This window comes from Tursiops truncatus, chromosome Y (assembly GCF_011762595.2).
Source record: "Tursiops truncatus isolate mTurTru1 chromosome Y, mTurTru1.mat.Y, whole genome shotgun sequence".
NCBI lineage: Eukaryota > Metazoa > Chordata > Mammalia > Artiodactyla > Delphinidae > Tursiops > Tursiops truncatus.
In genome coordinates this window covers 999,928-1,288,285 of record NC_133428.1, presented here as the reverse complement: position 1 = coordinate 1,288,285, position 288,358 = coordinate 999,928, and the positions used below count along the sequence as shown (strand labels likewise).

The 288,358-nt window shown below is 43.3% G+C and overlaps 1 protein-coding gene and 1 pseudogene across 1 annotated transcript; one reads left to right on the top strand and one right to left on the bottom strand.

The window, feature by feature from the left end:
* Positions 1-59,637: 59,637 nt before the first annotated feature.
* On the bottom strand, positions 59,638-249,375 carry LOC117310572 (anosmin-1). The gene is made up of 14 exons (XM_073799731.1): positions 249,096-249,375; positions 211,979-212,026; positions 139,036-139,098; positions 114,992-115,214; positions 105,835-106,019; positions 103,305-103,434; positions 90,888-91,093; positions 88,703-88,847; positions 79,509-79,655; positions 68,461-68,555; positions 67,140-67,311; positions 66,177-66,397; positions 64,950-65,091; positions 59,638-63,804 (listed from the first exon to the last, which is right to left on the bottom strand). Exons 1-14 carry the CDS (start codon positions 249,291-249,293, stop codon positions 63,749-63,751), a joined length of 2,031 nt encoding a protein of 676 aa, XP_073655832.1. The 5' UTR covers positions 249,294-249,375; the 3' UTR covers positions 59,638-63,748.
* Positions 73,836-73,927, top strand: LOC117310577 (U5 spliceosomal RNA; annotated as a pseudogene).
* Positions 249,376-288,358: the final 38,983 nt, after the last annotated feature.

Here is a 288,358-nt window from a genome sequence, read left to right as displayed (position 1 = left end):
AGTAAGATAAGACCGAGACTTCAGATGGCTCATACACAGAACAGGAGATGTCTTTCCCAGCTCTCCTCTCTGTGGAATTAGCCCCATATTGGGTCACCAGGGAAAATACAGGATGCCCAGTTCAGATACACAGTGAATAATGTTTTAGTATAGAACATGCACCATACTTATATCAAAGACGTATTGCTTATCCCAAATTTTATCTTTACTAGGAATCCTGTATTTTCATTTCGTTAAGTCTGCCAAGCATACCGCACGCTCTGTGGCTCCCAGACACCCCTGTACCTGATTCCTCTGGCCAGAAACAAAGACAGGTTTTTATCAGAGTTTTAGCCTCCCTGCCCCGCCAGCCCGTTAGGTGTGGTTCTGTGTGACTTGGGGCCGCCTTTGGAGTAAAACACAGAGAAATAAAAGAGAGGAAGTGGTAACCGGGGTTCGTCAACACTCCACAGGCCACAGGGGTTTCTTTTCCTTCTTTCTCTGGAGAAAAGAGATGGGCTGGGTCTCCCTTTGGGAGGGATCTGAGCTGTCTGCCCCGGGAGCTGCCGCCACAGCAGTGCAGCTGTCCGATGTGGGTCAGGCAGGAGAGAGAGGGGAAAATGCAGAGCGCAGAGGAGCGTGTGTCCCCTCCTTCCTCACTCTCGGCACACGGGAGCCCCTTCCTCTGGGTCTCCGGCTGGACACACGGGCTCCGTCCTGCAGTTACGGAGCTCACTGCTCGGTTCCGGACCCGTCAGCCTTCTGGTCTAAGGCAGAAAACCAAGAAGGAAAAAATGGGAAACTCAGTCCTGTTATGGGAACTTATTCAAGCTTTTATTTTAGTCCCTCATGTGTCTGTTTTTCACTTCTTAGCTCAAGTCATAGTTTGGGGGATTTTGTCCAGAGACGTCAGCTGTATTCAGTGGAAGGAGGAGGCTGTGATTAGCTGACTCCATCTTGGACTCCATTATTGTATTTTGAAAAATCTCTCCCTTCCTCCATAAAATTACTGATACTTTGGCCTGGTTTCCTTTCACAATGTGTACAGTGTGTGTGCGTCTCTTTCCAAACACCCACTTTTATTCCCTTGATCCATTTGTGTGTCCTTTTCCTACCGCCATGCAGACCTGGTCTCAGTCTTGACTACTCTGGCTTCAGAATAACTCTCGAAAGCAAGTAATGTGGGTCGTCCAGATTTGTTTCTCAAAGTTATTTTGGCTATTCTGGGTCCTTTGCAACTTTTTTGTAAATTTTGAGAATGGCTTGTCAGCAAAGCTTGCTGGAAATATAATTAGAACTGCCTTCCATCTATAGGTAATCTGGAGAGAATTGAGATGTTAACGATGTGGAGTCTTCTAATCCGTGAGCATGATTTATCTTTTCATTTATCTAAATCCGCTTTAATTCCCTCTCAGCAACGGTTTGTTATTTTCGGGTAGAGGCTTGGCTCCCCTTTTGAGTGTATCCCTATTATTCTATGTTTTAGGATGTTATCATGGATGGCATTTTGGTACTTACAATTCCATTTGTTACTATTGTATAAAAATAGAACTAACCTTTGTATATCGACCTTTGATTGTGTACCCACACTAAATTCACTAATTAGGATGAATAACTTTTATATACTTTAGCATTTTCTACATACAAAACCGTGTTTCTGCAGTGATAGAAGCTTACCTCTACCCTCTTAATATTCTTACCTTAAATAATACAGTTTATTGTATTACTGTACTCACTATGATCTCTAATATAATATCAAATAAAAATGAGAGTGAATATTTTTTCTTTTTTGATCCTTATCTTAGTGCACAGTTTTAGTGGAAAGTATTTGGTCTTTCACCATCAGACTCCCATAATCACATCTAGGTCTCGAACTTATCCAAAGCCATCTACTCAAGTTACCTTATTTTCTCTTTTAAATTATTAATACAACAGGCTGCGTTGGTTAGTTTTTAAAAATATTTATCTTATTTCTTTTAGGCTGCGTCAGGTCTTAGTTGCAGCATGTGGGATCTTCGATGAGGCATGTGGGATCTTTCATTGTGGCACGGGCTTCTCTCTAGCTGTGGCGTGCAGGTTTTCTCTCTCTAGTTGTGGTGCGCAGGCTCCAGGGCGCGTGGGCTCTGTAGTTTGCGGCATGCAGGCTCTCTCGTTGAGGCGCACGGGCTCAGTAGTTGTGGCGCAGGGCTTAGTTGCCCCCGAGGCATGTGGGATCTTAGTTCCCTGACCGCGGGTTGAACCTGCGTCCCATGCATTGGAAGGTGGATTCTTTACCATCGGACCACCAGGGAAGTCCCAACGTTGGTTGGTTTTTGTAAGGCTAATCCAGCCTTGCATTTATGGAAGATCTCACTTGGCCATAATATATTATCTTCTCTTCCTGATTATTGCTGGATTTGATTTTGCTAAGGACTGTTGTGTGTGTGTGTGTGTTTTTTTTTTTGTACACTATTCTTACCTGGTTTTGGTATTGGGCTTATTCTGGCTTTATTAAATTATATGTTTAGTGTCTTCTGTTCTTCCATTTTCTGAAGGAGTTTGTAAGTTTCATATTGTTCCTTCCTTTCATGTTTCTTAGAATTCATCAATAGATCTGTTTGGTATCAAATTTTGTTTGGAGGGAGGTTTTCTTTACAAATTCAATTTCAGGGCTGTTCTGATTTTGTTTCTGTTATGTCTCTTTCTGGCAAATTTTTTTAATGTTGATTTTATCGAGGTGTTTAAATTTATTGCCCTGAATTTTTTCACAGCATCTCCTTAACGTCATGTAATAAGTTCAGTGATGTCCCTTATTAATACTGGCGGTTGCTCCCTCTGTCCACCCCATTCTCCCTCCTTCACGTCTGCCCTACTCCCCATGCCACCCCCCATGTTGGATCAGGTTTGTGCATTCTATTCATCTTTTTCAATGTGCCACATTTTAGTTTCGTTAGTATTTGCTCTTATTTATTTTCTATTTCAGTGGTTCCAATGTTATCTTTGATTTTTTCTTCATTTTAACTTAATTTGGGTTTAATTTGCTATCCTTTTTCTAGCTTAAGTAGAAGGTCAGTTTGTTGATTTTATTTATTTATTTTTTAAATTTATTTATTTTATTTATTTTTGGCTTCATTGGGTCTTCGTTGCTGCACACGGGCCTTCTCTAGTTGCGGAGAGTTCGCGGTGTGCGGGCTTCTCATTGCGGTAGCTTGTCCTTGCAGAGCACGGGCTCGAGGCGTGCGGGCTTCAGTAGTTGTGGCACGTGGGCTCAGTAGTTGTGGCTCGCGGGCTCTAGAGCGCAGGCTCAGTAGTTGTGGCGCACGGGCTTAGTGGGATCTTCCTGGACCAGGGCTCGAGCCCTTGTCCCCTGCATTGGCAGGCGGATTCTCAACCACTGTGCTGCTAGGGAAGCCCAGATTGTTGATTTTAAACCTTTCTTCTTGTGTGAGTGTTTAGATCTATAAATTTTCCTACCAGCATGCTTTAGCTGCATCCCACAAAGTTTGACGTGCCGAGTTCTCTTTCTCGTTCAGTTTTCGATGTTTTCTAATTGCTGGTGTCATTGCTTTTTTTGTCCCATGGGCTCTTAGGAGCATGTTGCTGAATTTCCAAACATATTGGAATTTCTTAGACACTCTTGCTATTGATTTTTTTTTTTAACATCTTTCTTGGAGTATAATTGCTTTACAATGGTGTGTTAATTTCTGCTGTATAACAAAATGAATCAGCTGTATGTATACATATATCCCCATATCTCCTCCCTCTGGCATCTCCCTCCCACCCTCCATATCCCACGCCTCTAGGTGGTCACAAAGCACTGAGCTGATCTCCCTGTGCTATGAGCCTGCTTCCCGCTAGCTATCTGTTTTACGTTTGGTAGTGTATATATGTCCATGCCACTGTCTCACTTTGTCCCAGCTTACCCTTCCCCCTCTACGTGTCCTCAGGTCCATTCTCTATGTCTGCGTCTTTATTCCTGTCCTGCCCCTACGTTCTTCAGAACCTTTTTTTTTTTTCTTTTTTTAGATTCATATATATGTGTTAGCATACGGTATTTGTTTTTCTCTTTCTGACTTACTTCACTCTGTATGACAGACTCTAGGGCCATCCACCTCACTACAAATAACTCAATTTTGTTTCTTTTTATGGCTGAGTAATATTCCATTCTATATATGTGCCACATCTTCTTTACCCATTCATCTGTGGATGGGCACTTAGGTTGCTTCCATGTCCTGGCTATTGTAAATAGTGCTGCAATGAACATTGTGGTACATGACTCTTTTTGAATTATGGTTTTCACAGGGTATACGCCCAGTAGTGGGATTGCTGGGTCGTATGGTAGTTCTATTTTTAGTTTTTTAAGGAACCTCCATAGTGGCTGTATCAATTTACATTCCCACCAACAGTGCAAGAGGGTTCCCTTTTCTCCACACCCTCTCCAGCATTTATTACTTGTAGATTTTTTGATGATGGCCATTCTGACCAGTGTGAGGTGTTACCTCATTGTACTTTTGATTTGCATTTCTCTAATGATTAATGATGTTGAGCATCCTTTCATGTGTTTGTTGGCAATCTATATATCTTCTTTGGAGCAATGTCTATTTAGGTCTTCTGCCTATTTTTGGATTGGGTTGTTTGTTTTCTTGATATTGAGCTACATGAGCTGCTTGTATATTTTGGAGATTAACCCTTGGTCAGTTGCTTCATTTGCAAATATTTTCTCCCATTCTGAGGGTTGTCTTTTCATCTTGTTTATGGTTTCCTCTGGAGGAGTCAGGCTCCCTGACTTCAGACTATATTACAAAGCTTCAGTCATCAAGACAGTATAGTGCTGGCACAAAAACAGACATAGAGATCAATGGAACAGGATAGAAAGCCCAGAGATAAACCCACACACCTATGGTCACTTTATCTTTGATAAAGGCGGCAAGAATATACAATGGAGAAAAGACAGCCTCTTCCATAAGTGGTGCTGGGAAAATGGACAGACACATGTACAAGAATGAAATTAGAACAGTCCCTGACACCATCCACAAAAATACACTCAAAATGGATTAGAGACCTAAGTGGAAGGCCAGACACGATCAAACTCTTAGAGGAAAACATAGGCAGAACACTCTATGACATACATCACAGCAAGATCCTTTTTGACCCCCTCCTAGAGAAATGGAAAGAAAACCAAAAATCGACACATGGGACCTAATGACACTTTTGCTATTGATTTTTTATTTTTTTATCAATAAACATACTGTGTACATTTTCAGTCCCTTTAACTTTATGGAAACACTTTTATCATGACCCCCCACACACATCACCGGTCTCGATAAATGTTCCGCTTGTCCCTTGAGAAGAATGTGTATTCTGCTGCTGTCGGGTGGAGGGTTCCATAAATGTCAGTTAGGTTACGATGCCAAGAGTGCTGTTAAACTCTTCTGTGTCCGTAATGATTTCTTGTTTTTGTTTTTTTTTCCTGCTTACTTTTTCTAACAATTCCTGAGAGGAGATTTTTGACAGTTGTATATTTTCCCTTATATTACCTTCTGGCACAGTTTTTATAAACTAGAAATGATAAATTTGTAAATGAGAAATCTGCTGGCACGGCAACTCATTTCAGGTCAGCGGTGCCTCTCTTTGGTTCATTCTGTCAGTTTATATGCATCCTTGAAATGGTGCAGTTTCACTGTGATTGCCAAGGACTTGTGGTTTCTGTTGATCCTGCTTGGTATTTGATTGCACTTGTGATTGGAATACTGTTTCCTAATTTCTGTGAAGTTACCAGCTATTACTTTTTTTTTTTTTTTTTTTTTTTTGGCTGTGTTGGGTCTTCGTTTCTGTGCGAGGGCTTTCTCTAGTTGTGGCGAGCGGGGGCCACTCTTCATCGCGGTGCGCGGGCCTCTCACTATCGCGGCCTCTCTTGTTGCGGAGCACAGGCTCCAGAAACGCAGGCTCAGTAGTTGTGGCTCACAGGCCCAGTTGCTCCGCGGCATGTGGGATCTTCCCAGACCAGGGCTCGAACTCGTGTCCCCTGCATCGGCAGGCAGACTCTCAACCGCTGCGCCACCAGGGAAGCCCCAGCTATTACTTTTTAAAATGTTTATATTCTTCTGGAACTTTAATTCCATATGTGTAGCAGCTTTTCAGCTTATTCCCCATATTGCTTAACTCCTTTTTCATATTTTTCTTCTGTCTCTGTGCTGACTCTGAGTAAATTTGTACACACCGCTTTCCTCATTACAAATTCTCTGTTTGGATTTGTCCAGTCTAGTATTTATCCTATTCCTTTAGTGTTTTTTTTTTCTTTTAAAATTTTCAAGAATGTCATTTTCATCTTCAATATTTCCAATTATCTCTTTCTTTTCATAAGTCCACCTTTATTCCATATCTTGCTTTTTTTTCCGATTTGTTTTTTTTTATAAGATTCACCTTCCATGTATCCTTTTGGGCATCCAGAATAGTTATTTTTAAATCATCACGTTTCTGTTTTTTACTGTCAAGTGGATTAAACTTATCTTACTACCTTTGGTTTCATTGGCTGTTTTCCGTAGTCTCATAATTCTCTGAATGTTTGTGAACTTGTATTTGCAAGTTTATTTAGAGAAGGAGTCTTTAGTCCAGGGGTCCATCGTGGTTGTTAATCTCTGTGCACAGTGACCCTGGGAACATGGCTGATCCTTGTATTGCTGAGTGAGGCAGTCACTCTGTCTCCTGGTTGGAAGTGTGTCCACTTCATCTGAGTACTGAAGCCATAGCTATCAGGCAGTGTAAGACAGCCACCACTTTGATCAGCTTCCTTTCCTGAGTCCTTAGTTTCATGCAGGTAAGCCTAGCTCCGGTGCCCCTCCTAGGTAAGGAAAATGCAAGTCTTGCTGTTTCAGTGGAGACCAACTCATGGGAAATCATGAGCCCCGTTGGCAGACCTCTGGCTTTATCCTACCGGTATTTAAATCTTCTCTTTTACTTTTTATTCGCATTGCTGCGTGTAATGCAGAGGAGTTTCAGGGCCCTGAGCTATCTGGATTGGAAATCAACTTTCTGTTTTGTTTTTAATCCGGTTAAAGGGCTTTCACGTGTCACTAGAAGGTATCACAGAGCAGCTCCAGCCCTTAGAAATCGTTTGCCTGCTCTTGAGATGAAGATGTCCTTAGCTCCATCACATTACTGCCCCCTCCCTGTAGGAAAGTGTGTCATGCTTCTGTCCCTTTCATCCCTGGTCCTGCTGAGTGGCTCTCCCCCAAGGACAAAGTGGCCTCGTGCATGGCAAGTACAAGCTGAAGTTTGCATTCCTGCTACCTTTGGGGAGAAGGGCGTGGCTAGACTAGCTGAACTATAAGCCCCCTCCAGCTGTAGGGGTCTATGACTCCGTTGACAGTCAATCTCCCCTCCATGGTGGTCGGACCCAGAAGGCGCAGGGGCTTCTTTGCATCGTTACCTTGAGCCTAACCTTTGCAGCCCTTCCGCTGAAAAGCATTCTTTGGTCTGGCCTGGCCACAGGAGTGGACTGAACGGCATTTCTCAAAAAGCCGTAACACGAGCACAGTTGCTCTTCACGTGAGAATAGGAACAGAAAGACGAGGTGTTGTGGAGAAAGCAACTTGGAGTTCTTACTGTGTGCTCTGTGGACAGATGTAAACAAAAAAAAGGATTCCCTGCCCTTAATTATTATGTCATGGTTAGTTGCTTACAGCCATAGCCACGAAGCTTGTTAGTTACATGAAATTGGACAGAGTAGTATATTTCTCTAAGGCCTCCGTGTCCTTTTCTGGGCAAATAATAATAATTAGCATCCACTGAGCTTCTCCTAAGTACTAGCCCCACATGAAGCATCACATTTAATCCTCACAGTTTCCCGGTAAGGCAGGCATGGTTGGTAATCCCTTTTACTAACTGCCCAGCACCACACAACAGGTAATGCAGTCCTGACATTTACAGAGCGTCTGCTCATTGCGTGTTGCTGGGCCGCCTTCTGTGCATAAATCAGGGGTAGTTGTTTCTCCCTTGGCTCAGAGGAGTGAGTGAGACTTGTGAAGGGTCTGGCCCGGAGCACACACTCAAAGATATTAGCCCGTCAGCACTGTGGAGACGACATCTCATAGGGTAATACCGGTTAAGAGACGTCCATCACTAGAGACTGTCGTACTGAGTGAAGTAAGTCAGACAGAGAAAGACGAATACCATATGATATCGCTCATATGTGGAATCTAAAGAAATGGTACAAAGGAACCTATTTACAAAACAGAGATCGAGTCACAGATGTAGAAAACAAACGTATGGTTACCAGGGGCGCAAGGGGAGGGATAAATCGGGAGATGGGGATTGGCATATACACACTGCTATATATAAAATAGGCAACTGAAAGGACCTACTGTATGTAAGCACAGGGAACTCTACTCAGTACTCTGTAATGACCTGTATGGGAATAGAATCTGAAAAAGAGTGGACACATGTACATGTATAACTGATTCACTTTGCTGTACACCTGAAACTAACACAACACTGTAAATCACCTGTACTCCAATAAAAATTAATTTCAAATTAAAAAAAGGATGTCCACTCAATTTTCCTGGGGTTTCTTTCTTCTTGTCATGCCCTGCTGTCCGTACACCATCTCTGTCCTCGATACAGCTCCGTGTGTCCTGTTTTCTTCCTCGTTTGTGGACATTTTGTCACACTAGCTAGTTGCTGACTGAAGGGCTGAGCTTAAAACCTTGAACTCTTCAGAGGAAATGTTTTCTGTGCACATCGGATGTTATGGTTTGCATCAAGGGCCATGATATGGCCCAGGCAGGGTTGAGACAATCTTCCGGCTCATGTCAGTGCAGGTCGGGACACCGCCTTACGAATGGGGAGGAAATGTATGACTCGTGTCTCACTGAGAACATGATGCTTGGGACACAGACTGGGGACACAGGGGAAGGGACCGTCATCGTGCTCCGTGCACACAGTGAGTAGCAGAGGTTGCTGTCATCACAGTGAGGTTGCTATCAAGCCATGCGTACTTGTGGGAGAGAAGCTATATGGCCAGAGCAAAGTCTCCAGCACCCTTTCCCCAAACTCAGTCACTGAGTTCCAGTGTCAGGAAGTCTGCCACATCCTCATAGCCCAGTACTGCTGTTTAATAATGTTTTCCTTTAAAATAACTCTTCCTGAAGTTTAAGTAACTGTATCTGAAAGATAGACTTTATATCACGACTCTAACATTAAGCCCATTATTATTTGTCATAAACAGAAGGTTTCATTTTAACAACTTGTCTGCAACCCACACTCACGTCAGGGACCAGACGTGTTTCCTTGGGAAACAGAAAGGAAAGAACCTTCCACGCCTGCTGACATCACTGCTTCCTTTACCTGACCAGAGGAAATCTGTCTCATCCCGGTGGTCCACTCAGAGCCACGTAAAAGAGGAAAGATGTGGAAAGAAAATCTGTAACCTGCACTTCTATGTAAGTCTGGAGATCTTTAGAATAATTACAGATGAGACCCAAAGATATTTTCAACAAGGAGGGACAGCTTGAACCGCAAAGCGAGAAAACCCTGATAAACCTCAGGGTCTTTTTAACACGAAACTACTTTTCTACTTTAGTAGGAAATGTTCAGAATAGAGTCTTCCCTGTGTACTTGAGCACAGTCTTTTCTCCCAATGTCATTGGTAGAAAATAACTGAAGCCATGAAGCACGTCCATGGAAACATCCCAAGGGGGTGTGAATGGATGAAAACAACCCAGTTTCCTTCCCTTGGACCCTAAAACCTTTCCCCTATTTTATTCCCTTCCTCTTTTTCCCTTTTCCCTCTTTTTGCTAACTTGCCCTCCTCTGAACCTTGAGAACCTGCAAGACTCACACGAACAGTTCTCAAGAGAACTGTTCTCACAGTTGCCTGGATGGGATTCCATCACAGACCCCTAGCATGGGGCATGAAAAACAGGCACATCTCCACACCTTCCGGCTGCATGGGTGGGGCCCCATGCTGGGATTAGTGCCCGAAGAAGCAGGGACACCAGCGACCTTGCTCTTTTTCCCCCAAGAGCATACACAAATAGGCCATGTGAGCACACAGCAAGATGGCGGCCACTACAAACCAAGAGAAGAGGCATCGCAGTGAGACTTACCTTGCTGGCACCTTGGTCTCCAACTTCCCAATCTCTACGACTCTGAGAAAATACAATTCTGTTGTTTTAGCCACCCAGTCTCTGGTGTTTTGTTATAGTAGCCCTAGCTGACTAATACATACTTTATTACAGTTTATAATCCCCACAGCAGGAAGTGGTAACCACGTCTCTGAATTTACTATCTTACTGCTGTTGTCATAACCTGCGTCCAAATATAATCAGACATGTGTATGGGTTTTTTACCCTTATAGATAAACTATTTAAGGGCAGGGACCATATCTTATGTCTAAGCATCTATCATTACGTCTTATTTAGGGTAGGTTGTCTATAAAGTATTTTTAGTTGCTGAAATTTACAACTAGCAATGATTTATTTTGGGGTGAAGTTTTCCCCACTTACTAAAATATTTTCATTCCTGACTGTATCCACTTGTAATCCAGGGGAGAAACAAAGTGAGGTAAAAGGCATCTCAGTGCAGATGTGAGGGAGAAAGAATGAAGAAGGGATGCATTTTCAAAAATCTGTGACTGAAGTAATAGAGTCATTCAGATATGCTTCTCTGTTCCAAAAGGCCAGCCTTCTCCCTCTCTTCAAAATACACTCTACGTGTACTTACCTCTACACTCTTGCCCACGTTATTTCCAGAGTTACGTTCTCTCTTCTACTCATTTTCCATTCAATTTCGTCATTTTAAGCCCAACTGAAGACCCAATTCCTGGGAGAAAATTTCTGAGCTCATTCTTTAGGCGATGGAGATTGTATTTTTTTTCTCTTTGAAACTGGAGTAGGCCATAGTAAACGAGGCTTAAATATGTCCTGAGATCCTTGTAGTGTTTCTCATGCTTAATAAGTTTTGTCTCTTCCACGAGTGCGTTGTTCAACTAAGAGCAGCACTTATGTCTTTCTCTGTCCTTGGACTCCCCATCAAACTAGGCAGCAAGCGTTGTATACAGTTTAGGGTCAATGTTTCACTGTCGCTATTTCATTCATTAATTTAAACTTGGGATAATTTGGCTCCTGGTTTTTAATCATATGTACCTTCCAAAGTTTTTATTAAATTATTTTGAAGTATTCTTGTTGTGGATTGGACGCCAGAAGTAACAGAAGATCTATTTTCCATTCTCTTAAATATTAACGCATGGCTCATGTCATATACAAGTCTTCGTTTGGCTCATGGATGGATTAATTGGGGCCTTGGATCTGGTTTTCTGCGATTTTCCTGGTTTTTCCTACTTTCCTCTCCTCATTCTGGCCTATTTCATGCCCCTTCCAGTTAACACCACTGAAAATCAGGAATTTCCAGCATAAGGCCGGACTCTGGTGTTGATGGGTCATCTCTGAATCAGTTGATAGCCAGGGAAGAAGATGGCTTTGGTCTCCAAGGTCTGGGGTACCTCAGGCAGTCACTGAGGGAGAGAGAGCAGGATTTGCCTGATTGGTGGTTGCTCTGGAAATCAAGACCCGCCCGCCCATGCTGGGGGGGATGCCATGGTGGGTAGGGTTGGGGGACTGGGGAGACTCACATAGTGCTGACCCAGCCCTGCAGCTACTTAGGGCATGAAGCATGATATTAGATCTGCCACATCTAAGAAGTCAGTCAGCAAACATAAAAAGCAACAACTCATCCATTTTAAACTCTTCAGTGCAGTCAGCGTGCACCTTTAATCTGCATAGAAATCTTAGGAAGACCTTGACATTCATCTGGTTTGGGCCTCTTATTATTTGTATTAAAATTACAAGTAGTATTTAAGAGAAATAAAGGTAAAAGTTTTTGTACAAAATAAAAATTCATTTTGTAGGATCTCGTTGGTCTCCGCCATTGGATTATTAGATATACTTCTTTTTAATTTTTTAATAAACTTATCGTAGTGCTTACTCTAGCGTTTATAATGCATCTTTAACACCTTCAAATAATAATCTACCCCTTTCCTTACTATGTAAGAAGCTCACAACAGTATACTGCCCACCCTGTCTTCTGTGCAATTTTTGTCACACATTTTCCTTCAACATATATATTCAACCCGTAATTTATTATTAAATTTTACTCTGAACTGTTAATTATCTTTAAAGAAATTTTAAAACAAGTAAGTGAAAGTCTGTTATATTTGCCCACAGGTTTAACATTCTGTCACGCTTTGTATAAATTCCATTTTCCGTCTGGTATCATTTCTGTTGCGCCTGAGGAATTTTGTTTACTGTGTCTTAAAATGCAGGTCTGCTGCAGACGCTGAGAAATTTTCACTGGGTGTAGAATTATAGACTGACGGGTGGTTGGCTGTTTTTGGTTTTTCCTTTTCAGCACTTTCTGGATGCCATTTCATTGTCTTCTGGTTAGTACAGCTTCCATGGGGGTAAGCGTGTATGTCTTAATTTACAGACAGAGAGAAAGACGACAGAGCAGTTAACACATTGACCCAAATTAATTTGTAAACCCTCACAATTGGAATCTCGGGCCCGCTAACTCCTGCACAACTTCCCATCAGTGAGAGAGCTCTGTGTTATTCTCCTGGGAGTTTGCACTCTGGATGTATTTTGGGGGGTCGCTGATGGTCGCTATGTACCTAAAGTGAACTTGACCAGCTTTGAAGAAGGAGAATGGTTAGGTACTTAACTGGCTAATTCATCACAGTAACCAAAGGGTTTCCCAAGTATAGGTGACCGTAAAGACGTCACTGCCTCCTTAAATTAGCTCTGTGTGCCCTTGGCGTTGGTCTGCCGGTAAGCACTGTCTGGGTCACACTGTTTCGATGGCCCTGGAAACCACAACTGTTTCTGGACATTTCTCCAGAACCCACTAGTCAAGAGTTTGACTCACTAATTTATTCTGTAGGAACACCTATCAGTTGGTGGAGGGATTGCCTAAGAATTCTTTTCCTTCATTTAACTGGGCAAACAACTAATTGGGCTAGAATGAGCTGATTTTTTTTTTCCACATCCTATGTACGCACTCTTAAAAACAACATTACATAGAATAGGTGTTATTTGTGTTGCCAAAATTGCAGTAAAGAGTTTCACATTTTAATGGCAGTTTTAACTTCTGGGCATCATGTTTAACGGGGGTGATCAGAGGCACTCATCAGAGGCTTTGTTTTGTGTCCACTAAGCATCAGGGAACTGGAGGAGGGGTGCTGACCTGTGTCGTTGTGCCCGTGAGGAGATATGCACGTGTTCTGGTGGTTTGGTTTAGTTTTTTAAAAGTAAAATGGTGCTGGCATTTAGGTTTATGTTTAAATTTTTATGCAATTTTTAAAGATTACTTTCCATTGACAGTGATTACAAGGTATTGGCTCTCTTGCCCGTGTTCTACTATACATCCTTGTAGCCTGTCTTATGCCCAATAGTGTACCACCCACTCCGTCACCCCAAACTACCCCTCCCGCACTCTCCCCACTGGTCACCACTAGTTTGTTCTCTGTATCTGTGAGTCTGCCTCTTTTTTGTTTTATTCACTAGTTTCTTGTATTTTTTTAGATTCCACATTTAAGTGATATACAGTATTTCTTTCTCTGTCTGACTTATTTCACTTAGCATAATGCCTTCCAAGTCCATCCATGTTGCCACAAATGGCAAAATTTCATTCTTTTTTTATGGCTGAGTAGTAGTCCCTTGTGAATATATACCACATCTTCTTTATCCGTTCATCGTCGATGGACATTTAGGTTGCTTCCATATCTTGGCAGTTGTAAATAATGCTATTTTACAGTGAACACTGACATTTTAGGTAAAATTTATTTGAACTCTCACAAATGAATTCCAGATTAAACAGAAAATTATTGTCTTGGTTTTACTGCTGTCGTCCTTGCCATGTTAAAAGCTTCCAAATTACCAAGGGTGAAAAACTATTAAAAAAAAAAATTAAACCCCAAAAGACATGGGATGGAAGAAAAACATAAAAAGTAGAAGCTGGTTGGTGCTGAAGCAATGACAGCATCCTTAGAAAACAGAAATGATGTATTTCTTCCAGGAAGAAAAAATGAGTTTGAAAACACCATTACTGCTTACAGTACCACTTACAATGCCAACTGCCCAGAAATGTATTACCTTGAAGGCAGAATGGAACACGGTTTGTTCCAAATAGACTTTGCGGTGAACTAAAAGGGCAGGTTACAAGGAAACTGCTGGTTAGTAACTGGTTGTAAACGGTCTGGGCTGCAGCCAGTACTGCAGCCCTGGGGGTGGGCAGGGACTTCAGATCTTCAGCTCTGGGCAGCCTCCCTGACAGTACAAAGTGAACACACAGCACAGTAGCTCTCTCCTCTCCCATAGCTTATAACCACCACCAACCTCTCAGCCAGTAGATATCACAGGCGTTAGAATTGCCGAAAGATAGCGCAGTATTCATTATTGTACTGAACTGATTTCAGAAAACAATGCATAAAATAATAAAAATGAAAGCAAAGCCTGGCAGGCTGAATTTACATGGAAAACTGTGTCTTAAAGCACCTGATAGGAAGTGACCGATTGCAGGCCGTTACTAAAAATAGCACAAAGACAGAAACGCACATACAGTTTGCTGCAATCATTCATTATTAATTTGATAACATTGGCGAGCATCCTCTCTGTGCCAGGCAATGATTAAGGCATGGATACATAAAGATAAAGAAGACACATTCCCTGCCTGGTGAGAGAACAAGACCATGCATGCAATGGTGCTCGTACAATATGGTCATTGATGTGGGTTCTCTAAGCATTATCTTCCAAGCATCTTAGCAGGTGATGTGTTAGAATAATCACCAGTAGGGAGATCAGGTTGACTATAACAGAATCAGTGACTCTCATTAGATAAGTTAAAAGAAAAATCTATGGGCTTCCCTGGTGGCACAGTGGTTGAGAGTCCGCCTGCCGATGCACGGGACATGGGTTCGTGCCCCGGTCCGGGAAGATCCCACATGCCGCGGAGCGGCTGGGCCCGTGAGCCATGGCCGCTGAGCCTGCGCGTCCGGAGCCTGTGCTCTGCAAGGGAGAGGCCACAACAGTGAGAGGCCCACGTACCGCAAAAATAAAATAAAATAAAATAAAAAATTATATCTTGGATGCTGGAATTATTTATTTGCAAACTATTTTAATTATCCTACGCTGGAAGCTGTGCCTGTAGTTTTGCAGGAAAGATTATAACTCATTAGTGTCCAGACTTGGAGACAAAGGGACATCTACAGTACATAAATATGTGAAAAAGTGACACCACAGAAAAGAGCACAGGTATTTTATTTTCAGAACAGTGGCCTTAATTTTACCAGTTTCTGGAAGCAGTGTCATAATTTCAAGCAAAAAAGAACACTTATGGAGTCCACATTTCACTTTTACACGATACTAACACAACGTTTCACAAGAGTTCATTTACTCATTTCTCTATCTCAAAATATGTTCATCTATGCCACTGTATATTACTATATAATTGATCTATTCATGTTATATTACATAAAAATAAGCTTTATTAAAAGATACTACTCAGAATTATTTCTCCTGCTTTTTTTTTAAACTTTTTATTTTATATTGGAGTATAGTTGATTAACAATGTGATAGTTTCAGGTGTACAGCAAAGTGATTCAGTTGTACATATACATGTATCTATTTTTCAAATTCTTTTCCCATCTAGCTTGTTACATAATATGGAGCAGAGTTCCCTGTGCTGTGTAATGCAAATGGTAGAATATTAACACGGAGAATGGTCTTGGCCAGCAGTTCTCAAACTTCATTGTGTGTAAAGCTTCAGGGGTTGTGTTAAAATACAGATGCTGATTCAGCAGGACTGGGTTGGGGCCTGAGGTTCCGCATTTCTCAGTATCTCCCAGGAGATGTTGATATGCCGGTCCATGGGCCACACTTGGAGCAAGTGATCCAGAACACTAGGTCTGATCCATTTTGTTTAAACCATCTCTGCTGTTGGTCCTGGTGACTTGGAATATTCAGTCATATTTGCAACACACTTAGATAAGATCAGTGTCATGAGATCCACAGAATTACACGGGCTCTCATCCCAATTCCCATTTCCTTACACCAGTTTGTCTTGAAGGGATTTCTTTTTTTTTTTTTAATTATTTTTTGTTAAAAGAGTACTTTATTATTTATTTTTTGGCTGCGTCGGGTCTTAGTTGCGGTGCCCGGGATCTTCATTGTGGTGCGTGGGCTTCTCTTTAGTTGTGGCATGTGGGTTTTCTCTCTCTAGTTGTGGCGAGCAGGCTTCAGGGCGCATGGGCTCTGTAGTTTGCAGCACGCGGGCTCTCTCATTGAGGCGCGTGAGCTCAGTAATTGTGGCCGGCGGGCTTAGTTGCCCCGTGGCATGTGGGATCTTAGTTCCCTGACCAGGGATCGAACCTGTGTCCCCTGCATTGGAAGGTGGAGTCTTTACCATTGGACCACCAGGGAAGTCCCTTGAAGGGATTTCTTAATTTGAGGGATCATTGGCAACTTGGAGTGGTTTCGCATGGTCTGTCATGATCTTTACGGCTGCCCTTACAAAGTGATCTCTCTAAATTAACCTTATTCCTGGAGACGGATTGGAACATTTTGTTATGTGTTCTCTTTTAGTGTAATAACGGTTGTAGGCTAATGGGGAAAGATGATGAGCACAGATTACCCTCATGGAGTCAAATTCAGACACAGTGATCATAGTGAATAACCTACCTGAGAGGCTTCTTTTTTCTAACAACGATAATGATAGCAATTATCATATTAACTGTAAGTTACTGAACGCTTTCTGTGTCTTATTTGATGTGTAATTACGTCAAATTCTAGCTTTGCTGTGATGATACTAAGTTCTGAGAGGTTAATTGGTCTGTTCTTCGTATCATTTATAGCAAGTTAAAGTGAAATCGGAGATTCAAGTGCCTACAGAGTGTTCCTTTTTTCTCTGTTTCGGGCTGCAGCTCAGCTCTCAAACCTCCGCTTTGCCCGTCTGAAGGCTGTCACTTCCTGGAAGTGATTATGCCGGTGTATTTTCTGTCTTCTCCTCTCCTTTCTCTCGGGGAAGTCTCAGTTTCCAGGAGCTTACCTGTTTTTCGTTTCCACTGAATTGTGAGTTCATCTGGGCCCTGGTACCTGCCCCCCCCCCCCCACAGTACCTCTCCTGTTCTGAAGCTCCCACTGTGTCACTGGGGTCCCCAGAGAATCACAAAACTCGTCTCCATCCCTCTTTCTTACCACCATCTCCTATGTATAATGTGTTTCCTTTTGCAGGAAGAGACTGCTTCCTGTCAGAGTTTCAGGTGAGGCGAGGATGCCTAAATGCATGTTGATGTCTCCTCTGCTTCCTGGTAAAGACGCACGCTGCCCTACCCCCAGGACAGTTACTGCAGATCTGGTTCTGCATCGTTTCCTCTCTGTTGGATTCCCATCTCCCTTGGCCTGGGGAGCTGCTTAGCTCTGTGTGCATTTCTCTCACTCCAGGGTTAAAGTGTTTTGAGTTCTCTGGTATTCACCTCTTGATATTGAAATGCACAATTTGGAATTACAAAAATAATTTCTCAAGCACCAATTTCTTGGAAGAAATGCTTTGCTTTCAAGACCCATATTTCTGCTACAAAGTAAAAGAGAATTCTACCTAGCTCTTCAAAGCCAGGAATTTAACTCTGATCTTTGTTTGTGCCCATCCTCTCCGGTGGCAATAACCTTCAGGCCAAAGGCTGGTTTTAATGGTGAAGATCTGCAGAAAATAAAAAAGCACCAAGAAGAAAACACGTACCTGATATCATTTCCAAAACATTCAAGCAGGGTACATTCATATGTTTGGAAATTACAGTACAAATCTGAACAAGGTGCTTTTGGAAAGTGATCATCCAGAAAATAATTAGGAAGCGGACACGTTTCTTTTTCACGTACACTTACACGAAGGAGGTTGAAACGAGAAGCTTCACTTCATGGAAACATTTAGATTTTTATAACTTTATCTGAAGCCAAAAAGAGAAGGGAGTTATCTGAGACGAAATGTCAGCAAAGTTTTACAGAAGTCCTGAATGAGGCCCCTGAAACACTTTGAAGGTGTTGATATGACAAATCAGAATTTTGTTTTCTGTTTGTTTTGTTTTTCTTTTCCATTCCCTTTCACTAAGATTTTCTTAATCTGGATATAACCTCCCAAATCTAGGATGAATCTCTCTTTTTTTCCCCTGTCTTTTTGAGTTGCTGCTGAAGGAAAGTTTCAATTTTCAAACACTAGAAAGTGTTTTCTAGATGTTCTTAAAATCCCCAAGCTAGGTAAACTGATGTAATTTATATTAACAGCATAAACATTGGCAATTAATGGTTTTTTTCCTCAAAGACTTTTTTTTTTAACCAAAGTTCTGAGTGATAGAGAACAGAGGGATTTTGCTAAAACGGAAAGGAAAATTATATGCCTGCTTGAATTCGTGCTGACCAGTTTGCAGCCTGTTTCACGTGAGGCCGGAGGGGCCAGGAGGAGCACTGGTGTGTCACCGAGTTGTTGTGGAGGAAGTGGGTGCCGTGTGACTTGTAACACCCCTAGAACATCTTGGTGAGCTATTGCCCACAGACGTCTGATAGAGCAGAGGGACCACGGGAACGCCCGCCTCTCATGAAACCTCTACACACGCATTTTTAACTTGCTCAAGATTTATGACTCCTGAATCCGAAGTCAGGAACACAAATCTTATTAGTCCTGTTACTTACGTAAGACGACACCAAACACTCCGCGTTGTAGGCAGGCAGCGAAGGCGGGGGCTTTGAGTGTTTAAAGTGCTTACCGTTGCGTTTGGGGGAGGTGTGGAAAATCACTTAGCAGCTCCCATTCTCCACTCCTCTCTGCTAGGAATGCTTCCTACGGAATCATGGGCAAAACGGAACCACAGATGAAACTTGCAGGCTTAGGGATACAATATCTCCACTTGGAATTCTCCAGTTCTTTACACGTCAAGGGATGTATACTTCTCATTAGAGGACTCACATTTCTGGTGTTACACAATGATGTATGTCTCCTCGTGGATTATTATCTTAAGAATAAAACACTCTCTGCTCTTCTCCCAAAATATATATGACTCAGTGAAGACTTCAGTATGCAGTTCTCCATTTCTCCGTCTCAGCATTATTCGTTTTTTTGTTTTTTTTTTTTAACATCTTTATTGGGGTATAATTGCTTTACAATGGTGTGTTAGTTTCTGCTTTATAACAAAGTGAATCAGTTATACATATACATATGTTCCCATGTGTCTTCCCTCTTGCGTCTCCCTCCCTCCCACCCTCCCTATCCCACCCCTCCAGGCTGTCACAAAGCACCGAGCCGATATCCCTGTGCCATGCGGCTGCTTCCCACTAGCTATCTACCTTACGTTTGTTAGTGTATATATGTCCACGCCTCTCTCTCGCCCTGTCACAGCTCACCCTTCCCCCTCCCCATAACCTCAAGTCCGTTCTCTAGTAGGTCTGCGTCTTTATTCCTGCCTTACCCCTAGGTTCTTCATGACATTTTTTTTTCTTAAATTCCATATATATGTGTTAGCATACAGTATTTGTCTTTTTCTTTCTGACTTACTTCACTCTGTATGACAGACTCTAGGTCTATCGTTATTCGTTTTTGAGATGAGAAAGTTTATGGTAATTTGGAGAGAGCCAGGATGCAAAGAGCATCATAGATGGTGCCTCAAGTTTTCAGAGAACATAATACACACTAGGTTAGCGGTGTCACTGTGGGACTTCATGGGAAACATAGTGCCTGCTAAATCCGTCTCCAGTGGGAATTCAGTATCTATGTGAAAGGTGCTTCTGACGTTCATGTCAATGGCGTAGCTTTCTGGGATAACAGATTTATTTGGAGAGCACATCACACGAATGAGGTACAGCCTCCGTGGGCAAATCAGGTTCACAACTAAAAAAAATCATGCCAAGACCTGTTACTTTTCAACATTTGGCCCTAATTCACAGAAAGGAGCAAGAATTTGGGGCAGGGATCTGGGAAGTAGGGCCAGGTGGGGAGATGACTTGTTTAGAAAGTAGAGTAGATGCATGGGCGGCTGGAGGGCTCAGAAGGGATGGGGCAGGGGACGGTGGGGTTGAGTCTCGTGTTGCAGCGACCATTCACGCCATCTTCATGTGAATAGCACACACTTCAGTGAGAGACATGTTTTATTTTCTAGGAACAAGCTTTTAGTTTTTTGTTGTTTTTTTTTTTGTTTTTGTGGTACGCGGGCCTCTCACTGTCGTGGCCTCTCCCATTGCGGAGCACAGGATCCGGACGCGCAGGCTCAGCGGCCATGGCTCACGGGCCCAGCCGCTCCGCGGCACGTGGGATCCTCCTGGACCGGGGCACGAACCTGCGTCCCCTGCATCGGCAGGCAGACTCACAACCACCGCGCCACCAGGGAAGCCCCAAGCCTTTAGTTTTAGCCTGATGTTATTTGGGTACCAGAGACCACCAGTAACTTGCTAGTTGCAGGAAGAGTCATTTCCAACAGCATAGCAACTTTGACCACGTGGTGAATAGTTCCCCCCCCCTACACCAAGCGTCTTTCTGGAGGCTGCTCTTCTGTGAGAGCCACCGTCACGGAGGGCCCTTCCACGATGCTATTTTCAGTCTCGAGAAGGCTCAACAGTGCTGGGATTTCAAAAGCCCGAGATGCATAAGGCCATAGTGCTTTTAGCTTGAGCCCCTTGGCCCAATGCTTTCTGCTCACTTAGCATCTAAGGCTCAGGCGTCAGTGTAGAAAAGACCCTACGCGCCTTCCAGGGCACAGGGAGAAGAAACCATTCGAGACCAAGTCTCAGGGAGCAGGGCCATTGGTCAGTATCTAGTATTTTCATTGAGAACTACTTACAATATTCTTAAAACCCATTCAAAATAGAAATAAGACCCTCCCTGATCATTTCTTTTATTCAAACCTATTTTCTGCCCCTCATCCTTCTGCTGCCCCTGTGCCTTCCCCTCGCGGACAAGGGGACTGAGAGATGCATTTTCCCATATGGAGAAACACGATGGGCACCAAGGATTTCGGGCCTAAGTTCCTCACATACATGTCATGTGGATACACTTCTGAAAATCAGTAATGACATTGAACTCCATAAATGGTGTGAGCAAATTGTATACATTTAATTTAACTTGGATTCTGCCTCTGGAAGCTAAGTTTGAATTAAAATATAAATAACTGTACCTCTCTGGGAAGCCAGTAAGCTGTTTTTGAGGTAATTCTGACTGAATTTTGTGAGGAACTGACTCTGGAGAGAGATCTTGCTTTCTGGTCAATTTGCACTGTCGTATTAGGCTGATATGCAAAAGTCAGGTTCTGGGGAAGCGGAAAGGAAGCGTAAGGACTCATAGGAAACATTTAAGAGGAAGAGAGCAGAACACCTTGTAACATGAAGGGCAGTGGGACTTACCTTAACCGGAAACGTGCCTAATAATATTTAGGTTTCCAAGCTGTGTGGGATTATCCCATTGTCCCTGTGTAACGTCTGGGATGCCTGAATGTCTCAGGAGCAAGTGCAGAATCTCTGCAAAGGCCAATGCCAAATGTAAAAGCTGGAAACTGCCACGCTCTTCTAAATTCAGACTTCAATCATACACATTTTTTAATGTGCTTATTTATATATGGTGAGTTCTAATATATTGTGGTATATGCTTCCTTCTCCGGTTACTCCAAATTTTGCAGAAAATGTTCACGGAAGTAGCATTATCAAATTTATTTTTCATTTATCTCCATTTTCATCCCTATTTCTCTTTTATTTTAGTCACTTTTAATTTTGACATATTTTCAAGCATACAGAAAATGTCTAATTATAGAAAAATTGATAGTAAGCATTTACCCAGATTCAGGACACGTTAAAACTTTGCCACATTTACTTTGCTCTGTTCTCTCCCATAGAGTTACAAATTTTCCCTTGGCAACTCATAAGAAGTTTATGGTATTGATAAGAAATCCGTGAGATATTTTGAGACTACCTGTGTATCTTGTTGATCAAACTCACTTTGACGTCTTGCTGGCATTCATGCCAGTGTGATGACCGCAAAATGGTGATTTGCTAACTGCATTTTTTCAGCACTTATTAGTGGCGAAAGAAGGGCTCTCCTTTGTCCTCTGTGGTTTTATTCACCGTCAGTATGGACTTGTGGATAACACAGATGCAGCTGTTTTTAAGTGAGTCCTTTCAAACCGGCGTCTGTGCACTTTTGAGATGTTCACAGCATTTTGTGAGCACCTCCTTACGTAATATTATCACAGTTTCTTAAATGTCAAAATGGAGGTAAAAATAAATATAGAGTGACCGTCTCCACCTACTAATGTATTAAGAGAATTCATTGGCTTCCGTGATGATAAATACTTCTGTGTCCGGTTAATGCTTCCAAGTGTTGGTCGCGCCCAAAAGTGGTGCAGATAAAATCAAAGAATACGTAGGATCTACTTCAAGTTTTTACCCAAAGAGCTTTCAACAGGAGAGGTGTCCACAGTCTACTATGAATACAGAGATCATGCCTGCAACCAAACTCAGTAATTATGCTGTGCCAAAATATTTGGACTTAATGAGAGCTAATCTGGTGTAGATGGTGACAAAATAATTATTTTCATGAAAACCTAAGAGTGTTTTAATGTCATAATCTAGCCTTGGGTTGTTAATTTGAGCGACAGTCTTGTTTACTGTTACCAAACTCCTCTTGAGCACTGACCCCTCAGCTGCTTTTTTTTTTTTTTTGCGGTACGCGGGCCTCTCACCGCTGTGGCCTCTCCCGTTGCGGAGCACAGGCTCCGGACGCGCAGGCTCAGCGGCCATGGCTCACGGGCCCAGCCGCTCGGCGGCATGTGGGATCCTCCCGGACCGGGACACGAACCTGTGTCCCCTGCATCGGCAGGCGGACTCTCAACCACTGCGCCACCAGGGAAGCCCCCTCAGCTGCTTTTGAGTAGTTGCAGTGATGGAGGGCACCGTCTACATTTTAAGAGTGGTGGTTTGGCCAGTTTTACTAAGTGGCATTTCCTTCTAGTTATGAGCGAGGATCCTCCCTGGAATTCTCTCCCAGTTCTTCGTTTCCGTTTGAAGAGGCGTAACACACACAGTCCGTCTCCTTCCTCTTGAGGCAGCACCTCTTTAAATGTCTGAAGAGCACCCAGGCTCTTTAGGATCTTGGCTAAACATTCCCAGGTCCCTCCCATTTTCATTTTCAAAGGCCCGAGTTCACTCTTGATTTGCTCTGCTCTGCGTAGTCTGAACAGTCTATATCCCAAAAGGTACCAGTGCTGATGAATGATGGTGACTACCTGCGCTACAGTGGTTCGGTCTCTTTCAGAGGGAGTGTGGCTGTTGATTACTCCTGTCTGCCAGGATCACAGGGAGAGTGTGGTGTTCGTGTCCCACCCTGTATTGTGAATAGAGGCAACGGTTTGGAAACAGGAGATGTGCTCTAACCAGGCTAGCATACTTGACACTGAAATTAAATTACTCTTCTGCTGTACTGATGTTTCAAACCATTTAGATTTTATCACATTGCTAGCTTAGAACAAATTTGTAGTCAGCTGACACGTCAGGGCTTTTGTTTCCCTGTTGTGTGCTTTCTGGATTATGGTCTATTATATAATCTCATTATTGCCGGAAGGCTTAGGAAGTGTCCTGATTGGACAAACTGAAAATAGATATAATGAGGTGAAATTAAAGGAATTAATATCAGCTTTTTATTTAGCTTTAAAAAATTAGCATGCCAAACTTCAGAAGAGGTAAGAATTTACTTTACTTTTGTGTATATGAAAATTGTCTTGAGTGTGTCAGAACACGAGAAAAGTATGTCAAGATTTTCAAGGGAAAAGCTCTATTTACATGTTTAATCTTTACCGGCTGCTTACCTAGCTGAAAACATGAAACAATTCTACTACGCTAACATTTTTCATAAAGTCTCACTATCCTGGAACACATACATATTTATTTTTTGTTTCATGGGCTTCTCCATCCTATATTGTGAATGAAAATTTTTAGGGGAGAAATAATAAACTATGACAGTAAACATTCAACCTAATAGAAAAGATTGCTCAGGGGCTTATTCTTTGATTGAATAAATGCTTGCTTCAGATGTGATAGGTGTTAGAAAGCCTTTTAAAATTTTTCAGAAGGTACAGTAAGCTATATCCCTAGCCCTGTAGTCTAAAATGATAACTTTAGAAAACTGCAAAGCTGCCGAAAACTACATGGTAAAGGTAGATGTTACTGAAGGAAGAAAGCAAAAAAGCTTTGGTTTCTACCTGTGAAAACAGTTTCTCATTTCAACACATTGAGTCACTCGTGTTCTGTAAGGCACTCACTCAAGAGAACCCCACGGTAATAGTCCCAAGAATACCGTCTTCCTAAAGATAACTGTGTTAGGAAGTGCATACTTTTGACAGTTGGTCACTTTGATTTTTAATTTAAAATGTTCATCATGGTTTTAAAAACTGTAAAAATTCCGGTATTCTTTATAGGAAAGGCTCTAGAAGATAGTTTGTCCAGGTTGTGTTCGTTCTCTTTGATGAAGCAGCAGAAATGGGAATTCTACCCAAAAAGAAGGAACAGAGGCCCTGTCTCAGTGTCCCCCTGTCAACACGGAGGAGAACCTGATGACGAGGAACTCTCCCTCACAACTCCATACAATTCTGACAGAGGTAATCAGACCGTGCTACACAACAAGAACAAGAACAGTAATAAGAATAATGAGAGCTTCCGTTTGCATGGAGTTTTCCATTCGTGTAACAGACGAGAACACCGGCGTGAAGCTTTCTTACTCTGGGGCATTCATGCTGCGTCCAGACTAGACTGAGGGATGAGAAAACAGACTCAGTGTCTGGGAGACCTTAGAATTCTTCCTGACACCTGAGGAGGTGGTTGCCACCTCCCTTTTCCATCTGAAGAGTCAAGAAAGAGCCTGAGGGGCTTCCCTGGTGGCACAGTGGTTAAGAATCCGCCTGCCAGTGCAGGGGACACAGGTTCGATCCCTGGTCCGGGAAGATCCCACATGCCGCGGGCCAACTAAGCCCGTGCGCCACAACTACTGAGCCTGCGCTCTAGAGCCCGTGAGCCACAACTACTGAGCCCACGTGCCACAACTACTGAAGCCTGCGTGCCTAGAGCCCATGCTCCGCAGCAAGAGAAGCCACCGCAATGAGAAGCCCGCGCACCGCAACGAAGAGTAGCCCCCGCTCGCCGCAACTAGAGAAAGCCCGCACGCAGCAACGAAGACCCAACACAGACCCAAATAAATAAATAAATAAATAAATTATTTTTAAAAGGAGACTGAGGCTTAGCTATTCTCTTGCAAAAAACTCCTAGAGTTTGATTCCCCTCAGTGCTTTGAAGCAACATGAGGTTTATTTAAGACAGTGCAGTGCAGCAGCGAGACAAAAAAAGAAAAACAAACATAAGCTTTCTCACTAAATACTTGTCATGTGTTCAGCTGACGACGTAAATATCTATAGATATGTACAAATTTGGGGGACCACCATAGCCCTATACGTTTTTCATTTTACTCTCTTCAGAGTCAACCAACTAGAGATGTTCTCAATATTTGAAAGGAGGAATGATTGCTCTAAGCCTGTATTCCCATTGTACAGTGAATCTACCTCTATTAAAACACATACTCTATTTTCCCAGAATCATTTCTGCCTTCCTTATTAAATTAAGAGCTCTTTGGTGACTGGGAACATAAAAATAATATTTGTGGTGGGTTAAGATCCTTCTAAATGTCAGATCCTCCACACATATTATTTTAGTCTTACAAAAAATGCTCCATGATAAGTTTTATGATTTCAATTTGGTTAATGAGACAGCAGCCTCAAAAAGACCAGGTTATCTGATCAAGATCTTACCACAAATCCGTGGTCAGTTTTGGACTTGAAACCAGTCCTGCCAAAAATCACCACTGGAGACATTGCAAGAACCACCATAGATTACGTGTATTGATCGTAGTATTCCTAGGAACTGGCCTGTGCTTGATCTATAATTAAGGTAATTCCAACCAATATCTAGTAAATATCCACTTAGGTTTTTCCACATACCAAGAGATAGGACACAGGGCTTTCTATGTATTTACTTATAAATGATCTAGTCCGTGGGAAAGTACTGCTTTCAGAGATGCTGTTAGTGAACGCATTAGTTATCTATAGCTTGTAACAAGTTATCCCAAACTGTAATGGATAAAAAGAGAAAAATTTATTGCCTCACCCTTTCTGTGAGTCAGGAATTGTGTGGCTTACCTGGGTCCTCTGGCTTAGGGTTCCTGATGAGGTTGCAGTCACCTGGGACCTGAGACATCTCAAACCTAGACGCATCTTCTTTCAAGCTCACTCCTGTGTTTATGGGAAGGATGGCTGGATTCAGCCCCTTGTGTGCTTCTGGATAGAAATTCTCAGTTCCTTGGCATATGGGGTTCTCCAAAAGGCAGCTCACAAATCACTTCATGAAAACAAACAGGAGAGGTCCTTCCTTCAGAATAGAAGTCACAGTCGTTTGTGACTTAATCTCAAAAGTGTTATCCTAATACATGGCAGTATTCTGTTCCTTAGAAGCAAGGCACCACATTCAATGGGAGGGGGTTACCCAGGGCACGGAGGTAAGGAGGACAGGGATCATTGGGGGTCATCTCAGAAGGCTGCCTACACCAATGAACACAAAAAGGAAGGCTTGGAACATTCTGTCTAGAGCAGGACACTTACAATTCCCCATATAGGAAAGAGTGGGGTGAATTTTTTGAGATTGTAATTCCACCTGACACCCAATTGGCAATGTTAAAAGTTGTCTTTTAACCAGAATCATATCAATACCTTTAAATAATATTCAAGCATAATCATTGCAAGACCTTTCTTTTTAGACATTTACTATAAATGTAAATGTATATATATAATATATATATAATATATATATTTACTCTTGAGAGCCATGGGCATTTTGCAAATTAAGTAAGCACTATGATGTTTGCCTGTCACTACTGAGTTGTCAAACAGTGAAAGAGCTGGAGTTACCTCTTAACCTTCAACTCTGAAAGCGTTTTAAAAATGTGAGAAAAAGTGTGTGTGTGTGTGTGTGTGTGTGTGTGTGTGTGTGTATAGAATATAATATGAGAAAATGAGCTACCTAGTTTTATTTTTTAACAATGTAACACATTACAGACCTTATCTGCAACTATGTGAAGTCAACTTTTTATTTTGTTTTAAGTTTATTTTATTGAAGTGTAGTTGATTTGCAATGTTGTTAATTTCTGCTGTACAGCAAAGTGATTCAGTTATACATATGCAATATATAAATTCTTTTTCATATTCTTTTCCATTATGGTTTATAACAGGATATTGAATGTAGCTCGCTGTGCTATAGAGGAGGACTTTGTTGTTTATCCATTTTATATATAGTAGTTTGCATCTGCTAATCCCAAACTCCCAATCCAACCCTCCCCCTTACCCCTCCCCTTTGGCAGCCACAAGTCTGTGAAGAAGTCACTTTTCATGAGTGACAAAGCATATTAGACTAGAAAGTTTTAAAATATGTTCCCCTGAGGTTTGCAATAAGATCAGCCTGGAAACTGCACACTAATGAATGACAGAATCAAGGCTTGTAAAATCCATTTTAGAATATTCTGATTTTTAGTCATGTTACAAAGACAAGAACCTCATTATTTTTTATCGTTTATACTTCTGAACCACTAGTGTATACATTACTTTACTATACATTATTAAATTTCACTTTAAGTGGAAAATGTTAATATTTTAACTCAATAGTTCAAATGCTATTAATACTAATATATTTCTAAGGGAAAGCTTTTCAAGTTCAATTAGAATCTTCTTAACTTTTATTTCTGCCGTGTTTGGAAAGAATACTCTAGTGAGATAGATTATCCTAAAACTAAGATAATGAAAAACTAATTTATGTCTAACTTGAATACATTTTGGGATTTATTTGAATATGCATCTTTAATATGTGAGGAACTCGTGACAATTAAAACACAAATGTGAAATACAGCCATGTAGACTGGACTTGACCTGACCAGATTTTTCAGCCTTCTGGTCTACCCTTCTCAGCAAACCTCTCTGTACTTCACCCTTCTTTTTTTTTTTTTGGATGTTTCTTTTTTGAAAACTTTTTAAATATCATTGCTGTACAATATTATATGTTACAGGTGTACAATATAGTGATTCACAATTTTTAAAGATTATACTCCATTCATATTCATTATAGAATATTGATTATACTCCCTGTGTTGTACAATATATCCCTGTAGCTTATTTTATACATAATAGTTTGTACCTTGTAATCCCCTACCCATGTATTGCCCTTCTAACCTTCCCTGTCCCCACTGGCAACCACTAGTTCTCTCTGTATTTGTGAGTCCGCTTCTTTTTTTGTTATATTCACTAGTTTGTTGTATTTTTTAGATTCCACTTCTCAATGAGATCAGACAATATTTGTCTATCTCTGTCAGACTTGTTTCACCTAGAGTAATGCCCTCCAAGTCATCCATGTTGCTGCAAATGGCATTATTTCATTCGTTTTTATGACTAATATTCCATTCTATATGTGTACCACATCTTTATCCATTCCCCTGTCAATGGACATTTAGGTTGCTTCCATGTTCTGGTTATAGTAAATAGTGCTTCAGTGAATATTGGGGTACATGTATCTTTTCGAATTATGGTTTTCTCCAGATATATGCCCAGGAGTGGGATTGCTGGGTCATATGGTAGCTCTATTTTTAGTTTTTTAAGGAACCTCCACACTGTTTTCCATAGTGGCTGCACCACTTTACATTCCCACCAACAGTGTAGGAGGGCTCCCTTTTCCCCACACCCTCTCCAGCATTTGTTATTTGTGGTCTTTTTGATGATAGCCATTCTGATAGGTGTGAGGTGATATCTCATTGTGGTTCTTATTTGCATTTCCCTGATGATTAGTGACGTGGAGCATCGTCTTTTCATGTGCCTGTTGGCCATTTGCATTTACTCTTTGGAAAAATGTGTGTTCAGTTCTTATGCACATTGTTTAATCAGGTTGTTTGTGGTTTTTTTTTTTTTTTTTTTGGATGTTGAGTTTTTTTGGATGTTGAGCTGTTTATATATGTTGGATATTAATCCCTTATCAATCATAGCATTTGCAAATATTTTCTCCCATTCATTAGGATATCTTTTCGTTTTGTTGCTGATTTCCTTTGCTATGCAAAAGCTTTTAAGTTTAATTAAGTCCCTTTTGTTATTTTTGCTTTTATTTCCTTTACTTCAAGAGAAGGATCCAAAAAAATATTGCTGTGATTTATGTCAAAGAGTGTTCTGCCTGTTTTCCTCTAAGAGTTTTATAATATCTGGTATTACATTTGGGTCTTTAATCCATTTTGATGGTTTTTTGTTTGTTTTGTTTTTTGTATATGGTATTGGAGAATGTTCTAATTTCATTCTTTTACATGTAGCTACCCAGTTTTCCCAGCACCACTTATTGAAGGGTCTGTCTTTTCTCCATTGTATATTCTTGCCTCCTTTGTTGTAGATTAATTGACCATAAGTCCTTGGGTTTATTTCTGGGCTCTCTATCCTGTTTTATTGATCTACGTGTCTGTTTTTGTGCCAATACCATACTGTTTTGATTACTTTTGATTACTGTAGCTTTGTAGTATAGTCTGAAGTTAGGGAGCATAATTCCTCCAGCTCTGTTCTTCTTTCTCAAGGTTGTTTTGGCTTTTTGGGGTCTTATGTGTTTCCATACAAAGTTTAAAATTATTTGTTCTAGTTCTATGAAAAATGTCATTGGTATTATGATAGGGACTGCACTGAATCTGTAGATTGCATTGGGTGGTATAGTCATGCTGGTACTAAAACCAAAGATATCACAAAAAAACAAAATGACAGGCCAGTATCACTGATGAACGTAGACACAAAAATCCTCAGCAAAATACTAGCAAGCCAAATCCAACAATATATTAAAAAGATCGTACACCATGATCAAGTGGGATTTATCCCAGGGATGCAAGGATTTTTCATTATCCACAAATCAACCAATGTGATACATCACATTAACAAATTGAAGAATAAAAACCGTATGATCATCTCAAAAGATGCAGAAAAAGCTTTATGATAAAATTCAACACGCTTTTATGATAAAAACTCTCTAGAAAGTGGGCATAGAGGGAACATACCTCAACATTATAAAGGCCATATATGACAATGAAACAGCCAACATCATACCCAATGGTGAAAATCTGTTTGCTTTAAGGTCAGGAACAAGTCAAGGATATCCATTCTTGCCACTTTTGTTCAACGTAGTTTTGGAAGTCCTAGCCACAGCAATCAGAGAAGAAAAAGAAATAAAAGGAATCCAAATTGGAAAGGAAGAAGTAAAATTGTCACTGTTTGCACATGACGTGGAAAATCCTAAAGACGCCACCAGAAAACTACTAGAGCTCATTAATGAATTTGGTAAAGTTGCAGGATACAAAATTAATATACAGAAATCTGTTGCATTTCTATACTCTAAGAACGAACTATCAGTAAGAGACAATAAAGAAACAATCTCATTTACTATGGCATCAAAAAGAACAAAATACCTAGGAATAAGCTTACCTAAGGAGGCAAAAGACCTGTACTTGGAAAACTATAAAACACTGATGAAGGAAACTGAACAGGACACAAACAGATGGAAAGATATACTGTGTTCTTGGATGGGAAGAATCAGTATTGTTAAAATGTCCCTACTCTTCCCTTCTTTGTTAGATTTCATCACCTCTGAAATGGTTACAAGGGTCTATGGCAGGAGGAATGCATTGGGCTCCTTCTATGTATTTTGTACTTCTCGATGTTCGCTTTCAGAAGGCAGGTATAAATGCACTAGCGTGTATGTGGAAACTTGAGTACTCTTTTTTCTTTAATTCATAAAGAGGAGTTGCCAACCAGTTATTTAAAATTCCATGAAGCTGTTGCTCTGTCTCTCCCCTACAGTTCGTTAACATCCAGTATAAACTAGCATTTAATACACATCATTGAAACTATCTTTGTGTATGTCTACACGTCCAACTGGATTCCTGGGAGAAGTAATTCAGCATCTTTGTGCCCCAGCACGTAATATAACGCCTGGCACTGACCAGATGCTCAAATGTCAGAAAACCATCACAAAACATGACAGCAACAGTTTCGAACTTGCAATATAGATATTTTCTGGTATTAGTATTAGTTTAGGGAGAGCCATCAGCAACTTAATATAGAAGCCTCGTCTTGACAAGCACGTTAATTAGATTTTGCCAGCTTTAAAAAGACAGAAAATACCACCATTTACCTCAAACGGCGAGGATACATATGAAAATAAGGAACCTGCAGAATCTCCAGGAGGGGGCCACCATGCTGAATAGGTATTCCACTGAGATCACCCGTAGCGGTCTCACTGAAGAACAGCGACCCAAAGAGAGCCAGAATTGTGGAGAAAATTAAGAGTTAAAGGCAGTTTCGACCAACCATTTCTTTGTTGCTTTCCTGACCTCAGAAGTTAATAGTTTTCACTACTTTTGCTTTCTCTTCTCTCTATTACATGTTCCGTATCTCCAACACAGTGGCTCTCTCCTTTTTGCCCAAGATTTCCAAACTACAGGTCAGGAGCTTAGGTGTGAGAAACGACCTAGGTGTGTGCGCTCAGTCGGGAGCTGTGGGTGACGGAGCATTCCTCACAGTGGTGTGTGTCGTGTGCAGGCACCAAGGGCTTGGGCCAGGTGATTATTCTGTTTGAACTGTTAACGATTTTAGCCAACTCGCTTTCAGGCAAGTTGTGACAACATGGCCGAACCATGGTTATGTCATCTGTGGTGGAGCCATTCCCATAATCATGCTGAGCGAAAACAATATCCGGACCCCCAGCGAAGAGCAGCAGACGTTTGAAAGCTCATGGTTGTGTAGGTGAGCTGGGCCGCTCTGCTTCAAGCAGGGGCTGCTGTTCCACTTAGGTGCCATGCGCCAACCGATTCCTTTCATCAGTGACTGCTTGGGACGTGATCTCCCAAAGGCAGATCACAGGAGCGCAGGCAACATGTAATGCTTCTTGAGGCTTCAACCCCAAGCTGGACCACTGTCATATCACTCACTTCCCGTTGGCCCATGTAAGTCCTCTCTCCAAACCCAGCATCAATGGGGCAGATGCTGGAGCTCACACTCCCGTGGAAAGGTGCGTAATTTTAGGACCAGGAGAGCTGGAAGAATGGAAACAGTGATTCAGTCTTCCCCTCGTGATTACTTAGCATCTTTCTCCATAAGCCTCTGGAGGTCCTGCGATGTATTCATCCATTGCTTTAGTCTCCCCAGCTGTAGTAAGAGCATATATTAAAAACAAAAACACTAACAGCAAGTTTGAGTTAAACTAGATTACGCTAGAGAAAAATCAAACATCGTTCTCTGGCTTTATTGAGAGTTTTTGTTACAAATAACGTAATGGTAGTTATAATAATTGCTTGTATCCACATAGACCCAGTGTGTGTGCGCTGAGAAACTTTACGTAACAAAGAATGTAACATTATCTGGACTGTTTAAAGACCAAGTGGTTTATTTCATCAACATAACCACAAACTGAGTAGGGAACTGTTCAGTGGAAGAGCAAAATGCTTTAACTATTGAAACATCATGTCCACGTGACCCCAAAGAGGAAGGCTAATTAATAATTCTGACTAGTTTTTCATGGAATGAGGTGAATCAGATGAATAACTTGGTCACAGTGCACACTTTGACATGCAGGTGAACTCATGGCCTCTGCAATCATGGTGATGAAGAACTCCAGAAAAATCTCCTGTACACCGGGTGACTGGATAAGCCTAAAAGAGGCTTCAGTGATTGAAAGTAGAAGTGCTCTTGGTATTGTTTTAAATACCCCTTGAGAAAGACCAGATAGTAGAATGGGGCTTTCATCTCAATTTGTATCCATTTCCTTTCTAAGCATTTAATCTCTGGTAGCAATTCATGCATTACAGGACTTAGGATCTGCACAAGGAGGTTATGCGGAGGAGACAGAGGGAAGGGAAGTTTGCCCGTCCTCTGTGAAACCGCCTCTGGCGCGTTACTGCCTGAGCCCCAAACCATTCAATAAAACTTTAAAAGGCTTACATTCCAGGAATCCCTCAATTTGTCAAGTTGTATCAGTTTGGATGCTACAGAGATAGGAAACATTGATGGACTTTTCCCAACTTCAGCTGCATCTAGTTTGAAATGATTACTGACGTGTAATTCAGCAGAAGGTATTAGATTTACTGGATTTTTTTTTTTCTTTTTTGGTTGGTTGGGTTGTCGGGGTTTTTTTCCTCAATCAAGCAGATGTGCATTGACCTAGGCTAAGTCGTACTGCACATCACGGTGTGTGCCAAACTTTTAATGCTATTTTTTTCCCCTCAAAGCCTCAAGTACTGATTTAGATTGTCCCAACTTGGATTTCCATTAAAAGAAGGTACTGAACTGAGATCACATCAGCTTCTAGCCAGGTCGAAATAATGCCCCAGTGGAAGGTGGGGGTAACTAACCCCGTCAGCCATTGCTTTGCGAAGCATTATCAGACCAAGAGGGACGCCACACGCAGCTGCTTACGTAACAGACGGAGAAAGTCCTTCTGCGCAGTGTGCCGCGCTTGATGTCATGGGACTTTATTCAAGAGAATAGGTTGTGATGTGACTTAGAGTACAAATGTGAACTTCTGTACTGTATGTATTACTCACCAAAGAGTGTGAGTAGATCATTCCAGATCTTTCTATTCTGGTCAAATTAAGTAATGGAATTACCTGTCCTTATTAGTATAGTGGGAGACAAAACGGTGCTTTATTTTCCAGTATGTGGGGTGTGTGTGTGTGTGTGTATGTATGTATGTGTGTGTGTGTGTCAGGAACAGATGTTGAGACAGTGATTTTGAATGTCAGAAATTTATTTAGGGTGTGGTGTTAAGAAAGATCAGTGAGAGAAGAGGGAAGTAAGGAAAGGAAGGAAGGTAAGAAAAGGTGGATTTTCCAGCAAGTTTCTAGTGTGGGCATCTGGAGCTTAATTCCCTTGAGGGCCTCTGGGGGGCGGTACAGAACACAAACCTCAGAGTTCTCACTCCCAAGGGAAGAGGGAGCTGAACGCTTAGGCAGCAACTCCCATCAGCCATTGGCTGGGGCCAGTGTAGGAGGCCTTAAGCCCTGGCGCTTCCGGCGTGCTGTGTGCTTTGCAGAGCAGGCTCCAGTGGCGACAGGCGACACAGGTGCTGGAAGACTGGTAGACGGACCAGAGCAGTGTTCATGAAAATCATAAGAGCTAAGGAACTAGGGGCAGGATATCTGCGTCTGTATCTGAATCTACATCTATAATTGCATCTATAGCTATACATTTATATCTGTGCATACAGGTATGTCTGCCTATGTTTATCCACATTCTGATTATGACTTGGTAAAAAAAAAATCCTAATAAAATATAAAATGTCCAGATTTTACAAAACACTTTCATACACAAAGCTAGATAGCAGTACAAATTGCACACACACACACACACACACACACCCGCAAACCTAGTCATTTGTAAATTGATTCATGTGTAAATTGGGGAAAAAAATGGGGGGGAGGTGTTGTATGAAACAACACCCAGATCAAAGGGAAAATCCTAACAGAACTGTCAATTATCTAGCAAGTAATGAAAAGGTTAATCCATCTGGCAAAGCCTGTGACAGACCCATTTATATCCACCTAAGCTTTCATTATTAAAATGAAAAAGATGCAATAGAAATGAACTACATCTTCAGTATAAGAAACTAGAAGACATAATTGGAAAAGCAAAATAAGACGTCTGGTTTCTGGTTCCTCAAGAAAGGAGGAAAATCAACAGCTCTTCTTAAATGCATGACAGAGAGGAGAACACGAACAAACCACTGCCCCCAAGATTGATGGATTGCTGGAGGCTCACGTGCACAGGTCTGAGAGTAAAAAGTCCAGGCGTGGGGGATTTCTGTGAGGTTACCACAAGGAGCTCGACTAGGTGCTTTATAGTAGATATCGGAGAATAACGGCCTCATGATTCCAGGAGGAGGAAGGGGAAAGGAACTCAGATACCAGGAATCAAGTGTGTATAACTGACATCTGTAGGCTGCTTTATGCAGCAGCAGAGTACACGTTCTTCTCAAGTTCACGTGCAACATAGACCCTATTCTGTTCCTAAGCACAAATTTACAAATTTAAAAGAGTAGAAATCATAGAATATCTGCTCTCAGGCCACAATAGAATTAAACTAGAAATCAGTAACAGAAAGATAACAGGAAAACAATCAAATATAAGGAGATTAAACAACACACTGCTAAATAATACATAGGTCAAAGAAGAAGTCTCAAGAACAGTTTTAAAATATTTTGGACTCAATGAAAATGAAAACCCAACTTGGCAAAATTTGTGGGAGGAAATGAAAGCAGTGCTTAGAGGGGGAAGTACAGCATTGAATGTATAACATTAGGAGAGAAGAAAGACCTAAACTCAATAATCTAACTTTTTTACCTTAGGAAACTAGAAAAAGAGGAACACATTAAGTCCAAAGTAAGCTGAAGAAAAGAAATAATAAGAATCAGAACAGAAATCAATGAAACTGAAAATAAAAAATCAATAGAGAAAATCAGTGAACTCAAACTGGGGTGTTTTTTTTTTTTTGTAATATATCAGTAAAAGCAATCTAGCCAGGCTAAGACAGAGAGAGAGAAGATACAAATTAACACCAGAAATGAAAGAGAGACATCATATAGAGCCCATGGAAATTAAAAGGATAATAAAGGAATTCTATGAATGACTCTGCCCACACATTTGATAACCTAGATGAAATGGACCAGTTCCTTGAGAGACACAATCTTCCAAAATTCACACAAGAAGAAAGAGACGATCTGAACAGGCCTATCTCTTTTATATAAATTGAATCAATAATTAATAATCTTCCAAAACAGAAAGCACCAGGCCCACACAGGTTCACTGGTGAATTCTACCAAACACTGAAGGGAAAAATTCTACTAATTCTCTACAGTCTCCTTCAGAGGATAGCAGCAGAGAGAATACTTCCTCATTCATTCTATGAGAACCAAAGACATTTCAAGAAAACTGTAGACAGATCTCTCTCCCACGAACATAGATGCAAAATCATTAAGACAATGTTAGCAAATCAAATCTAAAAAAGTATACGAAGAATTATACACCACGACCAAGTGGGATTTATCCTGCATTGAATCCAATGCTGGTGCAACATTTAAAAATCAATTAATGTAATCCACGATATCAACAGGCTAAAAAGAAAAACCACGTAGTTATATCCATGGACGCACAAAAACCATTTAACAAAATCCAACACCTATTCATGATAAAAGCTCTCGGTAAACTAGCAATAGAGGTGAACTTCCTCAACTTGATTAAAAATATCCATAATAAAAGCAAAGTAAAAGAATAAAGATAAAACTGTGAATTACTAAAGTAGTATAAATCGTAGCGATCATAAACATGGCGTAAATACGTTGGATGCCATTTCTTTGAACTTAAATATTTTTTTTTTCAGAAAGTTAGATTAGGGAAAATTAGATGAAGCAAAAAATGAATGAGATTATGAATAAAAACAACGATGTAATCACATATCAAAGAGATGGGAAGAATTCTAAGGGCATATTGTGTATACCTCTATTGATATATACATGAGACTTCTGAAGAGAATGGTTGATTTCCTGAAGAAATATCCAAACTTTCTTCCCAAAGAGGCAGAAAACTGAATCCACAAATAATCAAGGAAGGTGCTGAAAACGTAATTGAAAGAGATGCAAGTTTCAAAAAATAATATACATCAGGCCCAGATGGTATCACAGCTGAAGTCTATTTGAGCTGTAAGGTAGAGATCACTTGTATGTAATGTAAACTTTTCTAGGCTATAGAAGAAAACTGGGAAACTGTCCAGTTCCATGATATTGGCATAATTTTAATGCTAAAACTTGCTAGGGTACAAAATAATTGGAAAAATTATAGAATGTATATGATTATCGTTTATGACCAGATGCAAAAATTATAGATTCTTACTCAGTAGAGTCTAAGGTATTCAAGAAGATGACTGTTATTTTCAGTCCAGGATGCAGTGATGGTTGAAGATCTTTTGTCCTAACAAACTAAAGGAGAAAACCATCTGTTCCTATTCATGGTGGGCCGTGATGAAAGGCATGTGATGAATTCAGCAGCTACTCCTAAGAAAAGTCTAAGATAGGACCAGAGGAAAGCAACCTAACCATGAAGAAGGCTGCTTACCACCAATGATCCTAAGAAAGAAAGAAGCAATGAGCTATTTCTTATTAAAATCAAGAAAAAAACCAAGGATGCATACCATCATTGCTCTCAGTCAGCAATTTTTGTCTACGTGATTATTTCTAAGGAAAGGTATAATGCATCTGCTAATCGTTTGGCATTGGACATGAGATAGTGTTTTGCTAAAACTTGATAATAAATATTTCCCTTTGGAGTTTCATGCTTTGTCCTCTCCATCCTGAACTGCAGAGTTTCTCTCAAATGTTAGCATTGTGGTACGTTTCAAGGAGGTGAATTTTTTTTTAAAACATCTTTATTAGAGTATAATTGCTTTACAATGGTGTGTCAGTTTCTGCTTTATAACAAAGTGAATCAGTTATACATATACATATGTCCCCATATCTCTTCCCTCTTGCGTCTCCCTCCCTCCCACCCTCCCTATCCCACCCCTCTAGGTGGTCACAAAGCACCGAGCTGATCTCCCTGTGCTATGCGGCTGCTTCCCACTAGCTATCTATTTTACATTTGGTAGCGTATATATTGTCCATGCCACTCTCTCACTTTGCCCCAGCTTACCCTTCCCCTGCCCGTGTCCTCAAGTCCATTCTCTAGTAGGTCTGCATCTTTATTCCCGTCTTGCCCCTAGGTTCTTCTGACCATTTTGTTGTTGTTGTTGTTTTTCTTTTAGATTCCATATATATGTGTTAGCATACGGTATTTGTTTTTCTCTTTCTGAGTTACTTCACTCTATATGACAGTCTCTAGGTCCATCCACCTCACTACAAATAACTCAGTTTCTTTTCTTCTTATGGCTGAGTAATATTCCATTGTATATATGTGCCACATCTTCTTTATCCATTCATCCGATGATGGACACTTAGGTTGCTTCCATCTCCAGGCTATTGTAAATAGAGCTGCAATGAACATTTTGGTACATGACTCTTTTTGAATTATGGTTTTCTCAGGGTATATGCCCAGTAGTGGGATTGCTTTGTCCTATGGTAGTTCTATTTGTAGTTTTTTAAGGAACCTCCCTAGTGTTCTCCATAGTGGCTGTGCCAATTCACATTCCCACCAGCAGTGCAAGAGTGTTCCCTTTTCTCCACACCCTCTCCAGCATTTATTGTTTCTAGATTTTTTGATGATGGCCATTCTGACTGATGATATCTCTTGTAGTTTTTATTTGCATTTATCTAATGATTAATGATGTCGAGCATCCTTTCATGTGTTTGTTGTAATCAAGGAGGTGAATATTATTCTCTTTTTCCTGGAAACTCCTTCATTGTGAATCCTTGATTTATTCCATTTCTTTCCGTGCACAAAAGGGTTTTCTTAAAATATCATTCTGGATTTTGTATACTAGAAAAGCCAGATGTTTCCAGCCCATTGTTGTACATATATAAAGAATACACACACAAACATTGAAGTTGTGATCAGGTATTTTAATAGCTTTAACTTGAACTAATATGCAATGAACAGATTAAAAAAAAATTTCAAACCACTGTTTTTACAAATAGACAATCATTCCTTCTGCCTGAAGTATTCCCTAGACATGATGTAACCCTAGGAAGCCCAGCTAGGTATACTGTCTGTATACCTAGCCACTGTATATATTCTGTGGCTGCAGAGAATGTCACAGTACTTGATGGTTTCACATGAAGAAGATTAGATTTGTAATGATGAAACGATCATGGTTCTATGCCAGACACTTAAGTACCACCTGCAGTGCTTGCTGAAAAAAAATTTTTTTTGGATTGCGTCGGTTCTTAGTTGCGGCACGCAGCATCTTTCCTTGCAGTGCACGGGCTTCTATCTAGTTGTGGTGGCAGGCTCCAGGGCACGGGGGCTCTGTAATTTGCAGCACGCGGGCTCTCTCGTTGAGGCACGCAGGCTTAGTTTCTCCCCAGCATGTGGGATCTTAGTTCCCCGACCAGGGATCGAACCGGCGTCCCCTGCATTGCAAGGCAGATTCTTTAGCACTGGACCACCAGGGAAGTCCCTGGAAATATAATTTTTAATGCAGTGTTTTAAAGGTGCATAGATGAAGCCTAAAAAGACTGCAAATACGACAAAGGCTGCAGAGCAAATACCAGTTCTCTGATAGATTTCAAGTGACACCTACGGAAATATGAATCAAAGCTTTATTAACGTTCGGCTGTCTTGGTAATGAGATTGTTGCTTAGGAAGGGAAGCTGACCGATTCTACCTTCAATCTTCCCCATCGTTGTTTCTCAAACAACTACTAAAATAGGGTAGAAATTTTAGACATCTTTTGGTAACTCAGTATATTTGTTTTCTCTAAAATTTACCCCATAATATTCCATATGCATATCGTGATTTCATTTATATGCTTTAAAGTAGATAATTAGCACAGTTTGAAAAGAAAAAGAATACAAATGTGAATTCAAACTCCTCAGTGACGCACAATGCTAAAATGCCTTTGTATGAAAAACAAGATGTGCACATGATTTCAGATATATAATCTATACACTTCGCACATAGAATGACACTTATAATTCTGTTTCTTAAAAAAAATTTTTTTAATGACCACCATTACAATATACGTTGAAACTTTACACACAAATGTGGCAAATCTTCACTTGATTAATTCTTTTGCCATGTTGTTATTTAGGATAGAAACCACACGATCTGTGTAACAGACATGTTCTTAGAGTCCAAGAATGCTTGGGGCATGCCAGCCAGTTTCTGCTGACATCTAGCATAGGCTCATGTCAACTTGCTAAACATCAGGATATTTTATAAGGCTCTGTTGCCTCAGAGCTCATATGCATTAACTAGTTTTATGTTCTAAATGTGAAAAATAAATGTGTTCAAGACACAGCAGACCTGAAAGTTATGCCTGCCAAAATTAGGATTTGAAAGACCCTCAAGGAAGATGTCTCACTCTGCCAGCAAGTGGCTAGAGGCTGCCTTTGACCTTTCCAGTTTCATTTACTTGGTGGATGTGAATTACTGGTCCACCAAGGATTTTAAGGCAAGATGAAATTTACTAAAGTGATCAAGGATGTCAGTGAGCCTGTATCCACAGAGCGCTGGGATGGCGATCGCGATCTTTGGGTGTTGCATAGCCCCATTGATAGAGGTTAAGTAAGATCGGTTGAATTGACGAGGACTGCTTAAATGGAACCACTGAAATAGCAGACGTCTTTCCAAGGCAGGGCTTACAGTCCGTCTCACATGACAGCCTCTTGGGTACGTCTCCCGGCAGGAGTTGTTTCCACGCCCCGGCCATCACTGTGCCGTCTGATGCTGCCAGCTAACTGCAGAGCTCTATAGATGTTGTCCTATTGCAGAAGCTCCTGAGACCTGAGGGGCGAAATGAATGTGGGTTCTGTCTCCTGGCATCGGCAGGGATGCTGTTGTGAGAAATTCAACTGAATTTTGCGGGAGCCTAGAGTCAGTGGTCAGCATTCTTCTTTCACAAAAGCCAGGGGAAGAGCAATATTGTTTGAGGGGCCTTTTTAGCGCTATAAATTCACTTGGCACATAATTCCAGTCTTTGTGCTTCATTGGACAGTTTGCATCCGTCTCTATCATTGCCTAAAGAATAAAACAAATATAGTTAAATGGTAAAGCACTTTCAGGGAAAAGGTAACTAGAATTTATTCCCACTTAAGACAAATTGTTCTGCATATAACAACCATGTCCAAAGAAGTTATAAAACTGTCCTTGGGTTTACAATGTTTAAATGAAAAACATTGAGTCCTTCAATCAAACCAGATATCAACACTGTTTCTTGTTGTTGCTTTTCATGCTAAACAGTGGATGCAAGATAACTTACTGGGATATACAGATAACACTTGATGGAGAAAGGGCACATTTTTCCAAGAACCAGTATTTCCCCTCCCTCCTTTCTTATCCATTGTTGATCAAAACAGTCCACATCTAATTTTTTTAAAAACACACTCTAGTTCTGCTACTCAGGGGAGTCGGTCTTTGTTGTTCAAAATCACCTCCCATTCGTTCTCCCTGTAGTGTGTGTCTCTTGATCTTTAGCTCATAGACATCCTGTGTCCCCCTCCGAATGAGCAGGACTTTTGTTCTTGGCCTGTTCCTGGGTCACAGTGAGAATCGGAGTTCCCCCAACTGTTGCTTGACACACATGGTACCAATTCCACACTGAAGAGGGATTTGGAACACAGGGAGGAGAGGGCAGTGTTGGCTCCCCTTCTTACTTCTTTATTGGGTTTCCATAAATCATCACTAGGAAGTATTTATCTTTAGCAAGGACTCCATAGTAGTTCAGAATAGAAGTTTTAAAAAAAAGACGGAGGAGGAAACAGAGCTTTCGGAACGTACCAGTGCTTTTTACTACCATTAAGTGCGTTTGACTGTCGGATCGAGGACACACATACATGCCCACTAGCACCAACATAAGCACGAACCAGCTTCCATTCCCTGGGGCAGGTGCTGGTGGCCTCCATCTTGAAGGTTGGGATGCCCCGTAAGGATTATGTAAGAATTCAGGAGAAACTTTGTATCTCCCTGTGAGTCACTGATGTGTTTGACATTTATTCATTTATTCATTCATTACACAGACATTTCTTAAATGCTGATTTCCTTGGAGAAATGTCTGGAGGATTGTGTAACCAGAACATGGGCAGCCCTAGATAACTCTCACATCCTTATTGCAGAGTTGGTATAATCTGTGGAAATGGAAATGCCACTTTAAGGCATTTCCTTTCTTGGTACCCCAAGAAGTGTCTTTCCCCCCACAGGCCTGACCCATCTACAAAATAAACTGAAAAATACTAAAGAACTTTTTTTTGTTAATTCCCCCAGAGGTAATTCCACAGACAGTCCCACTATGGCTGTACTTCAGTGGTGGTTGTCTAATCTGGTGGTCCCAACATAGGGTGAAGTTTATAAGACAACTAGTTTGGATGTAGAAAGAAAGTACTATAACTTCCATTTATATTTATTTCTAGTTAAATAATTAAGAGGGTGATTAAGATGTATTGATTGCTTTTTTTTTTTTGGTTCCACATATAAACGATATCATATGATGTCTGTCTTTCTCTCTCTGGCTTACTTCACTGAGTACGATCATCTGTAGGTCCATCCATGTTGCTGCGAATGGCATTATTTCATTCTTTTTTACGGATGAGTAGTATTCCATTGTGTGTGTGTGTGTGGGTGTGTGTGTGTGAGACATCTTCTTTATCCATCTGTCAGCCTGACAAAGGCTGCTTCCATGTCTTGGCTTTTGTAAATAGTGCTGCTATGAACATTAGGATGCATGTATCTTTTCAAATTATAGTTTTCTCTGGAAAACTAGAGTTTGCCCAGGAGTAGGATTGCAAGATCGGGATACAAGTGACCTTATTTACAAAATGTAAAGACTCACAGATATAGACAACAAACTTATAGTTACCAAAGGGAAAAATTGGGGTGGGGGGAGGGGAGAGGGATAACTTAGGAGGTTAAAATTAACATAGACACACTGCTTTATATAAAATAGATAAGCAACAAGGACCTACTGTATAGCACAGGGAACTCTATTTGATATTTTGTAATCACCTATAAGGGAAAAGAATCCGAAAAAGAACATAAATCTATCTGAATTACTGTGCTGTATACCTGAAACTAATGTGGTATTGCAAATCAACTAGACTTCAATTTAAAATATATATATATATATATATATATCTCATGTATACAAATGTGTGGTATATATATTATATATATAAAGATGTATTGATTCATAACCGTCAGCTTGACATTGAGTCCTCACGTGGTTCCATGACAGATGGGATATGTCCTGTTCTGGGAGTGCGAGATGTCCTGAGGACAAATTGGGAGTTTGTGCAGCTTGTGGGAGCCCAGAGCTGGGCTTTTACTTAATCCCCAACTTATAGTGTCCTGTGCCTTATGTACGGTTAAGTAGATTTGTAGGTTATTTCATCCAGGTCTAACTAATCTAACCCCTACAAAATGGACTTGTAGCTTAACATTTTCCCATAAAAGAACTGTGGATTGAAAATACTTACCCATATCTCGAGTCCAAGAGAAGAAGGTAAGAGCACAGTTGACTCTTGTCCTGTTTAATCCTAGAAGAAGCTTTTCACTAGCCCCATAATGAGGTCAACACAACGAACATTGAATGAGATCAGACAAGCAGTAACTTGCCACATCTGAAGTAATCAAGAGCATCATTTAAGATGTGAATTTACAGGGGACTTCTCTGGTAACGCAGTGGTTAAGAATCCGCCTGCCAGTGCAGGGGACGTGGGTTTGAGCCCTGGTCCGGGAAGATCCCACATGCCGCGGAGCAACTAAGCCCGTGAGCCATGACTACTGAGCCTGCGCTCTAGAGCCTGCGAGCCACAACTACTGAGCCCACGTGCCAGAACTACTGAAGCCCACATGCCTAGAGCCCGTGCTCCGCAACAAAGAGAAGCCACCACAGTGAGAAGCCCGCGCACCACAACGAAGAGTAGCCCCTGCTCGCTGTAACTAGAGAAAGCCTTCGTGCGGCAATGAAGACCCAACACAGCCAAAAATAAATAAATAAAATAAATCTATTTTTTAAAAAAAGATGTGAATTTACATACACTGTTGATAGCTGTGAACTTCCCTGGAGTATGTATTATATCTGGATATCATTGCTAATTATATTATTAAGCCATTATAATTAGCAAAATAATTAAAAGTCAACCATCCTGGACGTTATTTATTTATTTTTTTTAAATGTTGAGCCTTCTTTTAATTAATTTATTTTTTTATTTTTGGCTGTGTTGGGTCTTCGTTTCCGTGCGAGGGCTTTCTCTAGTTGTGGCAAGCAGGGGCCACTCTTCATCGCGGTGCGCGGGCCTCTCACTGTTGCGGCCTCCGTCGTTGCGGAGCACAGGCTCCAGACGCGCAGGCTCAGTAGTTGCGGCTCACGGGCCCAGTTGCTCCACGGCATGTGGGATCCTCCCAGACCAGGGCTCGAACCCGTGTCCCCTGCACTAGCAGGCAGACTCCCAACCACTGCGCCACCAGGGAAGCCTGCCTGGACGTTATTAAAGCTAATGTATCTTTTCAAATTATAGTTTTTTATGATAATAAAAGTGAATATGCATTATTTATACATAAAATACATGGAAAAATATTTTTGCTTTATAATTTTATGTTTATACCATCCTTTTTATAATTCTGCTTTACAATGTAAATATTATATGAACACAATAATGCATGCATATTATTTGCAAAATAATAAGTACGAACAAATTGAAGATGAATGCTTAAAAACATTTACTAGTAGGTGTCAGCGAACAAAAAAGTGTTTGGAGCCCATGGCTGTGCTTGGGGAGAGGGAGTCTGGGAGAGTGAAGCCCCTCCTCCTTCCCTCCCCTCCCCCCCCGCCCCGTGTTTTAGGCACCTTGGACTCTGTCGGTCCCTATTTGTGATGCTACTATAGTATGGTTCAGAAGAGGCCTCCTTGTGTTCTCTGAAAAATGCACTTGGTAAAAGAGAAGAAAAAATTTCCTATGGATGACTGAAAACAATTCTTAACATCCTGCTCCAAGATTTTCCAGAATCCCCCAAAGAATTTCCTCTAAAAATGCCCTATTTCAAAAGATGCAGACATAGAGAATGGACCTGAGGACACGGGGAGGGGGAAGGGTAAGCTGCGATGAAGTGAGAGAGTGGCATGGACATAGATACACTACCAAATGTAAGGTAGATAGCTAGCGGGAAGCAGCTGCATAGCACACGGAGATCAGCTCGGTGCTTTGTGACCTCCTGGAAGGGTGGGATAGGGAGGGTGGGAGGCAGACACGAGAGGTATATGTATATGTATAGCTGATTCACTTTGTTATACAGCAGAAACTAACACAACAGTGTAAAGCAATTATACTCCAGTAGAGATGTTAAAAAAAAATCAAGAAGTAAAATAAATAAATTTTAAAAAAAAAATAAATAAATAAAAATGCCCTATTTCAGACTCTAGGCTTCTCCATGTCCGACAGGGAAACTATCTAAAGAGAGTTGCATTCACTTGTTAAATAAGTAGGGCTTAGCTGTTTAAGAATTTCACTCTCATCCATCCTGCCCCACCTGGGCAGTGACTGGAGTTTTCTGGAGGCTTGTTCACTCATGTGTCTGGTGGTTGAGGCAGGCTGGTCATGAAGACCACAGCAGATGGGCCTGTTCACGAAGCTGGGGCTTCCTCATGGCATGGCCGCTGGGTCCCAGGAGCAATACGAGAGACACAGAGAGAGAGAGAGAGAGAGAGAGAGAGAGAGAGAGAGAGAGAGAGTGTTACCTCCTACGACCTAGATTTAAAAGTCATGCAGCGTCACTTTCACCCCTATTGTGTTCATAAAAAATGCGTCACTAATGCTAGCCAGTCTTCAAGGGAAGAATTTTGATTCTTCAAATTCCATCCCTTGAAAAATGATTACGTAATTCGTGGCATTCAAATCTAGGAATTCTGATTAGAAGAAGATAGATTTATATGCCTTGGCATGGACAGTTCAACAAGATGCATTAATGGATGAGAAAGGCAAGTTGAAGAACAATGCATATAGTTGGAATTTATGTAAAAAGATTTTGCTCTGTAAAATCATAGGGGAAGGGGTGCAAGGATACACATGAAAATGTTAGCAATGTGTACCTCTGGGTCGCTGAGAACGTAGGGAGTAAGAAACAGGAACTCTCCGTATTTAATAGAGATGTGTGTGTCTCCCACCTGAATGTTTTAGTCTGAGAACGTATCCAGGTCCTGTGGAAGGTAGATTAATGCTGCCCCACAAGGGTCCACACTCTATTCCCTGGAATCTGTGATATATTACCGTATGGGGCAAGGGGGAGTTAAAGTTCCACATGGAATTAAGGTTGCTAACCAGCTGAGAACAGGGCAAGCTTCCTGGCTCATTTGGATGGATCCACAAGGATCCGTAAAGGTGGACGAGGAAGGCGGAAGAACACAGCGTGAGAAGGACTCCACCCACCGCGGCCGGCTTTGGAGGTGGGGCAAGGGGCCTCAGGCCGAGGAGCAAGGTGGCCCCTGGAAGATGGACGAGGCAAGAAAACAGGTCCCCAGGGCTGGCCTCACATCCTCAGGTTTTCTGGATCTGTCCAGTCAAGGACCTTGGCTGCATTTGAATAGAGTTTATGGCACATCAAGCACCAAATGTTCTGCTGCAGCTAAAACACAGAGGGAAAGAGAGAGCAAATTAAAGTTTTCTTCTGCAATGCCGTTGTGCAGAAAAATCTGCAAGGTCACGCAGTGGTTGAGAGCACCGATGTTTAAGCAAGTTAATAAGGAGTGGCATACAAATTTCAAATGCAGTGACCAAGTGTAGACACTCACGGGGAGTCATAGACTCTGGCTTGCTTGACAAAGGGTGGCTTGGAGAGTTACTGGATCGGACTCCAAGCTCCATTTTCAGAGCTTCCCTGGTGGCCAGGAGCATTGCCGCTGTGGCATTGGCATGCGGCCCGTTGTCTGCATTGGCTCCCCAGTGGGCTGGAGCTTGTGACTGATTTCCTGATCAGATGTCCCACTTCCATTTCCCACCTCCCACCCACCATCAGCAGTTCATCACTGAGCAGGGCAGTCCGCTGTACGGGCCTCTCTGGGTCGACAAAGCTGTGCTTGTGGACGCGAATATGCTCTCCCCCTTTAAGCCAGCATTGACTGGAAGGCCCCCTCCCACCCCCAAAGCCCAGCCTTTGTTTCTGGGACTAAAGCTTCCTTGCCTTTTGATTCTGGACAGACATCAAGAAAACAGGCTCCAGCCAAGCCCTACATGCTCTGTAGGGGGGTGATGAGGATGGATCAAAAACTCCACAGCAAAAAGCAACCGTCAAAAATGACTTCTGAAGGCGGTAAAAAAAAAAAAAAAAAAAAAAAAAAAAAATCATGCCCAAGGTTCATCTCTTGAAGACTTTTGGAGACTCCACAGAGCTCGCCGTGCATCTCCTTAAGAGGCAGGTTTCAGGCCCTCAGCCGTGCTGTCTGCTGTACAATGCGTGTTGATTTAAGCTGATCTCATGTAACGCAGCGGGGCTGCGGTTGGCCAGCTTGCGATGCCAAGCCCGTGGGCGGGATGGAGATGCTGCGCCCTGTGTGACTCCCGCCCCCTTCCCTCGGTGTTTTCTTTTGCTTTTTACAGGTGCTGGCTCGTCAGCAACTGGATAAATGCTGATGTTTGGGCTTCAGGGGTTCCTTGAGGAAGCTGGCACGTGGCCAAACGAGAGTCCGGCACCTGTAAGCTCACAGGGGTGAAGATGCCCAGGGGTTTTGTGCACGCCGTGTGGAGCGTTTGCGCCAGCACTTGGACCACAGCTGCAGGGCCAGCCTGTGCCTTTCCTGCCACGTGAAAAGAACTGGGCCTGAGCTCCGGTCTGGAACACCTCTGGGAGCCTCTGGGAGATCCCAAGGGACAGTCTTATAGATGGGGTTGGGGGCAGGCGGGTGACAATGCGTCAGCCTGGAACCAGAGTCAGACCCTGATGTTTTGGAGAAAGGAAGTGTGAGTGAATCTGATGATAAGGAAAGCACGGCAATGCTTTGCATCACTGTTCCTGCAAATATTGGGGCGTCTTTCAGCAACTCTTCCCTCTTGCATGACCACCTCTGGGAACGGAGGACTAGTAAATCCTTTCACTGTTAAATCTTAAACCATTGCATGCAATTATTTTGGAGGAAATTGTAATTATCCTCACATAGACAAACAGTGATACTGGGTCTTCCATCTACTGCTTAGTCAGTAAACGTGTTTTAAGGAAAATAATTACCCCATGATATATGTGTTTAACCTTTGATAGAGTTCATCCTATAATCACTTATTTATATACAAATATAGTAAAAAAAAAAAAAAAAAAAAGTACTGGGAAACACCTGCTCCTGTAAATGCATCTTCAACTTGCAGTCTAAGGACTGGGCAGATATCGAGAGCTCAGAAACGTGGCATGAGCCAAGAGTACAGACCTCACCACCTGTTCTACATTCCAGACCATCCGGAACATTCAGTCACATGAAAGCTTCTTTTTCATTCTTTTCTTAAAGCCTCTAGGCAGACTTCCAAATTTACCATCTGACTGGCAAATCATTTGCCAACCCCAGGGTGAGTCATTGCAAACAAAACTGATGACTGTATAAATGCAGCACTGTGATTCAGATGGTCAACCAAGTCCTTAAAAGTATGTCTCCTTGGTTTCCCAAATTTACTCAGAAACAAACATGTAAGGACGATTTTCTGTGTAAAATAATAAAACAGTTGTGATTTCTCCCCTGCTATCTGGGTAAGGGAAGGAGAAGAGAAAAAAAGAAAAGATTTTGTAAAAGAACTTCACGGTTACCCACATTTATTAGTCTGCGTTCCAGTCGCCAAACCCAAGCCATACTGCAAGAAAATGACGCTGTGGGCACATCGGAAAAGACTTCAGTTCTGTCTGAGAGTTTGGACAACCCCGTAAGGCAGTGGTTCTCTGTCTGGATGCATGTTACAATCAATCCAGAAGCCCTAGGGACGTTCCACCATCAAGATTCGTGGGGAACCCGTGAGGGTAACTCCAAAACCAAAAACAAAACAGGATAAACAAACAAGCAAAAGCCCTCCTACCTAGCAAGTCACATATATACATAAAAAGATATATTTAGTATCATTTACATTTCATATATATCTACATATGTTACACATATATACATAGTATTTCATAAGCATCTATTTACACACACATAAGATCGCGTGCTTACTTATAAAGGCTACACGGTATCTTTTGTAACTGGAGCTGATGGAAGACAGGCTGGCAGGCAGAGTTCAGTGGTTAACGGCTAGGATGCTGGCCTGACGTTTGTGGCCTGGGTTCGTCTTCATACTCTGGAACTCACCAGCTACCTGATCTGAGCAATTGACTTAAACAATTTATGTCTCATCCTTCTGAGCCTTCAGATGCTGTCTGCCTCCTGGATGGTAGAAATGCATGAGTTACTGCAAATGGCACCTTTAGCCAAGTGCTTTACAGTTCGTCCTCTCAGTGTTTGCTCTGGGGTTGATTGTATTAGCCGTTTCTCTCGTAAAATACAAAGGGTGTCTTACAATCAAACGATCAACCCAGTGCAATACCAGGCGTGTCCAATCAACAAAGGAATGAGGGATGGTTTCCATTATTGGTGATGAACCCAACTGCATGTGATGGGCTGTTGTTTGAGATGAGGCGAGAGATACCTGGGGTGAAAAGGTCATTCAGAGTCAGGTTTGGATCGCACACGACCTGGGGCTGTAAGTACACCGCCTGCTCCATTCTAATTGGCTCCCCAAGACTGCATTTAAACCACTTAAGCTGCCTCTGTGAAAGGTCTTCCACAGCAGCCGGGGAAGAAATGTAATTTCTACTAACACACACACTAGAATATCCAAAACTATATTTGACTACCCTGTGTTTCATCAATGTGTCCCACAATAAATTCTCCATTACAACCAAAAGACTGAATGGGAGACGTCTGTGTATAGGAATACCTACGTCCGTCTACACCTGTGTATATCTGCATGCATCCTCAGATCTGCAGCTCCATCTTTAGGTGTCATTTACTCAAGCATAAACTAGGGGAGGAAAACTTCGGTTCGCTCTGGTGTAATCAGAATGTGATGCTTTGGTATGATTTTGACTTCTTCAGCTCCACAAGCAGGATGTTTATGACATGTACTATTCAGCACTTCCTCAGGGTCAGGAGGACTTCTCACCATGGGCACATCTTAGTATTACCAAGGGACCCTTTAAAACAGCCCTGATGCCCACGCTTCAGTCCAGACCTGAAAGTGCCGGAGCACCCTGGTTAAAACTCCCCTGGGATCTAACAGGCAACTCGTTTTGAAAGCATCTGAGCCGGGGTGGGACTCGTGCTCCCAACTGGAGGTGTTCGTTCAAAACTTACCTTGAGGTGTGATGTTCATCTGAAACCCAAATCTATTTCCGACTTTAGGCAAGGTCTGACTTTCTAAACGGGAATGAATTTCACTGTTCCTTTTTTTTTCCTCCCTAAAACCCACTTCTAGATCATAAATGTGCACCAACATTCCTCTCAATCCATGAAATGAGTTTTCATATCCGTGGATTTTACTTATACATAAATTTAGTTTCATTGGACAAGACAGATCTTTATAGATAGAACTGGTATGCATGCAGCTTTAGGAAAACAATTCGTTGCCTGAAATTCAAGACAGCATCAAACGCATATTGAGTTGATCATTTCGATAGCATTAAAGTTAAAATCACCCATGAAGCGAATAGCATTCAACCTGAGGGAAACTGCAAAAATATACAATACTTCTTTAAAATGAATTCCTTAAGTTATGGTATTTTCGATGTTCTTTTGCTTAAAAAACAATGGCAGGTACGCATATAATAAAATCACATAGAACTAAATACACACACACACGTGTGCATGTAACTCCAGCGACAGCTGAGTAAGTTCTCTGGACGGTGTTGGTGGCAGTCTCCCGGTTATGATACTGTACTGCAGTACAGTTTTGGAAGATCTTAACCATTGGGGGAAACCGGATGAAATTCTAGGGTCATCATTTCCCTTTACTTCTTTTTTGTTGTTGTTGAAGTGTAGTTGATTTGCAATATTGTGTTAGTTTCAGGTGTACATCAACATGCGTCAGTTATATATTTATATATAGCTTTTCAGGTTAATTTTCATTGCAGTTATTACAGGAAATTAAATACACTTCCCTGTGCTGTACAGTAATCCTTGCTGCTTATCTATTTTATGTACAGTAGTGTGTATCTGTTAATCCCATACTCCTCATTTATCCCCCTGTTCCCTTCCCCCTTTAGTAACCATAAGTTTATTTTCTGTGTCTGTGAGTCTGTTTCTGTTTTGTATATAGATTCATTTGTATTACTTTTTGGATTTCACATGTAAATGATATGATATAACATGTGTCTTTCTCTGTCTGACTGACTTCACTTAGTATGATCATCTCTAGGTCCATCCATGTTGCTGTAAGTGGCAATATTTCATTCTTGTTTACAGCTGAGTAATATTCCTCTGTGTGCATGTGTGCCCGCGTGCTCGTGTGTGTATGACACATTTTCTTAAATCTGTTGTCTGCTGATGGGCACTTGGGTTTTTCCGTGTCTTGGCTGTTGTAAATAGTGCTGCTATGAACATTGGGGTACATGTATCTTTTTGCACTTGATCTTAGCCAAAAGGCCGAGAAGCGATACATGTATCTTTTTGAAGTAGAGATTTTATTTTTTCCAGATAAATGCCCAGGAGTGGGATTGCTGGATCATATGGTAGCTCTATTTTTAGTTTTTTAAGGAACTCGATACTTTTCTCCATAGTGGCAGCACCAATTTACATTGCCACCAGCAGTGTAGAAGGGTTCCCTTTTTTCTACAACCTCTCCAGCGATTATTAACTGTAGACCTTTTGATGATGGCCATTCTGACCTGTATGAGGTGATACCTCATTGTAGCTTTTATTTGCATTTCTCTAATAATTAACGATGCTGAGTGTCTTTTCTTGTGCCTGTTGATTATCTGTATGTCTTCTTTGGAGGAATGTCTATTTAGGTCCTCTGCCCATTTTTTTTTAATTATAAATAATTTTATGCCGTCTTCCTTTTTTAACTGAAATTTAAGAGGTAGATGTTAACAACAAGCTTGATATTTTGGATTTCTAGGTTTTTTGTATTTTAATTAGTTAAAAAATTTTTCACTGTGTTGGGTCTTCGTTTCTTTGCAAGGGCATTCTCTAGTTGGCGGCAAGCGGGGCCACTCTTCATCGCAGTGCACGGGCCTCTCACTGTCGCAGCCTCTATTGCTGTTGAGCACAAGCTCCAGACACGCAGGCTCAGTAGTTGTGGCACACGGGCCTAGTTGCTCTGTGGCATGTGGGATCTTCCCAGACCAGGGCTTGAACCCGTGTCCCCTGCCTTGGCAGGCAGATTCTCAACCACTGCGCCACCAGGGAAGCCCCCTCTGCCCATTTTTTGATTGGGTTTTTTGGTTTTTTTGTCGTTGAGTTGTATAAGCTGTTTGTATATTTTGGCTATTAATCCCTTGTCAGTCACGTTATTTGCAAATATTTTCTCCCATTCATTAGGTTGTCTTCATTTTGTTGATAGTTTCCTTTGCTGTGTAAAAGCTTTTAAGTTTGATTAGGTCCCATTTGTTTATTTTTCTTTTATTTGTTTTGCCTTGGGAGACTGATCTAAGAAAATATTGCTATGATTTATGTCTGAGAATGTTTTGCCTATGTTGTCTTCTAGGAGTTTTATGGTGTCGTGTCTTACATTTAGGTTTTTAAGCCATTTTGAGTTTATTTTCGTGCATGGTGTGAGGGAGTATTCTAACTTCATTGATTTACATGCTGCTCTCCAACTTTCCCAATGCCACTCGCTCAAGAGATTGTCTTTTCTCCATTATATATTCTTGCCTCCTTTGTCGTAGGTTAATTTACTATAGGTGTGTGGTTTAATTTCTGGGCTCTCTATTCCGTTCCATTGATCTATATGTCTGGGGTTTTTTTTTGTTTTTTGCTAGTACCATACTGTTTTGATTATTGTAGCTTTGTAGGATAGTCTGAAGTCTGCAAGGGTTATGCCTCCAGCTTTGTTCTTTTTCCTCAGGATTGCTTTGGCAATTCTGGGTCTTTGGTGGGTCCATACAAATTTTAGGATTATTCTAGTTCTTTGAAAAAAATATGGGTATTTTAATAGGGATCACATTAAATCTATAGATTCCTTCGAGTAGTATGGCCATTTTTAAAATATTAATTCTTCCAATCCAAGAGCATGGGATATCTTTCCATTTCTTTGAATCATCTTCATTTTCCTTTATCAGTGTTTTATAGTTTTCAGCATATAGGTCTTTCACCTCTTTGATTAACTTTATTCCTAGGTATTTTTTTAATGAAATTTTAGACAGGATTGGCTTGTTGATTTTTTTTTTTTTTGAATTTCATTGTTAGTGTAAGATATACAACAGATTTCTATATGTTGATTTTCTATCTTACTATCTTGCTGACTTCATTTATTAGTTCTAATAGTTTTTGTATGGAGTCTTTGGGGTTCTCTATATAGATTATCATGTCATCTGCAAATAGTGACCATTTTACCTTTTTCTTTCCAATTTGGATACCTTTTATTTCTTTTTCTTGTCTAACTGCTGTGACTAGGATTTCCAATACTGTGTTCAGTAGAAGTGGCAAGAGTGGGTACCCTTGTCTTGTTCCTGAATTTAGTGGGACGCCTTTCAGCTTTTCATTGTTGAGAATTATGTTGGCTGTGGGTTTATCATAAATAGCTTTTATTATATTAAGATATGTTCCCTCTATACCCACTTTGATGAGAGTTTTTTTTTTAATCATGAACAATGAATTTTATCAAATGATTTTCTGTTGAAATGATCATGTGGTTTTTGTCTTTTCTTTTGTTAATGTGGTGTATCACATTGATTGATATGTGTATATTGAACCATTCTTGTGAACCTGGAATTCATCCAACTTGATCATGGTGTATGGTCCTTTTGATGTATTGTTGGATTTGGTTTGCTAATATTTTGTTAAGGATTTTTGTATCTATATTTATCAAAGATATTGGCCTGTACTTTTACTTTCTTGTAGTGTCTTTGTCTGGTTTTAGTATCAGGGTGATGGTGGCTTCATAGAAAGAATTTGGGTGTGTTCCCTCCTCTTCAATCTTTTGGAATAGTTTGAGAACAATAGGTATAAGTTTTTCTTTGTATGTTTGGTATAATTACCCAGTGAAGATGTCTAGTCCTGCACTTTTGTTTGCTGGGAGGTTTCTTTGTTTGTTTTGTTTTTGTTTTATAGATTCTATTTCACTTCTTGCGATCAGTCTATTACAGTTATGTATTTCTTTTTGACTCAGTTTTGGCAGGCTGTGTGTTTCCAGAAACTTGCCCATTTCTTCTAGGCTGTCCAGTTTGTTGGCATGTAACTATTGGCATGTAACTAACTACAGAAAACTATAGTTTTCTCTTATGATTTTTTGTATTTCTGCAGTACCAGTTGTTATTTCTCCTCTTTCATTTCTTATTTTGTTTATTTGGGTCCTCTCTCCTTTATTCGTCATGAGCCTGTCTAGAGTTTTGTCAGTTTTGTTTATCTTTTCAAAAAACCAGCTCTTGGTTTTATTGATCTTTTTGGTTTTGTGATCTCTGTTTATTTCCTGTCTGATTTTTATTATTTCCTTCCTTCTTCTGACTTTGGGTTTTGTTTGTTCTTTTTCTAATTCTTTGAAGTGGTAGGTTAGGTTGTTTGAGATTTTTCTTGTTTCTTGAGGAAGGCAGGTATTGCTAAGAACTTCCCTCTTAAAACTGCTTTTGCTGCATCCCATAAATTTTTGTAAAGTTGTATTTTCATTGTCATTTGTCTCAAGGTATTTTCTGATTTCCTCTTAAATTTGATCATTGACCCTTTTTTTCAGGTTGCAGGAAAATATCTTTATTTTTTAACTGACGATCTTTATTTTTAAATATTTTATTGTTAATTAAAAATTTTATATAATTTTTAAAGATTACACTCCATTTTCTGTCATTACAAAATATTGGCTATATTCTCCATGTTGTACAATACATCCTTGTCTTACACCCAATAATTTGTATATCCCAGTCTCCAACCCCTATATTGTCCTTCCACACACCCACTGGTAACCAGTAGTTTGTTCTCTATATCTATGAGTCTGCTTCTTTTTTGTTATATTCACTGGGTTGTCTTATTTTTTAGATTCCACACATAAGTTTTGCCATACAGTATTTGTCTTTCTCTGTCGGACTTATTTCACTTAGTATAATGCCCTCCAAGTCATCCATGTTGCTGCAAATGGCATGATTTCATTTTTTATGGCTGAGTAGTATTCCTCTGTGTGTATGTGTGTGTGTGTGTGTGTGTGTGTGTGTGTGTGTGTGTACACACATCTTCTTTATCCATTCCTCTGTTGATGGACACTTAGGTTGCTTCCATATATTGGCAGTTGTAAATAATGCTGCTGTGAACATTGGGGTGCATATATCTTTTTGAATTCGTGTTTTTTTTTTTTTTTTTTCTGGATATATACACAGGAGTGGAATTGCTGGGTCATATGGTAGTTCTATTTTTAGTTTTTTTGAGAAACCTCCATATGGTTTTCCACAGTGGCTGCACCAATTTACATTCCCACCAACAGTGCACAGGGGTTCCCTTTTCTCCACATCCTCACCAACATTTGTTATTTGTGTTCTTTTTGATGATAGCCATTCTGATAGGTATTCCATCCCCTCACTTTCAGTCTGTATATGTCTTTCACCCTAAAGTGTGTCTCTTGTAGGCAGCATATTGTAGGTTCTTGTTTTATTATCCAGTCTTCCACTCTGTGTCCTTTGATTGGAGCATTTTGTCCATTGATATTTAGAGTAGTTATTGATAGGTGTGTCCTTATTGCCATTTTAAACTTGGTTTCGCAGTTTGTTTTGTAGTTCTTCTCTGTTCATTTCTTCTTTTTTGTTTTTCCTTTTGTGATGTGATTTTTTTTTTTTTTTTTATAATGTGCTTGAGTTTCTTTCTTTTTGGCTTTGTGAATCTCTTCTATGTTTTTGATTTGTGGTTACCCTGGGTATGTTAACCCATAACTACACCTACTTGCTTTTGACTGATAGTAATATAAGTGCAAACACATTCTAAAAGATCTACATTTTTTTACTTCCCTCTCCTACATTTTGTGATTTTAATGTCCTATTTTACATCTTAATGTTGTTTATCCTTTTGCTGTTAATTGTAGTTATAATCACTTATACAGAATTGTTTTGATTCTTTTTTAATCTGTGTACCGGCTTACTTAGATGGTCTTCAATCCTTTCACGTATGTGCTTTTCCTATTGTGATTTTCCCTTTCCTATAGATCCTTGCTTCTTTTCTATGTAGAGAAAGCCTTTCCATTTGTCTTTTAGGATAGATTTAGTATTGCTGTATTCTTTCAGTTTTTGCTTCACTGAGAAATTCTTTCTCTCCTTCTGTTCTAAATGATAATCTTGCTGGCTGCAGTATCCTAGGTTGCAGGTTTTTCCCTTTCAGGACTTTGACTATATCTTGCCACTGCATTCTGGCCTGCAATGTTTCTGCAGAGAAATCAGCTGGTAGCCTTGTCGGGGTTCACTTGTAATTGACTATTTTTCTCGTGCTGCTTTTAGAATCCTCTCATTAAGTTTTGCCATTTTAATTATGGTATGTCTTGGTGTGGGTCTGTTTGGTTCATCTTGTTTGGGACCCTCTGTGCTTCCTGTACCTGGATATGTTTCCTTCTTTAGGTTTGGGATGTTTTCAGCCATAATTTCTTGACATACATTTTCGATCCTGTTTTCTCCCTCTGAGATCCCTGTTACGTGTAGGTTGGCATGCTTTATATTATCCAATAGATCTCGTTATGTTGCCTTCACTTTTTTCATTTGTCTTCTGTCTGCTCTTCTGATTGGGTGATTTCTCTTGTTCTGTCTTCCAGATCCCTTATTCATTCTTCTGCACTACTTAGTCCTCTCTTCATTGCTTCTAGGTCGCTTGTTATCTTGGCAATTGAGTTGTCTAACTTTGACTGGTTCTTCTTTATACTTTCTACTCCCTTGTCACAGTACTCTGCATTTCTGTGATCTTTCTTAATTCCTTTAGCATTTTTATGACCTCCTTTTTGAGCTCAGGGTCTAGTAGACTGGTGAGGTCTGTTTCGTTATGTGTTCTTTCAGGGGGTTTCTCTTGTTCTTTTAATTGGGTGTGTTTGTCTGCTTTTTCATTTTACTTTCTTCGTCTCTGTGAATTTAGGAGGAACAGTTATCTCCTGTGGTCCGAAGGGGTGTTTGTATGTGGGAGTGTTTCCATTTAAACTGTGAGTCCAGTATTTTTGGTGTGAGGACTTTTTTTGGTCTGGATGCCAGCCACATCTTTCTTCGGTGTGCTGGCCGTTATCCCCTTGACAGGGGGTGCAGTGGGCATTGTGACCAGAGCCTGCACTGGATGTTGGGCGGGGCCTCCTCTTTGCTCCACGGCTGTCACAGCCCTATCGGGGGAGGGTCTGCTCCCTAGGCGTTGGAGTAGAAGCCTTGAAGGTCAGGTTTGCTAAGGCTCCATTGCCCTTAAGTGTGTGCTCCGGCCCCAAGGACGTAAGGGGTGGGGCAATGAGGCCCGCGTAGTCACAGCACCCTACCCACTGTCTGTGCAGGCATCCGCGGTCCTGCCCCGAGGCAGGCCAAGGTCACGTCCCCTTGTCCGTTGTGTTTGTTGCAGACCTAGTGCGTGGCTGCAGTGTGGAGTTGGCTGGCGCTGGGGCGCAGTGGCTGCAGTTGAATTGTTGGTGCTGTCGCCCGGAGCCTGGGTCTCCCGGGAGCTGTCGGCCCCCGATCTGGCTGCAAACTGCAGTGGTGGGGGGGGGGTGTAGAACGGGACCATCACACTCCATGTGTCACAGCACAAGAGGGGGCCCAGTTCCTCCCTGTCACCGACAGCTACCTCGCTGAGCATGACATTTTCCGTAAGCGGCTGTTGTATGCAGACATGTTCTCCAATTTATATTGTTGTATGTAGACATGTTCTCCAATTTATAACAAAGTCACGTTCCTGAGACACACCTGCCTCAGACCCCGCCTTGGACAAGGGCAGCATCCCAGATGGGAGGACACTGGGGGGCCGGGGCCGGTGGGACCTCGGTGCTGAAGCCTCGGTGGTGACGGGGGCTCAGCCAGCTGGCACTGGGGCTCAGCGGCAGGAGGGGCACCACCTCCGACAGGATGCCCGGGAGGAGTGGGACTGAAACCCAGACACTCCCTAGTCAAGATCAAGACCAGGAACGTTCCGTCTGTGGCGTCACTTCTGCTTGCTTTTCATTTGAAAATCAGAGGGATAAGTTATCCTGCAAATAGGTTTCACTTACTACTAAAACTGAATATGATATATGCATGTGTTTGTGTTCGGAAATTAGGTGGTATTGCCGGTATTTGTTTCTATTGAAGTTAAGACTCGCATGACATAAACTGGGCCAGTTTAAGTGTATAATTCAGTGGCCTTTAGTTCACGTTCAAAGTGCGCAGCCATCCCCTCTATCCAGTTCCAAAGCAGTCTCACTAAGTCCAAAAGCAAATCCCGTCCCCCATGAAGTAGTCACTTCCCATCCCGTCCCCCCAGCCCCAGGCAACCGCCCATCTGTTTTCTGCCTCCATGGACTTTCCTGTTCTAGAAAGTTCATAAAAATGCAGTCACGCAATAGGGGACCGTTTGTGTCCAGATTCTTAGGTGTTGCTAATACTGTTTACAAAGTATCTATCACCATTGTTCGTTCTGGTGAGCGCCCAGTAATTTTCAGTCTCTGTGCATGTAACGGCTTCTGATTACAAAGAAAGAAAACAAACGATGACGTGATTTTTGTCAGGCAAATCCCATCACTTTGAAGTAGCGACTAGGAAAGACCAAAGGAAGGACAAGCGACTCGGAAGACCCTCAGCAGTGACCCCAGACGCACAGCTGAGAGGCTCACGCCCCAGGGCCGTGCCCCCGTCTCAGTGTGGGTCCCCCCCCCCGCCCGGCTTCTTCCCATCCCTCGGGGCTTAGCTGAACTGTGAACCCACAGTGCGTCCTGCCTGAAACTCCATCCTCAGCGCCCCACGGCTGCTCCCTAACCCGGCGCTGCGCGTCCTTTCCTCTCCCTGGGTGTTCACACGTACGACGTCCTTACTTATCGCCAGTCTCTTTCTCCTAGAGGAAGACCCCTGAAAACCTGGCACCTGCCATGCTTAGTCAGTATCCCACCTGGAGGGCAGGACCAGGCAACGGCAGAGACTAAGGACATTTCTGCTGAGTGAGTGTCTAATAAATAAACGAATAGGTGATTTTATGGAGAGAAAAATAATCCCGGCTTCCCGACGTTAACACCTTCCTAGTCGTGTCTTATGGGACAGCGTTCTTCTGAGTCCCCCGTGGAGATGCTGTGGGCACAGCGCCTGCCAGCGTGGCGGCCCCAGGAACCTCTCTAGACGCTGCATGGGGAGTGGAGACCGCAGCCGTCAGTGGCCTTTGGTGTTGAAAACAGCGGGGTGTGGGTGAAAGCTTATCTGCACTACACATACCTAGCCTTTCATGGGTGCATCCTGGGGGCGGGGAGCGATGTAAACTTGTAGACTAGTGATAGGAAGTATCACCAATCCATCAGGAGTCAGGGTTGTAAATGCGGTGAAAGAACTCTGAAGCCTGACCGTCCAAGGCCAGGACGCCTTCTTCAGGATGACGTGCTGCCCTGTTGCGCTTACCGGACCTCCAATTCCCTCCATGCTGACAGGAGAGTGAGGCTTTTTGAATCCCTCTGGGGTCGTAGGAAACTTGTTAATTTTTCTTTCTAAACGGAAAGAGAATGTGTGTGCGTGTGCGTGTGTGTTCAGGAAAGGAGTCTAGTCCACTGCGCGGGTTTAAAGATCCTTTATTATGGAATCAGTATGTACAAACTCTAACATGAAAATCATGAGTCACGGGGTATCAGCCTATTTACAGTGCTTTTTTGTTTTTTACAAGTTTTTTTACAAGATTACTTCTCCCTAAATAACATAATAGACACACACAGAAATCAAACATTTTTTATTACATACATAAATAAATATTGACTTTAAATGACCTCTCTAAGGGACATGATTTCTACCGGCCATTTGGATGAGAAGGTAGCCGTTGTATTATCTGCACACTATAATTAAGTCGAGAAAAAGTCGTAACAGCTTTACATACAGACCTCTGTTGATCACCCTGTGAATGGTATAACTTGCTAAAATGTTCAGTAGAGGTAAGAAGCTCAGTCTGGCCATGCAAAACCGTAGATAAGAGTCGCCATCTTTATGCATTTATATTTTAAATGAATCTTAAAGTACATGCAACAGATGTTTAGCCTTTGTGTTCTGGTCATGACGTCGAAGTTTGCCTAACAAGATTGAGATATTTGCAATCGTAGGAATGAGTAAACTTGAGGAACTCCACAGCACACGGTGTAAGAAAGGGCATTAAGTAGATAAGCCGTTATCACAAATGACACTGACCGATTCGATTCGTAGGACAAAATGAATATTTGTACTCACGTGATACAGACACAAGTCCAAATTCAGCCTTTTAATCGGATTTTTCAGTGTTGATAAAAGATACAATCAAGGGCTTTGAAGTCCAGTGTAATCACTTCCCAGCGGTTCCTACCCCTGCGAATTACTGGGTTCCTCATACAGGGCAAATTCTCATCTGTTCAGTAAACATTACGAAGCAGTGATTCTCAGCTGGGGGTGACCTTACCCCCCAGAGGGCGCGGGCCGTGACTAGAGAGCTTGTGGCTGTCACCCCCTGGGGGAGGTGCTCGTGACAACTGCTGGGTGGAGACCTGCGTTGAGCGCCCAGGGGTCGGGCCCCTCGAACAGGGAAACGTGCAGCCCCAAAACTCAACAGCGCTGCGGTGGAGAAACCCTGCTCTATAGATGGGGTATAGGTTCTTTCAGCTTTCTAGGACATAGATCTGTTTTTCAACTTTGAATTTTGTTTAGTAAACATTTAAGAAAATTACCTGTCATAAATACATCATATTAAAACACGAGATGACGTGAAGGGCACACATTCGTTTATAAAAATTGCTCCATAGAGGCCACTTAGAATAAGGGGTAGCACAGATAAATCCATCACTGAGGAGTGAATGTTCTAAGTAGAAAGAGCGCGTGTAGCCTCGATATACATGGAATTAGCCACCTGTCTTTGATGACGTCATGTTTGACGAGCTCAGTTTTTTAAAGAGTAAATACTATCAGTTAATATACTTTTTCTCACGTGAGAGAAATGCATCTAATTTCCATAAAACGTATCAGAGAGTCAGCCACTAAAACTGTGTTTTAAAATAAGAAACAGATCTTTTTAGCCCTTTATTAGGGCACTCAAATGTTAAAAATTCAAAAAGTAGTAATTATATTTTTGTTCATTTGACTATTATTGAAGATTACTGAAATTCGTAAAAGAAACTCAGGTTTCTCTCATTGCCTAATTAATAGAATTTTCTTCCAATAACACTAACAAAATTTAAATTATTGAATATTATAGCAGGATGAAATGCTCGTAAGAGCTGCTTCAGATTTTTTTAAGGAAGGTGTACGCTACAGAACCTTTATCTGAACTGAAAATATATTTGCTCAATGTCTCTTACCCAGACAAAAGAAACATAATTAAATTTTATAAAATTAAGCTTATTTAATAATTTAATAATATCGTGTATCTATGTATATACGCCTGCATTTTAAACTATACAACAGTACAGAAACTTGCTGGCACGAATACTTGGTGGATTTCTTCATGACAAATTAAGGTAAAAGATAACCTCGTAGCCAATCACGTGAAGTTTTCATTTTTGAAGTTTTAAGAATTTGAAATTCAGAGGCTGGGAATGGCACTAGAATAGCTCATAGTTTCGGAGAAGGTCTCTGTGTTTGCTCAAGCTCAAGGGCGTTTGAAATGAAGGCTGTTCCTGTTCTCTCCATTCAAAATTTGGAACTCTTGGAACCAGGTGATTTCAGGACAGCCTGTGCTAAAGTCCATCCCAGGCCACGTTAGGAGCCGCAGAAAAACAGCCGGAAGCGCCGTGAACTTCCGTTCTGAGATTTCCCACGGAGCCGCGTGTCCAAAGCTGCAGAACACTGCCTTATCGACTTTTAAACAATTTTAACGCACGGGAAGCAGTTTTCAGTATCCTCTTTCAGGGATCCATGCCTACAGACTGTGTTCCCTAAGGCTAGGCATCGATTTGGTAACAGACAGAGTCTGTCTGCGTTCTGCGTGGCTTCTGCTCTTAGAGTGGGAAACCTCACAAAAGCCAACACGTTCTCTCTCCTCTTCACCCCACCAGGTGCAGTCAGGGCGCCCGCAGGCTTTCAGGAAACGTAACAAAACGAGCAGTTCCAAGTCCCACCGTGAAAACCCAAGGAAAGTGTACTGAAAATTTCCTCGTTTTACTTGTGTAGGTCATGAAACGAGGAAGCCTATCCTTTAAAATGTTCAATTTTTTAAGTTGCTCTTTTCTCATAGTGTCAATACTGACGGGGAAAATAGATGACCCTAATGATCTGTAGGAGAACTGTGTCTTTATCCACCATTGCTGAGCTGGGAAAACAGTTTCTTCAGAGATGCGTCCTCAAGGTGTACGTGTGTGTACGTGTGAGTCTATGAGTGTGTGTATGTACGTGTGTTTGTGCCTGTGTGTATACGTATACACACGGAAGCACGCAGACGCACATACATACGTGCCTGTTTCAAAACATACATATGGGTATTCCCTTGAGGAAAAAACTATATTAAACTAAACATTTCTGGTTTAAGGCTGCCGCGACATACCCTGCAATACTGTGTACTGACAACGTGTTTGACTTGCGTTCGTGCTCTGAGGGCTTAGCGTGGAACCTGGGAAATTTTTCAAATAAGGTATAATAATACATCTGTAGGAGTAAAGGAAGGTTAGTCAAAGGCAAGTAGCTGTCCTTCTCCACCAACCAAAGCCCTTCCGCCTTTTCTACATCACGGACAGTATTCTACCACGTCAAGAGCTTGCTTTCGTTAAGAAAAGGCAAATCTCAGTGAAGATTTGAAAATATTCAATCGTTGGGATTCCTTCATTTCAAGCAAGAGGTTTTGCAAACTTTTAGATACATGAAAGCTGCAAAACAAAGCATGTCAGCAGCCGTTCCCCACATTAAGGAAAAGCATAAATAGCGTATCAGGGAAATCTCTCACAGTACAGGACGAAATGTTAAAGAGCATCCCCAGAAAAGACGTTTAGTTTCTCCAAGGCAGACTCTGGATAGCAGCGTAAGGCACTGACTCCTTTCTGCTGTGGATGTCTTCCCTAAACCCTCATTGACAGGCTGCGCTCTTCTTTGCCTTTGTAGAAAATGAAGCTTAGGTGCTGGAAGTGGGAACATTTTAAGTCTAAATTAATTGGCATATTTCAGGTCACAAGTTTTCAGCTAAAAAATCACGTGATAAAAAATCATCTTAAGAAGTATTTGAATAAATAGGGCCAAAAAACCGTATAGTCTTCAGTCGATTTTGCAAACCAAACCAATAATTTAATTTTAAAATGTTTATTGAGTAACGTGACGCTTACTAGGTGTGCGCTTAGCATGCTTATTACGTGTATGAACTGTGTATTTGTTACGCCGGTGTCTCTTGAGAATTCGCCGCTCTGAATTCAGGGAAGTCTCAGGTCTGCAGTAATTCACTTGAGATCATAGCTAAACCATGTATGGAAACAGATTTTGCAGTGAAACAGGCCTGGCCTTCGTGTTCTCTCCATTCTCACAGGAAACTGTGTCCACGTCCACCGTCTCACCACTTGTCCCTGGTGTCCAGGCGCGTCCGAGACAGACAGAAGCGTTTAGTGCAGTAAAGTTAGATGGGGCGGGAGGTCCTATGGGAAAGGCCTGGTGCCCCCGTAAGCGGGCGCGGCCGGTCCTCGAAGGTCTGCGAGCTTACACGCTCGCTCGGGGTTCAGACATCTCCGGGAACAGGTCAGTATCTTTCTGGAGGCTTGTAATGGTGTGAATGACGGTGTTTCAGGTGGGGTCCTAGGGAGACAGAACAGACACATCAGTCGGTCGTGGCGCTTTCCCCGGCTGGCTGAACGAACAGTAGGAACGCGCTGACTGCGGTGAACGCCTTGGCCCCAGGCCCGCGCTCCCTCCCGTCCAGGTCCCTCCTCTCCCGGCTCTGAACGTGCAGAGAGACAGACACTCACTCTCCCTCTCTTCTCTCTGCCTTCCCCCCGCGTTTTGGTTCCCTCCCTAACGCCAAAAAATCACAAGAGAAAGAAGACAAGCCCCTTTCTTTAGGCTCACAATTATATAAGCCAAAATCCTGTGCATTTCCTCAAGAAAGTTTAAAACTTAACCCATGCTCTCATTACACAGAATTTCAGTGGAGGCACATGGGGACTGCATTCACCCTTATAAGCGTAAGGGGCCATCGAGCTCTTCCACGTGATGGTTTTTTCCTTTAAATTCGAAGTGCAGAAAGCTATTGGGGGCAAATTTGATCCATCATTTTTTAAAAAACAAGTAAAACTAGAACGACTTCTCAGTTTTCTTAACACATAAACTTAAAAAGCCATGTCAAAGGTTTAAGCTAGAAAAGCAAAGTGCATAATTTAAAAACCAACAAGCGGCTCACTGTTTTGAAACAACACGTGACAGTTATTTTTAACGTAGCAGTAAGTCAAGTAGATTGATTTGGGTCATGTTATGAAGAAAATTCATGTAATAGATTATAGTAACAACATATGTAATAAGAAAGTAAGCTCCGTAGCCAAATACTATTTGCTATTTGGTCATATTTGAACATCTTAATTTAAAAAACAAAAATTCAGATTGATATGAGATGATAGACTTTTTTCCCTCCCATGTGTATCTGTGGTTAAAAGACAAGGAGAAAGCATGCATCATGTAGGGAAAAAAATGGAAGTATGGAAAAGGAAGTAACAGAAAGGAAGGCAGGGAGGGAGGGGGGAGGGAGGAGGGAGCAGGGCCAGGAAGCGTGTAAGGTGGGCTGCGGGCAGCAGGCGTGGCCGCCAGGAAAAGCACATACAAAGGCCTGGAAGAAGTTCAGGTTCAGAGAATTCCCTATCCGTAGGAATCTGCAGTGATCTGTTGATTTTCGTTTTTTCAGCAAGACTTTCTCTGTGTCCCCAAAGCTGGCGGGGGCCCCCGGCACTCACTGTGCACAGCCGAGGGTGGGAGGTCGGGGGTCCGGAAGGTCCTGATGGTGGCGGGTCCCTCCCCGCCCGCGGTCAGCACCTGCACCTCCAGACGGTAGAGGGTGGCCGGCCGCAGACCTGGCACCGTGAGCACGGAGCGATCCTGAGGGGGGACAGGAGAGGACGCGCCCGTTAGGCACCTCTTGACCACAAAGCCACACGACGGACTCTCTCATTCTCTGCCCATTTCCTCCCACCTGCACGCCCGCGATCACCGTGTAAACGCAGGTGCGGTTGCTTTGACACCCCAGCGTGGTCGGTCGAACGTCTGTCCCTGTTTGCTAGAGTCCTGCCCTGCCGGGCAGCCTCGGCGGTGAGAGCCCAGCTCTTGGCAGCCGGGGCCAGTCTCAGGGCTCACCCTGCGACCGCATTTTGTATTCCTCAACCCAAGACTTTCCCATGGTTTAAAGTTTTCATCTGCTCATCTTGTGGTGTGAATTCTTCATGATCCACATTTCCGTAAGCGAGCCAACTGTGTTCCTTAAGATGCAGTATCTATCTATCTGTCTGTCAATGCCCATAGCCAACAGTGTTGATTTTTATGCCAACACATTTTTCTCAAAACTCAATAAAGCCTAATATATACACACATAGAAAAATTACTTTCCAATTCCATGGAATTTTTCCTTCCAGGATTTAAGGGTTTTTTTTGTTTGCTTTTTCTTCTTCTTTTTGGAGCAGGAGTTGGATATTCTAAGGGCATTTTTAGAGCTGGTAGAAGCCTGTACATGGGTTTTTTTTTCAAGCCAAGGAATTAGTGGCCTGGAAGACACGCCAGCTCATTACGGGCTCTGGCCAGATTTGAAGCGGGGAAACGGAGAGAAAGAAGAAGGTTCTCTTAGCTGTTTTTCCCCAAATTTAACCCTTCCAACAGGGCCTGTCCACTTGGGCCAGAGGGACACAGGCTTCACAAAGGAGAATAAAGTGGTTACACCGCGTGCATCCCGTGTCGACAGGAGACGTGGGTTGAAGAGGGGCTCTAGTAATCACAGTTCATCTAGACGACTGTTCACGGCAACACTTGTGTGGTGTCTTTCAGTACCTGCGAAATAATACGCTCGGGAGAAGACAACGCACACACGCGGCTCAACAACTGGCCCCAGCGTGATGGGACGTGGGCGCCGACAGTGAGTAACCCCCCTGCGGTGCGGGTACCGGCCCAAGGGCCCGGGAGGGAGGGGCACCCACCGCCGGGAGGATCTGGGACTGCAGGATGAGGCTGTTGGGAAGGCCGTTCTGCCTGCTCTCGGTCGTGACCTCGGCCCACGTCACGTGGAAGCCAGTCACAGGCCGCTGGACGGTGGCCTTGCTCAGCTGCCAGGAGAAGCGCCCCGTGACGTTCGTGTCCTGGACCACAAAGGAGGCCGACAGGTTCTCGGGTTTGGCTTGCACTTTGGAATGAACGGGACCTGGAGCAGCGGGAAGAAGAAGGCCGGGTCAGGGGATGCAGAGCGCGAGAGGGGCCCTAGGCGGCAGGTACGTCCCGTGGGGTTCGGCCGGCCGCCTCGGGAGCGCGGGGTCAGACAGTCGCCCCGGCGAGCTGTGCAGAGGCAGCCTCAGCCCTGCCCCTTCGTGCCACGTGCTTCTGCTCCCTTGGGCACTACGTGGAGAGTCCTGCTTTGGGGGTGGAAGACAGAGGAAGAATTTTGGAATCTGGCGGGACCTGGCCACTTAGAGAACAGGAGCGACTGCAGTGAGACGGGTGAATATTCAAGGTACTACAAGAGTCGTCGGAAGTTACTAGAAGGCGCCCAGGGGTCTGCATCTGAAAATAGCTGCCCCTGTTCTAGGAGAGGCTTGGGAAGGTAAAGACGGGGCGTTCGGAAAGCGTGTCGAGGTGACGCCCATGGCAGAGGGCCGGGATAAAAGTGAAATCATTTACATAAAGTGCGCCAAAGGACAAGCAGTACACAGACCCTCGGCTTCATTTCTAAAGGGCTGACATGCCAGCAAAGGCTGTCCACCAGAGCTGCTGCAATGAGGATGTAATGCGTGCCTTCATACGTATGTTACCTCCCAACTGGGCCGTCACGCTGCCGTTTAGAAAGGGGGATACTTTGGGTTTGTAGGCTCTTGTGAAATGCGGTCTGGAAATGTGTACAGAGTTGCCGACATCACAGCCGCAACCTTGGAAGTTTGCGTGAAACGTACCTGCGTCCCCGGGGCAGCTGACGTGCTTGTGGCTTTTGCCCTTCAGAGCAGAGCACGGTGGGGTCGTAAAGAAAACGGTTTCTGCTTTCAAGCGGCCCTTTGGCCGTGTGGGTTGGACGGTCACCTTGTATTTGCAGGAAAATGCCAGATCTTGAAGAATCATGTAATTTTCCTAGAGAGAGAGAGAGAGAATACACTAACAGTAAATCTCACGAGGGTACGAAATTGGCAGGAGAGGAAATCCTACCTCCACCAAGGCTGTCTCCCTATATATGGGACGTGTGCAACACGGCTTTCATAAAAAGTGCAAAGGAGACAGGGGCCCTGCTTTCATTTATTACAACTGTGAGAGGCTCCCATGGGGTGGGACACAGGCTCCAGAACCCGACAGGACGGCAGCGCTAGGTGGGAGGCAGCGCGGTGGGTGATGCTGTAGACAGACACCTAAGTTGTTAATACAAAAAAAGCTAACTCGGGCTTCTCTGAGACACAGGCGTGCTTTAGCTGTGAGTGTTTCCTTAAGGAAAGGAAGACATTCTTGCGCTGTGTATTGCCTCCCCTGCTGGGAGGGCTGTGATTGCCGCCGGCCGGAACTTTGCGATGAAACAGGATTACGAAAACCAGACTCAACTGCGGGCGGAGTGAGAGGCTGAGGGTATAACCTTACGCTAACGGGAGAGCTGACACTGACGGGCCTAACGAGCTTGTGCGAGGATTCTTCGCCTTTGGGTGTGGGGTGTGCGTGCCCGTTCTAGGGTGTAGTTGTCAGGGCTTCGTGTACATGTACGAGAGCTGCAGCAGGAGCATCTCTGGGACCCTTAAAGGCAGAACATCACAGGACGGGCCGTATCTTTCATTACCTGGACGAGTTGGTGGAAGTTAGGGATGCTGCAAAGGAGATGCTGAATGATAGTGTCGTATAGAAATTCCCTGGGGGAAATGAGGCCTTTTAGGTCATTGTGCCGAGTCAAAAATCCAGAAAACAATTCAGAGCTTTCGTGCAATTAAGATGAGACACCCAGAGGCTGGCAGCGTTTCCCCTGTGTCCTGGGAGCTCCCTGCAAGCTGTGTCCTGAATGTCTGCATCTCAGGGCCCGCCCTGTGCTGACCGATGACGTGTGAGGTGGTGAAGGGCCGAGAGATGAGTGAACAGGTGACCCTGTGTCTCCCGCTCCCACCTGGTCATGGGTCCCTTAGGGAGCCCCGTGAGGATGAGTTACCCACTGGACACACGGCCTGCACCTCTCTCTGTCCAGCTTTGTCCCCCGATCAGGTGAGTCTAGAAGCCGTTCAGAATCCGGCATTTCGGCCACCTCCTCACCTGGGTCACGCCCGAGGATGCCTCCACCCCGGCGGATTCGTTGTGGGCACAGACTTCCGGAAACCACTGCACATGATACCGACTGACACCGGGATCTGTAAGGTCAACACCCATCAGCAAAAGAGAACAGTCTGCAAGTCACAGTGCACGCAGCCCCAAGTCCTGAAAGCACGACAGACCAGGAAGGAAGGACAGAGTCCTGCAGGTGATCCAGAATTGCGTACACCAGCCAGAGGAGGTGGTCTCCCAAAATTCTGACTAGAGTCAGGGGGAAAAAGCAATAAGCCATCAAAGGAAAAGCGAATTGCAATACGAGAACCACACAGAAAAAAATAATTAGAGAAGTCATAGCAAAATGACTCCACAGAGGTCTTGAGAATAACCTCGCCATGGTGTCCACAGTCATAAATCCCCCAACGAAGGGTAGCACTCAGCAGCCGTTCTCCTATTTCCTAGGCTCTAACAGAGACTCATCTCAAGTCTCTGGATCCTACATTTTTCTGACGAGGCTGATGGAGAGGCTGTCAAGCCCAGGCAGGAACAAAAGCCTTTCCCTCAACTTGAAGACCTGGCCCTTCAGATGTGCTCCATCTCCAGCCTTGCTGTGACAGGGCCCCCTCATCAGAGGATACAGGGTGAACAGCCTCCCGGTGCCTTAACAGTAAGTGCATCCTTGCAGTGAGTGTGTGCGATCGCTACGGAAACGAGGCCTGCTCTCAAAGCCAGCCCAGCATACGGGCTCCTTAATCGTTTCCACTTCCAGCTGGAGCAGCGCGTTTTCTGCACGTGTCTTTACTTTGGCCGACCGAGTGGAAAAAAAGACAGCGTGATGAGAAGCCGGTCACTGAGTGTGGGAAAGGAGGTCTGGGCCATCCTGGGCTTAATAATCACCCCAGTGTGTCCCCGGGTGTGAAAGGCATCGCTTCCCTGGGTGATTAGCATCTCGTCCAAATGCTCACGCCAAGTGTTTGATGGAGGTTTTCCGAGGGGAAAACGCTTGGATGAAATCGGGTGGTTCTGGTGGGAACTTGCTCTGAGCACTTTGGAACGAGAAAAGAACTTTCAATCTGAGAAAATAAACAGCAAGTGGGCACCAATGGTGTTTAGCTAAAAGGGGAACCCTCTGACTAGAGGTTTTTAACTCTTTACATGGCAGACATCAAGGGCTTTTTTTTAAGAAAAGAATTGCACGTTATACATTAAGGCTGAAGTCAGTCATTGAGTGAATTCAAATCCTTTCTTTCAACAAGTGGTGCTGCTCTAGGCATCGTAGTGAAATAAATAACATCCCAGGAGCAGCTGCTCTCACACCTCTTAAATCCTAAGGGGGCTGGACAAGTAATAAGGTGCATAAGTCAGGTCTCAGGTCGGAGGGAGATGAGCCTGCAGCTGACCACGGAGGGCGAGAGAGGTACGGCGTCCCGACAGAGGGTTGCGACTGTCACTAAAACGCTGGCGCAGCTCACAGAGGAGCTGACCTCGCAGGGGAACCTGGAAGGAGGTTGGCACTGGGCCTGGTCGGTGTGGATAATGGGGGGCAGGGCACCGTCCCACACAACTGTCTGCCACGACGAAAGCTGCTGTATGTGGTGACCCCTCGTCACCACATTGCTGCTGCAGCTGAGGAATCAAATTCTTAAAGCACTGAAATCAATTTAAAATTCAGAGGCTCCACGGGGCTCGTGGCTCCCATATCGGACAGAGTAGCAAGTTCCAAAGTCGGGCACACGGCAGGGCTGACATTCCCTGGTCCGGAGCAGCCGGGGCTGGACTCCAGTTTGCTGCACTCCAGTGCTAGGACGTGTGATTGATACCCGTGGCTCCAGGTCTCCTAAGAACCCCACACACAGCTGACAGCATAACTGTGTTTCCCTAAGAGGACGCACCGAGCGACACGTCGGAGCCCTCAGCTCCGCCCTGCCCGAGTCCACGCCTACTCTGGATCTGCCACCTCCGGGAAGAATTTCACCCAAGCCCAAGGCTTTCCAAGACGGCTCTGCGTTTCTACCTTCAGCTGAGCTGTTCCCTGGAGGAGCTGGTGTTCCCAGCTTCCTGTCCCATGTAGATGCTTTTCAAACTCAGCGCTTCTAAAACCACACCCTTGATTCCTGCCCTCAATTGCCCTTGCGTTCAGCTTGCCTCTTATTTAATCACGCCTTTTTGTTTTCTGTATCTGTGACATCTTGCAGCCTTGCAGACCCTGCCGGGACCGCCCTCGCAGGGTGGCCGCTGCCCCGTGCAGACCAGCTGACCCAGAGCCCCTCCCCAGCACCTCCTCTGTGGGGCCCTCACACTCTGGGCCACCACCCTCGTCACCCCAGGGCCAGGTAGGTGGGGACAGCCCCTGAGCCAGAGCCAATCCTGACTAGCCAATCCTGAGACCATCTTGCCTTTCCTACTCGCCAGAGAAAAGGCTTCTGAGCACAGTTTCCTGCTTCCTGACCGACCCTGGTGCCTCCCCACATGGCCCGAGTGGTGTGAGGCTCCACCTCCTGGGAGCCGTGAGTAACAAACTACCTTCTCAGTGGCCGTTGTCTCCGTTGCCTTCACCAGACCCGAATAAAACCCACTCCTTTAAGACATGATTAAAATGAACAGGCTGCCTTTTAAGCAGTCCTTCATGGCACTTTTTCAGACACATACACAGCAGTCCGCACTCTTCCAAGCTTAATCAAAAACTGGCATGCGTTTCTCATGCAGGTCTACACAATCGGTTCTCGTTATTCACACAAGTGAGGGTTTAGAAAATCACCGTGAATGCAGAATTAGCAAATCCGGGATGGCTGTTTCTTGGAGAAATACAGTGTTAGTTTCCCCGTGAGCTTCTGGTCACCACATTTTTGCCAGCCAGTCAATACATAATCTTATTTAATGTGTGTTTTTCTTTTTTAAAAACTTATTTAATAAAGTCATAATTAACTGTAATATTTCTTTACTTAAAAAACTCTAGTTGAAATTATTTTCATGATCCTGGGTAGCAGGACAGTAAACTTCTTTTGCTTTCAGCCTCACAATAACGCCTCCACTGTACCTTTTTTTTAATCCATCACCATCTCAAAACCGACAAATTTAGACACTTTTTTTTACCTTTTCGGAACTTCATCACACACTACCAATGTGACTCGCACCTCCCAGGCAGCCTCATGTATCCATCAGCAAAGGCAGCACTCCACCACTATGCTCGGGGCCACTTCAACCAGGACAAATCTCCAACAAAAAGCAAGGAAATGCAACACAACAGACCAGAAACCCACGGCGCTAAACAGACCGGGCAAAGGATGTCGCCAGCGTGAGAGTGGAAACGAGAGGGCGGCGTCCCCTCAGCTTCAGGTGGGAACGTGTACGTGGGGCGACTCAAGTCCATCGCCACTCCCCGCACGAGCACCCCCACAAAGGACCACACAAGCGCCCCCCAGGACTGGTTAGGGGTTACAAATAAACCTTAGTGACTACACGAGTCTTCAAATACACACTCTGTGAGCATCCACTGTGTCTCCTTTCATTTTAAAATCAGTAGCATAAGGTAGCTTTTTTTTTTTTCTTTCGGTACGTGGGCCTCTCACTGTTGTGGCCTCTCCCATTGCGGAGCACAGGCTCAGCGGCCACGGCTCATGGGCCCAGCCGCTCCGCAGCATGTGGGATCCTCCCGGACTAGGGCACGAACCCGTGTCCCCTGCATCGGCAGGCGGACTCTCAACCACTGCACCACCAGGGAAGCCCCCTCCCTCTTCTTAAACCCCTTGCCCGCCTCGGCTTCTGTCTCAAATCTCCCCGTGTTCTCCAGCTCCTCTGGGCACTCACTTGCACCGTCCTCTGCTGCATCGCCCCTCTTTGTGCTGAAACTGGAGTTCCTTCACGCCCGGTCCTGGTCCCTCTTCTCTCTAGCGGATCCCACCCTTATTAAAGAACTTATTCTTAAAGTCTCTGTTATTCTGGTCCAAGTGCTACTTTACAACTGTACAGTGTTTTACCTACAATAGTTGCTTACAGACACCTGTTTGCAGTGACTTTGCTTAGTTGTAAATAATACTGTTAGCTTGTTTCCATAGAAATATTCCGGTGAATTACTAGTAAATAAGCAAGCCAGGGAGAAAAGTGCTTCTGACTAATCCTTATTTTGAATAAACAGTGACTAAAAAAATAATAGAAAAGATCAAAGAAACTAAAAAGCTGGTTCTTTGAAAAGATAAACAAAGTTGATAAACCTTTAGCCAGAGTCATCAAGAAGAAAAAGGGAGAAGGCTCAAATCAATAAAATTAGAAATGAAGAAGGAGAAGTTATAACCAACACCAGAGAAATAGAATCCTAAGAGACTACTACAAGCAACTGTATGCCAATAAAACAGACAACCTAGAAGAAATGGACAAACTCTTAGAGAGGTACAGTCTCCCAAGACTGAACCAGGAAGAAATAGGAAGTATGAACAGACCAATTACCAGTACTGAAATTGAAACTGTGATTAAAAAACTCCCAACGACCAGAGTCCAGGACCAGATGGCTTCACAGGCAAATTCTGTCAAACATTTAGAGAGGAGTTAATACCTGTGCTTCTGAAACCGTTCCAAAAAACTGCAGAGGAAGGAACACATCCGAATTAATTCTGTGAGGCCACCATCACCCTGATACCAAAACCGGCCAAAGATACCACAAAAAAAGAAAATTATAGGCCAGTACCTTTGATGAACATAGATGCAAAAATCCTCAACAAAATAGTAGCGAACCGAATCCAACAGTATATTAAATGGATCATACACCATGATCAAGTGGGATTTATCCCAGGGATGCAAGGATTTTTCAATATCCTCAAATCAATCAGTGTGATACACCATATTAACAAACTGAAGAGTAAAAACCATATGATCATCTCAATAGATGCAGAAAAAGCTTTTGATAAAATTCAACATCAATTTCTGATGAAAACTCTCCAGAAAGTGGGCACAGAGGGAACCTACCTCAACATAATGAAGACCATATATGACAAAACCACAGCTAACATCATACTCAACGGTGAAAAGCTGAAAGCATTTCCTGCAAGGTCAGGAACAAGACAAGGATGCCCACTCTTGCCACTTTTACTTAACATAGTTTTGGAAGTCCTAGCAACGGCAATCAGAGAAGAAAGGGAATCCAGATTGGAAAGGAAGATGTAAAACTGTCACTGCTTGCATATGACATGATACCATACATTAAGAAAGCCCTTAAGATACTACCAGAATACTACTAGAGCTCATCGGTGAATTCAGTAAAGTTGCAGGATACAAACTTAATATACAGAAATCTGTTGCATTTCTACACACTACAACAAACTATCAGAAAGAGAAATTAAGGAAACAATCCCATTTACCATTGCATCAAAAAGAATAAAATACCATTCATACTCTGGTTTCTCTTCAGATCATATAAATCTTTTGCCTTTTACTAAAGATTTCCATGGAGAGGGGGAAAGAAAAATAAGAATAAGATACCTAGGAATAAACCTACCTGAAGAGGCAAAAGACCTGTACTCCAAAAGCTATAGGATGCTGATGAAAGAAACTGAAGCTGACAGAGATGGACAGTTATACCATATTGTTGGACTGGAAGAATCAATATTGTTATAATAACCATACTACCCAAGGCAATCTACAGATTCAATGCAATCCCTATCAAATTACCAATGGCATTTTTCAAAGAACTAGACCAAAACATTTAAAAATGTCTGTGAAACACAAAAGACCTCAACATAGCCACAACAATCTTGAGAAAGAAGAACAGAGCTGGAGAAATCACAGCTCCCTGACTTCAGACTATACTACAAAGCTACAGTAAATACTAAGGTACTGGCAGAAAAACAGAAATATAGATCAATGGAACAGGATAGAAAGTCCAGAAATAAACCCACACACTTATGGTCAATTAATCTATGACAAAGGAGGCAAGAATATACACTGGAGAGAAGACAGTCTCTTCAATAAGTGGTGCTGGGAAAACTGACCAGCTACATGTAAAAGAAGGAGATTAGAACATTCTCTAACATGATACACAAAAATAAACTCAAAATGGCTTAAAGACTAAAATATAAGTCATGACACCATAAAACTCCTAGGATAGAGTATTGGCAAAATATTCCCTTACATAAATCATACAAACGTTTTCTTACGTCAGTCTCCCAAGGCAATAGAAATAAAAGCAAAAATAAACAAATGGGACCTATTCAAAATTACAAGCTTTTGCACAGAAAGGAAACCATAAACAAAATAAAAAGATACCCTATGCAATGGGAGAAAATATTTGCAAATGATGCAATCAACAAGGGTTTAATTTCCAAAATATACAAACAGCTCGTAGAGTTTAATAACAAGAAAACAATCCAATCCAAAAATGGGCAGAAGACCTAAATAGACATTTCTCCAAAGAAGACATACAGATGGTCAATAGGCACATGAAAAGATGCTCATTATCGCTAATTATTAGAGAGACGCAAATCAAAACTACAGTGAGGTACCACCTCACACCAGTCAGAATGGCGATCATTAAAAAGTCTACAAATAATAAATGCTGGAGAGGATGTGGAGAAAAGTGAATCCTCCTACACTGTTGGTGGGAATGTAAACTGGTGCAGCCACTATGGAGAACAGTATGGAGTTTCCTCAAAAAACTAAAAATAGCACTACCATAAGATCCAGCAATCCCAGTCCTGGGCATATATCCAGACAAAACTATAATTTAAAAAGATACATGCACCCCTGTGTTTGTAGCAGCACTACTTACACTAGCCAAGACATGGAAGCAACCTAAGTGTCCATCAACAGATGAATGGATAAAGAAGATGTGGTACAAATATACAATGGAATATTACTCAGCCATAAAAAGAACAAAATCATGCCATTTGCAGCAACATGGATGGACCTAGAGATGGTCATACTAAGTGAAGTAGGTCAGACAGAGAAAGACAAATATCATGATGTCACTTATATGTGAATGTAAAAAAAATTATAAAAATAAAATTACTTACAAAAAGAAACAGACTCACAGACTTAGAAAAGAAATTTATGATTACCAGAGGGCAAAGGGGGTGGGGGAGGGATAAATTAGGAGTTTGGGATTAGCAGATACAAATGACTGTATATAAAGTAGATAAACAACAACATCCTACTTTATAGCACAGGGAACTATATTCAATATATTCTAATAACCTATAATGGAAAAGGATGTGAAAAAGAATAGACATACATATATGTAATACTGAATCACTTTACTGTATACCTGAAACTAACACAACATTGTAAATCAACTAATACTTCAATAAAAAGTTCTTTGTTTTGGGGGAAGAAAGAGGGAAAGAAAAATGAAAGGACATTGATGCCCTACACTAGCTGCTTACAACAATAACCAAATCTGGGTAAAAGGTAGAGAAAGATGAAACAGTATAACTCCTAGGAGATAAGGAGAGTATCTTTGTGACCCTGGCATAAGCAAAGATTTCTTAAACAAAGAGCGGTAAGCCTCAAGGAAACAAAATGATGAACTGATAATCTCTAAAAGTAAGAACTATTAAGAATGTGAAAAAAATGAAAGTAGAAAATACTAAGATGAAACCAGCAGATGACTCATATACTCCACATATAAAGGACTCTTGCAGGACAGGCTGGCTAAACAGTTGAAAAGTGCTTTGAAAAACAGGAGCTCCATTGCCAGTAAACTTATGAAAAGGTGTTCAACGCCTGGATGACCAGAAGAATGCACATTCAAACGGCACTGAGCCATCACGTCACACGTACCAGAAAGGCTGGCTCAACTGAGAAAGACAGAACATGCCTCATGGGGGAAAGCATGTGGGGCAGTGGGGACCATCTTACCCTCCTGGTGGGAATGTGCATTGGTCCAGCCACTTTGGAAATTCTCAGCATCTTCTAAATGTCATCATCCTTATGACCTAAGAATCCCACCCTCTGTGGGGGAATAGGTACACATGTACATCAACAGACATGTATTCATAGGCTCTTCACAGCAGGGCCATTCTGAATAGCCCATCCCTGGAACAAACCAAATCTCCATCAACTGCTGTACCAGGGACAACTATGCAGTGATATAAATGGATGAATCACGGCTTCCTGCAACAGGATGGACGGGTTTCCCACATGCAGTGTTCACTGTGAGAAGACTGATGCAAACTGTATGATTCCATCTGTATACATTCAAATACACGTAAAACAAATCTTCAATTTTAGAAGCCAGGAAATGGTGGTCACTATTCTGTGCTTAAGATGTTTGCACCTCCCGTGTGTGTACATTTTCATTTCCTTACATGAGATGTGTACATTTTCAGTATTACATTAATATGTTGTTTTATTAATATGTCATATTGACATACAATTCTAATTTGAAATTGATAAATACAGTCATCCTTTGGTACCCACTGGAGAGTGGGGATTGGATCCACACCCTGGATACCAAATTCCAGGCTGCTCGAGTCCCACAGTTAGCCCTTCGTATCTGGGGGTTCTGCACGCTCGGATTCAACCAACTGCCAATCTTAAACATTGCACAAAATCCACAGTTGGTTGGATTCACAGATACAGAACCCACTGATGTGGAGGGCGTGACTGTACAACAGATCAAATAACCCACTGATGTGGAGGGCTTGACTGTACAATAGATCAAATAAATTTTATAATTTAATATTAACTTAAAACTATCATTAAATGTCATAATATGGATATATTAACATATAATTTTATAATTAATATTCAATAAATAAAATTTAAATTAACATATGATAGTATCATAATAAAACATTAACATGATTGGTAATGTTATTTTAGCTAGAGAATGAATTTCAGCAGCTTGGAAGAAAATTCTGGAACAAGAAGAGCTCCAACACCAATATCCCCAATGGCTCGTGAGCCGATACTCTGAGTAAAATAGCATTTCAGAAAAATAAGAATTTTAAAAACTGAATTCTTGAAACAATCTATTGTTTTTTGCTTAAAATAGAGTTTATGTCTTAAAATGCACAGAAGTGATAAATATAAAAACGTATGTCAAGTAACTCTAAAAATACTATTCTAAGAGTACAGAAAACAAGGAAACAAAAGGAATTTATCCCAAAGATAAAGAGAAAAAAGAATCTATTCTAAGGGTGACTGTTCATTGCGGTATTGACTATAAGATGGAAATTCTGAAGGCAGCTAAATGTGTGACTATAGTGGAATCATTATGGCATAATATCTATCAAGGCAGCCATTTTAAAATGTTATTAAAAATACCAACAATACAGAATGCAAATTAGTATTTTATGAAAATGTGCTTTACAAACACACACATATACATATAAAACAACTGAGTGAGAAACAGGTACAGGAGATCGTCTGAAAGAAAATCCAGTAAAATGCTATTTCTATGAAATGATACTGAGAAGAGAATCGGCTCTTTTATTCTGTTTTCCAAATTATTTGCATTATAGGTCTTCTAATTTAGAACAAGAATTTACAGTGCAAGATAATGACTGTCTCAAGTGTTTGGGACACAAGATCAACCTTCTTAGGAAAGACATGAAGACAGGTTAATATCCCTGAAATGATCAAATGTAAGCAGCAGATTTCAGTATGGGATACAGATTCCTGGGAATCAGAGGCAACCCGTTCAGACTTCAGAAGAGCAAGGCATTTAATAATAATTTTTTAAAAAGCATGTGTTTTGTTCAGCTACCGTTTCCTTAATATCAATAGTGTGGCTCGACGGTGACGTTTGCACAAGCACCCTTACATCACAGCGCTCTTCAATGCAAACAACAAATATAAAACTCTTAGAGGAAAACATAGGCAGAACACTCTCTGACATAAATCCCAGCAAAATCGTTTTGATCCACCTCCTAGATTAATGAAAATAAAAACAAAAATAAACAAATGGGACCTAATTAAACTTAAATGCTTTTGCACAGTAAAGGAAACCATAAACAAAATGAAAAGACAACCTACGGAATGGAAGAAAATATTTGCAAACGATGTGACTGACGAGGCATTAATCTCTAAAATATACAGACAATTCACACAGCTCAATATCATGAAAACAAACAACCCAGTGAAAAAAATGGGCAGAAAACCTAAATAGACAGTTCTCCAAAGACATACAGATGGCCAAGAGGCACATGAAAAGATGCTCAACATTGCTAATTATCAGAGAAATGCAAATCAAAACTACAATGAGGTATCACCGCACCCCAGTCAGAATGGCCATCATCAAAAAGTCTACAAACAATAAATGCTGGAGAGGGTGTGGAGAAAAGGGAACACTCCTGCACTGCTGGTGGGAATGTAAATTGATACAGCCACTATGGAGAACAGTGTGGAGGTTCCTTAAAAAACTACAAATAGAACTACCATACGACCCAGCAATCCCACTCCTGGGCATATATCCTGAGAAAACCGTAATTCAAAAAGAGTCATGTACCACAATGTTCACTGCAGCTCTATTTACAATAGCCAGGACATGGAAGCAACCTAACTGTCCACCAACAGATGAATGGCTATAGAAGATGTGGTACATATATACAATGGAATATTACTCAGTGATAAAAAAGAATGAAATAATGCCATTTGCAGCAACGTGAATGGACCTGGAGATGATCATACTAAGTGAAGTCAGACAGAGAAAGACAAATATCATATGACATCACTTATGTGCAGAATCTTACAAAAAATGACACAAATGAACTTATTTACAAGGCAAAAACAGACTCACAGACTCAGAAAACAAACTTATGGTTACCAAAGGGGAAGGGTGGCCGGGAGGGATAAATTGGGAGATTGGGATTGACATATACACACTACTGTAAATAAAATCGATAACTAATAAGGACCTACTGTGTAGCACAGGGAACTCTGCTCAGTATTCTGTAATAACCTAAATGGGAAAAGAATTTGAAAAAGAATACACGAGTGTATGTGTAAAACTGAATCACTTTGCTGTACACCTGAAACTAACAGAACACTGTTAATCAACTCGACTCCAATAGAAACTAAAACTTAGCAAGAACAACAACAAGTAAACAGAAGCATCTGCCCACCTTCGGTCTTCTTCCAGTACACCTTCACTTGCAGCTGGCTGTCTTGATAGAGCGGAGCTCCGATTTCCAGGAGGCGAGTGGGCCGTCGTCTTTGAAACCGAGGCTGTATTTGCATCACACTTTTTCTAGTTTTCCCAAGTTGTTCTTCTGCAACAAAGCACAACATTCTGATTTACTTGTTAAAAATAAGTCTGTAACCTGATAGTAATCCCAGTGTATTTAATTTCACTCTGCTATTCATCCATATTTACTGCCTGATTTTTAAAGTAAAATGTAACGTGACTACACGTTCCTTCCAGCTCAAGTTGACGACACCTCCCCCTTCATCACACGCTGGAATGCATACCTAAAAGGAGACTGTATACATTACACGGGATCCCCCGAACTTAAAGTGGGAATCAACATACATTCACCAGCCCGGAAAGATGCTCTGATTTCAGTAACAGGTGGAAGTAGTATTTCTCACAATAGATAGACTTTTGTGTGGTTATGAAGTAAATGAAGTCGTATTAAAATACCATTTCATGAAAACAGTATAGGTAGCTTTTCACAGATACCAGCATGTTATGTTCCTCCATCTTTAGAGAGCCAGGTGAGAATTTATACGGCTTAGCAGGACGTGTACCCCAAATCCCTGCCCTCAGATCTCTCCTTTACCAGTTCACTTATTTTACAAGTTGTACGTTTAGAAATTCCGTCCTTGGAGACAAGACTTTTCTGCTTTCAGAATTCCAAGTAGCCCTTTGAGAGATAAAACAGCTTAAGCTGTATTGATTATAAAGCAGTCAGAAATGTGTTATCAAAACTTTTCCAATAGAGCTGTGAGGTCTGCATTCTTGAGAAGGTGGGAGGAAGAGGGAGAGATGAGGATGAATGCAGAGAAATGCTGACCTGCGGTGAATCAGGAGAAGGAAAGGAAAACTGAGGACCCAGAAGAAAAAGTACATCGACCGTGTACTTCTCCTTACCGGGTTGTGCCTGGCAAACCATCCATGCAATGGAGCTGATTAAAAGGAATGGGATAGTTACATTAGTTGGTACTTACATTTTAGTTTAAATAATTCAAATGAATGTTTGGATAACTCTGACATTTATTAGGTTAAGGATTCTGCACCCAATAGCACTGTGTGTATGAGGGGTTCCCCATACCACCGATTCTCAGACCCCAGCGGGGTGTCCTACAGTTCAACTCAGTTGTGACAGTTTCTACCTGCAGACAGCATCAGATCCCACAGGGTAAGGGCTCAGTGCTGCAAGACTGCGCCCCCCGCCCGCTTCAGATGCGAGTCACGAGTCCAGGTTGGCAGCAGTGCTTCTGATGACCTGCTGTAGATGGGGGGGTTCCAGAGACCCCTTCCTCAGATTCAAATAACTTGCAAGAGCAATTCACAGAACTCAGAGAAAAATTTTACTTGATAGATTACCCGTTTATAATAAAAGGATATAACTCAGCAACCTAAGTGTCCATCGACAGAGGAATGGATAAAGATGCAGTACATATATACAGTGGAATACTACTCAGCCATCAAAAAGAATGAAATAATGCCATTTACAGCCACATGGATGCCCCTAGAGATGATCATACTGAGTGAAGTAAGTCAGACGGAGAAAGATAAATATCATATGGTATCACTTAGATGTGGCATCTAAAATACGACAGAAATGAACTTATCTACAAAACAGAAACATACTCACAGACATAGAGAACAAACTTATGGTTACCACAGGGGAAAGGGGGGAAGCAGAAGGATAAATTAGGAGTTTGAGATTAACATATACACACTACTCTATATAGAAGAGATAACCAACAAGCACCTGCTGTATAGCAGAGGGAAATATACTCAATATTTTGTAATAACCTATAATGGAAAATAATCTGAACAAGAATAGGTGCATGTGTATAACTGAATCACTGTGCTGTATACCTGAAACTAACACAACACTGTAAATCAACTATACTTCAATTTAAAAAAAGAAACAACACAAAACCACAGACAACAGTAACAAAAAAGACTGTTCTAGGGATGAGGATCTATAACGTAGAAAAACTTGTATAGAAATGTTCACATCAGTATTGCTTGTCATGTAAGCCCATATTTAGCTCACGTAAACAAGAACATCTGTCTTCAAAGTTTATCACGCCTAAGCATAAAATTTGATTTGGATATATGAAAAGTGAGTGGGAAAAGAAGGATCTAAGTCAGGAAGAGGCAGATGGAAGCGATGCACACGGCAGGGTGTGGGGAAAGGGGGCGGAGCTTCCACGTCTGAGGGTCTAAGGGAGCCCCTCCCCCAGCACGCGTTCACCACCGCGGAAGCTCTCTGAACCCCGTCTTTCTGGATTTTTACAGAGGCGTCATCACACGGGCGTGCTGATTAAATTACTAGCCGCTGATGGCAAACCTCCGTCCTCAGCTCGCAGGTGGAGGTGGGCGTTCTGGGGGCCAGGAATGTGCCGAGACCGGACAGCAGGAGGCGCTGCTTCCCAGCCTGCAGACGCCAGCGCAGCGAGCCTGGAGCCCAGAGGAGGGCCTGGGACGCGGAGCCCTCAGAAGGCTCCGCCCCCAAACGCATCCCTTTCTTGACACCACCCGCGGTTAAAGACTCCTGCTGCTTACACCTAAAGCATGTTTCTTTTAAAGAATTAAAGGCTTCAGATTTTCACAAGCCCGTTTATGCTTCTAATTCCTTGAAGAACCTGTGATGGGAAGAAGTCGCCAGCAGACTACCAAGACAGTTCAGAAAACCGTGTTTAATCTCTCTGTAAATTGTCTTCCTGCTGTCTTTTATATGCCATGGAAACATTCATTTCTCATTACAGATGTAAGGACGTGTGAATATATATATATACACACACACACATATATGTATATATCTCAAGATTGAATCTTTCCTGCTTTATTGAATATTTCCAGCACAGACACGCATGGACATGCCCCATCCCCCATGTAGGGACAGACGTGACAGTTCAGTCCTGGGAGGACGTCCTTGACTCGGAGTGTGTCCTCCACTTTCAGCAGGAAACAAAAATGGAATAAAATTCATTCCTTCACATTCTGAAGAGGTATGAGGTCTGATTTATTTATACTCTTTAATACTCCTGAAAGTTAAAAGAATTGAGTGACTGTGCTATTTCTCCAGATGTCAAAACTCTGATTACCTTTTCAGATTGAGAGATTCAGAGTATTTTCTCTCCACTCCATTTTTATTTTGGAGAGCTGGAAGCATATTCCAGTTGCATGAGGCAACTAGAAAAAACATTTGGAATCTGTCCACCCTGGAAATACTCCTCCTACCTCCAAAACAGCAAGTTACATTTCCATTAAAGATAGTATTATGTCTTTCCTCCTTCAAGGGACCCTTTTATAAAACTATGAACATTCAGGCTTTGCTTGCATCGAAATATTTATCATTAATACACCTGGCACCCCGCAGACCTGGAAAAATATAATTCAAAAAAGAATTTATATGCTGACATTTACTACACTCATTCCTATAAAATATAATTTCCCTTGTTTATACTATAAAGTTGTAGTTATTCCTTACTTCTAGTTGCTTCATGATGAAATATAGTGTTCTTGTAAAAGTCATATACTAGTGTTTACGAGATTATAGATCAACACTGGGTTATAAAGAACATCCTGACATGTATTCAGCTATATCCTGCCTCATCCTTTGTAAAACAGTCTCTTGTGTCGGCTACGCTGACACCCAAATAACATGTATTATGACAGGTACTTTGCACTATCGCTTCTTATTTTATTTTTCTGAATCCGCAGGACAGGCATCAGTTAATCCTAGCATAAAGTGGCCTTTGGTAGGTTAACTGTCACGTCTCTTTATTGGTCAGGTAAAACGTTACCTCATTGTACAAGATGATTAGAAAGTGACCGTAACACTCGGCACCAGCGTCTTGCGGGAACAGGAGTTGGTTGCGTGCGCAGGTAAGAGCGGGAACAACTGACTGGTTTGCTTTCACAGGAGTTCCTGAAGCAGTGCTCCAGGCCACGCCTAGGCTTCTGGAGCACTTGGGCTCTGACGGCTGCCGTGGGCACACAGGCGGACAGTCCCTGTTCTCTGACCTAGATGAGACCTTAGTTGAGCGGATGTACTTTCCAAGGGATAGGTCTAGACCCCACAGACTGGAATCTGTCGTGTGCAAAAGGAAGGACGCTTCCACCGGAGATTCCAGAGGACAGGGGAAGACACTCAGGGGTGAAGGACAGATGTGTTTGTATCTGGGGGGATCTGAGTGGCTCACTGAGAGGGAAGAATTCAGTCTATGTGATGCCTAATGGCTTAAAGTGAGAGAGAAGGGTTTGTAATCATACCCGAGAGGAAGGGAGAGGGAGCTAATTAAAGAGGATCTCACCAGGTGTGTGTGGGGAGATGCCCCAGGAAGAAGGAGAAAGCCCTAGATGTGCTCTGGAGACCCAGAGTCTGTAACAGTTGTGTCTGTGGGCTGGACCATGAAGAGATTCTCGATGACATGACTTCAACAATGGCAAGCCAAGGCTGGGTTTTCCTCTCCTTGTTCTTGGTTGTGGGCAGAAACACATATTAAATTATGGGAGTTTGCAATCCCATACCAGTCTCCAATGGGGAAGGAATGTTGTTTACTGGAAAAGCCAGGAGACTAAAAGGCAAACTTATTTTACACAGTAGAGGAAATCCCCACCACCAATAGAAAAAAAAAAAAGTGGGTCTTAGGAGAAGCAGAGGTTTAAAGGGTTTTGGTTTGAGAAGACATTTGGGGAGGAAAACATGGGAAAGCAATAAAGGATGAGATCTGTGGAGACTTGCAAAGAGAAGATGTAGGTGACAGTCTTGAGAGTGGAACTCAGGAGAGTAACCTGTGATATGGTTAATATTTTCTAAAGAATATTTTGCCAGCTGTCTACAAAATGGATATTTAAGAAAGAGTGGAGACAAATATTAATTAGGAGATTACTTTATAAGAAAGGTGACAATGGGCTGAACAAGGGCAAGACTTGGACAGATCCCACACAGAATCTGAAATTAGAGTCAAAAGGACTTTCTAATGAACTGGATTTCTGAAGAGAAAGCAAAGCGAAGCATGACGAATGACCTCTATGGATGGCTTGAACAAAAGGGGGAACGGTGGGAACTTTGGGGGCAGGAGAGCCTGGGAGAGGAATGGGTGTGAGAGGGAAGTGAAGAGCTTGGTTTGGGGGTGTTGCATTCGAAGTACCTGTTGGCCATCCCAGGGGAGGTGCTGAGCACATACCTCTGCTTTCAGGGAGCATCAGCTGGGAGACACAGGGTGGCCTTCGCACGTGGACGGTTATGACACCCACGGGAGTCACTGACGTCTCCCAGGGAGGGAACTGACCCCCCCTCCACTCCCCACCCCCAAGCTGATTCTCTGCACAAATGATGCTCTCTTCCAACTCTGCGCTTGTGTGGGGTGACACGCTGTGTCCCACGGAGCACCCATTCTTCAGGACCCAGGAGGAGCACTGTGCTCTTGGTTCCCACCGCCATGTCTGTCCGTCTGCGCCATGCTTCCCTGCAGCTCTGTGTGCAACAGACTGGTCTCTGTGTAATCATGTTGACATGTTTCTCTCCCAAATTCAACAGTAGGCGCTTTGAAGGCAGAGATGGAAATGTGTCCAGTGCTGCAGTAATGTGTGTATGAGTGTGTCTGCACATGTATATGTACGCATGTGCGTATATACAGAACATATATACACATATAAATACATGGTACACATATACTATATAACGTACAGTCTATATAGTATATATCCTACAGTGTACGTATCTTTATACTATAATACAGTGTACAGTGGTATAAGGTAGTAATTATTCCCATCATTAGACACAGTTTGCTGAATGAATGGAGGACTGCATTAAAGAAATCAATGAATGGTGCAAATGTAAGTTGCAGCCACTATGGAAAACAGTATGGAGGTTCCTCGGAAAACTAAAACTAGAGTTGCCATGTTATCCAGCAATCCCACTCCTGGGCATATATCCAGACAGAACTATAATTCAAAAAGATACCTGCACCCCTATATTCACAGCAGCACTATTTACAATAGATAAGACATGGAAGCAACCTAAGTGTCCATCCACAGATGAATGGATAAAGAAGATGTGGTGCATATATACAGTGGAATACTACTCAGCCATAAAAAGGAATGAAATAATGCTACTTGCAGCAACATGGAGGGACCTAGAGATTATCATACTAAGTGAAGTCAGAAAGAGAAATACCAAGTGATATCACCTGTATGCAGAATCTAAAATATGACTCACATGAACCTATCTAGGAAACAAAAACAGACTCGCAGACATAGAGAATAGACTTGCGGTGGCCAAGGGGGAGCAGAGGTGGGGGAGGGGTGGATTGGGAGTTTGGGATTAGCAGATGCAACCTATTATATATAGGATGGATAGAAAACAAGGTCCTACCCTATAGTACAGGGAACTATATTCAGTATCCTGTGATAAACCATAATGGGAAAGGACATGAAAAAATAGATATGTATAACTGAGTCACTCTGCTGTGCACCAGAAATGAAACACAATATTGTAAACCAACTATACTTCAGTAGAATTAAAAAAGAAAGAAAAGAAAAGAAAAAGAAATTGAGAGGCATCTTCCCCCAACCCTCCCACCTCCCACCACCATTGAATTATAATCTCTGGGCATGGTGCCCTACCACTAGCATTTTTACAGACAACTCTCTAGTTGACCATAATGTGCAGCCAGGCTAAAGAAAAAATGACTTCGAGCAACTAAGCTATTGAGACCCTACACGTGTGGTATACATTGTCCAACGAACATAAGGATTTTCTGGCCCTGTTTCGTCACACCTGTGACACTAGTATTGACTTACGCCTCATTCTTCCTCTCAGCTGGAAGCTGTCTCTAACGCATGACATCTTGCCTTTAACATGCCACGTGCTCCATAAGTGCTGTCACAGATATTACTAAATCTGACTCTAAAATTACTCTTGAAACTGATTCATAATCATATAACGGACATATTGGGCCTATTTACAAAGTGTAAGATTGGACCTCCCTAAGAACAGTCAGGCTGAAATTAGGCACACAAATTAATGCTGTTAAAACTGAATTGTGTAACGCTGGTTTTAACCAACAAGGACCTACTGTATAGTGCAGGGAACTCTGCTCAGTAGTCTGTAATAACCTAAATGGGAAAAGAATTTGAAAAAGAATAGATACGGGTATATATATATATATATAACTAAATCACTTTGCTGTACACCTGAAACTAACACAACATTGTTAATCAACTATACTCCAATATAAAATAAAAATTTTAAAGATCAAAAAAAGGGCTTCCCTGGTGGCGCAGTGGTTGAGAGTCCACCTCCCAATGCAGGGGACACGGGTTCGTGCCCCGGTCCGGGAAGATCCCACATGCCACGGAGCGGCTGGGCCCGTGAGCCATGGCCGCTGAGCCTGCACGTCCGGAGCCTGTGCTCTGCAACGGGAGAGGCCACGACAGTGAGAGGCCCGCGTACCGCAAAAAAAAAAAAAAAAAAAAAAGATCCAAAAAAGATACATGCGCCCCTATGTTCATAGCAGCACAGTCACAGCACAGCACAGCCAAGACATGGAAACAACCTAAATGCCCATCGACGGAGGAATGGATAAAAAGAAGACGTGGTACATATGTACAATGGAATGCTACTCAGACATCAAAAAGAATGAAATCATGCCGTTTGCAGCAACATGGATGGACCTAGAGAGGATCATACTAAGCGAAGTCAGTCAGAAAGAGAAAGACAAATATCTTATGATATCACTTACATGTGGAACCTAAAATATGACACAGATGAACCTATCTATGAAACAGAAACAGACTCACGGACATAGAGAACACAGTTGTGGTTGCCAAGGGGGAGGGCATTGGGGGAGGGATGGAGTGGGAGTCTGGGGTTAGTAGATGCAAACTATTACATAGAGAATGGATAAACAACAAGGTCCTCCTGCAGAGCACAGGGCACTATATTCAATCTCCTGGGATAAACCATAATGGAAAAGAATATATATATATATATATGTGTGTGTGTGTGTGTGTGTATATGTGTGTGTGCATAACTGAGTCACTTTGCTGTACAGCAGAAATTAACACTAAATCAACTCTGCTTCAATAAAAAATATTGATAAAAAAATCAGTGAAGTTACTAAACACATAGAAATGTTTCCATGAGAATTTTTATGTAAAAGTTGTACTGTATGCAAACTTATACATAGAAACAGTAGACTTTTCAAATCCATTTCATCTCCAAGAGGACTACTTCTTAAATAGGTAGGAAGCTCTGTTTCTAGAACTATTTTGAAAGCATCATTTCAAATGGACCTGCTCGTTTGGATCCTATTGTTTCCCAGGTGGTAGAAGATAATTATGGGCAATCCCTGCGTCTGACAGTGCAGAGCCAGCCTTGCCTTTCCTAAATTCAACAAGCTTGTCACACCTTCCGTGTCTGACCAGGCCCCGTCCCGGGATGAAAGGCAGATCCCACGGGACCCTGCGAGCCTGGGGAAGCAGGACCCGCGGAGACCCCTGGCGGCCTCTCTTGGGCTCGCCTTCTATCTGCCTGTCCCCAGATCCCTGGCCAGGAGCTTCCCCACAGCTCTTCTCACCAGTCCCCACCTCTGAGCAAAGCCGGAAACTCCACGTAAGGCATTTTCCAGCTCAGAGGTGAGTGTCTCATAAGACTCTCCCCTTGCTTTGCTCAGTTCATGGCAAACGGACTAGTTTAGAACCACTGGCAACAAGGAAGCGGGTATGGGAATGATTTAGTCACTGCCCCCAGTGGAGAAGTAGGTAGCCTTTTGCAGTAATTGTGACCACTGTGTAAAACCAGGAGAAAAGAAAAAAGGGCATGTCGCATTTTTAGGAGGGAAGCAACAGTTTCTAACAGTTAACTGTGCAGACCCTCCTTAAAAACAAGTACACATACGCACAAGGACCCCAAATCATGGAAGTATAAACATTTGTTCGAGTGAGACACCCTTTCTTCTTAAACTTGCATTATAACGCCAAAATACTGCACCTAAAACTTAGGATAAAAATCCTAAGAAAAACTCAAAGGTAAAATTTGTACACATCCTAGTTCAAAGGACATATTTACGTGTAAGAAGACTCTCATGTAAAGACTGCAAATAGGAAAAAGGAACTCGAAGCACTTACTGCTGTGGACGGCGTGTGCGGACGTGAACTGGAGGGAGACCTTGGCGCTCTTGAGGCGCGTCTGGCCCCAGTAGGTGACAGCCTGCAGCTCTACTGTGTAGTCGCAGTCGGGCTGCAGTGGCTCCAGGGTCACAGAATTCTGAGACTGCAGGTGGAGGGAACACACACAGATTCTGTTACAAGCCGCCCTGCCTCTGAGCTTCCCTGCACAGCTGCTGTGTCCTTGTGAAGCACGCCAGCTCCTCTCTGATGTCTGCCCGGACTATCTAAGATCACAAATCCTTCTACATCTTTAGCATATGAAAATCCGCTTTTACCGTGGATCAAAATCAATGTCATACAAAAAGCACAAACACGTTGTTTTTGAAATTGTATTCCTAATCCCATTATTGGATGCTTTCCGGTAGCAGGAAAATGAATAATTCTGTCCCCTCACTCCTTACTAGATACCACCTTACAGAGAGAAGAAAGCTATAAAGATGAAGAATTCGCATTCCCTGTATTTCTCTGATTTTATCCTAAATCTTCTATGAGTAAATTTCCACCAAAAGTTGTAAGGAAAAATCAACCTGACAAAATGCTTAAAGCACTTTTTTATGGCTTGCAGGTATAATAATAAAGCCCCTACAAGTGCTCGGAATTAAGAGAAATAAGGTTGTTGTCTTAGAATTCAAACATTCATCAAAATATAGTATATGTGATATCACATGGCCCTAAATGGTCTAACTGGTGGTATTAGCATCTATGAAGGGAAAAATGTGTCCATCACTAATGCGACACCAGACATCAGGCAGTCAGTAAGTAGCACGTGCCTTCCCACAAAGAGTAGGCCAGTTGCATGCGCGCATCGTGCTACAGGAAGGTATCCTCATCGGAAATTGTCAAATACGGAATCACATAAGCCCGTCCCTTGTTTAAATACCTCGATGACCTGTCGGAATTCTCCGCGCCATTTTGGGTCACGTGAGATCTCTTTTCAGGGAGAGAACGTGATTTCCATGGGCGTTTCAGAACTGTGAGCACAACGCTCCCTGTAAATTAGTAGTTTGGCACCTTTACATGATTCAGGCTTCTGAGGGATCAGTTATCAGAACGCGGCCACCTTCCAGCAGGGCGGCTCTGGACGGCTGAAAGGACTGCGCTTCCAGAAGTGGGGGCCGAGAGGCAGGCTCTGGGCCACGGTCCCTGTTCCCAGGTGAGGCTGGGCCGCCTCTCAGCCACACCCACCGTGGTACTAACCGTGCCTCTTCGTGCCCTTTCTGCCTTTTACCTACAGTATGTCTATGAACTACCAATTCCCAATTCTTTTTAGTTAGGGTTTCTTGTTATGTTCTGTGTCACTCTTCCTAAACTATTATCTTCAAACAAGGAAAATAGAATTCACTTTTGAAAGAGCATTTCCTTGAAAATCCCCACTCCTCTTAGTTTTCACGGATATCAGGATGGACTCTTAGGAAATGAAAAGACATTGATCCCCAAGAAGAAAATTTCACAATTTCTCGTGTTTTTCAACATGTTTCCAGTTCCTGATCGTAATTCTCAGTTGGTCAAATTTTAATACTGAGAACTTTAATGAGTCCCATGACCTACAGCTTGCCTCTCGTGGATCCAGAAAAACACGTCACTCGTAAGATAGTGACCTATGATTAAGGCTACTCTAGGCCTGTTAACAATTATAATTAAATTCATAGTTCTTTTTTTTTTTTTTTTTGCGGTGTGCGGGCTTTTCACTGTTGTGGCCTCTCCCGTTGCGGAGCACAGGCTCCGGACGCACAGGCTCAGCAGCCATGGCTCATGGGCCCAGCCGCTCCGCGGCATGTGGGATCTTCCCGGACCGGGGCACGAACCCGCGTCCCCTGCATCGGCAGGCGGACTCTCAACCACTGCGCCACCAGGGAAGCCCACGATGGAGACATTTTTGTTCCTCTGATTTCTGGTGTGGTACCAGCCATTTGGATCTGAGTAAGTCAACAGACTGAACTTAACTGTTGTCACCTAAAGTGTGCACGGCTGAACGGCTGGCCTGGTCCTCTGTTTTCTGAACTTCCTCGTTCAAAGGGGAGGGATGGGAACCTGTCCCTCATCCGTCCCTCTTGTGGCTCAGCAGAAGCCACTCTCAGACCAGGTGCCTGAGTTCAAACACCACTGCGAGGAGATGGGCCTCTTCCCCCTGGTTCTCACTCACCCCACCCGTGGTCTTTCTCCTCTTCTTCTTCGTTGGCACAAGTGACTTGCCGCTGACCGTCCAGCTCCAGAAGACTTTGTAGTGATGCACTGGGATGTCTGGTTCCTCGGGGAGATCCCAAACGATCGTCACAGTCACGCTTCCGTCACTGTTGATGGTGGAGTTTGCAAGCCGGAGGTTGGCTGGGGCCGGTGGTGCAGATGGATCTGAAATCCCAGGAGAAAGACACAAGGGCCCAGGATGACCACAAAAGCATCGCCTCTGTACATGTAATGACTACAGGGTCGATGCAGGAAGACTGCCCTTGATGTGGAGAATAGCTGAAGATAAGCACTAAGGAAGATCCCCTTCTTAAGCCTCAAACTGAAAAACAACCTATAGAACAGTAAGAGCAATGTGTTTGGGCCATATTTGTAATCTAGGCATTTCCATACCGCTACAACACAGCCAAATTTTCACTGTACCGAAATGGATAACGTTCTGTAAAACATGGTCAAATTCCATGTAGGTTGGTTGGCATTAAATAGGTCAGCAAGGTTGAAATGCCTTTGAAAATTCTGAAAAGAAAAGGCAGAAATCTAGGACCAGCTCATTCGAATAACTGTTTTCACCCGAGCGGTCCTGGAGCTTTAGATCCTTCAATCAAAAGTTAAGGGTGACGTGAAAACATCAGCAAAAACAAACCATTCGTTTTTTCGCCACATTACAAAGTGGATGACAGACGGGTAACATTTTTATAATTTCACCATTTCTAGTTTGTCGCATAAGCCAAAACCGTCTCAGCTGTCAGGAGAGAGATTAGGTTCTGGAATGATTTCTCTACAAACCTCCATTTGAAATCTATATACGAAGATGACTAAGTACGTGTAAAGCTGAGGGTCTTTCCTTCATTTTTTCGTCACAAATTGAGCCAGCCGCTCACCACAAATGATTTACAGATGGTTTTGTTTTAAGACGCCTGCCCGGAAAAATGCTGTCAATAATTCTAATTCTAATACCATCTGCATCAGAGGGGCAAAGAAGCTCTATCTAACTCCATATAAACAAAGACGACTGGCGGAAAATAGCCATGGTTTTACCCTTGGGATGGTTTGTGTTTCGGGGATGATGGAAGCATGAATTATTTTTTAGAAATCTGTTGCTTTTCTGTAAGGTAAGTTTTGGAGGTGTGGTGGGCTGTGTCATTTTTAAAAGCTCTGTAGTTGCTTTCCTAGGCTAATGGCTCATCCAATGCACATTACCTGACATGCCTGACCAAGGTGGTTCTCAAACGGTCACCGTGAGGAACCCTCTGGGAGCGCCCAAGACTTATACTGAGGTATGCTGATTCAGCGAGTGCAGGTGTGGCCCATGGATATATCCACGTTCAATATATGTTCACGTTTTATGTAAAATACACACTTGTATGTAACGCACACACGCGATTCTGAAGTAGATCAGAAGCTGGACAGTCCTGCACCTGGTGGCGGCCAGGCAAAGGTGTAAACAGCCCCTGGCTCCCGCGAGGAGGGAAGTGCTGGGTCCTGTTATCACGGGCTCAGGAAGCACGGCCCTCCTCGCTCTGCTGGTTCTGCGGAGCCCCTGGGAGCCCCACTCTGGTCATCCCCACAGGGGCGCGACACGCCTCACTGCTTTCACCCTGCATCGTGGTCTCCGCCTGCCTCCGCTCCCCACTGGCTGTCCCTCTGGTCCCTTGACCCTCCTCAGCCTCCCCCCTCCTGGCCTCCCCATCCCACCGCCGCTAAGCGGGGGAGCATCTGGCCTCTGAACTCGGGGGCCTCTTGGCATCTATACCCAATCTCTAGAGATCTCACCAGTCACAGCTTTAAAACCCCTGAACTTCGATTCAAGTACTCAAGGGTCTTTGCATCAGCTACACCTGGAGGTCTCAGAGGCAGCGTGAAAGGAATGTGCCCAAGACCGAAGTCCCCGCCCCTCCCAGCCCCTGCTGCCCCCCCCAGACGCCCCATCTCAGGAAACACAAATTCCTCCTTCCCGCTGCTCCTGCGCCAAACCTCGAGGTCGTACACCTCTTCTGCTTTCATTCCTTGGGCTAGCAGTACCTTCAGAAATCTATCTGGAATCTTACTGTTTCCACCAGCATAACACCGTGTGCCAAGCCTTTGTCTTTGCTCCCTGATGACGGCGAAGGCCTCCGAGCCTTTCCCAGTGCGGCAGCTGGTGGTTTTTACGACACAAGCTGAGGCTCTTCAGCTTGGAAGCTCTCGATGGCCTCCGGTCTCACTTAGAGTCAACGTGCTGGCAGCCTCCCCAAAGTCCTGTGCATTCTCACCACACATAACCTCCCAAACCTCCTTTCCTGTCCCCACCTGAGCCTGCTGCTCTGACCACACTGGTTCCCATCTGATTACGTGGAGATGAAAACCAAGAGCTACTGAAGCTTTTCCACCGGTTTAGCCTAAATGCCTCCCTCCCTCCCTCCCTGCCCCCGCCACCGAGAGTCTGTACCTACTGTAGGTTGACCAGATGTCACCCTACTCAAAACAGTTACATGTGCTTTCCTCCGCGCACCAGCAGAATTTCACCGTGATTTTCTCCTACTTTGGTATTCTCCAAGGCCCTTAAGATCAACCTCTGCAGCATGAGTCAGTCCTTAACCTACGACAGGTTACTGCAGACCTTTCTTACAGAAAGCTGGCTGGCAAGCTCAGCATGACTTCAGAGCAAGAGAAAAATGACAACGTGTAAAGGTGATTACAGCCATTCACGTTTTCAGTGATGCACCTGGATGTCTATATGCTGGAAATAAGTAGTTATGTGAATCTTCCAGAGAGTCTAGGTTCGCAGGACAAGCTCAAAGTCACCTCCTTTTCTAAAGAAATTCCAGGTTTAAGGAAGGCAACTGGTATTCAGTATTTCATCATTTCCCTAATCTACTTCATTCATGATATCATTTCTTACTGCCTTGGAAAAATTCCTCATACCTTAGATGTGATCATAATTCAGAAAAACATCATCTAGTTTATGAAACATGATAAAATATGAAACAACGTAATTTATGACAATGGCATGAGGAAGTAGTACTTTCAAATAAATGAATTAGTAATATTTGCTTCACATTTTCTTAAAAGTAAGGCCCATTTGAGTACTCACAATACCCAGGTGGCGTACTTCCATTACCAACGTGAGACACCCCCAATCTCTTTCTCCCCCCAAATAACTACTTCTTAAAATTTTAAAGCCAAAGGGGAATAGCAGAGGTTATTGCCCCAATTATCCTCTGTAAACGAGCTACTCATTTATCTGTCTAGTCACTGAAGACTTCAGATGAGAGAGTCTGTCCTGTTTGTCTAATCTGAAGGATTTCATTCAGTCCCAACAAATTCCCAGATTGCTGTCATTCACTGCCTTGTGAAATGGTTCCCTGCAGTGTGAAATCAAGTATATTCACTTTGTTGAAATATACAGAATCTTTTCTTTCAGTTTACATAATGTTTTAATTCTGTTAAAACATTGAAATGCAGTTGGAAGCTTGTGGTAAAAATTATATGCATATAGAAACTCCACATTATGATAAAGCTCTAAGGGATTTTATAATTTATTTATGAACTTTAAAAAAAAAAAAAAAACTGGTAAGGATCTTAAGGGTTGGATAGGTAGAGTGACCTGCCCGAGGTCATTCACATAACTGGTGGCAGAGCCAGGTGTGAGAATGACAATGAGGGGAGAAAGAGGGGTTTCAGGCCACATCTCTACATCTGTTATCAACATCAACATCATCATCATCATCATCATCACGATGGGCCACTGTCTCTACAGAAAGTCAACATGTGAAGCCCTTTGCTGGGGAAAGTGCCCATTACAGTCTGGCACAGGGATTGAAAGCCTTTTTCTGTAAAGGGGCAGACAGTGAATATCAAGGCTTTGCAGACCAGACAGTCTCTGTTGCAACTAATCCACTCTGCTGTCGTAGCTTGAAAGGAGCTGCAGATAATATGGAAACAAATGAGCACGGCTCTGTGCTAGTGAAACGCTATCTGTAGAAACAGGCGGCAGGCCAAATATGGACCACAGGCCATGGACTGTCAACCCCGGAGCTAGAGTCTTTCCAAAGCAATGACACCATTTAGTCTCTTGGAACTGGACATAAGCACAGCTTATTTCCAATTTTATATGCATATGGTTGTGCTTTGTTTTTTTAATGTTGGCCTTTTGTTCTCATTTTGCAGATGAGGAAACTGAGGATCAGAGAGTTTAATTCACTAGTTCAAGAGTGTAGGGGGAGAAGGTCAGAGGCACATCACAAGACCAGAGCTCCCCTGACCCCTCCCTCTGAAGCTTAAGTGAGAGCATTTCTCTCCCATCTCACTTCTCTTTCTGCTTCATCCACTCCCTCTTTGCAACCTTCCCAATTATCTGCAGAAACACAACTCACAAAGCAGGCAGCAAGTACACTTTCAAAGATAAATGTAATAGGAAGCCCGTATTAGCTCCTTTTACAGTTTGCATGATTTCCAGGGCAAAGGTATCTTCGATGTTTAGCAGGAATAACCAACTTCAGCCTTGGAGAAAAAATAGTTCCTTTTATTAACGATCCTATGTAGTGCTTTTGGCAAAAGAAGATGGAAGCTTTGGGTTTCAGCGGATAGATTTACGGTTGCATCTCTGACCCTTCTGTGACAAAGTAACACGCACGGTGGAACAGCTTTACGCCCTACGATGGGTAAAGCGCCAAATGAAATCACTTGTCACCCCTGCAGAAAGGCAGGCTATTATCACACTGATGTGAACTCTCATGGGAAAGGAGCCCTTCCTGCCGTCCCAGGAGAAAGCCCATCACTTATTGTGAGGCAGACGCGCCTCCACGTGTCCAGACGATCCTGTTGGTTAAACACGGAGACCCAGCCGCGCGTTAGTGCAACAGCAGAGTGGGGTGCAAACGGCAGTAAAGAGAGAGACCTTTACATGGTCGTACTCAGTGAAGGAAGTCAGACAGAGGAAGGCAAGCATCATAGGATACCACTTGCACGTGGAATCGAAAATGTGGCACAAATGAGTCCATCGACAAAACAGAGACAGACTCACAGACAGAAAACAAACTTACGGGTACCAAAGGGGAAAGGCAGGGAGGGGTCAATCAGGAGTTTGGGACTAGCAGGGACACATACTATATATAAAATAAACAGCAGGACCTACTGTGCAGCACGGGGAGCTAAACTCAGTATCTTGTAATGACCTACAAGAGACAATAATCTGAAAACATATATACTTATACCTGAATCACTTTGCTGTACCCCTGAAACTAACACAATATTGTAAATCAACTCTACTTCCGTAAAAAGAGACCTTTATAAATACACAATCATGAAGAAATGTATATATACATAGACACAGAGAGAGGAACGAGATATGCTTTAAGAGCATGAATGTTAATTTTATTACTTATTTGAGTTCCTCAAACGATGTCCAGGGAACAGACTTCCCATTTGAAATGCATCAGAGCACTGCCTCTTAGGTGTGGGGCGGTGATCAAGGGCAGTTAGAGTTTTAAAGCAATGATATAACCAGTCACACGTTCTCCAGCTAATTCGTAGGTTAGTTCTGATGTTTAAACTGGTTTTTCTTTCCAGACACAGCGGCTGGAATAATTTTACTTCCCTCATTAACAAAAAAAAAGAAAAAGAAAAGAAAGACAGAAAAAAAGAAAAGAAAGACAGAAAAAAAAAGAAAAAGAAAAGAAAGACAGAAAGACAGGAAAGAAAGGAAGGAAGAAAGAAAGAGAAGGGAAGGGAAGGGAAGGGAAGGGAAAGGAAGGGAAGGGAAGGGAAAGGAAGGGAAAGGAAGGGAAGGGGGGGAAGGGAGGGGAGGGGAGGGGGAGGGGAGGGGAGGGGAAGGAGGAAGGGAAGGGAAGGGAAGGGAAGGGAAGGGAAAGGAAGGGAAAGGAAGGGAAAGGAAGGGAAAGGAAGGGAAGGGGGGGAAGGGAAGGGAGGGGGAGGGGAGGGGAAGGGAAAGGGAAAGGGGAAGGGAAGAGGAGGGAAGGGAAGGGAAGGGAAGGAGAAGAAAGAAATCCCCCTGCAGTATCTAGACACACAACAACTTAGGGGAGCTGCAGAAGCTGCACGGCAGGCAAATTTCCAGCTATTACATAGTTTCAGGACATGTGCTCAGCACAGTGTCGTCCAGTGGAAATGGCACACAGAGCAGCTGCATAGAAAGTCATGGGTCCCCGTGGAGCGACAGGGAACTTTATGACCACAGTGGAGTCTGTTCCCGCTTTCCTAACACTCCGTAATGTATGCGTGGAATAACATCCCGTGTGATGCTCGTGTGCTGTGAAAACAACGTCTGCTTTTCTTCTGCTTTTTAATGTATCCTGTACACATGGGGAAATAAGGGGGGAAAGATGGATGGAAAACTCTGAACTTGGAAGGAAGTGAATATAATAACTGTATTATGTACATTAGAAGACGTATTAGGTTAATGACAACGGAAGGTGGATTTTTTAATTTGTCTTTATAAGATCTCCTAAAAGCACATTAATTCAGCGTTAAATGGATACGGACTAACCTCAAACATCCAGACCAATGTCTGCGTGCTTTTGGCAACACGCAAGAAAATGAAGCTGGGCTTTGCTTAACATAATGCACAAAACCGTCCGTCTTCCTGCTTCCACTGCTGATGTCGACACACAGAAGTCTCTGTAGCCCTTTATTTCCCCAATCCAGTCAACTTGTAAGCAGTCACTTGCAACAGGAAGTGATACTAGTAACGTATATTTCCAATACCAAGCATGCAGTGTGTGCACATTTTTTGCCCTGTCCATAAATATCAACATGATCGAGAGAATGTTCAAGACCAGTGTATACCAAAGTATGTTATCTGCTGGCAAGAGCGTCACTCTAAATTGATGCCCGCCACTTTGGGGCGCTCTGTGGGTCAGCAGTCAGGGGCTGCTTCGTCAAAGAAGCGGACGACAGTGTGAAACGGATCTGATGTTGGGAAGGGCGATGGCAGATTTGGGAGGGAAGAAAGCAAGCCTGGAAAGGCCTGTCTGTCTCCACTTACTATTACGTCTGTCCCACATTCGGGAACACGGGGGCTCCTTTCATGATCTCGCCAAATTGCGTCCATCAAACTATTCATATCTTTGTTTTAAACCATAATTCAAAACACATTAGACACGTCTGTAATGGGAATCTTGTAGATATTGAGTAAACCAAGAGGTAGACAGCAGACGCTCTCGGGGTGCCACCCCTGTCCCCTGTCCTGTGCTATTTCAGGGCACATCCGCTCAGCGTGTAAACGACCACACCTCTGTCTGCACCCAGAGCAGGCTCTGTGCGTGTGCAGGACACAGAGGCCCAGAAGCAGCCCGCCTGCAACGCCCCAGTTCCCCAGAGGGCGAAGGGCTGCCCACAGTGGCAACTAGCGTGAGAACGCGCCTTTGTGTTCCGCCTTCCCTTCCCAGTCACCTTCCCCTCTCACCCCCGCCCCTGCCCACCCGGTGTCCTGGATCCTTGCCTCTGTAAACTGCTTCCATGTGGAGCCTTAACTTGCATGGGCGTCTGGGGATCACGTCCCTGGCAGGTCATCTCCCGCATCAGGAGTCCCACGTGCAAACGCCCCTGTGATTCCACACATATCTACACCTGTCTCCCATTGCTTCCTAGGGTTCACTCCCCACGCCACGGGATGGAAAAGTTTCCAAGACCCTAGGGTCTGGCAGGCTTGGTGCCCAGAAAAGCGAGCGCTTCATCCTAGGAGTAGCCTAGGAAGGCAATTCACCATGTGGAAGGGTTACCATTTCCATTTTCTCCATTAAGAGACAAAAAGTAGAAAGGGACATTATACATTAGTCTATTAAATTATCTGTAATTTTAGTTTTTAAGGTTGTAGCCAACTTTCCTTCTCAAGTACCAGGGAGAAAGACAGTATAGAGCATTTAAATAAGTAAATACAGAAAAATCACCTCAACCTTGGGGAGGGGCGTTGGCAGGGGTTAGCAATAAAAATATCCAGAAACGGTATTCACCTGGAAAGAAAAAGCCTGAAACTGACTTACCAATTTATGAACAACTCAGAATTTTCTTATAGAAAATAGGTATTCTAAGGGGTTAGGATTAAGTTATAGGGAGATATAAGAGTTAAAGGGAGGGCTTCCCTGGTGGCGCAGTGGTTGAGAGTCCGCCTGCCGATGCAGGGGACACGGGTTCATGACCCGGTCCAGGAAGGTCCCACATGCCGCGGAGCGGCTGGGCCCGTGAGCCATGGCCGCCGAGCCTGCGCGTCCGGAGCCTGTGCTCCGCAACGGGAGAGGCCACAGTGGTGAGAGGCCCGCGTACCACCAAAAAAATAAAAAAAAAAAAAAAGAGTTACAGGGAAATTAACTGAGTAACCAATCTATTCAGGCAAACCACAGACTAGTAATTTTGTATTTGAAAGTAACCCTAAAGAAGAGAAAGACAGGAATTTTGACTTTTCTGTGAGAATCAGGATGAATACCAGGCAGCAGGCCTAACTAAACTAAATGACGCCCACTTTACCAAGTTTTTTTATCGTCCTATTTAATTTTGCTTTTATTTTCAGAGGTGTTCGTGGAAGATGGAAAAGATCCTTGCCCCTTCCCTTGAGCCAGCCTTAAATGATCAAGTCTGGTCCCATATGCAAGTTCACATGCACTAGAAAATGGCCTACCCTTTGCACAGACAACTATTTTGGAAGCACTATTTCTTTCTTAAAGTAATTTTAAACCACTAGAAGACGTACAACTGGTACAGTGCCAGTTGGTTCTGGAGCAGGGCGGGCATAAGTGGGCTTTTAATTAAATGAAAATGCACCGCTTTTGGAAGCGCTGCAGTGACCGTTAAAATGTGGTGCTATTTGCTTTTACAAACCACACCGCACATGCATCCTTCCATACGTCTCAAGGCAAGGCGCATTCCGGACTTCAGTCCTTGTGCTCTGCAAACCAAACGCGTGTGTGTGCTGGTCATCACAGATCCTCTGGTGGTCTCCGGGAAGATGCATCACAGAACGGGGCTCGGGGCTCGGGGATGACAGACCTGCCTGACGGCTGAAGACATTGCCAGAACGGTCCACCTCGTCTCTCCCCATCTTACTCCACTGCATTTACAAATATACAAAAGTGCTTGCTGGGGGAAGAAAATGTAACAGTCTTACTGAACTAGAATTTATATACCATACAGTTCACTCAAGCGTGCAAGCAGTGATTTCTAGTGTTTCCTACGGGTGTGACCACCACCACTACCCATTTTAGAAGGATTCCTCTACCCCGTTAAGATCCTCCGTGCCCTGTCGGGAAAATTTTAAGGTAGAAACAAAGTTATTTTTGTGTCTTCAGCTGCTCCTTTGATTACTCGTGTTTCCATCACGTCCAGGGTCCTTCACCGGGGTACGTCCACCCCTCAGAAAAGCCCCGTGTGCAGGAAAGGCCCTAAAACACAGCAGTCGTACTGGCTGGGCAACGATTACTCTTCTGGAAATATGTGCCTCCCCAAAGGAAGAAAAGAGTCTTCCCCTGAAACACCCTCTTGTCTCAGTCATCTCTGTTTTAGTCACACCAATCGCCCAGCAGTTCCTGACCAAAGACCCTGGAGTCATTTCCTACAGGCCACGGGTAAGTCCCCAAAGCCTGTCAGAGTCACCTTTCCACATGAGCTCCCCGGACAGCTGACTTCTGCCTCTGTCCACGTTACTGTCGCCTTTCATTACTGCTGCTGCGTCACTGGTTTGCTGTGCTTTTTAGATCCACGTATAAACGGCAACGTAGAGCGCTCGTCTTCCTCTGTCGGGCTCTCCTCACTCAGCGCAGGGCCCTCTGAGCGGGAACACTGCACTGGCGCTCCGTGCCGTGACCCTGGACACCCAGCGCGCCCAGCCCCTCCTTCCTTCCAGTCTGCACCCTTCTCTGCTCCACCCTCAGGCTCCACCCCCTGGAACCGGAAGGCTCTTCCTTCGGACGGTGCAAGGCCAGCCCTTCACTCCTTTATACAGCATCTCTTCTGTGGCCGCCCTCCCTGAAATAGGAGAAAACAAAAGCACCCCCTTCCCCACAGCTCCCGTGTCTGTTCTTCATTTTTCGCACTGTCAGTTATCACTCTCTACCCTAGTATATGAGAGTGTTTTACGTATTAATCTTGTTTACTGTTTCCTCTCACCCCCAATGAGAGTGAATCCGTGTGTGTGTGTGTGTGTTTTCCACAACGGCAGACATTTTTGTCTTTTACTTGTTACCTCAGTGCCTAGCACAGTGCCTGACACAGAGCAGGTGCTCAACAGACATGTGTTGAATAAAAAAAGGGAATGAAACGTGAGTGATAAAACGAGACCCCAAAACACTTTATTTCTACCCTAAAATTCTCCCAGTAAGCCAGGGAGGCTCCTGGAGGATTCTAAAACTGTATAAAGGACACTTGCACGACTTTATGGTAAATAGTAAAAATCACTGGCTAACACACTTAAGATGAGTGAATTTTATGGTATGTAAATTATATTTCAATAAGGCTGTTAAAAATTATTTTCCCAGTAAGACACAGTTCTACGCTTCGTGAGAACTGACTAAGGTGAGGGAAGACAGGGTACCACCTTGTAAACGGTGATGTATCCTTAGCCACATCCTGGAGAAAATGCTTTCAACTGTTTCGTGGGTCTATTATATTCCCATCATTCTGTGGCGCATCTTCAGTGGAAACAGTAGAATCTTCCATAAATTCTAGGCATAATAGTTTTGGTTTCAGAAGTGCAAGAACTGAAGTCTGGAATGCTGAATGTTGGGCATATTTGTAAAACCAAGAAATAGAACAATTTAATGGTGACTGCAAGGTTTCCCCCAAATGGTGCACTTCCCTTCAACAAAAGCCTGTTTAAATGTGAGGGATGCTGCTCTAATTCTAGACATACACGGTCCTCAGACATGTAGGAAGGGCTGGGACAGCACGGCCTTGTTCCTTCCCCGGAATGGTTGGCAGCCACTGGGCCGGCCCCGGGGACTGTCACAGGGCCTCTGCCCAGACCCCGTCTGACTCTGAAAGGGATTCCACCTCTGTCTGCAGAGGCTGGGAGCTGCTCTGCCTCATGTCTGGACATGCAGCCACGATCTGAGAGCGCCAGACCCCAATCCTGCCGGCAAGGGAGGAGATGGGAACGCACTGTGACCACAGCACGCCTGGACCGCATTTGAACTGCCAAGGTCAACGTGAACGCTTCTCGAGCCCTGTACCGAGCCCTGCCTCTGAACCCACTGTTAATTATTTATTCCCACGGCCTCTCTCAGTCCTCGGACCACTTGGAGACAGTCCTCAGACAAGGAAGGTCTGACGTCTGTATTTCTTATTTCATTTTTGGACCTGCTCAGTGTATCTGCCTCGGGGTTGGCGGGGGTGTGTGCGCTGCACCTTTCTTTTCTTAAAAGGACTTTTTAAAAGAAAAGACTTAAAAATCTACAACATACGCCGTAACAGAATTCAAATACTAAGTTGATCTGCTTGCAAGGTTCCCACTTGAGACCTATGATTGTGCAGAGAAAGGTGCGGCAATATTATCTGGTGAGAAACGGACAGACTAACGGAAGCATACATTTTACCCAAAAAGGAACGGAAACTGCAATTTATAGCAGCCGGTTCAAACCTTCCCGTTTTGAAAGACATGACTGATGTTACCAGTCTCACATTCTTCATTAATATCATAATGTATTCTCAAAATAAACTTAAACGAGCTCCCTAAGAGGATAACTGCTGGTTAGTAAGGGAATCAGTGGACGAACCTCTATCCATGAAACTGGCCCTCGCTATTAGCCAGGCAGATGTATCATTAATTCAGAGCGCACACAGCCATCTCAACACGACTGGAGAAATAAACACGGAGCTATTATTAATACCCAGTCAAATGATGTCCTCCCACTATCACAGACTAGACTAACCACACATGTAATATAGTTAGTATTCATCGGATCCCACAGAGGTTTTAAAATAGCACTGAAGTAGGAACTGAACAAAATGATAGCCATGATAAAGTGACTCGGGAGGGATTTAAATTCTGCCTCTTATGAAACAAAAGAGATTAATTCACACTCAGTATAGCAACGGTTTCAAGAAACCTGCATAGTCTGATGTAGCAGAAAGTAAACCTTTCTCTCCAAAAATTAATTGAATGGTGCTTGACTCAGAATATATTGAGAGAGCCAACGGAAGTTGATCATGGAAAACCATGACTTCAGAGTTGAGAAAACCCCATCACATTATCTTCTGCAGTCTCTCAGAGGTAAAAGCCCAGGGATGGTCCTAATCACAAATTCGCCGGCACCTTCAGACCCATCTGGTCCCGTTTGCTAAGCACAGCACAGCCACCTGTTGGCCAACCACACGTAAGAACCTGGAGATGAGGTGGATGCGCCCCCATGGCGAGTTGGACATAGAGGGACAGGCAAGCGATACTGACCTTTGGAGGAGCGGAAGTGTTTGCTGGGGGCGGTGAAGCCTCGGGTCCCGTGCACGTTCACGGCTGCCACGCGGAACTGGTACCACCTGCTGGGCCGTATGTCGGTCAGTTGGACCCGCTCATCCGTGGTCTGAGGGGAAAGTCACAGAGCACAGAGATCCCCTTTATCCTGACGTGCCCGTCAGGTCTGTTTTAGAAACACACGCACTTAACAGCCCATGCAACACAGCCTCGCCGTGCCCTGCCCTCCTGGATGAGAGCAACCCGTCCTGCTCCGGTAGGGGAGGGGCTGTCGGGGACCAAGGAATTCCTAGGGAAGGTTCCAACTGCTTGATTCCATTCATAGGTATTTCACCTCGAAGAGTCAAAGCTCTCTGGAAGTCAAAATCTCGTGACAAATGCTTGGGCTGTTTTAAAATCTGGTGACTAAATACAGCATTGGAGAGATTTCATCAATAAATTATACTTACGAATGAATAAATACATGAAGGAATCATTACAGTATAGAGAAAATGAAATCGACTTTAGTTTATAGAAGGGAAATGCCTCCTACTTGCTCGCCAAATATAATTTTGGAAGTATGGACGTGAACCCACACGCTTAAATTCTGGAAGTACATTGCAACCCAAGACTTTTTTGTTTAATTTGAGTAAATCATGTAAGATCTGCAAAGAGTCGTGTTCCTGAAGGGTGAGGGATGTTTCGTCCAAGAAAAGGTCCAGAGAAGAAAACTGGACAATGGGACAGCTCCACAGGTCTTGCTGTCCCTACAGCTACGTCCCAAGATATCAAACAACTTGAGCATCTTCCCACTGCCCTCCCCTTCATCAAACTCAGGGCAATAGGCCTGCTTCCAGCAACGTCCTAGGGTAGACGTGAAACCTTGGCCTTGACTCCGAGGGATAGACGCCCGAGTTCTACGCCTCACGTGTGCCAAGTGCTGAGCTCAGCTTGGCGCTCGGTGGATAAAACTGGAAAACAGAACTGAACTGAAACCCTCCTAAAGCTGAGTTTATAATAACTTACTGAAAAGGATCGTCATGTGTATTTTAACATTCAAAAGAAGCTAAGCATTTCCGAGATCAAAGGAAGAAGATGACTTCAAGTGTGGCTTTCTACCTCGTTTGGCAGAATTTGAGATAACATTTTCACTGACTTGTTTGTCTAGTTTTAGCTTTCAATTTAAGGAACTAAAGCCAGCATGCTAGCCACAGCATTCAGCAGACAGAGAAAGGAAGCATTACATGTGGTATTAACTAGTGAAAATAGTAATAATAACAGAAATGATAGTGCACGGTCTTTCCTCTCTCCGAATAAGAGGATATGAAAGAGAAGCGCTTATCATCAGTTACTTTCATAAATCTTCAAATTTATAATTTGGAAATATTTGGAAATTGCATAATTTGGAAAAGTTACAAATGATACTGTAGCAATTGTTTAAGGGAGAATGCCGTGTAAACCAAATATAATTTCAGGCTGTATTCTGAACATCTTTATGTTTTGTTAAAACACAATTTTTTAACAAAATAGGTGTGGAATAGACTTGCTAAATTTATCTGACCATTTTTCTTCCCCCCTAATTTAAGATGTTTCTCTTAACATCACATTTCTCATTGATTTGGGTGGTATTTAAATTATTTTAGTGTCTATCCTTTCTGAGATGCTACTGTTGCGAAAGGGACCAAATTCTTCTCCTAAACACCTGAATGCTGACATTTATTTTATATTTACTGAAAAAAAATCATGGGAATCTTGTCCTTGGAGGAAAAAATGACCTGATCAACTTCAGGACAGAATTTCCCCCTATAGACCTACATGTAGAGAAGGCATTTCAGTTGCTGAAAAGCATGAAGCAGTTGTGTATTGAGAATTTATTCTTTCCTCCATCCGTGGAGTCTGCCTGCAGCTGGTACTCCATTTAACAGCTCTTAAAAAGAAAGAAAATATTTTGCTTTTCACATCCACAAGACAGAGGAGGTAAAGCACTGGGAAGATAAACTCCATCCAGGTGGCCTCCCAGTTGGTAAGCTGACCAAGAAGAAGAAAGCACTTAGGGGAGATTGATGAGCTGCTGGCCGCTTCCCACTAAGTAGTTGTGTGATATGAATCTTCCTCCCGCCACGAGAGTCCCATGCGGAATAAAGGCTTAAATGTAGGAGAAATAGAGGAGAAGGCCTTGAGATGATCAACTAGCACATTGGCGAGTCCTACGGGTGTTGCATTTCCCTCACTCTAGTCGGTTTTAAGTTTATCTCAAGGAAGCGTACTTCTCGGAATAAATGTGAACACTCATTAGAAAACCGTCTCCCTTCCACGTGCGCTGTGAACACATGAAGCCAAGTTTCTCGTGGTACCCGGTTACGCCTACAGAGCCCATCCCGTCTTCCGCCCACATGCAGAGCACGTCCACCTTGTGTTACGTGATTTCGGCGCTCGGGTTGTTTTGACCGCGGCACAGCAAGCTCAGTTTCTCTCTGTAGGCGAAGGAGACACCGCCTCAAGGGGGAGACACTGCCTATGAAGCACTAACCTGGGCTACCGTCTGCCAATGGGTGGCGTCGTCTTCACTAGGATGGATTCCATAATTCCATCTTCTCTGTACCACGTAGATCACAGGCTCAATTGAAATATTGAATTTTGAGGACCATTTAATCTCCAGCTGCCCGGACTGCAGTTCTGTGAATCGTAACTCCTTCCTGGGCTTCAGGGGGACACCTGAAACAGAACCGCGCCAGTTAAAACAGCCCGTGTGTGACTCGGAGTGCGGTGAAAGCTGAGAAAGAAAATCTACGGAAGAGACAAATCTCATCTCGTGACAACGGATCCTCTATTTCCTTTCTTAAAAGCAGCTCCTCCCTATCAGGGGTTCACATTTGAAATCTCCTGACACGAAGTTCAGTTTCGCTCTCCCAGTTTTTTAGAGGGTCTAAACGGATTCCTGATTCTGAAAAAGGTCACCTCTAGAGCAATGACTTTATGCGTGTTCTTCCAAGTAAATCCTGTTACCAAGCTGCACCACTGGAGGCTAACCCGGAATCCACACGGGGCGACAGTCAGGAGGAGGCTTGAGCCCTCTTTCCCACGTAACACGCTCCGTCTCTGCAGACAGATCCCAGGGTCCTTAAAGCACGGTTCTCAAGTTTGCTCTCCTCTCTATCTGAGCGAGTTTTCCTCTTAAGGAAAACATCATAAAGCCCAATCGTCTCACGTGGTCCAATCTTACAAGAATGGTTTCCGAAGCATGAGTCTTGTGGATTCCCCAACTGACTGCTGGACCTCTGCCCTACTGACTTACCGTCTAAAATTGGAAAAAGATGAATTGATAATGTTTGGTTTGGGCATGAGTGAGTGCCTGGCTTCAGAAGTCCCTCACAGGTGCCTCACTGGAAAGTAGTTCATCATTTTGATTCCTTTCTTCCCCCTACAGTGCATGCAAGTTGCCTGGTAACTGAAAGATTTAAGAACCACGGTTCGAAATAGCAGCTGTCATGGAAAGGGAGTTTTAAAACCAATTTCTAATACTAACAGGACATATGAAATTAGGTAGAGTCTATGGCATCATGATGTTCAATGCCATCCAAACCCAGAACACCAGCTGCATTAAAATCATTCTCTGCTGAGAACGAGTATTTGCCTAAAGCACTGACAGCTAAGCATTGGAAATGGTTAGCTCAGAACCCTGCCTTCATTTTTCCGTTTCTTGAGTTTAAACTGAGAAAACTAGAAAATGCGCAAATACAAAACATAAGCTCTGATGCATGTTAGTGATGCGGCCGAATTCAACTCATTTCATTCTGATCTTAATCCAAGCCCAATCTTGTGCTGGGAACTTTTAAAGGCATTAAACACTGAGGTGGACAGAGCTGGATAATTTTAAAATGGCATACGTATATCTGCTCAAAAGCTCACTGACCCTTAAAAACTATTTTCTAGGGCTTCCCTGGTGGCACAGAGGTTAAGAATCCGCCAGCCAATGCAGGGGACACGGGTTCGAGCCCTGGTCCGGGAAGATCCCACATGCCACGGAGCAACTAAGCCCGTGCGCCACAACTACTGAGCCTGCGCTCTAGAGCCCGCGAGCCACAACTACTGAAGCCCACGCGCCTAGAGCCCGTGCTCCACAGCAAGAGAAGCCAGTGCAATGAGAAGCTTGCGCACCGCAACGAAGAGTAGCCCCCGCTCGCCGCAACCAGAGAAAGCCCGCATGCAGCGACGAAGACCCAATTCGGCCAAAAATAAATAAAATAAAAATAAAATAAATAAAATTTTTAAAAACCCAAAAAACTATTTTCTAAACAACCACAGTCACCGCCCCTATTGCATTCTCCATGTTGATTTGCCGGCGGGTTGTATCTGTACGTTGCCCTTCACTTTACCATAAAGTTGTCTCATGGGATCCTTGCTGTGGCCTCATCCACTGGGTGAAGGGTGAAGCAGCTACATTCTGAGCCCCAGGGAACTGAGTCTGAGGAAGATTAAATAAATTGCCTGGAGCCATGACCCATCTCCGGTTTCTCCCTGAATTTTCTGCCACATTTTGGATTAGGAAAAGCCACTTAGAAAGGTAGAGAAACAAAGGGGTTTCCGTAGCTCTGCAAGTCCCTCGGACATTCTGATTCTAACGTCCTTGAAGTTCCTGGTTGCTGTGGGACTCTTCCGTCTTTGCTCCTGCTGTGCCCCCGCAAGAGCCTTTTTCAAGCTCATCTCAGAAACTTCTCGGTGCATAACCTTACACTGACGCTTCCATGCCCAGAATGCTTCTGCAGAGCGAGTGCTTCTCACATCTACCCCCAGTCCCTCTCTGGGCTGCATGGCCTCATCCACCTGCATAAGTCCCCTCTCAAATGCGTGTCCCCAGATGCGCCCCTCCTCCTGAGACGCGGGTCCTCGTGACATCTCTAGGCTGTTGGACATCGAAGGGTTCCCAGAACCTTTTGTCTTGTGCTTGCACCTACCAACATCCTGTGGCTTTACTGCAGAGTATAATTTCAGGAACCCCTCAGTCATCCTGTCTCCATGGTGACCACCTGTTTTAGGCACTTTCCTCTCCTGTCTGGACCATCACCATAGCCTCTAGCCCATCTCCCTGCAAGCCAATCTCTTTTCTCTAATTCCCTCTTCACCGTATTTGTGGTTATTTTCTTCAAGTGGAGGAGAGAGGCTCTCCTTCTCCTTCTCAGAGCGTTCAAGCGCATCTGTTTGCTACAGAAGGGAGGGAAACGTCTCTGCATCTCACTCGAGGCATCCATCTTCACCACCACCTACCAGTTATCTTTCAGTTGATCTCGTGGTACATTTTACGTGTCTGTCGCACACCTGCCTTTACACCCACAAACACACTGCCAGGCACTCCCTACTACCACGGCCTGTTCATGGTGTCTTCTTCACTCTGAAGAAGTGAAGAAGACCCTCTTTCCTTCTATTTTCGGACCACAGACCCTGGAATACTTCCAGGCTCAGTCCAAATGCCACCCTTCGGAGCCACTTTCCCTAAGGCTCCCAATTGGAAAGAAAGGCTCCATTCTTCTGCTAGCTCTTCAGCATTTAACCTGTCACTGTCGAAATGCAGTTAACTGCCTCCCTCCACAGCCAGCTCGTGTAATGATGTCTGCCTTCGCCACAAAGCTAAAACCCCAGAGGTCAAGAACCACATCTCCTCAATTTCCACGTCACCATGTCCTCGTAGAGGGCGCTCTGCAAGAGCGAATGGCCCGGAACTGTTCGTTGAAGAAACAGCCCAACCCGCTCTTATTCTTCTCTCAAGAATACACCTGGGGACGTAAGAGGACTCGGAACATTTACACACGTCTTTGGGACAATGGTAAACCCCTCTCTGCTAGAGCGTCACGGAGGGGAAGGAGAAGACTTATCGCAGGCGTTCGGTGCCACCTTCTCTGGCGTGTGTATCCTTTCAAGGAGCTCACATCTCCTTTTCTGTCAAGGTCCTATGGCTCAAACATTCCTTTACTTACTACTTAAAGAGACGATGGCTGGCTAGTTCCTGAACCTCACAGAGCACTTTCGCTGAGAGCACGTTCTTGGCTCTCCACGTATAATCCTCTAGCGTAAACGCAGCTACAGTAAATCCTCGAGTCGCTGAAGCACCCTGAACTCGTCGGCAGCAGAGCTGCCGCTGCTGAGTTGCATCCGCACCCCCGTGCTCTGAGGCTTCAGTCTTGAATATCATTCAACTACCAAGAGCCTTCATGGCACACGATGACTGTCAGGGCACTGTCAGTTCAAATTCCTTCATCTGAGAATCTCTTTAATTATGATGTGCAATGGTCTTGCAATTTGCATTTTAAGAAACGGTCCATCTGGTTTGCATTAGGGTCAGCTGGCTCCCCTGATTGGGAGTCACTGCATAATTGTGTGCAGATGGGGCTCAGGCCTGGACCCTCAGCCCTCACGTCAGTCCTTTCATAGTCCTTGAGAGCTCACCCAGCATCCCGGCTGCATAACCAGATGCAGAGGATGGATCTGTCCTCAGTGTGGTTTTTATTATGTAAATGACTAGGATCTTTCTTTTTTAGTATTTTTGAACGTATTAGTCATCTGAAATCTAAACTATTCTGTTAAAAACTTCAAAAATGCTATCATATAACATCCCACAATATATGACAATACCGGTGCATTTTTTTTCTTTAAAACATAACAAGTATTTTGGTGAAATCAAAGGAACAGAAACCCAGTGCTTCAAAAAAGGTTGAAACTATGCTGACAGAAAACTCAATAAAGACAGACCATCAGCAGTTGCAAATCATCACAAGATCTGACTGTTCATATAAATATACCTGTCACAAGTCTAGGTACGAAAATGCAGCAAGATATTGTGTTCCGGGCTTTCCTGGTGGCACGGTGATTAAGAATCCGACTGCCAATGCAAGGGACACGGGTGCAAGCCCTGGTCTGGGAACATCCCACATGCCGCGGAGCAGCTAAGCCCGTGAGCCGCGACTACTGAAGTCCAAGCACCACAACCACTGAAGCCCGCATGCCTAGAGCCTGTGCTCCGCAACGAGAAGCCACCGCAATGAGAAGCCCATGCACTGCAACGAAGAGTAGCCCCCACTCGCCACAACTAGAGAAAGCCCACGCACAGCAACAAAGGCCCAACGCAGCCAAAAATAAATTAAATTAAATTAAATTAAAATTAAAAAGATATTGTGGGGCTGCTTTCCTGGGGGCGCAGTGGTTAAGAATCCACCTGCCAATGCAGGGGACATGGGTTCGAGCCCTGGTCTAGGAAGATCCCACATGCCGCGGAGCAACTAAGCCCGTGCGCCACAACTACTGAGTCTGTGCTCCAGAGCCTGTGAGCCACAACTACTGAGCCCGCTTGCCACAACTACTGAAGCCCGCACGCACTGGAGCCCGTGCTCCGCAACAAGAGAAGCCACCGCAATGAGAAGCCTGTGCACCGCAACGAAGACTAGCCCCTGCTCGCCGCAACTAGAGAAAGCCCGCGCACAGCAATAAAGACCCAACGCAGCCAAAAATAAATAAAATAAATTTTTTTAAAAAAAGATATTGTGTTCCAGGGATAATATCTCTCCTAAGGACAACTGTACTCAAGGAATTTGTGCTTACATCACATTAAGGCACTCAGTCACTATATTCAAAGTGTGAAAAGTTAATTTGTGAAAAGCGGCCCATCTCCAAAATCCTGAGGTTGATGTATTTCAAATACTAAGAGATTCATGGAAATAGTAAGTCAACTCCATCATCACATCAGATCTTTCTGGGAAGAAACAAACTGATCTAGGATTAATTCCTGGTTAGCACCTGGTAAAGAAAAATGACTGCTGTCTCACAGCCACCTGCCTAACTGAAGGCCACAAACTACTCTGAATGTTTACATTTGGAAAAGAAGTTCAGCTCTTCTCTTTCCCTCCCCAAACCAAATGTCCCAGTTGGGAGTGAGGAGAGGCAGTAAGATACTAAAGCATCACCTCTAGACAGAGGACAGTCCAACTAGGCTGTAAACCAGACCTAAAATAGGGGAGGATCAAAGGAAAACCAGTGCCCCAACGAACCGGAGCTTGTGTTTCACCCATAGAAGACCAGCTTGGGAATTTCCCACAGTCTCACGAAGGTGTGCGTGTCACAGACTAGCACCTTCGGGCCTGGTTTACCCACGGTAACATGGTCAAGTCTTCCAGGGGGCTGCTTCTAATAGTTTTACTTGAAGGGTGAAGGAAAAGCTCTCTTTTGTTTTCCTTTGTTTCAAACCCTAACACCAGTCTGTAAAGTTAACTCAGGCATCAGGCAAGGACACTTCTCACAGCATAATCCAAATTAGATGCGCAAATGTAACACGGGACATTCTGTTATCATTTTTTTCAAAACACACAGTGTTTTGAAAAACTCAAGTTTCCAGCATATATAAAGCCTCCTAAGGTATGAAATCAGCCTACACCCCATCTTCCTTTCTACAAAAGTGGACCAGACAGAAAGGATATAAGTGTTTCCATGTATTTAAAAAATTTTTCATTAACTCAATAAGCGATAAAAGGAAAAACAGGACAGCGGATGGCACATAGCAATTTATGGCAAAAGCTAAGAAAGTGATTGGTCCACTTCAGTGAGTGTGTGCGTATGACCACCTTGACGAGGAACTGCTGGGCCGGGTGGAGGTTGGTGTCCTTTGATTTTGCACCCCGGTGCTCACCCAGTACAGGGCGTAAGCAATGTCAGGCACTGCCCATAACTCCTAACACATAGTCAGTAATTACTAACTGAGCTGAAATGTGTCAGTACTTGGAGATCCAGGTGACATCAGTCCCTTTTAAACTCAAAATGGGGAAGACATTAAGAAAATGCCCTCTGGGATTTCCTATGAGAGGACACTTCAACAAGTAAATAATGAATGAATGAAACGGACGTGAGGAACTTACAGGTTTGCCCAACAGAACCTCGTGGTTCTTCACGAGGTATACTTTGTATCTAATTTAAATATTACAACTCCACAAACTAGTTGGAAATAAAGTTCAAACAAAAAAAGCTCCATGTTATTGATGAGCCTAAAAACTACTGATAAATCAGTGGTTGTATTAGATTTAATCTATTTGATCTTGATCTGTCTTTTACTTGAGCTATAATAATGCAGGGGTGCCCAAAGAGGGCTTGAAGTTTAGGGTCCTATTACAGTAGCTGGAGAGAGTGAAAATAAAAATGACAGGAGAGCTGGCCCAGGTGGGAACAGGCATTAGACGCCTCGCTGCTGCCAACCCCTGGATCCCCTCGGAGGCGGCCTGCGACCTCAGCCTCAGCACTTGTGAACTGACAGCGGGACTGGTCCAGCTCAACCAGCGGTGGAGCTCCCTCTTCCTAAGGAAAACGCCTGCACAGACCCGGCGCGAGCAGAGACAGGCAGGCAAGCTCGTTTCCCACCGGCTGTTTTGGGGCAGTAAGGGTGCACTTATGAAGGTGAGAAGGACAGTGACAGCTGGGCCTCCAAAGGTTGTCAGGCTGATTTGCATGCATGTTGATGGCTGGATACATGCTTTTCTCCTCACAAGGCCAAGCGCTGGGTCAGGAAGGACCCTTTCTCAGAGAGGCTGGGACCATCAGCACCAGAAGCCTCTTTTTTTCTTTTTTGCGGTACGCGGGCCTCTCACTGTTGTGGCCTCTCCCGTTGCGGAGCGCAGGCTCTGGACGCGCAGGCTCAGCGGCCGTGGCTCATGGGCCCAGCCGCTCCGCGGCACGTGGGATCTTCCCGGTCGCATCCCCTGCATCGGCAGGCGGACTCTCAAGCACTGCGCCACCAGGGAAGCCCAGAACCCTCTTTTGATGACTGTCAGATGCTCCCAGGACATGGAAGCCAGCCTTCATTCAGAGAGCAAGGAAAAAATCTCTATGTAGTGTGTGTGTATATATATATTTTTTTTTTTTTTTCAAAATAATACTATTTTATCCTTGTGCTCATTATGCAAAAGTCACTGCCAGGTCAACAGAGTCTTTTTATTCTATTTGCGGTTAGCCCTCCATGAATTGCCTCTGTCCACAAACACCCAGGTCAAGACTTACTTGTAGTAGAAAGGCGACTTCGGCACTTGAGAAAAGCCCACCGTATTACGTTTAAATTGCAGCTATCTTTTAATCATTAATCATTTATGCTGGCCCTTTACAGACTATTTCCCGTATTCTCGGTGAACCAGGCATACTTGAAATTCACACGGACTCTTCACTGCTTTCACGTGAAAAGCACATTTTAATTTATATTGACTCCTTTAACCGCCTCACTTTGAAAACAAAAAGGGTTTTACAAATGGGTTTTCAACCATCATTCTAAAAGCATCCTATTTTTATGGTAAATGCTGGTATAGCAAATGTTCTATAATAACAGGTTTCATAATAGTAGACTTTTAAAAAATTAAATGGTGTTAGATTGGGCAGAGGTGATTTTATGTAGTTTATAACAAAAGGCATGGAAACAATAAAACTTTAAATCCATTAAGGAAACATCAGTCTGTTAAGAAAGGGAAAGCAGCAATTATTTTGAATCTGAGACAGTATTTGTGCCAGGTTTCCAAGGATCTTAGGGGAAAAAAAATGGAAAACTGCATGGATTCCACAGATTTCAGGTAAGAGTATTTCCAAGTGGCAGCTGGAGGAAGATGGCGCAGGTATGTGTCTTCTGGGAGACCTGAATTGTGATAAGCCTAAGAACAGACTTCTGAAAATAGTCAACAAGCCCCTAATGCAGAACCGGCATTGCAACAACATACACTTGATGCGTGAGAGGGAAAGTGCGAGAGAGCAAGAGAGATCTCTTTCTACTTATAATGAATAATGCCTAGTGACCGATTCTCTTTTTCTCTTCAAATGAGACCCAAAAAAGTAACGAACTGTTATGTCTCCCATAGTATGCTTTCTGGCATGCCAAACTATACATGATACAACAGCATGGGTTTAACATACAAGAACTTCGTCACACTCACAGAAAGAGGCATGTAACAGCATAGAGGAGTTAAGTGCTCTAGAAGATGCCTGTGGATGTAAACCGTTACATCGGCTAAATTGTTTGGTAACTTGCATCCCTATCTTTTGGAAGAGGGCAATTCCTCCATCTGGGAACTGAAGATACCAATCAAAATATTGAAAGTTCCCTGCAAGCACACTTCTGTTCTTGGATCGTGCCAACAGAAACCCACAACACTCATGCGTCTATTATGCGTTTTTCAGCTGGGCCCCATCGCCAGCCTGTTTTCCAAGGATGTGAATACGGTTACTCCAAGGTAGCGAGCGGAGCTCCGTTCATTTACTCATGTTGGAGAAAAACACACAAAAAGTTCCTGAGTTGATGGTGGCCTTCCGACATGTCAACTTCTAAACGAACTCATGTGATATAGCTATTATTTTGTAATAACTTTAAATGGAGTGTAATCTATAAAAATACGGAGCCACGATATTGTACACCTGAAACTAATACTGTAAGTCAACCATACTTCAATAAAAAAATAAGAAGAATTCCCATGAAGGATTTACTCCACCCCAGTAGGAGTTCACTGGGGCTGATTTCTATGGTCCAGTAAGTATTTTCAGATGTTTGTATGTGGCACAAGGTACATTTTCATACAGTTCTCGCTTTCCTTCCAAGTCACATCTTTGACATCCTTCCTCACACGCACACAACCCCCCCGTGACCCTGGAGGTCCCCTCGCCTACTCCGCTCTGCTCCTTACCTTTGTACAGAGTCTTGGGCACCTGGCAGGTGTGTCCACATCCATTGGAACAACACTTCTTAACCCCAGAGCATTCACTGTCCACTTCACAGCTTTCGACACAGGCGGCGGCAAAGCCACTGGCCTTCTCGGGAGCTGGGCAATCCCCCTGCTTTACCGACAGGATGTACTTGAGGAACTCACAGCTGGTCAGGCATTCATAGTTCTTCTTGGGGAACAGAGGCTGGGAGAGAATAGAAAAAAAAATTCTCCCATTAAAGACACATGGAGTCTGATTTCCAAGGCGTCAGAAAGGCAGGTCAAAATTCTTACTCCATCAAAGTCTCCCCTGAATTGTTCACAAAGTAAATGTACTTGCTTTCTTTCCCCCTAAAGAAGTGATCTTTTATGCTAATTTTTTAAAGGACTACGACCCATGACTTAGAACTTTATTTTACATGCAACAGATACACGTCAATTACACATACGCGCATTCACAGATTATTGTTACATTCTAAGTTCTGATATTGTAAATTTAATGTACATCGAGACATCAATACTCTGACAATTAAATACCAGGGAAAAATTTCACACTCTTAATTACCAAAGGTGGAAAACTAGAAACACTAGCTAGGAAAAGTATCATTTCAAGGTTTGAATTAGAATTGTAGATGAGAATAACATTGATTGTTAATAATCATATATAGGGTTTCCCTGGTGGTGCAGTGGTTAGGAATCCGCCTGTCAATGCGGGGGACACGGGTTCGAGCCCTGGTCCGGGAAGATCCCACATGACACGGAGCACCTAAACCTCTGCACCACTACTGAGCCTGCGCTCTAGAGCCCACAAGCCACAACTGCTGAAGCCCACGTGCCACAACTACTGAAGCCCGTGCGCCTAGAGCCCGTGCTCCACAACAAGAGAAGCCACGGCAACAAGCAGCCTGCACACCGCGACGAAGACCCAACACAGCCAAAAAAAATTAATTCATTTTTTTTAAAAAAACAAAGTTAAAAAGAATTTTTTTTAATTAATGATACATAAAATTTGAAAATAACATGAACTGACTGGATCAAAACTGTGTCTCAATTCAAGAACTTTCCAGGTAAAACAGAAGAAAGGTCATGCTTTCAATACTGAAGTACCACAAGTCTGTAGCTAGTTAATTTAAATTAAAAAAAAAAACTTTATAAACATTTAAAGCATCATCAGTTCTTAAGGCTCTTCTGTCTTATGCACTTTCACAGCTCATTTTTCTGTTAGCTACTAGATGTTTTACTTCATTAGTTTTTTTTTTCTTTAAGGATACTGAGTTGGTATGGTGTGGGGTTTTTTAATATAAATTTATTTATTTTATTTATTTTTGGCTGTTCATTGCTGCGTGTGGGCTTTCTCTAGTTGTGGGAGAGCGGGGGCTACTCTTCGTTGCAGTGCGTGGGCTTCTCGTTGCAGTGGCTTCTCTCGTGGTGGAGCACGGGCTGTAGGCACGTGGACTTCCATAGTTGTAGCACATGGGCTCAGTAGTTGTGGCTCACGGGCTTAGTTGCTCCATGGCATGTGGGATCTTCCCAGACCAGGGCTCGAACAAGTGTCCCCTGCATTGGCAGGCGGATTCTCAACCACTGCGCCACCAAGGAAGCCCTTCATTGGTTTTTGAAGTTCTCAATTCAGGTCCAAATCTAAGTTAGGAATCAAAGAAGCATGTGAAAGGATCAGGAACAATTATAGAGCTTTGGCCAGCTTTCCTCTTTCAACAAAATGTATACATTACATGCACTGACGAAAACAGTTAAGTTACTAAAGTCATTGGCCCCTGCCACACCGGCTGAGATTTGCAAGTAGACATAATTTTATTAAATCTGGCAAGTGTTTACTGCTTGCTAAGTTAGCAATCACAGGGACTTAGTTTGCGCTATGCATAATCAAATCAGCTCACGGCAAACATCCTCACACATGAAAACGGAGTATAACTTGGGAGTCAGATAACGAAGTAAGGGCTGTCTGTTCATATGACTCTAATCATCTTCATGCCAACTGCCACGCCCTTGAACTGGGAGGGACAGGAAAGCAGGAGCTGCTATCTCCTCCCCTTACTGATTTACTCACCGAGCTCATTACTCACTGGGCCAGAATTAAAAACAAGTAAACAAAAACACTGGCGGAGACAGATCTGCAACATTTGCTCCCACTGAGTGTAAAAGAAGAATGATCATAATTAGCACAATCCTTTGGATCTTCCAGTTGAGGTAGGGTTGTTCTCTACAATTCTTTTCCGTTTTGCTATGGATTCAAAAATGTGATTTTTTTTGTTGTGGGGGGGTGGGTATTTTGAGGTCCATGGAAACAAATCAGGAATCAAAGAAAGTTCCTCTCTGCACTGGAGCTTTCTAGACGGGTCCCCGAGCTTGCAGTGTTCCAGATGACATACTGAATATTCTATTAGATTGTGTACACGGAGAACTAGGCAGGGCTGTACCAAGTTAGCTCCCAACAGCTACTCAGCAGGACTGGACTCATGGATGTATCTTTTCTTTTCCCACTGCTACACATTTCCTGTTTAACATTTCCAAATTCTTCTGTTATTCTGATCATAACGTTACAAGAGCCAAAGACAGAGAGGCGGCTTTGCTTCTCCTACAGCGTGACCATCCACAAGTCTCCAATATGCCCCCACCAGGCCCAGCACTGAAATCTGCAGGGAGGGCAGTGGGCCCCCTTGGAATTTATAAGAAAGAAAGAGTCTTCAGTCCTTGAACGTAAATGAAGATCATCTCACAAATACGTGAATTGGTACAGTAATCTCACAGAGGCGTTCTCCTTCACTCTTCTATTTGTTCAGCTCTACTGAAGGCAAATTTTGATGTTCTCTATCAATTATCTTAGATAATCCTCTTGGATTAGGTTGAAAAATATTAATGGTCTGAATATAAATTAGAGAACATATGGTATCTGTACACAAGGTCTCTCCCCATGTCTTTAATCATTGCTTAATGAGAATTTACCACTGAATGGAATAAGGACAAAAATGCTCACAGGTGAGAGAAAACGATGTGTGAACATTAGGACTCTAGATATAAAGAAAATGTGTAAATTGGTCCCCTGATCACCAGTTGGAAATCCTGTGAGCAAAAGATCATTTGGGTGCAGGAAAAGAAACTTCTCACCTTTAAGCGTGTCATATTTCTTGTGCCATGACAACTTAATCACTCGTAGACTCGTCAGGAGGGATGTGAACATTTTAGCAAAGGTGCGGGTTACCCAAATCACAAGGAGTGTCATGCCCCTCAACTTCACAGAAATGAAAACATGCATGGCAACGACAGATGCACCTACTGAATGCTGCATTTCTTGTTTATACAACTGCATCCAGTCTGTTAAGGCAAATTATGAATTGTAAAACTATGTAACTACAATTCCTTTATAAAACTACTCGTATGAATAATTTCACACAAATAACCATTTCTCCAGGTCACTGGCTTGAGTTTAAAATTTGGAGAAAACGTAGTTACTATGCTGATTAATTTTGTTTGTTTTTTGTTTTTTTCTGCCCTGTCCATATACAAAAATAAGAGTGGAATAGTCTTCAAAGATCATGTATTTTTCTAGAGTAGTTAGGGCCTAAAGGATGTCATTATGCGTCCAAAGACGGGCTCAAAAAAGCAAAGAGGTGAAGGAAAATGCCCTTGGGTGCATTGCATTAAGGGGAAACTCCCCCATATTTTAATTAACATTCTACACAATACTAATAAATTCTTATAAATCTCTCCTACATGCCATCTCTTAGCCCGAAACTCAAATGTGTTTTCAGTGCCTCACCTAGGCAACACACTACGCTCACCTTTCTTGTGGCAAATGGTAAAATCGAAATGAAATACTAACAATAGTAACTAACTGTTCTTGGATGCTTTTAAAAAAGATACTCTTATCTTCATTTTGTTTGGTGTAAAATGCAAGGTACTTCACAATAAAATAATCTGTGCGGCAATCATGGGATGATGAACACAAACACATCAAATTCAGTAACATATACTAATACGTTAGAAATCCTATAAATATGAAGCCTCAGATACGGAGAAAACTCTGCATTTGGTGTCTGGTTCAATTCACCAGAACTGCACATGTGCCCAATCTCAACACAGAGCCTTGGCAAAGAGCCAGGGCCTGGGGGCTCTCTCCTGGCTCCAGCCAACACGCAGGCGTGCAACCTTCAGTGTGGACCCCTGAAAGGAGCTCTCCACCTTCATCACCACCATCCCCGCCACCCTCACCAGGGACGACCCGAGGAACCAGCCGTGGCAGGTCATCGCTAACAGCTGCTGAGGGTCTCCCACCCCGTCACCTCTACCAGCTGCTTCCCTAGCTCACCCCACATACTCCTCCCCAGGCCCTACAGCCAGGATTATTTCCATTTCACAAATGAGCAGACAGAAGCTCGGGGAGGTCGTAATTTATCCAAAACCACAAACGAGTAAGAGTGTGGGCCAATGTTTATCTAAGGGCTGCCCTGTATCTCAGGGTAAAGTTAGAAGATGGTTAAGCCAATGGCTTTCAACTTGCTTCCCTACTAGGATAACCTGGGGACTTCTAGCACTCCAGAAACATCCAGGACTAGAGCAGAGGGGAAAAATGCACGCGGGCGCACAAACACACACACTTACATACCTGCATATATGTAAACCATATATACATATAAATCAAAAGGGCAGTTATACTCCACGAATACTGATACGAATGGGCAACGCTGAGATAGAGCTTGCACTACTGAACTCCGAGGATAGAGGTATAATTTTTCAGCCATTCAGGTAGAAAAGGCAAGTTCACTATGATGGAGAAAATAAGGTTTCTCCCAGGTTAATGTGTCTCTATAAAATTTAATGTGTGACGGCAATACGGCAATGGCTATATAATACTAAAGAATATATATATATATATAAAATCAGCTAAGTTGTTATTCAAATAAACACGTGACAGAAATATTCTCAAAGACATAAAGACTCAGAGAATATAACACGCATGAGCCTTTCTTGCAAAACTATGCAATGGTAAAATTCAGCTGTTCCACAAGTTCACAGAAATGAAGAGTAGACGGGCTAGCACAGCACCCCCTGAAAAAAATATAAAGTGTATACTTATATATTATGCGAGAAAAAAAGTGTGTGCAAACCCATTTGGACATCAGGTATAACAGTAGGCAGAGCCTGCCGTGAATAATCTCAAAGAAAATGGTATCTTTTAAAAGACATTGAGACATGATCTAATTTAGAAAGCCAAAAATAAAGAAATTAGCATAAAAGAATTACTAATCATTTTGTCATCCACATAAATATAAAACTAAATTTGAAAAAAGTAGGAGTTACAGTTTAAAAAGATAATATGATATAATAAAATTAAAAGAATATGTCTTAAAAAACCGGTAGGTTAGAAGGAATGGAGCAAGAAATCCTGAACTTAATTTTAGGATATCCGTATTCAGGGCTATGACGTACTGCATGCAGCAAAACGAGCAGAAGGGAAAGGCCTATGGGGAGAAGTCCAGAGGAAACCAGGTGCAAACTTTCCCAGTGGGGTCACACAGGATGCATTAAATTCCTCCAGCCACGAGTTGTAACAACACGTGTGAAATGCTGTCAACCAGCGAAGTCCAGGGGAGACATGAAGCCCAGAGCTTTTCTGGGGGGCTGGTCACATAGGCACCTCCTGCGTAGCATGTACCAAACCCAGACTCCCAGAAGGAAACAGGTGTCAACAGTTTAGGAACAGTGCTATTGGTCTGTACTTTTCTTTTTGTGTGACATCCTTGTCTGGTTTTGGTATCAGGGTGATGGTGGCCTTGCAGAATGAGTTTGGGAGTGTTCCTCCCTCTGCTATATTTTGGAAGAGTTTGAGAAGGATGGGTGTTAGCTCTTCTCTAAATGTTTGATGGAATTTGCCTGTGAAGCCATCTGGTCCTGGGCTTTTGTTTGTTGGAAGATTTTTAATCACAGTTTCCATTTCAGTGCTTGTGATTCGCCTGTTTATATTTTCTATTTCTTCCTGGTTCAGTCTCGGGAGGTTGTGCTTTTCTAAGAATTTGTCCATTTCTTCCAGGTTGTCCATTTTATTGGCATAGAGTTGCCTGTAGTAATCTGTCATGATCCTTTGTATTTCTGCAGCATCAGTTGTTCCTTTTCCTTCTTCATTTCTAATTCTACTGATTTAAGTCTTCTCCCTTTTTTTCTTGATACAGACCAATATCACTGATGAACACAGATGCAAAAATCCTCAACAAAATACGAGTAAACAGAATCCAAGAACACATTAAAAGGATCATACACATACACATACACATACTCAAGTGGGGTTTATCCCAGGAATGCAAGGCTTCTTCAATATATGCAAATCAACCAATGTGATAAACCATATGAACAAATTGAAGGAGAAAAACCATAAGATCATCTCAATAGATGCAGAAAAAGCTTTTGACAGAATTCAACACCCATTTACGACAAAAGCTCTCCAGAAAGTAGGCATAGAGGGAACTTACCTCAACATAATAAAGGCCATATATGACAAGCCCACAGCCAGCATCATCCTCAATGGTGAAAAACTGAAAGCATTTCCACTAAGATCAGGAATAAGACAAGGTTACCCACTCTCACCGCTCTTATTCAACATAGTTTTGGAAGTTTTAGCCACAGCAATCAGAGAAGAAAAGGAAATAAAAGGAATCCAAATCAGAAAAGAAGAAGTCAAACTGTCACCGTTTGCAGATGACATGATGCTATACACAGAGAATCCTAAAGATGCCACCAGAAAACTACTAGAGCAATCAATGCATTTGGTAAAGGAGCAGGATACAAAGTTAATGCACAGAAATCTCTGGCATTACTATACACTAATGATGAAAAATCTGAAAGAGAAATTAAGGAAACACTCCCATTTACCACTACAAAAAAAAAGAATAAAATACCTAGGAATAAACCTACCTAAGAGGGCAAAAGACCTGTATGCAGAAAACTATAAGACACTGATGAAAGAAATTAAACATGATACAAACAGATGGAGAGATATACCATGTTCTTGGATTAGAAGAATCAACACTGTGAAAATGACTATACTACCCAATGCAATCTACAGATTCAATGCAATCCCTAGCAAATGGCACTTTTCACAGAACTAGAACAAAAAATTTCACAATTTGTATGGAAACACAAAAGACCTCTCGAATAGCCAAAGCAATCTTGAGAAAGAAAAACAGAGCTGGAGGAATCAGGCTCCCGGACTTCAGACTATACTACAAAGCTACAGTAATCAAGACAGTATGGTACTGGCACAAAAACAGAAGTATACATCAATGCAACAGGATAGAGAGCCAAGAGATAAACCCACACACTTATGGTCACCTTATCTTTGATAAAGGAGGCAAGAATATACAATGGATAAAAGACAGCCTCTTCAATAAGTGGTGCTGGGAAAACTGGACAGCTACATGTAAAAGAATGAAATTAGAACACTCCCTAACACCATACACAAAAATAAACTCAAAATGGATTAAAGACCTAAATGTAAGGCCAGACACTATACAACTCTTAGAGGAAAACATAGGCAGAACACTCTATGACATAAATCACAGCAAGATCCTTTTTGACCCACCTCCTAGAGTAATGGAAATAAAAACAAAAATAAACAAATGGGACCTAGTGAAACTTCAAAGCTTTTGCACAGCAAAGGAAACCATAAACAAGACGAAAAGACAACCCTCAGAATGGGAGAAAATATTTGCAAATGAAGCAACTGACAAAGGATTAATCTCCAAAATATACAGGCAGCTCATGCAGCTCAATATCAAAAAAAAGAAAACAACCCAATCAACAAATGGGCAGAAGACCTAAGTAGACATTTCTCCAAAGCAGATACACAGAGTGCCAACAAACACATGAAAGGATGCTCAACATTATTAAACATTAGAGAAATGCAAATCAAAACTACAATGAGGTATCACCTCACACCGGTCAGAATGGCCATCATCAAAAAGTCTACAGACCAGAAATGCTGGAGAGGGTGTGGAGAAAAGGGAACCCTCTTGCACTGTTGGTGGGAATGTAAATTGATACAGCCACTATGGAGAACAGTATGGAGGTTCCTTAAAAAACTACAAATAGAACTACCATATGACCCAGCAATCCCACTACTGGGCATATACCCTGAGAAAACCATAATTCAAAAAGAGTCATGTACCACAATGTTCACTGCAGCTCTATTTACAATAGCCAGGACATGGAAGCAACCTAAGTGTCTATCGACAGATGAATGGATAAAGAAGATGTGGCACATATATACAATGTAATATTACTCAGCCATAAAAGGAAACAAAATTGAGTTATTTGTAGTGAGGTGGATGGACCTAGAGTCTGTCATAGAGAGTGAAATAAGTCAGAAAGAGAAAAACAAATACTGTATGCTAACACATATATATGGAATATAAAAAAAATGGTTCTGAAGAACGTAGGGGCAGGACAGGAATAAAGATGCAGACGTAGAGAATGGACTTGAGGATATGGGGAGGGGGAAGGGTAAGCTGTGACAAAGTGAGAGAGTATCATGGACATATATACACTACCAAATGTAAAATGGACAGCTAGTGGGAAGCAGCCGCATAGCACAGGGAGATCAGCTCGGTGCTTTGTGACCACCTAGAGGGGTGGGAGAGGGAGGGTGGGAGGGAGGGAGACGCAAGAGGGAGGGGATATGGAGATATATATATATGTATAGCTGATTCACTTTGTTATACAGCAGAAACTAACACACCATTGTAAAGCAATTATATTCCAATAAAGATGTTAAAAAATAAATAAATAAATAAAATACAGGGAAGAGAAAAAAATAGTTTAGAACAGTGAGCCCCCTCCTCTCAGTTAGGGATTGGTGGGAAAATCTCCCCCAGCCCAAGTTTCCAGAAGCCAGCCAAGGGTCAACCTTTTAGGCAGGAATTTCTAAGGACAGGTTTGCTATGATAACTCCTCTGCACAGGTAACCATGGCTATTTCCAGATGGTAGACTTTGGAGTAAAGGTTAAGTTTTAGTCTCCTGTGCAGCTTGTTATATAAATATTTCAATGGGCATATATAATTTCTATAAAAAGTAAAGACATTATACTGTTTAAAAAAACAACCCAAACTACCAGATGTATCTTTCAAGGAAGGCATCTAAATGCTAAGTATGCATGAAATAGGAAAAGGCATCCTCAGTTCACATGTTTCTAATTTATGCTTGGAAATGAAATTATAATTTGCTTGGAAACTCAGTTACACATCCTAATTTATTAAATGTGATTACAGTTAATTTGGTTCCCAGGCAAACTGTAGACCTTGGCCATGAATACTGTAAAATGAGGAGAAAATCAGAAACATGTATTCGAAAATAGTCACTTTCCTATGAGTACACGTCCCTTTTGCTAAATTAGAGTCATCTTTACATATGTTTATCTCGGCTTCCTCTTCCTTGGCTTTTCTATTTATTTTGAAGGCAATTGTGACACACGGTATGAGGTTATCAAAGGTCAAATTCTCCACTGGGAGCATCACTCCAGAATCATGCTGGAAGATCTCTGGAAGATCTCCAGGAACAAAAATAATTCCAAAACTTCAAAATTTTCTAGAGAATCAGGGACAGTTAGGACACTTGGTAGACCACCATTTCCCTCTCTCCCCCTCGTCCTGCATTTTGTTACTAGGAGCTACCAGGCATGTCTGTGAAGCCCCACGAAGCCTTTATATACTGACTCAGAAGCCAAACTGGCATTCTAGGTACTAGGAAGCTACTGATGAACAGAAGAAGAGCAGGACAGTTACGCCGCACCATGCTTCCAGTTTATGTCTCTACTAACAAACAGGTGACATCATTAAGCAGTTTCATTTGTATTCAAACAGAGGTAGACACAGGAGGTAACGCAGGTACACACACGTGAGGTCAAAAGAGGATGAGACAAGGAGAAAGCTTTTACGATAGGCGGTCAACACTTAGCATGAGTTAACTGGGTAAGCGTGGTGTGGAAGGGCAGAGGGCTATTCTAGAAGGAAAGAATGACAAACACGAGGGCAGAAGCAAATACAGGGTACTCCATTCACGGCACGGCAACTACATCAGTAAGGCAGGAGCTGCATGCAGTGGTGACAACATCAGTGCCGCAAGTCTTGGTTTCTCCAAATGTACGAGGGGAATAATGATAATACTTACTGTGAACTATTACCCTAAGCGCTGACGTATATTGAACACTTGGCACAGGTTCTGCCACATAATCATGCTGAAATTAGTGCTAGCCCCGAAAAGAAGTATTACAGTTTTAAAACATCATTCTAGAAATTCTAGAAAAACGAAAAAACAATGAGAAACACAAGAGGTTAATTACAGATTACCTAAAATACTCGTATGAAAAATTTCTTTTGAGGAGGAATAAATTGTCAAGTTGTTAAATGTACAGATTTACTCTGATTTTTTCTAACGATTCCATCTCAGAGAATTTTGCAAATCCTGTCCCATCCAAGTTACAAGCAAAATCATACTTCAGAAAAGAGATACACTTTCACAGTCTTAGAAATTATAAAAGGTCTGTACCCCCAATTCCAACGTCATCGGGGGGGGCATTCCCCGCACAAACACCAAGCAATTCTCAGACCCTCGCGGGGTGTTTACACAACTCAACTCAATCGTGACACTATCTTCCTGGAGACGGCATCAGACCCCACAGGTCGCGGGCTCAGTCCTACAGGACGACATCCCCTACTGCCTCTGCACAGGCCAGTTCCAAGTTCAGACTGTCGCCTGTGCTTCTGACCAAAGGGCTACAGATTGGAGGTTCCGACAAGCCCCATTCAGGTTCAATTAGTTTGCCAGAGTGCCTCAGAGAAATCAGAGAAACATTTCACCTACTGTATGACCAGTTTCTTACAAAAGGACGTAAGGCGGGAACGGCCAAACGGAAGCCGTGCACAGGGCACGGTACGGGGAAAGGACACAAGATACTCTTCCCAAATCTCCGCATGTTCACCAACCAGGAAGCTCTCTGAACCCGGTCCTCTGGGGGTTTGATGGAGGCCTCATTACTCGGGCATGACTGATCAGCTCATGGGCCGCTGAGGACTGAAGTCAATCTCCGGCTCTTCCCCCCTTCCCTTAAGTCAGAGGGTGGGAGGAAAGTTCCAACCCCTAACTACAGGGTTGCTCCCCTGGCAACCAGCCCCCTGTGAGCAGGGGCTTGGCCAAGGTCATCTCATTAAAGTAACAAGGCACCTTGTGAGAGCTCTCACCACTTAGGACATTCCCGAGGACCTCTGTGCCAAGAAGGGGGTCGAAGACCAAATGCATATATTTCTTCTTATAAATCGCAGGACCCCAGAAATCTTCCTTGAAATTTCTCTTCCTTTGTTTATACACTACTATATGGATAGCATACTTTTAGACTGATGGTACCATCGCAAAGTGAACTAGAAATTACTGTGAATAGAATGTTATTTCCTCATTATAATGTGCAAGGGAAAGTACAAATACCATAGGTTAGCAAAAGGGGTCTCAGCAGAAGTGACTTTTGCCCCACAGAGAGTATGGTAAGGCAAGGCCCGGAGACATCTTTTGGTCCTTACAACCGGGAGGGGAGTGCTCCTGGCATCTAGCGAGTGGGCAGAGCTCAGGGATGCCGCTACAGACCCCACAGTGCACAGGACAGCCTCATGGCAAAGAAGTATTTAACCAAAAACGTCAAGAGTGTCGGACTTCAAAGACTCCGGATGAGAGCAATATATTGATTCATTAGACGGAAAAGCACAAATGTGGAAGGGAGATAAGCTTCCATCACTCTCTGGAGAAGCCCAGAAGCCTCTAGGAGACAGACATTGAAACAACAAAACCACGATGTCATAAGCACTGTCACAGACACGTACAAACCCCGCGAGAACAACAGGTAGCGCATAGTCAAAACACGTCTCGACAGTGTCCAGCAGTGTGTCATGCGACAGGGACAAGGAGAAGGCAGTCACGGCTCTGCTGCCACTCTGCCCGCCTCTCAGGAGCGCTAAAACGTAAATAACCGTATCAGTTACTAAACACAGGAGAGACACGAGCTCACGTGAAGTTGTCAAAGGAGGCGCTCAGAAGATGTGACAGCTGTCTTAAATGAAGAAAGGCAGGAGTGAAGAGGACCGTCTGAATGTCACTGTCTTTTCAGCCATGAAGAACCAACTGTGCAAAACCAGAGTAGTCAGGGCACAGTCTGGAGAGCTTCAATTCATTTGGTTTATTTGCCCAAAACCCTCTACGTATGCCTGTTGAGGAACGTGGGGACTGACCTTCTGGAAACAACCATAAAACTGGACAGAATACACGGAACAGCAGACAATGGCCGACAGCTAGCACGGGGCTGTACGCCCTGAGACAGCACACAAATGAGGTGAGCCCGGAGACGGCCAACGATGCATGGCTGCGGGTAAGTTCAAGTCCACAGTGCGAGGAGGGGTGACCCAAAGGTCGTCCTGCAGCTCTTCTGAGTCGAGGAGAAAGAGATCAAAGTTTGAGGAGGCTGAAACGAGTAGGTCTTGTGGGCAGAAAACCAGGAAGGATGGAACTAGGCAAAGAGAAACCCAGAGAGCTGTGAGGGACCCCTCAAGTTTTGGGCTGAATACTGCTTTCTTTTAACATTCTTTTTTTTTTTTTTCATCTTCTTTTCCATTATGGTTTATCCCAGGACACTGAACAGAGTTCCCTGTGCTCTACAGTAGGACCTTGTTGTTTATCCATCCTACATGTAAACGCTCACATCTGCTAACCCCAAACTCCCACTCCACCCCTCTCCCAACCCCCTCCCCCTTGGCAACCACAAGTCTGTTCTCTGTGCCCATTAAGTCTGTTTCTTGAACATGCGTGAGGTGAAAGCACACGAGACCGGGGAAGGAACAGACAGAAAGCACTAGAGCAAGCAATTCCTGGAGTTCTAAGCAGGCTACTACCTCACATTCTAACCGTCAGAGCAGAAAGGATACACGATACACAGGGCATCGGATAGAGTCCTCAGAAAAATATCACTATAGTAATGGGGACAAATTAGCCCTAGACTAAAGGCTGCTCTGAATCTGCCCTCAGAAAGTTTAAACGCAAGTCTCTACAAAAGCAAACTGATCGCAAGTAACTACATGCCAGAACGATCGAATGCTTTTTACAAAATACAGCAAAATTCAGAACACGAAAATCTGACATCCAATCAAAAATCATCAGGCATGCTGGACTTCCCTGGTGGCTCCGTGGTTAAGAATCCGCCTGCCAAGGCAGGGGACACGGATTCGAGCCCTGGTCCGGGAAGATCCCACATGCCGCGGAGCAACTAAGCCCATGCACCATGACCACTGAAGCCGCGTGCCACAATTACTGAAGCCCACGTGCCTAGAGCCCGTGGTCCGTAATAAGAGAAGCCACGGCAATGAGAAGCCCGCGCACAGCAACGAAGAGTAGCCCCTGCTTGCCGCAACTACAGAAAGCTTGTGCGTAGCAATGAAGACCCAAGGCAGCCAAAAATTATTTTTAAAAAAGTACTTAAAAAAAAATCATCAGGCATGCAGAGAAGCAGGAAACTATGACACACAAGCAAAAGGGAAACAGAGAATCTAGAGAAACAGAGCCAGAAACAACACAGGTGATGTAATTAGCAGGAAAGGACAGTTATCGATAAAAGGTTATTATAAATATGCTCTATATGCCCAGGAATGTAGAAGAAAACACGGACACAGAGAGGAGAGGAAAAGAAGATGCAGGAACGACCTGCATGGAACTTCCAGAAGTAAAAATGAAGGAACAAAAACATGACAGAGAGGATTGAAAAAGTGTCAGACACTGTAGAAGAAAAGACCACTTGATGGGAACCTGAAGACACAATGATAAAAACTATCAAAATGAAGCAGGCATTGGGGGAAAAAAATGAGCAAAAAACATGATCAGAGACTGACTGACCAGGAGACCATATAAAGTCTGTCATGTGTATTTAGGGCCCCAGAAGACAGGACACAGAGGATGGGGCAGAAAAAAAATTGGCCCATGTGTTTAAAATTTGATTAAAATTATAAGCCCACAATTAGAAGAAACTTAGTGACCCCCAACAGAAGACACATAAAGGCCACCCCATCAAGGTATCCATAATCATATTAAAACTGGACACAGAAAGAAACACTTAAAAGCAGACAGAGATATAAACAGATTCTTTATAAACAGCTGGAAAAAAAAGAATGTCGGAGATTTTTCAGAAAATATACAAGACCAAAGAAAATGAAAAGATTTTTAAACAACTCATTTTTAAAAAATTGCTAACCGGAAATTCTGTATCCAGTGAAATACCTTCCGTCTGGGGACAGAGACAAACCGACAATTATAATTCTGCGTTTTGAATGATAAAAGTGTGAGGGTTTGATTTCTTTATTTATGTATGTATGGCTGCGTTGGGTCTTTGTTGCTGTGCGCAGGCTTTCTCTAGTTGCAGCGAGCGGGGGCTACTCTTCGTTGCGGTGCGTGGGCTTCTCACTGCCATGGCTTCTCTTGTTGCGGAGCATGGGCTCTAGGCACGTGGACTCAGTAGTTGTGGCACGTGGACTCAGTAGCTGTGGCTCGTGGGCTTAGTCGCTCCACGGCATGTGGGATCTGCCTAAGCACTGCACCACCAGGGAAGCCCTTCCACTTTTAAAAAACCATTTTCATCTGTTTATTTTCAATCATTATCAGCCACTGCACATTTTCTCTCTATAGAATACCACAGAAGAAATCACAAGACTTCATCAGTAGGCACCTCAAAGTGACAGCTTATAGGGAACCCCACTATCAAAGAAGGGGAATCCACACACTAGTCCTTCACCCAGCAGCATCTGCACTGCTGGGGAAACGGAGACTCTCGTGCCGAGAGCCCATGCCTGCTAAGACAGAATCTGCACTTTAGCAAGATTCCAGGTGACGTGTGTGAAGGACCAGGCCTGGGAAGCGCTGCTCTGGCCCCGGGGAGCTGCAGCTGGCATCTGCAGAAGCTGAGTCTCTCCATCGCTGCACTGAAACTTGATTCAAGCCTAGTTTCTGACTCCAGAAATCTGGGCTTTTCCCCCAACGAATCTCCCACTTTACACTCCCGATGACGATCATTTCCCCTCGGCTTATAAATGTATTCAAAGTCTTCTCAAGGTAAAAACACAAAAACCATTTCCCCCAAATCAAAGCCCCTGACCCAGCCACTTGTCTCTCCTCTTTCCCACCCAGGTGGTCTTAGGAAGGAACTTCAACTTGTGGACAGAGTTGTGTGCATCTGTTGTACATTTCCTCCTGTACATTTACTATTCGAGTGGGACCTTTTAAGGCTGTCTTCTACTGACCTGTCATAGAATTCCAAAGTGGCGACCTGGCCCTCCGCCATCATAATAAAAAGAGCTACTATTTATCCAGTGTCTGTTATGTTCAGACACTGTTTAAGTGCTTTACATGCATCTTCGATTTTTTACTTAAATTAGATCCTTTTGTAATTTCTATGATATTCCCCTAACTCCTTGTGTAGCTACCTGGCTAGTCCCTCTTTTGAGACAGGATAGGTCTTTAAATCATTCAAAAGAGCCTCCGGTCTCAGCCTCTTATAAATTTTCAAAACTCATCAATTCTCCTCAATAGAGTCTCATGGTATACTCCCCAGCAACACATAAAAATTCAATGAAAATTGAGCCTCACTGTTTAAAAAAATGAAAAGAAAAAAAAGGCTGCATTCCATGGAGAACACGTTCCACCCAATGAATAATTTACTGAACGACCATAAAACGTCATTCAATATTCTTGATATCCTCATTTTCCAGGACTGTGAAATTTGATTTAATGAGGACAGCTTCCTTTATAAGATGATGGTAAAGGGAATCTCATAACGATTATAAAAATCTTCAGCATTCCTTGAAACGTTTCGATCCCATTACTCCCACCCTCACTAAGTGGAAAAGAAAACTTGGACCAAATCTGCACCTTGACCAAGGACCGCAACCCAGACTATATCATTAATACTTTTCTTTACTATAAAAATATAAAAGGTAAATGTTTATCATTTGTAAAAAATAAAAGTTTACTCATTACAGTGATAAAAGCTAACGCTTTTGGGAAAATGTGCTACGTGCTGGTCTCCCCAGGCTCCATCCCGCTCAGCTAACCAGCCCATTTCACGGAGAAAAGTGAAGCGTTGAGAGGGACACTTCCACGAATCCCCTTTCACACCCGCCTATACACCGGAAGCCGGCCCGTGTGCTCTCATGCGCTACCTCGTCCTGCGACAAGGAGGCACGGTCCTTTACTGCCACGTCAAGCCTTCCTCACATGGTGCAGTGGACACCACTGCCGTTTCAGGTCACGTGCTTCTGCAGTTCTCCCCTCTCCTCCAGCATCACACACCCTCTCTCTTCAGGACAGTTCCCATCCGCTTAGACTACGGGATGATTTCTTCACTCCAAACGTGATGTAATGTGGGGTTACCCTGCTCAGCCCTTCACCCACAACCTTCCACAGCGATCCGTGCTCTCTGAAATGTTCTCATACCCCCTCCTCTCTCCGTCTCTCCCTACCACTCCTCTGGAACACATCAATCAGGCTTTCTCTGCAGCCACCCGCTAACTCTGCTCTTGTTAAGGTTGACCGTGACCTGTGCATCACGGTATCCAGTGACCAATTTTCAGACCTCCACCATCCTGCAGATGCAACTGATCACCTCTTCCTTCTTGAGAAGCTGTTGCCATGTGTCCTTTAGAACTCCACCCTCGCGTGGACCTTCTCCCATCTTAACAGCCCCCGCTGAGTCCACCAGCAGGACTGATTTAGGACATAACCCATGAAGCTCTTGTCCCTCTACCACTTCATCCAGCTTCATGACTTTAAATACCATCTATCCACCATGACATTTGTATGTCCAGCCTGACCTCTCAACTCCAGACTCATGTATCTATGTGCCCATGACACATCTCGAGAGGAGGTCTAATTTACGTCTCAGACACAGCATGCTCGACACCAAGCCTCTGGCCATCCTTTCTCCACCCCCCCCGCCCACAAAACCTGTGCCTCTCACATACCCCACTTGTCAGTATCCGCTCAAGGTCATGCCCGCTCCCTCCCCCAGCTGTTCATGACAAAGACCCCGCCATCACCATCAACGCTTCATTCCCCCGATTCGTCCCAAGCAACGTGTCATCAGATTCTGTCAGCTCTACCTTCAGAATATGTGCTGCCCACTTCTGCCCACCTCCACCACTGCCACCCCGGACTAACCCACCAACATCTCTCTTCTGCTCAAGCACTCATCCTGTACAAGTAAGAAGAACCTGTGCTTCTTACCCACCAGTCATACACCTCAAGAGCCATCCTGGTGCCCCCCCCAAATATGAACAACTCCCCTAAAGGGAGGACTCAGGAGCCGTACTATAATATAACTTTCTCAGGGAAGATATTCCAACAGAGCAAACCTTTTGAATAAAAATTGAGTCCCTCTTGTATACTGGACCTTAATTTAATGGACTCCGAACGATTCACTAGTTGACTCTTCAAAAGACTAGAGGTGACTGTATCATGAACCCCATGGTGTGGCACCCAAAGCCCGCTTTATTCTATTACGTTCTGGTATATCCCCACCCCCCAGGAAAGAAAAGACGTGACTACGTTCAAAAAACAGCACCAAGGTCCATCTCCACTTGTCCCTTCACGAGGATACTGTCATCAGGTCAGCTGTCGTTCTGGTCCACTGAAGCAAAAGACTTGTATTCACTTCTACGTGCTCGTCCTTCCCCCGGCACGCAAACATCGGGGGCAGGTTACATCCTTCTCCTGTTTAGCTCTCATCAGCTTCTTTCAGTACCTTTAACTCCTGCAGAGACATTCCCAGACAGGTGACGGCTCTGCCTGAGCTCCTGAAGCGATGCGTTTACTTAATACCCGAGATTTGAAGACGTAACACTGGGTTGTGGAGCAGCGGAGGCAGGACAAGTTTTGACAGCAAGAAGGGCAGTGTGATACATCTGACACCTTAGTTTCGAGGTGTCTTTCCGGTCACGTTGGAACATCCCACGGCCAAAGAGACCCTGTAGTAAGTAGTAAGGAGCCGTGTTCTTCCTTCAATGCCTTGAAGTACCTTTAACTAACTATGATTCTGCATCATCAAAGCTTCCTTCTCATTGGAGAGTAAGCCTGTTCACACACAAATGGTTGGACCAACAATTTTACAAAAGAGATAGGCTCATTCATGGAGCAGGGGTAGACAGAGGTGTCTGGGATGGAGGACAGTGGGAAAGAAACGTTAACTAGAAGGCACACCCGCTCGATTTTAGATCTTACTCCTCTGCCTCTGAACCATGTCGTCTTGGGCCAATAAAACATTTTCTCCTTGTGTGCTGATTTCATTGCCCATAAAGTTCGCCTAGTAAAATTCAGACCTAACTTCTAAGAATTGCTATGAAATCAAATGGAGTCATATGGGAAAATATTTTGAAAATCAAAAAGCACAAAGAAATGAATCAATAATGCCATCTGTGGCAGAGTGAAAACCTCTTTTTTATTCCTAATTTCATCCTGACCAGGACTGGATCGATGAGAATCCAGGCTGATCGAATGACAAGCTCAGTATCAACAATAGATGCTTCCCTCACTGACTGACCCCTGACGCAGGTGAGGTCTCAGCTTTCCATGACCCTTAGTGCACATTTCATACGGCCAAGGTTGACATCTCAGCTGACATCCTGCTAGGGTGGGGATATTATGAAGTCAAACACATCAGAATTAAAGATGGGAGGTGTTTCATCAGCAAGAAGCCCATTCATAAACGAAGACGTATCAGGTGTCATCAAAACTAAGACAACAGGGGCCTTCTCGGATGGCGCAGTGGTTAAGAATCCGCCTGCCAGTGCAGGGGACACAGGTTCGAGCCCTGGTCCAGGAAGATTCCACCTGCCGCGGAGCAACTAAGCCCGTGTGCCACAACTACTGAGCCTGTGCTCTAGAGCTCATGAGCCACAACTACTGAGCCTACGTTCTAGAGCCTGTGAGCCACAATTACTGAAGCCCGTGCGCCTAGAGCCTGTGCTCCACAACAAGAGAAGCCACTGCAATGAGAAGCCCGCGCACCGCAACAAACAGTAGCCCCCGCTCGCTGCAACTAGAGAAAGCCCACACACAGCAACGAAGACCCAACACAGACAAAAATAAATAAATAAATTTATCTTTTAAAAAAAGAACAAAACTAAGACAACAACAGCTGTAACACACGTGACTATTTTATATACCGTTAACAAGGAAAAAGGACATGTTCATTTATAATTCAAGATTACATCAGTTGTAAGAAAAACACATTTAAACACGGGAAAACATGCATTTTATGACTAGCACGAAAAACTGTAATAGTTTATCATGTTTCTTAAGGTTTTATAAAAGTAAGAGGAAGGGGCTAATGGCTAGTTAATAAACTAAAGCAATGAAGCACAATCTATCTATGTCTCTATCACGGAAAATAACACGTTTCATAAAAGGCCACATGAGAAATCATCCCTTGTGAATCAGAGAAATCATCCCTTATGATTCAGATCTAGGCTTGAGAGACACCCATAGCCTTGGGCTGTCATTTATCCCAAACATTAAAAGGTGAACAGAGTGTCCTAATACTCTGTGTACCAGAACTGCCTCTTTTTTCTGTAAGCTACATCAGGATCCCAAAGGGTTCTTGAGACAAGATGTGTATCTTAATTTGCCCCCAAAGATTCATACTGGAGACTTTCCCAATGAATGCTGATGGTGACTTTTGTCAGAGTTCATACGTTATCCAAAGGCAGAAAACATATTCTGGAGTGAACCCCTATGACGAGTTAATAAATGTGAAAAATTAAAAGATTCCTGTTCTAATATACTTCACTATGTCATTAAAAAAAATAACATTGTTAACTCTGCCATCAGCCTGAAAAAGTAGCAAAAGTAGAACTGTATAGATAGTCATATGAGAAGTTAAAGAGATCAATACATGAGGAGGCCACGAATGGATTCTAGGTATGTTATTATTAACATGCCCCTGAAAATCCTTTCCACATAGCAGAACTTCATGACTAAAATTACCAAGAAAATCCTTTCTGTCTAGAAATTGGTGCTGGTAATACAGACTAAGAAATCATGACAGTCTGAATGGTTAGGTAGGTTGTGTGATATCATCGTGACTGTGGTTCTTCTTAGAGCAGGAGTTGGAACACGCTTTCTGTAAAGGGCCAGACTTCCTGTAAAGTTTCCACTTTGTGGACCATATGATATATCACGACTACCCAGCTCTGCTGTTGTAACACAAGAGCAGCCGTACATGATATATTAAAAAAAAAAACTGGTTTGGCCAAGTTCCAATAAAACTTTACTTACAAAAACAAGAGGCAGACCAGGTTTGCTGTGTGGGGTGTTGTTTGCAAGCTCATGCCTTAGAAGATAAAGCTCAGACCATCTTGCAAATATATACATGGGGCCAAATATATCTAACAGTCTAGTTGTTTCTGTTGGAGCAGAATAAAACCTGGAGTCCTTCTGGGTCCGAACTCTTACCAAGGGAAAGCTTAGCTTCCTGACAACATGGAACTTGTACGCATCCTTAATACATAATGTGGTAACCAGGGGCATGGACGGGTCTGTCTCGATGAATGACTAGCCTGAAAAATACTGAAACAGGGATGAGTCCTTTCAGGATTCAGTCTGTTTAAGCATAATAGTCAGACATTTACTGCAAAATAAAACAGAAGCAAAAAAACGCAGAGCGAGATAAGAACAATCGAAGCAGCTAAAATCGCACATTAAGGCTTTGAGTTATTGGACCAGCGGGCTGAGGTCTCTCCACAAAGTCCCTCACATTAACTGGCGTCTGTTTTCCCCACCTTTCAAGTTCCAATTAACCTTTCTGCCAACAGCAGATCGCAATTTGTACACACGAGTCCCATTTTAATAAACCGACGTGGTTCAGATGTCCTCACGGTTATTTCAGAGAGAACGGCAATTACAGAAGCCCACTATCACATCTGGAATTTCAGAGAGAAAGGTTTCAAATATATCTCCCTTCTCAGGGATCAGATGTAAAACTATCAACACAGAGTCAGCGATATTAAGGGATCATGTGTTTACCAAGCGAAGAGCAGGGCACATCTTGTTCCTCTAGATCCTACAGCAGCATATATATGTACAGCTTGTGTACAGAACAGAATACAAAGTAAAGTAGGAGTGCACTTTATAGAATGCAGGAGACACAGGGATGGCCTTACTGCCCTTGTCTTTGCACAGATTCATCAGTTTTGTTTATTGCTTGTTTGTTTCCATTTCTGATCAAACTTCCCTGTTCTATGTCTCAAGGGACCTGAATCCCTCCACAGCCTAGAATGAGCCCCACCGAGTCATGACCTGCGCTGGTGTAATCACCTCCGTGTGTGTGTGTGTGTGTGTATGTCTGCTTCTAACCAATAGAATATGGCCAAGGTGAAGAACTGTCACTCCTGAGATTACGTCGTGTTATATAAAATTCCGTCTCAGCAGACTGGAAAGCAGGATTCTGGCCTTAAAGAAGTACATAGCTGTTTTGTGACCTGCCAATGAAGGGGGCCACATGCGGAGGGACCACAGGCAACTTCTAGGAGCTAAGAGTGTACTCCAGCCAAGAGCCATCAAGGAAACAGGACCGCAGTCCTACAACTGCAAGGAAGTGAATTCTGCTGACAATTGCAATGAGCTTACAAGCAGATTCTCCTACAGTCGAGCCCCCAGATGAGAATGCAGCCCGGCCAACACCTTGATTACAGACTTGACAGATGCTGGGCAAAGAATGCAGTTAAGCTGTGCCCAAACTCCTGACCCCAAGAAACTGTGTGCTGTGTTCAGCCACTAAGTTTGGGGGTCATTTTTTATGCAGGAAGAGGTAAGTAATATAAAGAAACATTCATGTGAACAGCAGGTAAGCATGTTTCCTGGGGAAGTTTGGATTGGATCCCTAAAGAAGCCTGAAGATATTCTGGAAAACCTGAAGTGTAATATGTCAGCTCCCTTGAGGGAGGGCAGAAGCCATGATTTATGCTCCTCTGCGTCATCTCCAACGTCCAGAAAAGGACAAGATACAAAAAGACATAGGAGAGCTCTTCTATCTGATTTGACACTAAATCACTAGCTTAGCTGTGTGTGTCAGTAGCAGAGCAATTGGCTATGTAACTTCAAATACCTGCCAGTCCTACGTATTATCGCATTTTGAAGTTCACGACTACAAAGTGCTTCCAAAAACTTCACTTATGGTCAAATCCTCAGCCCCCAGGTACTTCTGGCAACAGATGTCATTATGTAAGTCTGCAAATCACCCATATTCCAGCCAGCCACAAAATGCTGAGTAGAAGCTTTTGGAGCAAAATAAAACTGAGATTAGGAAGATCACGTATTGATTACGTTAGCAGTTGAGAAACACTTCCATTCTAGCTTTCCAAAACAACACTAAACACTTTTCTAAAATAACCCTGTAACACAGTGAGCCCCTGTAACCGTCCAAGGGGAATCCAGCCACAGCAGCACATGGACATGGGGAGAGGGGTCAGAGATGGAGCCGAGAGGCAGTCTTGCCACCTGCAGTGGGGGAGCCATGTGACTTGATAATTTCCAGCTTCCCAGGCTTCCACGCTTCCACACACAGCTCTGTGGACTTACAGTGTGCCCTGCTTATCTCCATGCTTGTCGGGAAGGTCAGACGGTATCAGGACTGAGGATGTATTTCACGCACCTTAAAACTGATGGAGCTGGGGCTTCCTTGGTGGCTCAGTGGTTAAGAATCTGCCTGCCAATGCAGGGGACACAGGTTCGATCCCTGGTCCAGGAGGATTCCACATGCTGTGGATCAACTAAGCCCGTGCGCCACAACTACTGAGCCCACGAGCCACAACTACTGAGCCCATGCACCTAGAGCCCGTGCTTCACCACAAGAGGAGCCACGGCAGTGAGAAGCCCGTGCACCGCAACGAAGAGCAGCCCCTGCTCGCCGCAACTAGAGAAAGCCCGCGCACAGCAACAAAGACCCAACGCGGCCAAAAATAAATTAAAAACAAACAAACAAACAAAAAACTGATGGCGCTGTTATGACCCCAGGCCCACAGGCATCTTTGCAGAACGGAATCTGTGTGCCCTCCAAGGTGAAACGCAGGCAACAGGACCCCCTCGGCAGCTCCCGCACGTGGGCGGGACCAGACCACCGTGTCTGTTTGGAGAAGCTCGGAAGTGCCCTACCAGCCCCTCATTCCAGTCAGAGAAGCCCTGCAGCGCCCCTTCCCTCTGATGCCGCACGGGCATGTCTGCTGGCGCTCCCTCGCCACCACCCTCCACGGTGTTGCTTTGGTCCCCAGAGTGGACTCTTCCGACTCTTGTGCTCACGGCCCTTGCGGGCTTTCCGACCGCTCTTACTCTGAGCGGCCACCGTGCCGTCAGCCTGGCTGCTTCACGGCAGGTCCCTGGGTCCCTGGTTTGCCCTGGAAGAGACAGTGCAGCAAAGCAGCCCTCCCCCTCTTCAGCACAACTGATGATTTTAGACAGTGGTGGTCTGGGACAGCAACGCTCTATCATCTACCCGAGAGCACGGGGAAAGTACGGTGCCTTCCATACGGGAAAACGTGGGCAAGCCTCAGCCCAGAGTATGGGCTGCCCAGAGGGTGAACAGCCAGGTGAAAATCTCTGAGAAACCCCACCGCTAATAAAAGGGTGGCTTCCTCCAAAAGCATGAGAATCATCAGGCCGAGAATCACCCACAGAAGAGCCATAACGTGACGTGGGAGGAGGGCAACGGCTTGAACCCTTCTTCACTGGTGATTAACTAATAATGGAAGCAGCGGGTGGCTAGGTTTTAAGAGTCTCGAGAATTTTTTTAATGTGAATTTACACACACATGCACACACACACACACCTGAAGGAAAGTGAACTTCCCCAGCCCCAGGACATGATGCTCTCCCATGCCAAGGACCCACTGGCACGTGGTCAGCCTGCAACTGTGTCCCGAGTGTCCATGGCTGTGTACGGGGCCTCTTACCTCACAGAAGCTCTGGCACTGCTGCTTCCGCAGATCCCAGGACACCTTGCAGGGCTCCAGGCACTAGGAGAGATGCACAGTGAAAACCAATCAGTTAACACGGGAAAAAAACAAAGCCCAAAAGGAAAGAACCCGCCTGTGCACACTCCTGACTTCTCAGGGCCTACTTTTCCTAGTGACTTTAGGAAATCCAATTAATCAACAGCTCATCGTAACTGTGCGTATCCTAGGAATCCGAGACAAGAGCATCATGACCGAGCAGGGACAGAAAGACATACGTTTCCACACAATCGAAAAAGGAAAGCTGCAGAGTCTGGAGGACATGCAGGAGAAGCAGGTGTACTCACTGACAGGCACAGCAGTTTGGATATTTATCTTTATTCAGTAAAAAATAGTTTCTAAAGGTTGTTGTTACAGATGAATTTTTTCCTCGTCAACCTTAACGATAACTTGCTTTTAAATTGACAACATAGGGTTTTTTTGAATATTCTTCTGTAAGTGACTGAAGTATTGCATTAAATATATGTATTTGTATATATATATATATATATATATATATCACACCCATTATTGTTAACTCATGTGTTTATCTCAGTGAATCCAGCAGCATTCACATTTACCCAGTTTAATTACTCTATTAAAATGTATGGAGTAAGCCTGAGTATGAGACTCTCCCATAAGAGCTTCAGAATACAGTTTGAATACATATATGTAATTTACATATAGGATTTAATAAATCAAAGGTAATAGCCAGGATCCACTGCTCAGTAACAACTGTAATAATAAATAATATATTATTGAATGAACAAAGTATATATACGTGTAAATGTAGGTTTTATATACGTACTACTATATATAACGTATAATTATAACACTTAAAATATAGTACTATATATACTATCTATATAATATATTGTAATAAATAAGAGATAACAGCCAGGCCTCATGATTGAAATTAAAATCTTACATTCATATGAATGGATATTTGATTCTCCAAATTATATTTTAATGCAAATTTTAATTAGTACAAATTAATCATCTCGTAGAGTGAAATGACAGTTATCTAAATATTGGCATACCCTGGTTCCCATAAGCTCATGACTATTCTATGTATCTGACTTTCATTATTGATAAATTCTCCAGTTGATATCAAATTTCTCAGTTAAATTTCAGACATATATAATGTAGAATTCAGAACATACACCTGTACTATATTTTCACTTTACTTTCTAGCAACCTCCCTGTTGTAAAATAAAGATACAGTTTAAAGATGAACTGGAAGACTCTATGGTGAAATTTACTTTGCAAATGTCCACTGCTATTTTTTTCAATCAAAAATGCATATATGAAAACAAACTACTGACTGTATCAACTGTCAGTCTGTCACAGCACTGCTCTCAAAGTGCGATAAATGACCAGTAATATGAGCATCACCTTGGAGTTCATGGGAAAGGCACCAGGTGTACAGAGTCTAGCGAGTTCTCCTGAAAATCTTGGTGCTTACACTAAACTTTAAAAAGAACTGCCTTACTGTGGTAAACATTTCCCAATATATGTGTGTATCAAACCATCACACTGTACACTTTAAACTTACACAACGTTATATATGTTACTTATATCTCAATAAAGCTGGGGGAGAAAAAGAACTGCTGTAGAATTTGATGAAAACAGGGTCTGTAATGGCTCTTTCCTGGTTCATGTAAGTATCATTTAAGAATCAGTCTACTGCTTGTGCGAATATTCTAGATTTTATATCCTTTAATGTTGCATATGAACAATTCATTTTTAGTTATTTTAATTAAAAAAACTTGAGCTCGTCAATGATGCTTTTCCAAGACCTATATAAGCTTGTCCCAAGTCTATTAGTGTTCACCTCTTCCAAGCATGTTCTAAAACAAATGTACAATTTTTCACCAATATAACGATACTAAAAGAATACCATTTTTCTAATAGCAATGAAATAGTTTAAAACTTGTCTACCTTACATAGTTCATGAGCCCCCTAAAGAGTGAGTTTTGTTTCCTAAAGGTACAGCCAATGCCTTACCCCACAGAGTTATCCTTATTTGTTGCAAGACATTGGCTCCTAGCCTAAAAACTTTACTGGTCATTTAATAAATACGCTTACACCTAACTCCTTCTCAAGACTACTTGAAATGAATAAGTGGCACTCTTTAAAATACTTTGCAATTTTTTCATTTGAAGAAGTGGCCTACAACGGAGCAGGACCGCACCACAAGACCTGGGGAGTTTTCACGGACAGAGGCTCAGCTACTTACAAGTTAAGTATCTGTCATTTCACTCGGGAAACATCCAACAAGCATTTATTCCATATAAAAACTGTTCAGTGCCATGTGGCTAAAAATGTCTCAGAATAATTATGTGATTCTTGCTTTCTGTCACTGCTGAACATGTAAACTATGAAAACAAGATATTACATGTATACAGTTGCATTTTCATAACTAGAGACATGCATGAGTGCATTAAAAAAGTCAGTCCTTTGTGATGTCCATGATTCCAAATAACCATATTCCTGACAACTTGTGGAATAAATGCCTTATAAAAACTAGATATCATTTACAAAAGTGGGCAAAGTTCTGAAATGCTAACAGCAGCAATACGTAATGCACTTGTCTTCTTGTTAATCCAGAATCGCCATCTGTCAAGTCTAGCATTGGTATATACAATTCATTTAAAGTTCTATTTTAATTGCATGCTTGCCTCATTTCTAGTCACCACTAATCAGTAGCAGCTGAAGATACATCTCAAAATGCTACTAATGACAGCCAACATTTTCTTTTAGTAATCCTCGGTGAAAACTACCTGACCAGAACAGCGTAGATGTAAACATTTACGTAAATCTTGGCAGGATAAATTTTCCACAGCTCTATTTCTTTACGGTGCTACTGGCCAGGTAAAATGATTTCAACAAAAGCCAAAGAGGAAAAAAATGACAGCCATTTCTCTCGCACTTTGAACAAGAAGAAAACACTTTCTATTTCTCCAAGTAATAATAATAATAAAGTACTGCCAAAAAAAGGTAGTCGTAAAACTCGCTTCCATGTGTGAAGGGAGTAGAAGAGAAGTAATACTACAAGCAACAACTGCAACTCTAAGGGCCGTGATCACATACTGCGTCAAACTACAAAAACAAACAAACAAACAAAAACAGTAATCAAAGTTAGTATTTTAGCAAGTGGTTTAGCCTTTCAAGTTTTAGGCTGATCAACTGTTTGAAATCATTTCCTCCTAGGCTACTGCTTCCCAATGAAGAAAAACTTCACATTTCAGAGAAACTTAAAAAAAAAAAAAAAAGGTTGAGCCAGCTAATCACATTGATCATCATTTGGAATGTAGCTATCAATTTTTTTTTTACTTAATCTAGAAAGAGACATTCACAATATCACTTGCTCAGATGATAATTGTATATTAAATTTATATTTTTTAAATGTTCAGTAATAGAGATTGGTTCAAGATGGTGGAGTAAAAGGACAAGTACTCCCTCCCTCTTGCAAGAGCAACAGAAACACAACTAACTGCTGAATAATCATCGACAGGAAGACACTAGAACTCACCAAAAAAGATACCCCACATCCAAAGACAAAGGAGAAGCTGCAGTGAAACAGTAGGAGGGGCGCAATCACAATAAAATCAAATCCCGTAACCGCTGGGTGGGTGATTCACAGACTGGAGAATAATTATACCACAGAAGTCCACCACCGGAGTGAAGTTCTAAGCTACATGTCAGGCTTCCCAACCTGGGGGTCAGGAAATGGGAGGAGGACTTCCCAGAGAATCAGACTTTGAAGGCTACTGGGATCTGACTGCAGGACTTTAAAGGTCTGGGGGAAACGGAGACACTCTTGGAGGTCACACACAAAGTAGTGTGCACATCGGGACCCAGGGGAAGGAGCAGTGACCCCACAGGAGACTGAACCAGACCTACCTGCTAGTGTTGGAGTGTCTGTTGCAGAGGCAGGGGGTGGCTGTGTCTCATCATGAGGACAAGGACACTGGCAGCAGAAGTTCTGGGAAGTACTCCTTGGTGTGAGCCCTCCTAGAGTCCTTCATTAGCCCCACCAAAGAGCCCAGGTAGGCTCCAGAGTTGGGTCACCTCAGGCCAAACAACCAACAGGGAGGGAACCCAGCCCCACCCATCAGCAGACAAGCGGATTAAAGTTTTACTGAGCTCTGCCCACCAGAGCAACAGCCAGCTCTACCCACCACCAGTCTCTCCCATCCGGAAACTTCCACAGGCCTCTTAGATAGCCTCATCCACCAGATAGCAGACAGCAGAAGCAAGAAGAACGATAATCCTGCAGCCTGTGGAACAAAAACCACATCCACAGAAGGAGAGACAAGATCAAAAGGCAGAGGGCTCTGTACCAGATGAAGGAACAAGAAAAAACCCCAGAAAAACAACTAAATGAAGTGGAGATAGGCAACCTTCCAGAAAAAGAATTCAGAATAATGACAGTGAAGATGATCCGGGACCTCGGAAAACGAATGGAGGCAAAGATTGAGAAGATGCAAGAAATGTTTCACAAAGACCTAGAAGAATTAAAGAACAAACACCTAGAAGAATTAAAGAACAAACACCTAAAAGAATTAAAGAACAAACAAACAGAGATGAACAATACAATAAGTGAAATGAAAAACACACTAGAAGGAATCAATAGTAGAATAACTTAGGCAGAAGAACGGATAAGTGACCTGGAAGACAGAAAGGTGAAATTCACTGCCATGGAACAGAATAAAGAAAAAAGAATGGAAAGAAATGAAGAGAGGCTAAAAGACCTCTGGGACAACATTAAATGCACCAACATTCACATTATAGGGGTCCCAGAAGGAGAAGAGAGAGAGAAAGGACCCGAGAAAATATTTGAAGAGATTATAGTCAAAAACTTCCCTAACATGGGAAATGAAATAGCCACCCAAGTCCAGGAAGTGCAGAGAGTCCCAGGCAGGATAAACCCAAGGAGAAACATGCCGAGACACATAGTAATCAAATTGGCAGAAATTAAAGACAAAGAAAAATTATTAAAAACAACAAGGGAAAAACAACAAATAACATACAAGGGAACTCCCATAAGGTTAACAGCTGATTTCTCAGCAGAAACTCTACAAGCCAGAAGGGACTGGCATGACATATTTAGAGTGATGAAAGGGAAGAACCTACAACCAAGATTACTCTACCAGGCAAGGATCTCATTCAGATTCCATGGAGAAATCAAGAACTCTACACACAAGGAAAAGCTAAGAGAATTCAGGACCACCAAACAAGCTCTACAACAAATGCTACAGAAACTCCTCTAAGTAGGAAACACAAGACAAGAAAAGGACCTACAAAAACAAACCCAAAACAATTAACAAAATGGTAATAGGAAGATACATATGGATAATTACCTTAAATGTGAATGGTTTAAATGCTCCAACCAAAAGACACAGGCTCACTGAATGGATACAAAAACAAGACCCATATATATGCTATCTACAAGAGACCCACTTCAGACCTAGGGACACATACAGACTGAAAGTGAGGGGACGGAAAAAGATATTCCATGCAAATGGAAATCAAAAGAAAGCTGGAGTAGCAATACTCACACCAGATAAAATAAACTTTAAAATAAAGAATGTTATAAGAGACAAGAAAGGATACTACATAATGATCAAGGGATCAATCCAAGAAGAAGATATAACAATTACAAATATATATGCACCCAACATAGCAGCACCTCAATACATAAGGCAAATGCTAACAGCTATAAAAGAGGAAACTGACAGGAACACAATAATAGTGGGGGACTTTAACACCTCACTTGTTAAATGGACAGATCATACAGACAGAAAATTCATAAGGAGACACGAGCTTTAAATGACACAATAGACAAGACAGATTTAATTGATATTTATAGGACATTCCATCCAAAAACAGCAGATTACACTTTTGTGTCAAGTGAACACGGAACATTCTCCAGGATAGATCACATCTTCGGTCACTAATCAAGCCTTGGTAAATTTAAGAAAACTGAAATTGTATCAAGCATCTTTTCCGACCACAATGCTGTGAGATTAGAAATAAATTACATGGGAAAAAATGTAAAAAACACAAACACATGGAGGCTAAACAATACATTACTAAATAACCAAGATATCAATGAAGAAATAAAAGAGGAAATCAAAAAATACCTAGAGACAAATGACAATGAAAACACAACATCCAAAACCTATGGGATGCAGCAAAAGCAATTCTAAGAGGGAAGTTTATAGCAATACAATCCTACCTCAAAAAACAACAAAACTCTCAAACAATCTAACTTTACCCCTAAGGGAGCTACAGGAAGAAGAACAAACAAAACCCAAAGTTAATAGAAGGGAAGGAATCATAAAGTTCAGAGCAGAAGTAAATGAAATAGAAACAAAGAAAACAATAGCAAAGGTCAATAAAACTAAAAGCTGGTTCTTTGAGAAGATAAACAAAATTGATAAACCTTTAGCCAGACTCATCAAAAAAAGAGGAAGAGGACTCAAATAAAATTAGAAATGAAAAAGGAGAAGTTACAACAGACACCGCAGAAATACAAAGCATCACAGTAGACTAACAAAAGCAACTCTGCCAATAAAATGGACAACCTGGAAAAAATGGACAAATTTTTAGAAAGGTATAACCTTCGAAGACTGTCCCAGGAAGAAAAAGAAAACATGAACAGACAAATCACAAGTAAAGAAATTGAAACTGTGATTAAAAATCTTCCAACAAACAAAAGTCCAGGACCAGATGGCTTCACAGGTGAATTCTATCAAACATTTAGAGAAGACCTAACACTTCTCAAACTCTTCCAAAAATTTGCAGAGGAAGGAACACTCTCATACTCATTCTATGAGACCACCATCACCCTGATACCAAAACCAGACAAAGAAACTACAAAAAAGAAAATTACAGACTAATATCACTGATGAATATAGATGCAAGAATCCTCAACAAAATACTAGCAAACAGAATCCAGCAACACATTAAAAGGATCATACACCATGATCAAGTGGGGTTTATCCCAGGGATGCAAGGATTCTTCAGTATATGCAAATCAATCAATGTGATACACCATATTAACAAATTGAAGAATAAAAACCATATGATCATCTCAATAGATGCAGAAAAAGCTTTTCACAAAATTCAACACCCATTTATGATAAAAACTCTCCAGAAAGTGGGCATAGAGGGAACCTACCTCAACATAATACAGGCCCATATATGACAAACCCACAGCAAACATAATTCTCAATGGTGAAAAACTGAAAGCATTTCCTCTAAGATCAGGAACAAAACAAGGATGTCCACTCTCACCACTCTTACTCAACATAGTTTTGGAAGGCCTAGCCACGGCAATCAGAGAAGAAAAAGAAATAAAAGGAATACAAATTAGAAAATAAGAAGTAAAACGGCCACTGTTTGTAGATGACATGATACTATACATAGAGAATCCTAAAGATGCCACCAGAAAACTACTAGAGCTAATGAATGAATTTGGTAAAGCTGCAGGATACAAAATTAATGCACAGTAATCTCTTGCATTCCTGTACACTAACAGCAAAAGATAAGAAAGAGAAATTAATGAAACAATCCCATTCACCATTGCAACAAAAAGAATAAAATACCTAGGAATAAGCCTACCTAAGGAGGTAAAAGACCTGTACTCAGAAAACTTTAAGACACTGATGAAAGAAATCAAAGATGACACAAACAGATGGAGAGATATACCATGTTTTCGGATTGGAAGAATCAATATTGTGAAAATGACTATACTACCGAAAGCAATCTAGAGATTCAGGGCAACCCCTATAAAATTACCAATGGCATTTTTTACAGAACTAGAACAAAAAAATCTTAAAATTTGTATGGAGACACAAAAGACCCGAAGAGCCAAAGCAATCTTGAGGGAAAATAATGGAGCTGGAGGAATCAGACTTCTTGACTTCAGAATATACTACAAAGCTACAGTAATCAAGAGAGTATGGTACTGGCACAAAAACAGAAATATAGATCAATGGAACAGGATAGAAAGTCCAGAGATAAACCCATGCACTTATAGTCAACTAATCTATGACAAAGGAGGCAAGGCTACACAATGGAGAAAAGACAGCCTCTTCAATAAGCGGTGCTGGGAAAACTGGACAGCTACATGTAAAAGAAAGAAATTAGAACACTCCCTAACACCATACACAAAAATAAACTCACAATGGACTAAAGACCTAAATGTAAGACCGGACACTATAAAACTCTTAGAGGAAAACACAGGAAGAACACTCTTTGACATAAATCACAGCAAGATCTTTTTTGATCCACCTCCTAAAGTAATGGAAATAAAAACAAAATGAACAGTGGGACCTAATGAAATTTCAAAGCTTTTGCACAGCAAAGGAAACTATAAACAAGACGAAAAGACAACCCTCAGAATGGGAGAAAATATTTGCAAACAAATCAACGGAGAAAGGATTAATCTCCAAAATATATATAAATAGCTCATGCAGCTCAATATTAAAAAAAACAAACAACCCAATCCAAAAATGGGTAGAAGACCTAAATAGACATTTCTCCAAAGAAGACATACAGATGGCCAAGAAGCACATGAAAAGCTGCTCAACATCACTAATTATTAGAGAAATGCAAATCAAAACTACAATCAGGAATCACCTCACACCGGTTAGAATGGGCATCATCAGAAAAGCTACAAACAACAAATGCTGGAGTGGGTGTGGAGAAAAGGGAACCCTCTTGCACTGATGGTGGGAATGTAAATTGATACAGCCACTATGGAGAACAGTATGGAGGTTCCTTAAAAAACTAAAAACAGAATTACCATATGACCCAGCAATCCCACTACTGGGCATATACCCAGAGAAAACCATAATTCAAAAAGACACATGCGCCCCAATGTTCATTGCAGCACTATTTACAATAGCCAGGACATGGAAGCAACCTAAATGCCCATCAACAGACGAATGGATAAAGAAGATGTGGTACATACACACAATGGAATATTACTCAGCCATTAAAAGGAACGAAACTGGGTCATTTGTAGAGACGTGGTTGGACCTAGAGACTGTCATACAGAGTGAAGTAAGTCAGAAAGAGAAAAACAAGTATCATATATTAATGTATATATGTGGAATCTAGAAAAATGGTACAGATGAACTGGTTTGCAAGGCAGAAATAGAGACACAGATGTAGAGAACAAATGTATGGACACCAAGGGGGGAAAGTGGTGGGGGTTGGTGCTGGTGGTGGGATCCATTGGGAGATTGGGATTGACATGTGTACACTAATACATATAAAATAGATAACTAATAAGAACCAGCTGTGTAAGAAAAATAAATAAAATAAATTCAAAAAAAATTCAAAATAAATTCAAAAAAATAAATTAAAAAAAAATCAAAATAAATCTGATTAAAAAATGTCCAGACCTATATGCTGAAAACCCAAAATACTTCTAGGTGAACTTAAAAAAGAAATAAAGTGAGAGATATGTTGTGTTCAAAATAAATAAATAAAAAATAAAATGTACCGTAATATAAAACATGTTCCTACAGCATTCCACTCGTGGCACAGTGAGCAATGAGACTTTGTGACATTTACTATGTTTAACGTTCATACAACATTCCACTCGTGGCATAGTGAGCAATGAGACTTTGTGACATTTACTACGTTGACTACAATATTCCTATCATTTGGTTGCAGCTCAATAAACACCTGCTGAATAAATTTATTGATAAATTGAAATGTTTTCCTAACCAGTACTTAGGACTGGGATACCCAAGTACTTCCAGAGACGAAGCAAATAATGAGGAAGAGTGAAGGGGGTAAATTTTGGATAACTGGGGTGACAAAAAGAATGGGAAACTGGAGAGGTCAGCCAATATCCAGGGAACAACTGCTCTTTACTGTCTTCTGGTTGTCTTCCAGAATCGCCTGACACTCAAACTTTACAGAGAAGCCAATGATGCAGAATTTATATAAACCCTTCCAACTTTTAAATATATTGTACAACACTGTACAGGTCTTTTTTTATTGTAATTAATTTATATCATACTATACTAGAGGGAATCCCCTGGTGGTCCAGTGGTTAGGACTCCACGCCTCCACTGCAGGGAGCCCAGGCTTGATCCTGTAAGCCGCGTGGCGTGGCTAAAAAAAAAAAGACAGTAGGTAAATTTTTAAAATTGCTCTAAGTAAGTGGTTCCGAAATGGGAGTGATTTTGTATTCCCAGGGGACATCTGGCAATGTGTGGAATCATTTTGTTGTGATTAAGGGGAGAGGTACTGGCTTCTTGGGGGTGAGGCCAGGGCTGCTGCTTAAACATCCTCCAGAGAGCACTCACATGATAAAAAATGATCTGACTCCAGATGTTAACAGTGCCAAGGTTGAGAATTTTTGAACAACATGCAAAGGAACCACAGTAACAGAGCTGGTCCTGAGAAACAACTTCCCCAGGATGGAGGAGTAAATGCTACTCAGGACGATGACCTGCAATCATGGAACAATGCTATAGATTTTGGCCACATTCATCCTTCTAAAATACGGTTTTGAAGATGTGAGGTCACTGATACAATTAGTCAATAATTATCGGATTTGACCTAAAGTACATGGTTTTATATTCGAAACGTCTGGTCAACCAGCAAATCCTGTCCAACCAGCTCCTTCAACCTCCTGTGAATTGCTTCCAGCGAAGCTGGTTGCTTTTCTGTTCCCCCAAAACAAGATCCTTTCTAATTCCACTCTGTTATGATATGTCTTCCTTACAGACAAGCTATTCCGTCCTTCTCCACTCAGATCAGTAGCTGCTTGAAACCATCTATTTTTGGCCATTGCTGTCCCCACAGCGCACACTGATTTGCCCTCTCTGCAACCATGTAGCATTTAGAGTTCCCCCCAAGAATTCTCACATTTTTGACTGATTTGTGGAGCCTATGACTTGCATTAAAGTTACACTACCTCCAGATCCTCCTGAGGAGGGAATATGTCTGCTAACCCTTTTATAATCCCTCACAAGGCATATGGAACTGAGCATGCAAACAAGAGAACAGATTATAAAAAACAAGCCATGTGCACCATGGAATGGAAAGCCTTGGTTTGAGCCCTAACTTGGCCATGTGTCTACATCTACAAGTGAGAAAATCACATTAACTATGTAGCCTCAGCTCGATCATTCAAATATGAGAACGCAGTCATTCATATTAACCTATTATTGAATGTGAGAGAATCTTTACAGATTTATGGAGCACGTTTAAAATGATTTGTTCCCTGAAGCCTCATAACAACAAAACTACGGAAGTGTGTAAAATTAGGTACTATTATTCTCACATTTTAGAGAGAGGAAATTGCAGTTTAGAGAGGCTGAGGAAACAAAGCAAGCGACTGTCGGGGAGGCTATGGGAATTGGAATTTGGAGCCACGCGTTGGCACACTCCAAGGAATGTTATTTCCATTATAAAGCACTGCCCCATTTACGCCACATGCTACAAGAGCTTACAGAGATGAGATATGTGACAGGGATTTGGAAACTGAAGAGCGGTCTGCAGATCTATGAGATTACTAAATTACTATGACCCCAAGGAGGATTCAGCTCCAGAAGGCCCTAGGTGCTACAAATGCCAAGGTATTTATGTATCCCACAGACAGAGATCGCGCTCTTCCGAGCCAAAGTACCGACAAAGAGGAAAATTATCGATATTGCTTTGGTGAACTACCATCTGGACAGTTCAGCACAAAGTTCCACACCTTACACTTAACCCAAAACTTTCACGCCAAAGTACAGAAAAGGAAATTATATTACCTAAGTGGCGATCGCAAAAAATTCCGAGGCAAAGAAGTTTCCTATAAAATTCAAATGTTCACACATGCCCAATCCTCACGGAAACAGAACCCATCATTACATTATGCTAAATAGACAGAAGCCACGTTAAAACACAGCAGCCAGCGTTCCATACTTTCCAACCTGTTCAAATGAACTTCTGCTAAACCAATGAGTGTGGATTCGTATTTCCTGTGTGCTAAGCACTCGTCGACTCACCAAGGTGGGGGAAATCTGGTCGAAATTTGTTCCGCCTTGAGGTTGTCTATAATCTCCATGGGAGAAAAGCAGGCAAATAAATCAGTCTACAGCAACAAAGTATAAAATAAGTGACAGAAGAATAAAGTCCTATAAGAAAGCGAAGAAGTGGTATGTTGTTCCACATGGGATAACCGGAGAGGGTCTCACAGAACTGAGGGCTCATGGATTAGCTTAGAAGAATGAGGAGGACCTGATCAATGGTAAACAGATTTGGGGCCTGGACAATGTCGCAGATATGTGGAGTGTGAGAGCTAAACAAGAAAACGCAATAAAACACAAGGCTGGGAAGATGGCCCTTGGAATTCAATGAGAGCCACTGACAGTCTTAGAAAGGAGTTGCTCGCCCCATCTGTGCTTAAAATGACTTGAGTGTTAGAATAGGAGATGGATCACGGAGGCAAAACACGCAGCAAATGAAACCAGAGCAAAAGCTTTTACAATTTCTTCCAAACCTTCTCTCCAGCACTTCTAGCGCCAATACGCCATTTGGATGGAAGAGGACATTGGGTGAAAGGAAAAGAAATATCAACAACCTATGAAAGGCAATGTGGGAGAAGTGAGAATGGGAAAGGCACCCAACTTTCTAAGCCCAATCGGAAAGGAGCCGACTGTGTCAGTATGACGGAGGATGCAGGCGAAACAAACACGGGGCAAGAGGTGGAATGAAGCGTTTAACAGGATGAGTTTGAGCTGTCAAGTGGATATACAGGGAAGGATGCCCACCAAGCTATTGGAATTATGGACACACAGTTCTGGAGAAAGGGTGAAGCTAATCACGAGCATTTACAGGTTTCTTTTCTCTTTCTTTCTACATCATTCATTCCTTTCATAAACATGTGCTGAACTCCATCACCACAGCGTCATGCTAAGTGATGGGTCTGTTAAACTTATGAATTACACACACACACACCTGCCTTCAAGTTCTTCACAGTCTAGAAAGGTAAACAAGGCATGTTCACTTTTCAGCGAAAGTCCAAGATACATGTCAAGAGGAAGCAGAGAAAATATGAAGTTGGCATGTAAAGTATTTGGGGAGCTGGGATATATGAGAGCTAGAATGGCAACACTGAGGCAATCTCACAGTTCAGCAAAATGTTTTTGTGTGACCTATCTTGCCCCCTCTTCTGTATTTGTGCCCGGGGAGACTGAAAAAGAAGGGAATGGAACATATTGGTAGGCAGAAAAAAAGGATCAGGTGGAGGGGGTCTGACTGAAGACGTAGGAGAAAGGGGAAATAATCAATAGATCCAGGTCCCAGAGGATGTGCCGGGGTTACAACATGGAAACACAGAATTTTAGAAAGGCAAGCATCTTTGATGGCATCTAACCCTACATCTTCCAGATTTGGGAACTAAAACATCTTTACAGGAGCAATGGCTGGGTAGCAGGATTCAAGTCCAGGGCTCCATTTGTGATTGGACACAGACCATTCAATTCACTGTTGAGCTTAGAGGATGTAAGAACCTGGAGGCAGAGACACACAACAATGGTCATGAGAAGCACATTCTGTCCATAGTTTTCCAGTGTGGTGAGAAAGTGCTGATGGCTAGATGTGTGTGCCCTTCTAGGGGCAATTCTGGTGACTGAACTTGAGAGGTCCTGAGTTGATAGACAACACAGGTGAGGGACACAGAAACTGACGATTCCAGCCAGGTCTGAGGTTTCTGATAGATGAAAGAGTAACATGTGCCCAAGAGGATTCTTGCAGAATAAAAACTTTAATGACCACATTTTTAAATGCCCGTATGTAGTAGGTACTCAGTGAATGAGATTCCCTTCCACTTCTAGAAGACCAATAAGGAGAATTAATTTTAGTTCTTTCATATTTCCCTGATATCTACCTTTGTTTCTTTTAATTAAAGAAGAAAATAAATCTTCTTTTAATTCTAGTCTCTCAAGCATGTTCCAATAATTGTTTCAAAAGTGCCAATTTTTTGCCCAAATTCCAACAGCTATGGATGGGTGGGGTGGCACGTTCTTGCGTATGTGGCCGGAAGGTGGAATCAGAAGGAAAATTCTGAGACTAGAGCACCGTATGTTTTATAGGACATATGGTATGCTCTCACACAAAAAAATTTTCTGTTGACTAAAAAAAAGTTAAATAGTGATTTATATATATTTTTTGCGGTACGCGGGTCTCTCACCGCTGTGGCCTCTCCCGTTGCGGAGCACAGGCTCCGGAAGTGCAGGCCCAGCGGCCACGGCTCACGGGCCCAGCCGCTCCATGGCTTGCGGGATCCTCCCGGACCGGGGCACGAACCCGCGTCCCCTGCATCGGCAGGCGGACCCCCAACCACTGCGCCACCAGGGAAGCCCAGTGATTTATATTTAATTTTTGTCTAGATGGTTGCCTGGACGTAAAGAATAAATTTGGGGTTCCGCAAAAAAAAAAAAAATCCACTTTTCATTTCATACAGGTATACACTCATAGCATATAATAATGCCAGCAGCAGAAGTTTCCAAAGACCTCTTCTGTTTTCTGAATTAATGGCAGCAAGTTTCTCTAGGAAACTGTAGATCTGTTTTTTAGATGGAAGTGGTTTTTCCCCAATATATTTCCTGAAATATGTGCAAATATGTGTCAAAAAGTGTACCGTGTCTTGCCAAAATAATGAAATCTTTTGGCAGTCAGCCCACGGAAGTACAGTTGAACGATGAGCAGAGCCTAAACCCGAGAGGAATCGGCGTGCCAGCCCAGCACAGGGATGTCACACCTCAGACATCTCACATCACAAGTCGACTTTCTCTCAAACACTCAAAGGGTATTTACTCTCCTGCCACGATGCTTATCAAGGAATCTGGGCCTCATTTGATCACAACTACTGTTCACAATAAAGGGAATTCTAACATCAAGAGCTCTTTTAATTTCAGCGAAAGTAGGTAGAAACAAACAAAAAACAATTAAAATGGAAAAAAGAAACAAATTGAGGTAGTAGTTATTAGAAAACCATCCTGTCACTGTCATTCTTTCTCATACCGTTATTCCCATCATTCAGTCTCTTGAAATAGATCCGTCAGGGGATTCTGTTTCATTAAAGACCAAACAGACTTTCTTAGCAACCAGATTTTCCACCTGATCATCTGCTATGGCATTTTGGCATAGTACTGAAGTTCCAAATAATAGCCCACGGTTACGTCTCAAATTAAAAAGATACTATGTATACCTGTATACATACCTGTAACTTATATAATATTGTGCATCAAACATAGTTCCATTAAAACTTTTTGTAATAAAAAGTTTTTAAAAATGAAGGTAAAAAATGTTAATAATGAAAAGAAAGTGACAACTTTACCGTGGAGAAACCTGGAGATGATACCTTAACTAAGTGATGAAGGATACATCTCCAGGAACAGGGAAACCCGCCTGGTGTGCCCCTGATGTGATACACTAGTAAAAACAAAGCACCACCATCACGGAGGCAGTGTCCTGCCCAAAGGGCACAACCTGAATCGAACCGTGAGGACGTATCGGACAAATCCAGAATGAGGTGTCTTGTACGAAGCAACAAGCCTCTGGTCTTAAAAAATACCAACATCGGGAACTTGCTGGCGAGACGACGGAATAGAAGGACGCGAGCTCACCCCTTCTTAGGAAAACACCAAAATCAGAAAAACAAAGACAAACAAACAAAACCACTGGAACCTACCAAAAAAGACCCTACATCCAAAGACAGAGAAGCCACGACGAGACGATTCCTTTCTAAGAACTGGTCTCTCATCTTTGTATCTGTGTGGTCAGTATTGGCAGGACTTTGAATTTACCCACATTAAAATTCATATTATTAGTTTCAAAAAAAAACAATACCAATATCATGAGAGGCAAAGAAGGGCTGAGGATTGCTTCCAGACGAAAGGAGAGTAAAGACATGTGACAATTAAACGCAAAGCATGCTGATGGGCTGGATCCTGAATCTGAGAAAACAACGCCAGACAGGACAGTATTCACACAATTCGTGAAACTGAAAATTCAGACCAAAGGTGAGATCGCAAGATTACATCAATGCGAAATTCTCTGAATTCGATTATTCCACGCAGTTATGCAAGAGATGCACGCTGAAGCATTTAGGCGTAAAGAGTCATGATGTCTGCAACTTACTTTTAAACGGTTGGGGAAAAAAATAACAATGGTAAATGCACACCTACACCTATATCGATCCATCTAGAGAGAGAGAACGTGATAAAGCAAATAAAACTTAACTGGTCAATCTAGATTGGGGTCAGAAACTAGAAACCAGGGACCAAATCTGACCCACCATCTGTTTTTGTAAATAAAATTTATTGGAACACAGACACACCCATTCATTTATGTATTGTCACTGGTTGCTTTTGTGCTACAGTAGCCGAGGTGAATAGTTGCAACAGTTTGTATGGCCAAGAAAGGCAAAAATATTTACGTCTTTGTCAGAATGTTTGCTGTACCCTGATCTAGATGAAAGATATATGGAAGTTCTCTGTCCTATTCTCGTAACTTTTCTGAAGTGTTCTAAGTGAAGTTAAAAATGAATAGATCAAAACAACAAGGTCCTACTGTAGAGCACAGGCAACTATATTCAATATCCTGAGATAAACCACAATGGAAAAGAAGATAAAAAAGAATGTATATATGTGTATGACTGAGTCACTTTGCTGTAGAGCAGAAATTAACACAACGTTGTAAATCAACTATACTTCAAATTTTAAAAAGTGAACACATCAAGTAATCTTAAAATTACTCAAAATCACCAATTTTCTTCAGCAGGCATCACTGAAATCTATTATGGACATAGACCTATGGGCAAAAGGTGATTTTAAAATTAGTAAAGCAGTTATAAACAAGTTGTGGGAAGAAATGGAGACTTGGAGACAAAGGCTTGAGACCCAAAACCTCCTAGTGACTGAGGGGCCCGTCTTCCCACAGAACGGTTAACAAAAACCGACTAGGCTCTGCAAAGTTGTATCTAACAGGTTCTATAAACAGGTGGCTTAAGGACAGCCTCAGGAACCCTGATGGCGCTGAGACTGGAGCAGCCCCGTCATCCTGGAGTCCCAAGGTAATTCCACGGGGCGGGGGGGGGGGGGGTGCGACGACCCCAATCATCCCAACCCCTTGTCTCGGTTTCTGATTATAAACACAGGAAATGAGTTCACTCAGCCCTGCGGTCCAATTTGCCTCTGAAAATGTCCCTCCCTCCTTTGTACTAAAGGAACCATTCTTACAACATCAAAGCAAAACGTTTCTCACAATGCAAGTAGGAAATGAGTATAACCTACTTATTTTGCCGTTGCAAACCATTCAATGAGACGTCCTGCATAATTATCAGCTTCCAGTAGTGTTTGCACATGCTGCCTAAATTCATACCTAAATTCTAAAATCAGCAGAATCGGCCCACCCCTATTACACATGTCACGAGGAAAAACCGACCCTGGTGTTTGGCCAAGGCAGGGATGTAACAGAAGGGTGTGTTCCATTTCCTCATCCTAACTCGAACATTTCCCTAAAGACACTTGAGAATGGGCCCTCAGTGGGATATGGACTGCAGAAGCAGACAGCCCAACCAAATGAGGTACACGACAAGACAGCCTTTCCTCTGGGAAAATTAAAAATGTATATTTCATCAGGGCGCTCAGCAAATCAGCAATGGCTGGAGAATATTATCTCTACGTCACTTCAAAGCCAGATATCTCCCTCTCTCTCTCACGCATGCACGCACGCACACGCACGCACACACACCCCGTTTTTCATTATAGTTTGATTACAGGCATCTGTGTCCTTTGCAAGCTATCAAATCAACGACTCATCTTTCTCCAATATTGACCCCCAGGTAATCAGAATAAGTTGGGAAGCCTGTCTCCACCATAAGTCAGACTTTAGAGACTGAATTAAGAACCGTCTTGTGCTTTCATTCGGTCAGATGCTGCACAGCTCAAGAGGAGTCCCTGGTCAGAGCGTCCTGCGGGTTTAACCAGCCAGGTCCCGCTCCCTCGTGAAAGCCAGAATGTAATCTGCACAGCATGCTTCTGCCAGCATGAGGCCCAGGTTAAGGAACCGCTCCCGACATGCCACACAGTGAATGGAGATTACGAACTCCCTGCCTTCATGCTACATTGAAAAGCTTAGGCAAGTCTAGCGTTGATCCTCATCTCTGTATATATTTTCTTCTACACATCTTCTTAACAATACACAATTCCTAAGAAATCATGTAATCGGTGGTGTCAGAGAACCGTGTCAATCGTATCCCCAAGCTGGGTGGCCTGCTGTCCTTTTGCCCTGAGCTACCGGCCTTATGAAATCTCGCCTACGTCACAGGAATAATTGAGTTTTCAATTTGGCCCCATATTAAAGCTCACGGAGGTACTTTTGAACTTGTTTATAATACGTGCTCTGGGTTAATAAGATTATTTGTATCAGCAATATATAAGAATGGCTTAGGCAGATGTACACCGTGGCTAATTATTTCCAAGAAGTCGAGTCTATTTGTCTGAGAGGTGAGTGATTGTAGCAGCTACTCAGCGAGGACCCAGGGATGAAGCAAGTCCTTTACAGTTAGACAAATCATCAGGAGTGTCAACGCTAATCCTTTTCAGATAGAAGCAGCTTGTTAAACTGACAGCTTAATATGTATCTGTGTGGTTCGGCTGTCTGACACGTCAAGCTCCAGGAAGGCACGGCGTGCTCCTGAAAGGATGAGGGGGGGGCGCTGAATCTCATAAGGACTTTCATGCTTCCTGTCTCCCGAGCCAGATCAAATCAGCCCGGCTTTGTTGACAGTAAAGGGCCTCTAGCACATTAGGGCATCCCTGAACAAACCCATTCAAGTGGGCCTTATGCGGTAGGTCTGCTCAAAATTAACAAGTGAGTCGTAATATTCGTAACTTTGCGGAAGCTGAAAACACTGGGAGGAGGATATACGTTAGTTATGGGTGGGAGACCCTATTTCTATAGACCCTGTTTGCCCTTTAAACCAAACTCGGAACTTGCACAGTCTCACGTGCATATTTAATTTTGTTCTCCCTTTAAAGAGTGACCTTGAGGTTCTTGTGTCCAGTGGAATCCATTATAAAGTAGCAATTAAACCTACTGGTGAGCCCAGTCAAAACCAGCAGCAAGAGCAAACTTAGTAACTCTGGACCAGAATGAGGATTTGTTTAATGATTCAGATTTTGCACAAGGTCTAGAATAGACTTCTTTACACTGTGGGCAACGCAGATGTGGGTTTCTTTGCTAATTTCCCCGTGTACCTCTTTTGACCTGAAACACACAATGAAGGACCCAACCAAAGAAGTCCCCTCTTGCTGTTTTGCATGTCCCAACTCAGCTAATTCAACCCCGTTTGATGAACTCTATGCTGACGCTCTCGACCACCTTACCCGCGCATTCATCAGTGGCTCTGCTGGACCAAAAAGGGCAGAAAAAGAAGGCATTTGCAGCATCCTGACCAGGGCTACCCAACGTAAGACCGCAGTGGGAATGCTCTATGTATGCATGGTCCAATATGGGGGCCATCAGCCACAGGAGGCAATTGAGAGCCTGAAATGTGGCCAGTGTAAATGAAAAAGTAAACACTTAATTTTAAATCATTTAAATTTGCAGAGCCATATGTGGCTAGTGGCAACCACCCTGGAGAGTGTTAAAAGAAAGTACAAGGGCGCACATTCAATACCCACTATACATACTCCTTCTAGTGGGAAAGCAAATAAAAACTACATTTCCCAGATGACTGTATCACTAAGATTCGGAATGCAATTTGGCCATGGTAATGAATGCTCCAGGGCAAACTTTGAAGGCGAAAGCGAAGCAGAAGGTATTTTCTTGCTCGTCCCCTCTTCACTCTTTCAGAACACTGTGGATGTGTGCAGGTTTTCTTCTGTCTGAAGAGACTTCCCTGGGGGAGACTCCGAGCCCTGAGGTCACTGTCCTAGAGAGACCTCAGCACGAGCAAGGGGGTCGGCTCTGTACCGTTCTGGAGTCACCTCTGGAGGGTTAGTGCAGAGCCCGTTCCCTCAACACTTCCAATCATTTTAGAAGCACATAGTTCCCTGTATTCAATTCCTTCTAGTTTATGTACCTAGAGTGGTTTGTTTTCTTCACTGACACCGGCTGACGCAAGCAACTAGGAAGACGGATGTGCATTCAGATTTAACCCCTATGCCATCAAAAACGCAAAGGATGTACCCATGGCTTCTCCCTTTGTCTACTGCGTCACCCACGTTAGTTTATAAACTCTGCCTTCACTTTGTTACCTCCCTACCCCCTGCAAACGTATCTGCTGAGCCACATCTGCGGGTCCGACGCCCTGAGAGACACGGGAGGTTCGTGGGCACATAAGACAGACGGTCTGCCTGCTTCAATCTTAAGTGGGATGGAGGGCAAAATTAATCAAGCCGGTGCAACACGTGGGATCAATACCATGGAAGAGGGATGGAGGGAAGCACAGGCGGGGACAACCTAACCCTAGCACAGAGCTGACCAGAGCTCTCTGCAGGAAGGGATGTCTAGGCTGTAAAAAGAATAATGAGTAGGAAGAATGCATAGCAAAAGCAAGTGGGATCTTCTTGTCAAAGTTGACCTTCAGAAGCATGAAACTAAAACTGTAAATTTCAGCGATGGAGATCCACTCCAACAGTTTCTGCCGGGTTGTGAGATGGGAAACATACATGATTTATAGCACCCAGGCTACTCAGAGTAAACTTTAGCTGCTGGGCAAATGGAAGCTGAGATCTCAGCAGTCCTTAGAGTAATTGCTGAATGTGTTTCCAAAAGCATAGCAGACATGATGTCAAAGTGTAGGACAGAGGAAAGAAAATGACTCTTATTAAAGAAATTTATGTTCTCTTTATCAGAGACAAATGATCTAGCTTCCGTTTCTCCAAATATCCAGCACCGTTTATAGAACCAATTCTTCAATTACCTAATAAATACAGCATGGAGAGAGCTGCCTTATGAAATGGTAAAATTCCTAAGTAAGATTCCATGCACTTGAAAACAGCGTATATTAGGACACTCCTATATTACAACAGACACATGTGGTATTTATGACATAGCTGGTATACTAAGACGGCTTTCTTCCATTTTAGGGGAGCTTAAAAATAGTCTCACCCACACAGGAGATTGTTTTGGAAATTTTTTATAAGGTGTACAAACGCCATCAATCTGAGTTGGCATCTCAGTATAACTGAGGACCACTAAATTTGGTAGGTTAACTGGCCAAGGACACGCAAGAGGAAAAGTAAAGGGTATTTCTTCCACAGGTTCTATTATTTTCTGCCCAGTTCATTCGGTGTGTTGTGCACTTGTTACTTCCTGAGAGGGACCTAAAACACCTTGAATCTGCAGAATAGCGTAGAAGTGCAGTGAGCCGAGACACTGCTAACTGGTGGTGATGCAGCCACGTCACGGACGGCCAGCCGCTCCGCTTTACTCCTCGCGGCACCTAACGCACCTTTACACCGAGGAATGCTTTTCTCCCACTTCTTTAACACGCTCGCAACGTCTCTATGTGTTGATACAAAACATTAGAAACGTGTACCCCGTTATTAACTTGAAGTAGGAAATGCGACTGACTCGTACACAGACTTCATTGCAAAGAGCGTTCCAGCGCCTGCAGGAAATAAGAGTTTGCTGAACACTTTGCGAGACTCCAGGCTTGTCCGATAAGGTAGGTCCTTCCCATGAAGTGAGGAGTTTCTCCCTCTTCTAGCTTTCAGTTTTTGGACACGAAGCTGCCCTTGCTGTTTGTTAAGGAGGAGAAGCCAGGGGCCTTCCTGTGCAGAGAAGACTCCAGTCTTCCTCTCCAGCCTTCCCCCCCCACCCCCCGCCCAGAGTGACCCAGTGACAACAAAATGCTCTTGGGCCGGGTGGACGGCTCCTCAGGAGTCTCACAGACCACCTAGCAATCAAAGAAGGGGGGGCAGAGGCCGCCTTTGTGTGGGGGTATTTTGTCCATCCTCCCCCCCACCCCGCCTCCCGGACACCCTCACCACTGCCCCGCATGGCTAGGCAACCAGAGGCAAGGGCTTTTCACTCCGAATTTCACGGCCTGATAAAATGCAGGGGCTGTTTCCCGGGGGACCTGAAAGCCCTCCTTTGTGCGCCGTGGAGGGTCAGGTTAAGTCCCGCGTTTTGGCATCAGGCATCCATTTGTCTTCAGCGAGGTCTCCTAATGGGAGGAGGGGGGAGGGAGGGGGGGAAGGGAACCCGCTGCAGAAAGGGGGTTTCGTCTTCGCAGGGGCAAATCCCCGCCTGCCACTCGACAGAAATCAGGCACATGTAAATCGGCCGCCCACCGCACTGAGAGCCCTACCGAATCAATGCGATTAAGCCGTGAGACACGGAGCCTTCTCTGTCTTGCAGACTCGGCTCTCACGTGTTGCTTGGTCTAAAGAGGAAAAAAAAAGCAAAGCATAGCCTTTTGCTCACACTTTTTTAAATTAGCAAAAAAAAAAAACCTGCAAAAAATAGTACTGGAAATATTGAAGATCTGTTTCTTGGGCTATTTTTTCTTCTGCTTGCAATAACATCATACGTAGGGCTTTGAAATTAATTCTTCTCGATTCAGGAACCCTGTTGGACTGTTGAGAGATATTTGCTCTTCGAGGCTGATAAAGAGCTCATTCTATCTAAAGACAGCCTCTATGAGAAACGCTTTACAGGACACGATTCATATCGATTATTTCTATAAGTTACAGCTACAATTTCCACTCCGGAAAGAAACCAATGGGTAGAGATGGCCCCACCACTGACTATGACCCAAGTCAGTAGTTAAAAAACAGAGTTTTCTAACGTCGTTATAATCAACAGAGCAATGCTTTCTCATTGTAACAGGACTATACTTCCTTCTCCGATGTTCTTTAAGACTATACTTCAATAGCTCAGCTTATATGAAGAAAAACAAACATTTTTAAAGTATGAGAAAACTATTGGAAATAAGTGGGTTAGTCAGACATATGGAATGCCCAAAGAGTAAGGCATTTTACAGGGGAGAAAGCAATAAAATATATCTTATGACTCTGAGGAGTCATAAACATAACCAGGTACACACATACACAGAGAGCAAAGAAATAAAAGCAACACATTGCCAACTATCTAATTCATCGTTGCTAAACGAGAGAATAATCGATAATCAGATGTGTGGAAAGAGAAAAAGAGAGGCTTCAGGACAGTGGTCAGTGAAATAAAATAGTGATCCTTATATGTAACTTCTCATTAAACTATTATTTCTTGTGATCCTTTTTCCCCACTGTCACTTAGGCAGATGCAATTATTCCCACCAATCTTCTTAAAAGAAAGACAGTATCACTGGAAAATCAATCCATCTCCTTAACAACTGTCATCCTTCTTTGATCCATTAGAATATTATAAAGAGAAAGTACAAGACCTGAAAATCAGAAGACTGAAAAGCAAATAACACACACAGTCATACACACACCAATACACATGCTATTTTATTGGAAATCATCATGGATTTCTTAAAGCCCACAAGGAATCACCTCAAATACCAAGTGTAGACCCCAGTTACGCCCGTGTGCTCGAGGGAATGTCACTCCGAGGGAATGTGGGTGTGTGCACGCACCCTCCTTGTCTTTTCTCAACAGTACTAAGCAAATTTCCCCACAAGCTGATTTAAGGTTAGTGTTTAGAGTTCCAGAAAGGCATCCACTCTGGTTTTGTTTTGTGTTGTTATTGTTTTAATGTCAGGCGTGAGTTTTATTATGTCAGGAACTTACAATGGGGACAAACAATGAAAAGAGTTTATCTTAATACTGAAACAGACAACTCTAGAATAAAGTTAATCCAAAAATTTCAGGATAAAATATGTCCAATAGGTTTAATAATTCCATCCGTGCCACCCCAAATTTGTACACAAATGTTCCTAACAGCACTCCTCATGACAGTCAAAAAGTGGAAACAACCCTAATGTACATTAACTGATGAATGAATAAACAAAATGAAAATGTACAATGGAATATTATGTAGCAATGAAAAGGAATGAAACACTGATGTGATACATGCTACAGCATAAACGAACCTTAAAAACATGATACTTGGTGAGAGAAGCCAGAGAGAGAACACTAGGTAGCATACGATTCCATTTATATGAAATGACCAGAAGGACCCAATCTACACAGGGACAGAAAATAGATGAGTGGTTCTCTGCGACTGGGGAAATGAGAGGGAAATGGGAGTGACGCTAATGCCTACGGTGTTTTCTGAGGATGGTGTTGAACATATCCTGTAATGGTGCTGACGGCTGCACAACTCTGTGAGTACACGAAAAACCAATGCGTTATTTAAACAGGTAAACAGTTTGGCGTGTGAATTATATCTCAATAATGTTACTAGTTTGGCGTGTGAATTATATCTCAATAATGTTACTAGTTTGGCGTGTGAATTATATCTCAATAATGTTACTATTTTTTAGAATTATGTTTATAAATCCACCGATATATAATTTTACTGAACGGTAATTGAAAATGAAAGTCACGTAGGTTAAAAATGTAGTGATCTCTGTCCCATTTTGAATAGATTCACGTTGTCAGACGCATCCATCCCATTCAGTGGGCGGAGCACACAGATCAGAGTGTGAGCTGGGTCCCCTCCCCAGCACCTCACCACGACTGGGATTCGGTCTGAAGGAGCACCCAGGAAGATGTGTCCACAGGGGCTCCAGGTGACGCTTACGCAGGCTGAACTTGAGGACCACCATCCAAATGGCAGCAATTACTTCAAATCACTCTGAGACCGGAAGAAGGCCTGGCCACATTGAAGAACAGGACTCTTTCTGAAGAACTTTAAATGTTTCTACTTGCATGTTAATTTTGGAATAATTATTTTCCACACAACATATTTAACCACCCACATGCAATAAATCTAGAAGATGCTAGAAAACAATGACATTATCTTAAGTTTTATAGGGCAGTCAAAACACTTTTTTTCTATGTGTCTGTCACCTGGGGAAAAAAAAGACCTCTTGAAAATGAAATGACCTCTTGAAAAATAAATTCTAGACATACCAGTGCAAGAACTGGCACTCCTTTATGGATTCCTGACATTGCATACGTTATCCAGCAAAGGTCTTTATAATAAAAAAAACTAGGAGGTGTGTTTGCAACTTGTAATCATTGGACTCTCTTCTAATCAATGTAGCAAAATGACGTATCATCCTGAGATACTGGCGACTACAATTCTAAGCTAAAATCCCTCCACTGCACTCACGAATCGGGCCCTCCCATCCTCAGTTATATTAGTGTTCTGTTCTGCTTCTTTTGAAGATCTAGGGTGAAAGGAATGGCTGATGTGGTGTGCCTTTTGGCCTCAACACGGTATTGGATGGGCTTCCCGTATGTAATTTTGAAGTGACATGCTTTTACCATAAAAGCACCCAATTTCAAATGCACGCTCCTCAACATGCAATTCAAGGCTCCTTGGGGGAGAAGTGCAACGAGGCAGAGGTACCCTGGCGCTGTGTGCAACCTCCCATCGACGGAGGGAGGTCAACGTGTCCAGCTGTCCAGCAGGAGAAGAAACGTCCACGCCCGCCAGACCCAGAAGGGTGACCCAAAGGGCTCTCTGCAGACGCTGGCAAGGCACGAACTGACTGAGATTTCCACCTGCTGGCCTCCCCGAAGGAAGACTTCTTGTGCGGACCCTCAGATTCTACATTCAATAACCCTGCCGACCTAATGCAGCGGTAGATGTAGACCAGTGCACTTTGTGTTTCTACTACTGCTTCCTCTCTTATTACATCTCTCCACTCACCTTTAATGCGCTATCGTTACGCTCTTTTGTTTTTTTCAAGTTATTTTGGAATTCATCCTATCTTTCTCTCCTCAGAGAAGAAACATGAACTCAAACATTGCCTGGAAGTTGGGTCTACCTGATGCAGTTTCGTATGTCTTTTCTTCTTACACAAAAAGATCTGGGGAGGGAGGGTGGCTATATACAGATATACAGATTCCCTCTGATTCTGGAAAAAGCCTGTTTTAAAATACCCCATAATTTACTTTTTCAAAAGAGGCAAGAATATCCTTAGCTGTATCTAGGCATTTAGCCTTATGGGAGTCTTTACCTGGGGGAGAAGAGCCGTAGCATGAAGTATGTCTATCATAGACTCTACTCTTCAAAATGGTAACAAAGAGCAAAGGAAAAGCTGCACAGTTCAAGAACAAGAGTAATAAATGCGGGACCATCAAGGAAGACGTGTTCAGGCAGGTGAAGTTCGAATTCTGTGGGCCTAATGATTTTGGAAACTGCCACCAGGATACTGAAGGGCTTTAAGAATGGCTACAATGAAATGACATCACATGTCTCCGCATGAACATAAACGTACAACATAACACCCATCTTGCATCCTTACTTGGCTATGATAACAGCTTTATATCTGTTGTAGATTGCAAGTATTAGTAAAGGCTATCCCTCCTCACCGCCCCCCCCACACAAAAAGGGAAAGTCGTGAAGACAGAATCCTATTTTAAGAGAATACGTCAAGCGGCATTTGGCGGCTACTAATGAAACCGAGGATGAGGGCTTGACCCCCAAGTGGCACCATTTGTCACATGCAAAGCAAACTCTCTTCTACCTTCTGAGCAGGCGTCTGCTAAGTAATGTACTGTTCACCTTGTGGAAACAGGCAGGGCTTCTCATCCTTAGCATGCTGGACGCTTGGGACCTTATATCCTTGCCGGGGGCGGCTGAGCCGTGTGCATTGTAGGATGTTAGCAACATCCTTGACCTCTACCCACTAAAGGCCGGCAGCACCTCCAGCCCCACGTAGGAAAACCCAAATACTCAAAATACTGCCGAGTCTCCAACAGAGAACCAATGGGATGCGGTAAGAGCATATGAATAAATAAGTTTAGAGCCATCAGCACCAAGGGGAAAACCATTCAGAGCACGCCCTACTGATTCTGAACAGGAACGCTCACCTCCACACAATATAATCCAGATCGTTAAAGCCAGTGGGTTCGAATAGAAGTAATTCACTGTAACAATTCAAAGGGTAAAAGAAAAGAACAAGGAAAATGAAGAACAATTATAACTAACACTTGAAAATAACTTTAGAGTTTAAAAGTATTTCCGCAGATCAACATTGTTTTGAATAATATTTCTGGGGTACTTTGGACTATTTATGTAAAGAAGTCAAGTCTGTTAGCTTTTCAGTGAACAGAATGTTTCTAGCTAGAGGCTCTTTTAGAGATACTTTCCCTCTTAGCTGTAAGCAGTAAGCAAAGAGAGTTACTATGTTCAACCCTGAGAATAGACCTAAGATTTCCAGGAAGATGAGGGACAGAGAGAAAAAGTGAATCGTTACATTATTGAAATTCCCTCATTATACTCTCTTCAGCCAAACCAGCACCTTAAACTCACACATTTTAATTGTACCCCATTTAGTCACTCTGCTCTGTTCCACTCAGCCGCCTACTTGAGGGCAACAAACATCATCAAAACTTCCCATTTCCACTAAGCATTCAAGACCTGGCGAAGTTCATTAAACTGTAATGATGTTATAAATTGTTAGATGAGTCAATTAAAATCATGCTTCTCTTGGGCTTCCCTGGTGGCACAGTAGTTGACAGTCCGCCTGCCGATGCAGGGGACACGGGTTCGTGCCCCGGTCCGGGAAGATCCCACATGCCGCGGAGCGGCTGGGCCCGTGAGCCATGGCCACTGAGCCTGCGCGTCCGGAGCCTGTGCTCCGCAACGGGAGAGGCCACAGCAGTGAGAGGCCCGCGTACCGCAAAAAAAATAAAAATAAAAAAAATAAATAATAATAATAATGCTTCTCAGGTTAATCTTCATAGTGTAAAATAATTTATATGTTTCTTATAAAGTGGACCAATACGATATATTAAAACCGAATCATTATATAAAGATAATTTCATTGCAAAGGGAACAAATTTAATGAGGTCAAGTAAATGCTAAAAGAAAGCACCAATAAGCATTCACACTCAGTTACTATTGGCCATAATTCTGGAGCCTAAAAGAAGCAAAGGGATTCAAAAGCGGGCCCATTTTTTCTCATTTTGTTATACCTAATCCAGGTTGAAGAACAACAATTCTTTAACACATGTTAACTTTATACCCTTTATACTTTCAGTATATATTGTCACTTCATAAAATTAAAGAAGCACAGAAATTTGTTACTCATATTAAGCAACAATACTGTATTTAAAATGCTCCTATTAGTCTCTAAGAGAACCAGTTACTAAACTGTCAGTTTTAACACACATGCTTATTTACTTATTAATTTACTTTCCAGATAGGTTACTAAATAGCCAATGTTAACACATACGCTCATTTAATTAAATTTTTAAAAATTAATAGCCCGTTTTAATATATACTTATAGACATATGGACATATGGTATTCTAAAGGACGCTACACAGAACCAGGTGCACTCTAGATGTTTAATGAATAAACACTGAACCCATGACTGAACATTGCCTTAAATCTCCTTTCTTTAATATAAAGAACCAAGCAGGGAATGGCAGTGTGCCAAGCCAGCAATTCCTTTCTCACCAGACCGTCCATTAAAGTAGTTCCAATAGAGAAAGGTTTAAGGATGTGAAAATCCACTAGAAAAACGCTACACTGCTCTAGCCTACGTCTCTCCCAGGAATGACACCTGAATTCCCTGAGTACCCCAGGTATCTCTAAAGGGGTTCATCCTTAACTCCAAGACACCTCATGAAATGCAAAATCAAAACGATCCCAATATCTCTGATGGTAAGAGGTATACAGGGATGGAATTGTTGAGACCAGACGTGAGATGGAGAAAACAAAATATAAGACTCCACAAATCCTGAGACTTATCCAGAAGCGTCTAAAGGGTGTGCCACTCTTCTGCTGAGAACTTTATGGCCCAGGGAGTTGACATATGTGACTAACATCGTCTCATGACAAAACCAGGACTTGAAGACCCATCTCCTCACCTCCCCGCCAGCCCCCCATCATGCCCCCAGCACTCACTCACCCAGTGGTCACAGCATCTTCCTGAGCCACGGAGAACGGCTACCACCACATCCTTCACTATATTTTCTGCCATAGCCCCATCACCGTCTTTTCTTATGCTCACGAGGACGAGATTTTTGTCTCTGTCCTCAGGGATACTCTGCATGGGCAGGAGGTACACTCCACGAATGAAGACAGCAATCAAATTCCAGCGCCCCCAATCTCCACAGGACCAAGTCCTATAATTTAAAATTTCTCACGAACAGGAACTGTCATCTCACGTTTCACCAGCACCAAGTGGAGCTCCCACAAGTACCAGCTACTTCCGAGGTACACCTTCCGGGGGCAGCAGGTGGCCGAGCCCTCCCTGCCTGGGTGCTGAAGTGAATTTCACAGGATGTTCCCCAAGTTGAAAGCTCATGGTTCCTCACTCCATATGAGCCCCCTCCAAGGCGCTGGAAGAAGTCTTTGCTATGTGTCCACATATAAAATCTGCAAAATTAACATATCTTCATTCGTTTTTCTTAACTATGTAAGCTTCCATTCCACACACCTCCACTGTGTGATGGGGACATGCTTCATTTTTGGCAAAGGGTTGGCTGGTATTAGTTTGATCTGCTGCCCATGATAGCTGCCTGGGGGACCTGCCACCTTGCCCTTGTGGGGACTGCAGTGTTTTCCAGAGTTCTCCAGGGTCTCTCCTGGGTGTGAAATTGTTGCCTCAGAATATGCCTAAGACCCTGTCTGATGATGCACTTTCCATCTGCCCTTTGCGAGAACATCCCCAAGGGTTCCTGGACCATCAGGAAAAGGCATGTGGGAATCAGAGTGTCAAGTCAGTGCTACTTGTAAAAAGAGAACAGCACTGTTACAATTCAGAGAGAACCAGAAGATGGGGTAAACAGAACGACTGTGGGAATTACCAAAAAGGAGACAGCCAACAAGAGAGGATGGAAGATACCCTCCTATGAGATACAGTCTGAAAAAGAGGTGCAGGCTGATGATGAGGACTGTCACCCTCACAGGAGGCTGTCCTTTTAACCACACTGCCGAATCCAAGTAACAGGAGAGGTGTAGACCCGGGGTGGGGGGGGGGGATCCAATTTGTAGTCACAGAGGGAGGACTGAGTGGAAACTATGTGAAAAGGAGTCAAGGCTTAACAGAACTAGTTTATCAATGAGAGACATTTCAAAGCCTTAAAAGGAAAATTACTAATGACCATTGCTAATTAACCATTCCACAGATTCTCATGCAAATGTCCTCTGGGTGGCTTTGATCCACACTGACACCTGAAAGAAAGCACACAGCGTCTCCAGACTGGACAGATGATTGGGAAGAAATGGCCTGGCCGGGACACAGAGCCCTGTGCCGCATACCCTGGAAACACCGGGGCTGCTGGCTCGGGGCGGCCAGGCACGCAGGTCCCTCCCAGCCTACCGGAGGGACTCAGAGATGCTCCAAGGTGGCCCGCCACCTCTCAAACCGCAAAACACGCGGCCTGCTCAAAAGCAGGTGGCCTTCTCATGCCCTCTGTCTTCAAGCCAATGCAAATCGCCTCCCAGAGCCCTCCAATACTACCCTTTGCGTGAAAAGGAGCACAGAATACGTTAAGGCCTTGAACAACAGGGGAGAAAATGTTAAATAAAATTAGCCAGAGATTAGCAAAGTCACGGAACTGTAGGGGGAAGAGAAGATGACTCGGGAGGGATTAAAGAGAAAACCTTTCTCAGAACGATATTCTCATCTAATAGGTGACCAAGTGTCATCACTTTTATGTGATTTAGAACAGGAGTGTCTGAGGGATGGGCCTCTGATTTGTGGAATACTAAAGCGGTGCACTAGAAACGATTTAAAATGATGTTAAATCAACAAACAATTTCCCCAATTGAGATTTCTGCACTGGCTTCCACAAGGTCACACGATAAAACACTTCAGAGTGGAAAACGGCACATACAAAACGCGACAGATTGCTGCCACGTTTTTACCTATGTGAAATCAACTCCTGTCAAACCAGTAGTTTAGCTGAAATTGCATTTACGGTCCTAAAGCTCCCATCGTAATTAGTGAGCAAAGGGATCAGAGGTCCTGGGTCAGGTTGAAACTTCCCCGGGGGACACTTCAGACAGCAGCCACAGAGAATGCGGAGGTCACCAGCAACGACTAGGGGTACATTGAGGCCTTGGGTTTTGTTCTTAGGAATAATTTTAAATGATATACATATTCATAAAAATAGAAAAATGACCTAAATTGGAAGCTAATGAGAAGAAATGAGGTCATGAAGTGGAATCAATAATCTGATACCAAATGACATCCTCCAAAGGCCTTAACACTCACTGAACAGAGGCCACAAATACTGGGCTCAGCTTTCGATGACCCAACAGGGAAAGGAGACCTTGACCAGTCCACATATGCATGGTTCACATATGGTTCACATATGTAGAAGGCAGAAGTAAGGAAGTAGGCTGCGGGAACAATTACTGCCGATACAAATACTAAGAAGGTTCTGCTGAGGTTCAGGAATAGCGCCTTCTGGTAACAGAACATATGCCAGAACATATGCCACTAGGAGCGACGCTGGGGGTGTCCTAGAGCCCTTGCTCACAGCCTGTGTCACCGCAGGGTAGCATCTCTCCAGAGCAAAGTCAGGATCCTCCATTCCACAGGGTCCGGCCAACTGTGTGAGCACAGCCAGTCCTCTGTCCGAGTGAACGAAGCCCGTCTTCATTCCATTGACTTCATATCACTCACCCTAACATTTGTTGCTTTCATGCTCACTTTTGTCACGTGCTCACCTCTTCACTGGACGTGTTCTGGGTTTGGTGATTTTGAGGAACAGAGAAGAAGCAAAGCTCGTCGTACAGCTGTGCCTGAACAAACCTATGTGAACCCACCATCCCTTGGCTGGGCTGCTCTCCCGGGTGGAAAGGAAGTGCCCAGATGGTGAATGCGTGGTGTCCACCCCAGCAGGGGAAGTCGCCCCTCCATCCCTGGAGTCGTCCTGGACATCTCGTTCTCTCATCTCCCAACTGCAATCCATCCACCATCTCGGGTCTTGGCGGCTCCACCTTCAAAATCCTTCCCCAACACCTACGCTCTCTCTCACTTCCTCCAGATGTGCAGATACGAAAGGCCTTTAGCAGGAACCTTCTGCACAATAAACACACCTTCCCCAAACTCCACCTTCCCCTAATCTGCCTTCAGTTTTCTCCCTTGCTCTCCTTGCCAACCACAGTATTTAGATTTGCTTCTTGTGTTTCTTGTTTCTCTTCTGCACTAGAAGGTCCCCCATGAGGACGTGGAACGTGTCCACCCTTTCATTCTAGAATCACTAGAGTCCCTCACAGTCTTTGGCACTCAATAAACATTCCATGTACGAGTGAAGAATAAACCAGACTGACACGCAGCTCCAGATACGAAGCAACGTCTTTGTTTTCCAGCTGAACTGCAGTGAGTACCAAGCATGGTGCCAGGCACTGAGGATTCAGTGGTGACGAAAACAGACATGGCTGTAGCTTCCAGGGAACTTCTCAGCTAAACCCCTTGGCACTGGCCCTGAGTGGGATGAAATTAATGGCTCTGCATTTCAGCTTCAGCCTCAGACACTGTCCCTGCTCTAACTTCCAAGGCCAAGCCGTCCAGCCCCAGAGCTGACACCTCTTTTGCCAGCCATGCCCCCTTGAAACTGGACCTGGTGTTTTCTCCCCATCGGTCTGCATCAGGAGGGCAGAGTCTATTGGTACAGGACGTCAGTATTAGCATTTGGATATTTACGAAGAGCATTCAATAAAATTGAATACAAACCCCCTGCCCCCCCAAAAAAGAAACCTGTGCTCTGCTAGTAGGAAATATAACACCATAAAAGAAACAATAAACTGTGGTCTTGGTGAAGGTCTGTCTCTACTCCATCTGCCCAAGAGCAACAAAATATATTTCTGGTCTTTTGCTAAAAATTCACCGTGCTGTGGCCTAAAAAAAAAAGTCTGGGGCTTCCCTGGTGGCACAGTGGTTAAGAGTCCACCTGCCAATGCAGGGGACACGGTTCGAGCCCGGTCCGGGAAGATCCCACATGCCGCGAAGCAACTAGGCCCATGTGCCACAACTACTGAGCCTGCGTTCTAGAGCCCGCAAGCTACAACTACTGAGCCCACGTGCCACAACTACTGAGGCTGTGCTCTAGAGCCCACGAGCCACAACTACTGAGCCCACATGCCATGAATACTGAACCCGGCACGCCTAGAGCCCGTGCTCAGCAACGAGAAGCCACTGCAATGAGGAACCCGCGCACCACAACCAAGAGTGGCCCCTGCTCACCCCAGCCAGAGAAAGCCCTGCTCAGCAGTGAAGACCCAACGCGGTGAAAAATTAATTAATTAATTAATTTTAAAAAGTCCATGTTCAGCAAACAAGATTTTACATTCCTTGATTCTTGCTTTTTATATCCATTTAATTCATCCAATATAGGAACTGTAGCAGATTTTTAAGAACTGAACATAAAGAGCCTTTAACTTACGTCCAACAGCAAAACTTAGCCCAGGGCCTGCTCTGGGATCTCTGTCCCATGGCTACAGTGCTCACTACATGGTGCTGACATGATCTACCTCTCTGTTTACCTCCCTAGAATCGTCGATAAGCTCCTTAAATCAGGGGCTGTGTGTGTCATCCAGGGTTTGGCCAGCTAAGGCCAAACCAGCCTGACTCCTGTTTCTGTACAGCCCACAATCTAACCATGATTTTTAAATTTTTAAATGGTGGAAACAAATCAAAAGAAGAATAAGAGTTTCATAGTATGTGACAATTACATGAAAATCAAATGTCAATGTCCAAAACCAAGGTCTGGTTGGCACACACGCCCATTCACTGATCTACTTGTCCACAGCTGCTTCCAGGCAGGCAGGGTTGAGCAACTGGAACAGGGCACTCAGCCCCACAAAGCCCCACAGCCTTGTTATCTGGCCCTTTAAAGAAAACTTGCCAAGGCCTGTTCTATCAATAGTTTATCAGTCCTCCCCACAGTACAGCAGGGCCCTGGAACAACAGAGGGGCCTCCGCACACCTGTATCAAATTCAAATCAGCAGAATTCTGACCTTTGGAAAGAATCTGAGACCTCAAAATTGTCTTCTTTTATCTCGTAAAGTACCTTCAATAGCATCAGCAGGTACTCTGGCGGGTACAAAGCAAGCTTATCGCTTGTAGGAAGCTCCCCAGCCAGGATGAAGGAGAGAAGGTGGTTTTATCCGAGGCGGCAGCTCAGTCCAGCAACACCAGCGGAGTCAGAACTGGAAAGCAGGCCCCTCGCTCCCCAGAATCTGAGACCCAAGGCTCCTGCCTTAGGTTCCCCCAGTTCACGCTGAGGGAGCTGCGTGGTAAGGAAGGTGGCCTCCCTCAGAGAGGTGCAGCCTTGGTCCTCTAGCTCCCGGGAGGTGACCCGTCCTCTAAACCCCTGGAATTTCCTGAGTGGTGGGAGTCCCATTCTTATTCATGGAGAGTTTAACTGATGAGATGACTGACTGGTGGCGGGCCGCCTGGTACACGCCCAACCTCCGGGGAGGTCAGCGGGGCACCTGGAGATGGAGGTACGTGGGCAGTGACTCAATCAACCATGCCCACTGCTGAAGCCCTGAGAAAACACTCTGGGCACCGAAGCGCAGGTGAGCTTCAGGCTTGGCCATGTTCGGTGCGTACGTAGTGCCACACGGGGACGCCGGGAGGGAAATGCTGTTTGGAACCCTCCCAGACGCTGCCCTGTGCGTCTCTTCCTCTGACTGGTTCACAATTGCATCCTCTCCCTGGAATAAACATGAACCATCGAATTCTGCACCTTTTCAGTGAATTTTCCAACCTAAGGGTGGTCTGCAGAACCTTTGAACTTATTGTCGGTGTCAGACGAGCAGGACATACGTGACAGTCAGGAGGACTGTGTCTGTCACCTCCCGGTCTGGAGAAGTCCTGGTCAGCGCGCTCCTAGGACGGCGGTGGGGGGGGGGGCAGGGGAGCGAGGCAGGTGAGGGCGGGACCCAGAATGCACTCACGCAGAGCTTCTGCTCTGAGCACCTGGGGCTCTGCGGCCCTGGGGACCACTGCGGGCTGTTCTCCCACCCCAGTGACAGGGAAGCCCAGGTACTTATCGTCCACCACCTCCCGGCATCAGGGCTTGGGGGCTGCTCTCAGGGCGGCAACTCCCAGCCCTCCCGGCCGTCCCTCAGGTGGCTGAGGGCAGGGTCCCCCCTGTGTCCAGGCTCCCAGGCAGAGTGACATACACATGCGCAAGCAGCCGTGGGTGTGAGGGGATCAGCCAGCGCCACAGAGGGGACACAGGAGACCCCATCTGCATCTGGCCTGGTCGGCTCTATTTCCTCCAGTGAGCCTGGTGCACCTGGCTTTCTTGTAGCCGCGGTTCACCTCCCAGGAACACAGACACGCCCGCCACCTCCCACCCTCCCAGTTGGCCGGCTCATCCTCCAGAGTCAGCTCAGCTCCTGTCGTCCCAGGGCCTGGGGGCCTTGTCTTATTTGCCCTATCCACTCACAGCACTTCTCAAGTTCTGTTACCATTTCCTCTTTATCGTCTGTTTTCCCCCCATAAGATTTGACTTGTCCGCTTTATCCCCAGAGACTAAGATATTTAGTCATTGTTCAGTGAATATCTGTTGATATTATGAATGAAGGACTTTATTCTGGGAATAATGGTATGAACTGATTTAAAACTTGGTCTCAGGAGCACTGTCATTTTAGAAGGGATCCCAAGAAACTCTAGTGGAAGAACTGCAGGCAGGATGCAATCTCCTTGAAGGAGGGCAGTTTGGAAAATATCTTCACAGGCCCTCAGCTTACACGCCCTGGATGTCCACCTCTTCTGCTCTTGATTTGCAGGTAAAAGGCACGCACCAGAACACCGTGGAAAACAAGGAGGTATGTCTACCTTAACCCACAGCATGTCACAATCTTGTTGCATATACACACTGTGCTTCACACTTCGGATGCATGGACACGCTAGAGGAGATGGGGAGCCCTGTCCACAGGATGGGGAGCCCTGTCCACAGTAGGGCCTCACTGTACATTTAGCAAAACAGAAAGAACTTCAACGGCCCAGACAGTGATGCATGCCGGGGCAGACCAGGAAGGTGAACAGCAGGCAGAGGAGACAAGAGGAATCCAGCAGTACCTACTAAAGGCAGCCCTCAATAATACGCTAAAGGTTGCAGCAAGAGACGGATCAACCAGGTAAGAAAGTGTAAGGATCTAGGTAGATGTATCGTTTGCTAGGGCTCTCATGATACAGTACCAGAGACCGGGGGCTTAACCACAGAAATTCACTGCCTCACAGTTCCAGAGGCTGGAAGTTTGACATCAAGGTGTCACCAGGGTGGGATTCTCCCGAGGCCTCTCTCCCGGGCATGCAGACGGCCGTCTTCTCCCTGTGTCCTCAGGTGGTTGTCCCTCTCTGTGTCTGTGCCCTGATCACCTCTTCCCATAAGGTCACCAGTCCTACTGGACTAGGACCCACCCTAATGACCTCACTCTACCTCAGTTCCCTCTCTAAAGGCTCCACCTCCAAATACTCACATTCTGAGGCTCTGGGGCTCAGGGCTTCAACATATAAAGTGGGAGAGAGGAGACACGGTTCAGCCCAGAATGGTAGACTTGTGGGAATTCTACTGCTTGTTTGATTTCTATAAAGGATTGGCTCTGACCACAATTCAAAAAGCTGATGCTAACCAAGAGTGCCTGCTGCCACAGTAAAAATAATAAAGAGCGCCGCTCCTGGGCTCCCGGTGTGGCCAGCGGTCCCGATGGTGTGGGACTGTCCCATCACACACACGACTGGCATTCATCACCATTAGCAGTTCTCCTCCCAGAGCTCGAGAGGCAGCACGTCCACGCCTCAGCCGGCCCTTCTGCAGTGCTCAGGCTCTGGTTTTCTTTCACAAGGTAAATAAAAATTCACGAGTCCACACCGAGAACACAAACACAAATACGAAAAGTAAATTCTTCCTTAAAACGGGATGCAAATTAATAAACGCAGGAGGAAAGAGGAACCCGGTGGTTCCCAGAGCTGTCCCAGACAGAGGCTGTGCTTGAGACGTGAGCTAGTCCCAGCCCCAGGCGCCAGAATCACCAGCAAAAAGGTTCCACTGGTACCAAAGGGCTTCCCAGTCCTAGAAAAAAATACAGGAAGCAAATGCTCAGATGTGAGTAGTGGAACCAGGGGCGACGTTTGTTCCTCCCCATTCGCATTCTCTACGTGTTTTTGAAGGGGTGTATGTTGCCTTCAACATGGAAGCAGCATTTTTATACTAGGCGCTCACTAAGACAACTGTTGAAGTCTAAAATATCAAATTTTTTCCTTCTTAAAACTACTCGATAAGGATGTAGATGCTTCAGGTGCTGACATGTTGGGGATCCAGATGATGTAAACATTTTAAAAAATTCTCCTCTTGGATAAGTGACTATTGAGAAATAAAGCGGTCACTTAATTTGACCTTCAAAATATTATAGCAGGTAACTGTGGCAGTATTTACCATGCTCACTCTGGCGAAGTGAAGAACTTTTTTTTTTTTTTTTGCGGTATGTGGGCCTCTCACTGTTGTGGCCTCTCCCGTTGCGGAGCACAGGCTCCGGACGCGCAGGCTCAGCGGCCATGGCTCACGGGCCCAGCCGCTCCGCGGCATGTGGGATCCTCCCACACCGGGGCACGAGCCCGTGTCCCCTGCATCAGCAGGCGGACTCCCAACCACTGCGCCACCAGGGAAGCCCGTGAACAACTTTTGATGATATTCTTTGAAATTAAAAATACTGACATTTCTTCAGTCTAACTCATACACACTCCACAAAGAAAAGAAAAGAAAAGAAAAGAAAAAGAAGAGGGAAGGGAAGGGAAGGGGTCTCGTATCTCCAGCTTATTGTGTAATCTCTGTCACACATGCACCAGTATGAAGAATCTCCTCGTTCACACTTCACAACTTTGAAAGATTAACATGCTGATACAGGGAATCGAAGGCAACAGGAAACAGTGCTCAGTGTTCACTACTAACAATTCAGGGATCCCCAAACCAGTAATAGGTTGTCTTTTCCTATATCATAGGTGTTGTAACAAGAAATTAAATAATGTTGCTACTGTGAGCTGAAGGGAAGTTTACACACACACAAAATGGAGTCAGAAAATTTGCCAAATTGTGATGTTTTTAAGTTTTAACTTTTAACGTGTTGACGCATCATTATAGCTGGTTACAGAGGAACTTAATTTAGAATTCAGGAGTGCATGGGCTGGTGTCTATGACACGGTGAGAACCTCGAGAGGAAATGCTCTACATCCTGCAGTGGCCGAGAAGTAAAAACAGACAAACTGGTTTTGTACTAAATGAAATGGTGGCATCTGTCCAAAACGTGGAGATTTACATCGCTTGTGATAAGTGCCCTTTAATTCCATATTTCCTCCCAGCCTCCAGACGTCTTGATAACTGGAAAATTCGACTCTCCTTATGAGCCCTGGGATGAGGGCCAGGGATGCCCAAGAGCTGACAGCATCACCCACGCCAGCAATCCACCCTCCTGCTACCCACCCCGAACAAGCACATCAAGTGCCCACGGCGGAACCACCTGGGAGAAAACACATCCCGCTCCAGGCCAATCAGACTCGTGAAGAGAACGGAAACCCCAGCCATCACCCACAGCCTTGGGCTGAATAGTACAAAACTGTATGGGAATTATAAACTCTGTCCATATTCTTTCACCCAGCCCTACCCCATCGGACGCTCAGAGTTGCTGACACTTTTCCTCAAAATTCTAAGACATAGCTAAGAAAATTCAAGTCTAAAATGAAGAGAAAAATGAGTTTACATTTGCTTTTTATAAGAGATTCAAGCCTTCCTGATATTGCACAAATGAAATTCTTCCCTAATTTCATGCAAGTTTTAGAACTTAATCTTAGAGGTCAAACCCAGGAGAGCATCTCATGAAAACCCTTCAGTTCTCAAGCAGAAGATCCGAGTTCCAGAGAATAAACACTACCGTGGGACCTGGCTTACCCAGCAGGCAGGGGACCCAGGGGATCATGGGTCACTCTCACTGTCCACTTAACTCCACTGTGAAGTTTATCTGATATCACACATCATCAGGGAGATGGAGGGTTTCTTTTGGGGAGGGGGGAGCAATTTAAGGAATTTAGTTGCCAAAGACCAGAAAGGACCACTGTCTTTCAGGTAGGCTCTCCCCCAAATCCCGCCTGGGTCAGGAGGGCGAGACTGCAGCTGTGCAGAAGCAGCAGCGGGTGGAAGCTCAGAGCATGGACTGTGGAGCCAGGTGTCCCGGGTTCAAACCTGTCTCCTCCAGATGCTCCACGTGTAGAATCAGGGAAGGAAGAGAAGCTACTTCACGGGCCTGCAATGGGTTCCGCGTCAGTTAATACCTGCAAAGTGCTTCCAACTGCCTGGAGCACATAAGGTCCATTCAATTACAACAGCAGCTATGAAAACCTCTATGTCCACAGCAGCGGGGTCAGTATTACAGTATAAACCAAAGTGCGTGGAGCCAGTTTCCAAAACAACGCTGACCCAGGAAAGCCAGGTCAACTTTGTGGGAGCCGTAACCTTCCCCTGTCCTACCCGTAACGCAATGGCTGGAATCAACAACTATGGTCCGAAAGCTTTGGGTTGAGTAGGAGGGTCTCAGCATCAAAGGTGTAACAGCAAATCCTTTCCTTGTGGCCGCAATGAAAACTAACAGAAAAGCGAAGTGAGAGTAAAACTCCAAAGCCTCTTAAGAAGACAGTTAAAGGTCGGTGGTCCCAGGAGAGGAGGGAGGGAGGGAGGCATGAACAGGTGGAACACAGGGGACTTTCAGGGCAGTGAGACTACTCCGCATGACACTGTACTTGTGCATACATGGCATTACATGTTTGTCAAAACCCACAGAATGCACACCATTAATGAAACGGAGCAGGACCCTATGGTCCTTCCCCCCAATGTCCTCCCCCTGCCTTCTTCCTGTGAAAAAACTTTAGCCAAAGAATAAGTTTAAGGAGAGAAGTAAGAAAACGCAGAAGCAAAGGAAAACAGTCAAAGGAGACCAAGTAACAATAGTTTAGTCATTAGGCAAAGTCAAGGACCTTTAGTTCCTCCTCAGGGGCTAGAGATCATATTCTGAGCCGTATCTTGTGAGCTGTCTTGTAAATACTGAAACCCCCAGCAGGTGGAAGAAGTGAACTCCATGATGACCAGACTGTAGCCACGACATATAAGCTGCCACAATTCCGAGAACTGGCCTAAGGAAATGGGAACAAACCGACCTTGGAACTGAAGACTAACTGTACCTAAAACAGTCAAGATGACGCTGGTCAGACCAACGACCAATTTCAAGATGACGGCCAGAGCTGACTGTGCTGTTTCTACATGCAGTCCCTTCCCTCCGCCTATAAAAGCTCCTGCCCACTGACTGTCAGTGTTGGCGGTGTGGGGAGAGTCAGCCTTTGGACAGGCGTCCACTCTCCCACCCCGGTTGCCGGCCTCCAAAATAAAGTAAGCTTTCCTTTCCACCAACCTGGCCTCTTCATTGGCTTTTGAGGGGTGAGCAGTCGGACCCCACTCTTGGTTACATTAAGTGTGAACCCTGGAACTTCCGTGGTGGTGCAGGGGGTGAGACTCTGGGCTCCCGATGCAGGGGGCCTGGGCTCGATTCCTGCGTAGGGAACTAGATCCCGCACACCACAACTAGGAGTCCACATGCCGCAACTAAGAGCCTGCGAGCCGCAACTAAAGATCCCACGTGCCACAACTAAGACCCGGCGCAACCAAAATAAATAAATAAATAAATATATTTTTAAAAAGTGAACCCTAATGTAACGTATGGACTTTAGTTAATAATAATATATCAATACTGGCTCATCGATTGTAACAAAGGTACCACACTAAAGCAAGATGCTAATGGTAGGGAAAACCATGCAGAGGGAAAGGAATATATGGGAACTCCATGTATTTTCCACTCAATTTTTGGGTGGAAGTGCTAAAAAAAAAAAACCCAATGGAAGTCTATTCATTAAAAAGTCCACGATCTCTTAATGTTCTCAGACATAAGGCAAACATGCAAACATTCCATCAAAGACGATATCTCTAGTAAAAAATCTATCACACAAGTACCAAAACTCTGTTGAAATTAATGCCACTCCAAGTAGGTGGATGGACTGAGTTGACATGTTAGATTAAAAAAAAAACCCAATTTAGAACTCTACGTAGAAATTTAAGAAAAAACACAAGAAACTATTGTTTGGATTATTTTACCAGCATCTATAAATGGTAAAAATGCTAGCTTGCACATATCATTAAGTATCTTTCATCAACATGCACGTGACATGAAGGTAGTATGTCAAATAGGAAATCAATGAAAGAAGAGAGTAAACACCTGCCTTTTTTTGTGGATTCAGAAATGCCCTCTAAAATAGGTATCGCAACTATGTCATTACTTCCATTAAAAGTAGGATATTCACCCTGTCTGTACATTGTGGAGTGACACTGCCTGTGAAATGGATCCGCTTCAGCAGTGGTCCACCGGCCACCCGCATTCGGGGGTGCCCTTCCTTCTCCCCGTGCGTTTATACAGCATCTATCAGCACAGCACCCGTGACAAGCCAGAAAACTGACATAAACCCAGATTTCCCTATGTGGTTGAAACTACGTGAACCTGCAAGGTAAAACTTAACTTCCATTATTCTCATTTTGGGGAAGAAAAAGGCAAGGAGGTGAAGGTACCGGGTGTGGCCACACAGCAGGTGCGAGAGGAGGGGGACGTAGACTTCACGCTGGCCCGGCTTCTGGTCCCGCCCATCAGTCCCGCCCATCGATGAACCACCCTAACTGTCCGCCAAGGCTGAGTCCCCGCCCATCCTCACCAACATACTGGGCTTATTAAATTACCACGGAGGGAAGCAGTGACAAACACTCCCCACGGGCACAGGGAGTGGAATTACCCAAGGGGCTCTCCTAGGAAGCTGTAAACGTCACACAACCACTGACAACTCAACTTCACGTCTCTCGTCCCCACTGCTCCTGAGCCAGAGACCTGAGAGACGTCCGTCTAAGAGCTGCCTTTCCTTGTCTCACAGGCTCCAATGTATCATGTTTGAAAGAAGTTTCAACACGGCCCTCCCCTCCCCAAGAGGAAGAGCCCAGCCCCTCCTCCAGTCTCTGCCATCTCAGTAACTGGCCCACGCTTCTCCCCAGTTTCCCAATAAACCCGGGCATCTCTCTCCCTCAGACGTCATATCCAAGCCTGGCCAATTCTGAGTGGAAGCTCCCCACATCCATCCTCTTCACCCTGCCTGCACCACAGTCTCTCTTTTCTGCCTGAATCAGTTCATGTGCTTCAGAACAGGTCCCCAATTCCCTGTCTCTGTCTTAAGAACCTCCCCCAAATATACCTTGTATCTCATCACACACACACCCCAAGTTATGACTCCTCATTGGCTTCTATCTTTGAACTTTCAGACAGGATATAAAATACTTGATCTTCCAAAGCCCTGTAGAGCGCAGGCTCCGACCTTCTTCTCCAGGACTCCTGTGGCCATGTAACAGTTTCTTAAACTCCCCCAAAGACAGTGAGTTCTTTCCTGCCCCAGTGCCTTGGTACGTGCCATTGACTCTGCCTGCTCTTCCAAATTTCCAAGAAATTTCATCGTCAGAGAACTTTTTCAATATGTCCCGTCTCCTATCTTTCTTATCTTAGTACCCTATGTTTTCCAAAACACTTGATAAAATGTCTATCCGTTTCTGAAATGGCTGCTTTCCTCACTTCCTTCTTTGCTAATAATACCGATTTTACTCCATAAAGGCAGAGTCTGTACCTATATGCGGAGCACCCTGCAGGGAAAAGGCTTATTAGCCACTATTATGTGCTAAAATGGGTGTTTTTTAAATGAATGGATGAATGAATACATGAATGAATGAATACATGAATGAATTATTTTAAAGTAAACATGAGAAATACGTTAGGTATCAGAATTCATTCATTCATTTAGTAAATATTTACCGTCCTCCCCCTCATTCTGTCGTAGGAAGGGGAAAAGCCCTTTGCATAATATTTGATATCTGTCATTCATTACATGATATCAAGGTACCTGTCGTGGAGGACAGAACCTCACTTCCAGAAGAGAGAGGTTAAATACTAGCTTCTTACTAATATTTCCATTTTTCATCGGAGGCATTTATAAAAGGTCAAATCATTCACTTTAGGGAAAGATGTTTTCATCTCTATGAAGGGAAATGGCTTAGTTTAAATATTTAACATTCAAATATATTTTTTTCCAGAAAAGGGGGTCAAGGCATGTACAAATCAGATAAGATGATGTTTGTAGAAAGGTGCAAATTACATTTCCCTTCTGGTTGTTACCGGAGGGTACAGTGCTCCATTACTCTTCTGAATAGTAATTTTCTGCTGGTTTCGAAAGAGAAAAAAAGAACATGGTTGTGAAGCCTCTGTGCTGAGCCAGGATGTAACCTGATCAAATGCCCAGACGCATCGGTAGTCACGCGTGTTCCTCTGACTTAGGAAATGCCTCGGCATGCTTACAAAAACCGACCTTCTCTCAAGTAAAGCACCAGTTATACATGCTGTATATGACGGTGGCACATATCATATGTACCTGTACTATGTGTGTACAGAAGACCATTCAAAACATCCAGTGATCGAAACCAATTTTCTGGACTGGATCAAAAAAATCACTTCCCCAGAGAAATCAGACCCCACACACACACACACACAGCCCTGTGTGTACCACACGGCTCCCCTGACATTAAAGAGAATTAAAACTTGGACCCACCCCGTCATGCCAAGGAGCGTTTAAAACCTACTTTTACAGCAGGAAAGCGTCAGGTTCTCGGTGGTGGCTGCGTGAGCACTGCCTGAGGGGATCAGTGTACATGGAATCGATCTGCTGCTCAGGCCCTAACCTGTGCATATAAACACCAAATCTACGAGCCCAGGTCCCATGAACGGCCTGTTTAGGCTTGGCCGGAAGCAGTGGGAACGACCCACGCCAGAGCGTTCCCCGTCAAGTGACGGGGGTCAGTTTCTAATCTCCGCCAGGGCCGGGGGTGCCCTTGCTCCCAGCATGTGAGCCATTCGTTGCTAACCAGCTTTGCTGCAGCTAAGCAGCTGGGATCACTGGGCACAGGGGCTGATCTCTTGTCCCCTGGATGAGAATTCAGAGCCAGACACCCTCGCCCTTAACCGGCCCGTGACAGGGCTAACCAATCTGTTAATTCATCAGCTTGGGGTCTTCCCCTTGAACACCAGTCATATCCTGATTGTAACAGGAAAACCCATCGCCCAGAGGGTGGCTGATCTCACAGAGCAGGAGAGCACGATGGACCTCAACAGGATGAGGCTTCTTCCAGGAAGCGAAAGGACATTTTCTTAATTGTTCCAGGGGACATAAAAACAAATAAAATCATAGAACCAACAAAGAAGTTAGAACTTTATCTCGGTAGCACGTAACTAAATAAATATTACTTAAAATGGAGTATCGATGCAGTATTCAACTTTATTATGCACGTTACGGAATAAGACAGCTATTTTTTTTACACCGAAATCATCTGTTACTTTAGATGTCCTTTAACATAAAAATATGAAGGTGATGTAACACGATTTTCAGGTAAAACCCATATTTAAAAATTGTTACTGTGCCACCCACATCCGTTCACCTTTCGGCATTAGTATGGTAAACGCTACTTAATGCTTCGTGCACGACTGACTACCTACCGCTGATCTAATGTATTTTTAAAACTGGCGAGTCACACTGCATCTGGCTCTTTTCTCTGTTCATCGATGCCCCCAGGAATGACTTTTTTGTGTTCTTTCTCGGAAACTGACAAGAGATTTCACAGGACAGGACGGTGCTTCAAAAACGTTCGGAACCATGGAACTTGGCAGTCGTACGCGTTTCTGCTCACCATTACTACAATCTCCATGGAAAAGGAAAGTCTCTGTCTGACAGAGCTGGGGAGTTTTTCCAAACGCTCTCAAAAACAGAACCCTGCAGCCTGCAGACACATCAGCCCTCTGGATCCAGGACGGCATGGGCAGTGATGTCACCTTAAAGGTGGGCCTGAGGGTCTCCCCTACGGCACACACACCAACTCCTACCTCCAGACGGTCCAACTCCACGTCCGTGTCCTGCGAGTGTCAAGAAATGGACAGTGAACTCTGTTCTGCCTGGAAACGTCAGGTAAAGTTAACTCATGTTTTTGAAATGATTGTGTTGGGTCCTTTCCCCAAATCACCACAGAGACGATGCTTAATTCAGTGTCCAGGTTGGGTGCAGTCAACATTTAAGTGAGATTGAAGGACCAAAGGTGCACATGCTTGGAGAACGCAACCAGCAAGGGCAAAGGGAAAGTGGAGTAGACTGTGATGACCTTGACGCTGCAGGCAGGCCGGCCTCAGCAAGGGGCCACCCCCACCACCCAAAGCTCTGCACTGCAAGGGTGCCTATTGTCTCTCTCTGCCCAAGGTGTCAACCAGCCTGTCACCGCGTTCCAAATGCCAACAGTAGAGGAAACTTCACAAGCTCCCGAGAAGGGCCACAGAAGCCAAATGTAAGGACCTTTTGGCTTATTTCTTGACTTCCCACCAAGAAACTCATGGTCTGGATTTATTTATTTTTTTAACGTGGGAAGACTCTACAAAGCCCCTTCACTTTTATGTGATAGAAAAGGGAGGAACAGAATCCACGTGCGTATCTGATGCAAAAGCACAGAAAGCATTTCCTCAAGGTCTCGGCTAATTTTGGTTTCAAAAATACTACTCTTGTTTATTCTTTTCAGTAATGAAAAAAATGCCCGCTTTGTCTGTTTGGTTGTTTGTGTTAACATTTCTGTGATCCCCTTAAGTCAGAGTTATAAAATCAACAAGCCTCACAAAGAAAGTAACACATGTTACTAACTGAGGGATGGGATTGCTTTACCTACTTTCTAAGGTCTTAAAGATATAGACGACTCAAATGACCAGCATAAAACTCTAGGCCTGAGGAGTTCCTAATAAAATGCATGTGCCTCGTCCATGTGAAATGCGTAATTCACACACAGAAATCCCTGAAGTGCCTCTAAAATGTGGGTGATCCCAGGAGCAACAGAGGAATCCCAAACAGATTTTCTCAGGCAAACTGTGGTATCTGTGCATTTGACCTCCCGACTTGGCCGTCTCTGCCCCGTCTCCGTGCAATCAGCTCTGGGTAACATGATAGCAAGCTCCCACTTCCTCAGCCCCTTTCTGATTGCAGAGTTATTCTTACCAAATACGATCTGAAAGGCGTATGTGGGCCATGGAAGGAAGTCTAGACATTGAGTCTTCCACGCATGGACTACCACACATCCTATACAAGAAAGGAATGTCTCAAGACCCCAAAGCTGCGAATTCAGCACCTCAACTAGCACACATTTCCTTTCAGAAGTTGGCACCCCTGAACTGGCACAAAACTTAACAGAGAGAATCTCCCAAGTATGTTGTAACATAATGTATTCCATATTTTCCTAGGCATCGTTTTTGGGCCAAAACATGTGGTAACACATAGATACGTAAACTGATCACAGGCTGGCCTCAACCTTCAGAGCAGAGGAGCAGGATCTCAAAGGATCTCCTCAAAGAAAGGCAAGGTAACCACGCCACCAGAAATCCTGTCCTCTCTGGCGGTATTCAGAGAGAGTCCACCCAGACGCCAGGCAAAGTCTCGAGAAATTAATGACAACGGCAGTCTCTATCTGAACGTGGAGCTGAAAACAGCCATGCATGGGTCTTAACGTTTGGGAGAACGCAATCATCAAGATATCCAAATATAAGAAGCCCATGTCTTGGGTCTCTAAAATTAAGCATATCTACATCAACAATTTTGTTTAGAAATGGTTAAGAGGAGTTTCCCCTTGGGTGTCCTAGTTTATATTTCTTGCTGTTTTGACTGATTTGTTTTTCATTTAACTCAAATGGCAAACCAGCCGAAGTTGGGAATTGGGTTCCCTTATGTACGGTTTGATATCATATACTTCGATTTCCTCTCCAAAATCGCTCATTTTGTTGAAATAGCATAACTATAACTGTTTTTCCTTTGGAAAGAAACTAAGACAACTAAGGCACATGCATATGTTATCTTTATTTGCATAAGCGAATCTGGGGAAAATCTTTCCAAATATGAAAAATAAAATGACTTGATACTTTTTGTAAAATGTTGTGTCATTCGTCCATAAGTTCCACTGAACTTAGGAGGTGGGGGGTGAGGTATGTCTTCTCTTCTTAAATTGAGATGTTCCAGTAAAAATGTATTTATGAAAACATGGTCTATAAATTCAGGAAGATCCGTAACTGTCTCATAAATGTTCAGTGAGGGGAAAAGAACGACATTTTCTTTACAACTTTCTTTCTCTTCCAAGACTGACCATGGAAAATTGAGATGCAAAAATGATTGGGGTTTTGAGAGCTGGCCTATTTCTAAACATTATACATTGACTAGTGCAGTCTTTAAAAACTTTCTCAAAGGACACATCAGTGACAAAGTGGAAAGGGCACCGGCTCCCAAACCAGAAGACCTGCGCTCCACCCCTGTGACGTGGGCATGACCAAACCAGTTTTCTGTTTAAAATATATTAGTTATGGCATTAGTATGAAGACAGTCAAATAAATCGCTCTCTCATTTTTATAAATCTGTAAAATGGAAAGCTTATCTTCTGTTTTAGACTTCTGCAAAAATTAAATGAGGCAGTTGGTAACGTAATGGTCAGTCACGGATTTCTACACAAGAGGACGAGTACTAACGTTACTAACAGGGTGACTTCAGTGAGAGTCGTAATCTCCAACACTTAAGACAGAGACTGGAAAAGGAACACAGAAACTGCACTACCTTGTCCAGAGAACTCTATTTTATAAGTATATTACTTCCCTGCCCTGTCTCTTCCTCACCTCAGTTTTATTCACATCTTCCCTCTCACCTTAGATGGTGCTGCCCAGTAGGACCGTCCGCAGCGAGGGCTGCAAATGTTCTCTACCTGGGCTGCCCCACACTGCAGCCTCTAGCGGTAAGTGGACACCAAGCCCTTGCAGTGTGGCTAATGTGGAGTTTCTCTACCTGAGCGCCACTGACATTTTGGGTCAAACACTTCTCTGTGGTGGGATCTGTCCTGGGCACTGTAGGATGTCTAGAGCAGCAACCCTGGGCTCCACCCGCCAGACGCCAGCAGCACCTCCTCCTGCTAGCTGTGACAACCGAGGATGTCCCCAGACACTGCCAAATGTCCCCTGGGGGCAGCACAGTTATCTCTGGTTGAGAACCATGGGGCTCCTGGAACTGAATTTTTAATTGCACTCAATTTAAATTAATTTAAATAGCAAATGTGTCAAGCAGCTACTATTTTGGAGGGCACTGTCTTAAAACTCCTGAAATTAGTGTAAAAAGCTAGACTGGGCCTCCCCGGTGGCGCCGTGGTTAAGAATCCGCCTGCCAGTGCAGGGGACACGGGTTCGAGCCCTGGTCCGGGAAGATCCCACGTGCCACGGAGCAACTAAACCCGTGCGCTGCAATTACTGAGCCCACGAGCCACAACTACTGAGCCCACGTGCCACAACTACTGAAGCCCGCACGCCTAGAGCCCGAGCTCCGCAACAAGAGAAGCCACCGCAATGAGAAGCCCGCGCACCGCAACGAAGAGTAGCCCCCGCTCGCTGCAACTAGAGAAAGCCCGCACGCAGCAACGAAGACCCAACACAGCCAAAAATAAATAAATAAATAAAATTTATTTTTTAAAAAAAGCTAGACTGACAGTCAACAAATATGATGAGACATTCAGATTTTTTTTTTCCTGAAAGGGCTAAGGATTAAAACAATGTCAGCTTTCACTTTATTTGCATAATAATTATTTATTTGCTGTCTTCACCTCAGAGCAGTGACAGCAATCCTAACCCAGCAATGTGTAAAAAGGTACAAAAGTAATAGGGAAAGATTTTTTAAAAAACCACAAGTTTTTTTGTTTTTTTTTTAATCCATACCTGCCACCCAGGGAGGGAATAATGAGATGAACAGAGATCCATCGGTAGCAGAGGCCGAAACCAAAGAGGGAGTTAACAGCCGTGACCACCCCAAGCTGTGCCTGCTGGCTCTCTGTCCCCTCTCTGTGAACACCTCCACCACGCGGGACCAGGTGCGACTGCTCTGGGGCAGCAGGAGTGACCTGACCCGGCGAGCTGTCCCTCAGCCCGCTGCGGTCACCTCATTTCCGTCACTGGACCCTGGGCTGACGCCGGGGCCTTTCAAGTGGGGTTACACAGTTTCATAGGCTACGTGGGAAGTTCAGTGACGAAGGAGGAGGGAAGACAGTCCCCCAGGGACATGAGATAACTGTGTCAGGTCAGAGAATCCATAAACAACCACGGGCCCCAGAATGAGTCCAAGTTCAAAGGGAGGGGCGCATACAGCAATCCGCCTCTCTGGAATGTCAAAGGCAATTGAACGGCAAGAGCCCGGAGGCTGAAACGTCTCGCTTCCCAGTTCTACATCCCAAGAAATATACGGGTACTTCTGGAAAGAAACAATATTCAGTGTGGTGAAATACACTAACGTTTTATATTTCCTCCCAAATACTTGGAGGGGGAATCTACTCAACGTTTCTGATGCCAGGAACAGTTAAAGTACAAAGAAAGAACACGGGCTGTAGAGACAAACAGTCCTGCCATGTAGCCCACAACTGGCCAATGTCGGGAACCTTGGACAACTCGTTATTCCAAGCAAAGCCCAGCTTTCTGAACTGTAAAGCAAGAAAAATAATAGCCCCTTCCTGGGGTCACTGCAAAAACTGAAAAGAGCAACTTTCAGAATGTGCCAACCCGTACATTTCACCCATTTCACGTGCTCTAACTTTCAATTTCCCTTTACCGAGGGTATTTCGGTGCCAGTGGTGCTAGAAGATACAGAGAAGAAGAAAGACTGCCCTGCCCAGCAAGGAGCTCACGGAGCCCCAGAGGCTGTCAGCACTGTCTCTCCGCTCCAGGGACGCCCATCTAAGGAGACAGGCACATAAACACGGCAGTAGATGAAAGAGGTCCACAGTGGGAACACACCACTTACTGTGGGAGCAACCCGGACGCCACGGCTCATATAATCTGGAGAGGAAATGCCCCCTAAGTGAACAGCTACCAAAAGAGAGCAAAATAAACAACGCTCTCTAATTGTAAAACAAAAGGGGTCAAGCATCTGTTAGTTTCAAGAACTCTTCCAAAGGACAAACAGTTCAAAACCATTGATTCATGAGTACTTATTCAACTCAAGAGTATGACCCACCCTGTCCCACCAACCTTTGTTTCGACAATGTAGCATTAAAAATAACAGTAATGGTCAAGGAAGTCACAACTTGGCTTTAAGAGACGTGCATGATGTAAGTGAAAGGAGCCGGACACGAAATGACAAACACTGCACGATTCCACTAAGATGAGGCTCTTACAGGAGCCACGTTCACAAAGGCAGAAAGTGGGAGGGTGGGTGCCGGGAGCTGGGGAGGGAGAAACGGGGAGTCAGATGTTTAGTGAGTACAAATTTTGGGTTTGGGATGATGGAAAAGTTCTCGAGATGTGGACAGTACTGATGGTGGCCCAACAATGGGAATGTGCTTAACGCCACTTAAAAGTGATTACCATGGTAACATTTTAATCTTATGTGTATCTTCTCCCAATAAAAAAAAAATATGAACAGCCTGGTTATGCAGTACTCCTAGCTATGAGGCAGACACATGCACGCGCACACACACACACCCTGCACCTATGGGCCCCCTGGCATTGAGATGGGAGAGAACGTCAGAGAAACCTCTTGGCTACCCCTCACAGCAAACTCCACTCACAGGAAACAAACAGTCCTGAAAGTCTGCCCTGTGGCACGCATCTCTACTGTGGCTGAACTGCAGAATCAGTGCTAAGGAGAAAATATTAACTGACACTCCTCGCTGCGGGTACGATGCTTAAAGTGCCCCTGTCTCCTGCCGGGTGCCCACGTCCCGTGGTGTAACATGACCCATTTGTCTTGCAGCCACATCAAAGAAGCTTTTCTGGTTGACGACCAAGCAGACTGCTGCCAAGGAGAAAAACACTTCAACAATTCGTAGTTTAGGCACATATCCCTTTTTTTACATAATGACAATAAAAGTTCCTGGGACTCAACTTGTCTGGATTAAGTTTAGTTTGTGGTGAAATAAAATAAATTCATGCCTTGGGAAACATTTCCATTAGGAGAAGAAAGGAAGGAAGAAAGGAAGGAAGGGAGGGAGGGAGGGAGGGAGGGAGGAAAACGGAAGGGAAGGGAAGGGAAGGGAAGGAAAAGGAAACCCAGTTACACGTAGTAAAATGGAAAGTTCACTCAACTACATGTCATAACCTTTGCAGCGAATAAGCACTGTTATTCTGGACATGACGCCACCCCTGAAGGGCTGCAGTATTTCCAGTTAATTGGTTAGACCCCTGCTACTCAAAATGTGGTCCATGGACCAGCAGCGCCAGCAGCACCTGAGAGCTTGCTGGAAATGCAGACCCCTGTGCCCCACCGGACCCGCTGAATCTGAATCTACCTGTGAACAACATCTCCGAGTGATGCGCGCTCAAGCTTGAGGAATCTGGTCTACGTAGCAGGCCCCCAAACGGGGTCTTGGCACACTGGTGCCCTGCACTATGTTGTGTGACACGGCACTAGTAATGTGTGGTCTGTAATAGCAAAAACAGTTAAAAACGTCAAATAAATACATGTGGGCAAATCCATGATTTTTCATCTAAAATGAGAATCTTAGCTGTTTGCATCTCTATAAGGTTCCTTGACTGGGAACCAGAGTGGGGAGAAGAGAAAAGACACAGCCAAAGCCGGACCCGAAGGTCTGCACCCCGGGATCACAAAGCACTATTAAGACATCAAGATGTTACGCAGAATAACGTGTAAAGTAATTCAAAATTTCAGCTGATAGAAGAATTATGTGTAGCAGAGTATTATGCATATAGTGCGTATTAAACAAACACTGCCTGAAATCTCACACATTAAAGAAATCATACCATTTCAACCAGGTGAGTCGCATGAACCAGTCCCGTCTCACAGGAGTTTCATGCCCACGTTAGGGCAAGAGAACACTGCTTCCAACACAGCTAAATAAACAGTGGCTTAGGTGGGATATTTTAGTAGGAGTGAGTTAAATTATCTCCAGTTACTGTCATTATTTGCAGACCTGCAACAATGTTTAATGATTAAAACCAATAATTCATCATTCTGAGCGATCTTCCCAGTAAGGCAGATTGTACGCTGATCCCAAATGTTTTCTGCCCCACCTAGAGGTGGAGGGTCCATGGCTACATACACTTCTCTGTCCGTGGGTGCTGTGTCTTGCTTGGCCAATGGGCTGTGAGGAGTGCCAAGTACCACATCGGAGCAGAACTTTTAAGAGCCATCCCGAGATTCTGCCATTTTTCTTTACCCCCTGCCTCAAAACTAGCATACGTGTCAAGTTTAGCCAAGAGACCAAGCTGGGGAACCTAAGAGGGTAGGGGAAAGTGTTTTCCCTCTACGCTAGTCTAGGAAACCCGCAATTATAGAGCAGGCAATGAAAATCAGTATTCACACAAACTAGTAACATGTGAGGAGGAATATTAATTGATGCATATTCAAGAAAATACAGCTGAATCTATTGTTTGAGAGACCGTCCTGCCTCTCAAAACGCTGATTTCCGTTTTTATTCTCTTTTCCTTATGGCCACGCTATCAAAAGGAGGAGGCACTATAACATGAAATAAATCTCTCTTTCCTCAACTCACATGCAGTCAGGCTCCTGCCGTCCAGGCTCTCCTACCCTCTCCTTCAAAGTCACCAAGGCCACTGGGGTACATTCCACTGTCCTCACACCCTATTGGCCACAAGACACGGAGAAGGCTATTCACTACACCGTATCCTGCACAACCAAGAAAGTTAATATTTTCCCTTCTCTTTTCAGAAAGATGCTTGGAAAAGCAAATGGTATTAATTTCTGTGAAGACTTTTGCAGACTGTAAATTTTAACCAAGCGAGAAGATATTAACAACAGGACTGAAGACCAAGCCAAAGTTGCTGTCAACACATTTCGGAAGAATCTAGAGTAATAAAAATGTCAAATTACCACTAACGTACATTTAGGACGTGAAAGAATTATACTGATCAGAAGGTAATTCTGAGAACAGAAAACTGAAGAATTCTGATCAGATGACGAAATGTATATCCAACCCACACCCCATCCCCTCGTCCTGCTTATCCCTCCACAAGCTGGACCAGGCACACAGATATAATGTAATTAAAGCTGGACCAATATAAAGCGAGTGAAGAAGGATAAACTAACTATAATAAAGAGGTGTGAGGAGAACGAGGTTCCCAGCCTCGAGAATCTTGGGTTCCACGCGCAAACACACAGAAGCAAAAACCTCCAAGACAATGAACGTGAACGCAGCATCGTGTCAGCGCACAGGAGGGACTGAGTCATCGGTCCCTGAGCTGAGGAACTATAAAGGTCAGGAAAGGCTGCACAAAAGAAAGGAATTAAATCTGGCCATTGGAGGAAAAGGAGAATTTCACAGCAAAAACATCAGGAACGGGCACATCCGGTTTTCGGGTCCACGTGTAAGGAACATGGAAGTTGCCACTCCATCTTCACAACAAAGAAAAAGCTGAACAGACTGAAAAATCAACAACTGCTCTTGGACCCATAAGGCAAGGGAGGACACAGAACAAACCAGTGCTCCGAAGACTGGAGAGCCACACAGGCGGATACAGGCAGTCACAGCTCCCAGGGCAGAGATCCACAGGTGGAAGCCACCGTGGGAACCAGTGCTGGGGTAGGGAACCTCAAATCTAACTGACCAACTGCTGGAGGCCCCAGGTGACAAGTCTGAGGGTTACAACTATGCTGGAGCAGTGTGTTCTTCCCAAGACGGCCAGCTTCAGGGAAACTAGTTCACCAGATCTTAACTGGCCAGGGTATTATCAGAGCCTGCCTGACCTGGGGACAAGGGATACCCAACGCCAGCTGGCTTCAGCCATTCTGTCCCACCTAAGGGAGGAGAAAAAACTTCAGAAACACGTGTGAAGGTCACAGTCCAGAGGCACAGGCTCACTAAAAGACTGACATCTAATGATAAGACTAAGGATGCTTCCCCTCCCCCACATACCTCACCACCACGTGACTAAAGGCCTATTTAACAGCCGTTCCTTTTACCTGGTAGATCACATCCAGCTTTCAAGAGATAATTACAAGCCATATCAAAGGGCAAAAAACACAATTTGAGGAGAAAAAGCGAGCATCAGAAGCAGACATGGCAGGGATGTTAGAAATATCAGACCAGAAATTTAAAACAACTATGACTAATATGCTAAGGACGCTAATGGATAAAGGAGACAGTATGCCAGGACAGACGGGCAATGTAAGCAGAGACGTGGAAATCCTAAGAAAGAACCAAAAAGAACTGCTAGCTGTCAAAAACTGTAACAGAAATGAAGAATGCCTTTGATGGAATTAGGAGTAGATAAGTGCACAGCTCAGGAAAAAAATCATCAGACACCAAATTTCAGACCTACAGGCTCAATAAACAAGGAAATAAATGCCAAAAACCTGCACCTCAGCATATCACTTTCAAATTACAGAAAAAGATTTAAAAAAAAGAAAGCCTGAAAAAAGCCAAAGGAGAAAAATATACTTTACCTATAGAGGAACAGAGGATTGCATCCAACTTTTCCTCAGAAACCATGCAAGCAAGGAGAGTGGACAGAAATATTTAAAATGTTGAGATGAAAAAAAAACCCACCAACTAGAATTCTTTAACCTGTAAAATTATCCTTCAAAAGTGAAAGAGATATAAAGACTCTCTGACAAACCAAAACTGAGAAAATTTTTTGCCAGTACACCTGCCTTGCATGAAATGTTAAGTTCTTTAGAGAAAAAAATAACATCACTCAGATCTACCTAAAGCAAGAAAGAATATTAAAGAAGGAATACGTGAAGATAAAATTTTAAATTTTATTTATCTTATTCTTAATTGATAACAGTTTGTTCAAAATAATAATAGCATCAAGTTATTCACTTGTGTGTGCTTACATATACATTATGCATTATAAATATATATTTATATGTGCATTTTTATTTTATAATGTATACATTTATCTATTATATAACATATAAAATGTATATATTTATACCTAAATATATTTATATATTATATAAATATATTTATATAATTGTAGATATATATAAGTAAAATGAATGACAGCAAAAGATAGTGGGGCCAAGAGAAAGGAATTAGGATTAGTTTGTTATTGTAAAGTACTCACACAACCAGTGAAGAAGTATGGGACTATTTGAGAGTGGACTTGGATTCGTTGTAAATGTATACTGTAAACTCTAACACAACTACTAAATAAAGTAGAAAAAAAAAGTATAACTAATATGCTAAAAAAGGAGAGAAACCAGAATCATAAAATGCTTTAGCCAGACTCATCAAGAAAACAAGGGAGAGGGCCCAAATCGATAAAATCAGAAATGAAAAAGAAGTTACAACTGACACCTCAAAAACACAAGGGATCACCAGACTAGTATGAGCAACTCTATGCCAATAAAATGGATAAGCTAGAAGAAATGGACAAAATTCTTAGAAAGGTACAATCTCCCAAGACTAAACCAGGAAGAAATAGAAAATATGAACAGACCAATTACCAGTACTGAAATTCAATCAGTAATTTAAAGACTCCCAACAAAAAAAAAGTCCAGGACCACATGCCTTCACAGGCAAATTCTACCAAACATTTAGAAAAGAGGTAACAACAGTACTTCTCAAAGAATTCCAAAAAATTGCAGAGGAGGGAACGTTTCTGAACTCATTTTACGAGGCCACTATCACTCTGATACCACAACCAGAAAAAGATACCACAAAAAGAAAACTACAAGCCAATATCACTGATGAGCATAGATGCAAAATTCCTCAACAAAATACTTGTAAATTGAATCCAACAATACATTAAAAGGATCATACACCTTGATCAAGTGGGATTTATCCCAGGGATGCAAGGATTTTTCAATATCCACAAATTAATCAATCTGATACACTACATTAACCAATTGAAGAATAAAAATCATATGATTATCTCAATAGATGCAGAAAAAGCATTTGATAAAATTCCCCATTCATTTATGATAAAAACTCTCCAGAAAGTGGGCACAGAGGGAACACACCTCAACATAATAAAGGCCATATATGACAAACCCACAGTTAACATCATACTCAATACTGAAAAACTGAAAGAATTCCTCTAAGATCAGGAACAAGACAAGGATGCCCACTCTCAGCACTTTTATTCAACATAGATTTGAAAGTCTTAGTCACAGCAATCAGAGAAGAAAAAGAAATAAAAGGAATCCAAACTGGAAAGAAAGAAATAAAACTGTCACAGTTTGCAGATGACATGATACTTTACATAGAAAATCCTAAAGACGCCACCAGAAAACTACTAGAGCTCATCAATGAATTTGGTAAAGCTGCAGGATACAAAATTAATATACAGAAATCTGTTGCATTTCTGAACATTAACAATGAACTATCAGAAAGAGAAATTAAGGAAACAATCCCACTTACCATTGCATCAAAAAGAATAAAGTACCTAGGAATAACCCTACCTAAGGAGGCAGAAGACCTATACTCCAAAAACTATAATTGACACAAACAAATGGAAAGATACACCATGTTCTTGGATTGGAAGAACCAATATTATTTAAATGACCATACTACCCAAGGCAATCTACAGATTCAGTGCAATTCCTATCAAATTACCAATGGCATTTTTCACAGAACGAGAACAAAATATTTGAAAATTTGTGTGAAAACATAAAAGACCCCGAAGAGCCAAAATAATCTTGAGAAAGAAGAATCAAGCTGGAGGAATCACACTCCCTGACTTCAGAATATACTACAAAGCTACAGTCATCAAAACAGTACGGTACTGGCACAAAAACAGACGCATAGATCAATGGAACAGGATAGACAGCTCAGAAATAAACCCACGCATCTGTGGTCAATTAATCTATGACAAAGGAGGCAAGAACATACAACAGAGAAAAGACAGTCTCTTCGATAAGTGGTGCTGGGAAAACTGGACAGCTACATGTAAAAGAATGAAATTAGAATGTTCTCTAACACCATATACAAAAATAAACTCAAAATGGATTAAAGGCCTAAATGTAAGATTGGATATTATAAAACTCCTAGAGGAAAACATAGGCAGAACACTCTTTGACATGAATCACAGCAATATTTTTTTGGATCCTTCTCCTAGAGCAATGGAAAGAAAGCAAAAATAAACAAGTGAGACCTAATGAAACTTAAAAGCTTTTGCCCAGCAAAGGAAACTATAAACAAAATGAAAAGACAACCCACAGAATGGGAGAAAATATTTGCAAACCATGTGACAGACAAGGGCTTAATTTCCAAAATATACAAACAGCTTACACAGCTCAATTGAAAAAAAAAAAAAACCCAATCAAAAAATGGGCAGAAGACTTAAATAGACATTTCTCCAAAGAAGACATACACATGGCCAACAGGCACATGAAAAGATGCTCAACATCCCTAATTATTAAAGAAATGCAAATCAAAACCACAATTAGGTACCACCTCACACTGGTCAGAATGGCTATCATCAAAAAATCTACAAACACCAAATGCTGGAGAGGGCGTGGGGAAAAAGGAACCCTCCTACACTGTTGGTGGGAATGTAAATTGATACAGCCACTATGGAGAACAGTATGGAAGTCCCTCAAAAAACTAAAAACAGAATTACCATATGACCCAGCGATCCCACTCCTGGGCATATACCTGGAAAAAAACATAATTCGAAAAGATACATGCACCCCAATGTTCATTTCAGCACTATTCACAATAGCCAGGACATGGAAGCAACCTAAGTGCCCACTGACAGATAAATGGATAAAGAAGATGTGGTATATATACACAGTGGAATATCAGTCATAAAAGAATAACGAAATAATGCTTTGCAGCAACATGGATGGACCTAGAGATTATCATACTAAGTGAAGTCAGAGTATACAAATATCAAGATACCACTTAACTGTAGAATCTAAAAAAAAAATACAAATTTACAAAACAGAAATAAACTCACAGACATAGAAAACAAACTTATGGTTACCAAAGGGGAAGGGGTGGGAAGGATAAATTAGGAGTTTGGGATTAAGAGATACATGCTAGTACATGTAAAACAGGTAAACAACAAGGACCTAAGTATAGCACAGGGAGCTATATTCAATATCTGGTAATAACCTACAACAGAAAAAATCTGAAAAAGAATATCTGTATCTATCTACAAAACTGAACGACTTTGCTATACACCTGAATCACTGTGAATCATCTAGACTTCAATTTTAAAAAAACACAAAAAGTAGGAACAAAGAACAACAGCAACAAACAAAATAGTATCAAATGATAGATATTAACCCAACTAAATCAATAATCACTTTGAATGTCAATAGTCTAAATGTACCAATTAAAAGACATTGATCGTCAGAATGAATCAAAAAACCAGACCCAACTATACGTTGTCTATAAGAAGTGTACCTTAAATATACAGTCACATATAGATTAAACGTATGCTAATACTAATCATAAGAAAGCATGAGTAGCTATATTAATTTCAGACAGAGCAGACTTCAAAGTAAAGAAAATTATCAGGGATAAAAAAAGAACATTACATGTTGACAAAGGGATCAATTCTCCAAGAAGACATAACGGTTCTTAACAAACTCCATGAGACAAGCCCAGATAGAACCACAAGGAGAAACAGGTGCAATCACTATCATAGCTGGAGACTTCAACACCCCTCTCTCAGCCATGTACAGATCCAGCAGGCAGAAGATCAGTGAAGATATGGTTGAACTCAACAGGACCAACAGTCAACTGTGTATCATTGACATCTATAGACTGCTTCATCCAACAACAGCAGAATACACATTTTTCTCAAGCTCACATGGAATACTCATGAAGACAGGCCACATTCTGGGCCATAAAATACACTATAACAAATTTAAAAGAAGAGATATCATACAATGTCTGCTCCCAGATCACAATGGAATGAAAACTAGAAATTAATAACAGAAAGATCACTGGAAAACCCCCAAACATGGAGATTAAACAACACATTTCTAAATAACACATGGGTCAAAGAAGAAATCTCAAAAGTAATTCAAAATTATTTTCAACTAAATGAACATAAAAACACAACTTTTCAAAACCTGTGGCATGTAGGGGAATCAGTACTTAAAGAAAAACATATAGCATTGACTGTTATATTAGAAAAGAAAGATCTGAAATCAATACTCTAAGTTTCCGATTTACAAAACTAGAAAAGGAGAACAAATTAAATCCAAAGTGAGGAGAAGAAAAAAGAATCAGAACAGAAATAAATGAAATTAAAAACAGGAAATCCATAAAGAAAATCAACAAAACCAAAAGCTGTTTCTTTAAAAAGATCAATAAAATCATTAAACCTCCAGTCAGGCTAACAAAGAAGATGAGAGAGGACACAAATTACTAATATCAGAAATGAAAGAGGGGACATCACTATGGATCACATGGCAATTTAGAGTATAATAAAGGAATACTATGAACAACTCTATGCCCCAAAATTCAATAACCTAGATGAAATCGACTAATTCCTTAAAAGATACAACCTGCCAAAACTCACACATGAAGCAATGATCTGAATATGCTTATATCTATGTTAAGACATTGAAGCAATAATTAATAACCTTCAAAAACAGAAAGCACCAGGCCCACACGGGATCACTGGTGAATTCTACCAAACATTTAAGGAAGGAATTATACTAATTCTCTACAGTCTCTTTCAGAGGATAGCAGCAGAGGGATTAATTCCTCACTCATTCTATGAGGCCAACGTGACCCTAATACCCACACCAGACAAAGACATTACAAGAAAGCCGTAGAAAATTATCTCTCATGAACACAGATGCAGAAATCCTCAAGAAAATATTAGCAAACCGAATCCAAAACCGTATAAAAAGAATTCACAACATTTGACCAACAGGGATTTATCCCAGCATTGAATGCAATGCTGGTTCAACATTCAAACATCAATTAATGTAATCCATAACGATAAGACGCTAAGAGAGAAAAATCACATGATTATATTAATAGATGCAGGAAAACCATTTAACAAAATCTGACGCTCATTCATGATAAAGACTTTCAGTAAATTAGGAATAGAGGGAAACTTTCTCAACTTGATACAGACTATCTACAAAAGTACCTACAGCTATCATCAGACTTAATGGTGAGAAACTTGCAGCTACCCTGGACCAGCAACGCCAGAATCCACTGGAAGTCTCTTAGAAACACAGAATCTCAAACCCCAACCCAGACCTACTGAATCAGTCTTTGGAGGTGGGACCCAGGAATCTACTCGAGTAAGCTCACCAGGAGACGCTTAAGCATGCTAATGTTTGAGAAGCATTGCTCTAAGAAGGTGGGAGGCATAAAATAGTAGAAAGACAGAGAAAATAGAGGCCATGAGACAAGTATATTTCAAGGACAATACATGTGTGAGTTACAGCAGAGAGGACGGCAAATTAGCTTGAGGCATGAAACTGAGGAACTTTGCGGAAGGATGGGTATAAAGGTAAAGGAGAGGCTGGCACCAAGGAGAATTGTGAGTTTTTAGGTTGAGTGATGGAGTGAATATCCATGTTTTTAATTACTATAGAGAATCCAGGGTGAGAGACAGGTTTGGAGAAGGCAAAGAGGCAACTTGGTCCAGGTCACAGAGCTTGTAAGTCACACCCTCAGCCCTGGAGCCCAAAGACCAGACTCTCCACGTGACGCTCACCACCTCTCATGCAAAGGGCAGAAGAAATGTGTCTCAATGAGGACACAGCAACTTAAAGGGTTTTTAAAGGACCGTAAATCAGAAATGATCGGTATGGAGCTGAATCCACATCTCAGGATAGAAATAATGGCAGTGGTCTGTGCACGTATAGACGGAGGAATATCGGGGAGAATGAGGCAGGTAAAGAAGGGACATTTCATTGGCCAAAAATGAAGTTCTCATTCTGCCTTCCAAAAGAGAGCAAATGCCACTGTCCCATTTCCATTAGATTTCAGTGATTCAGAAAGACAGCCTTCACCTCTATACATTAAGCGTCTTAAGGCTTGATTTATGTTACTATAAATGCATTGTTGATACTACCTTAGGTCCAAGGAGAATGCAGGCGACCTAGCTTTGCGTTCGTCCTGAGCAAGACACAACCTCTCAGCAGAATGACAGCTACTGTGATGACACGGGGACTGTAGCACGGTGGCTCACAGAGGCCTGCAGATGTGACTCTCCCAAAGTAGGTTATTTTTTTCCTCCCCAATACTGTCCCCTGACTGAGCAGAAAATGATTTAGAAGTCATCTAGAAAAGCCTCCGAGCGTTTGTAATTCAACGTTCCATCAGAGTTCACTTCTCCTTATAATATTCTCCATTACCAGTTGGAAAACAAAAGTTCTAAGGAGTTTCATTGTCTTTTTGTCTCCAAACGACAAAGAAACGAAATAAACACACACAGGATGCAAACAACAAAAGCGGAGGATGGCTGCAGAAAGGAGCCGCATTCCAGAGTTTTAAAACACAGCACATCAACATGTTTGCTGCAAATGTGCCCTAGGTCCTGAAATTAGGCTTCCTGGTGATCGGAACACTTTTCGATGCAACTTCATGCAATACTTTGGGGATGGCCAAGATTTACAGTTGATTAGCCCGCATAGTTCAGTTCCTTTCTCAAAAGCTTCTAGGAAGGGATTATTTCTGCGCCCAGAGAGCCCCAGAGAATAGGGAGGGCGGCTCGCGGCCATAATGTGAATTCCCCGGACTCGGTACACTGTGCTCATTGAAGCAGATAAAGCAAAGTTAAAGAAGCATTTAGTTCTTCAGAATGCCAGCCTTAATAAGTATCTTTTTGTGGAAGGATTTAGGAGGAGGGGAGGGTTTACCCTTAGTGCAGGCATTATTTCCTCACACAAAAAGGGAAAATGTGCATACAGTTGGATGTAAAAAGCCAAAAACGCACATGCCCCCCTCGCTCCCCAAGGAAAAGATGCGGAACACACACTCCCAAACGCCAGCGCACGAATCTTCACAGCTTAATAGTCCCGAAGCCATTATGCAGCTTCTCTTGGGAAAGGCGGCTCATTCATCTGCAACCGCCCAAGTTCAACCTTGCAGCTGTGAGAACCCAGAGGCGCCCAGCCCTCCAGAGCCCCACCTTCATCAGCAGATGGACTCCAAAAGAGCTGCATCCCGTCCAGAGGAAGAGCGGGCAGCTCCCCGGCCCCTCTCCACAAAGCTGCCACCAAGGCACGTGAGAAACGTCTACGAAAGGCTGGATCGGCCACATCTGCAGGCGGCCGAACACCCGGTGACCTCCGCTTGCACAGCGCAAGGCCCGGCCTGGCCCAGGCAGCTTCCACAGTTCTCATTCCCTATGCGGAATCTGACGCAGCATCAGTCACTTGTAATTACTTAAAATGCCCGGTGTTTAATAAGGCAATGCCACGTGATCCCAGTTTTCTGACCACCAGCACACGTCTCCCCTTCAGCTCTGCCTTACCGCGACCTGTCTTCCAACACGAATATACATCAGCATCCATGTGAACTGAGCTACTGGCGTGAGGAAAAGCACATGGAGATGCACACGCTGTAGCCCGAGTGGGATTTCTGCTGTAGCTAAAGATGGTGAAATGCCCAGTTCATCCACTTCTATTACTCTATGCCTGAAATTTTCAAGAGGAACTCCCATAACCTAAGGCAGATTGGGAAGGTTCTTCCTAGACATCAACATTTGCTACTCTAATAGATACTATAATAGAGAGAAAGAAGGAAAGAAGGAAAGAAAAGAGGAAGGGAGGGAGGGAGGGCCACCTTTACAAAGTGCACACTTTAAGTCGCTGCCTCCCCCATGCGAATGGAAAATGAACTCACCCACATTGGTAGCTCTGCTCTGAAAAGACCCAGTTGAGAGAAGTTCTTTCTTTATTGTGTGGTTTTAAAGACTATTCTTTGACCTCTGCTATTTATGACTTAAGATCTGTGAAGACAGGGCCAAACCCCTTTGGCTCGAAAAGGCGCTCACAAACAAAAGCTTTTCACCTTTGTTCCACTTACCTCATTCCCCCTCAGAACACGTCCATACGCACCCCCCGGTTTCACAACTGAAACTGCATTTTCTTCTCTCTTTTGCCCAGTCACAGCCATTACCTAACTGACAAGTGGCCACCTTCGCTCCTTTCCAAGGAATGAAGCCCTCGTTGTCAGCACCGGCTGAAAGAGCTCTGCTAGGAATATAGATGTCTTGTCATCTCACCTCAGTGAACCATGAAACTGTGGATAAAATGGTTCAGGAAACTAAACCACGTACCAGGCAAGTGTCAGCCACGATGGGGCATTTCTCTAGTAATTTGTTATTTTAGGGATTTATGGATTTATCTATTGCCTTTCTCACTCCTAAAAGGATTCAAGATAATTTACAAAGATCCACAGGATACAGCTAGAAAACAAATCTCACGTGTGTGTGATAAAAACAAGATAAAGGAGAAGAAACACTGGAGTCAGGGATAAAGCTAGTTCCCACACACACGGGATAAATTTCAGTAACCTTGTTAAAGGAGGTGATTTTATTTACCATTCAGCTTTCTAACAGTCAGTTCTAAGGGCAAAACACAGTGTCCACAGGCTAAAATATCTACCAGTTTCTAAGGGACGCATAATTAGTACTGATAAAGTGGACATGATGAATGCTTTCCCAAGTCTTCTCCTAAAGATGGCATGGAATAACAGACCACTGTCCTTGACGAGTTCCTCAGAGTGGCCTCAGTGACTGGGTTTGTGAGACAGTTTCTGAGAATATTACACGTGCTGCATTGCAGCAACATGGGATTCAGTAAATGTCATTTGTCAAAGGACCATTTTGAGATTGTGAAAGGACATAGTCAGTCCTGTCACGGAAGCATGGACTGTACAGCATCTGGAAACTATATATCTATCAGGCATGTATAAATACTGTTTCTCTCTGGTGCCTTTTGGTACTGCAAGGATCCCAAAGGTTTGATATTCTAGTTCTAGTACCAGGAGAGCAGCGGCTTGTTGATACGTCACTGTCATTTCACAGCCAGCAGAACTGCTGTTAGCTCTGACATCCACAGCAAAAATTACAGGTCCTAATGAGGATGACTGTTTGAATAAAAACGTCATCCTAACTCTGCCTAGACACTCATCAAAGAAGATGAAGGGAGTACTTGATAAAGATCCTCCTTAGGAAAAATTTTCTCTTCCAACCCAGAAGAAAGCAAAAGGTACAAACTCAATGGTCGATCCCATGCACAGCTATGGTAATTTTAGGCTGAAAAAGAGTTTAGAACAAATGCCCAGCTTAGCCATTAAACATACACACACACACACACACACACACACACACACACACACACACACACACACACACACACTCTTCATATAACCAAGCAGCACCCTATGGTACCTTCCCAGGACAGACCATCCCCCCATGTCCTCTGCATTCCTCTCGTTTGTAGAAAAACTTTAGCCTCCTAGGCTTTCCCTGAGTTCCAAAAAACAAATTTAATCTGAGAAGTGAAAAATGCAGAAACAAAGGAAAACAGTCAGGCAAGACAAAATAATAGTTTAGCCATTAAACAAAAGCAAGGACGTTTGTTTCCTTCTCAAGGGCTATAGATAATATTCTGAGCCATGTCCTTGGGCTGTTTTGGAGATACTGAAACCCCCACCAGGTGGAAGAAGTTAACTTCATGTTGATCACAAGCACGTAGACCCCAGACCAGCTGGAACCAGAAGGTTGATGACGTTGACTCCCAAAATACCACCAGGTCACCTCACCACCAACCAATCAAAATTACGTCCACAAGCTGATGGTACACCTGCAGCCCTTCTCCTCACCGAGCCATTAAAAACATTTCCCTGAAAGCCATCAGGGAGTTTGGGTCTTTTGAGCACGAGCCGCCCATACTCCTTTCTTGGCCTTGCAATCAACACTACACTTCCCTTCACCACAACCCAGTGTCAGTAGATTGGGTTTACTGCACGGGCAATCAGACCCAAGTCTAGTTCAGTAACAACATCACCCAAAGAACATCATACTTTGAGCAATGAATCTTACAGAAAGTCCTATGACCCCAAAGATTAGAAAACAAATATACGAAGGTAATTGAATGTGATTATTTATAGGATGAAGGAAGTTCTTCTACATCAAATAGATCAAAAGTGAGAAATCTTGAGAAAGGAAAATTAATTTTTCAAATAATTAGCCTATATTCCTTCTTTAGGCAAATTAGGCACAAGAGCAGCTCCTAGTAAAGAGAGTGTCAGCTAGTAAAAACAGAGTTGAAATTAATACCTAGATTTATTTCCCTATAACAACTGCTCTTTTACAAACATCGAGCAATAGTGTTTCCAAGACAGACCATGTACCAACACATATTAGGCTTCTAAGAGGAACTCCTGTGTATGATTAGGTAGAACAACTTGACCCCCATGTCAAGGACTACCTACAGGATGGGGTCACAATCATGAACACAGAAAAGCAAATGCTGACCCCCCACCCCTAAATTCAAGTGAGAGTTTTCACCTCAGGGGAGACTACTTCTTGGAGAAGGCAGGGCAACTCAGCACAATGACGTATTCAGTGCCCACAAATTCTGCCCTCCCCAGCTTACTGAAGTCCAAGTCTATCTTCTTTCTAAAACATAACCATGCCCATCCTTCAATCGACACTGGTCCTCTTTGCCAGTTGCCAGCTCAAACCCAGCATCTTCAAGCAATCGGAGCTCATCCCGGCTCCTCTGTGTGCCTTCTGATGAATACAACTTCAAAACGTTTGTCAGACCATTATCACCATGTGACGCATCCTGATGTATATGTGTTTCATATGTTCAAAATGCATTCCCTTTCTAAAGCCAGCTTTCAGGGAACCCTTCCTCAGTCATGAACCAAATAAGAGATTTCGTTTGCATCTTCTTTCATCAGATGGAAGGAGAAATTGCTAGGAAGAGCTGAGGAAGGGGTGAGGATAAAGACTTACATAGAGGTGCTTCTTCCCCTCCACATGTCTTTGCTTTGAAGTTTACAGCAGGTGGAAGTCTTTCACATCCATAAAAACCGATATGGAAAATCAGAAACACGCTGGGCTATTAACATGTCACATGTTGGATTTAAATCCAAAAAAGAACCTGTTCTTTTCCTTAAATATTGATGGTGCTATGAGCCTGGCCAAGTTTCGCAAGTTACTGCAGCACACAGGCTAGTTTCCAGGCTAAAAAACACCCTGGAATGTTCCAGCTACTGATGGCTAATGATCGCCCCAAAGCACACTAATATGTTTGATAAAAGTTCCCAGCGTGGGGGCAGAAAACACTTACCATAAGAATGACGGTGTGAGGGAAAGCAAGTCAGTGACACCAGCTCGGGCTGCCTTCCATGCTGAAGGCTCCAATTAGGGCTGTGAGCTTGCATTCCAGGAGGCGGTGACAGATGGCAAATCTCTCATTGTTAAAATCATCAACTCACCGATCCACCTGCCTGAGCCCTAGCAGGGACGCTGCTGGGAGCCTTCGCTGATTCTCAGAAACCTCAGCACCCACCACTCCAGAACGGAAGTTCTGAAACTAGGGACTCATTTAGCTCCCCCATTTGTACGCTCTTTTTGTTTTTATCTGTTGTTCCCCATTCTCTCACTTTGTTCTTTCTTTTTTTCTCCATTTCTGCCTTCCCCTCAGAGATGATACCGACTTGAATGTTCCCCTACAGTGACACTGGATGGAGTACTTGAGAATGTAGTTACACATGGACCCCTCACTCAAGGCTGCTGAGGATGTGACTTTCCAGCTGCATGGAGACCCGGAAATCCAAGAGCTCAGGTGTCCCGGAGAACAGACTTCATCTCTTGGTTAGCACAGAAGCACATCATGGTCTTTGGGGTACTTAAAATTATGCCATTTACTGGCATGATGTTATAGGATAGTCTAACAAATGTGCATTTGACAATTTTTATTCATCATGCTAGTACTATAATGCATGTACAGACTGGTATTTCAAAAGAACAGTAGCCAAACTTTCACACGCCTCACCATTTCTTTTCATACGCATTCCATACACATTTTCATTCCACTGGTTTAAGGAAATACAATATTTCTCTCTTCCTAGATTATCACATCCCATTTACTTAGAAATAACATCATGATCATTACTTATGGACATAATAACATTGGTATCCAAAATAAAGGGAATTAATTTGAACACTGGAGAAGTCTTCTACTCCTCCAGTGGCACAGTCCTACAACTTCTCTTGACAATCAATGTCAATGGTGGCTTTGCCTATGGAATAACTGGTACCTCCCAAAAGATATCAATATGTTGGACAAGAGACGCTCAGTATACGTCAACTTTGTCCTTGAAGTCGATTACACAAAGTCAGGGAAAACTGTATGAATGTCAGTAAGTATTACAATAGGCTTTAAATGTTTGAAAGGATATAAAACAACTGAACTTTCGAACTGTTGTACACTAGAATATTACAAAAAATTAACTGTTCAACTTTGGTTCTTTGCGTGTTTGGACATAGCGCATTTCCATGGGTGCCTGAGTTTTCATTTTCCTCCTTAAGATGTATTTTCCTGGGGCTCTATGGATTTAAAGTCATTACCACGTAAATCACAGAAGGCATCTAACACAACCCAAAAACCTTCAACAGTCACATTCAGTCACGTTTCTGGGGTTTGACCTTTATCCGATAAGTTTCAGAGATGTCAAATGAAACTGCCCAGATGTTCATACAAGCAAAACCAATCTTCCTCACCTCGAAATCTGGCTCTGAAAAAACCTGCAAAATCACTAAGAATCTGGAGTTAGAGCCCTTATAAGAACCGAACTCCCACTGAGATCAAAGCAACACGCCACCGCACCAAGATTGAGCCCTAAATTACTGCTTTTCAACTCAAATCCTCACAACCAAATGGGAAACAAAAGTCGGGTGAGTGAGTTATAACACCCAAAAGGAGAAGGATGAGCATGCCTGCTCCCAGACAGGGGTGCGTGTCAACAAGAACGTCATTCTTGGATGCAATGCTTAGAAAGGTAACTGAGCAGCATAAGGTCAAAGGATGCTTATTTTATAAAGTAAATGCATGACTCGCATGCAAATATAAAATGAACAAGTGTCCACGATTTAACTCATGAAATACTGCAAGAACCAGTAGTATGTTACTGGTTCAAAGGAGAAATCCAGGAAATATAAATATATTCACACAAAAACAAATGCTAGAATGGATATACAACTAGATGCAAAATGGTCTATTGATGGGGGAAGCATCAACGCACTACACTGCACACAACCATTTGCATTTCCGTGGACAAGAATCACCTGCATTATTACCAGCTTTCTACGTTTACAGAGTAACAAAATAGCTCAAAGACGATGAGCAACGCAGATAACCTGCAAGGGTGCAAGAGGGGACATCCAGCCATATTTTGCCCATCTTGAAGCGCTCCACAATTTTTACTGGCTCTAATAATTGCGTTTTAACACTGAATTTTCAAAAATTAATTGTGATTTGATGTTTTCTTACTGTTGTTTACCATTCATTCATTCAACGAATCCTCTCAAGCTGACCAAAAATGTTCCACACAGGAGGCTAGAAACTGTCCATTTTTTAGTTTGAATACACCAAGATATGTCTTTGTACTGAGAGACAAATGCAACTGTACTGTTTTGTTTTTGACTGATTTTGCATATGTGAATGCAACGGCAAACTCTGGCAAATGGGCAAGTCCAGCCGGGCACTTGTTTGTGTACAGCCAGCAGGCAAAGAATGGTTCTTACATTTTTTAATGGTTGGGAAAGATAATAAAATTTCATGACATGAACATTACATGAAATTCAGATTCCAGTGTCCACACATAAAGCTTTATTGGAACACAGCCACTGTCCTTTGTTTAGGGACTATCTATCACTGATTTCAGGCTACAGTGGCCACATGAGTAGTTGCCACAGAGACTTTATGGGCTACAAAGATGGAAATATTTACTATCTGGCCTTTAACAGAAATTGTATATGACGTGGACTTCCCTGGTGGTGCAGTGGTTAAGAATCCGCCTGCCAATGCAGGGGACATGGGTTTGAGCCCTGGTCCGGAAGATCCCACATGCCGCGGAGCAACTAAGTCCATGCGCCACAACTACTGAGCCTGTGCTCTAGAGCCCGCGAGCCACAACTACTGAGCCTGCGTGCCTAGAGCCCGTGCTCCACAACAAGAGAAGCCACCACAATGAGAAGCCCGCGCACTGCAACGAAGAGTAGTCCCCGCTCGCCGCAACTAGAGAAAGCCCGTGCACAGCAACGAAGACCCAACGCAGCCAAAAATAAATAAATAAATAAAAATAAAGAAATTGTATATGATGAGCATTAGAATTCCTAACATATAATGAGCCCCTGAAAAGGTGCTTGGCGCATACCACATGCTCGGTAAATTATATGTTTATTTTCCTTCATATAATAAAGTAGAACTGCTGAGAATAGGAGTGTGTTCTTCAATTCCTTTATAACTCGCAAAATGCACAGACCAGGGTTCTTCAACCTCCCTCGGCACCACTGAGCTTGGAGCTTCTTCACTGTGAGGGCATCCTGTAGTTTGTCAGCATTCCTGACCTCCACCCACTAGATGCCAGTAGTGACGACCAAAAACGTCTCCCGCCATTGCCAAATGTCCCCTTGGGAGCAGAATCGCTCCAGCTTGAGAACCACTGGCCTCAAACCATGCAGGACAGTAAGTCACTGCTCTACATCATCTAGGAGCTAAATGATGCCAAAGACCCCTGACTTCATAGTACTGGCTTCATTATAGGAGGAAGATTTTCCTAATTAATAATAAATAACCATGCTAAGTTACATGGATACAAAATGGATTATAACCTTTTTCCTGAAGGTAATACAGTAATGACGTACTTTGGGGGAGGAAGAAAATGTACTGTATGGACTTCATTCATGGATTCATTCACAAATATTTGGTGAGCAACTACTCTGTGCCAAACTCCATTCTAGGCTTGAAAATACCACAATGAACAAAGACAACTCAGTCGATGCCCCTCGGAGCTTACTTTCTGGTGAAGGAGACAGACTCTCAGAGATAAAGGAACAACTGTATAATGTCGTGCGGGTATAATAAGGCCGAGGAAGTGTGTAAATGGGTGGGAGGTGACCTGGGAGGGCAAGGCTGAGAAGGTGGCATTTGTGCTGAGACGTAAATGGGGTGCGGTGAGCTGGGTGACTGCGGAAGGATCCTTCTGGTGGAGGGAAAAGCAGGCTTGATGGGGGTAAAGCAGAGGAGAAAGTTGGAGAGAGAGCACAGGCAGACAAGACAGGGCCGATGTTTTAGACTGAGTGAGGTAGGAAGATATTAAAAGGTGTGAGGCAGACAGCAGCAAGATTCAGCTGATATGTTTAAAGGGTCTTTCCAGCAGCCACGTGGGTCGAGTAGAAGCTGGGAGACCCAAGAGGATGCTCCTGGATGGGTCCAGGCAAGAGATGATGGCAGGATGGACAAGGCAGGCAGTTAGATGGGAAGAAGAACTCACCTTCTGGAGGGATCCTGAAGGTGATGGGCTTTGCAAACACAACGAGAACTAATTAGAAAGTGTGTACTTTCTATAAAATATTATGTAAACTTTATCTTTTAATATATATTCAGAAAGTTATATCATCAGCATTATTTCTTGATTTGATGAGGTGTTTTTACTCTTCTGTCCGAATATTTGCTCAAAACGGTTTTTCAAGTTGTTGCTCTCTATACAACACAGCCTAGGAGATGGCATTCCAAACTTTAGTTTACCTCTACTGATTTGCTGAGTGATTCCAGGACATTATGCAATACATACGTGCCTGAATTTCCCCATGGGTAAAATGGAGTTACCACCGCTCACCCTTCACCTCATTAACCTAAAAAGCAAAGGAAAAGCCTACACGATGCTTCATGAATCTCAGAAGAAGTGCAAACTGTAATTATCTGCAAATGTATCCCATGGTGATAATATCCAAAAGACATAAACTTTGATTAACATGTAAGATTCATCCCCAAGTATTCAGACTAAAGACAACCCTTAAATTTATGTTGGCTTTGTAATATATTTCAAAGTTTCCGTTGAAGTTATCTATGACTTACTGATTCATTTCTGCTTTCAGGCAAAAGGAATTGATTTCTTTTCTTGTCAAGTTCAGTCTCTCAGGTCAGCCTTGATCATTCAATTACAAAACATGGTTTAACAATCTGTATTCCCTAGGGCTGCAATGTTCTTTAATTAGGATATTTTAAAAGCAGTTTAAATGAACGTGTCCCATTCAAATTTCAAGTGTAAAAAAAATGAATTTCTTGATGGCATAAGGAGAAAAGAGGTGCTTGTGAGAAATAATACTGATACAACAAATTATCATTCAAGTAATACCCAACTAACAAAACTGGACAAAAACACTACTTATGAAATTTAGTCAGCCTCATAGCCATACATTCATACACACACACACACACATATATATCCTCTCCTGCAGTGATGACATAAACAAATTACCCAAAACACCAATTGAAGAACAATGAATATAATAGATAACCAGAAAATATCTTATCAGAGCAAATATGTATGATATTATATAAAAAGAGTTAAAGGATCATAAACCAGACATTTCATTTCTGCCCAGGATCCAGAGAGTCAGAACTAAGCAAAGTTTGTTTTCACCAAATAATTTCACATTCACATAAATAATTCTGTTCTGTTTTTAATAACGCTCATGCGGATTAAATGACACAACGCATGCATGAATGTCAGAATGTATCATTATAGTGAAGTTTTAGGTTTAGGAACATTATTCTACAACCGTTTACTTTGAGATAATTTGTTTGAAAGACCTTTCAAACTAATAAAGTGCTTCATAAATATGCTGTTTCATATTATTGTGTATTGCTCAGATGAAATTTTGGTTGTAAAATCAAGGAATGCTTCAATTTTCGGTCTAATAGTCGTAACCATGAAAGAAATCTCATCAAACGCTATTACAATCCCAAAGTGCTGCAGTATTGATAGCAAGGTTAAACTTTATTCACTTATATAATCTGAATAAAACCGACTTTGAGACTGGAGCTGAAGCACATACATACATATATACTCTCTCTATAAACATATAAATATATTTAAAGATGGTGATGTTTGGGGACTGAGGTAAGAAATCTATGCTATGAAACCTATGAATGAGTATAATGGTAACTTGAGAGCATGTGTGTGCAACAAGAAGTACTCAAAGATAGAAAAGAGACTGCTTCAAGAATCCGATTAGCGAACGAGCAATTCCCACACACAAACACAATAAACGCATACAAAACAACTTAGGTGTAAGGAGAACGCATGAAATCTTCTCGTGTAATCAGAAGATGTTTTCTCCTTAAAAATACTTTTGATTGAAATAATTAGAGAATAAAGAGAGAAATAAGGTAGTATCAGTAATGTCGATATATGTATCTTGATTGCAGTGGTGGCCACACTAACTAAATCCACACATGTGATAAAATCTCACAGAACTATATACATACCTTGTACCGAGGCGATTTTCTGCTTGTGCTATTGTTCTGCATATACGTAAAGGGTAACCGCTGGTGGGAAATGAGTGAAGAGTACATGTGATCTCTCTGTACTAGCTCGGCAACGTCCTGTGGCTCTAACAGTTGTTACAAAATGAAACGTTCTTTAAAATACTGACACAGTTGTAGGGAACGTACCTTAGAACACTGCTTGTGATTCTGGCACCAAACCAGGGAACCGTTGTTCTGCGAAAAGAAAAAGAAATATTGACTCATTAAATGATTTTCTATTTGAGGGACTTCCCTAGCAGTCCAGTGGTTAAGACGCTGTGCTTCCACTGCAGGGGGCACAGGTTCGATCCCTGGGTCGGGGAACTAAGATCCCACATGCCGCGTGGCTTGGCCAAAAAAAAAAAAAAAAAAAAAAATTAAAAAAAAAAATTTTCTATTTGAAATCTACATACACCTGTGTGTATTAATATAATTTTAAAATACTTGCATTAATGAAAGACCAATTTTGCCACCCTGGTATATGTCCCTCTTCCTAAAACAGGATATCATTTTTTGCCCTTGACTTTATGATACAAACACATATAAAATAATGAAGATTTCAAGGTGTTTCAAAAGGAAAAGTGTCTGAGCCGTCTCTCGGGTGTGCTGAGCAACAGAATACAGACCAACAGGAAAATGACCGCTAGACGGTTCTTCCATAGTAAGTAGCTGTGGTAAATTTACAAGTTGGCATCCTGGAGGCTTTCAATTTTAACCAATTCAGTAATAAGTGTTTGAGCCTGGACGTCAAATCCCATGGGAAAAACCTCCTCTTTCCCTTTAACTGGGATGTGTGACTCTGGACAAGGGAATTACTATGTCTGTCCCTCAGTCTGTATCTATCTGTAAAGCATAAGGACAATATCTCCTGCGTGAGGTCAGTGGGATAACTAAGTGAGACACAATCCACTTTGCACAGCTTGACAGTTACTCAACATGTACCAAATACTAGGACTAGGATTTATTTGTTTATTAAAATTTATTTTATTGAACTATAGTTGATTTACAATGTGTTAATTTCTGCTGTCCAGCAAAGTGATTCAGTTATATAAATATATACATTCTTTTTCATATTCTTTTCCAGTACGGTTTATCACAGGATATTGAATATAGTTCCCTGTGCTCTACAGTAAGACCCTGTTGTTTATCCATTCTCTATATACAATAGTTTGCATCTCCTAACCCCAAACTCCCAATCCTTCCCGTCCCCAACACCCCTCCCCCTTGGCAACGACAAGTATGTTCTCTATGTCTGTGAGTCTGTTTCTGTCTTGTAGATAAGTTCATTTGTGTCACATTTTAGATTCTACATATAAGTGATATCCTGTGGTATTTGCCTTTGACTTACTTCACTTAGTATGACAATCTCTAGGTCCACCCACGTTGCTGCAAATGGCATTGTTTCCTTCTTTTTTATGGCCGAGTAGTATTCCATTGTATACATGTACCACATCTTCCTTATCCATTCATCTGTTGATGGACACTTAGGTTGCTTCCATGTCTTGGCTATTGTAAATAGTGCTGCTATGAAGATAGGGGTGCATGTATCTTTTTGAATATAGCTTTGTAGGACTACGATTTATTATCCCTAGTATTTGAATTTCTGCTTGAAACTTGTCATTCCACATGACTAAAATTTTGGTGATGGTTGGACTGTGATATTTACATCAGATTGTTCTAGGCTGGCGTGGTTGAAACAGATAACAGAAACAGTCATCCCAAAATTAAGATGCTGTGGCCTCCGGTTCTTTGAAGTTCAAGGTTGGGTATGAGATACAGTAGTCCATTTCCTACGTATGAATGCCTAAGCTTTTAAGAACATCGGCATGAATAGAAGAGTATCACCTTTGTTTGCAGTTAAAAGAACACTGAACCAATAATATATCTTTTGAAAAATACTCTTATTACACGTTTATTGATATATAATTCACAAACACAAAAGTTACTTATATAACTCAGTGGTTTTCAGAAGAAAGGTTGTGCGACCATCACCACTAATTTCTGAACTTTCTCATCACCCCTGACAGAAAGCAGTACCCATTAGCAGTCCTTCCACCCAGGTCCTGGCCACCACGAACGTACTTTCTTTCTCTATAAATTTACCTACTCTGGACACTTGTTATAAACGGAATCATACAATATGTAGTCTTCTGTGTCCGACTTCTTTCATTTCATCATGTTTTACATTGTGGTAAATGATATACTATTTTTGCTTCATCCACATTGTCATATATGTCAATACTTCATTCTTTTTCGTTGTCACGTTCCATTGTATGGGTATTTGCTCTTCCAGTCACAGTAATGTATCTTAATAATACAGGATTCCCCAAACCACTGGGTAGATCTCAACTGTTTAGGATTAGAAATTTTCCTCTCCTATCTAAAACTCACTCAGCTGTAGATCTCAGTCCCACAGTAAGGCTTTAGCTATGAAATCTCTGCACCATACGGCCCCAACTTTCCCCTTTACAGTCTTAACTCCCCCAAACTGCTGAACATCTCTGTCATTTTAGATAATCTGGTATCAACCTACTCATCCCCTTATTAAGGTCCACACATCTTCAGGGGGCCCTCATCTCTCTCTACATATCAATGTTCATCAGTCCGACAAACAAGGGCTGAAGCTGGAGCAGTATATGAACAGCCTGGGCTGAGGTTAAGTATGATCTTTGGCAGGGTTGACATCAGAGAAATAATTAGATTGGGCAGAGGCCAAAGCTGGACCAACAGTGGACATGCTTTAATTACTGGAAATGACGTGTTAGTAAAAAGGGTGCAAGAAAGAGGGCATTATGGGCAAATTGGTGTTTCAGAAAAGGAGCCCTTGGCCTGGTGACAAACTCAAAGTTCACAGTGGGGGCTAGGCAGACTGAGCTGTCGGTCATAAACAGGGTGACAACTGCAACAAAAAGCAGGGGCCAAACGTTGAGGAGTATATTTTCACAGGAAAGCTGACAACAGGGTCCCGGGCAGCTTTGGAGAACGTCACCCTCATTGTCTTTTCCCAGAAGGCTCTTTGGTCCATGCGGGGTTGGGTCCCGCTGGGACTTCCGAGGACCACGTCTGTCAGAGAACATCCTGGCCCCAACTTGAGTGCTCTGTGCTCACAGCCCAGAGGTGGGAACCAGTGGGGTTCCTTCTAAAGAGACTCAGGGCTGAAGTGAATGGACGCCAATCTAAGAGACTAGGTCAGGGCCAGATCCTGACAAGCTCCTGCACCAGGTCTGAGGACCTTCTGCCTCCTCGTGTCAGGTCAGAGGGTCCGGCCCCTTGCTCTGGGAACCTTGACCTCGGACCAGCTTCCACCTCCTTCCCCTCCAGGTCTGCCTTTTCCTGGACAGATGGGCAGGACCTCTGGATGCCTGCCTCTGCTGCCTGTGCCGCACAGCTCTTGAGAGATGTATCACACCCTCTCCTGCTGTAGCATCTGTTTTCTTTGATCTAAGCCTTGGCTCCTCAACTAGAGTGTGTGGTCCAGCAGACCGGCCTTCCTGTTTGCTCTCTGCTTCAAAGTTTCACAGTAGCAACTGGACCAGCTCCTCCTGATTCTCACAGAGGTGGCTTCCATCAAAGGCCATGCAAAGGTGACTGGGCCTGCAAAAGCAGGCGTGGCAACTACTGCTTGCCCCCCATTAGTGGCTGACAAAATGTTACCCGTGGGGTAATATGCCACTGACCTGATTATTACCTATAACTATTACCATGATGACATGACTGGCCACATCTATATAGCAGGCACTCGCTCTGGTGTTGGACATATTCAGCCCCCCATAACCATCCCGTATACGACACAAGTTTCATTTACCCATTTTCTACTTAAGAAAGTGGGAGTCAAAGACGGCAACTAAAGTACGGACATCCTGAAGCCAGTGGTTAAACTCAACCGTGAGTACCCCAGTGAGGAAAGCTGAGTGAGACACAGGGTGAGATTTACAGTGGGCTGTGAAGGAATCTCCAGGTTTATAATCTCGGAAGGAGAGCAGAATTGGTCCAGACAGTCCTGAACGCCGTAAGCTCAGGGAACGACAGATCGGATGGATGGGCTGGAACAGACAATAGGAGAGGAGGTTGGCTGAGTAGGTAGAAAGCAGATTACAGTGGATTTTGACTTATTGGAAATAAAATATTTTATTTAGTAAATGTCAGGGGGTTTAAAAAAGAAAATAGAGGATTCGATCTGTGAGACGCTCTGTTCATGGCACACCTTGGTTAGAATCCTTTTGCTCCCTTTGTAGATGAAATGGTCCAACCTCAACAATAAAAGAATCCGGCAAAGACTGTCTTCAGCCGCCCAGCAAACGCAAACTCTGCGCCCCCTCCCATGCTGAAACACAGTGTTCCCTGTCCTATTGGCTCGAATACCCCAATAGCCACAAAGCCCATCTGTTGTCTACATTTTATTGGGAGTTAATATCAATGTATCTCCTCGACCACAGCATTTTCATTTTAAGCACAATTTCCCATTAATCATCAAATGAAAAGCTGTCATTAGAAAGAAATATTCGGGGCAACAGCGAGCAGGCATGAAAGATTATTGTGATTATAATCATTTCTTTTTTCATTACTGAAGATAGTATGTCACAGTTTGCTTGGGAAGATTAAAAAGGTAATCCATGCAAAGTATTTAGCAAAATATTTGGCACAGAGTTAGATATAGAAAAAAAATTTTTTTTAAGGCCATTGTGATTATTGACGTTACTTCCTTTGTTTGCCATTATGTTTGTTCTGAGGAGTGCAGGAGTAATCCTGGACTTCCAGTCTCCCAGCTCCTGTGTGTAACACTCATCCTAGGCTAACCGGTTCCATCTTATTAGTGAGGCTTGGGGGGTGCAAGGGGGGCGGGGGGAATTATCATGGATTTTTCCCTGGGTGGTAGCAATTTTCCCATGTTTGCCAATGTGATGAGACGGCAATTGCTCTAACTGCCTTTAATTGGCCATTTGTATTTCCTTTATGGTGAACTGTCTATGCGTTTTACCATTTCTATTTTGGATGGTTTACCCTTTTCTTAGCAACTGCAGCAGCTATTAGTACCAATTAGACTTAATAATAACTTGTCTGTAATAGGTGTTGTAAAATGTTTCCAGTGCATCACTTGTCTTTTGAATTTATTCATGGAGTTTTCTCTCTGCAGAAATTTTCTACACACACACACATTTCCACCCTATTTCCTTTTTGGGTTTTGGGTTTCCTATTGTTCTTAAAACAACCCCCCCCCCATGTCAAGGTATTGCAGCTGCCCTATGCCTTTGCCTTTACCAATCACCATCGGCCATACATACAATTTATCTCTACAAAGAACTTCTACGAACCCTGCCTAATGGCATCAAGGATGTCTATAAGCCCCTGAGTAACTGCAGCCACTGTGTTTGGGCCAGGTGTGCACGTACACTGCACCATCCACCTACGCTGCTTACCTGCTCTTACCTCTCTTTGAGCAGGAAAGCAATGGAAAAAGACAAGAATCCGGTACATTTCAACATGCCACCTCCGGGAAGTTTTTAGTTGCATTACAATAGCCTTCACCACTAAAGCCAATTGACAACAACAACAAAAAAGTCTCGCTCTGGCTAAAAGCCAGCAAAATAAAGAGACAAAGTACATTAGGCATGAAAGACATTTGCCTCTAGAATCATCATTGTAACCTCCAGGTAGGATCAGACAGCGGGACTTTTGTAATTATCTCAAGATTATATCCTGTATTTTATTGGTTTAACTAGATCAAACATGAATGCCACTCAACCCAACTTTCAAAGAGTCTATATAAAGTTCAATCAACTGCACCCAGACACTATTTCAATGATATTTTCAAAGTCCCTCCATTTCTAGCCTTTTGATTTTTTCCTTTAAGAAAAATAATTCTTCAAAAGCTTCAAGTAAACACTTCACTCAAAGACAGCCCTCAAGGGAAGGATAAAGAGAGATGAAAACTAGTTATCTAGATACAACCATCTGCAAAGAAAGCAGAGAATTAGGACAGATCCCACTTGTTTTTTTAGCATAAGCAGGGGACGGTGTGGAAGAGCCCCAAGGCCTGAGCAGTGGGCAGTTTCGGAAACTCAGCCCTGAGCGACTGCCCAACAGCAGGACAGAACATTTGAGTTGAAACCGTTCCAGAAAACCCACAATAGACCTAAACTTTACAAATCAACCCTATGAAACCACAAGGAACTAGCTGTGACTCCATCGATGATTTTCATTTCATGTTAAATGTAAAGTTTCTAAAATGAAGGCATAGATTAAAATTTAGCAGCTCATTTTCATCCAGAATATTTTCCTATTACTTTGGAATTAAGAAATAAAATAGTTGATTTCGTTTATTGTTATAAGGATATTCCTTTCTATTGTCGATACACTCACAAAGTTTCTCAGGTGTTCCACAGCAGCTAAAAGAGGGGTCCAGGACACTTAAATTGAGACTCAGCATTTCCATGGCTCAAAATATTTTTTAAAATGAATCTTTGCTAGTGGTCATCACAACGATACATTCATTCAGAATATTTCTCAGGAAACTTAAATGCATATTGCTAAGCGAAAGAAGTCAGTCTGAAAAGGCTACAGTATTGTATGATTCCAACTCTATGCCATTCTGGAAAAGGCAAAACTATGGAGACAGTGAACGGATCAGTGGTTGTCAGAGGCTGAGGGGAGGGAGGGATGAACAGACAGAGCACAGAGGAGTTTTAGGGCACTGAACCCACTCTGTATGATACTGTAATGGTGGATACATTATACATTTGTCCAAACCCATAAAATGTACAAGAGCGAACCCTGATGTAAACTACGGACTTGGGGTGATGATGACATGTGGATGAAGGGTCGTCAAGGTAGCAAATGTACCACTGTGGGGGAGGGTGATAACAGGAGAGGCTGTGCACGTATAGGGCCAGAGGGTATATAGGAACTCTTTGTGTTTTCTGCTCAATTTTGCTGTGAACCTAAAACAGCTCTAAAGCAAAGTCTACTTAAAAGGTAAAAAAAGCTATGTGTTTACATCTGTTGTTTAGAGTAGGAGTTCTTTCACATGTTATGGACCATCCTCAGTAAATAAACAGCCTTTTCATTAACCAGTCCCCCTAAAAAATTGCCCTCTGAATTCTACCAATCTCTCAGAGTGAACTGAATTCTACAGGAAAACAGTATCTGACCGTACAAATACACCTCTCCAGACACCCAGCCCTCCCCTCTGGCCCCCACCACCGGAATGCAGGGCCCGGTCACGTGCTTTGCTTCACTTCTTCACACCTGGCAAGCTTGTCCAGGAACGAGAACCTCTGTAAGTGCTGTCCTCCCACCCAGAACTTGTCCCTCCCCAAGTCGACTCCCATGCACCCTTCAGGTCACTGCAAGGGCCACTTCTTTCAGGAAGGCTTCCCTGACTACAACAGCTCCCCTGTTGCACATGCTCTGAGCCTCCCTGTACTTCTCTTCCGACGCATTCTACACAGTTGCCAAGTATAAACATATTCGTGTTCTCTTTCCTTAGTGATCATCACGACCACTCCCCACCTCGGCCCCGCCCATGACCTCCTTAAAGACAGAATGTGTCTATATCTCCCCCTCACCACTGGCTCCCTCCTGATCTTAATGAATATTGACTGAATAAATACATGAATGGAATAGGGAGTCATACAAATAAATTTAAACTTAATCATTAGATCATGAGGAACTGAAAAGAAGGAAATAAACAGATGGAGCTGAACAAATTTTTCATCTTCTCTGGGTGGAGCTTTTAGGAAATGGCCTCATTATTTTGTTTCCTGTAGAGTGTCCAAGAGATTGGGCCTGAGAATATGAAAATCTGAACAAAAACTTGTATTCAGAAGCAAGTACAAATTACTTAAGAAACAGTCATGCTAATTATCTTTTTATAGATGTAAATAAAGTCATCTAAAGAAACATTTATAGAACAGCAAGGGCTCGACGATGCCATATGGGAAAACATTACTTTCATTAACACTTTACTATGAATTTTAATAAGGAATATGCTTACAAATTCTGTCTGTGGGAGAACACTAAATGAGGACGCAACTTTTACTACTTACTGTCTCTGACAGAATGCTGGGACCCACCACAGAATCGGAGATGCTAGCTTCTGTTAGCACACCTCAGGCAGTAGTCTTCCAACTGTAATCTCCTCCAAGAGGAAGTGCTAGGTCTGAATTCATTCTTGCCACAGCTATGATTTTGGGTATGTATTCACTGAACCATGTTTGGTCATAAAATTTATATTTTCAGGAGAAAATTCTGGTAAATTGTGCATTCTCCACAAAATCACATAAAGCCCTGGAAGATTTCAAGACTGAATAAATGACTTGTGCCGAAAGAAATCCAACCTTACGTAGGTTTAGAGGGAGCATGAAATGTAATAACTAAAATTTAGTAAATGACTTGTATTACAAAGTAAGGGAAGCACGAGCAATAGAGTACCTATATAAATTAAACAATGCCAGCACTGTTCCTGGGAAACCGAGAAAAAGAAACGTCGGTATAAACTTCATTCTCTTCCCAGCTCCTCCTTCACAGCAGGGACAAGAAACGGTGTCGATGAAGATGAATGCAGATTATGAAGGCAGGCGTATGCTCAGACATCACTCTCAAGTGTTTACTTCACTGGTAAATTGTGTGGATTCTCCCAATTCCAGGAACCTCTCCCCAGTCGCCATACCTGCTTGTCTGGAAAGTAAACGCCTATGGAATAAAGGGCCCAGGCTGGCAGGGCAGAGGTACAAGGGTTCAGCAGGTAGGAATGACCATCTGCTTTGAAGTGCTGGAAGGGTTATCTCCAAGGTGGGTGGCTTGTGTCGGCCACACCCACTTCTGTTTCCAACCCTTACTTTGAAGGGTCCCTGACTTTAGTGTTGATCATTTGTTTGGGTCTCAGTGATGGTGAGAAAGACAAGACTGGGAAGAAGAGAAGGAGCCGTAGGGAAGGAAGTGGATGAAATAGGCAAGAAAGATAGAAAAGGTCCCAAAAGTCTGGGTTAAGTGGCATATTAAGTCCTTGGGCATAAACACGAGATGCTAAAACCTCTCTAAAATTTAATATAAAAGCACATTTTGCTTTTGTCATCAAGAGGCGAAGGCAAATCTTCTGCATTCTTTAAGATGATTATAACCCAGCCACACTAAAGCCATTGGCATGAGGACTGCCTCTCAGCGGCCCCTTTGGTGGGTGCCTGAATGAAGAGGCGGTACTTTCTGACACTAGGAGGCTAGGCTCAGTTATGTAGCTTCAGCTCGCTCTCCATGGCAACCACCGGGCCGGCCCGCCCAACTTTGGATATGCGGTCCCCACTAAAATCTGAGTATCCCAGCTACATCTGCAGTCCACAGGAATTAGAGACAAAGCACAGAAAGAAAGTTTGGTTCACACGAGGAGGCAATGAGCTCTGGAAACATGATTAATAACCAGGGTCCACTTGTTTGGACCTAGAACATACCCTTTCAACAACCTTAGGAAAAGTCCCAAGATAACACACCATGAAGACATAAAATCTGATTGTTTCTGAAGTCGGGGTGCTTCTTACTCCCAACTGCCATGAATGTGCACCATCATTGCTGGCCAGGTGGCAGTCATGACATAGAGGTCAACACTTTACACATGTGAACTTGGTGTCACAGTTGTGCACGCTATCACCATTTACACTGAGTTGTGTACCTTGTTGGTTCTATACATGTTGGGTTTAATTACTACTTAAAGTGTGATCTGAAAGATCAGAAAGAGAAATTAAAGAAACAATCCCATTTACCATCGCATCAAAAAGAATAAAATACCTAGGAATAAACCTACCTAAGGAGGCAAAAGACCTGTACTCAGAAAACTATAAGATACTGATGAAACAAAGCTGACACAAACAGATGAAGAGATATACCATGTTCTTGGATTGGAAGAATCAATACTGTCAAAAGGACTATACCACACAAAGCAATCTACAGATTCAATGCAATACCTATTGAATTACCAAAGGCATTTTTCACAGAATTAGAACAAAAAATTGTACAATTTGTATGGAAACACAAAAGGCCCTGAATAGCCATAGAAATCTTGAGAAAGAAAAACAGAGCTGGAGGAATCAGGCTCTCTCACTTCAGACTATACTACAAAGCTACAGTGATCAAGACAGTATGGTACTGGCACAAAAACAGAAATATAGATCAATGGAACAGGATAGAAAGCCCAGAGATAAACCCATGCACATATGGTCACTTTATTTTTGATAAAGGAGGCAAGAATATACAATGGAGAAAAGACAGCCTCTTCAATAAGTGGTGCTGGGAAAACTGGACAGCTACATGAAAAAGAATGAAATTAGAACATTCTCTAACACCATACACAAAAATAAACTCAAAATGGATTAAAGACCTAAATGTAAGACCAGATACTATAAAACTCTTAGAGGAAAACATAGGTACAACACTCCTGACATAAATTGCATCAAGATCTGTTTTGATCCTCCTCCTAGAGTAATGGAAATAAAAACAAAAATAAACAAATGGGACCTCATTAAACTTAAAAGCTTTTGCACAGCAAAGAACCATAAACAAAATGAAAAGACAACCTCCAAAATGGGAGAAAATATTTGCAAATGAAGCAACTAACAAGGGACTAATCTCCAAAATACACAAACAGCTCATGCAGCTCAATATCAGTAAAACAAATAACCCAATCCAAAAATGGGCAGAAGACCTAAACAGACATTTCTCCAAAGAAGACATACAGATGGCTAAAAAGCACGTGAAAATATGCTCATCGTCACAAGTTATTAGAGAAATGCAAATCAAAACTACAGTGAGGTATCACCTCATACCAGTCATCAAAAAATCTACAAATAGTAAATGCTGGAGAGGGTGTGGAGAAAGGGGAACCCTTCTACACTGTTGGCGGGAATGTAAATTGGTGCAGCCACTAAGGAGAAGAGTATGAAGGTTCCTTAAAAACCTAAAAATAGAGCTACCATAAGATCCAGCAGTCCCACTCCTGGGCATATATCCAGAGAAAACCATAAGATGCATGCACCCCAATGTTCACTGCAGCACTATTTACAACAGCCAAGACATGGAAGCAACCTAAATGTCCATCGACAGATGAATGGATAAAGAAGATGTGGTACATGTGTACAATGGAATATTACTCAGCCATAACAAAGAACTAAACAATGCCATTTGCAGTGACATGGATGGACCGAGAGATTGTCATACTGAGTGAAGTCCGACAGAGAAAGACAAATTACCATATGATATCGCTTATACATGGAATCTAAAATAATGGTACAAATGAACTTATTTACAAAACAGAAATAGAGTCACAGATGTAGAAAACAAACTTATGGTTACCAAGGTGGAAAGAAGGGGAGAGGGATAAATTGGGAGATTAGGATTGACATATACACACAGCTATATGTAAAATAGGTAACTACTAAGAACCTACCGTATAGCACAGGGAACTCTACTCAATACTCTGTAATGATCTATATGGGAAAAGAATCTAAAAAAGAGTGGATATATGCATATGTATAACTGATTCACTTTGCTGTACAGCAGAAACTAACACAACATCGTAAATCAACTATGCTCCAATAAAAATTAATTTTAAAAAATGTGATTAAAATAATTAGACTAAGATTTGACATCGAAAGGAAAAATTATTCTGTGCTCAGAAATGCAAAGACTAAAGAGGTGCAGCAAATATTCATTGGTGGAAAGACTGAACTTGCACATTTTCATATTTTCTTGTAACTAATAACTAATACTTTATAGGATTTAAGGAAGGAGTATGTCACAGGTAGATGAATCTGTGCTACACGTTCTTACTAATATATGAACAAAAGGATTCACAATCTCATGCAAAAATGCAAATGAAGGCGGAAGAAATCTCCAAATCTCCTGGACCAGATGAAAGCTGTTAACAAAGCAACAAGATATTAGCGAGACCCAATGATGCTTCATAAATGACCATCATTAAACCATCTGTCATTATTCACAATCACTTTTTTAAAATCTTCGGGTTATGTAAAAATGGCTGTTCTGCCCACGGCTTCGTAGATCCCGTGAAATCTTGTATACAGATGTATGTCAGCTCTTCACAAATCCCTTTCTCCTCCATACTGACATATCTTCATAGTTACTCTTCTGGGGACTATTCCCCCTTTCCCTAATCTGCAGCCAGGAAATAAGTAGTGAGTGATTTATTAAACTGGTAACTATTTTCTAGAAAGTCGGCCTGTGATGATAAGGAGCAGGGGATGGTCAGCGGATGTAGGAAGGTCTGCCCATACCACAAACACCGAAGGTAAACCCAACGTCAGCTCCTACGATGTCTACATGCGATGTGAGTACAGAATTTGTCTTGACGGGAAGTTGGGAGGAAGGGGCTTCCCGAGCCCTTCGTTCTTCCCAGTGAGACCAGAACTGAGGAAACTTCCCACAAGAAGTGAGTGTAACGGGGGAGGGAATTTAAGGAGAGAAGTGAAAAGCGCACTAGTTGCTGAAGGAAGACGAGAGTTGAAGTTGACCCGAGGCACACTCGGAGGATGGATGGACAGTTCAGACGTTTACCTGCGGCTGAGACGGTGGATTTACAGTCACACCGCTCCCTACAGGTGTGTGATCTTCCTGGCAGTACCCAACACTGAGCTGACATCCAAGCAGGCAGCTACTGGAGCCTGGCAGATTTCGAGTTAGAATTTTATAGCTAGAGAGTAGCCAAAGGGCAAGAAAACGAAACTACTGGGGGGAAAAAAAAGATTAAAATGATGCATCACGGGTCCTAGGCAGGACTCAGCAGGAAGTGACAAGAAGGGTCAATGTAACAGTACTTGCAAACTTGCCTGGTTCCAGAATCACCTGGGAAATGTGTTAAACACAAAGGTTCTCAGGGACTGACTCGGCAGACCTAGACGCGACCCTGGAACCTGTAGCTTAACAGATGCCCCGAACGTTCCTTACAATGTGGCACGTGTAGTAAACACTAGGCCAATAGGCTATCTCAACTTTGAGGGATTCCGGAATGAAGGTCTTGTGCTGAACGAGACAGAGCGCTTGTGCAAAGGAAATGAAAGCACTAAAATGGTAGGTGCTTGTGCTCAGCATGGAAAAGTGGAGTTTAAAAAGCGTAAGACAGAAGCGTTCTGGTGGGTGAGAGCGCCAAGGTGTGCCAATGGTTGGAACTGTGGGAGAATTCTGTTCTACAAAATAAGAGTAATTGTCTGTGGGAAATACTGCCATGGACCACCCAGATGGCCCCACATCCCAACCACGTGACTGAAATGAACACGTTCCTGGCTCCTGAGAGTGTTGAGAGCTGGCAGCTCACGGCTAAACGCCCTCTCTCCCCGCCCAGAAGTGGTACTTGGTTGAAGAGAGCCGAGCCGAGGCCACGTTCCTTCAGGGAGAAGCCCGTATCCAATGCCTGGTTGATGCTGGGGAACAAAGGACCAACCTCGTCCCATTCGGGGTAACTTTCAAGGCACCCTAAGCTCCAGGGCGTGCGACGGGACCCGCGGTGGCTGCAGTTGCTCCGGCCCGCAGCCCGCCTCCGCCTCCCGCTCCAGGCTCCGTCCACTTCCCCTGCAGGGCTGATCCTAAGAACACCACCCAGGAAGGTTCTGAGCTCAGATCTCAAAACCCCAGAATATGCTGCACGCATAACACCACCCGAGGAAAGTATGCATCTTGCCGTAGACATCGAGTGTGAGGGAATGCGCTTTCTCCAATGGAAGGGCTTCTGGGAGAAGCTAAGTCTCAACAAAGGCAAGCAGATATGAGGCGTATTTCTCGAAAAAGATGAGGGGGGTGAAGAAAGGAACCCCATGGTGGGAAGGTGTTAAGAGCAGCACGGAAGTGTAGCCCCTCCAGCGCAGCAGAGGGAAGTGCGTTTATAGGAAAAGGCTGGTAGGGGGTCAGCATTACAGCCCAAGGACACATCTCTTCATTGCAAGTCCCAACAAGATGCTCCTCGATCCACCAGGCTAGCTTAGGAGCCACCACAATTCCACTGCAGGTTAACACATCTTTCCTGAAACTAAGAGAATTGTGGTCTCTTGAGCACGTTCACCGAAGAACATATTGTTTTTCCAATACGTTTCCACTTTTTATAGGCAGCTGTGTTAATCTGCCCTTTTGAAAGCAACTTTCGTGTGAGGCTGTGTACCAAACAACTGAAAGGAACAGTGGAAATATTGTTTAAAAGACACATCAAAGTTCCTGTGAAGAGTTCAAACCATTATCAAAGGAGGAAAAAATGCAAGAGCAACGTGGAACAGCAATTTAAAAACGTAACTTTACGCAACTCTTAATTACATCTCTTACTATCATTCTCTGGAAAGACAGGGATGAGGTACATATTTACAACTCACTAAAGTATACTTAGGCAACGCTAAATGACTAGGAATATTTAGGAGTCTTCTTAGGCCTTTTCTTTCCTTAATTGTTGTTGCTGTTGTTGCTGTTGTGTTTTTATCGTGGGATGTTTTAGACGTGAACAAAACAGAAAATTAGGAGAAATATTAACAGAATCTAAAGGGATGTAGTCAGCTACTAAAACAATGACTTCACAAGATCTCTGAGCTACAGAGGGATTCAATCTTGTCCTACCTGGGAAGGGTAGTATACAAAAGCTGCTCTTATTCATAAGCAATTGAAAACCAATTTATTATAGCAAAACTTATTGAGGGCTCTCCACCGTTCATCACATGAGCCATGTGGGATCCCAGAGCTCTCTGAGACCTCCTTCAACATTACTAACAGTCATGTTCTGTGCAAAGCATTTGCATCAGTGGGCATTTCTGTCAATCCCTCTCTGTGAAAGTATAAGATCTATTCGACGAGGACCAAGCCTGCTGTCTACGTACAACCAGGACGAGGAAAGGGACCCAAAACATGATTGCAAACACGCACTCAAAATGTTTGTGAACTGTAGAATTCTGACTCAGACGCTACCCTATAATTACAAAACAGAGAAGACCTTTGAGGGTCATTTAATCCATCTTCTTGCTGAAAACAAGACACGTGTCAGTCGTTAATGGCATGCCACTGTCTTACGATACAAGGAACTTTCCAAAGGAAAGAGGTTACAGTGTCCCAGTAACATGTTACCCTGTCTCATCGACTCTTCCGTCCCTGAATTCCTATCTAAACCTCTCAAAACCATTAAAGAGCAAAGGGGTAAGAAGTATTAACTATCAGACCTTCTGCCTGCCAATATTTTATCCTCTAATTAACTTAACACCTCTAATAACTCTCCAAAACACTTACAACACCTACAAAGAAAGGCCAAAGCCACATGAGAAAGACGCAACACAGGGTCCATTCAGTCTGAGTCCTGAGAGGGAAGGCCACAGAGATGTTCCTCAACCCCATGAAACTCAACGGCGGGACCAAGATAATGATGCAGACAGCCCGCATCTTGGAAGTGAACGTGAAATGGGGAACTTTTTGAGAAATGCCCACCAGTGCCTGAGGAGAAGGGAAAGTGCAGAATGGGTGGGGAGGGAGGATGTAAGTGTCCAGTGATGGCACTAAACCTCGGAATGACCATGCCTAGGACTGTCTCGCCACTTGGGTCACTCATTATCACAGATTTGAGTAACACGTGACAGCCATCAGCAATACTGGCAACACCAGGATCTGAGGAAAATTCTAGATCATGAGAATTGGGAGAGTTAAGGGAGATTCAAGACCAATGCCCTCTCTTTAGAGACGCAGATAGTGGAGTCCAGGAAGTCTAAAAATACGTAACACATTGCTGATTCAAACCAAAATATTTTAGTACAAAGCACACCTCATGTGGAGTCAGAAGACCCTGCTGAGCATCCCAGGTCACTTCTCCATCGTAAACTGTGAGCTCTCGGAAAAATTAATTTCTTCTTTACTAAAATGCGAAGAAGAGTGTTTTTAGAAAGATCGTCACAGAGATGTTTACGAAGACCCCTGGGATCATTTAAAGTCAAGACGACTGTCTAGCTGGCAAGATGCAAATCCATTGACAGGAGCGCTTTTCGCACGAGGAGCGACTCTTAATAACTTAGAAGAAGTTCACAGAGGGTTCTGGAGTCCTGCCTGGCTCACGGGATTGATTAATTGTGGAGAAGTCAGAATTCTAAGAGCGTTCAATAAGTTTTGATTTAATGATAAAGAAAATGACTTTCAACTGTTTAGGAATAAGGTCAGTCGTGAACTTCTATATCATTTGGTTGCTTGGAATCTTCGCAAACGCACGAGGTCCATGCAAAGCATAGATCAGACCAGTACTTCAACGCAGAGCTGCACTAAATTAAAGTCATAACTCATAACCCCATTTGGGGGAACATTAAAAATCTAATAACAACAAATACTATTTCTTTGGGGGTCCTGGACCCAATTCCAACATGTGTGTTGCGAGGGGGAGGGTGGTTTCTCCCACTAAGCAATTCTTGCACATCAACAGGGTGATTCAATTCGGACACTATCTACCCTGACACAGCGCCAGATGCCATGGGATAAGGGCTCAGTCCCACTAGACTGCCCCCCGCCTTCAGATGCCAACAGCAAGCCCAGGCTATCACCTGAGCTTCTGACCAACAAACTACAGACTGGCGGTTCCAACAATCCCTCCTTGGCTTTAAACGCCAGTTGCAAGTCCAAGTTGTTACCTGTACTTGGGACCAACTGGCTATAAACAGTGGTTCCCATGACCCCTTCTTGGGTTTAATCTGCTAGCGCGGCCCACAGAATCCACAGAACATTTTACTGCCTAGATGACTGGCTTATTATAAAAGGACGTAACTCAGGAACAGCCAGATGGAAATGAAGCACAGGGCACGGCATGGGGAAGGGGCACGGAGCTTCCGTGCTCTCTCCAACCTCAACCCCCTCCCAGCACCTCCACGTGGGCACCGACCCCAAACCTCTCTGAACCCCATCCTTTTGAGTTCTTACAGAAGGCTTATTATTATTACATAGGTGTGATTAAATCCTGGGCCACTGGTGACTGATCCAACCTCCAGCCCACCTCCCCTCCCAGGATGTCTGAAGGGGGCGGCAACCAACCCCCTTCTTTAGATTACCCAGGAGCTTTTCAAAAGTCACCCCGTTCTCATTAACGTAACAAAAGATACCTTCATCGCTCTTATTACAGGAAATTGCAAGGATTTTAAGAGTTGTGAGTCAGGAACCAATGGGTGAAGACCAACTACATAATATGAGAAATACTCTGGTCGCCTGAACAACCAAATATATATTCTTATAAATCACAGTATCACGCTATTCCTAATAGTATTTAAAACTCAAAATGAAACACAGTGACAAGAAGCTTCCTAGTGCTGCTGTAATAAAGTACCACAAACTAGATGGTTTAAACAACAGGAACACATTATCTCACACCTCTGGAGGCTAGAGGTCTGAGATCAAAGTGTCAGCAGAGCCAAACCCTCTCCGAAGGCCCTAGGGGAGAATCTGGTCCATGCCCTTCTCTTAACTTTTAGCCGTTCCTTGCTTTATGGTCAAACTGAGTCCCCCTAAAACCGAGTTCCCCTGCCAGGTATAAAATTAACCTCTCTATCCAAAACTTTATTCCCTATCTTGTCCTGTCCCTGTTCCCATCAGGGCCGAGGAGTAGCAAAGAAAAGGGGGGACTGAAACTGAGCAGGACCCTGCAGGGTCCTCCCTGGTACAAAAGCCCCTCCGTGTACCCTGTTTCTTGTTCACAGAAAAAGGCTTTAGTCTTCTAGGCCTTCCCTAAGTCCTAAAGAGCAGACTTAAGTAGTTACTAATTAGGGAAGTGAGGGAATGCAGAAACATAGGAAAAGCAGTTAAGCAAAAAAAGTAATGATAGCTTAAACAATAGTTCAGCATAAAACAGTCTGAGTTGCTCCCCAAGGAACATACATAACCATCTGCACACATCTTTGAGCTGTTCTTCAGAAACTAAGGCTCCCACCGGGTGGAAGATGGTGATTACATACAGAGCACAAGACCCAGTCTGGTGGGAACCAGAGGTGGATGATTAAGATTCCTGTTACCTCACCACCAGCCAATCAGAAGAAAGTCATGTACCCTGCAACCCTCACCCCAAATGATGCCTTTAAACCGCCCCCCCCCCCGAAAGCCACCAGGGAGTATGGGTCCTTTAAGCGTTAGCTGCCCATTCTTGCAAATCCAATCGTCACACAGTTTTCTACCTGTGTCCTCACATCTATGCGTGTCTGTGTCCAAATTTGCCCTTTTTATAAGGACACCAGTCATATCGAATTAGGGGCTAATCCTACTCAAGTATGACCTCATCTTAACCAATTCTATCTCCAACAACTCTATTTCCACGTAAGCTCATTTTCTGAGGTACTGGGGGTGAGGACATCAGCATATGGATTTGGGGGGTGGGGGACACAGTTCATCCCATAACAGTGACTAAAACTAAATCAAAGCCATGGAAGGAATGCTATGTTGTTTCAACCAAACCCCAACCTCCACCCCAACTGAGAATCTGCCTTAATATTTTCATGCAGTTTTTTCACTTGCTTCAAAAAATCACTGTCGGGGTTTATTCCCTCACTTTGACCTCCCTGCCACCTCCCGGCATCGGTCAGAGCGCAGTGTCTCTGTACGTCCCATCTTCTCTCCATCTCGCCGCCAACAATGACCGGTCCCTCGTGTTTTACATAAAGTACTTAAGGCGTACGCTTGCATCATAAGGAGACAACTGTTAACCATAGAGTAGACTCTTTAGGATCAAGCCGTCCAGTCTGGGGTGAAAACAGCCCTCTTAAATAAGCAACCACACACTCACAAGGAGATGATGTGGGCATGTCCAGCATCTGCCCTCCCCCAAGGGGAACCAGTCCATTCTATGGTGCTCTTTCTACCCTGTCCAGACCCCCCAACGTCATGTTCTTGAATTCATTTCATAACAAACCTTGCCTGAGAATGACTTTTGCTCTCTGAGGTCTCTGTTAAGGCGTCTTCCCCCTATACCTAGATCTCCTGAACACATATGGTCAGAGGAAGCAGTGATGGGTTTCTTCCCCCATCAACAGATTGGAGCCGTGACCCATGTTTCAAAAGAGATGACGGCCAGCGGAGACTCCGACCCTCTCCCTAGACAAGTGACTGTTTTGAAACTGTGCCCTCAGTGACATTCCTGCTGAGGAAGCCACCACCGACTCCTACTTAATCAGCTAAATCTTAATAAATGTTATGTAACTTGGAACGAAGCAGGAAGGTTGATCAGAAGAGGAATGTTGCGGTCAGGGGGCAGAGAACGTAAAGTTTCCATGCTAGAACGTGGCACAACTTACCAAGCAGAAAAGGACCCTAGAGAGAAGCCCCAGAGCATAAATAACCCTACATCAGTGGTTCTCAAAGTGCGGTCCCAGGACCAGCAGTGTCCGCCTTAGCTGGAGGCTTGTCAGACATGCACGTCTCGAGTCTGACCCGAGACCCACAGAATCAAAAGCTCTGAGGGTGGGGTGCAGCGAGCTGTGTTTTAACAAGGCTACCCACTGATTCTGAGGCTTGCTGAAGCTAGAGAACCTGGCTGCAGAGGGAGGAGGACTGCTGGTCGTACTTTGCTACACAGGACTTCATGGAATCCCACTCCAAGTGTTGCTTCCTTCTCTCTCTCCACGTTACCACGTAGAGTACTGAGTACTTCATCCAGCTCTTCAGGTATCTCATAGCATCCTGGGTACTGAGACATACAATCCTCTTTATCAAGTAATAAATTGATCTTTGGATGTCTGTGTGTGTGTGTGTGTGTGTGTGTGTCTGTGTGTGCGTGCGTGTGTGTGTGCGCGCGCGCGCGCCTGATTTTCCACCAACTCCAAGTCCGTTTCTGCTTCTGAGCCTGAGGGCCGACACTACCTCGGGGAGCACGAATCACCCAGGGCAATGATCCCCAGCAGGTCCAGGCCACGCTGGCCTCCACTGTGTCTCAGCCTCACCTCAGTCTCTGGGTATCTTCATAAAATAAACAACTCGAGGAAGATGCTATGCACTGACTGGGACAACGGTGAGGAGGAAAATCACAGCAGTCTTTAAAGACACTCTCAAGTCCCCTATTATTTTTCAAAATAGATGCTTGGCAGCTGTGAAACTTGACAGGGGTGATCTGTGCTTCATAATAAGCAGTTCCCGAGAGACTCATTATGGCCTGGTTTCTGGTGTGTTGACCAGCAGAGGCTAAGGATTAATTTTAAATTATCGAGCTAATTACTCAGAAGCATTAATAGTAACCAGAGACAATGTGTTGCCAGATAACATGAACTGGATACATGAACTGGATTCTATTGCTATTATCACTACAACCACTTAAAAAATGTTACTTGAAAAAACACACAATGCCCCATAAATGAAAACTATTTGCATTCCTACACAAGAGTTTAGTAACGCGTTTTGGAACACACTCAATAAATCCTAGAAGGACTTATTTTAATACTAAAGCAAAGTCTACCACCTTGATACACACATATTGGCTGGAAGGCTCAGGATGTAGTTTAGTTGACTTTCATTTGTAGTGGAGAAAACATAAGCAGGAAAAAAGAATTACTAGAGATACATGGTTTTCCCATTCTAATCGCCTTTACTAAGTCAGATTTTTGTCACATGGTTTTCTTGTGATATATGCTTCTTCATTGTGCTAATTTATGCTATTCACTAGAGAGTACAGAATAATTAATCAAACTAATACAGAACACCTCATAGTACATTATCCCCTGACTTATATGATATTCTAGCCCATTCATCATGATTCCGGGTTATTTTAATATGAACTTCAAAAAAAATAGCATGTTTTAATGAGAGATCACTTGAGAAAACATGATGAATTAAATGGGATACAAGAGAAAGCTCGATAACCCCAAGAAAAGACCTCGCTTTGCAAAAATAAAAAGTCAATTTCAAGAAAAATATGTTATCTGCAGAATTATAAGCACCCAGCATCTGGGAAGCCAGCTATGTTTTCCTAATAGAATAGATGACCTAGAATTCAACGGCCTTTTCTACTTACACAATACCTATCCTGGATTTCAAATTTCAATTTAAAAATCTACTTAAGCTATTCCCATGCATCATACGGGAAGAGAAAATCTTTAAGTGACAAGAGCATATAAGAGATCTGAATTTCATTCACTACCTAGAACTAAGAACTTTCGAAGAAACTTCAAAGGGTTTTTTAAATTAAAAACTTAAATTTTAAAACATTTATTTTAAAAAAGTTTTTATTTTTTAGAGCAGTTTAGGTTCATAGCAAAACTAAAAGGCACAGAGATTCCCATCCACCCCCTGTTCCCCCATACACATAGCCTCCCCCATTATCAACATCCCAATCAGTGGCACATTTGTTACAACTGATGAAGCTACACTGAAACATCATTATCACCCAGAATCTATAGTTTACATTAGAGTTCACCCTTGGCTGTATATTCTATGGGTCTGGACAAATGTATAATGACATATCCGTAACTATAGTATCATACCTTGTGCCATCCCTCACTCTGGCCTCTGTATGAAGTAGCCTCAGGCAGAGGCCTCAGGGCCAGTCTAGCAGGACATTAGAGTGGAGAACAGCCACCCAGGGATGCAGGGTTCCCAGTCATGTGCTGTGAAGATGTCTTTCTTTCTGACCCTCCACTGCCCTGTGGGCAGTGTGTTCCCCTGCACCTGTCTCAGGCCCCTCAGCAGGTGATGGGCTCTCTGAAGCTGGTGGTCTCACCCCCAGTCATGTCCCCCTGGGTCCTCCCCACTCCATCCTCTGGCTGCCTGGCTCAGTGGGCGTGAGCTGATCGCCCTCACTGGCCTCCTGCAGATGAGCCAGGGGAAACCAAGACCCAGGTCCCCGGAGGGCTCCCATGCCCCCTGCTCGCCCCCCAGACCCTGCCTCTGACCACCCAGGTGCCAGTGGTGGCCAGAGCTGTTCTCACTGGGTGGACCCATCTCTCCCACGGGCCCCAGACCACCAAGGTCCATAGCCCCCCTGGGGGCAGAGTGGGCCCCCTACTTCCCCAGGCAGGTTCTGTTGACAAGAAAACAATGTTGGTTCCCCAACAACAAAAAAAAATCCTGAAAAAATCCTCTGTGCCCCACCTATTCATTCCTACCCAGCCCCCAGCCCCAACCCCTGGCAACCACTGATCTTTTCACTGTCTCCATAGTTTTGCTTTTCAGAATGGCATACGGTTGGAATCATACAGTGTGCAGCCTCTTCAGATGGGCCTCTTTCACACAGTGGTATGCACTTCAGGTTCCTCCGTGTCTTTTCACGGCTCGATAGCTCATTTCTGTTCAGTGCTGAGCAGTATTCCATAATCCGGACGTACCTCCGTTTACTCAGCCATTCACTTACTGAGCGACATCTTGGCTGCTTCCAAGTTCTGGCCATGATGGATGAAGCTGCTCTACACATCTAAGTGCGAGTTTCATCGTCTACATAAGTTTTCGTCTCATCTGAAGAAACACCATGGGGTAAGGGTACGTTTCGTTTTGTAAGAAACTGCTCACCTCCCGAAGTGAGTGTCCCATTCTGCGCTCCCAGCAGCAAGGAAGGAGAGTTCCCGTGGCTGCCCATCCCCGGCATCATCTGGTGCTGTCAGTGTCGTGGATTACGGCCATTCTAATGGGTATGTGGTGCTATCTTGTTGTTTTAATTTGCATTTCCCTGATGACATGTGATGTGGGGCATCTTTTCATATGCTATTTGCCATCTATATATTTTCTTTGGTGTGGTGTCAGTTGAGGTCTTTGGCCCACTTTAAAGTCAGGTTGTTGAAATTCCCTTTTACTGCTCTTAGACCAGCCTGTGAAGGATCGAGGGGTGCACGCTGCTCCATTTTCTGTCCCAGCATCTTCAGCACAGCACTCACTCTGTGCCTCGCTCACCTGAACCACAGCAGCCAATACTTCTGGAGACCTAAGTACACGTGAGCTTCTGCTCCGAGTGAACTGTGTGGCGTATCATAGCACGATCCAGGGAAGCCGTGTTACCATCGCCACCACTTTCTAGGCGAGGCACTTGAGGTAAAGAGCACGTAAGCGGTCCGCAAGAACGCTCAGACACAAGTTTCTTAAAAGGAAAAGACAGTGTACTTGCAAAGAAGTTCCGAGGGAATCAGACTTTCGGACCAGCTCACCGAATTTTAAAAACATAACAGGTATTTAAAGGAAAAGATGCAATGTGACCAACTTTACACATTAGACTGGGCATGGCTGGAAAGCCCCGATTTTCGTAGAGGCTACCACATCCCCAGATGCCATGACATGTCTTCAGAATCATCACTGCTAAAGACAGAGATACTGTTGTTTTCATTCAGGAGAATGTTTGCTATAGAATGGAAGACAAGCATTTTTTCCGAAATAAGTGCCTTATTCTTTCCTAGATTCTCAAACGGAGACATAAACGAGCACCTTTCCAAACTCCCATGTTATAAGTGAAAAAGAACATTGTTACTGCAATCGATGTATGGACTCATGTCTCTGAGTTTATTCTTTCAAAGAGGGTAACTGAATCTGTAATAAGAGAGTCATACGTACACGTATACATTTAGATGTGGATACACATATCTGAATACAGACATTGAACTAGAGACACATCAACCGAGACAGACGTCAAGTAAAAAGAGAGAGAACTAGACCAGTGGCTTTCAACAAGGGTGATTTTGTCCTATGGCACATATTGTAATGTCTGGAGATATTTTTTTTGGCATGACTGGGGGTAGGAGGGATGCTACTGGTACCTAGTGGGTAAAGACCAGGGATGCTGCTAAACATCCCACAATGCACAGCACAGACCCCAGAACAAAGGATAATCTGGCCCCAAAGGTCAGTGGTGCCAAGGCTGAGAAACCATGAACTAGACACTCTTGAATCATACACATACAGACATATATACGGAAGAAAACATTTTGGCCCTAACTTCATATGGCTGTTCAAAAAAGAAGAAACTTCCTCCTTTTTTGTCAAAATTGTGGAGCAATAAATGCGACTAGAGTATGCCAATCTTGCCCAATAAAAAACAGGTTTAAAGTATTATACAAGTCCATGGCCCCTGTATAACAGAAACATCAAAATACAAATGGATGTCTGTTCTCATGGAGTCTCACCTCTAAATAGGTTTTTCTCTGGTGATACTTAACAAGTGAATATATCCTGTCCAGAAGCGTTTTTTTTATTTCTTTGCAGCTGTGAGGACATTATCTCATAATTCCGGATACAAAAATGTGGAAACAACAAAAGATGTTCCGTACTTTCTTTCAGATTCTGGCCCAATGGGAAAATAACTTCCCAGATGTAGGCCATTTCTGGAATGATCAGCAAATGGGTTTGGCTGTGCTGCTTTCAAAATGGTACAGCCAAGTGTCAAAATAAAGGAAGGAGAGGGAGAGAGGAGGGGGCGACAGAAAGGGAGCGAAAGTGCATTTCTAGTCAAAGATGCGCCAGGGATATTTGCCAAACCTCTACCGAGGGCCTACCTATGTCTAAAAGAGGAAGAAAGGAACTGGGGTACATAGTTTAGGTTTTAAAGGCAAAGTTCTAGTTCTGAATGGCTATAACAGCCCAAAACGTGAACGAGCAAATGAGAAGCCAAGAAAGTCTTCAACCAATGACTATCTTTAATCGTGGACAGCATCTTGGATGATTTCTCTGCACTTCCTTGCCACAGAAGAAATGCAAAGGAATCGCAGTTACCAAAATGTTTTAACGGCGGCCGGTCTCCTACCTTCTGCTCATCGTTCCTGAAAGTAGTAACTTCTGCATAAGCTTGGCATCCTTATCGCTAACACGCTTCCACTCCAGACAGCAAGCTCCAAGGTATGCTGTGTTGCAGCTCGTAACTTTACCTACATTTGAATCATCCATATGGCACGACTGCTGGGCAAGAATGGGCCACCCTGATGCCTCGGGGGTCTTCTGATCCTTGTTTCACACGAGGTTTCTCCTCCATGGTGAGCAAAACCCTCTTTGTGGGGGAATGGCCATCAAGGGAAGGACAGACATCAGTAAGCAGGGGCAAAAATAACTAGCCTGCCATGATGGACAGGCATGGAAATCTGAGTATCTCAACAGAATTGTTTGTACAGAGATTGCTCAGGGAGCAGTGTCATATTTTCAAATGCTTTGATGATGATGGTGATGGTGGTGATGCTGATAATGATGATAATCATGATGATGACGATGATGATGATGATGGCGATAGTGGTGATGGTGATGGTGATGATGATAATGGTGATGGTGATGATGATAATGGTGATGGTGATGATGATAATGGTGATGGTGATGATGATGATGATGGTGATGACAATGATGGTGGTGATAGTGGTGATGATGATGGTGATGATGATAATGGTGATGGTGGTGGTGATGATGGTGATGATGACGGTGAAGATAATGGTGATGGTGGTGATGATGGTGGTGGTGGTGATGGTGATGATGGTGGTGATGATAATGGTGATGATGATGATAATGGTGATGATGATGGTGATGGTGGTGGTGATGATGGTTATGATAATGATGATGGTGATGATGGTGGTGGTGGTAGTGGTGGTGGTGATGATGATGGTGATGGTGGTGGTGATGGTGATGGTGATGGTAGTGATGGTAATAATGATGATAATGGTGATGATGGTGGTGGTGGTGGTGATGATTCCCTCATGATTGGAAATGGTCTTGGTATTTGCATTCTGAACGGGTCTGCTCATCCGTTGGAAAGCAAACTAATGATCCTGAGATGCCAGGATCCTTGCCATATTTGGGTTGCTATAACAGCACTTGGAAACCTGTCCAGCGGCTGGGGTGACATAGCACTACAAGACGTGCATCCTCTTCAAAATCTCTCTCACTATTGCAAGCCTTTGTCAATTTTGTTTCCAGTCCACAAAGTATAACAAACAGTATAAATTTCAAGAGTGCTACTCATTCCAGTAGTGTAGGCATTTAAAGACAGGAATAGAGGCATTTATTTACGTCTAGAAAATGCTGTCTCTCTCAATTACGCATTATCAGAGAATTAAACAAGAGTTGATAAACGTACATCAGATGAACCACTTATATGAACTCAATTGAGACACAATGAGTAACAGGTAAAATCACCTTTAACCTGAAAGCGTTATATTTGTTTTCATTTAGAATTTCTCAACTGTTTCAGTCTTTCTTTTAGAGAAGCTGTCAGTAATCTCCCAAGAATGTGATCCACCTGGTTTGTCCTCAGACAAGACCATCATTTGCATTGGAGGGAGACAGGAAGAACAAAAACACTGTGATGCGTTTCACACATAAGAATTATTAATGCGTTAGAATATTAAAGTGGGTTTAAAAAGGTGTAAACTACAAACAGAATGTGGAGAAAAGAGCTCTAAGTCGCTTAAGTGAATGAATTCCCATCATTTTTCTTGTCCCCAGCACCCGCAGGATTAACGACATTTTCGTAAGGTGATGGATTACTGTGCAAAATTAATGTTTGTTTCATTAAAAGGACCCTCTGTCTTGTGTTTTCACTTACAGACTTATAAAATTGTCACTTCTTTGGATATAACCAGAAATTAGCTATGAAATTTAAAAAGTCATCCATGATAATTAGATACTGAATTGAGGGGAAACATCCATTTTTGTTCTCTGAAGGTTATTTGAGATCCTATGCACGCCAGTAAGAACCCGCACTTCCCTAAAATGAAGATGGCGGTCACCAGACATTACTCGACTGTTTTCAGTGGTGATGGCATATCTGCCTTATCTTTCGAAGTAGGAAGGTAATATGAAATACAAAATTATATATTTTGAGGTCACTCTAACAGAATGTTATTTTCTCAAGTTGGCAGGGTATTAATCACTTGGAGACCGAAAAGCTTATTAAATGACGAACGTTATAATTTAAAACAAAAGGATAAATAGTATGTGAATTAAGAGCTTTTCTTCCCTCTTGAAGAGCCATTGTTTCTCAGATTCCCCTGAGGATAGATTTTTGCCCTCTGGGGGATTAAAGAACCCCAATTCATCACCATTTTCTTCTCATGTGCAGCCTTGAGAATTTTCTAAATTTTCTCAGAATTCCTTATTGTCCAACTTTTATATCTTACAGAGATGATGGAAAGAATGGCAAAATGTAAACACACACACACACACACACACACACACACACACACACACACTCTCCCAAAACCAAAACAAGCAAACTTATAAGACACACTGAGTTCTTAAAAGTAGCAGTCACATACCTACAAGCCATGAACACCACTTGCAAATATTCCAAATGTGTCCCTCCACTGTACAAAGCAGCAATGGTAGCCAAGAATGAAGGTCAAGGGTGAAGCCCTGAGACCTCTGTCATTCCCAGACAACAAACTCACCCTCCATGGCATCAAGGAGCTCAGCTGTTCGTGAAACATTCCCGCAAGGATCACAATACTACTCTGCTATGTTGCTAGACGAGTGGGATTTTGGGTGGACCTAAACAAAATCTACTTATAAGGGAAAAAAAATCTTCATCTAAGAAATTATGATAATGTGTTAAACAATTCTCTATAAAGATTTAAAAGATGATTCATGATTATAACACTCTCTTCACTTTAACAACTCTTTGCAACTATTTGTGTAAATGTCTGCCTCTCTCTCTCTCTCTCTGAAAATAATTCTTTTGTGGGCAGGAAGCACGTGTCACTTATGCTGGGTCCCCAGCATCTAAGCTACCTGAAAATCAACTGTGTGTGACAGATCCCTATTGGTTGGAGGAAGGACTGGGATAGACAGATGCACAGTGGATGTCGTTGATGGACTGGTATTTTTAATGGTTTTTTTCTATCACACCAGCAACCTTTCAATCGTCCACAACTGTGCCACTTCGTGGTGCAGTGGTACCTCCAAGAGGCAAGGAGAGACTGAGAAATGGAGGTCCGTTTCCCCCCAAAACTCCATGATTGTCGATGATATTACAGCTGATACTTTCACCCTGTCTTCTCTCACTGTCAACATGCTGAGAAGCAGATCATTTAGTATAAATATTTGGGAACATGACAATTAGGGCTTGAGTTTCTGCTACGAAGACTTGGTTATCTCACTTCCCAATAGCTCACAACCTTCAGTTGTCTTATCTGTAAACATAAAATAACACTCCTGACCTCAAAGAGTTGCTGTGAAGGTCAAATAGGTATTTTATGTGAAACTACTCTCTCAGCACCAAGATAGAAAAAAATGCGATGAATGCTCAATACCTTCTAACCTGTGGCTCAGTGATTCAGGAGAGTTTCTTACTTAGGATCCAGCCCCACCACTCGGAACTGCGGTCCTTCCGTAAGCCAAAGCATGACGGCAGGGAGATGGGAGAGGCAGCCCCCTTCTCTCCTTTTTATGCTCATCGGGGGCTCTTTCTTAGGGGTGCTGGTGAGGATCTCCACAGAGATCAACTCAGTAACGTGAGGGCAGCTGGTAGCGTGGCCTGATGTCCAACCAGATCAGCAAGAAGCAGGAAGACACCTCTAAGTGGGATGACCTGCTCTCAACCCGTCCTGCAGAACAGAGCACTCGAGCTTTGTCACAGCTCTTACCAACAAGTTCCCAAGGCCTGGCTGCCGGCTGGGCGGGCTGACGCTGCATCCCGTCCATTAGGAGCCACCGCGAGCCCCCAAGAGACAGACCAAACTCCTGCAAGACTGCATTTACTCACGTTGGCTGTTCTACGGTTGGAAGAGCCCAGCTTTCGAGGCTCAGCTCAAGTGTCCTCTCCCCAGCACACGTCCCCTACAGCAACAGGCCTGAGATCTCACACAGGTAACCCCCCGAGCCCTCCCTGTGGACGGCAGTGGTCTGTTTACAGGGCTTAGCGCCTCCCAGACTACAAACCCCTCAAGATTAGGGATTCTGCCAGCTCATCTCTGAAACTGCAGCAATCCATCGATGTTAGCTGAAATAAGCAGAAGCGATTAAAGGGACGGTTTTTGCGGGTTTGTTTCTTAAGGGAGAAACAGACCCAGCATCTACCGTCTGAGATTTACACTAAAATGAGCCATAAACACTGCTTCCATCAATCTTTCCTTACTTATCGGCTATCAGGGGTAACCACTTTCATCCAACCTTCTCCATCACCATCAGGGAAAATGCCTCCGCTCGCTATCTTGAAACCATGTGCATAATCTTTTAAAGATATGGAGGGGACTCTAGGTCCTGGGGGACGTGGCAGCCTGGTCACTTGCTGAGTAAACGCAAAGGTGGTTAATATCTGAACTAACTGGTCCCCTCTGCCTTCCTCTTAGACCTGCCAGGGGTACTGAGGTTAATGACGTCCCCTCACCCCACCTACTGTCCACCTACCAGACAACTGTTGCAAGCTGCCTTTAACAGCGCCGTCCTCCCTTGAGATCTGTGGGGGATTGGTTCCAGGACCCCTGTGGACACCAAATCCGCGGATGCTCAAGTCCGTTATGTAATACGGACAGCTGGTCCGTATTATAATAAGCGTATAGCCGGTCCTCTGTATCCACGGGTTCCTCACTGGCAGATTCAACCAACTGCGGCTAGGCAGAACCAGAGCACACGGAGCGCCGACTATATACATTTTTTCACAGAGGCAATGAAGGCGCATGAGGTGCTTATGTCTTAGGATCAAGATTTGAGGCTCTTTACTGAAATCATCAGGAGAGATAAACTAAATTCAAATAACAGAAAACGTACCGACTCAACGTGCTTCCTCGTCTAGAAGGATTCTTTTTTTAATTTGTATAAACTCTTTTTTTTTTTTAAAGGGAATGGTGGATTACAAAACAGAAACAGACTCACAGACTTAGAAAACAAACTTTTGGTTACCAAAGGGGAAAGGAGGGGGAGGGATAAATTAGGAGTTGGGGATTAACATGTACACACTACCATACAGTATATGAAATACATCATCACCAAGGACCTGCTGTAGAGCACAGGGAACTCTACTCAATGTTCTGTAATAACCTATATGGAAAAAGAATCGGAAAAAGAATGGATATATGTATAACTGATTCACTTTGCTGTACGCCTGAAACTACACAACACTGTATATCAACTATACTCCAGTGTAAAATAAAAATTAAAACAATAAATAATAAGAAGCCCAGCAAAGGAGGTAGTGGGGAAAGTCTGAGCTGAGAGTTGTGAACGCTGGGTTATACCTTTACTTCTACTATCTATCATGTGTATGTGCTTGAATGAATCATTCCTATAAGCATCGAGCTATCTAATCTGCAAAACAAAAGGGTTGAATTCGATGACATATCTGAAGGTAGGTGTCTGAGGTTGGGCTTCCTGGAAGCTGAGGCTGAAAGGGGGCTTTCTGTGAATGTGATGTATCAGGGGGGAAGCTCTCAGTGGAAGGGGAGGGAAGGATGCAGGAGGACCTGAGTAGGGATGTGGTCTCGGCTAGAGACCTGATAAGCCTGGCCCTGTGCAATGCTTTGGAGCATAAATTGTACCAGAGTTGATCCCAGCAGAGGGATGGCCTCCTGTATCCCCCAGCGGTGAGCCAATGGCCATGACCTGCCCTCATCAGGGAAGGAGGGTACACTGCCCTGCTGGCAAGATGGTGCCCAGGGGCTAAAGGTTAGTCTCTCAGGGGGAGCAGCTGTAAGCTATTAGCTGCCGAGCCAGGAGCCAGGGGCTGGCGGGGTGAGCGACAGAAAGTCACCAGCAGCGTCTCCCGAGAAGGAATAGGTGTCTATGACCCATTTCCAATATTCAGAGACTCCGAAACAAATTACACATTCTCCTAAGATAGGTGGTACAAAAATAACTAAAATGTCAAGAATGTCAGTTTTATCAGTCTACTGTGGTAATGTGGGCGACCTCACGCTGATCTGAAGTTTGAAGGAGTTATGGATATCTTTGATTAATGTGAAGAGGAAAAAGTAGGTCATACTTAATAAAGGCCATATGTTGATAGACAACATACTTTCAAAATATGGAGTGCAGGGTGAGTGGAAATGTTGAAAGGTGGCTGGCTTCAGCACTCGAAAGGACTTGGAGCTCAGACACTGCACCAACAGTATGAGTTATGGGGTAATTTGACAAAGCATTCCAACAGGGCGTTTGCTATTTTCACCAGTACTGTTGCGCATATGAAAAATGCCTCTCAATAATACAGATACGCTTCACTGATTATTGTCCCAAGCCCAACCCTCAAAACCGTGTAAGAATCAGATTTCCGGAAGGCAATAGCAACTCACATGGAGAACTTCTCCATGTGTAGGAACTTCTCCATTTCTGCACGAATACAATCAATGCCCACTGACACTTTGATACGTTTCTTTACGTAGCCTGCAAGTTTTATGCCCATTTGCCGTAACATACCCAGGTAGGTTATACAGTGAAATCTGATGAATCTGTTTCATAAAAACATTAAAAAATTATAAGTTAGGAGGTTATTAGGGTGGGAATTAAACCAACAACAACCAACAACATTAACTTTAACCAACAACATTAACTTTTAAATGTAGGTCTCTAAACATACATACATGTATGTATTTTATTAATATAATATATTGAAATATATATAAATATATACTATACTCAATACATATAGATATATAAATATATTTCTCCGCTAACAGTACAGTGCACAAAGAAATAAATAAGTTGGCATTTTCTAATGTGTTTTCTTCATGTTCTGTAATAGTCACAATAAGATACACTTGTGAATCACGGTTCAAGGAGAAATGCTGTATTAAAAACATGAAAATTTGCCATGAATAACCTAATGTTTAGTTTGGGTCAAATTCAGAAATTCTTAGAAACACAGCCAGAGATCCAGTGACCCAGACCAGGAAATACAAAGGTCAAACTTGAGGATGGCCTCTCTTCCCAGAGACTTTCTAGCGTATAACTTCAACCTCACGGCAGGCCAAAGGGACACACCACAGCTGAGTATATTCACCAAAGAATCGCTCCTCCAAAAATCTGCGAGCCTGGGGCAGAGTCGTGGCTGCTGAAGGTTTTTGATGCGCTAATTGTTTGTTTACTTTCTCTGAGAGGAGAGGCTAGTCCTCTAAGCAGAAGGAGCTAATCGCCAGCTTAGTTCTCTCTTTTGCCAAAACAAACAGCTTCCAATTACTGCTAGAAAAAAGCCTCTGATCTCTAATCAGCTACCTAAACGAGTCTATCAGCAGTAGTTTGGAGAGTGAATAATGTCCCATTAAGCTGGAATCTCTTAACGCTAATAAAATTCTAGAGCCCTAGGACCAAGGCTGCCAGCAACCTGCTACTTATCTTCCAACAAGATTCCACCCACTTTTCCCCTCCGGTCCCAAAATCTGGCAAAGAAATAGATGCACTCTTCCTATTTTATTACACGTGGGCTACTCTTTTTCCTCAAGCCCAATTCTACTGAGCCTCCTTTGAGAAGACTCAGGCAGAGAAAGAGCAGGTTGCAGGTCTGCTAATATTTAGTGGAAGGACTCTATCTGCAAGGCTCTGAGACTCAGATCCATGACTGCCATGATGAGCAGAACCTAGCGAGACAGGCAGGGTCTCCGCCCTGAATGTCCCAACAAGCACAGAAGAGGAGGCCACTCTCAACTTAAATGAGAGTCACCCAAAAAGAGACAGCTAATTTCAGGCACATTTTCACTGTTTTCCCTCTTCTTTAATCTTCTAGGGAGGTTGAGAAAACAAGTGCACGGCAGGTTATTCCCAAGTGAGCACGTCAGCATTGTACCCTTGAACACGATGGACAGACTATGAAGAACCACCAGGACAAGGGGGCTTAACCTACCCTCTTCCAAGGGTTAAAAAACCCAAACCGGGGCCAGCTTCAGGGACAAGTGACCAGTGCACGTGGCCCTCGCTCAGAAGGGGCCCTGCCGAGATCGCCATGCTGAAATCTTATCTTCGAGTTTGCGTTTCGTGTGTGCAGTCTGAGGGGATATGGGAGCATGTTCTAGCCTCCGGCATGCATGATGCCGCCTCTCCCCACCCCTCTCCTCCCCAGGGAAGATCCTCGGCGGCCCACTCCCTGGCCCACTGGCACCCCAACCCTCCCAGCCTCCCCCACCTCACCCCCAAATCACTGTCACCCTCTCTCCTCTGCAGGGGCCTGAGAATGGGCACGAGGAGGGTCAGGGTGGCGCGTGCATGCGTTGATGTGTCCCAGAATTTAGTGGTGGCTGTCCCCGGCCCAGGCTGGGATCATCATACTGTGTTTGGTGCATGGCCAGCCACAGCCCAAGACTCCACGGGAACAAGACTCCACGGGAACAAGCCTATTGCCCGTCCCTAATGCAGGTAGCTAATTGCATCTGGCAAGCAGATCTAAGCACACCTGGGGGCTGACCATCTGCTATGGGTTGAGCGTCGGAGGGGGAGAGCCCTGGTTCAGCTTCCTGAGGATGCGGCTAGAACAAAGTGCAGCGCGCTGGTCCAGCAGCTGGTAGAACAGGGCACTGGGCAAGGGCCGTGCCTGAGCAAGCGTATGCGCTCGCCAGCCCCCGGGTGCCCGTGACGGTCTACACATGTCCTGCGAGATCCCCTTGTGGGGCACCCGTTGGGCACACCCTACACAGGGCACTTTGGGGGTCCTCATGTCCTCCTTCCCACCTTCCTGAGTCTGGTCCTCACTTTTTCCTCCAGGGATGAACCAGGACATCAAAACTGTGTACTGCTGGTGATTTTCCACATACAAGTGAAATGCTCTGATGTTTGCGTGTAACACTGACAGTGCACAAGAGAAAGATGACAGTGAGCTCCACGCGAATGACTTCATGTTTAAATTACGCTTTACCGAGAACAGCACTGGATAGCAAATTCCAAAAGAGAAGGGTCACAGAAGAAAGAACAAGTTTTATATTTTACTTCCATCAACAACACTTCTCGCTCTCTGAATAATGGACGACATGTTTCCATTTGGCGCTGCGGCCTAAGAAATAGGCAGCCAGTTCTGAAGTTAAACCACTAACCAATAAAATCCTAAAAATAAGAACAAATCCCAAACCTGTAGCTGTCCTTGCTGGGAACCCAGGTCCCCCATCTATTAGCGTCTCAGCATCTCCGGTCCTCATCAGCTCTTAGGAGGACACCAACGGTACCTTCTTTGTATGACGGTTGTGGGGATGAAATGAGACAGACTTGTAAGACCCCCAGAACGGTGACCCCTTTATCACCATCGCTTTCATTATTCCCAACAGGTTTTATGATCTCCACCTGGCTGGGCAGGTGTCCTACTGGACACACGAGAGGCTGGAAGTTCAGGAAGGTGATCTTCCCCAAGCTACGTATCTGTCAAGTGGCTAAGCCTGACGCAGAGCGCCATCTGCCCAGCTCCAGAGCCCGCCTCCCTGCTCCTTACCCCACAGCTCTGACCTCAGCTGCATTCACTGAGGAAAGGCCCTTCCCAACCGCCTCCGTTGCCAGGCTTTTAGCCACGTGCACGCATGATACGTGTGAACTTGAAATGGCAACGTGCCAAATGCCCTGCGCAGGGCATCGTGGAGCCGGGTACTGACAACCTGTGAGGTGCTACCTGTTACTGCTTTCCACAAATGAGAGGCAGCCCTCAGTGGTGAAATCAATGATTCAGTTCAGAATCCATCTCCCTTGCAGTATGAAATCCTAAGCTCCTTCAGGTCGGGGACCGTGGGCAGATCGTTCAGGATACGGACACTCCTGTATCCCCATCACCACACCCACTTCCAAGCATCAGTATTGAGTCCCCCGTGCCATCAGGCAAGGTTGACAGCCACATGACTGACAAGTGAAGCCGATCTAGCCCCACCCACGTGGAGGCACGCGTGCGCTCCATCCACCTCCAGCCTCGAGCTGCAAGGCTGGGAGGCACTGGCGAGTGTGCAGAACCGGGGCGGAGACGTTTGGACCCCAGCCTTCTCTGCAGGCCTGCTACCCCAGGTCACTGGCCCTGGCAGCTCCTTTAAAGGAGGCCGGGAACTGTGCAGGAGAAGTTGGGAACCCGCACCTGCTCCAGAAACAGCCTTCTGCTCCGGTTTACTTGCACAGGTGGGTGGGGTGACCCTGACAGAAGGGGCTCTTCCGAACCCTTCCGCCAGCCCAGCTTCTCCCGCCCATTAATAAATCCCACGTGCAGCGTAATGAGTTGCCCCCAGGCTGATCCCTCCGCATCCTTCCAATTATTTAAAAAGGGGGAGGGGCAGGGAAGCTTGCAGCTTTCTAAGGAGTGTGTGCTTCTGTCTTCTCAAATCTTAAGAACGCTTAATCCCTGCAATTTAGATAAATCAGATAGGCATTACCAGGTTAGGGTTAAACCTCCAAGAATGGCTTTGCAATTGATTGCAAAAACAGCAGTTATTAAGTCCTGAGTAATTTGCGGCTTATTTCACCAGCTAATTAAAATGTAATCAGGATTGTCTGGCAATGTGTATTCTGTCAGCAGTTTTTCTTCCGAAGAGAAATCATGCCAAGAGACCACAAGAAAAGCCTTTCACGGGAATTGGCTCGATCTAAACTGCTTCTTTAGCCGCTGAAACTGTAAAACAAATAAATTACAGCAACTGACAATTCAATTTAAAAAAAGAAAGAAGAAAGAAAGGAAGGAAAGAAGAAAAAGAAAAGATACTCTTTCTCCCTGGGAACAGGCTGCCGGTTCGTTTTGTTTTCTGTTGTCGTCTACACAAGAGTGTGGCGTCTCCTCGGGAGAGTGGCTGCGAGCGCAGGGCCGGCGGTTTGGAAACCAGGGAGCTGGGGAGGGGCCCTCTCCAGGATGTCCGCGTAATTTCAGCGCACGAGACCACACTCCCTTTTCCCTTTCCCTGAAGACCCACGAGGACAGCAGAGCGCGCCGAGTTCTCTGACACCCACCGGATGTCGCTTCTTTGAGAACACAGAGAAACACGCACTCAGGCGCATGCAAACTTCGCCAGCTGGTTCACTCTCTGAAGATCCCAACTTTTAGTTCTCCTTGTGCCACTCGGCGCGAGGTTTCATGAGTTCTCACGCCAGAATGAACATCGCTTCAGACTTCGGAGATTCGTCCCCAACTCCACGGTCATTACGATGGCCTCCTGTCGCAGCTCAGTTCCCAGGGCCTCTGGGAAGGCCCATGTATCCCGCCCGAGTGGAAGAGACGCCCAGTTTATTTCTCAAGGGCAGAGGGCTCGGCTTAGAACCCCACCCAGGAGCCCCGGTCTCCTTCTGGCCTCCGCAGTTTTCCCTGCGGCGAGAAGCTGGGACTTTGGAGCAGGTGAGCAACTAAGGATAGAGACGAAAAGGCGAGGGCGAGAACCAGGGCAGACAAGAGGAATTCGGTTATCTGCGTGAATGGTTTCAGAGTGCGCGCACTCGGGTCAGCTGGGGAAGGCAGCTGTGGGGCGCGCCTCGGTCGGGGCCGGGAGCGGTTCCCGTGCGCCCACCCTCGGCCAGTGTCCCTGAGCAAGTCCCGCGGGGGTCCTCCCCTCTGTTGCGCCCTCCATCACCCCCCCCCCCCGCCCGAGGATCCCGGCCATCCACAGCACCAAGCGTGCCGTTCTCTGAACCTTCTACACACCCAACACCCACACTCCCACAAGCTCTCCTACCCTCAAGCCGACAGAACCTACGAGGACTGGGGGAGATACTGACCCCCGGGAGCCCGCTCAGAGCATCCAAACACGGCGCCTCCAAGTCCCGTATCCCCTGCATCCCTTCCCTTACTCTCCACGCCATTCGTTGGCGAGACCTGGAAGTTCTGGGGCTCCGAACTGGGGCGCGCACAGCTACCATCACCACCGCCTCCCCGGGCCCCAACACAAACGCGCTGGAACGCACGACTTGGCCCAAGTGCCCCGCCCGGGGCTCGAAGGGTGGGCCGCGAGCTCTCGGCCCGCCGAGGGCGAAAGCAAAGCTCGAAAGAGACAAAAGTGTCCTCCCGCGGGCACCTGCGGGGCCAGGGCTCGTCGCGCGGGTCCCCGGGCGCAGCGGTGCGCGCCTCCCGGCCTCGCTCTCTGTGCCCGCCGCGCCGAGGGCCCGGAGCGCCCCGGAGTTTGCGGGACTCGCCACCAGCCCGCAGTCCCGCGCGGAAGTCCCGGGCAACTAACAAACCCACACTCCCACCCTTGGAAGCCACACAACTGCTCTCCCTTCCCAGAGAAACCGCCTTTCGTTTCCCCCTCGGAAGAAGGGAGTTAGGTAAAGATGCCGCAGGCTTCTTTTTCCTTTCGGGAGCAGGGACGGTGCTGGAAAAGAGGGTTCGCGCACCCAGACTGTAAAATCCACGCGGAGGGAAAGACGGATCTGCCGGCTGAGCTGGGCGAGAAGTTTGGGCGGCGAGGCTGGGAGGCGCGCGCCCCGTGCGCACCCGCCGCGGCCCGCAGCGCCGGGGAGGACCCGGGCGGGCGGCGGTTCATACCTGGAAGTGCTGGAAGAAGGCGGAGATGCGCGTGATCTGCAGGCTGAGGCACCTGGAGGCGCAGCGGGCGCGCTGGACGCTCCCGGCCGACAGCGACTCGTCCAGCCGCCGGGCGGCCGTCGCGCCGGAGCCGGCCGCCAGGCATCCCCCGGAGGCCGCCAGCCAGAGGCAGAGGGTCAGGGGCGCCCCGGGCACCATGGCTGCGGGTTGGGGGCGCGGGCGCCGGGCGCTGGCCGAGGCTCCCAGCTCCGCGCCGGGGCCGCACTGCCGGGAACCTCGCGGCCGCCGCAACTCCGCTGGAAAGTTCAATCATTCAACTCCGGCCCCGCGCCCTCCCTGCCAAGGCCCTCCCCGCTCTGCCTCCAGGGGTGGGGTGAGGGTGACAGGCGGCCGCGCCATTGGCTGGAAGGGAAGTGAGTGACGGGGGGCGGGCGGAGGGCCGTGGGCAGGTCTGAGGGGCAGCGAGCCGGGAGCTCCAGCGCAGGGGGATGCCGGCCGAGCGCCGCCGTGCGCCCCTCTCCAGGTGGTCCGCTCCCACGCAGGTTCCCCCACGGTCCGCTTGCGCTCCTTCCAGCCCCCCCTCCCCCACGCCATCCAGTGAACGTCAGGTGCAAGCAAGCCCGGGCCTGGATGTGAGGCGCTGTCTCGGGCAGCAGGGCCTCGGCACCCATAAGGGCATGGGAACAGGCTAAGGAAGGGCGGAGCGCCCCTAAGCTGTGGGCTTTCTCCCCAGTTCCTACCCCGGGCTCAGCTCCGCTCATGCTTTCGCTTATCTGAATGTCCCTTTTCCCGAGGAGTGGGAAAGAGCTAAGTGACAGGACTGTGGTGGGTGTAATAAGGCGAGACAGAGGCCAGGCAGGGACGTTTGACTGACACGTCCCTCATCCTCCCTCCCTCGTTCCTTCTTTCTTTCCTTCATTCCCTTCCTCTCTTCCTCCCTTCCTTCCTACTTCCCTCTCTTTTTCCTCCCTCCATTCAGACCTTCCTCCAATCCTTTCCTTCCCTCCTTCCTGTTGTCCCGTGGAAACCGATCTGAGCTGGCAGCTCATAGACCACCCCCCAGTTTCCTCAGGTGTGTGTTGTTCTCGTAAGCACTACCCGCCCCCTGGTTTCCTCAGGTGTGTGTTGTTCCAGTAAGCACTACCCGCCCCCTGGTTTCCTCAGGTGTGTGTTGTTCTAGTAAGCACTACCCGCCCAGCCTGAGTGACTTATTGAAGACAAACCTTTCCTACACTCTTCTCCTTGTCTTTGGCCCAAGTCTTTTGATTTGGCCTTTTCAGCAGCAAAATTGCTGCCCCGTCCCCTCTTGTACTCTCTTCCAATGCTCTTTCACCACACGCGTTCTCCATCCCCAGCTAGGGCCCCACCAGAGGAAGAGACGCAGCAGCATCTATGCTACACCACCCCTAACAAAGCTCTGTACTGCCCTGAGCTCCACTGGGAAGCGACTGTGCTCCAGCCCCCTGCCGGTAGGAGAGCCTACAGAGGGCTGGGATGTGAGGAAGGCTGTGCTCCAAACTTGCGGATACTTATGTAACGCAACAGAGTCCAAAAGACTCACGCACACTCGTTCGGATGCGGGGCAACTGACGATACTCCCGTGAACTGGCACTGCCACGTTCTCGTACAGAATTGCACTCGCACATTCCAAGACGCGGTATCTCCCTAAATGCACCACTAAGCGTAGCTAGAGCGTCTAGATGCACACAACCTGCTCAAAGATACCGCGCAAAGCTGGGGTCTTCTTCCCACAGAGCCCGTGGCTTTTCCCAACCTCCAATCCTGTCCCCCTAAAATTCTGCAGATTTTCCACTCTGAGATTTTGAGATCTTCCTGTTCAACGGTAACAACCACCATCTGCAGTTACCCTATTAGACCCATGTTTCCTTTACATCAGCTTACATATATATTTCTTCATAGAGTTTACATCAGCAAGGCCAATAAAATTAATTGCTTAGCGTGTTTGCCAATGAGTTGTAAAAACCAGCGTTGTTTTGTTCAAAAGGTTCTGTAGGCAGAGCTGGCCTGGCGGGTGTGTGACCTTGGAAGGATCCATACCCTGTTTAATGCTCTTGCGTCACAACGCTGATGTTAATTTTCAACACCATCGCCCGAATTTGCATCTCGCCCTAGGTCCCACGAATTACATAGCCGGCGGCACCTGTAGCTTTTAGCGTGACGATGCTGCACGTGAGCCGGAAACATAAAAAATGTAGACATGGGCTCACGTGAACTCATAAGTTTGTTTCAAAGATGCTCAGAACTGTGGATGGAAATCTTTTTAAAGAATGTTAAACATACTCAGTATTGACTAAGAGCAAAGAAGCTAACCGTGGTGACCCCAAGCAGGAAGGCGCACTGAGCCTCAAGTCAACCAACGGAGGAGAGACAGCTAAACACAGGGACTGTCTTCTGAATGTTATGGCTTTCATTCAGGAATGACTAAAAACACTTCCAAGAGCTGCAGTGCCTCCTTCCCACAGGGTCTGAGTTTTGAAGTTAAGCAAATACCTGGTCTTGATGAAGGTAAGGGTATTATGATGCCTATATTTTCTGATGGTATCTTTCATTTATAACTCTGCACGTTATATCATGAAGTTTATATTCTAGAAGGTGAAATCACAGGGACAAGCGTGCTGGGCTTTTACAGCAGCTTCTCAGTGTTCAAAGGCATCGCTGCATTTTTTTAAAAAGCGACGTGTGTTCTGCTTATAGGGGTTACATAACATTCATTTCCATGAATAAATGCATTTTATGATAAACCACAAAAGAACATCTAGTGAGCTGCACAAAAAGCTTAGGATTAAACATACAGGCCTGCTTTATTATGCATATGTTAAAATAATACTTGCGGTTATATTGCTTTCTTCTTTTAGAATTATCACAGACATCTTCTGTGATTATGCTGGCTTTTTTTCATGTTATTTATTTTAATTGCAGTTTAAAGTAACTTTGAAAAGGGAAGCATTTTGGTAAAGTCAGAAGAACAGTCAAAATCTGCTCTTGCATTCTGCTCACATATGCGCAGCTATTACGCAGCTCACCCTTTGAACTGGCACAGAGACTCCCTCACTTTTGACATGACTGGGTAAGCCATACCCTACGTTCCTGAAGACCAACCACATGAGAGGGGAACCAGAAGTACGTAGGGAAGGAATGACAGGTAAATGGGTGGGTGGGACTCGTCCAGGTGCCTTAGTAAGAAAGTTAGTATGTCTTTCCTCAAAGCCACGTTCGACCTCACGGTCTGAATTTGGAGAGGAAATGAACCTCATATTGACTTCAGTGGGACTTAAACAGACAAAACACCCATCTATTAAAGAGAGTAGAAAAGGGCCTTAATTGACTCTTGTCTCTACATATATGAACACAGTTGGACCAGGACGTGTGGTCCGTCTCAGTCAGGTTACAGAAGAAACACAAAACCAGGCCCCCATTCCCAGTTTCCAAAAAGTTAGCTATGCTCTTCCTTGCAATTGATTTAGGTTATCGGCTTCTTCTCCTTTTTATACTTTTTTCTTTTTTCTTTCTTAAGCAGAGAATAAGAGGCCCCTGAGAGGTTTGTTAAAGGTGCACTCCAAGACTCCACGTGCAGAGATTCTAAGTAAGCACATCTGAGGGGAGGCAGCCCTGGAATCTCAGCTTCGAAACAACACCTCCTGATCCCAGAGCACGTGAGCCACGGACAGGTTTGAGAGAGAACTGATTCAGAGAACATGTGCCCCATTTAAAATGAGTGGGAGCTTTGACTTCAGTAGCATCTATGACTTCATTTTGTTTAAAGTACCTTTTTTAGGTGTGTGTGTTGACATAGATTGCACACACCTATCTACTTCTTAATAATCATATTGCTACATTTTTTCCAAAACGTTTACCCAAGACACTCTTAGACTCATTTTTGGGGGCCGGCGGCTTGTCTCTTTAAAGGCTTTTCAGCTGCATTCGGTAAGGATAAACTGTGAAGGAAGCAAACACAATCTTTCTCTGACATTCCCCTCTTGGAAAAGCACATTGAGAGCTTACTCGAAAACTGGAGAAGGCCAATACTTCAGTTCGATGGCATTGATGAGTTTTAAACCTAGTGTGGTCCGTGGTCACTGGTTATGGGTTATAGGGGACAGTGACGTGAGGGCAGGGAACTCGCATATGGTGCCCAGTTTCCTTTTACTTGCTTTCACTGGATGATGCAATAACATGCATCTTCTCTCAGGAACTGCAGTTAACATCCAGAGAAATTAAAATTAATTTTTAAAAATTAACATTTTGAGAAAAACCAAAAAGCGAGCCATGCTAGAGCCTTGGCCTGTACTCACCTCTACACCTGCCTGCGGAGTTGTCAGAATTTGGTAGCCAGACTCTTCCAGATCTCTTCCTCAACTTGGCTTTCCCCCTCCTCCAGACTTAACCCTCGTCTGCTCAGCTTTGAACTGCGTGATCCAGGGAACACAGAGAGAGCTCTTAAAAAAAGGAAAAAAAAACAAAGTGAAATGGGGAGCTCAGATGCAGTTAAGAACTGCATGTCTAAATATCAGATTTGCATCCTTTGTAATATGATTTCAGGTAAGGATGGGGTGAACCTCTATGGCGCTGTACCAATCTGTTCCCTGATGGCAAATGTAATCACTTACAAATGAAAATTATAGCTTTTTGCATTGGGTCACTGAATATACACTCAGCTTTTTGGAGAAGGACGTGCATATCCATTTGCAATTATCTGCTTGCTTTTTTCGTCTTGCAATGTAAATATCCTATTTGGAGATCATTTTAGTTTACAAGACATTCCTCTTCAGCAACATTATAAAAATTCAGTATACACAGGTTTAAAGGTATTATTTTTAATTACCTCGATGTTTACTAAGATATTACTAAGAAGTATCAGAAGTGTGTTTGGATTACTTTTGTGTGCTGAAGAATATTTTAATGAAAAATTTAAACTTTTTTCTGCAAAATATACAAAGAATTGTCAAATATCACAATTTCAAGCTACTACCACGCTTCAAGAATTTGTCTCCTTGCCCTTTTTCCCTTCCCTCCCCCAAAGTCACCATCAATCCATCAATTAGTGTTAAATTTGTTTGGTACCTGTTCTGCAGTCATGCTAAGAGCCTGTTCTAGATTAAGTCATCACTAAAGTTTTATTCTGTCCCTGCAATAATTACTAAAATTTAAATACTAAAAAAATGTATAGGAGCGTGTGCACGTTTATGTTTCAGGGACCAATTGTATGGTGACGGTGATGTTCAACTGTAAATGCATTACCCTCTCAGCCCCAGGAAATTTTAACTGTAGCTTATTTGAGGGCTTTTGTTGATTTTAGTGTCTTATTGAGCATAACAGCTGCTGCCCATGCAAGGAACACTGGGTTTTTAAAACCCAGTGGTTTCAAAGAATGCTCAATGTCAGTAGAATTGAACACTTGTCCCAAAGACCAGGCAATTAACTAATTTTACACAAATTTTAATGTTAGCAACACTACAGTGAGCAACCAGAAAGAGTGAGGGTTCTCACATTTGATTTTATATATAAGCTGTAGATACTGAAAAACATATAAATAGCTGGAAAAGAAATACTACGTAACGGCCAAGTGGTGGACACTAAAATATAAAAAGTAACTTGTGTATTTCAGGTTCTTGACATGACCAAAATATTACCACTTTGCCCCCAAACATACATTTTGAGAAGCATAAGCAAGTTACAAGAAATGTAAATTATATAATTTTATCCCAAATCTTAAATGAGATAACTTTAACTAAAAACCTCATTTCTCACTTCTGAAGGGCCTGCTTTTCATGGGAAATGAATGATAAATGGTGCAGTAAAATTCATATTTAAAATTTTGTAAAAATGAGACTTTTTTTGCTTTTTAAAATGAAGCTCAAATAATCATACTTTTATTCTGAGTTTCATTCCTAAACATGAAAAGAAGCCTACACAGGTGCTCCTCAGAAAACTGAAGCTCTATTCTGTGGAGAGACTGAAGTGGGGTTGTTCTTCTTTGATGTTGTTCAGCCCATGGAAATTTCCACTGAGCCAAGTAAATACCATAGATTCGGAGAACTTTCTGAAAAGGAAAAAGGCAACTTTTAGCAGGAAACAGCGCCACATGCTGGCCATCTACATAAAACATGACGGCAGTCGACAGAATCCTCTGTTTGATAACCTCATTTGAGGACGTCAACTTTAAGGCATCAATCTGACTGGGATAATCATGCAACGTTCTCAGTGAATAGCAACTAGACTAATTCCACGGTGGACTTCAACACAGGAAAGCTTTCCTCCTTAACTACAGTCACGCTGAACTAAACTAGGGAAACGAGCACAGCTGTCTTCAAGTGAATTTTTTTCCCAGCTTTGAAGCACTTCTCAAGCTATTCACTACAGAACTCAATGACAAAGGCAGCCTGTGCGTGAATTCTATTTGAAGTAGCTCCTTTTCCACACACCTTTGCAGCTCATGCATTGCTTGCTTGTTAAGATTTCCTAGAATATGAGACTTAGGTGAATAAAACTCAACACCAGGGGAAACTAAAGCAAATAAAGTTGACAGCCTTTATCTTCAGTGTTAGCAGAACAGAAAGAAGACCCAGAAACTGCCTTTCATCGCTCACTGGCCACCTTACACAAGATGGACCAAGAGTCAAGAGATGAAGATAAACATATTGAAGAATTTGAGGGAAGCACTGTGATACCCTGGGACCGAGGGAAATAGATTGATGAATGTAACTAAGGTCGGAATTAATATTCTTCTCTTCTGGATCTGCAGGGGCTAAAAAAAAAAAGTGTCCCCTAGCACCAAAACAAAACAAAACACAAAAACGTTTCGGTTTACTTCCAGGATGTTCTACAGTGGCTAACAGGAACCAGCTGGACGATATTCTGCCCTTGATTGCCTTTGGGTGCTTCCAGGAATCCGAAATCAAAGGTCGTTCCCTTCCCTCCTCTCTCCATACAGTTGCTTCTCCTGCCCACCCCTCTTCACAGGCTCACACTCCCTCTCACACAAAAGGTTGACTTAGAGCTCCAGACGAGGAATGCCAAGGCTACTTTGCTCTGTGTGCTCCGTTTTCTTAGCAATCTGTGCTTCTCTGGGACACAGAGGGACAAGAACTGGATATCAAAGATGGTACACGGGGTTCCCCTAGTGTTTAAGCGGGATTCCTAGTGGGAACATTTTTCTTACAGTCCTGGATGTTGCATCATGTAGAGAAGGTCCTTGGTGACCATGCAACAACTTCTCAGCTCAAAAAGAACTTTCAATGCGTTTCTTTTTCTTCTCGTGCAAATAATTAGTAGCTACCCTTTTGGATGGTCACAGACCACAGTCATCCCGGAGAAATTTATGTTCGACATAATGATATTCGTACTGTTTTTCATATGTGAGGACCGTGCTAGGGCAAGTGTTCAGTTGAGAGAACATAGCGGCAGACGTGTTCCTGGGTCACTAATATATAGTAAGAGGAGTTGAGAGGAGTCTGGGATCACTGAGATCTGGCTGACTCTGTCACATTAGCAGGATCTCACTAAGTGAATTACTGCCTCCTGGCATTACGAACAATGAAAGAAATGAAAGTGATCTAAGCCCCTTCCTGTTTTCAGAGAATTAGGTGCACATGTTCAATGTTAATCAATGTTAATTTAATACCAAAGACTTTTGACCCTAGATAGAGATTTTTCCCTCCCTGCCAAATAATTAACTGAAATTATAGCTGTAACTGTAAAAATTATACAGTTATGACTTCATACTTGCCTCTTCAGATGCTAAGGGACTGTGAGAAATGATGTAGTTTGAAGACTAGAAGAGGTGAAAAATACCAGTTCGGAATCAACCTGGTGTTAAAATCTCAACAGGGGCAACGAGGGATGTGCTACCTAGGCAAATTCCTTCCCTTCCCTGCGTTCCCGTATCTTCCCATTGCAAAACAGATATCGCAACAGAAACCACCTCCCAGGATTATTCTGAATACTTCGGAAAGACCTTCAGTTAATAATAAGTGCCCAAACTAGGCAAGGTACATATAGCATTCACAGTATTAACCAATGGATTTATAACGTATGTTTTGTTTTTGTTTTTAACTACTCCTTTAGTATAAATTTTATACCAGGGTTTCCAACCTCAGCGCTATTGACATTTGGGGATAATTTGCCGCGGGGAGCTTCCTCTACCATGGGAAGCTGATCTGGCTTCCACCCACTAGATGTCAGTAGCATCCACACCCCATCCCCACACAATCGTATCTAACAAAATTGTCTCCCGACAGCACCGTGCGTCCCCTCCATGACTCCCAGCCGAGAACCACTGTGTTAGAGCAATACATCTTTAGTTTGGAGGAGTCAGTTCCCACTAATGGAAAGGTAAAGAAGATTTTCAAATGACTTCTGAAAGGAACATGAGCTTCTGAATATGAAAACGAAGTCCACTTTCTAAAAGGATTTCTCAAAACAGCTTATTTGACAATATATAGATGATGACAGACTAAAGAGAAAAGCAAATACCCAGGTACAACGACCATCTGCCTCTCCAGAGTGACCAAGACGAGCGGTCAAACCTCCGATGTTATATCCAAAAGGAACTCGCACAGCAGAGGTGAACACCAGAGCCGTTTTTCTACACCTGCTCAGACACTCTACCTGATCTTAAACACACCTCTTTAGGTGCCTGCTGCATAAAACTTGATCGTTGGGGAGTTAAATGATACATTTTTTCCTCAGTTAACTCTACTTTTTCGTCATCTTTATGGAGGTAAATCTACTAAAAACAGAATTAACTTATATAAAATACAATTTGTACATTTTAAATGAGCAATTTGATTGTTAAGACGTAATTTGAATTAAAAAAGGATGCAGTTGTGTGACCACCAATATGACTGTGATATAGAATATTCCCAGCACCACGAATAGTTCTCTTAGGCCCTGTTGTATCCATTTCCTGCCCTCACTCCCAGTCTCTGGCAACCAGTGATCTGATTTCTGTCCTTCCATTTTTCTCTTTTCCAGAACGTCATATAAACGACAGTATGAAGTGTTGTTTCTTTCTTTTTTTCACGGAGCATGTTGTTTCTGAATTCAACATGTTTGATGCAGGAAGTTTATTCCTGTAACTATGTGAGGTTCTGAAAGTATGAGGTGGGGATTCCGGAACCACATAAGAATTATCTGAAATTACTGAGACCTGAAACAAATGGAAATTCATCAGGCCACACCCTTCTCTCTGCTTCCCAGCATGCAATTTGGCTGATTTAATGCAGCAACCCTGGTTACAGCTGCCTGCAGGGGGCGGCAAAGGGCTGGGATGCAGCACCAACATTTGCCCCCAGAGTCAGAGATGTGGAACGGCGGCCGGAAGCTCAGTCCCAGGCGAGAGAGCTTCCACCTCAAAGCTTCAGCTAAACCTGAATTAGGCCCGGGAAGTAAGGAAGTCCTCAAACCATCATCTGACATGAAAGAACAAATCAGAGGTTAGATCAAAGGTAAATCCAGGATTATAGAGAAGCATTTCTTAAATAAAACACACAATGCATTCACTTTTTTAAAAAAAAGATATATTCAGTTATATTAAAAATTAAGACATCGTGTTCATCAAAAACATCTTAAAGAAAGAAAAGAGACTCATTACAAAGTGGAAGAAAAATATTTTCACCACTGACAAAATATTAGAGTGAAGACCAGGGAGTGAATTCCTACAAATCAATAAAAATAGCATAAACAGACCAAAAGAAAACTAAGCAACAGTTATGAACAAGCACAGGCAGACGAGGAAACACGTTTCTAAAAGGCAGATGAAGGGATGTTTGGCATCACTGATGATCAGGAAAAAAATAATCTAAAATAAGACCAGAGCACATGTGACTTTACACCCTTTCTCTCAGCTACAACTGAAAGTCTGTCCATGCTACCTCTCAGAGAGTACGGGGCTCCACGGAAGCTTTTATTCATTGCTGGTGGGGCTGTAAACTGATGCAATGAGTCGGGAAAAGGGCCAGACATCACCTGTAAACAACCAAACCACTCACACAGCTGCTGATCCCTCAATTACACTCCTGGGCAACCCAAGAGAAGCTGTTGCATGTGTATTGCAAAAACCACAGGCAAGCAAGTTTTATAATAGCACAGCTCAAATCAGCAAGACCTTGAAACCAACAAAATGTCTATCAGTGGAAGAGCAGATGCATACACATTAGGAAGTCGTATACAGCTATCAAAATAAATTAATTACTGAGATGTACATGTTAAAGATCAACCTTAAAAACTGAAAACAACTTGGCAGCGAAAGGAACTGCCAAGAGATTAGTGTGGCAAGATATCCTTTTCATAAAGTTAAAGATGAGTAGAATAAAATAATTAGTAAGCATACATATGCAATAAATGTACATTAAAAAGGAAGAAAAAGGGATAGTTGACCTAGATTGCAGGGTTATAGTGAAGAAAGCAAGAGGGTTGCTTGATTGTAAAAGACCTGGCTTGTGTTGTTGGTAATGGGATTTTCTCGTGTCCATTACACTCTTAACAATATCTAATTAAACAGCTAGTTGAATACGTAAAAGGTACCATATCTGGAAAATGGTGAAAATGTCTGGACCACGAATTATAATTCATCCAACTCCATGTTCCTGAAATTTAATTTAAAACTATAATGGGGGAACTTCCCTGGTGGCGCAGTGGTTGAGAATCTGCCTGCCGATGCAGGGGACACAGGTCCGAGCTCTGATCCGGGAAGATCCCACATGCTGCAGAGCAACTAAGCCCATGTGCCACAGCTACTGAGCCTGTGCTCTAGAGCTTGCGAGCCACAACTACTGAGCCCACGTGCCACAGCTACTGAAGCCTGCGTGCCTAGAGCCTGTGCTCCACAGCAAGAGAAGCCACTACAGTGAGAAGCCCGCGCACCGCAACGAAGAGTAGCCCCCCGCTTGCACGCACAGCAATGAAAATCCAATGCAGCCATAAATAAATAAATAAATAAATATATATATATATATATATAAAATGAAGTAAAATTCACAGTACCAGATACTACATGTTTATTTAAGCAGCAATTCAAGGCCCAGGTCTTCTAGAGCAATATTAAATGTATTCTTGTTGAAAGAATGAGTCAAAAAGCAATTCTTTTTTTTCTGAGTACAAAGCCAGAGAAGAATAAGTCTTAGTAGTCGAAAGTTATTCTTGGGAATAATAAGGAACAAAAAGGTAGTGTTCAAATGACTGAAGAACGTTGACCTTGAGAATGCAATAGCTCCAGACTTTTTAGAACTGTTTCGTGTCCCTAGGAAGACAATATGTGACTGTGAGAAAAATGAGAAGGTAAAAAGTGCAAACAGGGAACTGACTCACTGGGAGACTATGAGAACTGCAGGGCTTAAACAACCACCGCCCATGGCATGGTCTCCTGTGCACCTCCTGCCTGCCCACTGATAGGGGACGCCTTGTTTCTCACCTCTTCACTCTCCTAACAGAAAATTGTAAGGCTCATCATCATACAGATGATACTCGAAACCACGGGCTGAATGAGGTCACATGGGGACCAAGTATGGATATATGTAAAAGGGAAGAGCTACAAGGATTAAAGACCATCACAAGACAGGAAAATACTTCCTACTATAATAAAGGCTTCCCTAGACTCATGGATTGGTGATGTCTGGAAAACCCAGACCTGTCATCTGGGGAAGGTCTCAAGTAATGTAATATTAGGAAAAGATATGTTCCGAATTGTATCTATATCAGATGTAACCTAACCTAACCTAAATCCTTCTATCAGCCATTTGAGGGTTTTCTGTTACTATGATATTACTGAATTGTTTTCTCCATGTTTGTTAGACTTATCTTTTGGATTACTTGAGTGAGTTTTAGGAAAGACTCTCTTCAAACATGATCTTTTTCATGTTAGTGGGAAACCATTTATTAATATGATAAAGGAACTGTGATGGTTAATTTCACGTGTCGATTTGACTAGGCTAAGCGATGCCCGGATGGCTGGCAAAATGTTATTTCTGGGTGTGTCTGAGAGGGTGTCTTTGGAAGATATTAGCGTATGAATCAGTAGACTGAATAAAGGTGGCCCTCACCGATGCAGGTGGCCACCATCCAATCCACTGAGGGCCTGATCAGAACAAAAGGGCAGGGGAAGGGCATTTTCTCTCTCTCTGCTTCTTCTGCTTCTGCTCACACACAGTCACATTCCTGGTTCTTGGGCTTTCAGATTCAAACCAGGACCTACGCCATCTGCCCCAGAATTCTCAGGTCTTGGTACTGAGACCTAATTGCACCACTGAGCTTCCTGGTTTTCCAGATAGCAGATGACAGATGGTGGGACTTCTTGGACTCCATAACCACATGAGCCAATTCCTATAATAAATCTCTATCTCTTCTATCTATCTATCTATCTATCCATCTACCTATCTATCTATCTGCCTAGCTAGCTATCTCTATCTATCTAGCATATTTGTCTATCTATCTATCTACAGTATCATCTAGTTATCTGTTATCCATGTATCTAATCTATTTATCTATCATCTGTTTGTCTATCTGTTTATCTACCTACCTACCTATCTTCTATCAGTTCTGTTTCTCTGGAGAATCCTAATACATGAAAGTCTGCTTCTATTTCTAACCTCATAAGTAACTCTGGAAAAGTCTTGGGCATTGAAGAGAAAGGAAAACAAAAACACAACACTTGCACACTAGCATAAACTTAGTTAAAAGGAAAGTATATAAACGAATAATCCAACCCAAAACTAAAATGTTTAAATCCAAACCACAATTATTCTAAAAGTTATTTTAAAGTCATCAATCCATAGGTATTTTATGTTCCAGTTTTTATTTATAGAGAAATTATAATGGTCTTATATTTGGACTTGCAGCCTAGCACACTAATAGCATAAAATACTTTATAACTTTTATTATTATTACCATTATTTTGCATCTCCAATAAGTCACTGAAATGTTCACTAAAAAAAAAAGGACTTAGAAGTTAAGCATTGCTACCAACATGTCAAGACAAAGAAGTAAATATTTTTATCCTATTCCAGATCTATCTTTACAAGACAGGAAACATTTTTAATGCACATTTTTCCATATCTAAGTGAAAGAAAATCCTTTTACAAAACATAAGCAAGCACGTAGGAAGCCATGGAGTAATGGTAGCTATTATATTCTCATTTAAGCTGGAGAGTTGTATCATTTTATTTGTAGATATTTTAAACACAGATAAGGTAAATCAACTCTGGTGGTTTTAATTTCCTGCGTTGCATCATTTAAATCCGTGTCGCTCAATGCTTGTGACCACGAGTGATTTAAAAATGCAGATGCGCAACTCAAGGGCCCAACTCAAGGCATCTTCATTTAATGGTCTGGGGTGGCTTAGGTATCAGTAATTTTTAAAGCATTTAGGTGATTTTGATGTCACCAGAGTTGAGAATCAACGAGAATTTCTGTCCCTGAATTCAAATGATAGATTTGAGAAAAATTATGAGAATTGGATGAAAATGGTAGGAAACTCATGATTTCTCAACATCAGCACCATTAACATTTTGAACAGGATCCTTCTTTGTTGCGAGGTCTGTCCTGTGCACTGTAGGACGGTGAGTGGCATCTCTGGCCTCCACCCACTGGATGCCGGTAGCACCCTCTCCCCAGTGTGACAACCGAAGATGTCTCCAGACGCTGCCACGTGCCCCTGGGGGACAATCTTTGCTACCTTTCCTAGGTTGAGAACCACCAATGTGACTAATTCCTACATCGAGGATATCCAAGCAGTACTTCTAGGAAAAACGAAACAAATAAACAAATGTGTCCTTCAATTAAAACAAAAATGTATAACCATGCCAAAAAAAAAACCAAAGGAGACACAATATTTCAAAATGAAGTTCTGCGTGTTTTGAATTAGAAGTGAACCATATAAAAGCTTTCCGTTTCTTGTATTGTTTCATTTCTGGATTCCCTCCCCTACCCCGCCTTCACTCCACTGCCTCTTCAAGTTGCCTCAGTGGAACTTCTTGTGAAGATAAGAGCCTCTCCCCCTCTCTCTCCCTCTCCGTAACTACTGGAAGGTTGTAACTAGCTCCCCCTTCCACAGCCTCACTTCCAGCTAAGGGCTCCACAGCTCCACCCCCACAGGCTGCACCTGACTGGCCTCTTCCCCTGAATCGGCGACCAGAAGTAGCCCCCGGGAGGGAAGACCATGCATTCACCTGCTCTCCCTCTCCCTTCTTCCGCCTGGCAGGAGAGGGGTACAGTTAAATCAGTTTCTGTTTCTCATTTGCTCTCCTCCCTCCGCCTCATGATTTTCACATGATTAGTTTTCTATTTTACTTGTCCAGCAACAAGTTAAAGAATATCCATTCATTCAGTGACTCTCTGAGCCTCTCACTATGTCTCAAGCACTGTTCCAGACACTGTGTCGCAATCATAGACAAAATAAAGTCTCCACCCTCTGGAGGTTACTTATTCATAGGTGGAGATGTTTACATCACTCTAGACAATGATATTCAGTCCTACAGTTTGCATTTCCTTATTGCATGAGCTTCTCTTTCCAACAAATAGTCAACCAATGAACTTTGCTAGTTCCAAAGAATGCTAAGAATGAGGTTTTTTTAAATGTTGAACTTGCCTACCCAGCTACTTGACACTGTGTTGAGTAAGTTCAAAAGCAATGACCGCTTTGACAGCAAGCAGGGGAGGGCACCTTGAGGAGCCCGGATGGGGGGCTGCAGGGCCAAGGTCACCCATCACCAGGTAGCACTGGGGACCACCTGGGTGGTGTAGCTTTACTGCAGAGAAGGGGCCCTGCTTGGAGCCACGGGGTTGAATCACGGCTGTCAAGTCTGGAGTGTCTAAGTAGCAAACCCCTGAGGATTCGTAAAATAAAACAGGGTTCATCACGTCGACTGCTGCTCAGAGCTGTGAGAATGGCCTTGCGTGCTGTCCACCTCTGGACCTGCCTCGCTGGTGCTCAGAGTGGACAGCCGCTGCAGCCCGGTGGACACTGCTGCGTTTCATCTCAGCCAAGCCGTTGGTGAACCAGACCCCGGCACTTAGGGGAAACTCTGGGAACCAAGGGCTTTGCTTCAGGTGATGAGAGTGAGGGCGAGAGGTTCCCGCCAAGGGGTAGCAGCCCCTGTGGGAAGCCGAGGTGCCTCCCCGAATGCCCCGTTCACACTGGGCAAGCGAGGCGGCTTGCTGGGCCCTTGCCACGTCCTTAGTCACTGAGTCAGAGGTGACCCACCCTGAAACGGGGCTATCAGGTGGGAGACTCACAAAACCTCTGAGCATCCCGTGTTCAGCGCTGACAGGAGCCCAGCAGCACGCTGACAGCCGCTCCTCAAAGGGGAGAGCTGGCGACTTCTCCCACCGTTAGTGTCATCTGCTGGGCACGGAGAACCAGCGTGTGTAGCACCAATAGTTCACAAAACCCAGCAGAAGTGAACGATGGCCATGACAATGTTCAGGTGAAGATGACCGTCTCCCACCTGCCGTCTGGCCACCGGTGACCGTGAGACGCTGTGATTGTGCTGGGAGCCCCACCTCAATTTCAGAGAGGTTAATACGTGTAAAAATAGATGTTCTTGAATCTGTGAACTAGGGGGCAGAATCCTGCTCATAGCTTGGTTGTGAGGCTGAAATGCACTAATCTTTGTTCCGTGCACACAAGCATGGGACGTCATAGGACACACTCGGCGTCATTCTCATTTAAGCCATGCACTGCTTTCTTCTCTGGGCCAGCTGAATTTGTCTGCACCCTGGTACCTTCCACGAAGACAGAAGAGAATATAAGAAAGGAACCCACATTTGTCCTATGATGTTAAAATCCTTTATAGGATGAAAAATGGAATGAATATCTCTGTAAAATAAAGCTATAAAAATGAGTTACGAGGGTAATTCTGTTCAAAAACCTTACCCCGATGCCGTGATGTCTAATATGGTCCTCGAACACACCTCAACTCTACTTGTAGTCAGTAGGACTACAACTGCCACCCTGGTTACGACGCGGCTGCGTTTTCTCTCTCTATTCTAAATGTGTGTGGCCATTATTTATTTCCAATCTCACAAGATTTCTAGAAGGTAGTTTAAAAGCAATTACGGACCCATCATCCCAGACTTTGCAATTACACTGACTGACTGTATTGATTTTTATTTTTCATGGTAAATGACTAGTCTAGTAACTGTGAAATTTAAGTGAAAAAGAAATTGTTGGTTCAAAAGAATGTAATGAAACTTGGGACATAAAGATGCTGGTAGATGATTATTAGCTGGGTTTCCAAGCCTAGCATGAACATTAAGTTGATCTACGAGGAATGAATAAAAGAACATGTGTGGCGCTTTTTATGATGCTATTATAATGTCGATGCTTATAGCTGGATTTATATCTACTTATGAAGCACTGGTAAATGGCTTAAAACATTTTGAGTTTTGTGAGTGTCACCTATCTCACTACATTAAAAATCTCTGCCCTTATAGAGCTATTCACTATTTCTGTCACTGTATATTGGTAGGACATTTTAACAAAAATTTAGAAAATGTGGTTTTCCTGCTCTACATCTTGTATTCCCTAAGAATAACCAATAAGTTGAATATCTCTTCTAAATATATACTTAGAGTTTATGTGCTTTATTTGCATAATATTCATAAATAGTCAAATTAAGAGGTCACTGGAACTTTATGAAAATATTAGAAAACAGTAAAGTATTCATTGGAGGTTTCACAAATCTTAGCATTTTCTAGTGGGTTCAGCGCCTTCTATTTGACTTGATATGTGTTAAGAAAGAAATCCTACCCAAAGCAATCTACAGATTCAATGCAATCCCTATCAAATTACCAATAGCATTTTTCACAGAATTAGAACAAAAACTTTTATAATTTGTATGGAAACACAAAAAACCCCAAATAGCCAAAGCAATCTTGAGAAAGAAAATCAGAGCTGGAGGAATCAGGCTCAGACTATACTACAAAGCTACAGTCATCAAAACAGTATGGCACTGGCACAAAAACAGAAATATAGATCAATGGAACAGGATAGAAAGTCCAGAGATAAACCCATGCACCTATGGTCACCTAATCTATGACAAAGGAGGCAAGAATATACAATGGAGAAAAGACAGTCTCTTTAATAAGTGATGCTTGGAAAACTACATGTAAACTACATGACAGCTACATGTAAAAGAATGAAATAGAACATTCTCTAACATCATACACAAAAATAAAGTCAAAATGGATTAAAGACTTAAATGTAAGACTGGATACTATTAAACTCCTAGAGGAAAGCATAGGCAGGACACTCTCTGACATAAATCGCGTCAAGATCTTTTTTGATCCACCTCCTAGAGTAATGAAAATAAAAACAAAAATAAACAAATGGGACCTCATTAAACGCTTTTGTACAGCAAAGGAAAGCATAAACAAAATGAAAAGACAACCAACAGAATGGGAGAAAATACCTGCAAACAAAGCAACCAACAAGGGATTAATCTCCAAAATATACAAACAGTTCATGCAGCTCAATATCCAAAAAACGACCCAATCAAAAAATAGGCAGAAGATCTAAACAGACATTTCTCCAAAGCATACAGACAGCCAAAAAGCACGTGAAAAGATGCTCAATATCCCTAATTATTAGAGAAATGCAAATCAAAACTACAGTTAGGTACCACCTCACACTGGTCAGAATGGCTATCGTCAAAAAATCTACAAACAATAAATGCTGGAGAGGGTGCGGAGAAAAGGGAACCCTCCTGCACTGTTGGTGGGAATGTAAATTGGTACAGCCACTATGGAGAACGGTATGGAGATTCCTTAAAAAACTAAAAATAGAGCTACCATATGACCCAGCAATCCCACTCCTGGGCATATATCCGGAGAAAACCATAATTCAGAAAGATACATGTACTATGATGTTCATTGCAGCACTATTTACAATAACCAGGACATGGAAGCAACCTAAATGTCCATCGACAGAGGAATGGATAAAGAAGATGTGGTACATATATACAATGGAATGTTACTCCGCTATAAAAAAGAATGAAATAATACCATTTGCAGTGACATGGATGGACCTAGAGATTGTCATACTGAGTGAAGTAAGTCAGACAAAGACAAATATCATATGATATCACTTATATGTGGCATCTAAAAAAATGGTACAAATGAACCTATTTACAAAACAGAAATAGAGTCACAGATGTAGAAAACAAACTTATGGTTACCAAGCAAGAAGTGGGGGAGGGATAAACTGGGAGATTGGGATTGACATATACACACTACTATATATAAAACAGATAACTGATAAGGACCTACTGTATAGCACAGGGAACTCTACTCAGTACTCTGTAATGACCTATATGGGAATATAATCTAAAAAAGGGTGGATATATGTATGTGTATAACTGATTCACTTTGCTGTGCAGAAACTAACAAAACATTGTAAATCAACTCTACTCCCTTAAAAATTAATTAAAACAATAAGAAAGAAATCCTAAGTTGTTTCAATGTCTGGTACTTTGGTACTTTAGCGTTATTGTTTAATATTAACTAGGCTGCAAAGGAAATATTATTTGAGTATTCAGATGAGGAAATGAAGGTTCACAGAAGTTAAGCCCAATCCCAGTGGGTAAGTGTGGAACTGTTATCCAAACCCAGGTCCAGGTATTCCAAATTCCACGTGTTTTGCATTAGACCATCCCTCCAGACACCGAAACTGCAGAAAAGGATTTAGTAGAAGGAAGAAAGTAATTGGGAGGCAGAATAAATGCACCCATGGCTTCATCTGCAATAACCTGAAGTTAAAGGCTAGCATTAAAATCTTACACAGAAGTGAAAGATTTGTACGTAAACACCAAAAAGAATGATATTATTTCAGTGAACTGCTAAAAAGACTCATTGTAGTTCAGAGATTAAGTGAACCTACAGGTCAGAAGTTGGGGATGGTGGTGGCGGGTACTGAACGGCTCAAAATGTCCAGAAGCATGGGTCCCTGGACACACGGACGGCCAGAGTACATGGCCACAATCTCTTACACGGAGCAGAGGTCAGGGAATTTTACGGGTGGTCCAAGATTCTAAAACAAGGCCAGCTAGTTAGAGCCCAGGAGCCAAATACTGCTTGCCTTCTGTTTCTATAAATAAAGTTTTATTGGAACAAAAAATGAGCCACTTCCACTCATTTGCATACCATCTATGGCTGCTTTCACACTACACGGACCGAGGTGAGTAGTTGTAACAGAATGATAGCCTCCCTCCCTCCCTCCCTCCCTCTCTTTCTTTCTCTCTCTCTCTCTCTCTCTCTCTCTCTCTCTCTCTCTCGTTCTTTCGTTCTTTCTTTCTTTGTGATTCTGGAACATTTCTGGCCTGCTTTCTTTTGAGGTCTCTGTCCTTGCAGTGTCCTCTGCCTGAAATACACCAGGGGAAAGAATTTCACATAAGCGACACTTGCCTCTGTCCAGTTTTTGCTCAGAGGCAAGCTTGTCAGGTCAGCACACCCTGCCCTTCACGTCTAAGGCTGGGAACTGCCTCCACCCCAGTCCTCTTGACCCCCTTCCTCTGCTGAACTTGTTTTCCCCTGTGACACTCACCACCCTTTTAAAGTCTAAACAATGCAGCATAAAATTATCATTATGTAAACTATAATAATGTGCAATGTAATTACGAATGATATAAAATGCTATTGTTTATCATGTCTCCCTACAAGGTAAGCTTCAATAAGGCTCACATCTTTGTCAATTTGCTCCCGTTTCTTGTACCTGTCTGTGTGGGCTGCTATATAAACATACCCTAGCCTGGGAGGCGTAAACAACAAGCATTTGTCTCTCACAGTCTGGAGACTAGAAGTCCAAGATCAAGCGCAGGCAGATTCAGTGTCTGGTGAGGGCCCACGTCTTGGTTCATGGCCAGCTGCGTTCTCAGTATAACTTCACGTGGCGGAGGGGTGCGGGAGCTCTCTGGGTCTCTTTCACGAGGGAGCTAATCCATTCATGGGGGCTCCGCCCTATGACCTCATCACTCCCAAAGGCTCCACCTCCTAATGCCACCACATTGGGCAATAGCATTGCAACAGAGGCATTTGGCAGCGGGAGGGGACACAAACATTCTGTGTATTGCACTGTCGTCCCCTCCTGGTACTGGGGCTGGTCACCCCAGGCTGGTCCCCAGGCTCTCCAAGGAGCAGGCTTCCAGCTGGGACTGCCCAATGGGCGGTGCGTCTGGGCTGCTGTGTCTTTTAACAGATCCCAGCGCCTCCAGTTTCCAGCAGGCGGTGCTGGCCCTGGGTTTGGAAATCATTGCTTCCGTCCTGCATTCCATCCCGAGGGGGCTTACTGTTTTTGGAGGTTGTGCTCTGCTCTGCCTTCCCAGCCCAGGTTGGCTGTTTAGTTCTTCCATCCCCTGCCATCACCTTCCTGAATTAAGTGCCCTCCGTTTTAAATACTCAGAGTAGTGTCCGATTTCCTGGTAGACCTTGAAATACACATTTATCTTTCTTGTGTTTAACGCCTTCTTGGAAGTCAGGTAGGAGAAAGTGAAGCAAGGCAGTGGCCAGTGACACACTCATGACTCACCACGGACTAAAACCAAGTGACTTAGCCTCTCAGTAGGTTTAGCAGATAAGCTCTGGTTTAATGTTTCCTCCACTACCACAGAGAGATGCTCTATAAATCACCATTGTAGACAAGAGCTACAATCCGAGGTACAGCAGAATCACAGTCATATATGGCCAAGGCATTCATCACGAGGCCTTAATTACATGAAGAGACGCATTAAATGTATCTCCGCTGCGCTTTCCACATTACAGTGTAAGATAGCACAAGAATTCTGACAACCCGTGAGCGTCTGAATGAAGAAAAATCCCTCGAGTCTGCAGCAGGAAATTGCTGAGGGCAAACGTTTGTACGGATGCATGGGAATCACGAGAGGAAGGCCTTTCTGGTGGACCTCGGGGCACCTGGCAGGCCAAACCCCCAGTAACCACAGCTGTGGTCATTGCCTTCTCCTCAGTCTCTGGACATCTTGGAACAGGCCACAGTGATTGACTGATATTCAGGACGGAGAGAGAAATACTGAGAACTCAGACCTGTATGGGGGAGGTCATCCCCATGGGCTTCCACACACGTTTCAGGGCAATGACGTGTCATGGACAAATACTGAAACAGATGCAGGACGCAGAACAGGAGATTTGGTGGAGGGGGAGGACAGAAGACAGAGGAATTATTTTACCCTGTCGTCCAGGGTGTTATCGCCAGGCCAAAAAGATAAGGAAGATTCACTGAGTTCCGGTCCCAGTTTCGCCAGCACATGGCCCCGCACAATCTTAAACACCCCCGTAGCCAAGCCTGGCTCCAGACATTCCTTGGAGAGTTACTACTGCAAAGCTTCTGATAGATTCGAGGGGACCGGGCTGTGGACCGTGGAGGCACAGATGCCCCCCTGCCGACACTGAGCAATTCTCTGTAGGAAACGCCTCCGCTGTGGTGTCCTGGCACCTCGTGTGTGCTCCACAGGCCGCCCGTGCAAAGGCCGACCACACCCCGACCCACGTCTTGGTGGAAGACCCTGCAATTCCTTTGGGAGCTGATGGAGTGAAGCCTGGGGAGGAGCTGCTATGAGGCACGTTCCCAGCCCGTCCCCCCACCGAGGGTCACTGCTGTATGTCCCTAGTTCCAGCCACCCACAGCTCAAGGCCTCTGCCATCTGCGTGCTTGAGTTCTTTGCTGTCGTGTGAGACCAGAGTCCTGGGGAGCCAATGCCATGCTGACCTTGCTCCCTGCCTGCATCCATCCGGGCTCCTTGTGTCCCCACTGGCCACGTCCATGGAGGAGTGGCCAGCCCGACCGGCAGACAGCAGACAGCAGACGCTGCAGGCTGTGCTTAGCGATGGCAGGACCACATGGTGGTTTCATCTGGGCTTGCACCCTCTGTTAATGGACTCCGGTGCCCCATGCTGGGGTCCCAATGCTCCGTAGCACAGGCTGTCGTGGCTTGCCACAATTATGTAGGATGTCCTCTCAGTGACACAGCCACAAGTACCTCGTGCTGTTTCTCGATGGTTTGCAAACTGTTCCCACGGGTCTGCAGGTCAGGATTCTCCTTGTGCAGCCCCAGAACTTGTATGCACCATTCACTAGGCAATTATGGGGTAAACAGTGGATGCCGCGAGATCCTCGTATGGCCCCAAGTGTATGAGGTGACTCTACTAACTGTCCTCAATTATATCAAATTCAAAGATAGCTCCTTAAGAGCAAAGAGTGAGTTCATGAAATCTAGAGACCAAGAATACGTTGTATTCCGTCCTAGAGTGCATAATGTACACATGTACTGAATAGAAACTTCTCCTCGACTCCAAGTATGTATAAAGCCCTCTGAACAGCCCCAGAAGCAGGAACAGCGTCAGGGAGAGTATTTGGATCGAGCTGCAGAGTATCTTACTTTTGCCACGTAAGCCCTTTTCTTACGATAGCTTTACAGTAAATAAATACAAGTGTTAGCTTTTTCCGCGGTCACTGACATGTGTTTTCAATCATGGCTCTCGTTAGTTTTGAATTCTATAAGAACTCAAATTCATTTTTAATTATAACATGGCTGTCCTCTGGCTAAGTACAACCCAGATGTGATATATTTGGAATGAAAAGCAGATTTCTCCACCATAGCCTAAATGTGCTCCTATCATAAAACATATCTGATCCCGAATGTCTCGGGTGCTTCAGTGACTGACTGTAGCCGGGCTTTGCACGCTCTGCCAAAGCGAAGACAAGAAGCACAAGTACGGGTGCCACCCGGTGTCCCCACAGAACAAGGGGGACCCGCCTCCGTCTCCAGGGACATCTTCTCCAGTCACGCTATGTCAAGGAGGTTTAGTGCAAGCGCGGTCTGAATTTCCTGGTTCCTCTTTTCAGAATCCCAAGTTCCGCAAGGAAGATAGAAAGAGAGAGAAGGAAAGAAAGGAAGGAAGGGAGAGAGGAAGGGAACGCATACTTTGATCCAATCCGTTAACGGCATGATAGTCAGAAAAGAATAGAAACTAAGATTTCCTGTAGAACCAAACGAGGCTATGAGTAAAATGGCGTTTTCACCTTTTGACTTTAGGATTTTCCTTTAAGCCACAGACGCACCAGGGCATGTTTCTGTGCAGTCAACATTTAGGGGTTATTCAGATAGAGAGTGAGGGCCATGAGATCAATGTGAGATTTAAAGACGGTGCCTCATAGGGAGGGTGGGAGGGAGACGCAAGAGGGAGGGAATATGGGGATATAGGTATACGTATAGCTGATTCACTTTGTTATACAGCAGAAACTAACACACCGTTGTAAAGCAATTATACTCCAATAAAGATGTTAAAAAATAAATAAGGACAGTGTCTCGTCAGTTCTTTGTACTCAGAACATGAGCGTAAGAGTACCTCCAGTTGCTGCGCCTTCCTTGCCCTCAGGAAAGGCCTGCTTGTGTCTGTGAGCTGCGACACAGAAACGGAATCCCCAAGTTCAAGGGAGCCTTAAATAGCAACCAGTCCCCAATCCACAGAGACAGAAGAAGACTAGTGGCTGCCGATCGCTGGGACGAGGCGTGAAGGAGGATGAGCTGCTAGTGGCTGTGGGATTTCTTTCCGGGGTGTTGAAAATACTCTGGAATTAGACAGTGGTGGTGGTCGTACCCCTTTGCCGATACACAAAAAACCACCAAAATGTATGCTTCGCAATGGTGATGTTACGGTATGTAAACTATGTCTCAACTAAAGCAAACAAATAACACTTAGCAGTATGCGAAGGTCTTTGCGCACGCACGCACAGCACACACATGCACGCGCGCACACACACAGATACACGCGCACCCACCCACACACACACACACACACACACACACACACACACACACACACACTGCATGGGGCATACTTATACTTAAAAGGTCTTGTTATCCGAAATTCACATTTAATTGGGTTCCCTGCATTTTGGAGGCAGACTTTTCCCTTTAGAATTGTTTTTGGTTAACAACTGCGGGGAAAGTAGAGAGTTTCCATACGCATAGATCCCTCCCCAACACATGCACAGCTCCCTCTATCAAAATCCCACACCAGATGGTGCACTTGTCACCAGCAGTGAACCAACACCGACACATCATCATCCCCCAAAGTCCACAGTTTACACGAGGGTTCACTCTGGGTGTTGTGTTCTGTGGGTTTGGACAAGTGTACAGTGACATGTACCCACCATTACAGTACCATATAAAGTAGTCTCACTGCCCTAAAATTCCACTGTGCTCTGCCTGTTCATTCCTCTGCACACTTAACCCCCGGCAACCACTGATCTTTTTACTGTCTCCATAGTTTTGCCTTTTTGAGAATGTTACAGAGTTGGAATCACGTAGTATACAACTTTCTCAGATTGCCTTCTTTCACGTAGCCATATACATTTTAGGTTCTTCCACGTCTTTTCACGGCACCATAGCTCATTTCTGGTCATTGCTGAATAATGTTCCATTGTCTGGAGGGACCACAGTTTGCTTATCCATGGACCCACTGAAGGACAACTTGCTTGCTTCCAAGTTCTGGCTATGATGAGTAAAGCTGCTTACACATTTGCATGAAGGTTTTCAAGTGAACAGAACTTGGCAATTCATTTAGGTAAATCCCAAGGTGTACAACTGCTGGATCGTATGGGAAGACTTCGTTTAGTTTTGCTACATCCGGCAACCCTCTGCTCAGGGAACTTGCACAGAACAAGGACAGATTTCAATGAGAAAAGGCAATAAGGGACATCTTATCTTTATTCACTCCCTCATTACCTCACTCATGTGTTTCTATTTATTGAACAAAACTATGTACTGGACCCTGGGAATGCAAACAACACATGTCATGGAAGGAACAAATACTGTAAAACACAGCAACGCAGTGTAACAAGGGCATTAGTAAAGGTTTCCAACATGCAAACTGTAGAACAAAGAAAAAAAGATGGAGAAGTTTCCCCCAGGTAGGCTGCAAGGGAGGCTCAGAAAATGTCCCCCAGAAAAAGAAAGTCTTCCCCTTGAAGGATGCAGATAATCTGTGCTGGGGTATTGATGAGAGACAGGTGCAGGAAAGGATGACCTCGACAGAGGTGCAAAGGTAGGAACTAGCAGTGACATACATTTATTCAGTAATATTTAATACTCTTCTAGTATGCTGGGCCTGCGGACACAGCTCTCACAAAACAGGCAGCCTCGACAAGTATCCACTACAGGAGAACAAGGAACACAGGACAGCGCGGCTCAGAAATGGCAGCCTTTCCCATGGTTGGGAAAAGAGGTGCCTTGAAAAAGTGCTCCCTTTTCCGGGGCATTTCTCCCCTTCCATTACTGGGGAATTCCCCCTCCTACCCTAAAAAGGAAACACCAGTACCCACTTCCCCGTCAGTTTCCCAAATACGAAGACTAACGTAAATGTGTATAAATAGTGGTTACCGTCTCTCAGAATTTCAAGACTTGGTTCAGGGATTTTTCCTCCCTAACTATCGACATCTCCTAAGTCCAGTGAACCTTCCGAAATTTACTTACTATTGTCCTCTGTGAGATTTTTGTATCTCGTGTCCAAGGTGCTTGTGAGACATTTCTTTATAGGCATTTCAAGATTTACAGGTGCATTTGATCAAATAGCTGGAAAGATGGAGATGTTTTTCATTGTGTAATTTATTCCATATGTGCCCAACAGCCAAGCATTTGGCAAGAGACCAACAGAGATGATTCAGAAAGCCTGAATAGCTCAGGCAGGAAGTAAGTAGCGGACAGATAAAGGAAAATGGCAACTTTATGCTTTGATGGCAACATAAACTAGAAGGGACACTTGTCAGTTCAACAGGGATCGATTTTCTTCACTCTCAACCCCGAGAACAAATCTTCTCTTTCGAAAAGGTAGGAGCGTCCGGTCTGGTAATTTATTTGTTTATGTATAACTAGCCCATTTCGAGAATCTCTATAAGACATCTTTCTCTGGCACATATTTTATCTTGTTCCTGGGTGGAAGATAATAATAACCAAGGGACCTGTTGAATAAGGCACACTTGGAGGCCAGGTAAGGAGATGTGATTTAATGTGCATTAACAGACGTCCGGGCAAGTGTTGGCTGAGCACTGAGACAGGGGAGCAGACGGCTGGGCGACCTTTGCTCCTTAAAGAGACGTGGACTATCTAAACTGTCGGATTTTGTCCCACTTGATATTTTCAAATGATGTAATTCAAAAGAGATTTAACTCGTTAACTAGTGAAAAGCTAAAGACAGAGGGTTTCTGGTTAATTCATAGAAAATGGGAAGTCTGAATAAATTTCAAGACAACGTTTTAACTAGGTGAAGTTAATTCTAATATGTATGTAAACACAGAGAATGGAGAATTAACGTTTGTTCAACATCATCCAATTTACTCCTTCAATGATCAATCATTCATTCAGCAAATGTTTATCGAGCACCTCTATATGCCCGGGAGTATGCCAGGTTCCAGGAATAAAACTATGAATGCAATAAAACTTGTGGGTACCAGTTAAGTAACTAACAGTCATAATATGTGGTTTGAGAGCTACGGAACCACTACAGAGAGCAGAGGAGGAAAATCACAATTTCGTTTGAGAACCAACAGATGATGCATTCTAGAAAAGGTGAAGTGTAAAGTGATTTTTGACCCAAGTCTTGAATGAATCAGGAGATGAAAGAAAGCGTGGTATAGACAGAGAATAGACCAGTTATGATGATTAAACATCAAGTACATCCATCTTTACCAAATACTCACAATTCATTCCCAGGCAAAATATTGACACGTAGCTCTCTATCCTGTTTTCACATTTGTAAAATAGAGATACTAATAATACCTAATTTACAGGTTAGTAAAAGGATCAATTTGAGATGATAAGCCTGAACCGCTTAGCGCATGGCCATGAAAGACGGATCCTGTGGAACATTCCAGTTAGTCAGGTTACCGCCCCTTCCTCCACCACCAATGGTGGGTGAATGGTTTTCTGTTCTCTCTTCCTCTCCCCGAAGAAGGACGCAAGTAACTTCGTAAACAGCACAGAGCAGGAGATGAAAGTTCTGTTCTTGTTGTCCACGTGAAGCAATCCAACGCTATGTGCAATGGCTCCCTACACTGTGTTCTATGTCATACCTCGATTTTTCTCTTCTAGGATTCCTTGTTTCAGTACCGTTTTTTCCATTGTCTTTTATTGGCAAAAGGTTTCACGGGAGGCAGCACTGTGGTCTGGTCCCTCCCTAAAATGTTGATTGATGCTGCGATTCCGATTTCTCTTGAAGTATTTCCAGTTCCCAAGTAGTTCACATTTTCTGGTATTTTGTCATTGATTTATCATTTTATGGGATTACAAGTAACAAAGGTGGACTATATACAATTGCTAGGTTTGGGCAATTTTTTTTTTTTTTGTGGTACGCGGGCCTATCACTGTTGTGGCCTCTCCCGCTGCGGAGCACAGGCTCCGGATGCGCAGGCTCAGCGGCCATTCCTCACGGGCCCAGCCGCTCCGCGGCACGTGGGATCTTCCCGGACCGGGGCACGAACCCGCATCCCCTGCATTGGCAGGCGGACTCCCAACCACTGCGCCACCAGGGAAGCCCGGTTTTGGCAATTTTTACTCCTGGCACCTGTGCATGACTTCACTTCTGGGTTCATTCTAGGTTCAAGGGAAGCTGCTGGACCTTTGAGCTGTAGAAAGAAAGTAAGGGCAAGTCCGTGTTCATCTGCTTCAGGGATGTGGGACACGCCCACTGCCCACTGGAGGCCCCTCTGGTGCACTGGCAGATTGAAAGCTGCTTCGCGTGCTTACTCATTCTCCTAGTCCCTGAGTCTCACAGATGGTGCCTACTTTGTAATAGTGCTTAAGTAAGTGAATAAATATTTATTCTTACTTTCCTGTAAAGGAGCATGACTAATTTTATAACATCTTAATCAAAACAGAAACCAAAAACAAAGGATCTTTTAAAAACTGTCATCATTTTTGGACATTTAATCTATTCCACTAGTCCTCTGATCACAGAGTGAAGGTATTCCAACTGCCCCCTGTTATCAGTGAAGTAGTTTGTTGCAATTTTAGCTTATCACATAGCACAGCACAAAGGTAAAATTATCTTAGGCATAAGTTGCAAGTAAAAAAAAAAAAACCACCAACACTGAAAAAATGTGAAAGTATGATTACATTCCTCCAAGTAGCGAAAAACACTGAGAAACTACCTCATGGTCCAACAAAACCATCAGACTTGAAAAGCCGGAAACTGGAAACGCAATATTAACTGTGGCATTGCTTAAACTAATTCCTCTTCTTGACCAATTGTTCTTAGCGCAGACACAAGCTACCAAAGCTAGCAAGGGTGAAACACCTAACAGCGCTTCAGTGGAGCTGTAAGGAGAGAGAAAGACATGAGCTTTACGTAGACATCATCAGACACATTTTTTACCTTTACTGGTGATGGAGTGGTAGGAGAAATTGAGGTTTTCCAAACGCCCTCGATATGTCTTTCCCCACACTATTCACGCATCTGTGAAAAAATCTGCAATACCTCAAAACATTGGAAGCAGAGTGAAGACTGACATGAAGAAAGCGATTGACTTTAACAGGATCACTAGCTGTACATGATTATGCATTATTAGGTGTGACTGGGGACTCTCCGACAAAGTAAACACCGATTGCTGAATTACACGATTCTTCAAAAAACTCGTGGAATTAAGTAGTACTGACCTTGCTTCTCAGTTCTCATTTCTCTTTAAACTTCCGTTAGATCCTCTGTTGTAAAATTCTTTCAGAGAAACTTAAAATATTATTTTCTTTACCTTCAAATGGAAATTCATGGTTTTTTTTCATTTTTTTATTGAGATGTAACATACATACCATAAAACCCACCATTCTAAAGTGCACAATTCAGGGATTTTACTATATTCACAGGTTGTGTAGCCATCACTTCCCTTGAATTCCAGAATATCGTCATGACTCCAAAAAGGAAGCCCATACCAGTTAGCAGTTACTCCCTATTTCCCCCTCCTGTCGACCCCTGGCAACCACAAATCTACTTTCTGTCTCTATGGATTTGCCAATTCCGGATATATAATATAAACTGAGTGATACAATAGGTGGCCTTTCACGGCTGCTTCTTTCACTTAGCATCTTGTTTTCTAGGGTCATTCATGTCGCAGCGCAAATCGGTGTTCCATTCCTTTATTATGGCTGAATACTATTCCATTGTAGTAGCCCACATCCTGCTTTTCTGCTCATCAGTTGATGGGCACTTGGGTCGTTTCCACATTTTCTCTTGCATGAATATGCTGCTACAGACATTCATATTCAAGTCTCTTGGGGAACATATGCTTTCAGTTCTCTTGGGTATCTATCTAGGAGTGAAATTTCTGAGTCACGTGGAAATTCTATGTTTAACTTTCTGAGAAACTGCCAGTGTTTTGCAGAGTGACGGCTCCACTTCACATTCCTGCCAGCAGCGTTTGAGGCGTCTCAACCCCCCACATCATCACCAACACCTGTTACTTTGTTACACTTCGAAATTCAGCACTGAGGAGAAATGACGAATATTCCATAGATAGACAGGAGTGACTGTGAGAAAAATAACCTAATGTTTGATTTTCACATTATAAGTGGGAAGAAACTAAAGAGTGTGGCAATTCAGGAAGGGCAAATCTCCTTAATTAATCAGAAGAAAAATATAACATTAATATTTGTTAGCAATAATTGGTTATTATATAACTACATTTCAATTCATCCTTTTACAAGCATGATCAGAGGAAAATGAAACAAATTTTAAGACAAGCTTCAGAATGAAATCTTAATGGCATCATCTATAAAATGAAGTAATAGTAAAATCTGTATAAAAACATACCTGTTTCAAAATATAATGCAAAACATTCATGTTCAAAAACATCAATGGACCAAACATTAATGTTCAAAAACATAAGCCTTTTGTCCCATCAGCCCATGTTTGTGTGTCTAGAGTGACTGCACTGTATTTTAGCTTAGCTTACCAAGGTGTACGTCATCACCACTACATCACAGGCAGAAGAAGGAGTAAGAGGCAGGGAAGAGGGGGGACTGCGGGGAATGCAGGCAGTTCCCGCAGATGGAGTACAAGAGTCAATGAGACGGATGGGGGATGGACCCGGAGGTCTGCGTACGCAGGGCCAGACATGAGGGACGTGCTGGTGGAGCAGAAGAGTCTCACACAGCAGACCTGAGAGGGCCCTCCGAGGAAATCCCACTTGCAAGGTCAGCCCTTGGCTGGCAGCTGGGAACGTGGAGCTCAGAAATGTTGTTGCCATTCCTGATAAGAATGTCTCACTGCTCTAAATTGTTTGTACAAACGATGTGGTTTATGATAAACACCTGCTCCCCTGACAATCTGGAATTTTGGTACAAGCTATGCAGGGGGTGCTTACGTGCCCAGCCCCAATTAAAACCCTGAGTGTTGATTCTTTAATGAGCTTTTCTGGTAGAAGACATTTCACACACGTTGTCACAAATAAATAATGCACTCTCTCTCTCCCTCTCTCTCTCTCTCTCTCTCTCACACACACACATACACACACACACACACACACACACACCAAACAAGCAAACAAAAACTCAACTCCTTTCATTTATGAAGGACTAAGGCAGTTGCATCTTTAGAAGTGATGGAGAATCACTACTGAATTCTGAATTAATCAGAAGCTTAAAATATGGTTTAAATAGGTGAGAAAAAAGACATCTAGTCTACCTGGTGACAAGAAAGAAGTTTTAAAACTACAGTATGGTCCAAAACCCTCGAACAATCAAAATACTTGTCCCTTACAGCATAGACAGTTTTTTTTAATCTGAATTTCATTTCACATGTAAGGAGTACTTCCCAAAACCCCAATCATAAAGAAAGTGGCAACTTCAGCAGCCAGCAGGTTAAAATTAAAAAATGTTTTTAACCTAGTCTATTGACCTTAGCATAAGCTGATTACCTTGATACTAGGAAACCAAAGCTCAGTGCATTGAGAGAATGACTTGTGAGAACAAAAATCACCACCTTATTATTCACTGACATTAAAAAATAATGTTCTCTTGTTTTCTCCATTACTCTTCCAAACTGGGGGATAATTTTTAGGCAGTAGGGATTACTCGTTCCTTTGTTTGATTTAATTATACAGGAAAATTAATGTTATGTTGTCTTCTGGCCGAAGGGAAAAGATGACCTTCACCAAAACTGTAAATGTCAACTTCTCGCAAGACCAAAGCGTCCCTGAAAGCCTCTTAATTACTTTTGACATTAGCCTTCAGACCAGCAGTGACAATCTCTCTTATTTTAGGAAAAAAATTTTAAGAACAAAAATAAATCCATTTCCCACCCCACCCCCATTTTACCATATTACTAACATACTGAATTTTTTTGTTTAAAATCAGTTTTAAATATTTTCCCTCCTCTGTACATAGGTAGTGGCCCCACAAACGCTTTCTAAATGAAGAGAGAATATATTTTAAATTTTATTTTTTAAAAGATACATGATACCCATATTAACAAATTGAAGGAGAAAAACCATATGATCATCTCAATAGATGCAGTAAAAGCTTTGGACAAAATTCAACACCCATTTATGATAAAAAACCTCCAGAAAGTAGGCAGAGAGGAAACTTACCTCAACATAATAAAGGCCATATATGACAAACCCACAGCCAACATCATTCTCAGTGGTGAAAAAGTGGAACCATTTCCACTAAGATCAGGAACAAGACATGGTTGCCCATTCTCAACCCTATTATTCAACATAGTTTTGGAAGTTTTAGCCACGGCAATCAGAGAAGAAAAAGAAATAAAAGGAATCCAAGAAAAGGAGAAGTAAAACTGTGACTGTTTGCAGATGCCATGATACTATACATAGAGAATCCTAAAGATGCTACCAGAAAACTATTAGAGCTACTCAATGAATTTGGTAAAGTAGCAGGATACAAAATTAATGCACAGAAATCTCTGGCATTGCTATACACTAATGATGAAAAATCTGAAAGTGAAATAAAGAAAACACTCCCATTTACCATTGCAGCAAAACGAATAAAATATCTAGGAATAAACCTACCTACGGAGACAAAAGACCTGTATGCAGAAAACTGTAAGACGCTGATGAAAGAAATTAAAGATGATACAGATGGAGAGATATACCATGTTCTTGGATTGGAAGAATCAACATTGTGAAAATGACAGTACTACCCAAAGCAATCAACAGATTCAATGCAATCCCTATCAAACTACCAATGGCATTTTTCACGGAACTAGAATAAAAAACTGCACAATTTGTATGGAAACACAAAACCCCGAATAGCCAAAGCAATCTTCAGAAAGAAAAACCGACCTGGAGGAATCAGGCTCCCTGACTTCAGACTATACTACAAAGCTACAGTAATCAAGACAGTATGGTACTGGCACAAAAACAGAAATATAGGTCAATGGAACAGAATAAAAAGCCCAGAGATAAACCCACGCACATACGGTCACCTTATCTTTGACAAAGGAGGCAAGAATATACCATGGGGAAAAGACAGCCTCTTCAATAGGTGGTGCTGGGACAACTGGACAGCTACATGTAAAAGAATGAAATTAGAACACTCCCTAACACCATACACAAAAATAAACTCAAAATGGATTAAAGACCTAAATGTAAGGCCAGACACTATAAAACTCTTAGAGGAAAACATAGGCAGAACATTCTATGACATAAATCACGGCAACATCCTTTTTGACCCACCTCCTAGAAAAATGGAAGTAAAACCAAAAATAAACAAATGGGGCCTAATGACACTTAAAAGCTTTTGCACAGCAAAGGAAACCATAAACAAGACGAAAAGACAACCCTCAGAATGGGAGAAAATATTTGCAAATGAAGCAACTGACAAAGGATTAATCTCCAAAATTTACAAGCAGCTCATGCAGCTCAATATCAAAAAAAACAAACAACCCAATCCAAAAATGGGCAGAAGACCTAAATAGACATTTCCCCAAAGAAGATATACAGATTGCCAACAAACACATGAAAGGATGCTCAACATCATTAAATATTAGAGAAATGCAACTCAAAATCGCAATGAGGTGTCACCTCACACTGGTCAGAATGGCCATCATCAAAAAATCTACAAACAATAAATGCTGGAGACGGTGTGGAGAAAAGGGAACCCTCTTGCACTGTTGGTGGGTATGTAAACTGATACAGCCACTATGGAGAACAGTACGGAGGTCCCTTAAAAAACTAAAAATAGAATTACCATATGACCCAGCAATCCCACTACTGGGCACATACCCTGAGAAAACCATAATTCAAAAAGAGTCATGTACTACAATGTTCATTGCAGATCTATTTACAATAGGCAGGACATGGAAGCAACCTAAGTGTCCATCGACAGATGAATGGATAAAGAAGATGTGGCACATATATACAATGGAATATTACTCAGCCATAAAAAGAAATGAAATTGAGATATTTGTAGTGAGGTGGATGGACCTAGAGTCTGTCATACAGAGTGAAGTAAGTCAGAAAGAGAAAAACAAATACCGTATGCTAACACATATATGTGGAATCTAAAAAAAAAAAACATGGTTCTGAAGAACCTAGGGGCAGGACAGGACTAATGACGCAGATGTAGAGAATGGACTTGAGGACACGGGGAGGGGGAAGGGTAAGCTGGGACGAAGTGAGAGAGTGGCATGGACATATATACACTACCAAACGTAACATAGATAGCTAGTGGGAAGCAGCCACATAGCACAGGGAGATCAGCTCGGTGCTCAGTGACCACCTAGAGGGGTGGGATAGGGAGGGTGGGAGGGAGGGAGACGCAAGAGGGAAGAGATATGGGGATATATGCATATGTATAGTTGATTCACTTTGTTATAAAGCATAAACTAACACAACATTGTAAAGCAATTATACTCCAATCAAGATGTTAAAAAAATTTTTTAAGGTACATGATAAAATAGGACCTATGTCTTTAGGGTCAGTCTTTCTCCTGAAGCTTCATGAGACCTCACCATTCTTGCTAAAGCCTGAATGTCTATAGACGGCCAATTCAACACTTGCTTATGCACTAAACCTTCAAAAACCATTCACAAACGTAGAAAATATAAACTCAGGAGACAACGGTAGCATGGAAAAAAAAAAACACTTTGGCCTAACACATGAAATCAAAATGCATACGAAAAATCTAAAACGCAAATGAACCCAAGATAGTGTTTTCTAATGTCCAACGGGATAAGCACAGGGGTTAGAAGTCAGTCTCGGTACCTGGCATCAGAGCTGCAATAGTTTTCAGTTTCCCACCACTGGATGTGATGTCCTGAGTGGCTCCCACAGTGATGTTGGTATCTTTTATTCCTGGCTGGCAAAAAGAAACGTGGATTGCAGCAAAAGCCCCCAAAAAGCCAGTGATCCATTTCCAGTGTTTCAGAGGTATGAAGAAGGCAAAAGACAAGACAACCCACTGGATGGCTACCGAGACTGTCATCAGAGGTCCTAGAGAGAGCCGGTTCGCGGCACAGAGCACAGGAAAAGAACAAGCTTAGGTTAGAGCGGGATGAGAAGATCACGGAAAGTGAACTCGTGGATGCTGGTAGCTTTTATCATCTTTGCAAGAACTATGGCTGTGAATGTATACAAAACACCCAGAATCAGAAAATCCATAGAGACAGAGAGCGGACTGGTGGTTGCTAGGGGTTGGCGGGGGGAGAGAGTGACTACTAATGATTACAGGGCTACGTTCCTTCCTTGGGGAGTGTTGAAAATGTTCTGGAACCTGACAGAGGCGATGGCTGCTAAACACTGTGCATGTACTAAATGCCATAGAATCGTACACGTTAAAACGGTTGAAGATTGGGATTGACATATACACACTACTATACATAAAACAGAGAACACACGGCACAGGGGACTCTACTCAAAACTCTGTAATGGCCTATATGGGAAAAGAATCTGAAGAAGAGTGGATGACACGTATATGTATAACTGATGCACTTTGCTGTACGCCTGAAATTAATACAACATTGTAAATCAATTATACTCCAATGAAAAGTTTTTTAAAAGAGCTTAGATTTTAATACTGAAATGTCTAAAACAACCCGATAAAGATAAAATTTAAACGAATTAAAAAAAGCAGAAATAAATCATGCCAAAAAGAATAATTAAAAGGAGAACCTTCCACTTTAAAAAAAAAAAAAGGTTGAATGCCATTTTCAAATGGTTAAAATGGTTATTTTATGTTGTGTGTGTTTGACCACACACTAAAAATATGGCTATGAAAGGAAAGGATAATGAGACAGGTAGAGACAGGTGTGAGGTGATAGGAACACTTTTTCCCTAGGAAAGAGATAATTGTACATTTTTATAGGTTTCCACGAGTTGAAGCAAAGGGGCAAATAGAAACGCTGAAGCTGGAGAACCCGGGAGAGACAGAACTCAGAGGAGACGCTGAGGAGAGGGCTCTGCGCTCGAGCAGGAGATGACCTTGACAGGCAAGAAAGAGAAGAGGCTAAGGAAGCAGGTACTTTCAGGTAGCTCTGCCTTGATCTTTTTTTTTTTTTTTCCCTCTAGAATAAAAGGGAAACTTGTTACCTGAGAATCCAGGGAAGCAAGAATAGGAAAGGATGCTTACATGAGCAGTAGAAATGTGGCATAACCATCTTGGATAAGATGTTGGAGGAAGCTGTGAGGGGAAAGTGGAAGCATCTCTAAGTGGTACCAAGGGCCTAGGTGGAACTGGAATCCACAGCAGTGCCCCATCGGCACCCACTGGGGTCCTCTGGTTGGTTACTTCCTTTTTTCCCAGCAGGGCATGGTTGTCTGATGCTGGATCAGAAAGAGCAGATGGTTGTCTCAGTCTAGGGTTAGGCTTGGCAAAATGGGGAGAACAGGAAGCCAATGTGAGATCTCGACTTTTTGGTGGGAGAACTATTGGGGAAATGCTTTGCGGGATCTTGTACATCCTTTGGCTGGATTTTAGAGACCTGACATGTTACTTTTGACAAAATCTCTTCCAGTTTTATCAAGGCTTTAGGGGGAGAGGGTTTGCTGAGCTCCTCACCCAAACATTCTGGAAGTTTCTTCCCTCAGCCTAGGAGGTCTTGGCCACTTAATGCCACTGTACCCAACTGTTAGTAAACATCATTCAAAATAGGTTTCAGACCTATATCTCTTTAAGAAATGCTGAATGACCAATAATTAAGAATAGAACTACCAAATGACCCAGCTATCCCACTTCCGGGTATTTATGCAAAGAATATGAAAGCACTAACCCAAAAGACATATGCATCCCTACGTTCATATGACATTACCTACCAACAGCTGAGATATGGAAACAACCTAAATGCCCATCCATGGATGAATGGATAAGGAAGATGTGGTGTGTACGCACACACACACAATGGAATACTCCTCAGCCATAAAGAAAGATGAAATCTTGCCATTTGCAGCAATAGGGATGGACCTAGGTGGTACTCTGTTAAATGAAATAAGTCAGACAGAGAAAGACAAATACCATATAATTGTACTCACATGGGGAATATAAAATACTAACCAACAAACAAACAGAATAAATGAGCAAACCACATCAAACAGAAACAAGTACGTAGATACAAAGAACAGAGTGGTGTTTATCAGAAGGGAGGCGTGGGGGGAGAGTTAAATGGGTAAACGGGGTCAAGTGTATAGTGATGGATGGAAACTAAATTTGGGTGGTAAGCATGCCGTAGGGTACACAGAAGTAGAAATATAATACTGTACACATGAAACATATAATGTTATATATCCATGTTTCCTCAGCAAAAAAAAGTTTTAAAGGCAGAAATGCCTAGTGAAAAAAATTAGCAGAATTTTTTCCTGTTCGATTTCAGATTAATACGATAATGTGAAGCATAAACCTGTGAGAGGAGATCACGGCAGCCAGCAGCAGCCACCTTTGCTCGACCTAAGAACTCAAGGATATGGTGGGCCATGGAGGAGTACCTCGAGTGCCTCAGACCACACCGAAATGTACAGGGCTGGGCGGCAAGCAGGTGGGTGTTTCACGGGATCCTGGATTGGCAGTCATGGGTCAGGAACACCCTGAGGACAGAGTTTCGTGTGTACTGGATATTTTCTGTGGCAAAAGTCCATAGCTTCCACCGGATTCTCCGAGGACACCATGATTCCCAAACACTGTTGATGGCCACTGCAGAGGGAAAGGACTGACTGGGAAACGGGCAGAGAGAATGAGCTGAGGTTAGATGGCAAGTGACCTAGCTATCGTTTATAGGGCAAAATTCCCTCAGGTGCCAAAAGGAGGTTTTCCAAACATCTATTACACAGCCCATTGGGATGTGAGGGCTGAAGGTGCAAAGGAATATAATCCCAGTGAACACAATTTTCACAACTTGGAGGAAGAGGCAAGATGTACACAAGTGAAATTAACTAGACCTAAAATAATGACAGAGATGGGTAAGGTCATACCTCCAGCTCACTACAGGTTCAACGTGACACCCCTCTCTCATCATGCTGGCTCCTGGAAGGCCCGGAGGTGAGAGAGAAATGGACAAAGACAGGAGGCTACTTATCCGTGCTGCGTTGTCTTCAACAAAACGTCCTCCTGGTCCTAAGCTAAATACCGTGGTTTAAGCAGTATGTCATCTTTATGAATCCAGCCCAGAAGTGTGAACATCTTACTAATAAAATATACGATGATTCCATCTTGGTAGTTGCTGAAGTAGTTCTACTACTTCCTTCTCCCCTTAAGAGTGGGCTGTGTTGCCTTTCCCAGCAGGTTTTGATTTTCAAGGAGACATTCTTCACTAGATCTGGTCTCCTGAACTTTGTATAAGGTTAGAATCGCTGATCCTGGAGCCCTGTTAGTGATCACCCCTCTTAACCTGTCTGGCCTGTGCCAACGGATTACCCCTGCTGAGACTTCTGTCCAGAACCAGATGGTCTGTCTAGTTAACCGGGAGAGGCTGATCTCATTAGCTTTTAGGACATCAAAAGAGTGCTCAAGTGGAGTATTTGTCACCTTTTTATGGTTTAAAAGACATCAAATACCATCTTCCTGGTTTCAATGGACTTCCCTAAACAAGAACAATACTTTCATCTCTGTAGGTCTTCCGTGGCTGCCACAGCCCTCAGCAAATGTGAAATTAAAAAAAAAGGAATAAATAATTACATCTATTTGATCTACCTGAAGGCTTCGGTTAAAATCAATCCGGATAATAAAGATGAAACTTACAACGATTTCTATAATGTTTGACAAGACAATTACAAAGAGAAGCAACGTAACCGTAGTTCCTAAATCTTGCTTATGTATATTCCCTGGCTCAAATATCTGAGGGCTTAAATACATGCATTTTATGCCATCAGTATAATTACCCCAACTGTTCAGCCTTTATATGAAAATAAAAGGAAAATCTTTGCTTACTTTATGGTTTTTGGCTCAAAGGATGTACATAACATTGTGGCTGGATTTAATTTTACCTTTGTGCATAGAAATCTACAGACAATTGCAATGAAGGGATCATTTATTATCATAACCCAACCACTGACATCTTGTCTAGGTGAATCATGAATTTTGCCCACACTCGGTCCGGTCAATTTTCTCAGAGCTGAGGGATATTCAAGCAAAGACACACATGGGGCTCAACTAGACAGGGTCAGGGGGACATTTGCGTGGGGACTGGTCATGTAGGAAATGCACAGGAGACTGAGATCTACTTTTATGATCTTCAGTGTCAGTAACAGAGAACAAAAGGCTTCGAACAGCCTCACCACCCACTGCCTCAGAAAATCTCTAAAAGCAATGCTCTGATATTTATATGGGTTGCATCAGGAGTTGCAATCTTAGGGGCAAAATGAGAACTCCTTTCTCTGCATATGCTCCAGAGTTTCTGTAACTTCTCTCCTCTCAGAAACATCCCAAACCACCCGTCCTGCTTACTGTTCCCATCACACCTAGGACTACTCAGTATAAGGGGTCGATTGGTTAAAGAAAATGTAACTAGAAAGAGAATCAAAGAAAATGACCCTCAAAAGGGAACTTGGGACACCTTCAGGAATCCAACTATAACATTTTTAGGTAGATCAATACAAATCTTTGGAAACCTTCATATTAAAATGTAAATATTCTGCTATTACAGTAAAATCCATCGGGTGTAGAACAAATAGACCAGTTTTGAGTCTGCTTCTAACTAGCTGTGCAACTTTGGGCGAGATAATAAAGCATCTGGAGTTTCTGTGAAATGGAGGGGCCTGGACTGACTAATTTCACCTTGAAGTCCCATGAAGTAATGAGGTCATGGAC

What these genes read in the sequence shown, in the direction of transcription:
- LOC117310572 (XM_073799731.1), bottom strand. Translation starts at nt 249,293, where the DNA reads ATGGTGCCCGGGGCGCCCCTGACCCTCTGCCTCTGGCTGGCGGCCTCC. An exon ending in ATCACAAGCAGTGTTCTAAG is followed by an intron (nt 139,099 to 211,978) that starts GTACGTTCCCTA and finishes CATCTCTCCTAG; the next exon opens with TGCCTGGAGCCCTGCAAGGT. An exon ending in CAGCTGCCCCGGGGACGCAG is followed by an intron (nt 66,398 to 67,139) that starts GTACGTTTCACG and finishes CCGCTGCTCCAG; the next exon opens with GTCCCGTTCATTCCAAAGTG.